This window comes from Dipodomys spectabilis, unplaced genomic scaffold (assembly GCF_019054845.1).
Source record: "Dipodomys spectabilis isolate Male_0828 unplaced genomic scaffold, ASM1905484v1 ptg000050l, whole genome shotgun sequence".
Taxonomy (NCBI): domain Eukaryota; kingdom Metazoa; phylum Chordata; class Mammalia; order Rodentia; family Heteromyidae; genus Dipodomys; species Dipodomys spectabilis.
Window position 1 is genome coordinate 6,638,887 of NW_024870727.1, and position 264,228 is coordinate 6,903,114.

The 264,228-nt window shown below is 39.1% G+C and overlaps 1 protein-coding gene across 1 annotated transcript; it reads left to right on the forward strand.

The window, feature by feature from the left end:
* Window positions 1–23,431: 23,431 nt before the first annotated feature.
* Window positions 23,432–220,547, forward strand: Spata16 (spermatogenesis associated 16). Its single transcript, XM_042678915.1, has 10 exons — window positions 23,432–24,043; window positions 78,317–78,462; window positions 112,576–112,665; window positions 149,272–149,356; window positions 173,122–173,269; window positions 186,891–187,037; window positions 188,145–188,257; window positions 196,090–196,254; window positions 199,142–199,225; window positions 220,425–220,547. Exons 1-10 carry the CDS (start codon window positions 23,432–23,434, stop codon window positions 220,545–220,547), a joined length of 1,713 nt encoding a protein of 570 aa, XP_042534849.1.
* Window positions 220,548–264,228: the final 43,681 nt, after the last annotated feature.

Below are 264,228 nucleotides of genomic sequence, written 5' to 3' on the forward strand. Positions count from 1 at the left end.
GATGTTTGATTCATTTTTTTCATAATACTGACTAAGTTCATGGAAGACATACTGCATTCCAACAAATCTCAGATTTTCACTTTTATCCTTTAAATTAAGTAGGTTCACTTTACTTTGATTTTGTCACCATTGGTGTTTAGGGAAGGGATGCCACAGAATAAAACCATCAACTGAGCTGCATAATGCATATATAGGAATTTAAATTTTTAATTAAATTTTTTTATATTTATGGTCTTGCTTAGTCAAAACCATGGGGAAAATACAGCTGAGAATAAATTAGGCTTGCCATATATCTCTTGGCAGTGAATATAGTTAGCATTTATCTTTTTTTTACAGTGTGACAATACCAGACAATAGAATGATTGTACCTTTGAGTCTTAAAGTTTTGACCTCTATACAGAAGATATATTCTGTATAGAGCGCTAGTCCCTAGCATGTTATTTTGGTGTTAATCCTTTAGTTATCTCAGAACTAAATTAGTATTCACATTTTGTGGAAGAGAAAGTTGAGCTCCAGAAATATATGTATGCAGAGACATTTAGAATTTGAACTCATTTCTCTCCAAGCCCAAATTCATCTTCTATCTTATCTGTCTCTTCAGTTATTGATCATGGAACATCTCTTCAGGGAAGAATCTTTTCATTGAATGTCTGATTCCCTCATCCAGATTCTGTGGAGCAAAATCCATTTTACTCATCCCCCAGGAATCAGTCCAGTATCTGAGGTGGGGGCAGAATGATGGGGAATGAACCCAGGACTTTGTATCTGTTACCTGTAATACTGATGGGATACATCCCAATTGCTTTACCTAGTAGGAACTCAAAAAGTGTTGATGAAATGGATGAATGAATCCATCCATCTTTATAAACCAATTTGTTAGAAGATAGGCAAACAGACAATAAAATGTTTTATTATTTCCACAGCTAATGTAGCCTTAGTTTTCCTGGCACGCTGCCTCGTCAGTACAAGGGGACCAGTTTTACATCATCAAGGAAAAGTGTGTAAGAACACATTGATCTGTGGCGAGCATAATCATCAGACCACCTATATCAGAATCTTCATGGATAGACTGGCCATGAACATCCATAGGTCCTTAGAAGAGTAGTATTTGCAAAAAGGTCTTTGGGACAACTCACCTAACGTTCAATGGAATGAAAGGGACATGAAAGTAATTTCATGAAAGTAATTTCTCATGAAAATCTGAACCTTGTTGGATATTTTTACTTGTTTTTTTGTATAGGTAAAGGTTTATTTTATATGCTGTATCCATTTGAATTCTTTGGGCTTGGGTTATTCCCATTCTAGTTGTCCATTGCTTGCATCACATGCACATTTCTACCTATCATCCTGGTCCCACTAATGCCAAATTCTGGAGGATCTTGGACCTAATAGATCCCAGAAGATGATGATGCCAATAACATGAACAATGAATTCCTTGAGAATTGAGGTAGTCCAGTGATAGGATAAGTCATGACACAAAGTAGTTGCTTACAAAACAACATATAGATGACTAAATGGATTCATGAACTTTTAAGGAAAGATAGATTTTTTTTTTGGTCTCTACTACATAAATCACATTTATCTCACTTTGTGCCACAAGATTTTGCTTCTAACTACTGAGAACATTATGCTTTTGAAAATGTGTTTGGATGCAATATGAGTATGCTGGAAACTTAGACTCAGAACCAACAAAACATCTTCATCCAAAGCCACTCTGCCCTCTCTAGCCCTCATTTCTAAAACAAAAGAATTGGAGATATGCCTCAGACTGGGTTATGTAAAATCATCGCTTTTACTTTTTTGTTTTGGGGCTTTAGTTTTAAGTATTTTTTGGTTTATGGAGGGTATTATAATTTTTCTCCTTTTTTGATTGCGGTACAGTATCTCTAGCTTGCTAGGCAAGTGTTCTACCACTAGAACCACACCCTTTTTTGTTTTTTTCTTGTGAAATATCATACAGAGGGGTTACAATTACATGGGCAAGCTAAGGAGTATGTTTCTTATCAAGCATTGATGCCTCTTCCTTTGTTTCCCCTTCCCATCCCTTCCCATCTCCCACCCATCTCGCCCTACCCTCCCCCTCATCCCCACCCCAGGCCAAAGTTGTAAAGTTCGTTTTTTTGACATAACAACTTGTCCATCTCATTGTTGCAATGGATCCACCTGTATCCCTATTTAAATGACACGTTTTTGCCCTTCCCCTCCACAAATTATACCAACATCAACTACAGTGAGAGCAGGGGTTATACTGTGGGGGGAGGAATATACAAAGCAACAAAGACATCATCTTATAAATATGTTAGAAACAATCCCATGAAAGAAAAAACTGCTGGGCGCTGGTGGCTCACGCCTGTAATCCTAGCTACTCAGGAGGCTGAGATCTGAGGATCGCGGTTCAAAGCCAGCCCAGGCAGGAGAGACCGTGAGACTCCTATCTCCAATAAAACCACCAGAAAACGGGAAGTGGCGCTGTAGCTCAAGTGGTAGAGCGCTCGCCTTGAGCTGAAGAGCTGAGGGACAGCGCCCACGCCCAGAGTTCAAGCCCCAAGACCGACAAAAAGAAAAAAAAGAAAAAAGAAAAAACATTTGAATACTTATCTTGGGGTTCATTTCACCTAACATCAACTTATCTGACTTTTTCTGCTTGTCTCAGACATATACTAGTTATTGCAAATAAGGGAAACCATGGGACCTATGTTTCTTTGGGCCTGGCTTACTTCACTTAATAGAATTTCTTCCAAGTATTTCCCTTTCCCAACAAATGGGGCAATGTCATTCTTTCTGATGGAGGCATAGAATTCCATTGTGTATATAGACCACATTTTCTTGATCCATTCATCTACTGAGGGGCATCTGGGTTGGTTCTATATCTTAGCTATGGTAAATAATGCTGCAATAAACGTAGTTGTGCTGGTAGCTTTAGTATGGTCTTGTTTGTGGTTATTTGGGTAAATGTCCAAAAGTGGGATTGCTGGGTCATAGGGGAGCTCTATGTGGAGTCTTTTGAGGAATCTCCATACTACTTTCCAAAGTGGTTGAACAAGTTTACACTCCCACCAACAATGCAGTGGGGTTCCCTTCTGTCCACACCTCCTCCAGCATCTGTTGTTATTAGAGTTCTTGATTATAGCCATTCTAACTAGGGTGAGGTGGTTTCTCAATGTTCTGATTTGCATTTTTTTTATGTCTAGAGAGGTTGAGCATTTCTTCATATGTCTATTGGCCATCCTTCTTTCCTCTTCAGAGAAATTTCTCTGTAAGTCTTTAGCCCACTTATTTATTGGGCAGTTGTTTTTTTGAAGATTAGTTGTTGGGAGATTTAATTTTTTGAGTTCCAAGTATATTTTAGATATGAGACCCTTGTCCATTGTATGGCTAGTGAAGATCTTCTCCCCATCCGTGGGCTTTCTATTGATCTTCCTAGCTATGTCCTTTGCCATGCAGAAGTTCTGCAATTTCATGCAATCCCATTTGTCCAACCTTTCTTTGATTTGTTCTGTTTCTGGGTCTCTATTAAGAAAATTTCAGCCTGTGCCAAGGAGACCTAGGGTTTCTCTTATTCCATCCTGTAATGTTCTCAGAGTGTCTGCTTTGACTCCAAGGTCTTTGATCCATTTGGAGTTGATTCTGGTGTAGGGTGATATACAAGGATTTAGCTTTAATTTTCTACAAGTAGTTGACCACTTTTGCCAGCACCATTTACTGAAGAGGCTGTCTTTCTTTCATTCTATTTTTTTAGTTCCTTTATTAAAGATTAGATGGCTATATGTCTGTAGGTTCATTTCTGGGTTTTCAATTCTACTCCATTGGTCCTGAGGTCTGTTCTTGTGCCAGTACCAAGCTGTTTTGATTACTATGGCTTTGTTGTAGAGACTGAAATTTGGTATTGATATTCCTTCAGCAATGTTCTTTGTATTAAGGATCATTTTTGCTGTTTGGGGTCTTTTATTGTTCCATATGAATTATTGGATTGCCTTTTCTATTTCCTTGAAGAATGAGGTTGGAATAATGATAGGATGGCTTTGAATTTGTAGATAGCCTTGGGAAGTATTGCCATTTTCACGATAATGATCCTTCCAATCCAGGAGCATAGGAGGTTTTGCCACTTTCTAAGTTCTGTTTTGATTTCCTTTTTAGGTTTTTAAAGTTTTCATCATCGAGGTCCTTCACTTCTTTTGTTAAGTTAATTCCCAGGTATTTTATTTTTTGTGTGGGGCTATTATGAATGGAATTGCTTTCCTGATTTCAGCCACGCTTTTTTAATTGTTGGCATACAGAAAAGCCATTGATTTTTGAGGGTTAATTTTATACCCTGCTACTTTGCCAAAGTTTTGAATCAGCTTGAGTAACTTGGGAGTGGAGTCCATGGGATTCTTTAAATACAAGGTCATGTCATCTGCAAAGAAGGAGAGTTTTACTTCATCTTTCCGTATTTGGATCTCCTTTATGTTTGCATCTTGTCTTATTGTTATAGCTAGGCATTCTAATACTAAAGTGAAGAGAAGTGGAGAGAGTGGACATCCTTGTCTCATTCCTGAGTTAAGAGGAAATGGCTTTAGTTTTTCACCATTAAGTATAATGCTGGCTGTAGGTTTGTCATATACAGCCTTTATTGTATTGAGGAATGTTCCTTGGATTCCTAATTTTTCCAGAACCTTCATCATAAAGGGGTGTTGGATCTTGTCAAATGCTTTTTCTGCATCTATTGAGATAATCCTGTGGTTCTTATCCTTGCTCTTGTTGATGTGATGAATTATGTTAATTGATTTGCATATATTGAACCACCTTTGCATCCCTGAAATGAGTCCTGTTTGATCATGGTGTATGATTTTTTGGATGAATTGTTGAAGTCGATTGGCCAAAGTTTTGTTGAGAAGTTTTGCAACAATGTTCATCAAAGAAATGTGTCTATAGTTCTCTTTCTTTGATGAGTCCCTGCCTGGTTTTGGGAGGAGGGTTATGATGGCATCATAGAATAAGTTCAGGAGTGAACTTTCTCTTTCAATTTCATTGAAGAGTTGGAGGAATATTGGTGTGAGCTCTGCTTTGAAGGCCTTTTAGAATTCTGCTATAAATCCATCTGGTCCTGGGCTTTTCTTAGATGGGCGGTCTCTTATTGCTGTTTCTATTTCAATGCTTGATGTGGGCCTGTTAAGATGGTTTAACTCATGTTGGTTTAGTTTCAGCATGTCAATATTTGCTAGGAAAAGGTCCATTTCTGCCAAGTTCTCAAACTTATTAGCATAAAGGCTTGAGATGTATTCCCTTATAATGTTCTGAATCTTGATTGTTTCTGTGGTAATATTTCCATTCTCATCTGTGAGTTTATTTATTTGGGTGTGTTCTCTTCTTTTTCTGATAAGATTTGCTAAGGGTCTGTCAATTTTGTTAATTTTTTTGAAGAACCATCTCTGTTTTGTTGATTCTTTCTATGTTTTTTTTGGATTCTAATCCATTTAATTCTGATTTAACTTTAATTATTTCCTTCCATCTTCTGAATTGGGGTTTATCTTGCTGCTCTTTTTCAAGAAGGTTCAGATGTCTTATTAAATAGTTGGTTACAGATCTCTCCAATTTGTTGATGGAGGAACTCAGAGCTATAAACTTGCCTCTGAGTACTGCCTTTGCTGTGTCCCAGAGGAGCTGGTAGTTTGTGTGCTCATTTTTGTTGAATATCATGAACACTTGAATTTTGTTTCTAATCTCTTCCATGACCCACTCATGATTCAGCAGTGTGTTGTTCAGCCTCCATGTGTTACAGGACTTTCTTTGGTGGTTTCTGGTGTTGAGTTCTAATTTTATTCCCTTGTGGTCTGAGAGAATGCAAGGTATAACTTCAATGTTTCTGAATTTGGACAAGTTTCCTTTGTGACCTAAAATGTGGTCTATTTTGGAAAATGTTCCATGTGCTGCTGAGAAAAATGTGTATTCTGATGCTGCTGGGTGAAATATTTGGTAGATGTCTTTAAATCTAGTTGATCTTGGGAAGGGATGTGAAGGGTAAACAAAGGAGGAGGCTGCAATGCTTGGTAAGAAATGTACACATTATCCTGCCCATGTAACTGTAACTCCTCTGTACAGTATGTTCACAAATAAAATTAAATTAAATTAAAAAAAAATCTAGTTGATCTATGCAGTTGCTTAGATCTGCGGTTTCTCTGTTGAGTTTTTGCCGAGTTGATCTATCTAGTAGGGATAGTGGTGTGTTAAAGTCCCCAACAATTAAGGTCCTTGGATCTATGTGACATTTGAGGGAAAGTAGTGTTTCTTGGATAAATTTGGGTGCTCCGTTGTTTGGCGAATAGAGATTTAGAATTGTAATATCCTCCTGCAGGAGAGATCTCTTAATTAGTATGTAGCAACCTTCTTTATCACCAATTTTAATTTGAAGTCTATTTTATCTAATATTAGGATTGCAACTCCCGCTTGTTTATGGGGGCCATTTGCTTGGTAGATTTTGTTCCAGCCTTTCACTTTCACAATGTTTTGTTTTTATGGGCAAGGTTTGACTCCTGAAGGCACCAGATAAAAGGATCTTGCTTTTTAATCCAACTAGACAGTCTATGTTGCTTAATTGGAGGGTTAAGTCCGTTAATGTTTAGAGTTAGGACTGAGAGGTGTTTGGGAGTTCCTGCCATTTTATCCACCTTCTTTGGGGCTGCAACAACTGGGTTCTTCCTTTGGTTTTTGGATTCTCAGTTTAGGTGTGGTTTCTTGGCCTTTCTTGTGGTCTTGTTGGTTTTCTATGTGTAGGACATCTTTATATATCTTTTGTCGGGTTAGTTTGGTGGAGATATATTGTTTCAGTTTTTCTTTGCTATGGAAGGTTTTTATTTGACCTTCAGTTATGAAGGAGAGTCTAGCTGGGTACACTATTCTTGGTTGATAGTTGTTTGTTTGTCTTTAGGGAATGGCATACATCATTCCAGGCTCTTTTTGCTTTGTCTCTGCTGAGAAATCTGAGGTGATTCTAATTGCTTTCCCTTTATAGGTGATCGATTTTTTCTTCTTGGCAGCCTTAAGGATCTTTTACCTGGTCTGAATTGATCCTGTGTGGATTATAATATGATGGTGGGATATCCTGTTCTGGTCTGGTGTATTTGGGGTTCTAAAAGCTTCTTGTATCTGAATAGGCCTCTCTTTGCATGTTTGGGAAGTTCTCTGCTAGGATCCTGTTAAACAAATTCCCTAGACTATTAACTTCTGTCTCTAGGTGTTCCTCTACACCCATTATCCTCAGATTAGGCCTTCTAATGGTGTCTTCCAAATGTTGAATAGATCTATGGTATTTCTTGGATTTGTCTTGGATAGTTGTATGTTCTTTCTCTATAATATCTAGGCTATCTTCAATCCCTGAGATTCAATCTTCTGCATAGTCTTACCTACTGTCAAGACTTTCTACTTTGTTTTTATATTCCTTTTCCTTCTAATTGGTTGGTTTTGATGGCTTCAAATTCTTTGTTGGAGCTTTGTTTTAGATCTTTGTTTCAGATCTTGAACTTCTTTACTTCCTTAATTTGGTGTTCAGCGTTTATTCTCAAATCACTTAGTTGATTGGTTATGGTTTCCTTGGACTCCCTTTCCTTCTGTCTGGTTCCATTCAGCATTCCCTTTGTGGTCTCCCTGAATTATTTCAGCTGTCTGTTTATGGATTCCATGAATGCCTCTTTTGATCTTTGTCTATTCTCATCCTGCTCTTGCATTCCTGTTTTACTCTTTGATTAGTTTCCTCACATTCACGCAATTCCTGTAGTTTTCTTTGACTGTTCTCAACCTATTCACACAATTCCTGTTCTCAGCCTGCTCATGCAATTCCTTTATTTCTCTTTGAGTGTTCTCAACCTGCTCACACAATTCCTTCATCAATCTTTGAGTAGCTTCCTCACGCTCATGAGATTCCTGTATTGATCTTTAGTTTGCCTCCTCTCTCTCCCTATCATGCTCATACTGAGTCCTTTGCAGGTTTTCAATCTTTTCATTCACCATGTTTACCAGTAGTGTTTGTCTGGATTTTTCATTTACTGTTCTGTTACCTGATTATCGTGAGTGGTAGTTGAGATACTCGGACTTGCCATTTTTCTTGTGTTTTTCTGGCTTGTTCTGCCCATTTGATATGAAAGTAACACCAATTTTGTGCTAGAACACTATTTTAAGGCAGGCATCAACCAAAGTCCTGTAGTTGCACAGTCAAAAGGCTGCAGATACAATCTAGTTCAACAAATACAATCTATTCAACATCAAACAACTATGGATTAATGGGCTAAGAACAGCAAATAAGAATTTGGCAGACCAGAAATTATTAGGTTTAGGAAGAAATGTGGGGAAAAATAGGATTAGAGGGATGTGGAGAGGTAAAAGGAGAATGAAATTAACCAAGTCCTAATCTCAAAGAAGGAAATGGATTGGACAGAATGATATGAGAGATTAAAAAAGAGACAAGAAAAAATGGAAAAACAAACATTTAAGTTTAAAAAGTAAAACTTAAAAATTATCTAATTTTGAAGGTGAAATTGAGAGAAGAAAGGGGTTGATGAGAGGAGGGGAGGGATAGAAAGGAGACATGAAAAATTAAAAAAATTAAAATTCTTAAAAAATTATATAGGTATAAATAATACTGCTCTTAAGGAATTTAAGCCTAAGAGGTTTTTTTTGGGGGGGATGGAGGGGTCTGGTCGTGGGGCCTGAACTCTGGGCCTGGGCGCTGTCCCTCAGCTCTTCAGCTCAAGGCTAGCACTCTACCACTTGAGCCACAGCGCCACTTCCGGCTTTTTTCTTTTTGCTTATGTGGTGATAAGGAATCGAACCCAGGGCCTCAGGCATGCAAGGCAAGCGCTCTACCACTGAGCCACCTTCCCAGCCCCCCTAAGAGGTTTTTAACTGAATAATAAAAAAAAATTTCTGGATTAAATCTGTACACAATGAGGGATAAGGTCTAATAATTGACGATGGGTATATATCTGGGATGAGCAGAACAGCAGTTAAGGCATGCAAAAAAGAACAAAAGAGAAGAAAAAATGAAAAGAATGGAAAAGAGAAAAAAAGTAGTAGAGATTTTTAAAAAAGCACACACAGACACATATACACCTAAAATAAAAATTATGGGAGGAAAAAAAAGATTAATAGAAAACAATTTTTAATTACAAATTTTAAAAAGGTACAAAGAAAAGAGTTCTTTGATTTTTGGGGGGGGATGTGGATGAGAAGATTCTGTATCTCCCTTGTGTCTGTAACCAGTCTCTTGGCGGAGTCTCTTGTCCGCTTGTGGTATTTGGTTTTTCTGTGGCTTGATTGGTTTCTTAAGTCAGTTTGTTTGAGCAGACAGAATAATGCTCTGCTTTACCCAGGATTTTGTGATCCTCCTCCCAGGCTAGTTCAGTGGGAGGGAGATCTGCTCTGAGTATCACAAAAGAGGGAGATGGCTGTTTCCTCTAGTGTGGAGATGCTGTGATGAGGCTAGGTTCTGGGTAGAGTTGAGGTCTTTCAGCAAACAACAGCTTTTCCCTGAGGGACTAGCTTCTGAGACACTCACAGTGCCCAGCCTGGAGCCATTCTCAGGGTTTATGTTTACTGAATTTCAATTGATTGTCTAGGCTGCTGTAGGAAGGGGCAGCCTCTGGCTCTGTTTACCCAGTGAAGAAGGTCACTCCTCTGGGGGCAGAGCTTTTTCTGCCTGGGCTGGGTGACTTTCCCCTGGGTGGAGCTGAGCCTGGCAGGTCAGGTCAGGTTCCTGTGACCTGCTAAATGACTCTTTTGTTTTGTTCCATGGCCTGAGTTGAGCTAGCTGTCAGCCTGGCTTTTGTCAGTATCAAAGATGGAAAACGAACTTTACAACTTTGGGGGAAAGAGAGAAAGGAGGAGGGGGAAGATAGGAAGGGATGGGAAAGGGAAACAAAGTAGGAGGCAACAGTGCTTGATAAGAAATGTACTCATTATCTTGCCCATGTAATTGTGACCCCTCTGTATGGTATTTTCACAATTAAAAAAAAAAAAAAAAAGATGGAGATCTCCAGTGGGTAGGGGAGGGGAAGGGTGGCCTTCCCTCCTCTGCTCCCTGAGAAGGATTTTGGATGTCAGGGTTCTACTCACGCCAGATCTTAGTTCCTGGGTTGTCTCTGGTCTGCGATCTGCAGGATGAAGATAACTGCTCCTTGTCAGTTCTTGCTGGTGTTGAGTGGAATCTGCTCACCCACTGTGTCTGCTGCCTTTGTCCTGGACTTTCTGTGTTGTAGGTATGGTGGCTATGGCCAAACGCCACCACTGCTGCCACCGTTACCGCAGCTGAGGCTACCAACAAGTGCTCAGATCTATCTCCTTGCCTTGATTTTCCCTCTCTGGACAAACTCTCTGTACTGTGATGGCACACTTGGTGTGATTCTCTAAGCTAAGACTGTTCACTGGAACACTAAAACTGCTTTCTATGAGAGAGCTTGTTTAGCCTCCAGCTTCTCCTCAGCCATCTTCCCAGAACCCCACCCCTTTTTCTTTTTCTTTTTAATTTTTTTTTACTTCACCTCCACCTCCCAAGTCACTTGGACCACAGACATACATCACACCTGTTACTTTTTTGCTTATTTTAATGAGAGTATAAGAAATTATTTTATTTTTTTCTTTTCCAAGATATTTTAGTGGTAGCCAGGCTTCCAGCTGAGCACTCTGGTGATTTGGGAACGGACAATCATCACTTTGCAATCTTGGTTCAGGCAGGAATCCTCTGTGGATGCTCACTGTGGAAGAAAGTTGGATAAGGAAACAGGCTAGTTTCTCCTTACTCACTGAGTGAAGTGTCTCCTTACTCACTGAGTATGAACTACAAGAGGGACGTCTGTAAATAGTCCCTGGGAAATCAGTATGCCTCCAAATGTGTGAGACTCAGAACAACCTGGCATCAATTTTTTGGAATCTGAATGGGGAATGTTTAACCTGAATATAATCATGAGACCATATCAGGATAGAACAAACTGAGATTGATTCTATAAAATAGCTGCTTCATACATTTTTAAAATGGCAAATTGTAAGAGACAAAGAAAGGGTGAAGAACTGTCCTAGAGTAAAAGAGACATGATAACTACCTTCAGTACATTATCCTTGGCTGAACCTTTCCCTAGAGCAGAAAAATACTAAGAGGACACTATTGAAACAACTAACAAAATAGGAAGAGTGGTTGTAAATTAGACAGTAGTAGGGTGATAACATCCTTGAATGTGATAACTGTATCATGTTACAATAGAGAAACATTCTTGCTGGAAGGAAATACACACTGAAGTACAAGAGGTAATAAGGCACAGTGCAGGCAACTTACTCTCAAATTCCTTGCAAAAATAATACACAAACACACATAGAACAGAAATATAATTGTAATTTAAAATGCTTAAAATTGATTAACGTGTAAAAGCAAGTGTGAGTTATTGCCATTATTGTCACAATTTGTAAGTATAAAATTATTTCATTTTGTCTGTGCACTAGTGGCTCATAACTGTAATCTTAGCTACTCAGGAGACTGAGATCTGAGGTTCTTGGTTTGAAGCCAGCCCAAACAGGAAAGTCCACAAGACTCTACGTTCAATTAACCAGCAAAAAGTCAGAAGTGGAGATGTGGCTCAAATGATAGAGTACCAGCCTTAAGGGAAAAAGCTAAGGGATAGCACCCAGGCCATGACTTCAAGACCTAGTACTAGCAAAAATAAAAACAATTAATTGATTAAAGTTATTTCAATAAACAAAAGATATATTTATTGTACATTGTTTATATAAGTAATATGTATTAACTGCATTATATAAGATACATTATATAACATATATATATCAATATGCCTAGATACATATTGATACATATACATCATATACATTAATATAATATATATAATAGCCATTATATAACTAATATACATATAAAATAATATACAATGTATTTATTTATTGTACTTATATTCTACAATAAATAAGCTTATTTCAAAGAAAAATTGCATTGTCTTTAACAGTGCATATTCCACCTCTGTGTAAATTAATCCTCAAAACAAATTTTCAAGTAATATTTGTGGTTATTCAAGAGGTACAACGTTCACTTCATCATTAGTGTTCATTAATTTTGTTAGTCTGTGAACAAAGTTCTGACAGGACCAATCTATCTTTCATCAATCAGAAATGACAGATACTATATGGGACGCAGTGAAGTACGGCAGAGAAATCTGAAGAGCTGTAAACTCAGATCAGTTTCTGGCAATGAGCAGGTCATTTCACCTGCCTGGGACTTCCCTCACCTACCAAATAAGGAAATTGAAATATGATGGAAATTCTCTCCTTGTCTACACTTCTAAAATTCTGAGTTAAAGTTTTAAGAAATAAGCTAGGCAGCCCTGGTTCAGGACTATAATTCTAGCTACTCAGGAGGCTTAGAACTGGAGTTTTGATTCAAAGCTAGGCAGGCAAAGTTCCCCAAGGATAAAAACAGTTCTCAAGTAACCAGCAAGAAACAGTGCTGGAGATGTGGCCTAAGTGATAAAACTCTAGCTAAGTGAGCAGGAGACCCTGAGTTCAATCTCCAGTATCAGCAAAGAAAAACAAAAATATAAAGTTTAAAAAAATAAAATGTGAAATATCAGCAGATTCGACCAAAACTAAAGGGAAAATGTTTCTTATGCATCGTATTTTCAGCTTGTTAAATAAATAGAAACTTTGATCAACCCTTTATGGGCAAGGACAGCATAATGTCTGTGAAGAAATACAGAAAAGGTTTGAACTTTCTCTCCGAATGTTCAGGAATCTGGAAGACTGGCTGCAATATGCTTGAGGAAGAAACTTAGCCAAAGGGCCCTGAAAGCAAAAGGAAATATCGCTTCTTCAAACCTCATTGCCCTGTCACAGAAGTTAGTTCTTGTTTTGACACAAGGCAAAGTAAGGACTTCAGCAAAGCAGCCTCACACAACACTCTTGGGATGATACAAGTTGTACCATTCTCTCTCCTCCCTCAAAGGACTTGTTTTTCCAAAGGTTTTAGTCATGCATGAGTTCTATGTGGACAGTCAGGGAGATTATTTACTTCCCAAACAAAAAGTAAAATAAGAGAGACAAGGGTAGATGCATTGTACTGTTGATTTCTTTGACTAACAAGCAATAAAAACAGCAGAGGGGAAAGAAAAAAAGGGAAAGACAGAGAGAAAGAGGAAGGGAGGGGTAGAGGAAGAGAAGAAAGAAAGGAAGGGAAGCAGAAAAGGGTATGGGAGGGGAGGGTGGAGGATTAAAGTAAAAAGGATCAAAATGCCACCATGGTTAGTGAAGCTTTGTATGCTGAAACCAATTTGCAAAAAAGTAACTGTATATGTAGCTGACTTCAAACAAAGCTGTAAGGCATTAAGTCGTCAAGTGGCACCAAAAAAAGATAAATTTAAATTCGTCATTAATTACACAATAGGTAGGATTAAATTGTTCCATTGCCCAGTCCAAAAATATTTGTTGTGTACTTAGTCTGTCTCCGGCGCTCTGAGCATGTATCAGCCAGCTAGGCATAAAGGTGCAGCTGAAGTGCAAATCTGTGGGTACCACTGCGATAAGTAGTATGGAGAGATTAAAATAGATGACTGGGGGCTGGTTAGTTCATCAGAGAAGGCTTTTTTTGGGAGCACACAATTAAGCTATGATCTGAATTATGTTAAAAAAAAAAAAAAAAAAAACAGTAAAGAGAACATTCCAGCCCCAGGAGTACAAAGGTTCTGGGGTAGGAATGAACTTGTTGAGTGGAAGACAATGAAAGCTAGATGGCCAGGACTTAATAGGGAAGGAAAAGGTTTGCAAAGGGGCAGAGGCACCAGGGATCATACTCGATTGTAGGGAGTTCTGGACACCCACTGGAAAGGCTTTAAGCAAGAATAAGGTAGGAGGAGATTTTTCATTTAAAAGGATGACTGGGGCTGTGATGTGCAGTAATCTGGATGTGGAGTCATGGGACCTGGAAGAAGGCTGTCAGTGGACAGAGGGAGAACTCTGAAAGAGTCAGCAGCTACAGGAAGATAGCTACAGGATGGATGCTGAGTGAGAGAAAAGAATCAAAGATAACTTGGGGAAGTTCTGTCCTTGTACAACTAGGGACAAATGAGTGGCAAATGAGTGACACACAATGGGCCCCGAGAAGGCCAGGGGTGGGAGAATCTGACGGGATGGGAAGTCACAGATGTATTTTGGACTTGTAATTTTTTTATTTTTTATTTTTGCTGGTCGTGGGGCTTGAACTCTGGGCCTAGGTGAGAGCTCTACCACTTGAGCCACAGGGCCACTTCTGGCTTTTTTCTGTTTATGTGGTACCGAGGAATCGAACCTAGGGCTTCATGCATGCTAGACCAGCACTCTACCATTGAGCCACATTCCCAGCCAGACTTGTACATTTTAAGATGCATTTTCAACCATCCAAGTAGAGGTGCTATAGAGACGGTTGAAGCTCAGGGAAATTGTAAGGACTAGAGTTGTGACCCTGGGAGCAGGAGCCCACGATGGTATTGAAGCCATAGGAGTGGACAGTCACCTAAGCACAGAATGGAGCTGGGGGCAAAGCAGGAGACTCCAGGCCCCCGGCCCTTGAGTGGATGGAAGGGCAAGGAGCTGATGGACAGTGGGGATGAGAGTAAGTGAAGTAAGAGGGAAATTTGGAAAGCATGATGTCACCAGAGAGGAGAAGAATGCTGTCCACTGAAAGCAGAACAGCAACCGTGAAGGCATAGCTAGAGCTGGAGCTGACGCACTCCTGGCAATGGCTGTTGTGTTTGGAAATAGGAAAGGGAATGATGACCCACAAAAGAATAGCCTTGGCCAGAATGGTCGAGCTCCAAGATGAGTGGGTTCTAAAAGGGAGATAAGATAGAAAGATAGAAAGTGAGGAAAGCTATGTTTTCCTTTCTGCCATGGGAAGAGCCACGGCTAAAGTGACAGCAAGAAGGAGATAGAGATTCCAGGGAAGGTTCTTTTGGTTCATTTTTCTTGGAAGAGCCCGCTGATTTAATAGCAATCTGAGTAGCAAGAGGAGAACAGGTAATGTGACAAGGTGACAATCTTAAGAGCATCATCCTCCAGGGGAAGAAGGGTGAGAGTCCAAGGAAAAGTTTAGCCTTGAGACAGGAGTATTTTAAGGAAGTATCCTTAAGGAACTCTTTGGGGGAATTACCAAGCCTCTTCTCTTACAAAGTACCATTACATTAATAGCTCATCCCATTTGACTCTTACAAGACCATTCCCAGTTTTCAGAGGGGGAAAATAACATTGAGACAAGAGGGATACTTTCTCCTAGGACATACATTTAATGAATTGTAAACCTAGAATTCAAGCTGTTCCTGTAACTCCACACTGAATGTTCTTTTCATTACATAACCCCACGATGAAGTCGCCTTGTAATGTTCTGTCTGACACACTGTGAGTAATGTTCAGTAGGCTGGGTACAAAGAGGTACAGTTGTTCCCATGCATTATTCCCATTAGGTGGTAAATGGTTTGACAACATTACATTTGAAGTCCCAGGAATCCATTCATGTGGAAGTTTTATGTCTGCATTCTTTTTTTTCCCCCTGAATTTAGTGACTGCTGGAATATAACAGGTCCATAATTATATTTGCAGCTAAAAATCCTTAAAAACACTTCAAATGTATTATGCTTTTCTCGTCAAATTTGGCTCCTAGACTCAAGTTAAGCATAAATTGTGTGTATGTTTATCATAGTATGGCAAAGAAAGTCTCCTCCAGTAAAATAGCAGTAAAAGTTAAATACCTGCTGATAAAATTTTAAAAACAAAATCAAAGTAAGGACAGTATAAGTAACAACTAACTGGGAGCACGAAGCAGAAGAATTTGTTATCGTGTTGTCCAAGTTAGTTGTCCTGAAGTTAGCTGTCAAATATGGTAAATTCTCTTGGTGACCTATTTTTTGGTTATTTAAGTTAAATAAGTCTAACAACATGTATAAAAGAAATGTGAAAAAATAGGGGGTTAAGTGAGAAATAAATTGACATAAACTTAGTACTGTATGTATACTAATTCATGGTATATTGTGTGTGTGTGTGTGTGTGTGTGTGTGTGTGTGTGTGTGTGTTTGTGTGTGTGTGTACAAGTACACTCATGTGAGGGGGTGCCAGTTCCGGGGCCTGAACTTATTATGGCCCCACACACATATCACTCAGCTTATTTCTCTACTGGCTGGTGCTCTACCACTTGAGGAATGTCTCCAGTCTGGCTCTTTGGCTGGTTAATTGGAGAAAGTTTCTCAAAATTTTCTACATGAGCTGCCTGCAAGCTGTGATCCTCAGCTCTCAGCATCCTGAGTATCTAAAATTACAGGCATGAGCCACCAGAGACTGTCTTCATTTCCTTTTTAGGTTTTTTTTTTTGTTGTTTTGTTTTGTTTTTGTTTCTTGTCGGTGGTGGGGCCTGAACTCTGGGTCTGGGCGCTATCCCTCAGCTCTTCAGCTCAAGGCTAGCGCTCTACCTCTTGAACCATAGCACCACTTCTGTCTTTTTCTGCTTATGTGGTGCTAAGGAATCAAACCCAGGGCCTTATACATACAAGGAAAGCACTCTACCACTGAGCCACCTTCCCAGCCCCTCTTTTTTAGTTTCTTAACAAGTATTATTAACCAAATTCACCTAACACCTTTCTAACAGTGGTGTGCTAGTCCTTATAAGGATACTTAGATAAAAGAGAAATTTCTGACCTAGAGATATTTATTCTACCTTAAAAAAAGAAAGAAAAACTCCCCACTATCTTCACTATATCATTGCCACGTTCCTGAAAAAGCTCGGCCATTCTTGTCAGCCCAGAATGTAAGTGCACAGCCATATATTCCAGTAACAGACATACGTTGAAGGAGCCACATAGCAATAGCACAAATGTGACACAGCTCTGCTTCTCTAGTGGTTAGAGTCAAGTAGACAAGCACCTTCTCTGAATAATTGTATCCATCACTATGCATCACTTGTATGCATCACTTCCCCAGAGCTCACCTAGCTCAACCACAGCTTCACAATGAAGACCTGGTGTCACCTTTACTCTCCCGTAAAAGCTGCCTAGCACTGTACCTTGCTTAGAGTTTAGGTGCTCAATATATGATTCTAAGATGGAAAGAATATTATGTACCATGTTTTTAAAATATGAAGATATACTGGTAGACTTACAAGCAAGGTGTTTTTTCTCATAATGTCTCTCTGGTTACATTTAATAGCAAGTTAAAATTAGATCTGTTTTTTTTTTAAAGAAAGAAAACCATAGCAACTGGGATATTGAATGTTTCAGAGAGCACATTTTTAAGGCTTCTCTTTGTCTTAATTGTCCATGTTTGAACTGTATGTTTTGGTGAAAATCTAATAGACAATGTGTATTGCTAATAATCTCTGTGTAAACCACCAATTAAGTGTAAGAAGCAACAGAAACTCCCACATAGAAGAGAAAGCATGATTAAACAAAAAAAAATGTGTTTAAAAACAATCTACTGAATACCTTTAAAGTGGTCATCCACTGGAAATGATCAAACATTGACCTCTCTTTGTTTCCTGTGTCTGTAGTTTGTATAACATCTTGGAGATCATTCTCGTATTTCATACCAATAATTTGCTGGCAATCTTATGTAAAGGCATCTCTCTGTAAAGAAATCAATTTTATAGTTCTCTTTTCTAAATTAACAAATGAGCACTTTTGCAGAATGTTATCAGCAAATATTTCTTTGACATACATAATGATTGTCTAATAGTTTTCTCTAAAAGTATTTTTATTGAAGTAATGATTTAAATGTAGTTCAGTGCCTTAGGAACACTGACTAATGTCATGTTAATCAGCTTGACTACTACAAAAAAAAAAAAAAAGCAAAAACCAGTGAAGAGGTTGAGAGTTTAAACCTACCCCTTATATGATTCACCAAAGAAGAAAATGTACTTTACCTAGGACCAAATTTAAAACAGAACATAACAAAACAAACCTATCAAGCCCTCTTAGAAACATCTTTTTTCAAAGTTTTAGCCCTACGTTTAGAGAAAAATAAATCCAAGACTTTTTTTCAGAATCTGTATAAATTAGCCTTGGATTCACAGCATTCATATTGATCAAAAATATATATATGCAAAATTCTGAGCTAATGTCTGGATAAGTAAAGCATGTCTCTGCTTTTAGGGAGTTTATTGGGAGAAATCCATCATTTAGGCATAACTGTGATTTAAAAATCAGTACTATAAATGCCCTGGCTACTCTGAAGAGGTATAGAAGAATAATTCCTGCCTAAATTGAGGCAAGTAGAATGGATGGGAACAAGAAGATGGGAAATTCTTACTAGACAGACTGGAAGTGAGTATCGCTTATATTGAAGAACTTCTTCAATAGAGGAGAGATAATCATTTTTAATTGGAGCTAGCTTACAGGAGGGGTGTTGGGTTAAGGGAAATAACATTGGGCTAAGAGGTGAAAGGCCTTGAATTCCACATTACTTAAAGAGAACTCCATAGGTCTGGAGAAAGCTCTCAGTGAGCAGTTCCATAACTCTTCTGATATGTGCAACAATTTTAATGAAGAGCATGTCCGTCATCTGAATTGAGGTCACATGATTTGCAACCAATCCAGTAAATACTGGTTGAGTTGCACCATTCTTTTTCAGCCTGCCTGTTTACGACACTTTGACACATTTTAAGTATGTGTTTTGGATTTGAAGAGGGGGCTTACATCATTGTTTCTTAGCTAAATTGGTAATGATTGATCTTCTACAAGTCTGAAAGCCAAACATTTGCTAACCTGCTCAATTCCCCTGAGCATTGTATGCACCACATTGTCTGTGTTTTTGTTCCTTGTGTAAACCTTCAGTAAAAACCAAACTACAATTGCTAGAGAAAGGCTTCAGGATTGGTGCAGAAGTACTCAAATGCCTCTTTCTTAAAAACAATAAAACCTTCCTTCTTGTCAGGAGAGATAGGCACAGGGAACAGCTGGCAAAGGATTGGAGCTAGAGGAATTCAAAGATAAAATAGTCAGAGGAAGTGGAAAAAAGGAAAGAGACAGAGAGAACAAAATATTCTTTAGAACAAACAGTTGCAAAGATAACTGCACATTCCTATGTGCTTAAGAGATGTGAAAAATGCCACCAAGATAGATAATGTTGCTATAGATGCTGAAACTGTTACTAAGGACAACCAATCTCAGATATTCTGAAATATTTAAATGTTTGATGTAGACGGTTGACCTAAGACACCAGGGAGAGACCATGAAATTTGGGGGATATCTCATTCACCAACATTTACTGCTCAAATTTGTATAGTCTACTGTGATACTGGATATGAATCAGAGGTCCAGTATTTTGAGCTTGAATTTCAAGAGTAGCATCTCTACGACCGAAAGAAACTTATTAAACAAATGCACAACTGTAATGATCATTACAACTAGCTTCTTTCCTTCCTTTCCTCCTTCCTTCCTTTTTCTTTCTTTCCTTTCTTTCTTTCCTTCCTTCAATCCTTCTTTCTTTTGTGTTGGTACTAGGATTTGAAGTCAAAGCCTTGCACTTGTTAGACAGGTGCTCTACCACTGGAGCCATACCTCCTGCCTTTTTGTTTTAGTGATTTTCTGACAGAGTCTTGCATTTTTGCCTGAGGATGTCCTGGACTGAATTCCTCTCCTTATGGCCTTGAATTCAGGTCACTGGGATGACAGATTTATCCACAATGCCTATCTTATTTATCCAGATGAGGTTTAAGCTAATATTTTACCCCAGCTGACAAACTGCTATCCTCAAACATCTCTGCCTTCAAAGTCGCTGGAGTTACACATGTAAATGACTATACCTGGCTCACTACAGCATTTTTCCCCAGCAGAACTGTAGCTTGAACTTGTGGCCTGGTGCTTACTAGCCAGGTGCTCAACTACTTGAGCTCCCATCCCCATTTTCTCATGAATCTTAACTGAAAGTCTTAAGCTAATTTTTCCTAAATCCAAATCTTCCGCCGCACAAAAGCAAACACAAGAGTGACTGCCAAGACATTTTTCCCTCTGCCTACTTTAGTCACATTTGTGATCCAAAGGCATACTGGATGCCAGCAATGATTTGTGAGAGAGGAAAGGGAGACAGGGCCTTGCTCAGAGGCAGACTCCACTCGTAGCCATGTGGAACACCCTTAACACACTTGCAAAGATCCCAACCTTTTCCCTGCTTTTATGTCATAGAAATACTGCTCTAATATGCCAATATAAATCACTGGAGAAGTATTATCCTAGTATTTCACATCAGCAAATTAATACTGAAGATATTTTTGGAATTTCAGTATGTCCATATGTAACCATACACATTTGTTTCCTTTAATTATATAATATAATTTTATTGTGTTTAAGTAGTCACACAAAAGGAGTTACAATTCGACATGTCCATCATTCTATCCATTTTCCCCAACCCTACCCCTCCCCTTAATTTTCCTATACAGTAGACGATAAATATTATGACTACATTTGCCCACCCTTTCTCTCTTCATTTGCCAGCTCCTCTCCTTGACCTTGCCACACGCTCCCACTCCTGACAACTCAAGTAGCAGCTTTTTGGTATTCCTGTGTTAGACTGTAAGTCATTGTTCAAAGGAGTTGCACCACTGGAATTCTCCCCTGTATATATCAAACCTTAAGATGTATATGTGCCTGTGCATATGACATTGTATGTGTTTATGTATATATTTATAATTTGAGCTAATTTCCACATATGAGAGAAAACATATATCCTTTCTCTTTCTGGACCTGACTTACTTCACTTAACATAATTTTTTCTAGGTCCATTTGTAAATGATAGAATATTGTACTTTCTGATATATATGTAAAATTCATATATATGTGTATATGATTTATCATATATGTAATATATATCAGGAATATGTTTTTATATATATATATATATATATATATATATATATATATATCCATTTAAGGGTTCTGAGCTGTTTCCATACCTTGGCTATGGTGAATAGTGCCACAGAGCATAGCTGTATAAGTGTCTTTATTGTAGCCTAAATTGAAGTATTTTAGATAAATTCCCAAGAGTAGAATTGCTGGATCATTCAGACAATACCTACATGGAGTATAGGGAAAAGAAAGTGCCCCAAGAGTTAAATGTTAGGGACAGTGTCATTCATTTCTTTCTTTTATTTTCCTTAAGGAATCTAGTAGGTCACATTTCAGGGTATTTAAAACTCTTTTATAGCCAAACTTCTATCTCTCAAGTAAATGAAATAATCAATATTAACAAAATAATTGGCTTTGAGAAGGAACTGAGTTTTTTTCTTGAGTAGAAAAATTGTCTCCTTGTAGACAAATAGCCCTAATAATCCCTTTCATTTCATTATTATCTTATAATCCCACTCAGCCCTCTTCTTATTGTCTCTGACCTCTTGGTGGGTTGATGTGTTTACTCTTAACTATCCTGTATATAGAATGAAGTCCAGCCTGGACGAAGGAAGGAAGAGTAATCTGAACATAAATCTTTCTGAAGATCAGCTGCCTCTGTCTGATCAACACAACCTCTGTCCCTGAGTTTCTTTGCAATATTATCACTCCAGATTACCACTCAGCCCTCTTATCAGAACAGGATGTGATAACAAATAAAAACTATTCCTTTTGTTAAATATAAGCTAGTGGTTAGAAGGAGTTGTTATTTGTTACCTTATTGCAATCCTCCTTATGTGTACCATGCTTTGTTCAATGTTTGTATATATATGCATATAACCTTGTATATGTTTTCATATATGCTTATCATTCAGATCTAACTACCACAGATGAGAAAAACCACATGCCCTTTGCCTATGAGCCCAACTTCTCTTAACATAATTTTTAACTTATAGTTGAACAAAATGAATACCAGGAAGCTGAAACATGTGTGGAGGAAGTGGGGGGCGGGGTCAAGAGGAGGAAAGACAGACAAATAGAGAGAGGTAGTGTGGGTGAATAAAGTCATGATATAAGTGGAAATGTGGAAATGGAATCAGGTAACTTCAAGGGATGGGAAGGGCTGAGAGACATGGGGGATAGTGATGGAAGAGGTGACATTGATCAAGATGCATTGTACTCATAAACTGATATGTTAAAATGAAATTTCTTTGTATAGCCACTTAAAGATAATTTTGAAAAGAAATAGAAAATATACTAAATAACTATTCAATCTTAAACCATTTTATATTTTGCAGCAAATCTAGCAGGGTAGTAAAAAAAATACAGAAGATTATTACACATTTTGATCAATAGTGCTTTAGGAAAATGCCTCCTCTCCATACAACTTTGTCAATCACATTGCAACAAAAATATTAATGCAGTAAACTCAAGGTGAATGTGTTATCCTGTTAGAAATAGCTGGGAATGTTGAGGCGTAGGAATAAAGACGCAAACTGATAGGAAGTTGGCAAGGCAAAGTTCACTTCTGCAGAAAGGTGTGCCACCTGCCAAAAATCTACCAGGCAAACACAGGCAGGCTGCTCCTTTCGATCCCTAACCCAGGAGGCCCCGCCCCTCTGCTCCCATTGGCTGAGCTCAGGTTCATAATCTGCAAAAGGATGTAGCTTAATTAACAGATGTAACTAAAATTCAAGGAAAGTCTTAAAGTGTTCAGGGAAAGTATGTATGTATGTATATATGTATGGATGGATGGATAGATGGATGTATGGATGGATGGATGGATGGATGTAACTAAAATATAATGAACAAGGGCCAACCCACCTGGCCAAAGCAGGAATTGGTCAGGAAAACCATTCTTTGAAGATGAACAGAAAGAAAGCTAACTTCTTTGATAGAAAAAATGCTTTTTCTCAGAAACTCCATGTTACGATAGCTTTGAAGGTCATGTTCTGCTTCAAAATCTGTTCTAAACAACAATTGTTATTAAAGTTGTTTAAGCCTGAGATTTAGTTTATTAATAGAAGAAGCAAATAGAGGAAACATAGTGCTCACATTTCTGGTAGCTTTTCAGAGGAAGCAACTGTGGTTTTTTAGACTTCTAAGTCTATGATGCAGGTTAGGCATGTATTTTATAATGAGTTCTGGACCCCCTGCCTTTCTAGGAAATTAATATAAAGATGGATTTGGGAGATAGAGGTCTTTTTTGGTCTTCAGTGGCTATGTATAAAATTTTCCTAGCCAATGACCTTAGGCATCTGATAAAAGTATTCATTCAATATTATTCACCTATAGATCCTTTTTCTAAGAAACAGTATAGATGTATTTTCAATAAATTATTTTCTTGAAGAACCTGAGAAAGTCTTGAATTCTGAGACTAAAGCATACACTGTCCCAGTAAAAGGTCATAGATAAGATAACTTCAGTTTTACTCCAACGAGATACCTATACCGAATTCCAATATAATATTACTCAAATCTATAGTGTTTCCAATGAAATGAACTATAAACTAAACCAACAGAATTTCTAAATGTTGTCTGAACTATTTTCCTTCTCCTCACCCCTACAGGATGAGCTCAGGAAGCAGTAGGAATTTGGAAAACACACCCAAGAGAGTCCATCGGGATCCTCTTGTTCCCAAGTTAAACACAAGCAAGAAAATGTCTACCTTAGCAAATTCACCCAGCAGCCTGGAAGTGCCACCAGAGACTAAAAAAAGCTGTGGAGATAAACAGACTGAAATCCCAGCTGAAAGAATAAAAATGGCCAAGACGATCAAGGAAAAGCAAAACAACGATTTAGAGAAAGTGAGCTTTAAACGGAAGGCAGAAGGTGAAGAAAAGCCAGTGGCTAAGAAAGAGGCCAAGGGAACAGAAATTGACAACCAGCTCCATACCACACCTCTGCCTCATATCTCCTTAAAGACCATAATGGATGTGGAAGCAAAGTTGGTCTACATTGATGAGGAGGATGTGAGCTATGAGTTTGTAAAGTCTTTCATGTCCACCGAGGTTCAGCCAGCCTGCCGAGCTGCTGAAATAGCAGACCCGCTGAGCGGACCTAATTTCAGCTTCCTACCTCAGATTGACAAATGGCTTCAGGTGGCCCTCAAGGATGCCAGCTCTTGCTATAGACAAAAGAAGTACGCCATGGCCGCGGGACAGTTCAGGACAGCGCTGGAGGTATGGGATTAAAGAAAATATAGATCAGTAGCTAGAAGGAAGGAGATGGGAGGCGAAGTTACATTCAGCGGCTCCAATCACACCGTCATGAACGGTGATCGTTAGTAGCGTAAAAATTCTTAATATCAGGATTGTGCACTCCACGATTTATAAGACAGGCTTGCAAGTTAATAGGGCCATATGAACTTGATATACAGAAATAGCCCCAAAGTGTAGAACTTATGCTTTCATTCTGTTAATGAATCCTACAGTAAATACTCCCAGGTCTCCAAATGAGGCTGGTTTTGTCACTTAGATGCACATCTATAAAAGCCACAATGTTTTAGTGCAATTGGGTGAGTAGAATGTAGATTCCCGACAAAGAGATGATTAATGAGTATGTGAGTTTTCCTCTTCTGGTATGTGGTTTCATTGAGCCAAGCATTACCCCCTTTATCTTTGAGCATGAACTCATTGATACTTCATATGTGATACTTACTAGAAACAAAGTTTTACCTTGTCATTAAATTTCCTTTCCTATGGTAATACACTTTATTAAGAATTACTTTGACATCTGCAAACAGGTTCGGTTTGTCAATATCTTGACATTAAGCGTTAGCCTTTGGCTGGGCACCAGTGGCCCACGCCTGTAATCCTTGCTCCTTGAGAGGCTGAGATTTGAGGAATGCAGCCTGAAGCCAGCCTGGACAGGAAAGTCAGTAAAACTTTATCTCCAATTAACCACCAGAAAACCGGAACTGGCACTGTGGCTCAAAGTGGTAGAGTTAGCTTTGAACAAAAAAGCTCAGGGATAGCATCTAGGCCCTGAGTTCGAGCTCCATGACTGATGAGAGAGAGAAAGAGAAAGGGGAGGAGGGGAGAAAGTGCCTACATAGAACACAAGTGATTTGTAGAACCCAAACAGATGCATCTACAAATATTTCCCTTGTCCTGAAGTATCATGACACCAGTAAGACAAGTGTGATGTACTTTTTAAGCTTCTTAACAGTGTAATGAGTGGTGGGGAAATACAGGTACATTCACCAGCATCCAACAGAAGCCGAGCTATCCTGAGAGCTGAGTCCTCCAGCCCAGGAAAGCCTGCTGAAAGACTGCATGAAGATCCTGAGCCTCCCTTCAGGACCATTTCCAGCTGGACTTTTTTCCACTGGAGGAGGGTTAAAGATACGATTTTATGGGTAAAGAAAGATATAATTTTGGTAATGAAAAAAACATATATCTTTTTTTAATGCCATACAAACTTCACATTGCAACTGGCTAGAAGCAAAAGGTTCCTAAGTTAACTGAAAGAAATACCCAACTTTCGATAAAGCCCAGTGTTGAATGGTAATAGCAAAATTCTGAATCATTATTTGATGACCTAAAGATATAACTGTACTAGAAAACGTATGTATTCTTTCTCCTCTCCTCTCCTTTCCTCTCTCTCTCCCCCTTTCTCCCATTCTCCTTCCCTCCCTCTGCCCTTCCCTTTTCTCTCTCCCTGGATTTTTAGGAAACTTTTAGATGCTGACACTAATTACTGGTAATTAACAAAGGTAATTATTTTGAGACCAAAACTTAGCTTAGACATATGGCCTAGCTTTCATCTCATTATCTTGGGAGTTAACTTTGAAATCTCACCTAGAATGTCTCTTAATAAACCAAAAGCTACAGGGAATAGAACAATTTGTAGCTTCTTTAACTCTTCTGCTCCTGAAGTGAACTTGCAAATTTAATACTTTCTCATTATTCCCAAGAATTAAGTAATGTAGATCTCTTTTTATGTCTATATCTTAAGTAAGGCAGGGTAGGTGACAGATACCAAGAGCAGAAAGATGATCAGAACTGGTGGATGTGTTAGCAGATATTTCAGTTCATATACATTAGGGTTAGATTTGCCTGTGACAGAAAATCTGAACTAACATGGTGAAAAAGGAAGAAGTTTCTTTTCCTCTCAAAGTTTGGTACAGTCTGATCCACAGGCAGATTATGTTTTGTTCCTTAACAAGTAGCCTTGAAAAACAGGCTCACGCCTGTCACCCTAGCTACTCAGTCAGCTGAGATCTGAGGATCATGGTTCAAAGCCAGCCAGGGTAGAAAAGTCCATGAGACTCTTACCTCCAATAAACTACTCAGAAAAAGCCAGAAGAGATGCTATGGCTTGAGTAGTAGAGTGCAAACCTTGAGCAAAAAAGAGGCTCAGGGACAGTACCCAGGCCCTGAGTTCAAGCCCCAGGACCAGCAGGGGAAAAAAAAAAAAAAGGTGTGATCTTGACCTCATGATCCAAATTGGCTGCTCCTACTATGTCATCATATACACAGTCCAGCTAGCCAAAAGGTAAAAGAGAGAGACTCACGGGGTATCTAGCATTTCTATAGTTTCCCCACTGATCAGAATTTAGTCATGTGACTACCCATTGCCCCTGAGGAAGACTGGGAAGCCCTAACATTCAGACGCTCTCTTAGATAAATAGAAATACTTAGTATTTGGGAGGAATTGTAATCCATATAAATATTTGCCAGATATGTGGTATACAATCAGCTCCAGGAGTGACCACATTTCTTGTGGTTAAAAGTAGCAACAGACAAGTGAAATAGAAAAGTATGAGCTAAGCAAAGGCCCTAGAGATATGCAAATATTTATTAATTAACATGATAACTTCTAATGCATATCAGAAACCCATTAGGAATATTCTGTTGTGATATTACTTTTCTTGTGCTCTTGGCAAAATAGTCACTCCTTGTGTTTTAAAAAAGTCTTTTACTGGGCTGGGAAGGTGGCTCAGTGGTAGAGCGCTTGCATTGCATGCCTAAGGCCCTGGGTTCGATTCCTCAGCACCACATAAGCAAAAAGAAAAAAGCCGGAAGTGGCCCTGTAGCTCAAGTGGTAGAGCGCTAGCCTTGAGCTGAAGAGCTGAGGGACAGCACCCAGGCCCAGAGTTCAGGCCCCACGACTGGACAAAAAAAAAAAAAAAAGTCTTTTACCCATATATGCAATTCTATTCTATCATAATAATCCATAATGGTTAAAATAGGTATGCAATGATTTAAAGACAATTTTACTTCCAAAAAGCACTAAACTTTAATCTTTGAGGTATTTCAGAAAGTAGCAAGCATTTATTTAAATGAGCTAAATGAAATAACTTAGTTTCATATGTTTTACTTGTGCTATATAAAGTTAAGCCAGTTGTATGGATAAGCCATTGTTCCTTGGCTCTTTGATCAACTGATGAATTGTCCTCAAGTTTTCTTCAAATGAATCATTATCTGCTCTTGCGTTTGAATGTATATTCTAAGTCAAGGCATTTGAGCAAAATGCACAAACTGAGGATAACACAAATTTGACTCATTTTCATGCTGAGATGCTATTTCTCTATAATTTTTTAAAGAAGGCTATGAGATTCACTAGCTGAGGTGTCACATACCTAAAATCATGTGTACTCAGGAGGCTGAGATAGGGAGGGATCCGGGTTTGAGGCTAGCTTGGGCAATATTTTGGGAGCACTTACGTCACTCATAGCTGGGCACGGTGGTGTACACCTGTCCTCAGAGCTATGCGCTAAGTGTAAATAAGAGGACTTCAATTCAGGTGGTCCCAAACACAAAGACAACTAAAACAGAAAAGTCTGAAGTTCTGGTTCAAGTGTAGCGCACCTGCCCAGAAAGCATAACACCCTGAGTACAAACTCTAGTCACACACACACACACACACACACACACACACAAAATAAGGATTTTATAATTTAAAAAATTATAAAATTAGCCTCATGTATAGTTGCATTTGCATAGTAGGCAATATACACTACTGTTTAACAAATTTATTAGCTGCCAATAAAAAGGGAAATTTTAATTAATAAACATTGTAACCACATTTTCAAAAGAATAATAACACTAATTAATAAAGACTTCTAGGAAATTGTAAAGGTCAAAGGACAATAGTCAAATGTTTCTTGTCACATATGGAAACCAAGTCAAAACCATCAGTTCAGCTTCAATCAGAGGGTGTGAGTAGTTAAAAGGCTTCCACTTCTGAATTAGAATAAGTGTGTATTTCCCCTTCAAAAGTCTCAGCTTCAAGCAATCTTATTGAAGAAGGGAGAACAAAGCTTTCCCTTCCCCCACAGAAACTTCCACATCACTAGGAAGAACTCCTTTCAGTGCTAATCTTCTTTTAATATCTTGATGCCCCTGATCCGTAAAGTTAAATAATTTGCAATTACACAGCTTTTTCTGCATGCCAGGTACTGAATTTTCCCTTCTGGGAATATTTACATTCATTATTCCATTTTCTTCCTACACCAGGCCAATGAGATAGGATAGACAGGGGAAGGAACTTGCTCAAGGGTCTACAGCTAGAAAGAATGGCTCCTGGATCTGACCCCTGGCTTACCAGCTTAGCCAGGATGCCTTTGCTACTTTGCAGATGAGTTGACTGGAAATTGAGATTCCAGAGCCTGCTAGACCTGCAGAAATGTAATCTACAATCCCACAGATCCTCCATGGGCCACAGGGCAATTTGAAGAGCACTGTGCACTGTGAGGTGGCTACACTGAACAGATTTACTGCAGTCGTTTTTATGTTAAATATCCTCCAAAGCTTGTGAGCTGAAGAAGGAGGCCCCAGTGTAGTGCTCTTACCAGTTAGTGGATGATTATTAGCTAATTGGAGGTGTCCCACTGAAGGACCGGGGAAACTACAGCCCCTTCCTCTTTCCTCCCCTGTTCTCAGCACAGGCTCAAATGATCAGGCCCACCACTCATGCTCTAGAACCTCCAAAACTGTGAGCCAAAACACCCCTTTCTCTTTATGAAATTACTGTGTCATGCATTTTGTTCTATTGAAAGGACAAATGTGACTGTGTCACATTTACCCTCCAGTTCACACTGTGTACTTTGACCTTGACAGTCTTACATGTCTAATACTGACTTCACAGAAAAAAGACAAAACCTTTACTTAGGCATTTTTCATTTTTAATCTTAATTTATTTTTAAGTAGTAGTACAAAGGGTTTCAATTCAACATTATCAGCCAGGTGCAAGTGGCTCACGCCTATAATCCTGGCTACTTAGGAGGCTGAAATATGAGGATTGCAGTTGGAAGCCAGGCCAAGGCAGGAAAGTCTGTGAGACTCTTATCTCCAACCACGAAAAGCCAAAAGTGGAGCTATGGCTCAAGTGGTAGAATCCTAGTCTTAAGCAAAAAAGCTCAGGGACAGCACCCAGGCCCTGAGTTCAAACCGCAGGACCAACACCAACAAATAGATGATTCAACATATCAATTTGTGAGTAAAATTAATCTTGGACACTGTCAGCCTTCTATTGTTCTCCTCCATGATTCCCATGCAGTATGGTTACAGGCTTCCATTTTCACATATGCACCTTGAATACTATGACAGTATTTGCCCACCCTTCCCCACTCCATTGATATGCCCCTTTGGCCTCCCCCACCTCTGACAATACTGCCTTCAGCTTCCTTGGTATTCAATTATGTTAAACTATAATTGTCCAAAGGCATTGGGCTATTGCCATCATCCTCGGTGAGGTTTGCCAAAGGAACTGCCACGTAACTGTGCAGGTAGAAAAGAACTTATTGGGGAGAGAGCATACTACTGCTCTGCACAGATGGGGGCATGTGTAAGGGGTGCAGGGGAAATAAAAGGAAGGGAAGGGAAGGGGGGAAAGGGACAAGGGGCAAGGGAAATGCTGCAAGGAGGCCAGTGGCAAAACAAGGGGTGGAACTGATGATGGAGACTGATAATGGGAAGAGGGCAGGGAGGAGGTGTGGCCCCAGCCAAGACCTCAGAACCTGGGGGACCTCCCACTGCCCGCTGGCATTCCAGTTATCTGGGTCACAAAGGCTGGGTGGGGGCTTCTAGGGAAGAGGCCATGTGTGCACCAAGCAAGAACAATGGGGAAGGGACCATTTTTCCAGGGTGGACCTAACACATACTTTAGATAATATGTTTGTCTGTATATGCACGTGACCCTGTATGTTTTCACATACATTTATAACTTAGAGATAACTTCCACATATGTGACAGAGCATGTCTTTTGGTTCTCTGAGCCTGAGTTACTTGATAGCGCATACTTTTTGGCCAGGTCCATCTTTTTCCCTGCAAATGATATAATGTGAAGTCTTGGGAAACAAGACATATGTCTGAATGCTTATGTAAATATATATATACATGTACATATGTATGTACACATATATACATATATATGTATGTATGCATGTATAGCAACTTTTTAAATCAATTCATCATCTGAGCTATTCTGCATCTTGGCTATGGTGACTAGTACATACTGAGCATGGTATGCACTATCTTTACTATATGCTGACTTGTAATCTTCTAGATAAATGTCCAAGAGTGGTATCACTGGGTATAGTTCTATTGTTGTAAGATGAGAAAACAGAGAAGCCACATTTTGAGAGGTTGAATCTTGGAGTGTTTATTAAAAGGCTGTGACTGCATGGTTGGACTCCTGTTTCAAAGGCCAGCAGCCAGCAAACACACTCAACACTGTTAGGAAACTGAGCCATGAAGGCCAGAAAGGAAAGAAAGAACAAAAGCAATACCAACGAACCAATTCAGCTCCAATGGAGAGTTGAATTGGGATGCTGTGGTGACAGGAGAAGAGCCAGGACACAGAGACAGGACACGAACACGGAGACACGTGGCATAGCATAATGGAGCCTGAGCTGGTCTTGACCTAAATAGGTTGAGGCCAGGGGCAGGGTCACAGGAAACTCCTAGTTTCAGGCACTGGACTGACAGGTTCAGTAACCTATCAGCCAAGTGCCCGCCCCTGTCTCCAAGACCTCATCAACGCCCATCATCTGGAAGGCAGGAGTCAGGGGCTTTACCCTTTTGTCATGAAGACAAAAATGGCAAACCCTACTATCCACCATGTGGCCATGATGGTGCAGGCTAGACTGGAACTCCCTATTTCACTATGTTTAGTTTTTTGAGAAATTTCTTACCTTCCATAGTGGTTGTACTAGTTTATATTCCTACCAGCAGTGTAGTAGAGTTCCTCCCCATATACTTGCCACCACCAGTTATTCTTACTCTGGGGAATGGCCATTCTTACTGAGGTGAGATGGAATCTCAGTGTTTTTTGGTTTGCATTTCCTTTATGGCTAGAAATGCTGAGCATCTCTTCAATTTACTTCTTCTGAGAAGTATCTATTTAGCTCTTTTGGCATTTATTAATTAGGCTATTCATTCTTTGGGGTTTAGTGTCTTTTTTCTTTTTCTTTTTTTATTGTGAGACTACCATACAGAGGAGTTACAATTACATGGGCAAGATAACCAGTACATTTCTTATCAAGCATTGTTGTCTCCTCTTTGTTTCCCCTTCCCATCCCTTCCCATACTCCCCCTCCTCCCCACACTTGATCCTCCCCCCCCCAAAGTTATAAAGTTTGTTTTTTGACATAAGGACTTGTACATTTCATTGTTGCAACGGGTCCACCTGTATCCCTAAATGATTTGTTTTTTCCCTTCCCCTCCACAAATTATACCAACATCAAATACAGTGAAAACATGGGTTATACCATGGGGGAAGGACATACAAAGCAACATAGAAATCATCTTATAAATATGTTAGAAACAATTGCATGAAAGAAAAAAACAAAAACAAAAAAATATTTGAATACTTATCTTGGGGTTCATTCCCCTAACATCAACTTATCTGACCTTTTCTGTTTGACTCAGACATATACTAGTTTTTGCAAATAAGGGAAACCATGGGACCTATGTTTCTTTCGGCCTGGCTTACTTCACTTAATAGAATTTTTTTCCAAGTCTTTCCCTTTCCTAACAAATGGGGCAATGTCATTCTTCCTGATGGAGGCATAAGATTCCATTGTGTATATATACCACATTTTATTGATCCATTCGTCTACTGAGGGGCATCTGGGTTGGTTCCATATCTTAGCTATGGTAAATAATGCTGCAATAAACATAGTTTTGCTGATAGCTTTAGTATTGTCTTGTTTGTGATCATTTGGGTAAATGCCCAAAAGTGGGATTGCTGGGTCATAGGAAAGCTCTATGTGGAGTCTTTTGAGGAACCTCCATACTGCTTTCCAAAGTGATTGAACAAGTTTACACTCTCACCAACAATGCAGTAAGATTCCCTTCTGTCCACATCCCCTCCAACATCTGTTGTTATTAGAGTTCTTGATTATAGTCATTCTAAATGGGGTGAGGTGGTATCTCAATGTTGGTTTTTGTTTTTGTTTTTTTTTGTGGGGGGGGGAGTCTGGTCATGAAGCCTGAACTCTGGGCCTGGACGTTGTCCCTCAGCTCTTCAGCTCAAGGCTAGCACTTTACCACTTGAGCCACAGCGCCACTTCCAGCTTTTTGCTTTTTGCTTATGTGGAGCTGAGGAATCGAACCCAGGGCCTCTGGCTTACAAGGCAAGCACTCTACCACTGAGCCACCTTCCCAGCCCTCAATGTTGTTTTGATTTGCATTTCTTTTATGGCTAGAGAGGTTGAGCATTTCTTCGTATGTCTATTGGCCATCCTTCTTTCCTCTTCAGAGAAGTTTCTCTTTAAGTCTTTAGCCCACTTATTTATTGGGCAGCTGTTTCTTTGAAGATTTGTTGTTGGGAGATTTAATTTTTTGAGTTCCAGGTATATTTTAGAAATGAGACCCTTGTCTGTTGTATGGCTAGTAAAGATCTTCTCCCAATCTGTGGTCTTTCTATTGAGCTGGCTAGCTATGTCCTTTGCCATGTAGAAGCTCTGCAATTTCGTGCAATCCCATTTGTCCAACCTTTCTTTGATTTGTTTTGTTTCTGGGTCTTTATTAAGAAAAATTCGGCCTGTGCCAAGGAGACCTAGGGTTTCTCCTTCTTGAGCTCCTTCTTTTAGCTTCCTTCTTAAGCTCCTTTTTTCTTTTTTTCAGACTTTATACATATTTAATTATCTTTTTATTATCTTTAAGGGTTTCCATTCAACATGTCAGTTTATGTGTACAACACATCTTGATATCACCCTCATTCATCATTCTTCCCCATTCCCTCTCAGCTCTACCCTTTCCCTCAATTTTCCTATTGAGCTTCTTTTTATATTCTGGGTATTAAGCCCTTGTCAGATGTACATCTGGCAAAGATCTCCCATTCTATAGGGTTTCGCATAGTAACTATGTCCTTTGCTGTGCAGAGACATTTTTAGCTTGATGTAATCCAAATTGTCAGTTTTCTCTCCAATTTGCTGAGCCCTTGGAATTCTACTCGAGAAATTCCTGTCTATGCCAGTAAGTTATAATGTTTGCTGCCCTTTCTTGTAGTAGTTTCCAAATTTTAGGTTTTTACATTGAGGTCTTTGATCCATTTTGAATTGCTATTAGCACAGGGTGACAGACAGGAACCCTGATTCTGTCTGCTGCATACGGACATCCAGTTTTCCCAATACCATTTGTTGAAAGGCAAGAAGTTTTAAAGCAACTGTTTCAGTATCAATGCTTCAGAAGTTTGGGGCCTGTGAAATTGTATTTTTAAAGTATGTGGAAGAATGGGTTAACAATGAACTCAGATTGCACAAGAACATTACAAAAATTACTATTACATCATTATTTCACAAAATAATGGTTCAGAAAATGGAAAGGTTCAGCCCCAAAACAAGTAGAAAGGAAGAAAGCAAATGGAAAGGTCATATGTTCAGAATGAAGGATATTTTTTAAATATATTACATTTTAATTTTAAAGAACGATTAGTAAGGTGTCTTTATTTTTCATGTCCCCTTAGATCAGGCAAGCACAAGTCTGAGAACCAGCTTTTGGAATCATTGTTCTAGAACACATTCCCTTTATGGTAAACGTTAGGTATCCAGGACAATTGAACCCACACCAGGGCCTTCTTATAAGATTACTTCCAATGTAATGGAATTTGGTATGAGGCAGGTCCATTTTGGAGCCCATTCAAGGGGGTTTATTTAATGAAGTAGCAAAGATATCTCATTATAGGGCCGACTCACCTATAATTGCTCTGCTGAGAATAATTCCGTAGCAAGTCTCTAGGGCATAACAATGAGAATATCCCAGAAAGCTCAGTTTAAATGGATTCTAACACAGGTATTTCTTTGTGCAACATAGTCAGGAAATTAAGAGTTTACCCAATTCTCAGAATGCCTGAGCTGTCTGATTACATATCAGTGGATCTACATATGAATTCAGTACCCTAGTTCCTAAATTCTTCCTGGACTCTGGGCTTCTCCCCCTCCCCCCCTCATCTAATCCTATCAATAACCCTCTACAATCGCTATTATCATCCCCATTTTGCAGATGAAGAAACTGATGTCCTCAAAAGTTTAAATAACTTAAAGTGCCTCAGCTTCTCTGTAACAGAGCTGAAATTAAATTCAGGTGCCCTGAATTTACATCAGAATTCTTTACACTTCTACTTTTTATTTTTTAACTTGCATAAAAATTGCACAGGAATCTTATTAAAAATACAGATTCTGAGTTATTACGTGGGACCCAAGATACCTAATTTCAAGTAAGTTTCAGATGTTTTCTGTGCTGCTGGTCCAGGGCCTATTAAGTAGCAAGGACCAATTGGTTCTCAAACAAGTGCCATCACCCCTCAAGCAAGAGCAAACCTTCACTTAAGTGTACAAACTATTATGCTACCAAGTGTGTCTTCTTATTTTCTAGGTATAAACTGACTGTTGAACTCTGTGTGTTCAGAATTAGATAGTCCTGTTTTAATTTGATTATTGCCATCTTCCTTCTACCCAGGGATATCATACTAATAAGAATTTAATGAAGAAAGATATTTGAAAGAAGAAAAAAAACACTAGCACACTTCCATGGGAGGAAAATACAAAATGAATACCTTTCTGAACCTTCAAAATTAAAGGATAAAATTAACTATTTTCCTATAATTAAACACTATGTAAAACTGATCTCAAGAAAATTAAAACGTATGATGACTAGGAAAAAAAAAAGTATGCGAACACCACTACCTGTTTGGGCTTGACACAGTCTAGAAGTGGAAATGCAAATAGGAATAAAGCCTCCTCCTGCTCCCCAGGAGCCAGAGGTTAGACACTGAGAGTCCTTTGGACTGTGTGACAAGACATTTTATGCACTTGGGGTTATTTTTTTTATTGCTTGGTTTGTTTTATTTTAGTGTGCTATTGTTTAAAAGACTTTTTTGCATAGAAGGTGACCTTGAAGTGGACATTGAGAAAGACTGACTACGTTTTTCAGCTTAATTTAATTCCATCCAGGGATCATCATCCCTGAATTACACACACACACACACACACACACACACACACACACACACACACACATGGAAGCTAATTAGAGGAGAATTGCTTATCAGTTAAAGGCTTTGGGTATTTGGGGGGGCGGGTGTTAAGAAGACAACATGGGAGACATTGGGGGCAGAGGAGATACTCCCCAATAGCCTGAGCCCCTGTGGCTGGGGGCCTCTGACCCCAGATGGTTGCCCTTCACAGGGCACCCACCCTCAGACTCTCTGACTCCTGCTGTGCATTCTCTGGACTGAAGTAGACATTTGCATATCAGCTGAAGGAGCCAAAATTCCTATTGGTATGCAGTGTGCCCACTGAGGAGGCTGCAGGAGCTGGGGGGAGGGGAAATCAGAAAAGCAGAGAAATGCCAAAGGATGCTTTCCTGGTAGACCCTGACCACTCTCATGATGTTTTCCCATTGTCCAAGGATGACTGAAAAACGGAATGTAGGGTACTTTTCAATAACTTAGTCTATGTTATACTTAGTGTCCCTTGACCAAACAATAAATGGCATTTCATATAAAAAAGACTATGAAAGTCATAGATTGTTTTTTGTTTGTTTGGATTTGTTGTTGCTGTTTTAAGTACTGGTCCTGGGCTTGAACTCATGGACCTGGACACTGTCCCTGAGCTTGTATGCTTAAGGCTTGTACTCTACCAATTGAGTCAGAGTTCTACTTCTGGCTTTTAGGGGTGTGGGGGTGCCTAATTGGAGATCAGAGTTCTCAAGGACTTTTCTGCACAGACTGCCTTCCAACTGTGATCCTCAGATCTCAGCTTCCTGAGTGGTTAGAATTACAGGTAAACGTGCCCAACTCAAAGTCATAGTTTCTTAATAGAATTGTAATCACCTGAAGAGTTACTATACCTGTCTGGGTGCCCAGACCTACTCCCAGGAGTCTGATACAATTGCCTAGCATCTAGACAATGACCATGCTGGCTCACTGGCATTTCCTAGTCCTACATGCATCATTGGTTAGCTCCAGGTTGAGAATCACCAGCACAGAGTATGTCCATTTTTTTCATCTCTTAAAATCATCTACAGCTCTTGCTAACCCATCTGCAACTTCTAAAGAGAATGAATGGGAGCAGTAAATAGCATTCTAAAGCAATTAAACAGCATCCAGATGACTTGCCAGTTATCCTGAGGGGATCATCCATGATTGTAACAGGATTGAAAGACCCACTGTGCCATTCTGACACAATTCCCCTCTACTGTTGGACAATTCCTGTGTGTATTTGTAAAATATATATCAATTTGTAAAAACAAAATTAAAAATCAGACAGGAAAATTTAAATGTCATGCCTCACATTTACTCTTTGGAAATTTATACTTAGAGTAACTTTTTATATCCCCTTGAGATAGAAATTAACTTAAGGACTCCTCTTCTATTAACACTAAAGAAGAGATTGATACTAATCTCTGCTAGTGGTGGTGTGAATTATTAAATTTATTCCTGATTGAAGATGTCACCAAAAAAAAAGATTAATCCACAGGAAGCAGAATTGATTTTTGTATTTATGAACAGGATCATTTTCATAATTACAAGTGGACATTTTTGTTAACTTTTACAAATATAGTTTTATTCAAAATCTCACTCATTTTGGGGAATCAGAAAAAAAAATCGATTTATGTGGATTGGCATTAGGAGTGACCTTTGGAAAGAGACTGACACTACCCAGGGAAGAACCTCACCATGCACATGAGTGCTTTCTCAGTTTCTCCCCCAAACCTCTGGATTGAGAAGTTGAATGAAAACAGGAGATTGCCAGCCCTGGTGCCAATAGTGAGTAACAGTGCTGATGATCATGGTGCCAGATGTACTGGCATGAAGATGCCAGAACACAGCCACAGAATCGCCTCACCTCTGACAAGAGTTTGCACCTTCATGGTTTCTTGGCTAATATATAGACAAATATGGTCCCTTTGCCACTACAAAACCTGCGAGTTCTAGTGTCTTGGGTTGTTGAGAAACGGAACATGTCACTTCCACTCCAGTCTGATATGATTTTGCTTGGGGGTTCATGTACATTAAAAACGTCTCTTACTCAAATATTGGTTAATGTTACTAAACACTTCTATGATTTGCTTTTTGATATTTATTACAGGGGTAACAAAATAAAACAAAAAAAAAGAGCAATGCCTTGTCTCTCTTGTACCTCCTTTCACATTCCAGCTTTCACACACACAGCGCAACTCCAAGTTCAGATGGACTTCACATGTCCCGAGTACCTGAAATCTACTTTGTTTTGTCACAGAAATGGACCACAAAGAGAGCTTAGAGTGGCTCTTTTGATTCAGTTTACCTAAGAGAAAGTTCATTGGGAAGATCACAGGTGAAGACCAACCTGGGCAAAATATTAGTAAGACTTCCTCTCAGTGAATAAGCTAGGTGTGGTGGACCACATTTGTAATCCAAGCAGGGTAGAAAGTGTAGACAGGAGGATTGTGGTCCAAGGCCACAGTACTGGAGCAAAAAGCACAAGACCCTCACCAGAACAAAACTACAGTGAAAAGTGCCTATCTAGAAAAGTCTACCTAAGTTCAAATCCCAGTACTGCCAAAAGTAAAGGAGAGAAGGAGAGGGGAAGGAAAATGGGAAAAAATGTGAAATAAAGGAAGGAACATAGGAATTGGAGAAGAAAAAGGAAAAGGAAGAAAAAGAAAAAATAAAGAAGGAGAGGAGATGTATTAACTCTGAGACTTTGAACTTTGAGAGAGATCTTAATTTCCATTAATTTGGCTTGCTAATGTAAAGGAATCTAGTTTAAAAAATGAGAAGCCAAGATATGTGAAGATTTATCGAGAGCTGAGTGTCAGAATCCACCAAGATGACCAGGTGACCCAGGGCTAAGAAGGGACCATGACTCAGGAAATGTGGAAAGGTCGTTTGGAGTCTGGAAGATACAGAATAGACTCTCTATGATGACATTGTTTTACAGTGCTCAGGTACTAAAAGAAAGTAAGGGGAACCATGTGATATGACTGCAGGGTGGACTTGTGCTCCTCAGAGAAGCTAGCAAACTGAAGCTGGTGAAGGAAACAACCTTTGATCAAGGGTATGGAGTAAATTTTTACAATAGGCCATGTGCATGAGACAGAACCACATTGAACTGAGGGGAGAGGAAAGGAAGCTACAGAGCACAACTGTGTGAACCATGCATGGAAGCAGAAGTAGTAAGCCTTTATCCCAGCTCCAGCTGGCTGATGGTCCAACCTGGGTAGGGATCAGTACATAATCCACTTGTGCTGACTGGCTTCAGATATCTCAGCAAGCCCTGGCCAAGACAAAGGAAAGGAAGGGGATGTTTATATTGAGTACAGAAAAGAAATGAGTATCTCCTGTACCTCTCTTGAGTCCTTTTTTCCTATACACAGTAGCCACAACACAAAGTGAAAGGATTACTAGAAAGGGTTAACAGTAAGGGTTATTAGAATTATGCAAATGGCTACAATGACAAATTACTTTTATTATACACCTTTAAAGTTGGTAGGCAGGGTTGTTTGTATACTTTGACATGTTCATCTATATTTATTGGGCTTTCCTCCTGTTTTTGATATTTGAAATATTACCGAATAATTGTTTATGAGCACTTAGAGAAAAACAACCTAATGCAAATAGTACTGAGTATCTTTTTAAATAAATAAATCACCTTTCTTTACCTAGCGCCTTAAAAAAGTTCATTTGAAATATCAATAAATGAGAATTCTAGGAAGCTTTATAAACACATTGTATTCTGTGTACTTTTAAGACACTCTCCTATGAACGCTGCCTAGGGCACTGGCTTTGAGATTGGGTCACAGTTGTTTTCATGTAACGTTTTAACACACAAGAAATGTGTGTTTTTTTAAATACCAAGCAGAATGATGAAAAATGAATACTAATGAAACAATCAATATTCAGACTTTCTGATGTCTTCATAAGGTGTGAATATTGAAAGCTGGTAATTTCACACCAGTTGGTTCATTTGTTTTTATTTTAATCAATCATAAGCTTGAAATTTCATTTATCAATGAAGAAGAAAAAAAATACCTAGTTTCAAGTAGCTCAGCCCTGATACCAACCTCAAATGAACCAAATGTCTCTTATCATTTATTTATATAGGTTATGGGAACAGCAATCAAAGTATCCACTTAAGCAAAGAAAGTACCTAAAATATTATAATCTCTAACACCTGGAGCATATGTCACCTCAGTGTATGGGAACCTCAGCTGACACTAAGGGGCCTGCTCAGCACTTCCGCCATTTGAGTTGTCTCCGCAGATAACTGTAAAATTGAGTTATCATCTACTTCTCTCAGCATTAGGGGCAAGGAACACAGAGGCTGCATTCCGAAGCAGACCCTGGAGTGCAAAGTGCTTGTGCTCATTAACTTAGTCACAGTTCTGCTAAGAGATAGCACCATCTCCCCTGTGGGTGTCCACTTAAGGAATCGCAGTGGTGGCCACTGCCATTTGTTAAATTAGGCTGTCCCAGGAGGGATATAAAAAAAAAATGACAACAAATCCCAAATGCCTGGGCTGATATTAGAGATAGCGGAGGTGCCTGCGATGTATTTTTTGACCTCTGGGTAAGCACATCCTGATGACAGCGACAACCCAGTGAATTTCCTGGGTAAATCATTGGCTCACTCATATGGCACAGAAGAGGTGTGCTGGGTCTCACACAGTCTCTCTCTTATGTATTTTAATTGCTCGTTTCATTTTTGAATAGTAAAATGTTCACAAAGTTCAAAATTCAAGACATAGAAAACCGTGTATAATAAAAAGTCCTCTTGTCTGTCTATCCTCCAGCCACCACATTTTTGTCTAAACAAGCAACCATTGTTGACTGTAATTCAATTAAATGTTAACAATATGGCAGCCAACAATATTCTTTCTGTATTTGAATATTCTTCCTTAAAATAAGACGCAAAGGTCATTTGTTCTAGGCCTATAACTCATTTCGTTTGATGCACGACATTCCACTATTTTAAAGACATCTATTCTTCACTGATGAACATTTGGATTATCTTCAGGATTCTGTTCTTTTTTTGGGGGGGGGAGAGGGGGTCCGGTCATGGGGCCTGAATTCTGGGCCTGGGCGCTGTCCCTCAGCTCTTCAGCTCAAGGCTAGCGCTCTACCACTTGAGCCACAGTGCCACTTCCAGCTTTTTTTCTTTTTGTTTATGTGGTGCTGAGGAATCGAACCCAGGGCCTCATGCATGCAAGGCAAGTGCTCTACCACTGAGCTACCTTCCCAGCCCCAGGATTCTGCTCTTAAAGACAATGTTCCAATAAAACTTTACATACATGCCACTTAGCATGAATGCTAAGTATGCACATGTATGCAGGATACAATCCTGGAATTCAGTCCAAGAGTTTGCACACTGGAAGTTGAAATAAGGATAAATTACACTCCCATAAGCTATGTTTCACAGGAGTGTTTTTGTTTATTCATTTGAGCTTTTGTATCTCTTCCAAAAATAACAAGTTTAAAAAAGGGAGAAGAATAGTTGGTATTTTCTTCTTATGAGTTGAGTGGATATAGTTGCTTATGGGTGAGTCTTTTACATTGGCTTTTTACGCATTTCCACTTCTCTATGTTTTTCTTGTTTGTTTTTGTTTTGTGCTGGTACTGGGGCTTGAACTTAGGGCCTTAGGCTCTTGTTTGGCTTTTTCTTCTCAAGGTTGGTGCTCTACCACTTAAGCTACACCTCTACTTCAGGTTTTTTGCTGGTTAATCTGAGACAAGGATCCCACAAACTTTCCAGCCCAGACTGGCTTCGAATTGCAATCCTCAGATCTCAGCCTCCTGAGTAGCTAAGATTATAGGTATGAGCCACCAGCACCTGACTTTTCCTGTTTTTACATCCAATTTCCTAATGGGCTGTTGATTCCTGTCTTAGGAAGGCTGTGGCTTTTAAATTCAAAACAAGTTAGCAAAGTCCCATTCAGGAAAATAAGTTTTCCTCTCTTTAATACTGGTAGTTCTCTATACAAGAGCAGAAAATGACTTCTCTTTTTAATTTGTGATCGGTTTTAAACTAACATTAGAACCTTATTACCATCCTTCAGTAGTGCCAGGGCTAACCTGAGTGGCCATTTATTACACTATGAGGTAACTTCATTTTAGAGAAGTGTATGTTCATATTTTCAAGAAATGGGATAGTAGTTAAGCAATAACTTTTACAAAAAAAGAATTCTTACTCTATAAAAATTAGAAAGCTTTTTACTAGTAAGTTTATTATACAAAAGAATTACGTCTCTTACATTGAGAGATTACAAAATCTACAAGGGCTAGGTTAGGAATTATTACTTGAGATTGTTACCTTTTAGATTTTGATGTTAGTTCCAGTATTTCCAGTCTACTTCTGCCATTTATCCTAGAGAAGTTCTGAGAGGAGTTATAACTTATCAGAAGTTAATACCTACATAAATTTAGATTTCACCTGGAATATTCAACTAATAATGCATTATAATCATAGGAGGTAGTAGTATATATTCATTGCTGAGTTTTGTCGAAAATGTTACATTTAATTTGTTTCTGGTAGAAATCATCAATTATAAGTAGAAATATAATTTGATTCTACTGATACATATTTACTCTAGAACAGGATATAAAGATCTCAATAATGGCTCAGTTAAACATGATACTCACTTTGGAACTCTCTTGGACTGAGTGGCAGTGACTGAAAGGATATTTTTCTTGCATGATATCAAGAAACTAGTGCAGAACTTTGAACATAAATTATGCCAAAGAATCCAGTATAGAACGATGACAGATAGGTAGATTTTCAAATTATTTTTATAATCTTTTTAAGAGGTGAAGGAAAAAGAAATTTTCTTCACTTCCACACTGAGCAAGACATTAATAGTTTACAATTAATATTCTTCATTTTTTTGTCTACAAATTGCTTAAGTTCAAATACTTGGAGACTGAGTTTTTTGGTTTTCTTGTGTGTTTTTTTGTTTTTCTTCTTATTGTAAAGGTGATGTACAGAGGGGTTATAGTTCTATAAGTCATATTAACAGTACATTTCTTTTGGAACAGTGTTATCCCTTCCCTCTCTCCCAGTTTTTCCTTTCCATCCCCACACACAAATTATATAGTACACTTTCAATAGTGTCCAGTGAGTACCACTGCTGCATTTGTTTACCCTTTGTGCCACATTTCGGTGCACCCCTTACCCTCCCCAAAACAGATAAATGAACCAACAAGACAAAAGAAATGAAAAACAACAACAATGAGGACAAAAAAAAAAAAAAGCTCTCTTGTTGGAGTTCATTTCCATATACATATATATATATATATATATATACATATATATATATATATATATATATATATACACATATACATGGATATATACATATATATAACATTTTTTTTCTTCCCAGTCCTGGGGCTTGAACTCTGAACCTGTGTGCTCTCCCTGAGTGGCTTTTGCTCAAGGCTAGCACTCTATCACTTGAAACACAGCTCCATTTCCAGCTTTTTCTGTCATTAAGTGGAAATAAGAGTCCCATGGCCTTTCCTGCCTGGGCTGGCTTCAAACTGTGATCTTTAGATCTCAGCCTCCTGAGTAGCTAGGATTACAGGCATTAGCCACCAGTGGCCAGCGATAAATCTTATTTTATATGGTCAGATGCACGTGGCTATTGTTCCTATGTGATCCTCTCCCAAGAATATCCTCCTTTGGTCTCACTCTGAGTGAATCCCTACAGACCTGTATATCATGTCTTAGTGTATTTTTTTAGAGAATTCATGTTTTGTTTTGGTGCTATTGTTTCAATAATTGGTTATTATCTTTATATAGTTATACAAAGAGGTTTTGGTTCGGCATGCATCTTGATTATTGTTGCCCCTTTCATCATTCTCCGCCATCTCTCAGAAAGAGATGTGTGTTAACTCTATTTTTTGCTGTTTATGCGCATCGTACTCGTTGGGTGGCTAATGGGTTAATTCTTATGACAACTTGAAGGGTTAACATTATTATTAGCCCTGTTTTACAGATGAAGAAAATAAGGCATATGGCAAATCAACTTGCTTGATTAGCAAGTTCTAGCAAGAACTAGCAGAATGCCTCAAAAGTAACTAGCAAGTCAAGTTTATCTAACTAGAAAGTATCAAGGTAGCATTTCAACCTAGGCCAGCTGGTTCCCAAAGACTAGTAACTAAAACAACTATGGATCCTCTTTAAAAATCTTACAGCTAACCACAAATGATATTCAAAATATGTTCACCATTACCTAATCATTATACATTATTTCCATTTATTTATTATGATTATAAAAAGGTTACACATAACTCTGAATCAATTCCCATATCTCAATGCTGTGAATTCAATAAATTTAGATAAAATGAAACAGTTGTGCCTGTCAGATGATTTTCAAAGAGGCTTGTCCCCTCTTGCTCCCTCTCTCCAGCCTCACCTGAAGTTTGATAGTAAACTGAAATTGGACATTTGTATTCTTTATGAGAAACTGGACATAAAAATACAAATTAGCCTAAGTTCCTTTAAAATACCTTTTGACCAGACCTTATTTTACTTTTTTTCTAGCACATTTTAGCATAAACCTGCTGAGAAATACATGTCTGCCCTTTATGGTCATTTACTGGCTGAATGCTTACAACTATATGCTTGGAATTGCCTTTAGCTCAAAATTACTTTTATTTTTAAAGCATTAGATAAACAATATCCAAAAGGGAATTTGGCTTTAAACATTTATGATTCACGTATTTAAATAGGCACTAGGCAAACCGAAAAGTGAGATGAATGTTGGCGGCTGTTCTTACAGTGAGAAAATCCAAGTGTAAGAGAAAGAGTGGAAGACAAGCCTAGCAATTGTGAAAACTTATGTGTTTGGGCCTCAATTCATCCAAGATTGAGCCAGGTTGTACTTGACATTATTTTTAGAAAGTACTTACGGTGACTTATTGCACAAAGGAAATAGAACTGAAATAAAAATTAAAGGAACACAAGTCAAAAGAAGAATTGAAAATAGAAGGAATAGGAGAGTAAGATAAGAAAGAGCAGATCAGAAAGCCTATTCTATGCTATATGGTACTCCAAATAAACACAAAGGTGTATTCTGTGCTTACTAGGAGTTAAAATACAAAGAGAAATGGAACTTATTTAGCTACCTTCCATTTACTAGCTTAGAAAAACACCAATCTACAAGAAAGAGTGTCTTTCTATTATTTCTGAACTCTAAAAGAATTTTGTCACATGGAAATTCTATAAGCATTATCAATGTCTTTTGAAGTTGCCTGTTTGAGGATATAAATATAATTTTTACAAGCATGCTATAAACAAAAACAATGACTCTATTTTTTCTCTCCAAAGCAGAACTTCAATTTATTTTACATGTACTTGAGGTGTTTGCATAATGAATATGATTATCATTCTTACTGTACCAGTCTATACATAATAATTTCTTGTCAATGTCAGTCCAAAAATTACATTGTGTGCCTGTTCTGTATCAGGCAGAAAGGAAGGTAGGAATTCTACTCAGAAAAAGCAGAATATTTCATCTGAAGCCTAAGAGATGAACAGGAAACAGACAAGCAATGGAAGGATACAAGACTTTCCTTGTCCAAAATATTTAACACTCTCCCCTTTTCATTTACATTTGTTTTCTATGACTGTTGTATTTCTTCCCAAACCTTAGTAGCTTAAACAACATAACTTACAATCTTACAGTACAAATGGGTCTCACTGGACTAAAATCAGGGTGTCGGCAGAGTAATTCCTTGGGTAGGTTCTAGGAGAGAATCAGTCTGTTGCCTTCTCCAGCTTCTGTAGACTGCCTGCATTCCTTGGCTTTTGGCCTCTTCCTCTTCCTTCAGAGCCAGTAGTGTAGCAGCTTTATTTCTCCTTCTGTGACATTGACTCTTCTACCTCTGTCTTTCATAAGGAGTCTTTAAAAATATTTTAGTTTGCATTAAGCCGACTCAGAAAAATCTGGGAGAATCTCCTTATCTTACAACCTTATTTCATCTTCAATCTTCCCCTCTTGCCATTTTGCCTGACTTAACTACAGATTCTAGGGAGTTGAATAAGAAGGTCTTTGGAAAGTCATTGTTCTGCCTACAGTACACCAGGCCAACGGGATAACACTGGGTTTGTTAAATTCATTCCTTCTTAATTACTGGCTTTTTAGAAGCTGTGAAATTACAAATTCTTACTTTATTTACTAGTTAAGGGGGTAGCCAGCCAGCCTTCAAGAACAATACTAGAGGTCATGAGACTCCTGGACAAAAACAAGAGCCTTTTATACCCATGGCACAGCCAGTTGTGTGAGCTTCAGCACATTTCTATCATTTCTTCTTATCCCCCAGTTCCATGGTGGTGACACACACGAGGGCTGACAAGTTCCTGCACACACTATGAGACTATAGTGCAGGAGAGGAACCTCAAACTCAGGGAACCCAAACCCTTTAAATGGGCAGCAAGCCTGCCTTATTCTCCAGAATGAAAAAGGTTGTTGATCACACCAACATGCCTGAAAAGATCATCCAAAACACAAAAGATAATCCCACCTCATCAACAAGACATGCAAAAACATGGGCAACCTATGGAAATGTGTGTATCATTCTATTTTGTAACTTGGCTTACAATATCTCAAACCTAGGGGCTATTTTTTTGAAAATTATTTGAAAATCAGTTGTATTATATCAAAGCATGTGATTCCCAAAGTGCCATTTTTTTTAGCCTCATGACTTGTTCAACTCACCCTCTTTTTATTTGTACATTCTGTATATACTTCTATTATTATTTTGTTGAGGCTTCTTATTCTTCTAGGATCTAGAAAAATGTCCTGTTACTTTTCCTTGTTACTATCTTATCACTATATAATGCCACATGGAAACATGTTGAATTTTTTCCTAATTTAGTAAATAAATAATTCAAAAGATAGATTGGCCCATGTTCCTACTGAGGAAACATACTAGTGAACTGACTGATCATGGCTCCAATATGAGCAGGTAATTATGAGGAAAAAAACAGGTGGCAACATTACTTTTCTGTGAAATGTTACTAAGAAGTTAAATGTCACTAGACAAATTTGTTTCCACATATTAAACCTAAACCCACCAGAAGAGCAGGTAATGAGTATAGCAAGTTAAAAAGACCCAATCAAATGAGCAGATGATTACATTTGACAGGAAAAGTGCCGACATGGGTGAATTTGCTAATGGAACTATCTCCTACTTTGCTGATATCCTAAAGTTAGAGATACTGATACTGTTTCTGGTTTTCAAAGTAAGAATAACAAATAAAATAAAATAAAATAAAATGAAGCCATCTAATGATATAAAAGTTACTCGATTCCTAAAAAGAAAATTAATAAAATGATATACAACTTTTCCTGTTCGTGTACAAGGGATGCGATAGATGTATATCAGTAAGATACAGTCTCCAGGCAGTGTTTCTTCCCCAGCCATAAGAAGTGAGGTGAGTTGCCAATGTCCTGTTAATTAATCTTTCAGAGACCAACTTTAAGATATCAAATGAAGAGAAAGGTGTCAGTCCTTATTCAAAACAGAGATCTGTTCAGGAGGCAACCTAAGCTGGATTTCTTCTGTATGTACAGAGTGATCACATGCAATCTCACCAGTAATAACCTCTGGTCATGTTCATGGTTCAGAAAATCTGGAGTTCAGCACTATTCCTACTTCTACTACCCCCTGTAATAGATCACGGATCCCATGTGAAACAGATCCATTTGAATATACGGACTAATGTACTTAGCAGTTTCCAAGGAGCGTGACACACTGTGCCAAAAGGCTGCAGCAAGCCAGCGCAAGGCATTTAGGAATTGCAATCAGAAAACTCACATTTTCAATCTGGCTCCTTCCCGTCTGATCTCTAGGGATGCTGCTTCGATTTTCTCATTTGCAAAAAAACACTGGCAATGTGTTGTTTTGGCTCTGATTACAGTGTTTTGTGCTGCCAAGGTCTGTGGAGGTACCAAACCCTAAGTGTGAGGTGTGCTTTAGTCCCTTCCTTCCTTCCTTCCTTCCTTCCTTCCTTCCTTCCTTCCTTCCTTCCTTTCTTCCTTCCTTCCTTCCTTCCTTCCTTCCTTCCTTCCTTCCTTCCTTCCTTTCTTCCTTCTTCTTTCCTTTCTTTCTCTTTCTCTTTCCATCTTTCCATCTTTCCATTCTCTTTCTCCTTCCTCCTTTCCTTTCTCATTTTTTTCTTTCTTCTTGCTTGCTTGCTTTCTATCTTTCCTTCTTCATTTTTATGTGTGTGTGTGTGTGTGCTCATTGTGTTGTTGTTATAGAATTCTCCTTGAAGGAGTTTTACAGAAATTGTTAAAAGCAGGCTTTTCAACAAGGCACTGGTAGTTCACATCAGGAGGCTGAGATCTGAGGATGACAGCTCCAAACCAACCCAAGCAAGAAGTGCCCCCAAGAGATTCTCATCTCCAATTAACCAGCAAAAAGCCAGAAGTCAAGTTGTGGCTCAAGTGGTAGAGTGCAGGAACAGTGCCAAGGCTCCGGAGTTCAAGCCCCAGTACCAGCACCCACAAACAAAAGTAGGCTCCACAAACAAAAGTAGCAATGGTTTTTTAATGGGTAGACTGCTGGTCTCCAGTCTAAGACTCTTCCCATGCAGAAAAGGAAGGAGTGTAATTGTGATCCACAATTTATGACCTGCTCAAGCTAGAAATCTCCAAGCAGGTTTCAGAACCTCAGCCAGGCCTTTGGCCCAGCCTCACAGGAAGATCTGCACATTCAAAGTCCAGGAGGAGCCATTCTGCCTGTAGGGTACTGGTAGCTCTCACTTCCAGCCTGCCTACTCACCTAGGTGATCACCTCTGAAAATACGCTCTCCTTAAAGCCTGGCGTGTCTCCTGGCAGCAACGGATCGATCCTTGTCCTTTCCGTCACTGGCTGCTGTCATCGATAACGAGCAATCACGCTCTCCATCTTCCCCAAATCACTGCCTCCATCCCAGATCTCCCAGGCTGCTCCCGAAGCTTCCTTCTAGCCAATAATTTCCTCAGCCATCCTCCAATAAGGACACTTCATGGTGCAGCCTAGATAAACGTGGAGGGAGCATCGGATACAGCCACCTGCGGCGGGAGGGAAGACTCGCTGTCTCTGCAGTGGCTTTACCTTCTGCCTTCCATTCCCCACCTCACGTGAACGATTAACACGAGTGACACTCAAGGTAATGGCGCTTTCCTCCACCCAAGCCAATTCTGTACAGATGAATTTGGAGCTGTATTCCTCCCTCCCTCCCTCCCTCCATCCCTTCTCTCTCTCTCTCTCTCTCTCTCTCTCTCTCCCTCTCACTTTGTGAAATCCGGTCACCACGCGTGGATCTGCGTTGTTTCACACAGTCTGGGTCACTCCTGTGTCTTTGGACGGCTTTGACTCCGACAGCAATGGCGCGCTCTGGTTCTGCACCTGCCGCAATTGCTCCCTCTCAGTGCCAGGGGGCCTCCCCAACGCCCAGCGCGCGCTCCTCCGACACAGTGCTCTTGCCAGAAACATCTGTGAGTGAATGTGCTCTCAGAGGGGAGGTCGTCCTCCCCCATGAGGTGTGTGTCCACATTCCCTCCTGTCCTGCACACACACACACGCATGCACGCGCGCACACGCGCGCGCTCACACTCACACACACACCTGAGCAAAACAAGGAACAAAGCCCCCCCCCCCCCAACCCCTCCAAAAGAGCTCAAGGGCATCGGGCTTGATTTGGCTGGGACTTTAGGTCCCAGTGGCAGATTCAGGTCTGGGTGACTCTTCATTTCTGCTTTTTTGTTTTTTTTTGTCGGTTGTGGGGCTTGAACTCTGGGCCTGGGTGCTGTCCCTCAGCTCTTCAGCTCTACCACTTGAGCCACAGCGCCACTTCCAGTTTTCTAGTGGTTTATTGGAGATAAGAGTCTCACGGACTTTCCTGCCCAGGCTGGCTTTGAACAACGATCCTCAGATTTCAGCCTCCTGAGTAGCTAGAATTACAGGCGTGAGCCACTGGCCCCCGGCTTCCTGGGTGACTCTTGATTGTCAATAAGCGCTTTGCTGAAGTCAGTCATTGCTTGCGCATGCGCCAAATCTGATTCCCGGGTTTTCAACCAGATGTGGGAGATGCAGTCCAGGTGCGTGAAGTCTTTGTAGGTAGGAGTTGTGAACCAAAAGGTCACCTTGAGGACGCGTGCTCGCGCCCAGTTCTAGCTGGTTTGGGCAGCCTTTTTGTCACTAGTCCTAAATCAGTGATGATAAATGGACTGCAGTAAGAGGAGGGACCACAGCGTGATGGTAAGCAGTAGGAAGGGGTAGGCAGAGATTCTCTTTTTCCTACTTACTGCTTTCTCCAGTGAATGAATGGACTCATGGATAGATAACAAATAAACACTTGCATTCTCTGGTTGCATATCTAGGACATTATGAAGTATAACCTGAGGCTGTTCCAGTCTGGAAATCTTCAGATCGTTTTTCACTAATTTTTCATAAAGGAAGTTTCAAGTTCAATTCTTGCTCAGTTCCCTTCCTCTGACTTTTCTCTAGTGAATTCATAAGTAAACATTAAATATGTGATATTTGCATCCTATGTACACAGTTGTATACCTAATCATATGTGTGTATGAAATTCAGTTCATCCACTTTTCTAAATAAACAAAGACACAATGATATAGAGAGCATGAATAAACAAAAAGCAATTAAGGATAGTCTAATTAACTTATATAAATATACATTTTGGCACTCTCCAGATCCACTAGCTAAAGTTTCATTTAGAGATTTTAAATTGATTTTTATTTTTGGTCAGAGGCTTTGTTATATAATTAAACCATTTTCAAAGAATAATTTGAAGCACAGTCTACGGTACATTACAACTGCTACTATTTTTTCCTATTTTCCCCATTTTGCCTACATATAAAAATAACCTCAAGTTATTTTAAGTATATAGGATGTGTACTTTACACTATATTTTTCCACTTGAAATTACATTAAGCATACTTTTCATGTTATTGCTAATCTTTACTACTACAATATCATGAGCCTAAGAATACTCTATCAATTTCCCAATTATTTGTAATTTAAACATATTTCCAGTTTTCCATCTGAGAGAAAATGCCAACAGGAATATTAATGAATATGGAGGTATTCTTCCTAAATATCTGCCCATATTTTTTAAGTTTTCCCACATCTCTATTATCTGTCTATTTGCTTGTTATTTTAGAGGCAGAGTCTCATGGACTTTTTTGCCCAAGCCACCTTCAGACCTCATCTTCCTGAATACACAGGATTACAAAGCATTAGCCATTGACACCTGGTTTCAAATAGGTATTTGATGAATCCCAAGCAATGGTTACATTCAAATTATCCTAATAGTCTTGAATGAGATCACTCTTACCATAATAAATGGCATCAATATGTAACCTGAATGATGGATTGTCCATAAATGATAAATAACAGCAGTTCTCTTTAAATTTAACCAAAGAGGACTGGGAAGGTAGCTCCATGGTAAGTGCTCGCCTAGCATGTATGAAGCCCTGGGTTCGATTCCTCAGCACCACATACACAGAAAAAGCTGGAAGTGGTGCTGTGGCTCAAGTGGTAGAGTGCTAGCCTTGTGCAAAAGCAGCTCAGGGACAGTGCCCAAGCCCCAGGACGGGCAAAATAAAAATAAAATAAATAAATAAATTTAACCGAAGACAGGAACGCAACTGTCCTTAAATTATTTAATATGGCTCTTAGTTTTCCAGTCTACTTTTGCTGGTGTTAATTTCTTTTTCCTTTCCTGATTGTTTGGTTAATGGTCTTAAGCAAGAGGACCTGTGTTTTTCATTAATTCCACTGCTTTTTAAAAAATCCTTTCCTTTGTTCTGGCCTGCTGTCATCATTGTTTCTAATCTCCACTCCCTTTTTATGATGTATGTTCTGTAAGATTGCCTGCATTTGTTAAAATACACTTCTACTTATCTTAGATTTTCCTCTCTCAAGATCCAACAAGAGCCTCCATTTTGCTTTTTGTGATTTCGTATTTGTTTGTTCAAGCATTGCCAGGAGCTGGTGTTTAGACCAGGAAGCGATTCATTATTCTCCCAAATGGTTCCTGTGTCTCAGTTATTAATCTGCATCAGCTGGAGGCAAATAGCTTTCCCTCACACCCTCCAGTCTCCACACATAATCAGGAACTCAGCGTAGGAAGACAGTGCTGGTAGAAATTTTGGTCTGGCTGACTATGAGGAACAAGCAGTTAATCTAATATAAACAAATCATATGGCATTCTTAATTTGAGTAAGAATACACATTTTATTTTAAAGTTGTTTGCCTGGTCACTGCCAGGCATCTGTTAGCTACTGTGTGTACAGATTCTCTCATTCTCTCTCTCTCTCTTTCTCTCTCTCTCTCTGTCTCTCTCTCTCTCTCTCTCTCTCACACACACACACACACACACACACACACACACTCTCTCTCTCTCTCTATATATATATATATATTATATATATATCTGCCTCTGTTTCTGTTTCTTTTTGTTTGTTTGTTTGTTTAATTGTGAGAATACCGTACAGAGGAGTTACAATTACATGGGCAAGATATTGAGTACATTTCTTGTCAAGCATTGTTGCCTCCTCCTTTGTTTCCCCTTCCCATCCCTTCCCATACTCCCCCTACCTCCCTGAACCCGATCCTCCGCCCCCCCCCCCCCACCAAAGTTGTAAAGTTCCATTTTTTCACATAATGACTTGTACATCTCCTTGTTGCAATGGATCCACCTATATCCCTATTTAAACGATTTGTGGAGTCTTTTGAGGAACCTCCATACTGCTTTCCAAAGTGGTTGAACAAGTTTACACTCCCACCAACAATGTAGTAAGGTTCCCTTCTGTCCACATCCCCTCCAGCATCTGTTGTTATTAGAGTTCTTGATTAGAGCCATTCTAACTGGGGTGAGGTGGTATCTCAATGTTGTTTTGATTTGCATTTCTTTTATGGCTAGGAAGGTTGAGCATTTCTTCATGTGTCTATTGGCCATCCTTCTTTCCTCTTCAGAGAAGTTTCTCTGTAAGTCTTTAGCCCACTTACTTATTGGGCAGTTGTTTCTTTGAGGATTTGTTGTTGGGGAATTTAATTTTTTGAGTTCCAGGTATAGTTTAGATATGAGCCCTTTGTCCATTGTATGGCTAGTGAAGATCTTCTTCCATTCCGTGGGCTTTCTATTGATCTTGCTAGCTATGTCCTTTGCCATGCAGAAGCTCTGCAATTTCATGCAATCCCATTTGTCCAACCTTTCTTTGATTTGTTCTGTTTCTGGGTCTCTATTAAGAAAATTTCAACCTGTGCCAAGAAGACCTACAGTTTCTCCTATTCCATCTTGTAACGTTTTCAGAGTGTCTGCTTTGACTCCGAGGTCTTTGATCCATTTGGAGTTGATTCTGGTGATTAACACACACACACACACACACACACACACACACACACACACACACACACACACACGCCTCTGTTTCTGTTTTTGTTTCTGTCTCTGTGTGTGTCTCTATCATTGTCTTTCTCGCTCTCTCTCATAAGCTAGAAATTCCCAAGTAAGACTTTGCTATTTATGATGTTAAGATTCAAAGGAATTGATTAAACAAAGCACAGGGAAGGGCAAGCCATCCTTATGAAACTGCACTTCGGGGGCTGCTTTCTGGGGGCCTCTCAAATTTCACAGCAGAACCCTGGAGGATTAGGAGGCTGCCTGTTCCTGCAGAACATTTTCCAAAAACAAAAAGTATTTCGTTCCAAGTTTGTATAAGACATCACTCTTTTCTCCCCAACAATTTGGGATTCATGATAATTCTTTGGACGTCACGCATATTTATGCACAGCTTGGCTACGTGAAGTAAAAGGCCCAGCTTCAGATATGTGCTTTTGCTTTCGGTCCTCCCTGTGCTTTATAAGTTCATAAATCAGGGAATGCATTCAGAATTTGTCTAGTGGCGCCTCTGTTCACTTAAAGTCAAACACTTAGCAAGATCAGAAATTGCCGAAAATGGGTTCTTCCATTAGTCATCAAATATAATTTTGGAATTAAATTGCTTGCTGAGATAAGTCTTTCCATAAAATCTCTGCGGTGGCTTCTCTGTGTGTCTCCACTTTCCCATCACCCTCACCCCTTTCTTTGTTGACCATCCTCCTAATCCCCATCTAGTACAACCACCACTTGAATCTCAGAAAGAACTGCCAAATGACAGGACATAGAGACACGTGTGTCTTCATCTTCATGCTGGAGATTTAACATGACAAAGCCAATCTTGATTTCTCCACCTCTTGGGAAAATACTGCAGAAAACAGGCAAGGGCTTGCTTGGCTGCTTTCTGAGTCTCTCCAGTGGACCCTGGCCACTGGACCCTCACAGGAACGTCTCCACTGTTTATGGTATTTTTTTTTTGTTTTGGTTTTTGTTCTGTCAATCATGGGGCTTGAACTCAGGGCCTAAGCCCTGTCCCTAAGTGCTTTTGCTCAAAGCTAGTACTCTACTACTTTGAGCGACAGCTTCACTTCTGGTTTTCTAGTATTTAATTGGAGATAAGAATCTCACAGACTTGGCAGCCATGGATGGCTTTTATCATGACCCTCAGATCTCAACCTCCTGAGTAGCTAGAATTACAGGCTTGAGCCACCAGCGCCCACTGTCTCTGCTGTTTGTAAGTCCTCCCTTCCCAAGGATAGTTATATGGATTCTGCTAAAAAGAAATGCTGGGGTAGGGCTAGGAAATCCCTTACCTTAGGGCAGTGTCAAAATGCAACCATGTGCTCTGTCCCCATACTACTGTTCTAACAATGACATCCTTGCAAACCATACCAAGAGTACAAATCAAGTGGAAGAAAATTAAAATCACAAACAATTCTGTGACTCAGAGATAGACTGATACTTTAAGATATGGTAGGGGACGTGTTTATACTAAAAATCCTTATGTATCTAAAAATTTAGCATTTCCTAAGCATTTTACTTTGCTAAGGCTGGCAACCCTATTGTAGCTAACAAGCAATAAGGTTTACAGATTCACATACTTATAACCCACATTGTATATGTATATGTATATGTGTGTATATATGTATAAGTGTATGTATACATATATATGTATACATATATATATATATACACATAGCATATATATATACACATAGCATATTTCTCTCCATTCAAATATCACTTTGGGAATAATATTTCCCAAGTAATTGATAGCATTCTATCACCCATAGAATTTCCACTACGTGGAAAATGTCTCATTCTTATGTTAATGAAGAGAAAGAGTGATTTAAGTTTATACTTTTGTATTCTTGATTGGATGTTAAAACTACTTTGTGTACTGACTGGTACATCAGTGCACACCAATCATGTCAGTACACCCTGACTATGAAGTGATGGTGGAATATTTTTACTTAAATATTTATAAAGGATACAAATGTTTGCAAAGAGAAGCTTGAGTAAATTCATATAAAATAGCCATAACAGCCTCACGTTCACTTCTCCACTTGTGTGCGCTGATTTTCCATTGGTGTAATAAGATAGACAAATCTGGGTGTTCATTAGGAAGTTTATTTTAGCTTGTAGATGGGCGAGGACTCTTAGGCTGGATCACAATAGGACAGACAAACAGGAAAATGGCCACGCAGTAGAGGTGCACGCGTGGGCTTGTCGATAACAACTTACATTTCAAATGGTAACTCATTTGTGAGATCAGCATTGTTCCTATGAACTAATTACCTCCACAAAATCCCACCTCTTAAAGATCCCACCACCTCTTAATAGTACCATATTTTGGACCAAGCCTTTAGTCCTTTGGAGCAAACAATACCCAATCATAGGACTATCAAATTTCAAAATGTGAGAAATATGATTTGGGGTGTGTGTGTGTGTGTGTGTGTGTGTGTGTGTGTGTGCGCGTGTGTGTGTGTGTGTGTGTGTGTGTGTGCTGATCCTGGGGCTTCAACTCAAGGCCCAGGAACTATACCTGAGCTGTTTTCCCTCAAGGCTAATGCTCAAACACTGAAGCCACAGCTCCACTTCTGGCTTTTTAGTGCTTAATTGGAGATAAGAGTCTCCTTCCTGCCCATACTGGCTTCGAACCACGATCCTCAGATCTCAGCCTTCTGAGTAGGTAGGAATACAGTTATGAGTCACCAGTACACAGCAGAAATGAAATTTTCCCTCTACAAAGCAGGGGGTGGGAGAGAGTAGTACTGTTTTAGCAATGATCATAGGAATTTGATTTTTGGAATAGGATTGAAGTTTTCTATTTTACTAATATTTTTTGCTCCTTTTTTTGCTGAAGATCTCATGTCACATATGGTTTTTCTTATTTATGCACACCATAATATTGTCAACTGTGCAGTCCTTGAAGCCAGAAGTGATTTCAAGTCATAATGAGGCCTGCATCTAAGATATTTGTGACTTGTCAAGTGCACAGAAATACAGAGAATTACACTGAACTCTGGCCCTGTCTCTATCAACTCACTGTCGATCTCTGGACAGTGTCATATTTCAGGCAGTCACTTTCTACATTCAGGCACTGAGAGAAAATCCTTAACAAACTCAAAACATTCTCAGGGTGACTTGACAGATGATGTGAACAATAAAGACACTTAAAGGCACAGCACCCAGGGAGGTTGCAAGAGTGGTTACCTGCTGCAGGCTTCACCAAATCCTTATAATTACTGAGCCCTGGCGACTGAAAATAACAGGCATGGAGATCTCCTTTTACTCACCCAAGGAATGGATTTGCTTCTATTCATCAAAAGACCGATGTAGAAGAAAGTCAATCACAAAGGTTGAGCCAAAGGAAAGAGCCTGCAGTCTGCATCTGCTCTGGATGTTTTTGGGAAGTGACATGCATCAGGACTCACAAACAGCCAACGCTGGACCTGCAATACTAATGAGAGAAAAGCCCATTCGCATTCGTCTGGCTTGTTCTGATATCACTTCTTGGCACTAAGAAAGAGACTACAACAATGTGCAAATGGGACAATATTAAATATCATCTCCCCTTTCTGGTCACTTGGTTTCTGTGCTATTTTAAATATGATTTCTACATTGGGTGCCAGTGGCTTACACCTATAATCCTATCTCCAATTAACTACAAAAAAAACTGGAAGTAGAGCTGTCATTCAAGTGGTAGAGCACCAGCCTTGAGCAAACGAAACTAAGGGACAGTGCCTAGGCACTGAGTCAAGCCCAATGATCAGCACAAAAATATAAATAAATATACATAACTATTTAACTATATATTTTATATAATACAAATAAACATACAAATATGTGAAATATATTACTAAATATATGTAATATATAATAAATACAATATATGAAATATATTTAATATATAAATAACAATATAAAATTATATAACATGAAAAATTATAAAAACATAATATCAAATATATAAAATAGGAAAATAATATATTGTAAAACTATTATAAAAAGTAAATAGGAGCTGGGCGCAAGTGGCTCATGCCTATTTTCCTAGCTATTCAGGAGGCTGAGATCTAAGGATCACTGTTCAAAGCCAGCCCAGGCAGGAAAGTCCATGAGACTCTTATCTCCAATAAACCACTAGAAAACCAGGATATATGTGATATAGTACCTATAGCACACGTTAGAGCTTAGAACAGTTCATTTCATGTAACTATCCAGTAGATAATTGCTATTATCATTAAGATATAAAATACTGATATTATTATCTCTATTTCACGATAAAATTCAATACAAAGTAGTCTAGTTATCACATGTCCTTATGGGTTTTCTTCTCACACATATGACTAAGAAAACATTAAGACAGAAATCTTTTTCCTTTGCACATTTTTTTTGCTTTTCCTGGAGCTGCTACTTGTCAGTAGGCTCACAGGAGGTTGACTGTGGTGTTTCCATATAAATCTGTATTTTCTAAGCAGCTCATTACAAAAACTCACTTCCTATATGTCTCTGTGAATCTTTCCCTTCTTTCAGAAATAGAAAACATTTTCACAGAACCTTGGGAGAATCTAGTAGGAGGGTGTTAGTGGGCCAGATGGGAAATGACCACTCTCTCCTTTGTATATTTGGACGAAGAACTATGAAAGTAAGTACCCACCCTCATGAAATCCCCTGAAAAGTAGTCCATTCTGAAGCCAGGCGCCATTGGCTCATAGCTACTGAGAGGATAGTGGTTTGAAGACAGCCCAGGCAGGATAATAGTCCATGTGACTCTTATTTCCAATGAATTACTACAAAAGCTGAAGTAGAGCTGTGGCTCAAGTGGCAGAGCACCAGCCCTGAGCAAACAAAGCTGAGGGACAGCATTTAAGCCCCTAGTTCAAGCCTTAGGACTGGCACATACCCAAAACATCCACTGTGATATCTTACTACCAGCTCTCGGAATCAATGCTGTTCTTACATAGAAACTTTAAAGATTGGATTTTTTTTTTGCATTTTTTTAAATTGTGAAAATACCGTACAGAGGGGTTACAATTACATGAGCAAGGTAATGAGTACATTTCTTATCAAGCATTGTTGCCTCCTCTTTTGTTTCCCCTTCCCATTCCTTCCCATCTTTCTCCCTTCGCACTCCCCCACCCCTGCCCACACCAAAGTTGTAAATTTGTTTTTCAACATAATGTCTTGTACATTTCATTGTTGCAATGGGTCCACATGTATCCCTATTTAAACAATTTGGTTTTTCCCTTCCCCTCCACAAATTATACCAACATCAAATACAGTGAAAACATGGATTATACTGTGGGGGAAGGACATACAAAGCAACAAAGAAACCATCCTATAAATATGTTAGAAACAATCGCAAGAAAGAAAAACCATTTGAGTCCTTGTCTTGGGGTTTATTTCACCTAACATCAACTTATCTGACCATTTCTGCTTGTCTCAGACATATACTAGTTATTGCAAATAAGGGAAACCATGGGACCTATGTTTCTTTGGGCCTGGCTTACTTCACTTAATAGAATTTTTTCCAAGTCTTTCCATTTCCTAACAAATGGGGCAGTGTCATTCTTTCTGATGGAGGCATAAAATTCCATTGTGTATATATACCACATTTTCTTGATCCATTCATCTACTGAGGGACATCTGGGTTGGTTCCATATCTTAGCTATGGTAAATAATGCTGCAATAAACATAGTTGTGCTAGTAGCTTTAGTATGGTCTTGTTTGTGATCATTTGGGTAAATGCCCAAAAGTGAGATTGCTGGGTCATAGGGGAGCTCTATGTGGAGTCTTTTGAGGAACCTCCATACTGCTTTCCAAAGTGATTGAACAAGTTTACACTCCCACCAACAATGCAGTAGGGTTCCCTTCTGTCCACATCCCCTCCAGCGTCTGTTGTTATTAGAGTTTTTTATTATAGTCATTCTAACTGGGGTGAGGTGGTATCTCAATGTTGTTTTGATTTGCATTTCTTCTATGCCTAGAGAGGTTGAGCATTTCTTCATGTGTCTATTGGCCATCCTTCTTTCCTCTTCAGATAAGTTTCTCTGTAAGTCTTTAGCCCACTTATTTATTGAGCAGTTGTTTCTTTGAGGACAAAGATTGGAATTTAAATAAACGTTTATCCTCATATAAAGGAAGGAGCAACTTATAAGTACTATGGAAGGTTTTGTTTTCTTTCCATAGATACACACATATTGCTTTCTAATTTTTTTAAGGAGACAGGTTCCTCAGATCATTGCTCTTATCGCTCTTTTCTCCTAAGTATGTAAATTTAAAAACAATCCTTTTCTTCTAAGCCCCTCTCTCTTCTAACATATTTCAAAGTCAAAATGAGGATGGAGTAGCTACCAAACTGTTCATAGGTAAAAACAGAAGACAGACCTACAAACAAAATACTTCAGAAAGAAATGGGCAACAACATGGGGAGAGGGCTGAATTTGAAATCAGATCTCTAGTTTCTTCCTTGGATAGTTATGAACTGTGTGATCACTAAATGTGGCAGACAAAGCCTGCCCAACTTGCCTCATAGAGCTTCTGTGAAGAGAAAAATAGATTGCGTAGGTAGAGATGGTACATAAGCTCCAAATCTCCCCCCCCCCACCCATTTTTGGCCAGAAGATTAACTGTTCAGACACAGTTCACAAACTCTCTGAATAAAGGCTCTGAGGACTTTGCTGTCCTATAGCACTGAAGCCCACACACTGCCACATTAGAGAAATCACAATTCACAAGAGCTGCATCACAGTGTTTACTTTTAGAGTATTGTGATAAGAGAAAAACATACTTCATTTTACCTGAAGGTTTACTGAATAATTCTCCTTTATCCAGTTTTTAAGAGCAAACTCTTTTTTTAAAAAAAGTCATCGTATTGACTAATATATTCCCCTCATCTACATAATATAATATATTCTTCAAACTTTTTATTATCCCTGAGTGGCCATAAAAATCTCAGCTGTTTAAAATGAATTTTTTTCAGATTTACAGCATTCCATAAAAGTTTTGGTTGTAAAAAATATATTTTCCACCAAGCTAAAACTATCCCAGCCCCTTGGATTTTTTTAAGTGTTATTCGCCATAGCATAGAGTCTAAGTGTTATTTTAAGCATACATTCTAAGGGAACATATCCATTGATTTTTTTTTAATTTTATATTAATCAAATTTTATACCTGATGTAACAGCATAGATCAGATGGCCTTAGAATTCCATTCATTCTCAGCCTGGAAATAGAAAGATGTTGGTATCCACATATATTAACTTCTAGAATTCTTTAAATGCACAGAAACATCTCTTCAATATTTGAAAAAAAATTGAAAAGACAGTGAGACATGCCTGGATTTGACTAACTTAAAAGTAGCATGGGTAACATAACATAGAAATTGAAATAGAGTATGCTAGCTCATATCAATAATATCCTTAAATTGCCTATGATAAGATACACTAAATCTGCTTCTTCCTCTCCTCAAGTTCTTTTTAGAAACATTTATCTCGAAATTAGGGTATTAACCAGATGCCAGCCCCATTTGAACTAAGAAGTAAGGGAGATAGAAGTTGCCTGAGGATAGCATTTTCCAAAATGAATTTCACCAAACTTTAGGCCCTCTAGATACTCTTTTATAAAAAAAAAAAAAAAAAAGATTTTGTTGTAGTAAGTGGATTCTGTGGTCAAATAAGTTTGTGAAATATCATGTGATGTCTCATTCTTTTAGGCATTGGCAACACACATTAGTATGATAAGTAGTTTTAGTAGCTCTACAGTCAAGCATATCATGAGTTTATCTTAGAAAATTTTTTGCCGTTCTTACTCCTTGATACCTAGCATGGTGAGGTTTCAGAGCTGCTTTGAGGAAGGATGTGGAAACAAATTTTTGTTGATGTTGTTGTGCCAGTGATTGGGCTTGAACTTGCTGCCTGGGAGCTGTTTCTTAGATTTTACTACTCAAATCTGTCACTCTACCACTTGAGCCACATTTCTGGCTTCTTCCTGATTCATTGGCAATAAGGATGTCATGGACTTTCCTTCCTGGTCTGGCTTTGGACTTTGATTCTCAGATCTCAGCCTCCTGAGTAGCTAGGATTTCAGATGGAAGCCACCAGTGCTCAACAAGACACAGATTTTTTTTGTCAGTCATAGGCTTTGAACTCTGGGTCTGGGTGCTGTTCCTAAGCTCTTTAGCTCAAGGCAGGCGCTCCACCAATTGAGCCACAGCGACACACACTTTTAATGTGTCACATCTCACAGTTTATGCCTTCATACAAGGGAGGAAAATAGGCTCCTGAAAGTTTCCTGATTGTGCAGATGGAGTTACTAGTCTCAATTCTTCTTCACGTCTTTTTGCCACGAGAGAGCGCTTTGCATCACCCCAGGATCAAGTCCCCAGCTTTGCCTCTGGGATGGCCATTATGAATGGGATGTCAATGCACTTGTCCAGTTGTCTGACCCTCTTGCTCTCCTGCCTTGAATGAGAAGAACGTATCTCTTCTGCAGTTACAACTTCTAGTTAACTTAGTGATGACTATCACCTCGGAGCTATGCCCAGCTGGACATACTCTAATCAGCCAACCCTAGCCCAACCTGCAAATGTGATGAAGACTGGGGACTGTTGCAAGCCAGTATGTTGGAGTGGGGCTCTGTTCTGCAGCATTTTCATAGCAGTTCCTGACTGATACGTTGCTGAATGGAGCATTTGCTCCAAAATAATTAATTAATACGAATATAAAACGTCTGTGATAACTGGGAACAAATAAAAGGAACTGAAATCAAATGATGGACCACAGGATATTGAATTTGTGGATTGTTGACTTTAAAAATGCCTTTAATTCTTTAGTTCTTGAATACTATGCCTTATTGAAAACCATAATTATATTGGGTGTCCCTCCTGTTTTGGTTTGATTATTCCTTCCACATTTCTAAAGAATCTATACTCTAGGGGGAGTAGGGGAGGCGGGTGGGGGGGGAGAGATGGGAAGGGATGGGAAGGAGAAAACAAAGGAGGAGATAACAACGCTCAATAGGAAATATACTCATTACTTTGCTCATGTAATTGTAACCCCTCTGTATGGTATTTTCACAATAAAAATAAATAAAAATAAATTTTTAAAAAAGAATTTATACTCTCACACAGAGCTTATTTTTCCCCACTTACATTATGGAAAAACATAGGACTGTAGATTGGAAAGATAATAGATCAGCAGTTTATCAATTAAGGAAAGGGTTCCACAAAATCTCAGTTATCTTCCAAGCTTCTCAAAATACTAGTTTTCCTTCATTCGATTGCTTTTCAGCAAAGGAAAGGAAGAAGAGATCCAGAAATGGCCTTATTACTAGGAAGCAGGTAGTTCCCTAATGAAAGCCAGTAGCTCACCAGGCTGTTCATTGCTAGTACCCAAACCCTCACTAAAGCCCAGACCAGGACCTCTGTATGCCTGACAGCCAGTGTTTCCTATTTTCTTTCTATGTCACCTCCACTATTTCATCTGTTCTCACTTACCTACTGTATGGCTCTTCCCTCCACCTCTACATGCTCTTTCTTGTCTCCTGTGCTTCATGAATTAATCAACACTATTCCATCAATGGAATAGGTGATTATAGTAATTGAGTAATTAGTGTATGTAAATGTAGCTTACCTGAATGTTCAATAGATATCTATTATCCTATTTTCCTGCGTATTCTATGTTCTACTTGTTTCTTAGTGATAGTAGAGTGAGAAAAGAGAAAAGATAGACAGACAGACAGACAGACAGACAGACAGACAGACAGACAGACAGACAGACAGACAGATAGATAGATAGATAGATAGATAGATAGATAGATAGATAGATAGATAGATAGATAGATAGATAGATAGAAAAAATAGAGATGAATAGTGCAGCAATGTTAATGATAGCCATTAGGATTTTCACCCACATTAAGACCACTGAAAAGCAATATTACATACATAGGATTTAGGCAAGACAGCAGACCTGGATATTAATCATAGTTTTAGCACTTACTGTCTAAGAAGTTAATATCCTCTTTTAAACCCAATTTCCTCATCAGAAAATAGGGAGTAATAATATTTAATAAGACATCATCTATAAAGGATAATATTTAATGGGATCCCATATATAAAGGGCTTATCTCAATGCCAAACACATAGCTCTCAATAAATGCTAGCTATTATAATTACTCTGTGAGATCTGAGTTTGAATGAGATAATATATTTATCCTACAATTCAAATAACTCCCTTAAAATAATCATGGTTAGTAACACTGTCTAACTAGCCTTATGAGTTAAAATGTAGGGGGTATAAACTAAAGGAGATTTATTGTATTAATGCTAACCCTTGTCACATTTCTAATCTGCTTTACACATTTGATAACTTAAGTTTAGGGGTATTCCTTTAAAAAGGAAAAAAAAAAACCCTGAAGGTTAATGTGTATCATCTACATGCTTCAGAGCATAAGCAAATTACTGGCTGGTCATATCAAGGTGAAAACACAGTGGAATTAACCCACTGTGGCCACACCTCAATTTTAAGGCAACCTGGGAAAAAGGAACCTGAAGCACAGCTATTTTAACAAATACGAGTAGGAGTGATTAATTACTTTTTACTGTCATTCAACAGCTTGTCACAGAGGGAGTAACCTCATTTCCCATAAATTTAATAGAGGTCATATCATGGCCTACTTGGCTGGAAAGCATTGCTCCCAAAACCCGGACAGTCCTTTTAAGTCCACTGATGTGTGAACATAATTCTCTTAGCCCTATATACTCGGTCTCTCTGGGGGAGGGACAACGTGAGTAGATCTATGTGGTGTCGCATGTCAACTTACAAGTGATGAGTTAACCCATTCATTCATTCCTCTTCCACATTAAAAAAAAAAAAAAAATAGGACATTTAAAACCAATGGGTGTTTTTCTACCCTGTAGAGTTTCTTTCTACTCTGCTAAAGGAGCATGAAATAGGAAACTGTTAGCTGCAAGACCCCTGCAGATTGACCCTGTAGTTTGATACCTCAAAAAGGAATTTCAAAGATCTCATCAAGGAGTTGGCAGGTTAAGATGGAGGCTTATGGCTATGCCTAATTCTCATCACTCCATAGGCCCCAACCTACAGAGATATTAAAAAAACATCTACCAACACCAGTTGGAATTAAATATACACTTATATATACTTACATTATATGTAATACACTTACATATATTTATATATATATATATATTTGAAGGAAGAGCAGCTGATAAAAAGTAAATTGTGGGAAGGGAAGAAAAGGGAAGGAGTAGCATTGTCCAAAAAGAAATGTGCTCTTCACCTGACTTAAATAACTGTAACCCCTCTGTATGTCACCTTTATAATAACACTATTTAAAAGAGTTATGGATGTAGAGCTCTTGCTTTAGGTGCAGGCAGTCCTAGGTTTAATCCCCCAAACAAACCACAAAACAAAAAGTGACTTTTCATCTATACTCATTGGCAAACTCAACTCAGAAACACAGGCCTTCTGCAGCTAGAATACCAGCTACCTTCCCTTTCTGCTCTCATCACTGTTTCATTCCTACGTTCCTGTCCATGCAGTGCCTCTTTCTTCACATCTGGGTAGTGATGTTAATCCATTTAGCCACAGCCCAGACAAGGACAGGAGCCGTGGCAGACCCGCCGTGAAGAGAAGAACTGGTGAACGAACAAGCAGTGGGCTGGCTTTGTGTGTGTTTGCTTGTTTCACCTACCATTTTCCAGTACGGAAGCCCCGGCAGAACTGAAATGAGCTGCAAGACAACTGAAAAGAAGCCGCTGATCTAATCTCTTAGCAAACATTTTGCTTGAATTAATTTCTTCTGCAAAGACAAGGCCTTCAGCAGATTCTGTGTTATAGAAAACAGAAGTCTTAAACTCAAGTGGAATCCAGAAGCCATATTTCCAAAGAAAAGAATTGTACCTTGTAATAAGATCTCCTGAATTTCTCCCTCCCTCCTTCACTTCTTCCCTCTCTCTCTCTCTCTGTGTCTCTGTCTCTGTCTCTGTCTCTCTCTGTTTCTGTCTCTCTCTTTCTCTCTCTGTGTGTCTCTGTGTCTCTGTCTCTGTCTCTGTCTCTTTCTGTTTCTGTCTCTCTCTTTCTCTCTCTCTGTCTCTCCTTATGTCTTTGTCTCTGTCTCTCTGTCTCTGTCTCTCTCTGTTGCTCTCTGTGTCTCTGTCTCTGTGTCTCTGTCTCTGTCTTTTTTTCTCTCTGTCTCTCTGTGTCTCTGTCTCTGTCTCTGTCTCTCTGTCTCTCTGTCTCTCTGTCTCTCTCTCTCTGTCTCTCTGTCTCTCTGTCTCTGTCTGTCTGTCTCTCTCTCCCCCACTCGCTCACTCCCTCTCTCTCTCTCTCTCTCTCTCTCTGGGCTTGAACTCAAGGTCTCACATTTTTACTCAGCTTTACTTGCTTATGGTTGATGCTCTACCACTTGGGCCACCTCCAGCTTGGCTTTGGACTGGATAATCAGAGATGGAGTCTCATGAATGTTTTTACTTGGACTGGCTTCGAACAGGAATCCTCCAGATCTCAGCCTCCTGAGTAGCTAGGATAGCAGGTGTGAGCCACCAATGCTCTGATTTCCTGAGCTTCTAACAGAAGCATAGGCACTAAGATGAAAAGAAAAATGAGTGATTTAAGGCAATGAGCCTTATGTGCAGAAAATACAGCTCTCTTGGTTAGTAAAGTGGAGTAAATCACCTACCCTTTTCACAGCTTTGTGTCTTTATATATGCTGGTCCTGAGGCTTGAACTCGGGGCCTGGGCCCTGTCCCATTCTATTGCTTTTGCTCTACTACTTGAGAGATAGCTCCACTTCTAGGTTTTTGCTGGTTAATTGGAGATAAGAGTCTCATGAACTTTCCTGCCCAAGCTGACTTCAAACCATAATCCTCAGATCTCAGCCTCCTGAATAGCTACCATTATAGGAGTGAGCCACCAGTGCTCACCTCAGTGTAACTTTTATCCAGTACAATGGGGTAATAATATCCTTATCTTCTTCATGGAGACACAGAGAATTTAAATGTAATTATGCCTCTGAGGATGTCTTAGAAATCATAAAAATTCATTAGCAATGGAATCTTTAATATCTTTAATTTTTAGAGATTGACTTCTACGTTTCTAATTTGGTTTTATCTCATATTGATTCTTTGCTCATTGCATCTAGTTTAGAGTTCATTCTGCAACTTAGTTTCTAATTTTTTTTCTTTTCATTACTTTCTCCAATTCTACAATCATAATTACTTTTTCAAAACAATCAAGAGTATTGCTTTTTGAAAATTATTTTTTGTATATTTCATTGCCAGAGAAAGACCTAGGTCTCCGCCTTTGACTGTTTGTCTACATCATCTTCCTGCTCAGACAGACCTTTGTCCCTAGAATCAAGCCATGTCCATGAGCACCGGCTTCAGCCCTCTACTGTGTGGGTCAAGGCAGTTCTCCGAAGGAGTTCAGTCTGAGACCAATAAACAAGATAAGACCATGGCAGATAAATAAGCCTACAGGAATAAACAACAACAAAGTAGTGAAAACACAAACTACAAATGTAAACTATGAAGACAGTCTATACATTATGAAATACTCATTAAAATAAAACAAATATGGTATACCAAAGGGGTAGCTTTGCAAGTATTGAAGGGTAAAGTCTTAAACAATAACCATCCCACATGCTCTTAATTAGCTTTTATCAAAGAGACAGAAATGAAACCCAGAGTTTCATTTCTAGAAGTGAAACCCAGAGTTATAAAAACAAACATATGAAAAATTACAATATGTGATATTAAAGTAACTAAAAAAATAATGTCCTCCAAACCTAAGAAAAAAAACAGAAGGAAAAAATAAACTGAGAAAAAAGCAAAAATTAGTAAATTAAAAAGAATAGGAGAATTAACACTTGAACCTAAGAGCTTGTTACTTTCAGAGAAAACAAAATCATCAACCCCCTGACAATTATGGGGAAGAAATAAGCAAGAGTAAAACAACCAGGCTCTGGTGGCTCACGCCCGTCACTCATGCTACTCAGAAGGCTGAGATTTGAGGATCACATTCAAATCTAGCCTGAGCAGCAAAGTCTATCTCCAATTAATCAGCAAAAAGCCAGAAGGGGAGGTGTGGCTCAAGTGGTAGAGCACCAACCTTGAGTAGAAAAAAAAATAGGTGAGAGCATGATGCCCTGAATTCAAGCCCCACTACCAGCACATAAACAAAGGAAGAAAGAAAGGGAAGGAAGGAAGGAAGGAAGGAAGGAAGGAAGGAAGGAAGGAAGGAAGGAAGGAAGGAAGGAAGGAAGGAAGGAAGGAAGGAAGGAAGGAGAAAGAGAGAGAGAAGGAAGGAAAGAAGGAAGGAAGGAAGGAAGGAAGGAAGGAAGGAAGGAAGGAAGGAAGGGAAGAAAGGCAACTAAAGAAAGAAAGAGGGAGAATGGGGGGGAGGGAAAGAGTAAACAAAACTACATAGTGCTGGGATTGAGCCAGAGGAGGTTGACCACTAGAGCACAGTATTTGAGCTGCTCTAAAGAGAAAACATGTTCCACTATAATGACGGCCTCTGGATTAAATTAGTGATTTTGTAGGAAAACAAAAATTAACAAGCTGGATGCAAAACACTGAAAACTTAGGCAGAATAATAATTAACCGGGAGGAGGGGGAAGGAGGTGAAGAGAGTTGAGTGCAGATTCTTTTCTACTGTTTATTTCAAAATCTTCCTGAGCAGTGAAAAAGAATGGAATCTTTCCAGCCTGCCTCACAAAGCGAGCATAAGCCTGACACGGAAACGTGATAAATATAACTCACAACGCATTACATATTTGGAAGAAAATCAAATTACATATTTGTTAAATAAAAATAAACCAATAAAAACCAAAACAGTATGGGAGTAGGGCAGTGGTTCAACTCTCGGTCTTCCTAGCAAGCCTGAAGCCCTGAGTTCAAACCCTAATTCTTACACACAATAAAAAAAAGCAAAAGAAATTTAAATTAGAGTTGTCCACTGTAAAAATGAATGAAATTTGTTAGCAAACTAATGAATACCCAATACACATAAAACCTCAGAGGTTAAATGAGTCATCAAATTAAGATTTCAGTCAGAATAGGAAACAGTAAGTAGATGAACATATTGTCAATAACTAGTACAAGTGAAATAGAGACCAAGCCCTTTGATACTTTGTGGGGTATAAGAATAAGGCTTGTCTGCATAGTTTGTACACGCCACACCTTCTGACATGTTCTTTTGATGTGTGTCCCTGCCTCAACCATCCCACTATAGAAGAGTGCATGATACAGAAATGAACAAATGGAAACAACAACGTGTGTACAAGCCTGGGTTAATATATGCTACTTACGACATTGAGAGTTCAGTGTTTCTCTGGTGGGCATACCTCAACTGGTAGAGTGCTTGCCTAGCAAACACAAAGCCCTGTGTTCAAACCTCAGGTCTGCCAAGATTTATTGAGCAAGGGGATCTTAGAAGATCACATGGATTGTCAAAGTGGTGACATAAATATATACATACTATATGTATATATACACATTATATGTACATATCTACATATGTGTGTATAAATATATTTATATTCACTAACATAGAAATGTCTACAATGCAGAATTGTATGGATAATGATCATTATAATGTCACTTTGGTTAATGGATGAACTGAGAGTTACATACATATTTTCATACATTAGAGCTATAGCCAGCATTGTGTCAAAGCTGTATTAAAGTTGTGTCTAGGTTGTATGTAAGGTTGTATTAAAATTATATTAAAGTTTCCACTTTAATATATTTTTCTTCTTTATGCATTATGAATTATCTAAATTCCTAACTTGAGTAGGTTTTTTTTCACTGTATGAGAAGTACTACAGTTCTCTTTGGTTGTGGTTTTCCTGATCTTTTATGGACCTATACTTTATTAAATGTAGTGAAAATGAGTTACTAAAACAGAAGTTAAAATAAAACAAAATATGCAACCTATTTTTTTATTGTAAGATCCAACAGATGTGTTATTTCCATGTTGGACTGTTTGTTTCCAATTTTCTCATTAGAAGCACTTAGCTTATCATGGATTAACTCATCCATGTCTTTAACCAGTTGTGGGTTGGAAGGTCACAGAATGACTGCACAGCCCTACTGAACTGTTTAAAGGCACCAACTAGAGGGCCAGATTGTTAGAAAAAAAAATTCACTGCTAGCTCAGTGGCCTGAACAGGTTATTACATTAAGTTCTCTGAGCCCAATCTTGTCATCTCCAAAAAAAAAAAAATGAATATAATACTTCCTGTAGTGATGCTTAGAAAAAGCAATCAAGATGACTCAGTGGTAAAGTGCTTGCCTTGCATGCATGAGGCCCTGAGTTCAATTCCTCAGCACCATATAAACAGAAAAACCCAGGAGTGGCACTGTGGCCCAAGTGGTAGAGTGTTAGCCTTGAGCTGAAGAGCTGAGGGACAGCACTCAGGCCCAGAGTTCAGACTCCACAACCCCCCCCCCAAAAAAAAGAAAAGAAAAGAACAATTGAGACTCAAAACATTGCATATCAATGTTTGTATCTAATCAATGTTTATATCTAATCAGTGTTTGTATCAATTGATTTTATTGATTTTACATAGAAGTATAGGCTTAATACAGAAAACAATGCCAGCATTGTATCATATAATCTTGAAATATTTTTCTAAAATGCAGAGACAAGAAAAATATGTCAGGGCTGGGAATGTGGCTTAGTGGTAGAGTGCTTGCCTAGCATGCCTGAAACCCTGGATTCAATTCCTCAATACCACGTAAACAGAAAAAAGCTGGAAGTGGAATTGAATTGAGTTGTGGCTCAAGTGGTAAAGCTACAGACTTGAACACAAAGAGGCTCAGGGACAGAGCCCCAGCCTCAAGTTCAAGCCCCAGGACTGGCAAAAAAAAAGGAAGGAAAGAAGGAAAGAAGGAAGGAAGGAAGGAAGGAAGGAAGGAAGGAAGGAAGGAAGGAAGGAAGGAAGGAAGGAAGGAAGGAAGGAAGGAAAAGAAATATATGTCAGATACCCTAGTAGGAAGGATGAACGAGAAGCATTATTTTAAGCAAGGCATGGTGGTTCATGGCTATGATCCTATCTATTAAAAAGGTAGAGATCTGAAAGATCTGGAAGATCTGGAAGACCCCACATCAACCAGTAAAAAGCTGAGCATATTGGGCATGCTTGTCATCCCAGCTATGGCAGGAAGAATAAATATGAGGATTAGAGTGCCAGCTGACCTAGTAAAAACATGAGGCCTTACCCTCATAAATGGTGGAGCACCTGTCTACCAAGCATGAAGCCCTGAGTTCCAACCCCAGGACTGCCATAGAATTACTATTTTAAGAAAGTAAAACACTGCTATTGGAATGGGACCAGTAGTCAAAGATCCAACTAACTGAAATGTTCTAAGTTGGAAATAATACCTAAATATGCAAACAAAAGAATTTATCCAAACAACACAGTAGAAAATGGGACCTACCTGGACTCATGTCAGTAATTGTGAACTAAAAGAATAGCAACATACTAAATAGTTGCAGCATAAGAAATTATTCTAAATGATGTCTGGGATCACCAAAAAGATCACAGTTTTCTTATGTATTTGGTAAATTCCAGGATGGAAAGAAGAACTAGGAAGCCAGGCACTGGTGGCTCACACCTGTAATCCTAGTTACTCAGGAGGCTGAGATCTGAGGGTCACAATTCAAAGGCATCCTGGGCAGGAAAGGCCATGAGACTCTTATCTCCAATTAACCACCAGAAAACAGAAAGTGGTGCTATGGCTTCAAGTGGTAGAGTACTAGCCTTGAGAAAAAGTGTTCAGGAATAGTGCCAAGGCTCTGAGTTCAAGCTCCAAAAGAGAAAATCAAAACCAAGAAAACCTAGAATTGCACAGTGAAAATGGTTATGCCTCAAGAAATATATACTCAATTATGCTTATTTACATGCCAGTAAACACACTTTCTCAGCTACTCATAAGTTTAGAAGTTTCCAACTACGTATATTCCTTTTGGAAAAAAAATTCTTGGAAGTGGAGGCTAGCTTGTGGAAAGGTAATTAACAACAACAAAAAAGGAAAAGGATCAGATTGTTGTGCAAAAGGATTTTCCCTGCCCTATGATTATCTCTAAATACAATCCTTATCTCGTAACAAATAGCCTAAAATAACAGAGCCCAATTATGAGAATGGGGAGACACTCACCTAGATGCTTTCTTAGTGGCTTGTGAGTGAACCTTCCAACCAGCAGCCTTCATTATGAGTCATCTCTTATTATAGAAATTGCAGAAATCAGTCTGTAATTTGGGTAAAATCTTACAGAATTCTTTTCCTTGGATCTGACTTATCCAAACTCCAGTTCTCACAAATCTGTTCTCTATTCCAATAACTACAATTATCCAAAATTTTAAAAGACAGCAAAGGATAAAGTTAAAGATACAAAAATCTAACATGATTTGTTCTTAGTTAAATTTGTTGAAGTGAGTATAGATCAACATGCACTTGTAATGCATAGACACCCCGTTTACAACCATGTACCTTCTTTTGGGCCACAAGCTTCAAACCTTAACATAGTGTCACAACTAGAGTACTACCAGTGACACAAACTACTTTTTCAAATTCTCTCCAGTTTTTCTTGGGCTGCTGTTGGTGGTTGTGGTGGTGGTGGTGTGTATGTGTGTTATTATTTCAGTGCAGTTGTATTATGTGTAAATCTGTACATCCCCTCACCAAAGTTCAGGAACATTAGAGTCTTAACAATACAAGGAAATCTTCCTTGCATCATTCAACTGGTACTGGCCACACCTGTAGCCCTAAGTACTTGGGAGGCTAAGAATGGAAGGATTGTTGTTTGAGGTCAGCTCAAGCAGAAAAGTTTGTGAGACTCCCCTCTGAATCCATCACTAGGTACAATGGTAAATGCCTGTCATCCTAGCTACAGATGAAACTTGAAATAGGCAGATCACAGTTCAACCACATTCCTGGATAGGAAGTAAGATCCTATCTCGAAAATAACTAGAGCAAAAGAGGACTAGAGGCATTGCTTAGTGGTTGAACACTTGTCTAACAAACATGAGGCCTGAAGTTCACAATCCAGTACCACCAAAAGGCACAAATAGCACTCTTCGCGGCACTAACACTTGGCAGTCACAGATCTGTTTTCCATTCCTGTGCTTGCGCTTGGTAATGATACATAATTTTGCTTTGGGAATTGACTCCTTTTTTTCACTCGGCATGTTTCCTAAATATTCATTCAACTTACTGCAGGCATCACTGTTTTTGTTTTCCTCTCTGTTTTATTCCTGAGTAAAGCTCCACAGTACAGAGTGAACCAGTTTGCTTACTCACCTGCTCACTGGACGACATTCTAGACTGTTTCCATTCAGTCTGGGGCTGGTTTGAAGTGAGTTATCATAAAGATTCTCCAATGGTTTTTTTGGTGAGTCTTTCTCTGGAGTACTTGTCCAGGAATGTATGGAAGTTACATGCTTAGCTCTTGAAGACGTTGAGACATTTCCACAGTGGCTGTACCATATACCCCCTGTCCACAGCCCACAAGGGATCTGCTGGCTCACCTGGTCAGCTTGGGACGTCCCTGGTTCACTCTAGCTATTCTGACAAGGTACAGGCACACCTGTCTTTATTTGTCTTTCTCTGGTGGTTACAGATGTCAGCTATGTTTTGTTTTTGCCCTCTGTATATCCTTTGCAGTAAAATAACACTGTGTCTGTCCCTCATTCAAACTTGGTTCTTTTAGGGCTTTATACTCTTGTGTTTTCACTCTGTTATAGTCAGAGAACAAGCTCAGGCTCCTTTCAGTTGTTCTCAATTTACTATAGTTCGTCTTAAGATGAAGGAAATTGTCCATGGGCACTTGAGAAAACTTGCAGAAACTTTTCCATGGGCACTTGAGAAAAATGTGTATTATGCTCTTGTTGAGTGAAATGGTATGTGTGTGTGTGTGTGTGTGTGTGTGTGTGTGTGTGTGTGTGTGTGTGACTTACATACAGATGGATGATGATGTTGTTTAGATCACATGTCTGCCAACATATTTGAGTGTCTTTACTGATTTAATATTTCCATTATTTTCTGAAAGGGGGATATTGAAACCCTTATCTACAAAGATAGCATGAATGTGTTTTTTAATTAACATGTCCTAATTTTCAGATAAAATAGGGAAAGCAAAGTGTGTGCAAAGCAAAAGATATATAACTTTACCTTTATATATAGCATATCCTTTTATGATACAGAATCATAAATGTATAGAAATAAATGTGCCAAAAATGACTATTATATCCAGAGATAGAATTGTCGACAGCTTTTTCTTTGTCTTCATGACTCTTTGGAATCTCAAAAAACAAGATGAAAGTTTTAAAATTACTGATCAGGGCTAGGAAGGTGGCTCAGTGGTAGAGCGCTTGCCTTGCATGCCTGAGGCCCTGGGTTCGATTCCTCAGCACCACATAAGCAAAAAGAAAAAAGCCGGAAGTGGCGCTTGGCTCAAGTGGTAGAGCGCTAGCCTTGAGCTGAAGAGCTGAGGGACAGTGCCCAGGCCCAGAGTTCAGGCCCCACGACCGGACCCAAAAAAAAAAAATTACTGATCAATGATGATATATGTCTGTATTTGTAGATATTTGATAACCCAACTCATGTCATGTTTTTCAAGATTTATTGTTCTTTCAAAATCTTCAACGATTCCTCAAAATTACATCCCAGGTGTACTGTGTATAAATAATTATCTGATAAGGCAAAAAAAATACTTAGCAAAATAAATCTAACCCAAATAAAAGTAAAATGTGGTCAGGTGCCAGTGGCATGCCTGTAGTCCTAGCTCCACAGGAGGCTAAGCCCTGATAACTGTTGTCCAAAGCCAAATCAAGCAGGAAAATCCATGAGACTCTCATCTCCAGTTAACCATTAAAAAGCCAGATATGGAGCTGTGGCTCAAGATGTAAAGTGCTTATCTTGAGCAGAAAAGCCAGGGGACAGCGCCCAGGTCCTGAGTTCAAGTCCCAGTATTTGCGCGCGCGCGCACACACACACACACACACACACACACACACACACACACACACACACACACACAAAATGTATGGTAATTTTTTTTTATTGTGAACATACTGTACAGAGGGGTTACAATTACATGGGCAGGATAATGAGTACATTTCTTATCAAGCATTGCAGCCTCCTCCTTTGTTTACCCTTCACATCCCTTCCGATGTATGGTAACATTTTTAAGAATACAACTGCAACTGAGATCTCCTGGCCCCCTCTGTAATCCTAGGTACACAAAAGGCTGAGATCTGAGCATCATTATTCAAAGCTGGCTTGGGCAGGGAAGGCTATGAGTCTCTTACCTCCAAAACCTACTCAAAAAATCCAGAAATGGTCCTGTGGCTCAAATGGTAGAGTGCTAGCCTTGAGCAAAAGACTCTAAGGGATAGCCTGCAAGCCCAGGACTAGCAGGAAGAAAAAAGAATACTTCATTATAACATTATTTCTGTGATTATTGTGCTTTGATGTTTTTATCTCTTTTTAAACAACCCTTGAAAATTTTTGTATAGATTTCATATTTGTTACTTAAGAGAATTCTAGGTAGTCTATGAAAAAGTATTAACTCTAAAGTATAATTATCTCACTGTCAATTAGAAATATTGATTGATATAATAATGATATAATTATACCACATAATTATATTATAATTGTATTATAATAATTACAATATATTTTATTACATACTCATCATATGCATTGTATTGTTATATTATATATTAAATAATATTGTATATTGTAATAATTATGTTACATTGTATAGTATATATTATTAAAATTAAATTATTATAGATTAGATTAGATTATATAAGTTATATTACTAAATACTAGGTAATTCAAAAATTATCTAATGTTTTTGCCAAATATATACCTTCTAATTAAAATGTGAGATTATGGTTCTAATTTACTACTGGAAATCTTACATAAATATTTAGCTTCTCAAGATATTTTAGCTTCTAAGATATTTTATTGCATTTACCTTTCAATTTTTCTACAGCTTATTCAGAAACATTTTAGATCTTTTTGTAATATAAAATAAGTTTTTACTAATTCAAAGTCTCCCCAGTGATATTCTACTTTATGTTATGTAAAGATTTTATTCCCTTGGTTCTGTGATTTATTTCACTAAAAAAAATTTTATATGTAGATTTTTATTTTTTTCTTTTTTAAAAAAACTTTATTGTGGGTGATGTACAGAGGGGTTATAGTTACATAATCAGGTAATGAGTACATATCCTTTTGATTTTTAAAGAGTATATTTTAAGACAAATATAAGTTGGATATAGTTGCCCTGTCTACATTTCAAACAATTCACACCACATCAAAGTCCCTTTGTGTTCTCGAGAATGAACTTGTCAGTGCTGTGACCATGTCTGCCTGTAAACTGTAAAATTCAGTAAAATATCTGGAATGTTTTTCAAGATCCAGCTGCCAGAGTTCTATCTATATGGACCTGTAATTCTGCTTTTAACCCCTACATCTTTTTATTACAGCTTGTCTTACGGCAAAGCTTATTTCAAAGATGTACTGCTTTGGAAAACAGCAACTAAAGCAATTTTTGATAAAATCAGTAAAGTTTTCAACCTTACAATATGTGATTGATAAAGCAAGATCATCACAAATACACATAAAACCTACCCAGCAGACTTTCTACCTCCCCCTTTTAATCTGAATAGAAAATTTATCTTGTCTTTCACTGCTGTCTAATAGTTTGGTTTCATGAAGTATTCTCATTTGTGTTAAGATTGATCATTTTTATTCCTTTTCTGGCCTTGGATCTCATAAAAGTAGAGACTATTGCAGGCTTTACGCCATCAGACATTCTTCACTTTCTCTCAGGGTTTATAGACGAAGTGTTTAATATTATAAAGTCTGAAGGTCAACTTCCTATTGCCATGAAGGATTTGAATGTCCTCATAGAAGCTACTCCCCAATTCTCTGAATGGCTTAAAAATCCATTCTAGAGAAAGTGCTGAAGAAGCTGGACATTGGTGGGTCACACCTATAATCCTAGTTATTCAGGATGCTGAGATCTGAGGACTGAGGTTCAACGCCAACCCAGGCAAATAAAGGCCACAAGACTCTTATCTCCAACTACCCAACAACAACAAAAAAGATGGGAACAGAGCTATGGCTCAAGTGGTAGAGCACCAGCAGTGAGCAGAAAATCCCTGAGTCCAAGCCCTTAGGACTAGAACAACAACAAAAAATGTCTGAGAAAGAAAGGTTTGTGCACACCAGCTAGTTAGAGAGAAACATGGATAGGAAGGAGCAAACCACATATACTAAAGGGGACTTTGTTCTTGTTTGCTTAAGATTTTATATTGTTTACTATTAAAGCTTAGGGTATGCTGATTAAAGTAGGAAAGTTTAATCTATAATTTTAATTCTATGAGAATAAATTATGATATATAATTTCTACTAATTACTCCATGCTTTTGATTTACAAAATTTGATTTAGCTATTTCTGGGTTCTGAGGGATAAAATTAGTAGCAGAGAGGAAATACAGCCCCAAGCTGACATGTCCAAACTGTAATGTTTTCTACAATTATATCTCAACATCTGTGTACAAGCACACTGACATTTCTGAAGTCAAACTCTCAAGGAATCACTGCTAAATCTGTGTTAAATGTTTTCTCTCTTTTATTGCCAGTCTCATCAAGAAATCTCCATGAAACACTCACATTTAGTTAGCATTAACTGGGGTAATTCCCATGGTATCTTCTTTCTACAAATAGTCTTCAGTTTCTGTCTTCAAATAATTGACAGGAATAGTTAATGCTGTGTTTTCTGAAAGCCTTCATAAAAGCTGATCCTTTATAAAGGATGATTCAGGGGTAAAGGTCCTGTATTTATACATATATACATAATACCTTTATATTTTATATATGTTCTATAAATATGTTTATATATTTTGTATTTATATATACATCTGTATTTCTATTTATACATATGCATTCATATACATATATACATCTATATGTATATGTATATGTATACATATGTATATATATGTATATATTTAACAAAATAGGGATAATAGCTTATATATTTAAACAGATAATAAAATTAACAAGAAAAATATTAACATACAAAAAGAAACAGGTAAAGAATAGAAAGAAAGCAGAAACATGCATCAGCTAATGTATAGGGAAGCCTAATTAACTCATTAAAATGTGAAGACAGCAATTTTTACCTAGCAAATCATAGTTAAATGATTAACAACAATTTTATTTACTAAATGGATGAAGTAATATTTCCCACTCATCCAACTTGCAAAGAGCTTTTAAGAACAACATAAATCTACAGAATTATCAGGATTCCCAAAGAAAAAGATTATAGCATCAGGTAACTGATATACTGAATATATATATATATATATATATATATATTCAATATATATTCAAATATGTATCCAATATATTCAAATATATATGTAAATATATATAAATATATATTTGAATATCTTGATTCGAAATTCTTTTCCAGCTTGTTTTTGTTTTGGATAAGACTATGGAGACAACCACATTTTAGAACAAAAGGTAGTCACTGTCATTAACCACATTGCATATTGAAATTTATGATTTATCATAGTGTTCATGTAAAGGATAAGCTAGTCTCAACACATTATCTTGTAAGAGAAAAGATGTAAAAATCATATAATTTAAACAAATAACAGGTAGAACACCAGACATTTTATATTAAATGTGTGTAAGTGGTAACTCCAAGTATTATTATTTCCAATGAGAATATTTTCCCCAGCATAGACAACAACAGAGGCAAAATAGAGCAAAGGAAGAATCTTCATGAGGTCAGTGAACTGAATTCAGCTCCATCCATCTTAACCCCAAGAAAAGAAGTAGAAAATTAAACTCAGGGTAGGGGCAAGCTGATCCACTCTTGTTATATTATAAACACTTTTTAATGTTTGGGGTTCTCCCAAAAAATTAATTATTTTCTTTCTCTACAGTTTATCTATGTTGCCCAGAAACCATTGACTTCCTGGAATTTTTATTAAGAATTCCAGATTCTTGCCATGCTTTTCAGATACTGTGGCCACTGCCAATAAATCCTAATAAATTTTCACTTCTTTTCCTCCGATATCATCCTAGAGAATATGATTCAGACTCAAAATTAATCACCGATCATGTTAATGGTTCCTGGGAGTTTACTTCCGATACCCCTTATTATATTAAATCAAACTTGATAGTGTGCTACATCATTGCTCAGCTGGGTTTTCATAAAAGCACTGGTATTTAATATGATTTATGCCTAGTTTTCCGTTAATATCTGCTTATTGTATGCTTTATTTTTGAAACCACCATTCCTAGCAAATGACACTACTTTAAAATCTATCATACCATAAAAATATTTTATAAGAAACATTTTACAGTAAAAAGTATCACTTATAGTTACACAATAATGTCCAGGAACAATTTATTTGGCACAATCAAAATGTTAATATTTTACTTAGAGTTGTGAGAAAGTTTATGGGCATGTATATGTTTTGCTTCTTTAAAAGATAGATTAGCTGACAATATTATTAGGAGAATTAACGTATTGGGTTTTTTTGTTTGTTTTTCTATTAAGCTTTGCAGCAAAGGGGCTGCTCTAGGCAAACCCTTTGAAGCATCTGCTGAAGATATAGCAAGCGTGGCAAGTTTCATTGAGACAAAGCTTGTCACCTGCTATCTACGAATGAGGAAGCCCGACCTTGCCCTGAATCACGCCCACAGGTAAAAAAAAAAAAGTGCTAAACCCCGCCAGCCAAAAAGCAAAGGGCACTGTCTAAACCTCTCTGATCACCATCTGTTTCATTTTAAATGAATGATGAGACAAACCATTTATGTACTGCTTTGTTGGTATAAAGCCAGGCAAATCAGGGAGACAGAGAAGAGAGCCGCAAAACAAAATGGAAGAAACAAACACTTAACAATGCTTCATAATCCAGGACAAATGAAAATGGCAGACAATTGTGGTAGCAAATTGCTATAGAGGAGATGAAGAAGGGATGTAGTATTGATCGGTAAGAAGGATTTCCAAAACTTTGGAAGAGATGAGGAATGCTAGAAGGAAGCACATGTTAGAAGAGTATGGCTTATTTGGTGAGATACCATACCTGATCCAAAGGGTATGAGCATCCTTAAAGATTTCTTTTCTGTATTTACATCCTTCCAGTGAGTGTTGTCACTGTGTTACCAAAATGCATTGTAGAATTTACCTTACCTACCTTTTCATCTATAAAAATATGTACTTAGACGGACGCTGTAGGCTCACACTTGCAATCCTAGCTAGCCTGTGCTAACTCTGAACTCCAATTAATCAGCAAGTTATGGCTCATGTGGAAGAGTGCTAACCTTGAGCAAAAAAGCTCAAGGAACATGCCTAGTCCCTGAGCTCAAGTCCCAGGACTGGTACACACACACACACACACACACACACACACACAAACTGTACCCATTCTTGTCCTATCTCCTAGAGGTTTTGTTCTTAATTTTAGCCTGTATCAAAGAGAAATTCAATAAATTGCATGCCTTTCATCTATTCCTTTCCTTCAAATTATAATGCCTCAACTCCTCCTGTCTGACCTAGAGCAATTTATCTCTAATTTTTGTGTTGCTATTTCCTGTTTTTACAACCTTATACTTCCTTTTGGATACAAATAGTGAAACTAATATGAATATGAAAACCTAATGCCTTGCTTGCTTGTAGCCGCTGGAATCCATAATTGTCAGTTATATGAAGGCCCATATGTAGGTGGGAGGTCTGCTAACACAGCAGAAGTCCTTTACAAACCCACAACCACTAGGATATGAAACTTCTACCCAAGATGTTTCACAGCTCTAACAGTGACTGGACTTGACTGGCAAAATCAGTTTGAAATTCACAAGATAACTTGCTTGAAAGAAATTCTCCACCTTAAATATAAACGATATAATCTAAACACAGATTCTCTTTGACACCAAAGGGAACTTCTGCCTTCTCTAATGTATCTAGAAATATTTTATACAATCATAGTTTCCAACCCAGTATCAGGATACATGGCCTGTCAAAGAATTTTACTCTATTTCCATTTGAAAGAGGCAGTATGGGAAAGATAGCTTGTATTTCAGAATGTCAAAAATATTGCAACGTCTGCGCTCCTAGGTTAATTTGGGAGCCCAAAAAAATGGAAGAGCTAGTGAAAACTGAGACTAGATCAGTAAATGGAAAGGGATTTATAAACAATAATTAATTCAGACACATGGAAATAAATTATCTTTCACCTTCTCCATGATTTTCAGCAGACATTAAAAAGGGTTTCCAATATGACCTACATTTTAGGGAAAATACTATAATAGTTCTGAATGTGCAGATGGGTGGGTTTTTAATAATATTTACTAATAGAAATTATATTTAATAAGTGTTTCAAATTGCATGATCATGAAAAAAGTCAATTCTTTTATTTAAAAAAATGGCAGTAGCAATGAAGAATCAAGAATACCACCATTAATCAAATATAAGACCAATAAATAAAATGCATAGTTAGTAGACTCACTGTTTAGAAAAAGAAATTTTTTGTTTTAAAACTGGGTGCTGTTTCAAGATCTTGAAATGTATTCAGAGGGAAAAAAATATCATGATGAATAGTAGTATGTTCTTCTCTATTATAATACTATTAAATTTCATATACCTCTTTCTATGGAAAAAATAATTTTTGCTTGTAAGTTGAGCATTAAGTAAGAAATGCAAATCGATAAAGGTTAAACAGTCAATTCATACAATTAATAATGCACCAAGAGAAATAAATCATTTTACTGGGCTTGTCATGATGCAGTACTATAAAAATCAGTGTATATGATTTTCATATGAAAACATTTTACCAGATCCCAGATTTTAAAACAAAGTCTGAAATATAATCAATAAATACATTTTGCAAAATTAATTAATTAATCAGGATACTTAGACTATAAATAGCAACAACCATTAGTTATACATTGAATGCCAAATTATACTTTTGTATTACAGCTACATTGTGATGGTTGATAACTAATCATGGTTTGAAATTAAAATATTCCTTTTTTGCATTTATTTGCATTTGCTGAAGCATCCTCTCTTTAATTTCATGTAAATGTAAGGTCTACTGCATATCTTTAGGCATCTTGTTAACACACAAATTAGCTTAAAAATTACCGTTGTAGGTTTGCTTCTGATAAGAATGAATGCACGCTGTTTTGTCATGTAGAAGACTACAAGAACCATAACTTTCCAGTTTATAGATCAACAAAGATACATTTGGGAATCAATCAGCATGTATTGTCAGTTAAATAATGAGTGACACAAAGCCCTAGACACAATTGTTATCAAAAATCACTTTTTGCTTGTAATGAATGCAAGAATACAAATAGAGATATCATTTTTCATTTCAGCCAAAAGTGAGATGTAGACTCACCAGTCAAGACATGAGCTCTCTCCTGAATCAGACTAGGGCCACTGTTTTTCAGTAGAGATTTGAACATTCCTGAGATGGGTTCCTAGTTACACTTGCCTCCTCAAAAACACAAAGCTTGCTGGAACTCTTTCCATGACTCTTCCTCTGTATTCCCCAGTTGTAGTTCTTCTTTGTTGCCAAATTGCTGCCACAAGGTGGCAGGCAATATGAAATCGAAGTTTTAAGTTCCAAGTATGTGGAAAGCTGCTATTTTTAACACTGTTCTATGATAGTGACATACAATCATTTTTCATTGAGCAAATAACAGAAGGCTGTTTCTGGGTTGGACCTCAGGCTAGTAGTTATAAACTGAAATACACAAGATACCAACAGAAGTACAAAACAAAAGCAAAAAGTACATTAGTATTAGTAAAAGCATGAGATAAGTACAGACTGTAATCAATATTGTGAAGAAAAATATAATTTCATAATGTAGAAGCACAGAGACTGAAATCTGACTCCTACTCACAACTTAGCCTGAGCTTCATTTCTGTAACTTTTGGTTATAATTATTGGCCCTATTTCAGAAATATTATTTTTGAAAATTATATATGGATCCATGGATTCTTTTAAAAATTCTAGCCATGACAGAATTGCTGTTACTGAACCTGGGTTACTGCTGCAAACAACTTTTGCAGAACTGGACAAAATATATGAACAAACAGTTTTTCAAGCATTAGACAATTTTTAGACTAGCACTGAACTTTGAAAGAAAGGAATTATCCATAGTGATCTCCACCACTGTCTCAGCTTTTTACTGGTTTTATTTTCATACCCTAATTATGGAGACCAAGTTGAAATACGGTCTTCCTGAAAGGAAGGGACATAGATTTGAAGAGCTGACCACCAGCTATGCTGTTATTTTCAAGCGAATGACTGAAGAGGTCAAGGCTGCACTGAAGCACAGTGGCACAATCTGACCAGGTACTTACTATAGGCTCCTAGCCAAAGTCCAAGACAGGCATGTAAGGAGGGAAATTCCATGCAGCAGGAATTGCTATACAGAAATACTGGACAGCCAATGATGGTAGGAGATGCTTTTGGGCCATAGTAAAGTCTAAGAAATGTCATGTTGAAGGGTAGGAGCATGACCTGTAGAAAGGGCCACACCTAACCAGACACTGGTGGCTCACACCTATAATCCTAGCTACTCAGGAGGCTGAGATCTGAAGATCACAGTTCGAAGCCAGTCTGGGCAGGAAAGTCAGTGAAACTCTTACATCCAATAAACCACCAGAAGTGACTCTTTTGCCAAGTGGTAGAGAGCTGAGGGACAGCGCCTAGACCCAGATTTCAAGCCCCAAGACCAATAAAAATTTTAAAAATAACTAAATAAAAGGGCCACTCTTTGGCTTGAAAGCCAAAGTAAACCTATTCCAGCAATGGCTTAAAACTAATCTTGATTAGAGCAAGAGTATCTGCTATTTAGTTCTCTAACAGAAAAATCCTGACATTTTCTCAGGGAGGATATCATAAATCTAGTTTCCTTAGAAAATTTCATCCATGATGTCCAGCTTATAGCTAAAAATCACTACACATGCAAAAAAGTATGAAAATGAGACTACTTACAAAAATAATCAGTCCATTCATATAGATCCCAAGATGATCCTATTGGAATTATTAGGCAAGGTTTTAACAATGCCATGAAAATATTATATATTCAAGGACCTTAAGGTAAAAAAAATGTTATAATTATAAGGAGATGAGACTAAACAGAAACAGTCAAAATTATAGACAAGAATAAATTAGATGCTACTCATACATTAACAAAATATCTGACACTTCAAAAGCACTGATTGACTAACATCAGATTGGAGACTGTTAAAGAAAAGGTTAGAGAAGTTGAGGGCAAATCAATAAAAATTACCCAACATGAATATAAGGAGAAAGAGATTTTAACAAGTTTATCCATATGTTAGTATCCTGTCTTCAAGGATTAGTAATAAGCAACATTGTATATATATAATTGAATACCCAGAAGAAGGGAAGGAGAATAAGAGCAAAAAAAAAATCTATTAAATTTCCCAATTTTGTTACTTTTTAAATAAGAAAATCCAGTAGCCTCAACTGGGAAAAATATACAGAGAACTATATTTAAACTATACCAAGAGGAAGAGAAGCTATGACAGTAGCCAGAGAAGTGGTGCAAGAGAATGGTGCTGCAGACTACAGACAACTTTCCATTGGAAATTATGGATTTCAAAATCTAATGGAACAACTGTTGAAAGAAAAGTGTGAAGCCAGAATTGCCATTTCAGCAAAATATTACTAAAAAACAAGATCAAAATTTAAAAATCCATAAAATTACAGTTGAAAGGTTATTCCCAAGTAAAACTGCACTATTAGAATGCTGAGAGATATTTCATATTTTAAGAAATTGCAATAAATTGAAACTTGGATCTGCATTAATAATTGAGCAGCACCAGAATAACAAATGCTTGAGTAAATCTAAATGACTCAAAAAACCTTTTTAAAGATGAGTGCTTCTGCTGAAAATAATACCATTTTGCAAAATTGTCTAAAGTAAGAATATTAGAAAAAATAAGATTGTGTGTTTTGATATAAGAGAGCTATAATACCACAATGACCTGTTAACTTTACTACACTGAGGTGTTTAGAAGAGATAACACAATATTAACTTCAAATATGCTGTGATAAATGAACGATATTTCTTATAATGTCTAGAGTAACGATTAAAAAGAATAAAAATGTATTTAGTGTTGAATTGAAATCCCTCTGTACAACTACTAGAAATAATAATAATAAATATTTTAAATATACCTAGGAATGGGGCTGGGAAGGTGGCTCAGTGGCAGAGTGCTTGCCTTGCATGCCTGAGGCCCTGGGTTTGATTCCTCAGCACCACATAAGCAAAAAGAAAAAAGCCAGAAGTGGCGCTGTGGCTCAAGTGGTAGAGTGCTAGCCTTGAGCTGAAGAGCTGAGGGACAGCGCCCAGGCCCAGAGTTCAGGCCCCACGACCGGACCCAAAAAAAAGATAAATATACCTAGGAAGCCAGTAAAGGGCTTAAATTTATTTAATATTTACATAATTGAAAATAAATCAAGAAAGAAGACTGAAGAGAACAAAATAATAAATGGGGGTACTAGGAAGCAATCACAAAATAGAGAACTCAAATCATATTGATAATTACATTAAACATGATATATTGTTTAAACTTTCCAGTTTCACAGCAACTGTCATGATTTCACTACACATTATTTACAGAGAACATCAAGTGAAAGATACATATGTACATATACACCATAAAACAGAAAAAAAATTCCATTAAACTCTTCTATGTTACTACCAAAGTAGATTTCACAAAAAGGCATATTACCAGAGATAAAATATGATGAATGAAATTTCAAAACTTTTGAAATATTAACAAATTTATTCTAAAACCACAATGGAATTACATAAGAAGTCCAATCATGTTTAAATAACTAGAAAATCCTCCTGAATAGTTGGAAAGTAATTGATGTATTTTTGACTTATGGGTCAAAAATAATGAAACAAATGAAAAACTTCAACATTTATTATCCTTGGCGTGCAGAAATAACTTTTCTTTGCTGCCTCTATATTTTCCCTCTGAAATTCAAATAAACTACCGTTTCTGAATCTCAAAAGATACTAGGCTCATATTTTATTTCAATTCTACCATTAATAACAAAACAGGTTGTTTTCACTGGTATTAATAAACTTTGTATTTTTATAATGATAACTATTTTAAAATATTCTTTGCAAACCTAATAGATAATCAACAAAGTAGATACTTTGGCACTGTCTATGAAAATACAATTTTTGAAGTGTCATTCTCTAATATTGACTATTAAAATGTTCCCCAGTTATATCAGCTGATAGCACGACAAAACCTCATAAGTTGTAGATTGAATTAGTTGTTATAGAAGTAATATGAAAATTCTACAGATTTGTTGCAGATCTCAAAAAGTTAGATATTTTAAACGCAATGTTTTCTTTGTTATTATTACTCAATGATTAAAACCTGGCCATTAATTTCAGTAGGTCTATAGCATCAGAAAAAAAAATTTTAATTCTAAAGCTTCTGGAGGAAACTAAACAAACCCAAATACTATACTAAAACAAAAGGTGATGTTGCTGGTGCCAATCTCTACTCCCCCCGCCTCTCTCCCTCTCTCTTTCTGTTTCTCTGTCTCTCCCCGCCCCCCTCGCTCGCTGGCTCGCTCACTCGCTCGCTCTTTGCTCTCGTTCTCGCTCTCTCTCGGACTGTAAGTAGCTGTGCAAAGTAGTTTCAATTCAACATGTCTCCAGTTTCTTGGTATGCACAGATATACAGGTTGCTAAGCAACAATGCTGGTATTACTGATGAAGCATAATAATTAGGAACACAAGTATGAGTGTGTGATTGTGTGTGTGTGTGCCTGTGTGTGTGTACCAGTGTGCCAGTTCTGTGGCTTGAACTCAGAGCCCAAGAACTGTCCCTGAGCTTTTCCACTCAAGGCTAATACCACTTGAGCAACAGCTACACTCAGGGGTTTTTTTTTGTTGTTGTTGTTTTGGTGGTTAGTTGAAGAGTCTTATAGATTTTTCCTGGCTTCAAACTGTGATCCTCAGATCTCAGGCTCCAGGGTAGCTAAGATTGCAAGCATATGACCCATGGTATATGATTTTATATATGCATAAATATATGACACGTCTATAAATTATGTAAGATCATATAAAGATAGATATATATCTACGTATCAAGAAAGAAAAGAAAAAAACAGAAGGAAGAAAGGAAGGAAGGAAAGAAGGAAGGAAGGAAGGAAAGAAGGAAGGGAGGGAGGGAGGGAGGGAGGGAGGGAGGGAGGCATCAGACAGAGAAAAAAAAGAACTCATGGTATCTTTCTTTGGAAAAACACATAGGCAATTGTTTTAATGATATTACCATTCATTCATAAACATCTACATTGTTTATGCTCATTTTCATCAACTATAAAAAAATTCCTGCTAGCTAGAAAAATCCCTACTGCTTCCTGACTTACTGATTTCTCCTTTCAGTTAAATGAAATAATAGCAATATATGTTTGTACTATCTTGCAAGTGTCTATACTTATGGAAAGTTATACATTTGGCTTTTTCAAAGAGTTAGGTACATTAAATACTGTGTGGATGTCTCTGCCTTTTGTTATTGTTTATCCATGAAAATGAATCTACCTATATAAAAAGATTCTCCCAAAACTGGGGGCATGATTTCAATGATTTTGTACCTACTTAGCAAGCACAAACCCCTGAGTTCAAGCTCCAGTACCATAAAAATATTACTAAAAGCCAGGTGTGGTGGTTGATAACATAAATCCTATTTACTCAGGAGGCTGAGATCAGGAGGATTGTGGTTTGAGTCCAGTCCAGGAAAAATGTTCACCAAATTCCAGCAAACAGCTTGGCATGATGGTACATGCCTGTCATCCCAGCTATGCAGCCAGTGTAAATAAAGTAATTGTGTCCAAGGCCAGTCTGAGCATAAATGTGAAAACTTATTTATAAAGTAACTAAAGTAAAGAGGGCTAAAGGTATAGCTCAAGTGGTGAAGTGCCTGCTCAGTAAACACAAGGTCTTAAGCTCTAACTGAAGTATTAAAAAGAAAAAAATACTTAGATGATAGATTAGATAGATATTTTTTACTGAAGATGACATTGAATACTTCAAGTTTTTCTTTAAACCCTAGAATTAACATGACAATTGCTACAGAAGAGCAAATATTGTGTTTACTGAACCACATTGCAAGGAACAACCACTTAAAAAGTTAACCACTTAAAAAGAAACCTTTCTCAGGCTGGGTTCCAATGACTCACACCTGCAATCTTACTTATTCAGGAGACTGAGATCTGAGGACCACAGTTCAAAGCCAGCCCAGGCAGGAAAGCCTATGAGACTTACCTCCAATAAACCAGCAAAAACCAGAAGTAAAGGTGTGGCTAAAGCACCAGCCTTGAGTTAAAAAAAATCTAAGCAAGAGTATGAGGCCCTGAGTAACAGTAACAGCACACTCACACACACACACATTCTCAGGCAGAGAACAAAGAAAGCATCCTATGAATACCTACCAAAGGCAAGTAAGAATAAGACTTATATGAAACCTGGCTTAATCCTTTTAAAAACATCATGATGTAGTTTTCACAGGTAGGAATAAGACATCCGTAACATCTGTGATACCACAGTCAGTTTTCTTCCTAAAAAAATAAAATAAAAAAATCATTGACAAAGATCGAAAGGGTGACATTGATCAAGATACATTGTATGTATAAACTGCTTTGGTGAATGGCAACCCCTTTGTACAACTACTTATAATAAAAAAAATTCCCCCCAAAAAACCTGGCAGTTATCTCATTCCACTCTGAAAAATGATTTTTTAAATCACACCATCTTGAAAATCTGAAGGAACTGCTATGCAGACCTGAGCAGGGATGAGGTGTGGTAAACACTGTCCCCATAGTCATCCAGCCTGGCTTTGCCAAATGTTCTGGAAAGCCTTGCTTTCCTCGTGCAGATGTACAGATAATGACATTACAGACATCTACAATGCTTAAATACCAACATTCCACTTGCACACACATCCTCCACCAACTTCCTTTCCTGACCATGGAAGACTTTGACTATCCCTTGAATTAATAAAAACAGCTTTGCAATGTATACACATTGCCTTCTTTAGAGAAAAAGCAGGAAAAAGGAACAATACATATTAAAGCAAATCAATTCTGAAAAGAAACTAAAATGTGTCCCAATATGGTGCACACAGCTGTACGTCTTCAAGTCATCATTTGAATAGCTTAGTAAGAACAGGAGAAAAAGGACTCAGATGGCTGAGACATCTTGCTAGAAATTTCTGGAAAAGAAGGAGGATAAAGAGGAAGAAGAAGAAAAGGACTGTTTAAAAAGAGATGAAAATATTTTAACAATAGTTTATTACCTTTAAGTAGTTGTACAAAGGAGTTGCATTTAATGACGGTTTACTGATTGATGAGTCTTTTTTTTTTTCCATTTTGGTTGGCCTGAACTCTGGGCCTGGGCGCTGTCCCTTAGCTCTTTAGCTCAAGGCTAGCGCTCTACCACTTGAACCACAGCACCACTTCTGCCTTTTTCTACTTACGTGGTGTGTATGTGGTTCCTAGCCAAACCCAGGGCCTCATGCATGCAAGGCAACCACTCTACCACTGAGCCACCTTCCCAGCCCTAGGAGTCTTGATCAGTGTCATTTTTTCAATATTTTCACCCATCCCTTTTAACCTGCTCCTTCCCTCACTCTTCTTGATTTTGTAGAATACACATTGGGTTCTTGACGACATTATCCCCTGCCCTTCTCTCTTTCATTCATCTTCCACTCTCCCCACCATCCCCTTCTCACCTCTTTTGAATGCCCCTTTCCTGGAATTTATTTTGTTGAACTTTGACTGTCTTTCTAAGAAATTATACTATTTAAGCCCTCCCTTGAATCTACCATATTTCAGTTAATACATCTGCACAAACTTGCATACCACCCACCTAATGTATGTATTTATTCGTTTAGGAACTAATTCTAACTTCTCCATGAGCAAAACCATGCAATCTTTGTCACTTAACGGAATTTTTTTCCAGGTCTTTCCATTTCTTTACAAATGGTAGAATATTATTCTTTCCAATACATGAGTAAAATTCCTTTGTGTATGTATACCACATTTCTTAATCACTGGTCCATTGAGGGGGTGTTCTGGGCTGACTCGAGAGCTTGGCTATGGTGACTAATGCGGCAGTTGAAGCTCTTGGCCATATTACCTAAGGTGGGCTCACACATTTCTGGTCTCAGTTGATCCTCCAACCTCAGTTTCCATATGCCATGACTATGCCATCATGCCTGGCTAAAAGGAGAAAAGTTTTAAGACACAATAAAAGCAGAAAAGGAAGCTTGGGCCCTTCTTGAACCTCCTGTAGTGGGAAGGTTCTGAAATCACATCACCTTCCCTTAGCCTGGCCAAATTGCATTCTCTAGATGACATCTATTTACCTATATTAAATATATTTTTGCTATAGAAGAGTTTGATTCATTAATTAATCAACAGGGAAATAGCCCTGCCTACTCTTGTCTTCATTATACTTGGTCTTTTCTTCCATGTCTCTCTTCAAGTTGATCACCTTCATTTTTTACTTCTCACATTAGCATTCACTATGTTTCTTCTAACAGTTTAGCCTAACCTCAATTCTGAAATCAGTGTCCATTTGGCCCTAATTTCACTTTTCCCTTTTTCTCATGGACCAATAGAGTTCATGCCCGTAATCCTAACTATTCAGGAGGCTGAGCTCTAAGGATCGCAGTTGCAAGTCAGCCCAGGGACAGGAAAGTCCCCGGGATTCTTATCTCCAAAAGGCCAGAAGTAGAGGTGTGGCTCAAGTGGGAGAACACCAGCCTTGAGCAAAAAAGCTAAGAAATTGCAACTTGGTCCTCAATTAAGCCCCAGTTCCACTGTTCACATGCACACACATGCACGCACACGCAAAGTGGTTCACAAAAAAAAATGTACTCATTACCTTACTTATGTAACTGACTGTAATCTCTCTGTACATGACCTTTACAATAAAATAAAATAAAGAGGATAGTATTGTTTTGTCATGTTACATCTGTGAAATATTTGTTATTAGCCATTTGTTTCCTGCTTTGGACTTCCAGTGACATCTTCAGAAAACAGATGAAGGGCACTGATGTTCTTTCCAGGCCGAGTAGTGCCTTCAAGAGGGACATTGTTCATTTTGATACCGAAGCTGGCAAGAAGGCTCTCTGTGGGTGGGTGTGTTCTTATGTTATCTTAAGATGATTCATTTATATTAGTTTTCCACTCGCTAATATACCAGCTCTAAAATCCATTCTGATGGGTTGAGAGAGTCACTTAACCTTTCTGTAAATCCATTCTTTGGAAATTCTCACTGGGGTCTTAAAAGCATTCATGTACTTACAATTTTTAAATGTCCTAAAACATGTAAGTAATGTGGCCTGAGGTTAGCATGAATAATGAGAGCAGGGAAGATATGTTTGTTTCTATTTCCTGATCTTCCTGCAGGATCAACTAATGGGCAAAGAAAGGTTCTAGGCTGGCAAGAAATTCTGCCAGCTGGGTACAATGGCTTATGCTTGTAATCTGTACTATTCAAGAGCCACATATAAACATGATTTTTACAGTTGCGATACAGTGGGAGTGAACATCCCTTAAAACTGTGCTGGTTCAATTTGGAAATGGAGTGGTCTTACTTCTCTTCTAAGTTTACAGCTATTAATATTTTGCAACATCAATAGTATATGTATCCCTGGAGGGACACTTCCTCTGTTTTAATATTGGTCTGGACCTATTCCAGTTGTATTTGTGTGTGTTTGTGTGTGTGTGTGTGTGTGTGTGTGTGTGTTTTGTTTTTTGGTTCCATTTTGAGGTTTGAATTCAAGGCCTGGGCATAGTCTCTGAACTTCTTTGGCTCAAGGCTTAGCACTCTACCGCTTGAGCCACAAATCCACTTCCAGCTTTTTTGTTTTTGGTAGTTTATTGGAGAGAAAAGTCTTGGAAGACTTTCCTGCCCTAACTGGCTTCAAATTGCAATCTTTAAATCTCAGCCTCTGAGTAGCTAGAATTATAGGCATAAGCCACAAGTATGCAGCTTCTATTCTATTCTAATATGTCTTTTTTTACATGTCAAGGTAGCAGATCTTTGTGAAGACATTAAAAACTGGAAGGACAGAAGAAAGGAAGAAAGGAAGGAAGGGAGGAAGGGAAGGAGGGAGGGAGGGACGAAGGAAAGGTGGAGAAGGAAGGGAACCCTATTAGGGTTGGTAGCATGGCTCAGATGGTAGAGCACCAGCCAATGAACAAAAGTGTCAGATACCAAGTTCAAATCCTGGTCTTGGACAAAAAAAAGAAAAATGAGTACAGTGTCTTAGGGCTGGGACACGGCTCAGTGGCAGTGTCTGCCTCCCAAAATGGCTTCCCCAGTGTTTTCCCAGCCCCTCCCCCAGCACTGAAATCTCTTATGAGACCTACAGGCTATCTGATGTGAATGTAACAAGAGATGAACTCAGATCAAGCCAATAAAAACTCAGATGCCAATCCATATTCAAGGTACAGCATTTGCCAAGCGGCGTTTCATATTTTAAATTCTCTTCTCCTTGTTCAGACTGATAAGCATCTGACAGAACCAAACATATGTTTTCATAATGTCTTCATTAAGATCATCAGCCAAACAAGTTTTCTTTTTTTCAATAATTGATATGCTGAAAATATATAGAGATACAAACCGTATTGGTACAAATTTCTGTTCTGGTACAAACCATGTGGAAATAGGGCACCTTTTGGCAGTAAGAAGAGGTGGAGTCTAAGATATACAGATGGAATTACTATCCTGATTTTAAAAAAAGATGCTACTGTACTAATAGAATATTCTACTCATGAGAAATTAGCTCACTATAGACCCTAATCCCCTTGTGCCTTAATATTTCAACCCTCTGGAACTGTGATCAATAAATGTACATTGCTTATTTTTTAAAAAATCCCTTGTTCATTTGCCTGAACTGGCTCTCTCTCTAGTTCTGTCCCTTAGAAGAGCTGAGGACTGGAAAAGATAGGTCTCCCACTGACTTTTCACAATTCATGAGGGCACAGGTATTTCATTGATAAATCACAGCATTAACGACATATTATCAGCCTCAATGAACGTCTGGCAAATTCTGTGGTGTCACTGTTACCGCTTTCTTTCGTTTTGGGTTCTTTTTTTAAATTATAAAGTTGATGTATAGAGTGGTTACCTAAGGAAATAAGTACAATTCTTGTTGAATATTGTTACCCCCCCTCCCTTGTTTCATTATCCCTCCCACCTTCTGACTCCCCTCCCCCCCAAGTTGTAAAGTTCATTTCTAACATGTTGCCTTGTGAGTATCACTGCTGCACTGGTTCATACTTTTGTCCTTCGTCCCACCATTTCTGTGATTCCCCTTCCCTTTCCTAAATCAGATAAACTTATATACTGAATTCAGAAAGAGTGACCAAACCAAAGGTGAGGGGAGAAACAAAGAAAAATAACTGCATATAGTACACTAAGAGAAAAAAAACTCTTTTTCTCTTTATCTTGTAATTCATTTCAATTAGCATCATTTTATATTTATATGATCATATATATATATACTTATATGTACATAGTTATTAAGTTATTGTGATCCTCTGTTAGAACTAGGCTAGACATATAATAATTATTACAAATGATGGAAAACAGCAAGCCTATATTTCTTTGGGTTAGGCTTACTTCACTTAATATGATTTTTTTCAAGTCTTTCTGTTTCCTTATGAATGGGGTTAGATCATTCTTTCTGATGGAAGCATAGAATTCCATTTTATATATATATATATATATATATATATATATATATATATATATATATATATATATATATATCACATTTTCTTGACCCATCCATCCACTGAAGGGCATTTGGATTGATTCCATGTGTTGGCTATGGTAATTAATGCTGTAATGAACATATGTTCACTATCTGTCCAACAGACAAGGGCCTCATATATAAAATATACTTAGAGCTCAAAAAATTAAACCCCCCCAAAACAAATCTTCAAAGAAATAATAATCCCTTTAATAAGTTGAATAAAGAAGACTTAAAGAGAGACTTCGCTGAAGAGGAAATAAGAATGGCCAATAGACACATGAAGAAATGCTCAACTTCTCTGGCTATAAAAGAAATACAAATCAAAACAACATTGAGATACCACCTCACCCCAGTTAGAATGGCTGTAATCAAGAAATCTAAGAACAACAGATGCTCAAGGGGTTGTGGCCAAAAGAGAATGCTACTACACTGTTGGTGGGAATGTAAACTTGTTCAGTCACTCTGGAAAACAGTATGGAGGTTCCTCAAAAAACAAAACATAAGAGCTCCTCTATGATTCAGCAATCCCACTCCTGGGCATTTATCCTAATTACCATAAACAAGGTTACACTAAGGCTACCAGCACAACTGCTCTAATTCCCTACTCATTTCCCCTACTGCTTTGGTAACATAGTTCTTCCTATATACTCTGTCTTGGGCCTCTGGTCTCAGTTTACACAGAAGTCTTATGAAGGATCATGTGTTAAGCAAGATATCTCTATAGATAGATAGATAGATAGATAGATCTATATAGGTATAGATTCACAGATATATAGATAGGTATAGATAGATAAAGATAAATCTATATAGATATGTCTATAGATAGAGATAAAGATATATCTATATATAGATATATACAGATCACATATATGTATATATATCACACCATACATATATGTATCAAGCCATATATATATAATATATACATCACACCTTTAAATTGAAATCCCTTTGTACAGCAACTTAAAGACAATAAAATCAATTATGTATATATATTTTAAAACAAATACAACACACAAACACAAAATATCACCTTTAGTGTAAGTCAACATTCTTCTTGGGGACCCTTAACTTTGATACACTTCCTGTAAATTTTCCTTATGGGAAAAAATGCAGTTCTCATCTCTTTACTAGGTCAGCTAGGCAACATAATTTGTAGTTGGATATTACTATGCTTATGATATTAGCAGTTATGAAGCATTTGTGACCAGATCTGAATAGTACAGAAGAGACTTGAACTCACTGTAATGTTTGATTTTTTTTGAGTGTTGAATGATACAGCATCCACAGATCAAAGAAGCTTCATACATATATATAATAGATGTATAATATATAATAAATATATATATAATAAATAAACCCCTCACTACATACTTAGCCTCAGTCTTCTACTTTTTTAGATTCCTGTACTCTTGCCTTATAGAAGCCTAAAATGAGCTTCTGTGAGCTTACCCTTTGCTTCTGGAATGTGTTCAACATGTGTACGCTCTCAGAAAGTAGCTCATGATTTTCACAGAAGGGGAAAAAAAATGTAGGATAGTACTAAGAATTTACATATATATACCTCTAAAAAGGGAGATATTTTTCTTTTAGGACAGAGTGTAAAATGATGCAATAATATAATGCAACTGTTAGGTTTTTAAAAAGAGATAGCCAAGTAAGAACAGCAGCACACACGTGGTATTCAGGTAAGGGGGTAGGTTTATTCAGTAGACCTGCTGGGACCGGGCAAGGTTGGCACTCCACATGACTGGGAAAGGCCTGGGAAAGAGAGAGAGCTGGGAAAGAGAGAGAGGAAAGAGAGAGAAAAGAGCTTGAGAAGAGCTAGACAAGAGCAGAGAGAGAGAGCGTCTGGGCCTGGGCTAGGCCTTATCTAGGGTATGGGCCGAGAAAGGTGTGGCCACATCAAATTCAGATGTGACCTCAGCGGATGCAGATGTGACCTCTTCCAGGTGTCCCAGTTGCCTAGGTAACGCAGGTACTGGGTGGAGACTTTGCTCGAGAGGGTGGAGTCTGCTGGCCATCCAGGAGCAGACCTTACAGCAACTACCAAACAAATGTGTGCCATGTGCCTCTTCACCTTCAGTCTTACAGCTTTCATCTGCATTCTGGCTATTTACTGACATAGTAAGACTCAAAATGTAGACTGAGGACCCCATTATATATCTTGCTTAGATCTATTTTCAGCTAGCCTTCTACCTCTTGAGCCATGCCTCCAGCCCCAATTTTTTTGGTTATTTGCTTTTTTAAAGTGATAAAAAGTCTTAATGGATTTCTCTGCCCGTGCTGGCTTTGAACAATGACATGATCCTCCCATCTCAGTCTCCTGAGTAGCTAAGATTACAGGCATGAGCCACTGGCACCTAACTACTCCATTTGTTTTGAAACACTATTGGAGATCACAAGGAGTACTGCTTCTGTGGGTTATCCTTGTAAATGTTTCCAATACAGAAATTTAATCTTCCTTAGATATGTATTTTAATGTTTTTTTTCTTTCATGCATGTGTTTCTAACACATTTATAAGATTATCTCTTTGTTACTTTGTATGTCCCTCCCCCACAGTATAACCCCTGCTTTCACTATATTTGATGTCAGTATAACTTGTGGAGGAGATGGGGAAAAACCAGTTGTTTAAGGATACAGGTGGACCTGTTGCAACAATGAGAAGTACAAGTTGTCATGTCCAAAACGAGCTTTACAACGTTGGTGGGGGGGGGGGGGGAAGGGGGGGAAGGAGAAGGATTGGGATTGGGGGGAGGGGGGAGGCTGGGAAGGGATGTGAAGGGGAAACAAAGGAGGAGGCTGCAATGCTTGGTAAGAAATGTACGCATTATCCTGCCCATGTAACTGTAACTCCTCTGTACAGTATGTTCACAAATAAAATTAAATTAAATTTAAAAAAAAATTTAATCTTAGAAATTAAGTACATCTATTTAGACATCTGAAATCTCAATAAATCTATACAATATTATAAGTATACATTTTATGAAAAATGTTTTTAAGAAATCAGGCCTAAGAGAAATAGCATGCATCTTTCCACATAATGTCTGTCATAAGAAAAGAATGCTGAGCTTTCATATCTGATTCTGCATTCAATCTGTTACAATATGGTCAAGTAGTAGGAACAAAATCCAGTCTCACACAAGGCATATGTAGTTTTAAAAAAAGATAATTTAATCATTTCAAAGGCTTCTCATATAATTCCAAATATTCTTGGACACCTTGCCAAGACTTAAAGATCAACTGCAATATGGATTCTTAAGTTGTATTGGTTAACTTTGTACTGCATCTCTAAGGTTAAAAGCCATTGTTCAATCTTGCGTTTTGAATGGATTGCTTGCCCATTTCATGTTTTCCTGTTTTCATCTATTGGTCATTTGGAAAATATTATACACATGTCAAAATTTTGTTTCATTATGCAATACCCAATTGAAAAGCATACTGTTCATACAACAAATCTTAACTTTAAAAAAAGGTCCTTTAAGCATTGGGAGGCTGTCAAAAACACAGTTACAGATGTAAGTTTTCCTAAATTCCAATTTTTGCTTAAAAGCTCAAACTTTTATCCTTGGCAATAAATACTGTCAGTTGTGTTCCTTTAAGTGAAGGCACTCATTTCATTTGCAAGAAAATGTCTGCCAAATTCCTAGTCTGATAATCATGGTTTATAAGTCATTCTTCCAAGTAAAACATGCTGTTCTATGAGCTCACTGGCTAAGTCATTCAAAAGTAAACAACAGCACAAGTGCTTTTCTTGGAGGCATCCGCCACATTTTGACATGGAAAAGGCTTAATGCATACCTCCTATCCCATCTTAACAAAAATTAAAAAGAAATCTCTTTAAGGATTAAGATTTATAAAAAAATAATAAAACCCACATTGATGGAGTTAAGATCAGTTGATGGTGAAGAATATACTGAATGATGAATGAACAGTCTGGTATTACTGGTTGGATCATAAGAGAAAACAAAGCCATCATGGCCTTTAAAATATCAGTGCAAATATCAATGGAGCAAAACAGGAAAACAGTGCATTGCTGTTACAGTGAAACTAGCTTTAAGCTTATGAACCAGTGGAAAGTGTCTCAGGGCCCTGGGCAATCAGTTTGAATTCAGGGCTTTCTTAGGAACCTCCCCGCTTTCATTCCTCTCTTCTTTCTTCAGAACAGTTGCAACAATAGTGTTTCTGCAAATATGTTTTCCATGAGGTGCTTGCTAGTAATCCTTGAAGCATTAGTAATTTTTTCCCATAAAATTGAAATTTCTTTCACTAATGAGAGCCAGCGTGTCACAGACTTCTACCTTCCCAGATGATTAACTTACTGCGTTAGCCAAGTCATTTACATGACAAATTTTAATGTGATTTACCATCAATCACTACATCAGTTTGGGACTACTTTCCCAACTGGAGCATGCAACCTTCTTTTCCTCAAAGTGACCATTTCAAAACAAAGCTTAAAATCCATGTCCCTCTCATTACCTTCTAGATTAACGCCTTTCAAATTTTAAACATTCTTTTTTCCTCCATCTTCTTTGTCTGCACCCCACCATTTAACTGTTGGAAGCTTCAGTTTGTTTATTGCTGCTTGTGTTTGTATTTTTGTGCGATTTATTTTTTTACAATTAGGTTAATATGTTTGCTTTTGGACTGATCACTTATGATTCAACATAATATTTCAAACAAGTAGTACAGTATATGGTATTGCCATTTTATTCACAGAAATGCCACTACTTCTAAAGATATCTAGAAAATGAATTCTTTCCAAAGTGATGTGCTCTGACATCATTATTTAGCACAATGAGTCTGAATGGATTGGGCCAAAGAAGATCAAATGTCAAAATAGAGAATTTAGTCATCTTAGTCCATAAAAAGTAGGAGTATGTGTTCTGAAGGCAAATTATTAATATTCTCATTCATAGTAAACTTCCATAATTGGAATCATTGGTATAATTTGATTTATAACTAAATATGAAATACTACTACATTGAAAGCCTCTCCTGTATCAAACTCCATACCCAATTCTAACTTTTCTTTAAAACTTAAAGCTATATAGTACGTAACCTAGGAATATGGCTGGGATGGACATTGTACACATTAACACAATACCCATTAAGGTATAAGCCCATTAATTCTAATGGGCTTAATAAATATCATTAATTTAATAAGTGAAAGTGTGTATGTGTGTGTGTGTGTGTGTGTGTGTGTCTGTGTGCATGCATACGTGCATGCATCTGCATACCCACTGGTCCAGGGGCTTGAACTGAGGTCACTGGTCCCTGCACTTTTTTGTTCAAGATTAGTGCTCTGCCACTTGAACCACAGCTCCACTTCTGGCTTTTTGGATAGCTAATTTGAGATAAGAGTCCCATGGACTTCTTTCCTGCCATGGCTGACTTCAAACCTTGATACTCAACTCTCAGTCTTCTGAATAGCTACACAATTATAAGCATGAGCCACTGGTGCTCAACCAATAAGGAAAATTTAATAAAGTAAATTCCACATGCTTCTAGGAAATTCCAGTAGTATATAAGGCATAGGAATTATATTCAGTATTTCTCCTTTGCAAAAGCCTGTATAGTAGATAAATATTATTATCTCAATGTAATTTTTTAGCCTATCAACCACAAAATTCATGATGTTAACATGATCAATCTTAGTACCTAATAATAAAAAAAGGTTTTCTCCTATCAAAATCTCTCTGGTTCTCAAGTGCTAAAATCAAAAATCCCTCTAATTATCATATTCGAAAAGAAATAAATATTCTATATGATCCAGTAAAATTATATAAGGGAATCCATTATACTTTGTTTCAGTTCATTCTAAAGACTCTTACATAACTTGCTATTTGAAGGCAGCACAAAAAGTAATAGAATTCAGGCAGACATTTAGCCTTTCCATACAATAAAGCCACTCAAAATATCAGTTTAAGTGTGTATTTACCCCTCTGGCACTTTTCTTTAGAATCTGTACGGTGTCTGGAACATGGTTTACACCCCCAATAATTATTGCTGAGTGAATCATAAGTAATCTCTTGCAGATTAGAACAGAGGGGAATTTATTAATTGTGCTTTTCAAAGGAATCATTCTAAAATACTTCCCACCTGAGTAACAGAGAATATAAAAAAAACCTTGGAAATGCAACATGCTGTTCTTGAACCTCTGCTGCCACAACTCTGCCCCCTCATTCTGAATTAAATTACATGGACAGGTGAAAAGAGTCTTACGTCTACATCTTTGATTTCCGAATCTTGATAGCTTTTCTGTAAGCAAGCTGAGCACTGATATTTGTATCACACATCCTGAAGAAAAGATAATAAGGCCAGCACTGTATTATTTTTCAAGAGAAAAAATGCCAAGAACAAAAAAATGAAAATGTCAAATGATTGGTTGATATATTGTATTACTTGAAGAGTATTTTCTTAGGAGAACTGACCAAGTGATTTACTAACAGCTTTACTGGACAGTCCTTGGATCACAATGCAGATGAAAATAAAGTAGGAATCCATCTCATGTTTACTCTAGCTAGACATTTGACAGATGGAAAGGAAAAAAATAAGACACAATTAGTCTACCAAAAAATGTAGGCTTTTTTATAGGTTTTCCAATTCTGGAAAATAAATTTTGCACTGGGAATTTTTGTCAAAGACCCTATTTCTTACTAGCTCACCCTATCTCACCTATCTCTACTTCTGTTTGTTTGTTTGTTTTGTTGGTTGTGGGGCTCTGGGTTTGGGCGCTGTCCCTGTGCTCATCAGCTCAAGGAGAGTGCTCTATCACTTGAGCTACAGCACCACTTCCGGTTTTCTAGTTTATTGGAGGTAAGTCTCACAGACTTTCCTGACCAGGCTGGCTTTGAACCAAGGTCCTCAGATGTCAGCCTTCTGAGTAACTAGGATTATAGGCATGAGCCACTGGTGCCCACCTATCTCTACTTCTATGAGCAACTATTACCCTGTGTGCTTTTCTTCCCAGATCACGGTGCATGGAGGTAAAGATTGTGAGGCTACATTTGGCACTCAGTTGGAATATAGGCACAAAAAAACCCCAGTGAAGTCTCAGATACACTCCGGTAATAATAGATATAACTTACACTATTGAATCTCATATGACTGAGCTGTCCAGAAGTTCCTCAGGAAGAGTATTATTCAGTCACTTCACTAACATTTTCATTACATAAATAATAGATGCGTATTCACAAAAATGAATAATAGTCAAGAGTATTTCTTCTCAAAATGGAGACGTTTCCAGTGAATAAATAATAATAATTAGGCCAGCCTAGGTACCGCTGGCTCACTCCTGTATTTCTAGCTACTCACTAAGTGGGGGTGAAGATGTTGTTGAAGTGATGATACAGATCAAAATAGATCATACACATAAACTGCTTTGTTAAATTGCAAAAAAAAAAAAAACCATAAAATTAAGGTAAGTAAAGGAAGGGTGTGGGTGGCACTAAGTAGTGTATAATAAGGATTTTTCTGACTGACCTTGAACATTGTTTTGCCTAATCTCCCACTCAGGGAAGAATTTCTTCTACATGTCCTGACAGATGGCATTCCAAATATCATTTAAATGTTTCAATAAAAGAAAATTCTCATCAAAGCCTGTTGCATCATTGGTTAAAACCATTCTTATGTTGAACTGAATTATTTGCAGATTACTAACACTGATTGTTGCTTGGCATCACCAGTATATATTATATAGAATCATTATTCTGTGTTCCACATAGAAGGCCCTTCTATTTGAAAGTACTTACTAAGTCTCTGACTAATACCATTATATTGTCTAAACATTGATTTCATTCCATCTTATTCAGAGACTCTTTATTTCCAGACCAATTAAACATTCTAGACACACTCCAATCTGGTGAAGATCTGAATATTTGCTCATTAGTACAGATAATTCAAGAGGCTCTGTGGCTAAGGCGCAATCATATGAAAATAACACTCATTATATGGAAATACTACCTTCTATCGATTTAACATAAGATTTTATGTGCAATTTTTGTAGCTCTATCATATTGTCAAATCACATTTCGCTTGTGGTTAGTTTAAAACATTCACATTTTCTTTTCTGCATGAGCAAACTCCGTGCCATGATTATATTTGTAAAACTGATTTGTTAAATCTATAACATGAGGTACTCAGTTTTGAACCAGTCAAGAAAATTTTGAATTTTTCTCTGTCAACAATAAGATTAGTTCCTGGTTGGATAAGATTCATGCCATCTGAAAATTTTATAGACATCCTTTCATTTTCTTATCTTAGTCACTAAGGAAAATAATGTCCACAAAGGAGTAAGTCATGCCATTAAAAGCCTTTTCTATATAATAACACAGTCCATACTTGAATGGTATTAATTAGTTATTCAACTAGTTATAATCTACTGAAGGATGTAACTATCCTGCATAAATGTCACCATCTCTTCCACAAGAAAATCATGCTTTGCCTAAATTTAAATATTTCACGTTCTTGGCATCCTCAGATCCTACCAACTATTTCTTTTTTTAAAATATCAGCACTTTATTAAGAGTGTAAAAAAAGGTTGACGTCTGGAGGATGAATTAATCATTATTTTGCTAATGACCAAGTAAGGTAAAGGCAACTAGATTTAGACATCTTTGCTTAAATAAGAAATTGCTTATCTGTTCCCTAATCTCATCTTAAGCTAAAACTTTAGCCCCCTGAAAAATGACATTCACATTCACAGTGCCTAGGCAAAAATCTATGGCCTCTGGTGAAGAAATGGAAACAAACCTATTCATCTCTGAGAAAAGGTAGGAAAGCAACCTGCCTCCATTGTCACGTACTGAAGAATAAAGCATAAACTCTTCCCCTGGGAAAGGAATCTGTCTTGTGCCCAGTTCAGATATCAACAAGAGTGCTAGCATTATAGATAAGGAGTAGAAAACATTCTGTGGCATGAGACAAACTATATTTTTTTTACTAAAGTTTGCCTGCTATGGGAAAATGTTCAAAATAAGGAAAGAAATAATCATAAGGAAGAATTGTTAATAATAAGAAATAATTTTTCTATAATTAAAGAAAATAAGAAACAAAAACTGTAAAAGAATTAAAAACAAAGCAATACAAAAATAGTTCCATTTTCACAATAATACATATATATAATAGTTCCAGAGGCTCTAAATAGTTCAATAAGGGAAAGAAAAAGAATAAATGTCATAGTTTGGAAAGAAAAAAAAGCCTAATGATCCATGGAGAAAATCCTAAAGAATCTTTGGAAAATCTTTGGATAGCTTAGAATATCAGAATAAAAGGAGAATGTTTTTTAAAAAATCAGTTGTGTTTCTACAAGTAAGCAATGAACCACACAAAAAAACAGAAATTTAAATAGGATTGTATAACAAAATAATTATATCAAGTAGTTTCAATTTATATGTCAACATCTAAGAAGGCAATTTTAGCCATTAACCTACTGTTTCTCAAAATGTAAATGGAAAAGTAAAAGATGTCTAAGAGTCTGAACAATTACAGAAGAAAAAGAGAATAAAGTTGGGAAACTTTGTAGATTCATAATCCCTAATCAAATGGCTTTCATTTGTCTCACACTATAAATAAAGTCAAAAAACTTATAGGTACATTTGTGATGCTGAGCTGAGCTCTGGTGATTACCCAGAGCAGCCAGAATTACCTTGTCCTGCTGATAGGAATGAGAATAGCATCTCACCTTGCAAGAGGCTAATCATACACTTGCCATGGGCCCAAACATCCTTGGGAAATGAGTAGACAAATTGTGGAACCCGCTAACAATTTTAAATGAACAGTAAAGGGGAGCAAACTAAAGACATACAACAATATGAATGAATCACTACAAGCGATCGCAGGACAAAATCGATTAAGATTATTTTGGTAAATTTAAAGGGTATTTGAAAAAATTAAATGTTTTCTCATGATTACTCTTAGAAAACAGTAAAAGAAAAATGTCTATTTTTCTCAAATTGAGCTATGCTGTAATAAAAAATATCAGTGAAATATTGAAACAGCCCTACATCTCCCCATTTATTTAAATTCTCTTTTAAAAATTTAGCTTTTGTGGTAGGATAATAAAATATAAACATTGAAAAGCAGTAAACAAACATTTATACTTATAAAAATGTAAATAAAACTGAGTTCTGGGAATTAAGTTAAAAGAAAACAATATTATTATATAGAAACATAGGCTGCCTGGTTTTCCTCATTTGTAGTATCTTTCCAGGATAGTTCTAGAAGAGGATCACAATAGCTCAATAGCTATGTATGTATGACCATACAAAATGATGCTAATCGAAATGAACTCCCAAGATATAGAAACAAAAGGGTTTTTTTTATTTTGTGTTCTTGTTTTTTATGTACTGTGTGAAGTTATTTCTTTTTTCTTTTTCCTTTTTTTTTTTTTTGCCTTTGGTTTATCCTCTATTGTCGCTCTTTGATTTTGGTACTCTGTGTCTTGTATAAATTTATCTGATTTGGGGAAGGGAAAGGGAATAACAAAATGGTGAGACAAAAGACAAAGGTTGAACCAATGCAATAGTGATACTCACAAGACACTATGTTGGAAATGAACTTTACAACTTGTAGGAGTGGGAGGGAATCACAAGGAGGCAAAGTGGGAGAAAAATGAGGGAGAGGCTAGCAACATTTGACAAGAAATGCACTCATTACCTTACTGTAACTGTAACCCCTCTGAATATCACCTTTACAATAAAATAAAATAAAATTTAAAAATTAATTATTTAAAAAATAAACTTTGTGCTGAAGAAGTGGCTCAATGGTAAAGCTGCTGCCTAGCAAGCATGAGGTTCTGAGTTCAAATCACAACACCACAAAAACATAGGTGAAAGGATAAAATATTATCCAGACATAAATGAATACTTAAATAATGAAGAGAAATGTCACATAGCTGAATAGGAAGACACTAGTAATGAAATATCGTTTGGTTTAATCCCAGTGAAAAGCATCAAATATTATTTTTGCTACTTAAAAAATGATCATAGAATTCATAAGGAAGAAATACGCCATATTAGTCAACAAATGTTTTTTCAAAGATGACATTAGTGCTTTCTCTTTTGAAAATCAGAATGTTTGGAAAATAATAATAATCAAAACCATTTCCAGTAACAGAAATAGTTTAAAGCCAGCCACTGACCCAGATGGGTATCTGAACCCAATATATGGCAGAGGTAGCACCTTATGTCACCAAGAGAAGGGTGAGCCATTGATAAATGAACTAAAAAGCCTGAGATAATTATTAAAATAGACTTATATTCTGGCTTCACTGGTTTAAAAACCTAGGGCATTCTAAAACAAGCAGACACATCAAATCATGCAATTTTTAATAGGAAGATAAACTTTAAAGCATCCACAAACAGTAAGCAGGAAAAGCAAAAGAATACCCACAGGTTATGAATTTTTTATTTATTTTTATTTGTATTTGTAATTTTAAATTTTATTATAAAAGTGATGTACAAAGGGATTACAGTTACATAAGCCAGGTAATGAGTACATTTATTTTTGAACAGTGTTACCCCCTCCCTCATTTTCTCCAACTTTTTCCCCTCCTGCTTCCCCTTCCCTCACCAAGTTGCAAAGTTCATTTCCAACATGGTTTCTAATATCACTGTTGCATTGATCCACCATTTCTATGATTCCCCTTTCCTTCCCCACTCAGTTAAACTTATATACAAGACAAAGGGTACAGAAATCATACACAGTGACATCAAGAAATGAAACAAAGAGGAAAAAAAGAAAGAAAAAAGAAATAACTGCGAACAGTACAATTAAAAAAAAAACAGGGGTAACATTGATGGACAAGTAATGTACTCATTGCCTTACTCGTGTAACTGTAGCCCCTCTGTAGAGCATCTTTACAATAAAATAAAATTTAAAAAATAAACTTTTGTTTCCATTTCTTGGAGTTCATTGTAGTAGGCATCTTTTTTTTTTTTTTTTTTTTTTGGTCGTGGGGCCTAGGCACTGTCCCTCAACTCTTAAGCTCAAGACTAGTGCTCTACCATTTGAGCCACAGTGCCACTTCCGGTTTTCTGAGTAGTTTATTGGAAATAAAAGTCTCACGGACTCCTCAGATTTCAGCCTCCTGAGTAGCTTGGATTACAGGTGTGAGCCACCGCCGCCCAGCTAGGCATCATTCTTTATAGTCATATGCAAATAGTTATTGAGCCATTGTGATCCTCCGCTAAGAATATTCTAGTTGCTACAAATGAGAGAAACCACGCAGCCTAAATTTTTGGCATTAAACCATGCAGCAGGCCTGTGTTGTTCATTTGTTTTTGGCAGGAAAGGGGGCAGGTCTGGCTTACTTTGCTTAATATATATTTATATTTTTTTCAAGTTTTTCTACTTCCTTACAAATGGGGCAATGCCATTCTTTCTAATGGAAGCATAGTATTAAATTGTGTGTGTGATATATATGTGATATATATACATATATACCACGTGATATATAGATAGATAGATAGATCACATTTTCTTGATTCATTCATCCACTGAGGGACATCTGGGTTGATTTCATATCTAAGCTATGGTAAATAATGCTGCAATGAACATGGTTGTGCTGGTGGCTTTAGTGTAGGCTGGTTTGTGGTCATTTGGGTAAATGCCCAAATGGTGGGTCATAGGGGAGCTCTATGTTTAGGCTTTTGATGAACCTTCATACTCCTTTCAGTATGTGGCCACATCCCAGCCACCAGCTATTATTGTTAGTTTTCTTGATAATGGCCATTCTAACTGGAATGAGGTGGAATTTTAATGTTGTTTTGATTTACATTTCTCTTCTGGCCAGAGATGTTGAACATTTCTTCATGTGTCTATTGGCCATTCTTCTTTCTTTTTCAGAGATGTCTAAGTCTTTAGCCCACTTATTAATGGGGTTGTTTTCTTTGTGGATTTGTTTTGGGGGCATTTAATTTTTTGAGTTCTAGGTATATTTTAGATATGAAGACCTTGTCTGATGCATATCTAATAAAGATCTTCTTGCTTTCTATTATTTTGCTAGCTATATCCTTTGATATGCAAAACCTCTGCAATTTGATGCAGTCCCATTTACACTTTCTTTGACTTGCTGTTTCTGGATCTTTACTTAGGAAGCTTCAACCTGTATCAAGACGCCCTAGTGTTTCCCCTACTCTTTCCTGTAATATTTTCAGGGTATCTGCTCTTACATATGATCCATTTGGAATTGATTCTGGTGCAGGATCTAACTTCAGCTTTCTGCAGGTGTATAGCCAATTCTGCTAGCACCACTTGTTGAAGAGGATGTCTTTCAACCTGTGTTTTTGGCTCCCTTCTTAAAGATTAGAGTTCATTTCTGGGTCTTCTATTCTATTCCATTTGTCTTCAGAACTATTCTTGTGCCAGTACCAAGCTGTTTTGATTACTATAGCTTTGTAATAGTGTTTGAAGTTTGATATTGATATTCCCCCAGCACTGTTCTTCCTGCTAAGGATAGTTTTTGCTATTTGGGGTCTTCTATTATTCCATATGAATTTTTAGATTACTTCTTCTGTATCATTGAAGAATGTTGCTGGGATTTTGACGGGTATTGAATCGGATTGGTAGATAGCTTTGGACAGTAATGCCATTTTCATGCTGTTAATCCTCCCAATCCAGGAGCATAGGATGTTTTTCCACTTCCTTAGTTCTGCTTTAATTTCCTTTTCCAAGTTACGAATTGATTTTTAAAATAAGCTTTTGTATCTTATAAAATTTATTATTTTACATGATCCCATTCTCTCAGAATAGGGCTAATCAATCAAGTAAGCAATCACTGCCCACTAGTAAGACTAACTCCATTCTTTTGACGAAAAGTCAATGACTTCTGTGATTTGGCGTTTTTCTCTAACTTGCTTTTTACCAAAAGCCCTATCAGCATAGCTAAATCATAGTGATTTCCTCTGGGATAAAATCAAACTAATCAGTGCTGAGACCTCTTTCTGATTACAATTACAGGGTTTTTTTCACTGCAGCCCAGTGAGATGGTCCATTTTGATCCTGGGCTACCTCCTGCATCTCCCAATGCCTTCAAATGATAAATGAGCTTTTAAAGAAGGAATCATTGTTTCCTCTACAAAGTGCACAGGACATAAAAACATATCTTTAAAGAATATATCATTTTAGAAAGCACCCATAAACATGGCTAAGTGCAAAACACAGGCTCTACAAACACTTCTAGTATTTGCTGAGCAAATATCTAATATGAGTGCTGCAAACATACAGTGAATAAGGCGGTAATTACAAGAAAATCCAAATGAATAGATTGCCAAAATGCAACCTCTCTTCCAAAATTTCTAAATAAATGTTTATATTTTCACCTTCAGGGTAGAGAGGGAGTCTGGATCTTCTTTGGGACCCTGTTGTGAAGCTATCTCAGGTTTCATGGTTCAATAGTATCAAAGTTCATAGAACCTCATCCAGTCTAACAATCTTCTGCTAGTGGTTGTTTGGCCACCATAGAGTACTCAGAATTAAACACATTTTTTAATCTATCTTTTTTACTTTTATTTTATTTTATTTTATTTGAGAACATACTGTACAGAGGGGTTACAATTACATGGGCAGGATAATGCATACATTTCTTACCAAGCATTGCAGCCTCCTCCTTTGTTTACCCTTCACCTCCCTTCCCAGCCTTCCCCCTCCCACCCACGCAATCATTCCCTCCCTCCCCCCCCCACACCGACATTGTAAAGCTCGTTTTTGACATGACATTTTGTACTTCTCATTGTTGCAACAGGTCCACCTGAATCCTTAAACGACTTCTTTGTCCCCATCTCCTCCACAAGTTATACTGACATCAAATATAGTGAAAGCGGGGGTTACACAGTGGGGGAGGGACATACAAAGCAACAAAGAAATAATCTTATAAATGCGTTAGAAACACATGCATGAAAGAAAAAAAACATTAAAATACATATTTAAGGGTTCGTTTTTCCTAACATCATATTATCTGACCTTTTCCGCTTGACTCATACATATACTAGATATTGCAAATAAGGGAAACCATGGGACCTATGTTTCTTTGGGCCTGGCTTACTTCACTTAATATAATTTTTTCCAAGCCTTTCCATTTCCTAACAAATGGGGAAATGTCATTCTTTCTGATGGAGGCATAGAATTCCATTGTGTATATATACCACATTTTCTTGATCCATTCATCTACTGAGGGGCATCTGGGTTGGTTTCATATCTTAGCTATGGTAAATAATGCTGCAATAAACATAGTTGTGCTGGTAGCTTTAGTGTGGTCTTTTTTGTAAACATTTGGGTAAATGCCTAAAAGTGGGATTGCTGGGTCATAGGGGAGTTCTATGTGAAGTCTTTTGAGGAACCTCCATACTGCTTTCCAAAGTGGTTGAACAAGTTTACATTCCCACCAACAATGAAGTAAGGTTCCTTTCTGTCCACATCCCCTCCAGCATCTGTTGTTGTTAGAGTTCTTGATTTTTGCTGTTCTAACTGGAGTGAGGTGATATCTCAATGTTGTTTTGATTTGCATTTCTTTTATGGCTAGGGATGTTGAACATTTCTTCATGTGTCTATTGGCCATCCTTCTTTCTTCTTCAGAGAAGTTTCTCTTTAAGTCTTTCGCCCACTTATTTATTGGGCAGTTGTTTCTTTGAGGATTTGTTGTTGGGGGGTTTAATTTTTTGAGTTCCAAGTATATTTTAGATATGAGACCCTTGTCCGTTGTATGGCTAGTAAAGATCTTCTCCCAATCCGTGGGCTTTCTATTGATCTTGCTAGCTATGTCCTTTGCCATGCAGAAGCTCTGCAACCTTATGCAATCCCATTTGTCCAACCTTTCTTTGATTTGTTGTGTTTCCGGGTCTCTATTCAGAAAATTTCGGCCTGAGCCAAGGAGACCTAGGGTTTCTCCTATTCCATCCTGTAATGTTTTCAGAGTGTCTGCTTTGAGTTCAAGGTCTTTGATCCATTTGGAGTTGATTCTGGTGCAGGGTGATATATAAGGATCTAGCTTTAGTTTTCTACAAGGGATTAACCAATTTTGCCAGCACCATTTACTGAAGAGGCTGTCTTTCTTCCATTGTATTGTTTTAGCTCCCTTATCGAAGATTAGATGGCTATAGGTCTGTAGGTTCATTTCTGGGTTTTCAATTCTATTCCATTGGTCCTGAGGTCTGTTCTTATGCCAATACCAAGCTGTTTTGATTACTATGGCTTTATAGTAGAGTTTGAAATTTGGTATTGATATTCCTCCAGCAGTGTTCTTTCCGTTGAGGAGCGTTTTTGCTATTCGGGGTCTTTTATTGTTCCATATGAATTTTTGGATTGCCTCTTCTATTTCCTTGAAGAATGAGGGTGGAATTTTGATAGGTATTGCGTTGAATTTGTAGATAGCCTTGGGAAGTATTGCCATTTTCACGATGTTAATCTTTCCAATCCAGGAGCATGGGAGGTTTTGCCATTTTTTAAGTTCTGTGTTGATTTCCTTTTTCAAGATTTTAAAGTTTTCATCATAGAGGTCCTTCACTTCTTTAGTTAAGTTAATTCCTAGGTATTTTATTTTTTGTGGGGCTATTACAAATGGAGTTGCTTTCCTAATTCCAGCCACATTTTTCTCATTGTTGGCATACAGAAAAGCCATTGATTTTTGGGGGTTAATTTTATAACCTGCTACTTTGCCAAAGTTTTGAATCAGCTTGAGTAATTTGGGAGTGGAGTCTATGGGATTCTTTAAATACAAGATCATGTCATCTGCAAAGAGGGAGAGTTTTATTTCTTCTTTCCCTATTTGGATCCCCTTTATGTCTGCATCTTGTCTTATTGCTGTAGCTAGGCATTCTAATACTAGATTGAAGAGAAGTGGAGAGAGTGGGCATCCTTGTCTTGTTCCTGAGTTAAGAGGAAATGGCTTTAGTTTTTCACCATTGAGTATAATGCTGGCTGTAGGTTTGTCATATACAGCCTTTATTGTATTGAGGAATGTTCCATGGATTCCTAATTTTTTAATCTATCTTTTTAAAAACTCATATGGAGACTGGGAAGGTGGCTCAGTGGCAGAGTGCTTGCCTTGCATGCATGAGGCCCTGGGTTCGATTCCTCAGTACCACATAAGCAGAAGAAGCCAGAAGTGACACTGTGGTTCAAGTGGTAGAGCACTAGCCTTGAGCTGAAGAGCTGAGGGACAGCGCCCAGGCCTAGAGTTCAGGCCTCATGATGGACAAAAAAAAAAAAAGTCATGAACATGGTTCCTACAAGGCCTTCCATAAGTTACTACTCATGGAAAAAAAGATGTGCACTACATACAAAGCCACTTTGATGCCTCCTCTCCATCCTTCCTCTCTTTTTGTTAAACTTATCCTTCCCTGGTCCTCTTAGTCTTATCCTTCATCTTTCTCTCCAGTCTAATCCATTTTGGTCAAATGAACTGAACTGACAGGCTAAGATTCTTGAAAAATAGTTTTGCAAAGCCAGAAAACTCCATTGTAAACAAGGATATGACAAAATCTAGAAACATCCAGTCCTCTGAGATTTTCCCCAACACCTTAATTGATGTTTACAAAATGTACATAAGGAATGAATGGCTATAAAGCAAAAGGAATTCTTTATGATATAAAAGAAATGATTTGTGGCCAAGTCAGAATAACCAGGTTTTAAAAGAAACTCTATTCTTATCCCCTGTGGCTTGCTTTTATTTTTATTGCTCTTATAAAGTTAATGTAAATAGACATGCTTCTCAAATATGCTTTTTCTCAATGAATTAAATATTTGAGTAGAGGGTATTAGATACCTTGATGTCAAATGAACATGTGATTGTCTTGAAAATTCTAACATGTTAGTGAAAATTCACCAAAGCAAATTGATGTGTATTCTAAAAGGATTCTGTATCATTTGCACAAATCATTAGTCATAGACTCTAGCAATATCTCATTAACTCATATTCCTCTGAACTCAGAAACTTCATAGGAAAGGAGGTAAGATACAACATTGTATCTTTCCTCTGGCTAAAAATAGGAAGCACAAACAAAGTTCCTTATAACCTCTCTGACTTCTGTTTGTATTGGAAGTAAAATGCATCCATCCACCTTATGATCATGTAATTCTATAATTCTGCACAGGCCAGACAGATCGCTTGATCCCACCTTTGCTTTTCCATTAGCAATAATTCCAAGAAAGGAATTCTTTTAGTTTGTGTATTTTTCAGCCTGGAGTTCATGAATAACTCTTAAAATGTCACACAAGTTCTCTATGTGTGCATGTGGTAACAAGGGTTCTGGATGCAGGTTCATAGCTTTCATTTGATTCTCAAAGAACTCTGTAAAATCTCTCCACAAAATTGTTGAGAACCACTTATTTCTAAATTAAACCAAGCCAGGCATCAGTGGCTTACACATGTAATCCTAGCTACTCCGGAGGCTAAGATCTGAGGATCCCAGTTCAAAGCCAGGCTGGCAGGAAAGCCTAGCTTTTATCTCTAATTAACTAACTTTTATCTCTAATTAACCACCAATACTTCGGAAGCTTGGTATAGCAACAACCTTGAGCACAAAAGCTCAATGTCTAGGCCCTGAGTTCAAGCCTTAGGACCAGCTCTAATAGAATTAAATAAATAAATCATTGCCAAGAGATTCTTATCAGCTAGTGAAAACATGCTACAAAAGGTTATTTGGTTGTTTCTATGATATTTTGAATCCAATATCAATGCATGTAATATAAGCTGTATTTCAAATATTCACTGATAGCTGTCTCCCTATTCCCATTTGGTGACTGGTATGGAGTGGATCAAATCTACTTCCCTCTATCATGGCTTTCAAGGAAGCATGGAAGAATGCCTACTAGCTTATCTCTAGGGGAAGAAGGCAGCTGAGGAATGATCATCTTTCTTTCTGGGTTTGGATTAAAATTCCAGAACTCTAAGCAATATTGAAAGAGTCAGAAGGCAAAGTAAGAGATCATCCTATCAGTAAGTCAAGCCTCATACATTCAACCAAGAAAAACAGGAGGCCCAATGTGAGGAAGGCCTTAACCAGAAAGGAAGATTATCATTCCTTAGCTGCCTTCATCCCCAGAGATAACTTAAAGTCTAGGGTTCTTTCCATATCACCACATCATCCAGCTGCAAGAAAACACGGGGTCTAAATATGTAGCTCAAAATGAACATGCTGCCTAAATTGCAACTTCTTTTAACTAGATTCTAGTAGTTAACAACTCTCTTCTTTTATTAAAAGTAGAGACTCCATAGCCAGGCATCAATGGTTCATTCCTATAATCCTGGCTATTTGGAAAAGTGACATCAGAGGCTGACATATAGAGGCCAGCCCCTACCAAGTTCAAGAGATCCTTTCTCAACCCATTGCTAGATGCTTTGGTCCACATCTGGCATCCTAAACTACATGGGAGCTGAGAGGAGGAGGAGGATTGTGGTTGCAGGCCAGCCTGGGCAGAGAAGTTCACAAAATTCCCTTTCAACAGACCAAAGCTGAATTTGGTAGTGTTTTCCTGTCATCCCAGCAACAACAGAAAGCCTACAATAGGTAGACAGTGGTCTAGACACACAACCAAGACTTTAATCTTAAAATAGAAAAAACCAGGACCGGGAGTGGGGCATACCTCAAGTGGTAGAGCACTGGACCAGCAAGTATGAGGCATTGAATTCAAATCCATCCTCTCCAAAACAAGAACAAATACCACAAATATCCTATGATCATCCCATGTCTTATATACAATATAAGTTAGATTTAAATTCTTTGTCACTATCAGATCCATAAAACATATTCAGCGCTATAAAGTTGCTTTTATAATGCAAACTTAATTTGTACTTCAATAATTCTTGTTTATTTGTCTTAACTGACAATTACAGAAAGAAAAGGCTTCTTCATTTATTACTATCTTTTAAAACATGAGAGTAAAGATAAATGTATGTGATTTCATTCCTGTGCTCTTCTGGGAAGTGTCTTTTAAAAACATAATAATGTTTGTATTTCTTTATCTTTTTACAGGAGCATTGTTTTAAACCCAGCCTATTTCCGAAATCATCTTCGTCAAGCAACAGTATTTAGATGTCTGGAGAGATATTCAGAAGCTGCCCGGTATGTTTGTTATAATTTGTGAAGATTTATTTAAACTTAAATTAATTTTATTCTCAGATTCTGGTAATAGCATAAGGGAACTCTCCATTTCTCTCATGGAATATTATTTTACCCAAATTATTGTCCTATAAATGTCAAGGCAACAATTATTGAGTATCTTTTTCTTTAATTAAAGCTATTCCATGTACATAGCTCTTAGCAAAATTCAAACTTTCCAGCCATGAGGTCACCAACAATGATGGGAAAACTTCCATAGATGTTGGAAGTGAACTTGACCTCTTGCTCTCGAGGATGTTTCCAGTCCAGACTATAATGACACAATTCTGTGATTCTTGAGCTCTGGATATGAAATCCTATCCCATGGAAGGGATCCCAGAAGCCCATTTATAAGAGACATGGCACCAGTTAGGTAGCACCAACGTTTATTAGAGATGCCCCAGAGTGCCTGGATGCCACTGTGTGAATGAGAACCTTGTGAAGCAGTTCCTAATATTCTCATCCTCAAAACATACACTTACAGTGAAGAATTATAAGAGCTGCACAGCATTCTCAATTGTACACTTGAATTCCTTCTCACCTGTGACAAGCAAAGCTTTTTGTTGTGGCTGTTGTTCTGAGATCCAGCTCTTCATACTCAATTCCTTTCCTTGGCAAACTCCCTCGGCATACAGAAGCCTGCTAGTTCTTACTCCTCTACTTTAGCACTCTAGGAATTTGGTGAGGCAATGGGGATCTTTTCTAAGATTAATCCAAGTATACACTTTGAAATCAGAACCAGGAATTGAAATAGAAGCTAAAGGAGTTCCCTGCAATTGACACTGTGAGATTGGTATTAATTATACTTGTATAGCATAGTTCCAGGACTAGACTGAAGTTAACTCAATGATGTATATGAAGGGCAGAGTTAATACCATTTTCTCTCACTTCTCAGTCAATCAACCAACATAGCCTACCATCTTTTGACCTGTGTGTTACTACCCACATTGAAGAATTAAAACAGGTCTTTATTACTCTCTTTTTCACATTCCATTTTTTTTCTTTTACTAATTTTCAAATGTGTTTTATCTCATGAACTCACATATGATTTGTTACACTTCTTATTTTCTCTAGCTGACTTGGGTCTTACTTTCTGCCTATATCTTTGCCTAGATACAAGAATGGAGGTATTTGAAACCTCTTTTAGCCCATGCTTCACAAAAAAAGGAGTTTGTTTTTAATTGTATAAAATTATGGGTTTCATAATGACATTTTCATACATGTATATAATGTCTTTTGATTATATTCATCCCCCCAAGGAAGGAATTTTTATAAAGATCACTAGCTACAAATAAAGCTGAACACCTCAGATTCAGCATATTAGATAACAATGATTTGCAAAATAGCATTTATTAAGAGGGATTCACTAAAGTGTTTGAATCCAATCAAAAGATCAACAGAAAGGCTAGATACAGCTTCTGCCCTAGACTGAAACTACTATGCTTAGACACAACAGTTTTCATCTTGGTTTCCTTGGCAATTACGTCTTTTAATATAAAGTATTCGTCATCCTCCTCCGACTCCCAGCCCAGCCCCAAGGGAAAGAATACTATAAACAATGAACATGATCGTTTTAGGATCTCTTGGATATTAAGTTTCTAATGTAAATCCATACATACAGCATTCATTTTTATCAACCAAACTCTTGGGGATTGGAGTAGTTTGCTTTAGGCTTTTCACAATCACATCATATTAAAACTCACTGGTAAAGTCACCACACCAAGGTTATTTCTTCTGGGATGCCAACCAGTCCAATTTCTGGTATTACCAAAAATGAAAGAATGCCATTATTACATAATCTGAGAAATGCAAAAGTTGTGATTTCCAATGAAGTGGAACAGCAGGTGTCTCATCCAAATGAAACAATTTATGAGAACTCTCTGGAAATTTGAATATCTGAGATTGTTTGACCCCAGCCACCTTTACCTAGAAAGAGACTCCTGTTAAATAGGTAAGTAAGATTCCAGCACAGGCTTAGAGGAGGCCAGACCTCAAGCAGAGAAACTGCAAGAAGTGTTCCTTGAGATGGCCACATTAAATGGATCAGTCAGGTTTGTAAGAAGCACATTCTTTTATTTTGCATATCAGTGTCCTATCTGTAACATCCTACTGGAAGAGAGAGCAAGAACACATAGATTGTGGAGATTGAATAAAATTAAGGCTATCTTATCATGGTTTAGGAAATACAATTTAGGCACTGGCTAAATTGATGAAATCATATTTTCTACCACAAAACTAAGTGAAGATTACTCTAACCACCTCCACTTCACCCTACCCTCAAAAATGAGCCACCTGGGAAGGCTTGTCTGAAATAGCAAGTCGCCAGCTCTTTACATATTACTTCACTAGGAATCCACTAGTATTGAGAACTTAATTCCCAATACAACCAATGTTGGAAGGTGATGCCTTTGGAACTTTTAAAAGGGCTTTGGGTCATGAGAGCAGACCCCTCTGAATAAATCAATACCATTATCTAGCCGGGCACCGGTGGCTCACGCCTGTAATCCTAGCTACTCAAGAGGCTGAGATCTGAGGATCCTGCCCAACCCAGCAAGAAAGTCCATGAGACTCTTAACTCCAATAAACCAGAAGTGGCGCTGTGGCTCAAGCAGTAGAGCTCTCCTCTTGAGCTGAAGAGTGCAGAGACAGCGCCCAAGCCCAGAGTTCAAGCCCAAAAAATAAAAAAAAAGTAAATTAATTAATTAATACCATTATCACAGGAGTAAGCTAATTGCAGGAGTGGGTCCCTGATAACAGACAAATTCAATACATGTGTGAATTCATGTGTTCTCTCGGCCTTAGCTGCGTTCTCCCATGGAGTGGAGCAGCAAGAGGCCCTCGCTAAACATGACCTCTGCTCCAGCAGCCTCCAGACCCCAGGATTAGTTCCTCCCTCTCTGTACTTCATTCAATTACTCGTTTTCAAGTATTGGATTCTAGCAACACAAAATGGATTATAACATTACATGTACATTTACTCAGGTTACATCCCTCTCTCTTCTTGTTTCAAAATTTCTTCCTCCCTTCCAAGGACTTGGACCACCGATGGTAGCAGACTTCTCTAAAGTAAGCTTTCTCTGCCTTTGGCCCATAATAATAGCACACGTCGCTAATGTGAGTTTTGTACTCCCTTGTGGCGCATTGACAAGCCATTCTGGATGGTTCTCACGCAGTGTGTGAGCCCGTGGTTCCTTTGCCATCGCTTCACTGAGTATTGATTACATTTGATTCTCTTTTACCACCTAATATGAGACTATGTGGGAATTTCCTTGAAATCTGCTCTGCTGTGTTTTAAGATGCATTTAGTTGCTGGCTACTTCCTCGGACAAGCTGGATGGTGGAGGTTGGTAGAGGTGGGGAGTTGTAGGTTTTGTGAGAGTCAGGAGGAGGGTGGCATTCTAGTTTCTCCTCTTCTGCTGCCTTCTCCTCCTTCTTGTTCTTTCTTCAACGTTGATCTTGCTAGAAATAACGCATATGTAAATAGCAGCCTGCCAAAAGAGCAACCCCCAAATATTGAAGTGTTCAGAAATGTAGTACTATAGAACTGAAGTTTCCAAAGATAAGCATTTGCTCAGAAGCAGAATCACAACAGTGAGCAGGAAGAAACTGTTTCAGCTATTTCTGTGTCATGGAACTCTATGATTTTAAATGAGATTATTAGGTATCTTGCAAACAAAGAGAATATTCTGACAGGTAGATTCCAAACAAGTGATTCTGAAGAAAATCTGAAGAGTTGATAGCAGTGTTGGGAGTGTATTTGACTCAACAGTTCAACTTAGTTCTAATTCAGTTCAAAGTGTAAAACCCATTCATGAGCTGAGTGCAAAAGGCTCATATCTGTATCCTCACTGTGCAGGAGACTGAGATCTGAAAATCGATATTCAAAGCCAGCCCAGACGAGAAAGTCCATGAGACTCTTATCTCCAATTGGCCACAAAATATAAAACCTAGCTGTGGAGCTGTGGAGCTGTGGCTCCAGTGATAAAGCACTAGCATTGAACCCATGACCAGAGTTCAAGCCCAAAGACTGGTACCAAAAAAAAAGAATCCATGCAGGAGACTCAAAAATACATAGCAGATATTTCAGGCTAAAATAACTTCATAAATGTTCTTTCAAATAGACTAAGTAAAGCCTAGGGGTAATTTTTATTCATTAACTGTCCATCTGCTCTAAGGACGGCCTTCCTTCCTATTGAAGATACTTTGCCATTGTAGAACAGCTTTACTAGGATCCAGTTTTATCATAGGAACCATATATGTTGGAAGATTATATATTAGGAAGTAAGTCTGGTAATTCCACCATCAAGTGACTTTCACATTCCTTACATAGTACAAAGCTATATGAATCCTATCCTAAACACTTTGAAAATACTGCATCTTGGTGTGTGATTTCTAACACTGACATTAATAAAGACAGATTTAGTCATTTTCCATGACATAAGTCAACTATCTCACTTTTCAACCGCTGTTCCTCCAATTTTCAGGTAAAAAGTAGAGATGCAGTGTTTGTGATTTCAAAGGGAAAATATGATGGTTCAAATACAGGACAACTTCAAGTTCATAACTATCTCTTTTTGTTTTGTTTTGTTTCGTTAAATTTTATTGTAAAGATGCTGTACAGAGGGGTTACAGTTACATGAGTAAGGTAATGAGTACATTTCCTGTCGAACATTGTTACCCCCTACTTTGCAAGGATCTGAAATTGCAAAATTAGCCAGGCGCTAGTGGCTCATGCCTGTAATCTTAGCTACTCAGACCTGAGGATGGTGGTTCTAAGCCAGCCCAGGCAAGAAATTCCATAAGACTTTTATCATCAGTTAACCAGCAAAAAAGCTAGAAGTGGAGCTGTGACTTGAGTGATAAAGTACTAGCATTATAAATATCTAATCTTATAAGAAAAAAAATGCTGATTTTTAAGATAGTGTTAGCTAAAGCAGAGTAGTATTACAAAATGGGACTTTTTGGACATCTTTTTGTCAGTCATGGGCTTTAACTCAGGGCCTGGGCATTGTCCCTGAGCCTCTTTGTGCTCAAGGATGACACTCTACCACTTAGGCTACAACACCACTTCTGGTGTTTGAGTGATTTATTTGTGCCACTTCTAATTTTCTGGTAGTTAATTGGAGATAAGAGTCTCACGGACTTTTCTGCCTGGACTTGCTCCTAACTGTGATCCTCAAATCTCAGCCTCCTGAGTAGCTACAGGGTAGCCACTGATGCCCAACTTAAGAAAAAAAATCTTTTTAAAAACTTCAAGCTGCCAGGCACTGGTGGCTCACACCTGTAATCCTAGCTACTCAGGAGGCTGAGATCTGATGATCACAGTTCAAAGCCAGCCCAGGCAGGAAAGTCTATGAGACTCTTACCTCCAATTAACTACCAGAAAACCGGAAGTGGCAGTGTGGCTCAAGTGGTAGAGCACTCACCTTGAGTGAAGAGCTCAGGGGCAGCACCCAGGCTCAGAGTTCAAGCCTCATGACCGACAAAAAGAAAAAAAAAACTCAGACTGTTCATAAAGGCACCCACAGATTAATCAGAGAAAAACAAAAACATCAATCAACTTTGTGAATTTCTCCATGCTTCATTGATATTTGTAATAATAATTATTTTCATTCCCTTTCTCTTTTGAATGGCGTGCTACAAATATACATTATCTCTAAATATTTCTGAAATAATTTTATCAATGCAAATTCTTGAACTTAGTATACTTTCTGCAAATATTGGAATAAAATAATTTTGGCAGAAAGTAAAGATGGATTTTTCCCTTGCTACAGTGCAGCCTTACATCTTAAAAAAAAAAGAATTGGAAAGCAATGTAAATGACATTTAAAAAAAAACCTGTAGGGGGCTAGGAAGGTGGCTCAGTGGTAGAGCACTTGCCTTGCATGCCTGAGGCCCTGGGTTCGATTCCTCAGCACCACATAAGCAAAAAGAAAAAGCCGGAAGTGGCACTGTGGCTCAAGTGGTAGAGCACTAGCTTTGAGCTGAAGAGCTGAGGGACAGCGCCCAGGCCCAGAGTTCAGGCCCCACGACCGGACCCAAAAAGAAAAAAATAAAACTTGTAGGAGACCCCAAGATACCATAAATGTGACAAAATAAAGATCTCTTCATGTGTACCTATTTCCACAATTTCTACAAAACCTGAAATGTGAAGAACCAATTAAACACAGAAATGTTTAGCCCAAAGGAGCTTAGGCTCAACTCTGAAAGTTCTGTGATGTTTTCTAAGTGCTGCCACGTGAATTAGCATTTGGTCTACAGAAGCTAAACGTGTAATAGAACTAGACCTCTAAACCTCTGTGCTTTGGATCTGTAAATTGGATTTAATAATAACATCTATGTGACCAAAACTATTCCTGAGGATTAAGGGAGACAATTTATATCAAGCACTCAGCACAGTACTTGGCACCACATAAAATATCAATAAAAATAAGCTATTATCATTGTTTTCATTCTTGTTAATGATTAGAGCCCTTTGAAGATACCTTAACATTGAAACCAGGATGCATTGAGCAGTCATTTAGCCTGGGCAATACACTAAAGACTACGAAATGCTGTCTAACTCTGAGTCAATGCATCTGGAAAACTCACTAATAACACAAAGATTGAAAGGGCAAGATTCTGCCTGGTTGGAGAGATTGAAAGGACCAAGACTCTAACCATTGTGGTGGTTATTTTGTGTTTGTTTTGTGGGTGAAAATTATTAATTATTTTAACATCCTGTTTTATTCCGAATGATATTTCAATTATTTCTGAAGGTTATTGGAGTACAGAGTCCCTCCAGATAGCCAGATGAAATTGCAAATAGAAAAGAGAAAATGTTCAGGTCAACTGGTCATGATGCTAATTTCTCCCTTTTTCCTTTCTTTTATTTCAGTCAAACATGGTGACACCCTGGTAAAGATTAAGTTGAGAATCCTAATAGCACACTTCAGGAATTCTATCCTACACTTTCACCCTACCTTTTTTTAAATATTGCCATCAATTCAGGAGACTTCCATGCACCTAAATTAATCTTGATTCCACTAATTGTGGAGATGATAATACAGAAACTGTTTCTAGGTCTGCTTGCAAAGAAGTGATCTACACTAGAGAATTATAGTCAAGATGGAAAGAACTGTGTCCCACTCCCTACCCCCAGAGCTATTAATGACTAGCTATGTGTGACCTTGGGCAAGGTAATTAAGCTCTTTGACTTTCAATTTCTTCAACCATAAAATGGAAATAAGAAGACTATTTTACAAAGTAATGAGGATTAGATGAAATAATGAATATAAACCACCATACTCAGTGCCTGGCACATAGTAAACCCTCAATTAATTATTGCAGCAGCTGCTACTAGTGTTGTGCTTGACTTTGAGGAAAGGTGTTTAAATCCCTGACCCGTTTGCATTGAGCAAATTCTGCTCCTCCGTGAGCCTGTGGTGTAGAGGCTGTATGCTTGGCTCCCACTCTGCATTTGCTTCAGTAGTTTCATCTACGACCCTTGTTCTAGGCCAAACTTAATCTCAGTTGTGTAGTGTACATTACCTTTGTTCCTTATAATTGAAAAAAAAAAGTTATATTCTACCTTTTGCAGGTGAGGAAACCACAGCTGGAGTTTGAATGGCATGTCAAAGACCATAAACCTGATAAGTAACAAATTAAAATTTTGAGCTTGTTTTTATGTCAAACCCGGGGCTCCTGCATGAAAAGAACAACAAACACTGTCAGTCTTCCTACCTGCTTCCTCAAAGAGGCTGAGATTGTCTCCTTGTTCTCATTTTCCCTTTCTTGATTACTAGTGTGCATATTAGTACATTTACTGTGTGTTTTAATACATTTAGTAGCCAATTAGATTTTCTCTTGTGTGAAATTCTCATTTTTTGTCTTGATCTTTGGAACATTTTCATTGATTTGTTTGTCTTTGTATCATTTAATCATATAGTTCCTTATAGACTCTATGAATTAATAATTTACATTAATATCACCTACAGGCTATTTCTTTGTATGAAACATATTCTCTGCAGTGGCTTTGGATAAAAATATATATGATTTAGCATTAATATTATCAAATATAATCCCTTATAATTGGTACAAATTGAGTTTTGGGGGATGAGGGGGTCCAGTTGTGGGGCCTGAACTCTGGGCCTAGGCGCTGTCCCTCAGCTCTTCAGCTCAAGGCTAGCGCTCTACCACTTGAGCCACAGCGCCACTTCCAGCTTTTTTTTTCTTTTTGCTTATGTAGTGCTAAGGAATCGAACCCAGGGCCTCAGGCATGCAAGGCGAGCGCTCTACCACTGAGCCACCTTCCCAGCCCCATGGTACAAATTGAGTTTTAAGAAATCCTTTCCTCTCCCAAGCTTATTAAGGTAATATTCTATTTAGCCTGTGGAAGGTTTAAAGTTTTCCCTTTCCCTTTAAAGATTTGATATGATAATTGATTAATTAAAGATTTGGTATAAAAATTCATTTTTATACATGGTGTAGGGTAGGGATCAATTATCATGGTTTCAATTTATCAAAGGAACAATTATCTTGAAATCATCTTGGTGAATCCTTTTGCTATTGATCGTTGATTTGATTATCTCTGTTGATATCAGTTTTCCATATATCGACACTTTGTTTTCTGGACTCTACTTGATTCATATGTTCATTTGTCTAGTGCATTGTCAAAACCACATATCCAATATGTGATAGTCTATGACCTAGCTAGATAGCTGGCAAAGCAAAATCTTCTCAGCTGACATGTTTTTAGTAATATCTTACCTATAGTGGCCTATTGTTTCTCCATATAAATTGTAAAAAGAACTAGAATTGCAAAAACAGATGGTGAAAGGGCTGGCTTGGAATTCCCAGACTTTTCTGCTCTTTGTTTGCCCCACTGAAATCTAAGGCCAAGAAAGGCAGCGGGTTGAACATTTTATCCCACAATTTTCTCCCAATTCCATCACTAAACTTGTTACTTTTTTTGGGGGGGGGTCTGGTTGTGGGGTCTGAACTCTGGACCTGGGCGCTGTCCCTCAGCTCTTCAGCTCAAGGCTAGCACTCTACCACTTGAGCCACAGGGCCACTTCTGGCTTTTTTCTTTTTTGTTTATGTGGTGCTGAGGAATGGAACCCAGGGCCTCAGGCATGCAAGGCAAGCGCTCTACCACTGAACCACCTTCCCAGCCCAACTTGTTACTTCTTAATGAAAGCTTAACGTGTGTTATCTATTCATAAACAGGTCTTATTAAAACATAGTTACTAAACCACTAAGGGTTAATATATTTTTAGAAAAGAAAGTTTCTATATTTGCATATAAACTCTCTTTTTGTAATGTAATTATAACAAAAAAAATTTAGATGCCTATGCTATGTACCAACCAAGCAGAAGGCATACACAATGGCCAAAGTTACAATTTGAGTTTCAGAGTAAGTATTGATAGTATCCGATTATAGCCCTTAGAATTGAATCAATATCTGTTTTCTATAATAACACAAAAATAACTTCATAAATAGATATATAGAGCATAAGGAAAACCTTCCTCACAGAAGAATGCCAACTAATAAATGTAGAAAAATGAGAGAGAAATCAATATGAGCAAACCCACAATAGTAGTAATTGTTGCAGGCAAGATTCACTAACGGACTTTGAGTTTCCAGTACAGTATGCAAGGGACATAGAAGTTACCACTCCATACTAATGCTGACCAAACTAAATATATATATATATAATTATCAAATATTTACAGACTATTAGAGATCTCAATAATTTTTCAGTGAAATATATTGAAATGGTATTAGATATTATTTTTATATAATATAAAATATTATAAAACAAAAATTAATGTTCAGTGAAAATGAACAAATAAAAATGTAAAAGAAAATAAAATATTGAATAAAATGTTAAAATTTAGAAAATTATTTACCAAAATAAATTAAATTAAATATTAATTTTTTTTAAAGCAAGATCACTTCTGAGATCCATCAAAGACATAACATCACAGGGAAAAGGAATCATTTTGAAATACTGCAGAAAAAATTGTTCTTTTTAGTGAGATTTGCAACACTAGTAAGAAAATCTGAATCTGCTTTGGTTTTATCAGAGACTTCTTTCCCTGTGACCAAGAATATATCCAAGTCTGTCTATCTTCCTCCAGCCATTTTGTTGCACTCAGATGAAAAGATAAAAACATCAACTGAGCAAAGCACTAGTAAAGTTCACAGCCCATGGCCCGGGCTCCTTAAAAGACAGAGCTCTGATCATGCAGCTATAGAATACAGATCATTAAAGCTCTGCCAGAAGAATTCCTGTTACCCAGTATATTTAAAAAAAAAATTACCGGGCATACTAAAAGATTAACAACACAGTGTGCAGAGAACAAATGAACACTTATCCAAACTAGGGTCAGATATGGTAGACTACTGGAATCATGAGAATGGTTTTAAATGATGATTAATGTGCTAAGGCTGTAATGGAAAACATAGCCAACCTGCAGGAGCAGATGAATAGTATAAATAGAGGTAGACATTGGAACAAGAATCAAAAAGATCTCTAGCATTTGTCAGAGATCACAAATACTGTGGTGGAAATGAAGAATTCCCTCGACGGACTCATTCACAGAATGGATGTAGTCAAAGTCTCTGGGCTCAAGCTCAACAAGAAACGTACTCACTACTTGACTTATGTAACCATAACCCCTCTGCACATCACCTTGATAATAAAACTTAAATTTAAAAAGGTTGTTGGACTTAAGGATATGACAATATATAAACTTCTAAACCTGAAAAGTAAATAAGTACAAACACATGAGGATTCCAAGAATGTAAAACTAAAAGAGATGAAAATATGTGTGATGAGAATATCTGAATAAGAACAAGAGAGGGAGGAATTGATATGCATCTATGTGGAAATGGAGAGAGAGAGAAAGAGAGAGAGAGAGAGAGAGAGAGAGAGAGAGAGAGAGAATCCTTCTTTATGCCCTTTTCACTTTATTAAGGCTGTAATCCCATTTTAGCAAGACAGAGCCTTCATGAGTTCATCACTTCTCAAAGGCTTCCTGGCTTAATACTGTTGCACTGAGGGATTTCAACAGGAATTTTGGAGACACACAAACATTTAAACCATCGCACTTCACCCTTTCCACCTAAAATCCTATCTTTCATAAGCAACCTATTTTCCAGCATCATCTCGGAAGTCTGTACTCCAACATGTGTTCCACATATCATGTAAACTAGATATGGGTGAGACTCAAGGTGAGATTCATTCTGAGAGAAGTTTCCCTCCAAACTGTGAACCTGAAAAATTGAACAGGTCATATGCTTCCAAAAGACAATCCAGGATGGGTGTAGGAGAGACATCCCATTACAAAACAAGAGGGAGAAACTGGAAGGTATGATAGGTCCCAAGTAAATCTAAACGTAACTGACAAACAGGCAATCTTAAGACTCCAGAACACAATTTTTCACCCCACACTGGGATGGAGAAGATATGTACTATATATCTGCATTTGGCTCCTTTCATATTCTCCAATCACATCCGTTTTCCTAAAAAAAATGACACTATTGTATTCTTCATGAGTTCATAATGCTCCATTATGTAAATAGTACCACATTTCCCTTACCATTCCTCCATGGATAGCTGCTTAGGCTGACATCTTAACAGCTACTGTGTATACTGCAGTGAGAAAACATTTTTTAAATATATACCTAGCAAGCACTGCTGCCCAATTTAAAAATAACCCTGAAACCTTAATGAACTTGAAAAGATACACAAATGACAGGTAAACATTTTTAAAAAGGTGCTGCACATCATATGTCATCAGGAAAAATGTATGTGAAATCAACGATGTGAGAGATGCTACCACACATAGATTAGAATAGCCAAAATCTAGAACAAACACGATGAGGCCAATGGACCATTGGGAATTTCCATTGTTGCTGGTGGGAAAACAAAATGGTGCAGCTGATCTTAACTGCTGAGACCTGAAAGCAATTGTATCTTTCAGCAGGTGCATAGATTCCAACAATGGAATATTAAAGTACTAGAAATGAGTGAACCAAGACTTGAAAGACTTGAAGTTGTATTTTCAAGTGAAAGAACTCAGTCTGAGAAGAAGACTACATAGGATATTACTGCAACTAGATGACATCCTGGAAAAGACAAGAAGAAGGGATGGAAGAGTAGGCAAGCGAAGGATTTTTAGGACATGAAACAATTCTATATGTTATTTATGTACTAGTGTGAGTTTCCTGGCTTGTTCGTTGTGCTAGGGTTATGTAAACTGTTATATTAGATGAAGCTAGAGGCTGCTAGGTGGAAGGGTGGACATTAACTATAATAGTTTTACAAATGTTCTGTATGTTTAAAATTCAATGAAAGAAGTTTTAAAGAAAAACATTGTGTTTGTTATGTTTAGTACCTGCTGTAGTATATAGAGCTTCTTAAATCAGTGTGTGGAGGAGTGGAAGGGGTTGCATGCTTGTGCAGGGTCTGGGTGTTGTTCCTGAGTTGCTGGGGGGGGGGGGTTGTTTATTTTGTTGTTTTTTTTTTTTGTCAAGGCTGGCACTCTTACCAATTGAGCCACAGCGCTACTTCTGGCTTTTTGCTGGTTAATTGGAGGTAAGTTTCATGGATTTTCCTGCACAGGCTGGTTTCAAACCCTGATCCTCACATCTCAGCCTCCTGAATACCTAGGATTACAAGCATGAGCCACCAGTGCCTGGCTTCCTGAATCACTTTATCCACCATATTCGAAAATTTGAAACTCAACTTTTCATGTTTTAAGGCATTTTTATCAGCTTTCACTTGTAGGCTATTTTGAGATATCCTTCTTTGCTTGCTATAATTTAAGAACATGTTCTTTTTTTCTATATATTCTATCTCCTACAGATTCCATTTTAATTTTAGCTTCTGAAGCTTATCCTGCTATTCTTTTATACTTTCCTTCTTTAATTACCTGAGTAAAATCTAGTGCTAACTCTGTTAAGATTGGGGCTAGAAAATGAGGATCTGCAATCCCATTTTATCTCTTATAATTGTGTTCCTCTTGGCACACACGATACCTAGCCACTGTGGAATGGGGAAAGTAACACTGGCCCCAGGGCTTTCTCTTACCTCTCCAGAAGTTATGAAGATCAATTCTTGTCCCCTGGACTCCTGACATCATAGTCTCTGGCATCCCCTTCCTCTGACTTTTCCTTCCCAAATTCATTCTTCAATTCACTGCTGAAAAATTAGTACTTTGCAGAGGTGTTGTCTGTTGTTCCTTTCTGGAAAGGTATGCATTTTCTTTGGCCTTTAAGTTCTCTCACCTGATTTTAAGTAATCTATATACTAATGATCAAGAATTCAAGCCTACATTATCAGATCTTGTACCCAAATCCCACTAGGACTTATCTGAGCAGCTTCATCTATTACGTATCCCTTTCTGGCTGGGTTATAAGCATCTCACAAAAACATGTTCTGAACTGAATTCTTCACTGCCTTCAAAAACTTCTCTCTGGCCAGGAGCTGGTGGCTCATGCCTGTAATTGTAAATGCTCAGAAGGCTGATATTTGAAGATCATAGTTTAAAGCCAGCCCAACAAGAAAAGTCCCTGAGACTCTTATCTCTAATTAAATACCAAAAAGTCAGAAATGGAGAGGTGGCTCCAAAAGTATATGCCAGCCTTGAACAATAAAAGAAGAAAGAAAGAAGGAAAGAAAAACAGAAAGAAAGAGAATGAAGGAGAGAAAGAAAGGGAGGAAGGAAGGGAAGAAGGAAGGAAGGAAGGAAGGAAGGAAGGAAGGAAGGAAGGAAGGAAGGAAGGAAGGAAGGAAGGAAGGAAAGGAAGGAAGGAAGGAAGGAAGGAAGGAAGGAAGGAAGGAAGGAAGGAAGGAAGGAAGGAAGGGAAAGGAAAGGAAAGGAAGGAAGGAAGGAAGGGAGCCAAGGCTCTGAGTTCAAGCCCCAGTAACAGAAAAAAGACACTTCTGTCCAATATCTTAATTATCTAACATAGGAGATTGATTAAACAGTGTAAACACAACAGAACACACCATTCTAATGCAACAAATTAGTATCTACTAATATAGACCATATCCTCCCCATATTAATTGGTTTTTTATTGTGAAAATACTGTACAGAGGGGTTACAATTACATGGGCAAGATAATGAGTACATTTCTTACCAAGCATTGTAGCCTCCTCCTTTGTTTCCCTTCCCATCCCTTCCATCCCCTCCCTGCCCCCCCCCCCCGACCAAAGTTAAAAAGTTCGTTTTTCAACATAACGACTTCGACATCTCATTGTTGCAATGGGTCCACCTGTATCCCTATTTAAACGATTTGTTTTTTCCCTTCCCCTCCACAAATTATACTGACATCAAATACAGTGAAAGCAGGGGTTATACCATGGGGGAGGGACATACAAAGCAATAAAAAAATAATCTTATAAATGTGTCAGAAATAATCGCATAAAAGAAAAAAACATTTGAATTTATATCTTAGGGTTCATTTTCCTAACATCAGCTTTTCTGACCTTTTCTGCTTGACTCAGACATATACTAGTTATTGCAAATAAGGGAAACCATGGGACCTATGTTTCTTTGGCCCTGGCTTACTTCACTTAATATAATTTTTTCCAAGTCTTTCCATTTCCTAACAAATGGGACAATGTCATTCTTTCTGATGGAGGCGTGGAATTCCATTGTGTATATATACCACATTTTCTTGATCCATTCAACTACTGAGGGGCATCTGGGTTGGTTCCATATCTTAGCTATGGTAAATAATGCTGCAATAAATATAATCGTGCTGGTAGCTTTAGTGTGGTCTTGTTTGTGATCATTTGGGTAAATGCCCAAAAGTGGGATTACTGGGTCATAGGGGAGCTCTATGTGGAGTCTTTTGAGGAACCTCCATATTGCTTTCCAAAGTGGTTGAACAAGTTCACACTCCCACCAACAATGCAGTAGGGTTCCCTTCTGTCCACATCCCCTCCAGCATCTGTTGTTATTAGAGTTCTTGATTATAGCCATTCTAACTGGGGTGAGGTGGTATCTCAATGTTGTTTTGATTTGCATTTCTTTAATGGCTAGGGAGGTTGAACGTTTCTTCATGTGTCTATTGGCCATCCTTCTTTCCTCTTCAGAGAAGTTTCTCTTTAAGTCTTTAGCCCACTTATTTATTGGGCAGTTGTTTCTTTGAAGATTTGTTGTTGGGGGATTTAATTTTTTAAGTTCCAGGTATATTTTAGATATAAGACCTTTGTCTGTTGTACGGCTAGTGAAGATCTTCTCCCAATCCGTGGGCTTTCTATTGATCTTGCTAGCTATGTCCTTTGCCATGCAGAAGCTCCGCAATTTCATGCAATCTCATTTGTCCAACCTTTCTTCAATTTGTTGTGTTTCTGGGTCTCTATTAAGAAAATTTGGGCCAGAGCCAAGGAGACCTAGGGTTTCTCCTATTCCATCCTGTAATGTTTTCAGAGTGTCTGCTTTGACTCCGATGATGTCTTTGATCCATTTGGAGTTAATTCTGGTGCAGGGTGATATATAAGGATCTAGCTTTAATTTTCTACAAATAGTTAACCAATTTTGCCAGCACCATTTACTGAAGAGGCTGCCTTTCTTCCATTCTATTTTTTTAGCTCCCTTATCGAAGATTAGATGGTTATAGGTCTGTAGGTTCATTTCTGGGTTTTCAATTCCACTGGTCCTGAGGTCCGTTCTTGTGCCAGTACCAAGCTGTTTTGATCACTATGGCTTTGTAGTAGAGTTTGAAATTTGGTATTGATATTCCTCCAGCACTGTTCTTTCTGTTGAGGATCGTTTTTGCTATTCAGGGTCTTTTATTGTTCCATATGAATTTTTGGATTGCCTCCTCTATTTCCTTGAAGAATGAGGTTGGGATATTGATAGGGATCGCATTGAATTTGTAGATAGCCTTGGGAAGTATTACCATTTTCACGATGTTGATCTTTCCAATCCAGGAGCATGGGAGTTTTTGCTACTTTCTAAATTCTGCTTTGATTTCCTTTTTCAAGTTTTTAAAGTTTTCATCATAGAGCTCCCCATTTATTTATAGAACAAATTTGAGCCCATCTTTCTTAATTCTTTTAAATGTTCTCAATAATCTACAAAAACAAACTTTTGGGGGGTATGTCACTGACTTTCTTATAATTAGCTCTATGTGGTCTCTCTCTCTCTCTCTCTCTATCTCTATCTCACACACACACACACACACACACACACACACACACACACAGAGACACACCATATTTCAGACCTCTATGCACATTCTACACCATCATATGTCCTCAGCCCAGCTTCTCTCCCTGATCATCTTCTAATACCTTCTCAAGACCCATATTTTCCAAGCTTTCCCAGTGTCCACTTCCTACAAACACTGTTCTTCCAGGGGCTGGTGTCTCACGACTCTGATTCTAGCTATTTAGGAGGCTGAAAGTTTTGAAGCCAGCCCATTCAGATAATTTTTTTTCTTTTCTTTTTTTATTATTGTGAAAATACCATACAGAAGGGTTACAATTACATGATCAAGATAATGAGTACATTTCTTATCAAGCATTGTTGCCTCCTCCATTCAGATAAATTTGAGAGACTTTTATTTCCAATTACTGTAACCAGCAAAATGCCAGAAGTGGAACTGTGGCTCAAGCGGTAGAGCTCTAGCCTGAGGGAAAAAAAGCCCAGGGGACAGTGCCCAGGCCCTGAGTGCAAGCCCCAGGAAAAAGTAACATCAGTACTACTTTAAAGACCTTCTTTATCACACTGTTCATGCTCATGGTTTTGTACAATGCATTCTGTGTACAAATCTGTTCACACAAGCACTCAATATGAATTGTACTTTTCAGCACATAATTCAGACATGATTACTCAGGAATTTTCCAGCCTGGAATCCATCAAGAAATTAATGAAGATTGTGTGCTGTTGGTCCTTCCTGTTCATTGTCATTTTATCTTCCCCAAGTGATTTATCTGTCCAACCAATTCTTCCTTGTCCTTCAGCTAATTCATTTATTCCCCCAGAAGGCTTGTAAAAACACTCAGTTGCCTGACAGATATTTTATTTCTATACCATTGATCAAACAAATCCTTAATATCTTTCACAAATTTTTTAATTGTCTTCAAATTTGAGGTGATTGTTACTGATTTGACTGCTTGTTGCCTGTGGGTTTGGGCTTACTGGCAAGAGAGGCAAGTTGGCACTTGTTAACTATTTAATTTTTATTTTCCTCTATCTTAAACCAGGATGTTAGAATACAACTAAGGCCACTGATAAGAATGTGCTGTTCACTGGGGTTTCATATCAGACTTCAGCCTGTGGATTCTTCATCAGAGACTGGGGAACTCGAGGCTACAAGGGTTGTCTCCTTGCTGATATGGCCTGGATCTCTGGAGGTTTCACAAGACTATCCTAGGTGTTTTATGCTTTAGATATAATTTTTCAAAATGATTGTCTCTAAGGTTCTCTGGCAGTGTATTTCTATGGCAAGCATTTGCTTTCCTCAAATGAGTTCTGTAAAATCCCAGCCACGACGGTAGATTCTTAAATCTTCATCTCTCTCGGGGAAAAAAAAAATAGTTGCTGGGTCTCTTCAAAATCACAATCTTCTGGGTCATTCCTCAGTTAGGTAGAGCTGAAATTTGTCCCATTAGGGCAAGACATGGGGACTTCCTGTATCCAACTTTGATGCTGCCCACTGCTGGAGCACATTGGCAAGGTGTCAGTCTCTTCTTCCCAGGATTAAGTGAATTACATGAGGGTAACAGGAACATGGTTTCCTCCACTCTCATTGTACTTTTCCTTATAATATATCTTACTCCACCTGTTCTCACTCTCCTCCACCAACCCCACACACACTCAGCACCCAGGGAATACACACACACACACACACACACACACACACACACACACACACACACACACGACACAATTTAGAGCATTATTTTGAGGCTCTTGCACCATCTACTCTTCTGTGAGCTGATACCTTTTCTTTCTTCAGTCCACAGAACTATTTCCTTCCTTAAAAACAACTTGCCTGGGGGAAAAAAAACCTGCCAGCTGTTATCGTCTTCCAAAATTATCTATTTATGCTTTTATTTATAAATATGCTACCATTACTTAATGCCTCTGGGCACATTTGCAAACTTAAAAAATGCAAGTAAAAAGTAAAGAAATACCTTGAAAACCGTGGTTGGTTGTTTAAAAGAGAGAACAAAACATGTCGCCTCTGCTTCCGTTAACCTTCAGGCAGCATCTAAATATGCAGATGATCATTGTTCTTTGACCAACCCAGAAGGAATCCTAAACCAACACCATGAACTAGCTCGAAGGGGCTGATGCTTTTCCTGTGGGAAAAGAATGACATCCTGGAAGCTCAGTAACTCTAGTGCTAGAACTCAGCTCTGTGCTTCTAAGTTATTCTATGTTCTGTAATACAAACTCAATAACATAATAAAATAAATATATATGAATACTCAATAAATAAGCAATTGTTTACTTAACATAAATACCCATTTACTTCCCAGCTCAATGATATTGCTTCTGTGTTTACCAGATCTGGAATCTTGCTCCTCTCTCTCTCTCTCTCTCTCTCTCTCTCTCTCTCTCCCCCTTCCCTCTCTCTTTCTCTCTCTCCCTCTCTTCAACTCTCTCCTCACTCTTTTTGTCTCTCTCTCTCTGTCTCTCTCCCTTCTCCTTCTGTCTTTGTTTCTATTTTTCTCTCCCTCTCTCTGTCTCTCACTGCCTATCTGTCTCACTCTTTATGTGTCTCTCTTCCTTCCCTTTCCTTGCTTGTTTATTCTTTTTAAGTATACAAGTTTTGCTCTCTGATCAGAGTACTTGTATGTTTTGGATAATCTGCGAGATAATGGAAACACATTTGTGTCTACTAGACAGGCTTTCGGATTCAGATTTACAAATTAAAAGCTACAAAATGTGCAGTGCATTTGGAAAAGACAAATTCGGCATGAAAATCTAGATTCCTGTGAACTACAGCTGATAAATTCTAAGGCATTCACTCGGTGAGTCCAGCTAACAGGATAAATATATGTCATCTCTTAGAAAATACATATATCTTTTAGGAGGAAAAAAGTGAGTGTGTACATACATTTATCAGTAATCTTAAATCAGGGAGAAGGATCAACATAATTCAACAAGAATCTACCACATTGCTGGGCTCAGGGGCCAAGGCCTAGCTACATGGAAGCCATGGGAGTCCATGGCTGGAGGTCAGAGTGAGCATAAAAATTTAGGAGACTTCATCTCAATCATGGTTGAGCACAGTGGCTGGTGCCTGCCATCCCAGTGACAAGAAAAGCACAAATAGCAGGATTACAGTACAGGCCCTGCAGGCATAAAACTAAACCCTATGTTGAAAATAACCAATATGAAAAGGAACTGGCAAAGTGGCTCCTAGGGTAGTACACCTGCTTAGCAAACACAAGGTCCTGACTTCAAATCACAATATGGTAAAAAATAAAATAAAGAAATAAAGAAATCCATTACAACTTACTCCTTAATCAGCTTTTACAATGAGGAATAAAAGAAGCAAACAATAAGATTTCTTCCTTAAAGCACTTTCAGTCCCACTAGTAGACAAATGTACAATTCTATCTACCAAGTATCAGACAGGTATATCTAGCCATGGAAGAGGAAAGTTGCAGAACATGCATAGACATTTTGAAACATATCCTCTGTGAAAACAATAGGAGACCACGTATTGATCAGAATCTAAGAACACTTTGATAGTGAACAGCTTCCTGTTGCCCTGGAACAACAGGAATAGTCTGGCACCTAGAAAATCTAGATGTATGGTGACTCCCAGCCTAGAACCACAAGTGAGACCAAACACCATCTTCTGAGGGTTACTCCTGGGCAGAACAGCCCTAGCTAACACATTGTTATGGTGCTTATGCATCCAGGGATCTGAAGTCAAGAGGAAGGTGGAGGAGAGAGACAGCAACAGAGCCTGGAGTCATATTTTCTGTCCCCTTCCCCACTTTCCACGGATGATTTCTCTTCAAAACATCCTAGCTCTTCCATCTGTATTGCTAGTCATGCATGAGTTGACCAAGATTTTTGGAGCTTGTACCTCCTCATCCTCTGACCTTTGACTGTCCCCACCCCAGACCAAATAGAAACAGAGCAAGATTGCCTATACTTGCCCCTCCACCAAATGTAAGGGCAAGTCGGTTCTGACTGGCTGAGATTATCACACTTAATTCACAGCTGACAAGATCACCACATTTTATTCCAACTCCTCAGACAAAAGCTTGGTAATCAGTAGCTTTGGGTATATTCTCCAACCATCATCAGCCATAGCATCTTTTCAACAGAACAAAAGAGATGGTAGGTAGGTCTAGAAGCAGGAGGATAGCTTATGGATAATGACTATTATTGCCCTCCCTTAACTCAGAAAAACCTCTCCAAGGCAGCCATCAAATATTCTAGCCTATTTATAGTAGTTTACTTTCCCAGTGTACAATGTTTTAAACTAGAGGAATAAATTTCAAGTGTCTAATGTAATTCAATGTCTGTAGAATCCTCTTTTTCTTTCTTTGTGGTACTTGATTTGAACTTGAGGCTTCAACATTTGTTAAGTTGGTACAAAACTCCAATCCTGTTTTTGAAGTTATTTTAGAGTTAGAGTCTTGCTTCCCTTCTGGGCATGGACCTGGGCTGCAATTCATCTACTACTTTAGATTTCTCTTTGTTAGTGATATTGCAAGCATGTGCCACCACACTCACTTTCCCTCTGCTGAATGAAGTCTTGTGAACTTTTCTGCTGAACTGTAATTCTCCCAGTCTCAGCCTTCCACCTGGCTGGAGGAGACAGTATGCACCACTGTGCTCAGCTATGGATTGTGAAGGAGGTCTCATGAACTTTACTGCCTTGGCTGGCCTCAAACTGTAATCCTCCTCTTCTCAGCCTCCCAAGTTGCTAGGATTAGAGGTGTGAGTCACTGATGCCCAGGTTTGCATTCCTGTTTGTGAAAGCACATCTGTATTTCCCTTTTTTTTTTTTTTTAACAAACTCATTTCACAAAGATTTATGTGAGATCACGGTTCAATACAATTGGAAATAGACAGTGATAACAATGAGAGAAACTTGAAAAATCACACCCCTGACAATTATTCATTCATTCCCATGGAATCCTGTAAGAAGGCCAACACAGGGCAGATTCTGGGCATTCAGTGAGTGAGACGTGATCCCCCGGCTTTCACAGAACCATGCTATGTTGAAAATGCCTTTGAAGAAGGCCAATGGTTTCATCTACAAGGGAGGGTTAAAGGTCTCTCTCAAAGAAGATGAATCAGGAGCTATGACAGGCCTGAAGGCAAGAGTACCTGTGGAGAATTAGGGCTAAAGGAAGCTGAACCTGGTCGGGGAGAGGGGACAGCTCAGGAGAAGAGTTCCTGCTCAGAACTAGCAGAAGAAAAAGAAAAGACATTCTCATTGCAGGCTCCAACTCTGCACTACTACTTACATTAGTCATAAGCTTCCATAAGTTAAGTGCAAGACAAAACTTTAATAACAATGAGAAAATCAATACACTTCTGAAGGAGTCTAAATGAGCCCCTTTTTTTGGTATAAGCTTCTCCATGCAGCAATGTGTATTTCATTTTCTTAACTCTCGGTGTTAATACCTGGGCAGAATACTAATTGGCAAGAGACCACTCACCAAGTGTCTGGCCAGCATTAGGACCTGCTTGCTATGCATTGCGAGCAGCAGAGCACTTAATCCCCCTGACAATTCTATGATGTTGGCAACTATTTCTAATCTGCACTACAATATGAGCAAACTCAAACACAGACAGGTTAAATCATTCTTCCAAAGTCACACAGCTAGCAGACTGAGAGGACTTGGGCTTCAAATAAAGGCAATGTAGCATCCTCCTTGGAGTTTCCAACCCCTGTGTTGTATTGCCTTCATGTCAAGGTGATGAAGAACAAGTAAAGTTTTCCATGAGCAGTGCTTTCATCTTCCAAGAAAACACAAATATACAATACCATTGAGCATTTCAATGTAAAGAGGAGAGGGAGGTGTCATTTTATGATCCTTCATTATTAACGGAAATATTTTAAACACAAGATATTTTCTGGTACTTCCCAAATTATTTGGCTATTGTCAGATAAGCTTCAAATATATAGACATATATGTATGTGTGTGTGTGTGTATGTGTCCATATATTTGAATACGTTTTTTTGTTTTGTTTTGTTTGTGCCAGTGCTAGGACTTGAATTCAGGGCTGGGTGCTGTCCTTTAGCTTTTTCAGTCAAAGCTGGCACTTTACCACTTGAACCACAGCTCTACTTTTGGCTCATTGGAGATAAGAGTCTAAGCCCAGCTAGCTTTGAGCCACAATCCTCAGATCTCAGCCTCCTGAGTAGCTAGGATTACAGGCATGAGCCACCAGTGCCAGGCAGTTGAATGAATTTTGAGGAAGGGGAAGGATGAATTCTAGAATACTAGCCTCAGACCAGGCCTAGTGGGTTTCACCATGAAAGAGCTTCGGTGTCCAGAAAATAAGCACAGAAAGGCAAGGAAGGAGGGAGGGAGGGAGGGAACGAGGATGGGAGGGAAGGAGAGAGGGATGGACGTTGGAGCAGAGGATTTTTCAAAGAAGTCTAGAAAGGTGCTGAAAGCAAAGTCTGAACACGTAAGATTTTTCTCTGGTGTCTAATCATATACAACTCTCATACAAATCAAGAAATAATTGAGTATTACCTTTCTAACCCTTTGATATTTTGGAAGAACAAGTCAATCTGTTGACACTTGCAAAATATACTCTCTTTTGTATCTCAAAAGAAGTTGTGTTTGTGGAATTGTTGGGGGGAGGTTGGCATGATATTAAGGTAATTTTCCTACCTGGATTAAATTCTGTTTTAAAAAAGTTATGCTGGTCCTGAGACTTGAACTCGGGGACTCTGTGGACTGTCCCTGGGCTCTTTTTATTCTCAAGGCTAGCACTCTACAACTTGAGCCATAGCTCCATTACCAGCTTTTTGGTGGGTAATTGGAGATAAGAACCTCACGAACTTTCTTGTCAGGGCTGGCTTTGAACCACAATCCTCAAATCTCATCCTCCTGAGTAGCTAGGACAAGTATGAATCATTCTTCTTGGGTGGTGAGTATCCTGTGTAGCAATTGTGGCCATATTAATATAAACACATTGCCCAGATATAAACCTTTCTACGCTATACATCCAACTCACGAACTTTCCACACACTATGCCTCCCCCTTAGCCAAGGTTAGAAAGATCTGACTCAACAACTGATACTCTGTATCTACGCTTCCGTGAATAACAACAATATTAATAAGAATGGCATCTACCTAAAATTCAAGCTGTTTTTTATATATGGCTAGTTATACACATTATGGTGATTGTCTTCATTTTGGAGATAAACTGTAAAATGTTGTGACAAAGATTATTGTGGATGTGTGAATTGTCCAAGGTCAAACTTGTGACAGAACAGAGTATTCTTCCCTAAGGTCAGCCTTCACAGAAAACTACGAAAATGAGTCTGACTCCATTTCTTTTCTCCCAGTTTATTTCTCCTTCAAAGGACCTTTCAGGATTATAGTTGCTCATGCCTGTAATCCTAGCCACTCAAGAGTCTGAAACATGAAGGGTTGTGTTTCAAGGCCAGCCCAGTTAGAAAACTAGCCAACAAAAAGCCAGAGTGGCTCAAGTAATAGGAGCACCAGGTGTGAAGGAAAAAGCCAAGCAACAAGTGCAAGTTTAAAGCCCAGAACAAGATAGTCTTCCAGTATCAAGTCGTTTTCTCCTATCTGGTCTTCTTTATTTCATTTGACAGCCAAAAAAATTACCCTGCTCACAAAATTCTTGAGAATACAATGCCGAGCAAGGATGTTATAGGGTAAACAATTTCAAAAACTTAAAATATCTGCTCCACTAACCTTTGTAATGCTTATGACTCTTCCTCGGATTCTCCAAAACACCAGCCTTTCTTGGTTTCCCAGGATGTTGGGTTGGTAACTGAGTTATCAATGCATTTGGCAAGCATGATTTGCACACAGAACCAGGGCTGCTGAACCTCTTGTAATTAAGCAGGAGAACCCCACATGACCCCAAGTGTCCATCCTCAAATTACTAGGAGTGACTACTGTCAAGACTCACAACAAAGGATACCTGCTTCTACTGCTAGGAAATTCAGAAGTATCAAATCACTTTTAAATTTGGTTTTGTTTCCTTGGTAAAAACCTCACCTGGCTGTTGAATGCATATTATTTCCCTAAGCATTGGTTTGCATGGGTGCAAGTTACCATGACAACCCACTTCAGTTTATACTACGGATACCAAGGATCTCTTGGAAAAAAAATGGATTCCAAGCTTCAAGAAAAATCAGCCTATCATATTGAGGACATTCTATGCTTGCTAAATCCCTCTTTCCTGTCTCCCCTGCTTTGCCAATAGACCTCAGGTTCTGAGACTCATGCGGCTGAGTTTACACTATATTGAGTTGTGTGATATGTTACATAGTGAAGATGTTTCCTTGGGCTGTATAACCTTTGTATATCTTGAAGCTTTTTCCTCTTCTCCAGAGATCAAGAGACAGAGTGGCAAGCAATCAGACCATAATACTTTGATTTCCCTGTTTTTAGGCAGCAACAAGACAATCCTGGCTACTCTCACTGTAAGTTGTTCCTCTGTTGTGAATGGGTTTATTTTCTGCTCTGAGTGTTCCTGTTTCCAACTGCTTTACATTTTAGATTGGCTCCAGACACTGCTGGTATGAACTACTGGAAGCAAAATTAAATTCAAGATTGCCTATTTTTATACAACCAGGCGCCTGTAGGGTTTGTTCCTTTTCGAGTCAACCAAAGATACTTCCATTTGTCATTGTGTACTAACCATTGTTTCCTTCTTGTGACCCCTGCCTACAAAAAGCTGTATTAAACTTTATCATCCCACCCAAAAATTCAAGAAACCTGAATTCTAGATATTTTATTCATGCCAAAGGTGAGGGTATGTTCTTCTGGTAAGGAGTGTTCCTAGGGGTTCAACTGTGGATGATGGTGAAGCGAGAGACTAGGGATATGTTGGGCAGGCTTTAATGAACAACTGGCTGGAACACTACTGGAAGAATGTTCCAGAAGGAGCCCTTTCAGAACTTTCTCTGAGATTCTCCAGAATCCATCTACATGTCCTTCTGTTTGCTTCTAGCCAGTGTTACCAATGAGTATTTTTCCACCATCACTGTTGCTTGGTCATGACTTTTGCTTTCCCTGAATCCATCTGTATCCATCTAAAAAGAGAAGAGTTTGTTTTATGTTTTGCTTTTCTCACATTAATAGGCCAGGCATTTATGGAAATGACTCCTCTCCTGCTTTTGTCATCTTGAGTTTGTCCTCAGAAGTGGTGCCAGTACCTCACTTTCCCATTTTTCTGCCATCACTTCCTCAGACACAACAGTGTGTCTGCAATGATTTTCCAAATATATTCTCTAAAGAGTTGTCACAGTTCTCTCTAGGTCTCTAAACTGTAGAACTTCCCAGATAACAATCTACTTAAAACCTTACAGTGGATCCCTGTTTCCCATAGGGTACACTCCAGGCTCTCCTATGCCTTCTTCCTGTTTTCCTTACCTGCTCCAAATTCAGCAAGATAGAAATGTTGGGGTTAACCACCTTTTTTCCTACTTCTAACTCTACACCTAGATTCAAGATAGACCCCCCCAAATCCAGGATGGTTTCCTTAGCCTTATTCTTTTCTTGCTTGTCTAACTCATCCCCAACCACTGTAAACTCCCCAGGTTCCCTCACTGAGTATCGCCAGTCCTTTCAGCTGCATTAGTGCTTATATCGATTATTCCACTTTATTCATCGTGATAAAATTATCTCTGTGCATGTTTGCCTCCCCATTAGATCGTAATAATAGGAAATGGCTTATTCATCTTAGAATTCCATCTGTGGACTTAATGAATTCATGAAGCATGCAAATGAATCCAATAAAAGCATGGACTCAGATCCCTACCTCTACCATTAGGGCTCCTTCAGAACCCTGGGGCCTCAGTCCATATCCTCCATCCTGAGCAGCAAATGGGTCCAAGCATGTGGGGACATTGCTTAGGTACCCATGCCTAAATAGTAAAGAGAGACATCCCCGAATTATTCCAGCATGGCCACAGGCTGCTCTAGTCCCTGTGAAACACAAACATGACCCATTCTGCCTCAGTAGGACCTCTCTCCCAACATGGGTCCTTAAAACCACAGAAGGTTCTGTGTCACTCAACCTGCTGTAAATTCTTCAGTGTCACAGGACAAAGTCCACCAAAATCCACTAGGACTCCAAGGTCTATCACATTCTGTCCTCAATATAATTTTCTAGCATTTTCTCTGTCTCTTCCTCTACACAAACCCTCTGTCTCTCCCCAGATACTACAGTAATGCTCTTTTGTTCTCAAAAAAAAAAAAAAAACAGCAATCCCAGGTTCTTTATCATCAGTTAAAAGTAATCCTAGCCATTCTTGAGGTCTCAGCACTGAAACTTCCATTACAGTGTGGTCCCTTCAAAGTCCTAACACACTTAGGCTTTACATGAAGTTCACATTATGTCTTAATACTTGCAGAGCTCTTCATGAAATACTCTTTATTTTGGTTGCATTTTCCAAATATAGATACCATGTCAACAATCAAATTAGAAATTCATAGAAGTTAACATCATGTATTTATATTTTTATGTGTTGCCATGACTTTAAGCCTTATAAGAAAATAATAAACATTTGATAATGTTTGGACTCCATTCAGAAAAAAATTTAAATTAAGTTAAATCTTCATATATAATCTGAAATGACTTCTATTAATCTAACTTTTTCATCCAGTCAGATATTTTTCTTCTCCTTTTTTTTACTGTATATTAATTATATAGAATAACAGGTTTCATTGACATTTTCACACATGCACACAACATTCTTTGACCATATCCATCCCTATATCTTTCCTAAATCCTCCCATCACTCTTCCTCTTCTCTTTCCCATTCATGACTTTCACAATCATACTTTGTTGTAAAAATAATAGCAACTCTCTTGACATGTCAGGAAGGGAAAAACTGACCTTGTCAGATTAATAAACCAGCCAAGCAGACTGTCTATGGGTGAGATATTAGAGGTTGAGGATGAGGTCCAGATCTGGGCATCCACAAGCAAGAATGTTAGGTTTTTAAAGAATGCAGCAACAGTCAACCATTTGGCAAGAAATCAGCATCAAGGAAGTCAACAAACATTCATACAGACTTATTAAAAATGCACAGGAGAAGAACAGCAATGTGGAAGTAGGCTAGAAATATGGTTAACAAGAAACAATTTGGTGTCTGGCAGAGTCCTCATTCTGCCAATGACGTTTTGGAAAATTAACCTCTCTAAACTCATTTCCTCATTTCATAGCTCATGGATCACTTCCAACTATCTGGCTTAGACATAGAGGTTGACCGGTTACAAAGATCCAAAGACTAAACTCTAATTTCTTTGACTTGAGCTATGCCCCAGCCCTCAACTCTTAACTTCTTTAAAACTCATTAAATTCTGAAATACATAAACTTAAAGCAATGGAGTGCACACACATGGAGGTGAATCTCTAGATGAACAACAAAACACAAGGGGCAGGAGATTAAAAGGAAGAAAAAGGAATGATTAGGAAAAAGTATAAGGGAAAGAGAATATAATTTTTGTCAACATCTAAATGGATGTCATTTTTATCAAAAAATCAGGAATTAGGGCATACCCATAATCCCAAAACTTAGAAGGTACAAGTAGGAAGATTACAAGACCAGCCCAAGCTGTATCCTCTTTTCCAGGCCAGCCTGAGATACACAGTGCGACTCTACCAGGTGTTAGATGGGGTACTGTGATGAAAAGCTCCTGGGACTTACAGAGCAGTGCTACCCAGGAGAACTCCGGTAGGAATGGGAGGTTCGGCACTACTCAAGAGAGGGTTGGACAGTAGCCACTGAACACCTGAAATATAGCTGTGCAACTGACAAAGTCAATTTATTTTTCTTTCTAAGTATAAATAGCCACATATGGCCAATGACACTCATACTGGACAGCGTAGATGTAGAGAAGGGCAATAAACAAATAAAGCAGCAAGCCAACACAGAGTACAGAGCTTAAGCAAAAAAAGAATGTGGCTCTGCCTGAGTGGGTAGGGCAAGAGAGCTTGACAGAAGGCCGATGGAAAATGTGCTGAGGGGAAAAAGAGACAGCTGAGAGCTGTAGGTCACCACAGGAGCTGGGATTTCAACTCAGGTCACTTACATTTACAATTCTAAAGATCATTAAGTGGCTGCCTTGTATATACAAACCTACAAAGACATGTTTTCTCTGTGTGTCTGTGTGTGTTTACCTAACTGAGTTTGCAAGTATGGCTCTTTTGATCAGAAGAGCATCTCTTCATACTAGTATGCATTTATGTTCAAAAGGAATAAGCATTTGCACCAATATTAATTCATTTAAAAATAATGACATAAGTATGCACACATATGCCTGTGTTTATGTATACTTATATATATGTATATGAATGTGCCTGTATATGTCTGTGTGTATATATGTATGTATATGCATATGTATGTTCTTGATTTTTTTCTAAGTACAAAGGGAAAAAATAACCTCTTTAGTATATTGATACTTCAGAACAATTCTGCATTAGAACTGGCCAATGCACACATGTCTAAGAATCAATACACAAAATAGCTACATGCAAAGCACATATAATCATGCTTAGACTGTGGCAGGAATCCATTTCCAGTTTTAGAGGAAGAAACAGAATTTTTTTAAGCTGAAAGGACAATCACAAACCTGACTAATAAATAAGAAAGGCCTGTGAATAAAGATTCAAGCAGTTCAGGTTAATTACTGATCCTAGGGAAAGGAAGGTGAATTAATGATGTAAGGATGTTGAGAGGTGCCATTCCATTCCAGGGATGACATCCAGTCAGGTGCATTAACACCGAAGAGATAGAGCTAACGCCAGCAGATTAAAACTGCAGAAAATGCTATTTAAGGTTGTGAAACTCCAGACTCAGTGAGGAAAGCCGAGCAAGGTCCTTCTGCGGAGGTCTTTAAAACAGAATAGATTCTCATCGGTCTCATTTGAAAGGTTTAAGTGTGATCCTGCCTGGAGGCAAGGTGATGAACAAAATGACTTTTCAAGGTCCCAGCCAGTCCACCAAGGAGGTTGATGGTAGACCCGATTTTCTTCTGTTTACCCATCTCTTATTGCTGCACACCACCATGTGGCCACCCGAAGTAGAAATGTGAGACGTTGTGAACAGAAGCCTTGGGAAATGTCAACTGCATATTCTCATGCTTTTAGAAAGTTTCCTGGTGTGGATGTGATTATACGGGTGATCCTTCTGTGATATTAATTTGGAAAATAGAAGGTGATACTGCTCTTATTTATAACAACAGATCTAATTCTCTAAATGCATTTCTGCTGTGCTGGAAGAACCAGATTTGATTCACAATACAATGAAACTATAACCTTTGAATGCATACATATATATATATATATATATATATATATATATATATGCATGTGTACATATGACAGATTCTGATCTTTTTACATTTCACAGATGTAATGAGAACATAAATGAGATTTCAGTGAAGATTTTATGAAGTAGATTCAAACATAGTATTAAAGTCTTGGTACTATGCCTGCGGGGAAGCAGTAATAATTGACACATGGCTGAAGACCATATGTTAAAAATAATTTCCAGCCAGGAGCTGGTGTCTCACGTTTGTAATCCTATCTACTCAGGAAGCTGAGATCTGAGGCTCACAGTTCAAAGCCATCCTGGTCAAGAAAGTCTATGAGACTCTGATCTCCAATTAACCACCAGAAAACTAGAAGTGGCACTGTGGCTCAAAATGGTAGAGTACTAGCTTTGAGCAAAAAAGCTCAGGGACAGTGCCCAGGCCCTGAGTTCAAGCCCCACAACCAACAAAAAATAATAATTTCCGATCTGAGGCATTAAGGCAATGTATTTCTGAGTATCTTCCCTCTGTAACTTACATAATAAATATGTCAGCAACCACTACCATATACTAATCTCTCATACCAGCTAAGTTCCAATGGATTCTACATGGACAAATCAGATGTCACCTCTACTGCAAAACCACAGTGATAAATTTAGTGCAATAGCCCTGGGGCCACAGCTCTGCAATGAGGCCCCTGGAGGTCACATAATTCTACTAGTCTCAGGTTCTTTATAACACAGCTCTTGTTCTTTTATGTGCATGCTGGTACTGGCTCTGAGTTCAGGGCCTGAACACTGTCCCTTAGCTTTTTCACTCAAGGCTAGCACTCCACCACTTGAGCCACAGCTCCTCTTCACATTTTAGTGATTAGTTGGAGATAAGAGTCTCATGAATTTTCCTGCCCAGCCTGGCTTCAAACCTCCATCCTCAGATTTCATCCTCTTTAGTAGCTAGGATTACAAGCATGAGCCACAGCACCCAGCTGAAATGTGTTCTTGTGAGTCCAAATGAATAAATAAGATTACATGTGATTGTTAATGCACCACATGTATGACTCCCTTGATGGGCATTGGAGAAGAGCAGTGATTGAAACAGATGAGAAATCCTGCTCTCAGAGAACATTTTCCCCCCAACCCCGTAAGGATTCAGACAATAAATGCCTGAGACTTCCTGGGCCATAGCATCTCTGTCTTAACTACATACTAGTACACTAAAACAGTCATAACGTAAGCAATGCACAAATGAATGAGCATAACTGTGCCCCATTAAAACTTGACTTATGAACATGAGTGGTAAACCAGATGATCCACAAACTATATTTTGTCTCACACACACACACACACAGAGACAGAGAGAGAGAGAGAGTGTTAGAAGATAGCAATAAACATCTCCAAAACCAACAAATGGTGTTAATGGTAAAAGCAACTCAGGATATGGGTGGTGGTGAAGTTCTCAACATAAAACCTCCACATCAAGGAAGTGAGCCACTGAACCACAGTGATAACAAAGGCAATAGCATGACTGGCCTTTTTTCATGAGTACCAGGATTGAGACTGTGTCTGCAACAGCGTGAGTTAAGCAATAGTAGTAGGAAATGAGGCCAGAGAGGGGATACATGACTCAAGGCCATTATAAAGCACAGGACCTTACTCCAAGAGAGTTTAAGCACAGAAATAGCCTGCTCTGATGCAGTAATTTAAATGATACAGCTGTAGTTGCTGTGTTGAGAGTAAACAAATTGAGAGGCAGGGAGTCTAGTTTGAAAACTGTTGTAATAATTATCTTATATTTATCTTACAATTACCTTATATTTGAGAGAAAATGCAAGAGAGAGGAGTTAATAGTGATACCAGAAGTTTTTGCCTGAATGACCATAGGACCCAGCAATGCCTGGCTGAGTATACACCCAGAGGAAATGCAATCAGTATATCAAAGGGAAATCTACACCATCATGTTTATTACAGCACAATTCACGATAGTCAACATATGAAGTCAAATTATATTTCCACCAATGGATGAGTGGATATGTAAAGTACGATACATATACTCTGTAGAATAACATGTAGTCATAAAAATAACATGTAGTCATTTGCCACAATGAGGATAAACCTGAAAGATATTGGGTTAAGGCAAACCAGCCAGACTCAGAAAGACAAAGATCACATGTCCTCCGTCATTTGTGGATGCTCAGAAGTTGATCGCATGGAATTAGAAAGTATAACCATGATTATCAGCAGTGGAGAGATTATCAAATGAAGGGCTATGAGGAGGCAGAGTAGGAAGAATGTAGTCAATGACTACGAGATTACATTAAGATGGGACAAGTAAGTGAGGGTGTTCAATTGCATACTGTGGAAATGATCATCAGTAATAATGCAGTTTCAGAATAACTGAAGAAAGAGTGTTATATGTTTTACTCTAAAGATATGATACATGATTGGGAGTAATAGGTATCCTAATTACTGTGATTTGATCATTACATAGATATCATTACAATACTGTATCACATGAAAGTCCATAAATTTGTACATTTAGCTGTTTACAGTCATCAGTAGCGCAGGTCAGAGGCTGACAAGCCTAACACCCTGAGTTCAAACCCCAGTACTGCCAAAAGAAAATAAAAACAAGTATTGATTATATACGTATGTATGTATATATATATATATATATATATACATATATATGTGTGTGTGTATGTGTGTATACATATATTTGTATGTATATGTGCATATATAAATGTGTGTATGAATATATACATACATATGTTATATATGTGTATATATACATACATCTATAGGTGTATATATGTGTATATAGAGACAAATATATACAATATATACTATATATACAAAAATATACTATATATGCAATATATACATATATATACAAAAAAACAGGGATGAGGATATAGCTCAGTGCTAGAGTGTTTTTATACAAAGTCCTGGGTTCAAATTCCATACTGAAAAAACAAGGCCAAAAATCACAGGAAACTGAATAGACAGAAAGGATGGTTAGAGATTGGAGTCTCCCTGTGATCACAGGAAGTTTGCACCTATTAGCCAGTTATGCAGATTGTCCACAAGGTAGCTTCTAGAAGATTCCAGAGATTCAAAAAGAGGTTTTGATTCAGGGTATAAATGGATGAGTTATTGGTATACATATATATATATATATATATTGATATGAGAGATATATATGGTATTCAAACCTATGAAACAAGGGAGTGAGGATAAAAAGAAAGTGAGGAGATCAAAGCAGCACAAACCAGGGTGCCCCAAAGTTAGCAACCTAGCCTAATGAGAGCATCCAAGCCAAAGGCTGAAGGAGGGATGAACCCAAAAGCTCTGAGCAATGTGGAGGCCAGCAATAGCTCTGGCTAGAAAAGGTCAATGGTTGGCTACACGGAAGCCAGGCTGGAATGAGATCAGAGAGAGCAGGATAGAGCAGTTGCTGAGAGGGGTGCACAGATTTTTTTTTTTCCAAAGGAAAATTTTTATTGCAAGGAAGATGCACAGAGGGATTACAGGTATATAAGCCAGGTATTAAGTAAATTTCTTTTTGAATAGTGTCATCTCTCTCAGTATTCTCTTTTGTCACTGTTTTTCTTTTATGTACCTTTTGTCTTGTATGTAAGTTTATCTGATTTGGGGAGGGGAAAGAGAAGCATAGAAATGGTGAGACAAAGGGAGGACGAATTCAGCAGTGATACTAGACACTGTGCTGTCTGTTTCTTAATAACAGAGGTGACTGGGGAGGGGTAAGAGAGGCTTTGTGGGTATTTTCTTTTGAATTGAAATGGGAGAAACAACAGCATTTGTGTGTACATGTTGGAAGAAAACCCAGGGAGACACTGAAAGGGAAAAGAGAAACCAGAGCATGGGAGACTTCTGTAGCAGATTCCCTGGAGAGGAGCAGGGCAGATGCATTCTGGTGCAAAGACTCCTGCATTGGGTTTACATTCCACTCTGTAAAGTTCTTAGTACAGCCTTGAAACTGACAAATCAATCACACACTAGCTTGTCCATTCAAGGCTCTGGGCTCAAATGATCTCACAGGTCTAGGTGAACAACAGAACTCCAGATGAACGAAGATAAGAGGAATCCAGTCTCCAATGACTAGCACTTGGCTTAGTGGCCAGATGGTAAACCAAGGCCTAGATGGAGACTGGGAAGAATTATGAGTTATGTTCTCATCTGATCCACATGGTGAGTCTGCCAGAGTTGGCTCTTCCTAGGTATTCAATGAGCTGATTAGATAGATATCTTTGTCCTCCACCAATCCAGTCTGATGGCAAAACCCCTGCCTGTTGCCCCATCCACACCCACATACCATAATGATGCCATGATCTTACATATATTTCCACTACTGGCTGGTTCCTGAAGGCCAACCAGAGCAAAGCTATGATTGGAGCCTGACAAAGGTGGGTGGTAAATTATAGCTGCTAGTCTCACAGGGAAGGAAATGAATTGGACCACCTACAGCCTAACTTGTGTTCTTGACATGAACCCAACCACTTGAAAGAAACAGGCTGTGGAAAGAAACAGGCCACACTTATAAAACAATGCCTGAGCAAATCTAGGACTTGGGGATTTACTTCAAGCATTTGTTATTTAATGTCAGCATCCATTCAACTCTGATAATAATGGTACTTCCCCAAGGTGTGGCAAGTCATGAATTCAATGATTCTTATTTTACTGATTTCAGTAATAGTTTGGAGCTCTGTTCCTTCATTGGGGGTGGGGAGAGTGCACAGGTGTAAGAAAATCCCACAGAAATACCGTATCCAGCTTGACAACGCATCATTACAGAAAAAGTCATTTGAAAAACATTAATAAAAATGCTAAGACTTCTAATTTTGTAATAGAGAACTTGGAACCAAATCACCAAGAGTAGTTTTTAAACATGCAAGAAAGCCTTAGAAATGCAATGTAGGCATCTCTACCTTTTCTTCTCAGGATTTTTCTAATCCAAATAAAAGAACTGCTAACATTATAGAAATTCCACTTAGCTTTTACTTGACCCCAGACACTGCATCTGTGTTCTAGAAATACCTCTTTCAGTGTTTGCATGTTTCAAACTGTAAACTCTATTTGTTAAACTCTGCTCGATCATTTCAGTAAAATATATTATGTTATTCTTACAAAAGAAGACAGTAAACCAAAATCCAGCTGACTATTAATGGACAATTATACCACTTCCCTTGACTTACTAGGCAACCTAACAGTTTGCTTATTTTAGAATTAGGTAAACTACCTCAAATCCAGCTCGCTATGTAGTAATTATAAATAGGGTTTTATTGGCCCACATGTGTATTTATTTCCTCTATCTGCTTCCACAAAGCAAATTTAAATGCTTGTGAGACCTCATGGTCTATAAAACTTACAATGTTTACTCTCTGACCCTCTGTAAACAGTATTTGCCCACCCCTACTTTAGCTAACAGCTGATACCTTTGTTACACAATGTTGGCTGAGCCACATTTATATGGTGACAATAATGAAATAACTAGATTAAATGACTTTATTAAAAGAACCAGATTACAGACCAAGTAATCAAGTAAGAGTACTCACTTCCTGTAAAAAACAATATTGCTCTCCCTGGGAAGATTTTTCACATTTTCCATTGATTTCTTAGATTTCCAATTCTTCAAATGAATTTCTCTTAGATAATAAGACACCTACAAGTTTCTGAGGTTGTCATAAGAGCATTTTTCCAACTGCTTCTATCAAATGCAAACATTTGAAATACACTTTTGCCCTTCTAAAGTCTATGCATTTTCTATCTCATTTCTGCTCCATACATATTCACACAACATCCAAACGTCCCTGACTGCGTTATCACTGTCGCCTTGGGAAAGTGTGGAAGGGCTCTCAGGAGACAGCCTTTCAGTTATTGTCATTTATTTCAATGCTAGTGTGTCGCTTCTATCCAATGCTACATTGTATGAAGAAACTACCGAGTTTTCTTCCATGTTTCTATTTATTTCCACTGCTAATTTGTAGAGCACTCATTTTTGCCCATCCTGAGCTAGAATCTAAACATTTTAATTTCTTTGAACAACAGAGTGGTCTAGTCAGTTGATAGAGTCTGTGCTTCAAACAACCTATATTTAGGGAAGGAACATTTCTATTCAATTTACAAGAAACAACACGTATCTGCAGGCAACGATAAGAAAAACACGCAGGGGTACATAGTGATAGCTCTACTTAAATAAATAAACTTTCGGTACTAGTGATTAGGTACACAGGATTATTATATGTTTAATTGGCTAACGTGACAATTTGGAATTACTTCTAGTCACATTTAATTGGATTTGGAATCTCTGGAGAAAAGAAATAGAGAAGCCTAGCAAAGAAACAGTCATAAAAGTAAACTGTTTTCTCCAAAGGGTACTAAGTAATGAATTAATATCCATTCCACAATAGTTTTTAATATCCCCTCTGCTTAATAAGACCAATGTGGTGATTGTACACACTCGATAATAAAACTAATTCAATTAGGCACCAAGATTTGGGGGAAGGGATTTTTTGCTGAAATGGAGATTTGGGTGTTTGTGTGTGTGTGTGTGTGTGTGTGTGTGTGTGTGTGTTTCAATTCTAAGAAGGCTAATTTAACCAGATGTGGATAATCTTTAACTCAGGTAAAAGCCTGAGATTTGATTAAATACTTATGGAATACTGCTAGCTATTTGTGCAATGCTAAGTTCAAAGATGTCCTAAAGTCTATGAAATCTGTATCATATTACAAATGCTGTGACATTTCCCATAAAGCCATCAGAACAAAGCATTCCTTCCTAGCCTTTAAATATTCTTACCCAGAACAAATGAAAAACAGAAAGAAAGCCCTCTAAAAGACAAAGGACTTGTTCCTTCTCTTCCAAAGGACTTGTTCCTTCTCTTCCATAGTTTTAGTTTAGCTACCAAAAAAGAGGTGAGGTGCGTTCTAACTTCTCAAACGGGCTTTCACGTTTTGCTTCATTTTCATCAAGTTAAATCTATACATTACAAAACTCTCTTTGCCGTATTTGTACCTGCTGCATGATCTGCTTTACCCCTGCCCTGTAAATTCAGTCTTTAAAAAAAGAAATCTGTCCTTGTCTCTAGGAGTGCCATGGTGGCTGACTACATGTTTTGGCTGGGTGGAGGAAGTGAGCGGTACGTAAGCAAGCTCATCAAGCTGTATTGGCAGGTAAAAAAAAAAAATTGATGTCCCACCTAGAGAAAAGAAGCCCCCCCCTCCTCATTTTCAGAACCAAAATGAAGGATTGGTGCTTAAAAGACTGCTGAAAAAAGGAAGATGTAGGCATATCAATCACAGGGCCACTACCAAGTAGTAATAATGTATTTATAATGAAGTAGATTTTTCTGAGATTTAATCTTAAGGGCAAAATTCAAGGTTGTTAACCTGTAGCCCATACTTCAGTTTTACAACCCAATATAAATTTTAGACATCTCTGGAACTCTTTATCCAGGCATACTGCTCTAAGGACATGATCCTTTAAAATATGAACATTATGTCAGGGATAGTGGTGCATGACTGAAATCCCAGTATCGTCGAGCAGAGGCAGGAGGATCACAAATCTGAGTCCAGCATGACTTGCAGAGGGAGTTCCTGAGTCCAACCTGGGCCACAAAGTGAGTTCCAGGCCAGCCTGGGTTGCCTAGCTACCACAGCATGACCCTGTCCCAAAAAGCAAAGTAAATGGAGGGTTATTTCCATAGGTTCTTTTTTCCTGTGGCATGTTAGTAATTTTAACACGTAGCAGGCCCTGATTTCAAGCCTTACAATCAAAACTGTTAAAAAAAAATAAAACAAAACAAAACAAAAGAGAGAAAGAGAGGAAAGTAATATCAACACATAGTGGACAATAATGGAAAAATCAGATGTATTTGTTGGGTGAAGTTACTATTTGGAATACAGTAAAGGAAAATCTTTCTCATTATTCAAAATGGCAGCAAACAACAATATCAAAGATCAATTAGATGCCAAGACAAAAGCTATAAACTTCTTAGAATTATAAGTCCAACCTAAATTTATGAATTCATTCCTATGCACAGTATACAAATCTGTTTTTGCCCTCCCTTGCTCATAATCTGTAAACTTCTGTTGAGATATATTTAAAACAAAGACTTCTCTTGCTCACCCCCCACCATACACACACAAACTAACATCCAATTACTAATTACTAACCAACTTTCCTCATTAAAAGTAGATTTGCATCCCTAGAGAACTTCTACTTGGTGATTCCAGGTAGAGTTATGTAGACCAAGGGAAAACTCATCTCCAAATGCAATTTTTTCTAATATTTGAAAATTCAACTATGTATGTCAACATTTTCTCCTCCACAGCTTTTCCTCTCTTGGGATTTTCTTGTTTTTCTATGGTTTTCATTTTATATGAATCTTTTAAACCAACTAAAAAAAAGAGCTAATAAATTACTAATAGGAAAATATAGCTGATAGACTTCTGAATTTCCTTATTTTTCCTACATATACATTATTGCCTCTTGGCTTCAAGGTTTCTGTCCATATATCATAAATTATCTTTAGTAGCTGTTAAATATTTGGTTAACCCTATAAAATTCTTAGCAATTTATATGGTCCTGTCCAAATACTTGGGACCCAACTTAGCAACTATTTTTAAAAATAAAGATTCTATACTTGAAATTTGTGACTATTTTTAAAGTTGATCTGCAGACAGACAACATTTTAACCTATAATAAATTATTCATCTACCAATCATTTTATGACCCTCCTAAAGGAACCTGTAGCACACAAACTGAGGTGATTGCTTTTTAGCATGTAATCCAACAATTGTAAAGAATTATAGGTACACAAAGTCAGTCAACAATATGAACTGCAGATATACAAAACAAATTAATTAATTAATTAAAGAGTTCCAGAGACATCTTAAAAGAAGCAGAAAGGAGATGTTGCTCATCAATATTTAGCAAGCCCACCATACGGAGGTTCTCAACAAATATTTGGCTTAAGTTATTCATTCATTAAACAGACACAGATATGGTATCTGCTCTGTGCTCTACACTGAAACTACAGAAAAATTCCATTCAGTATTGGCATTATCTAAAACAAATTAAGAACTTGAAACTTACATAAATGAAAATGTTTTGCATTTCCTTTAGCTTTCAAAGAACATTAATATTCCTCTGTTATTTACTTCAACCTAGAAAAAATAATCTCCACTTACCAATACATGCATATAAAAAGGAATACAGCCAATTCTTCACCATTCTGTATTAATGAATGGTAAGAAAAGCCTAGTTCTTTTGTGGTTTGTTCTTTTTCTCATTTAATTGGAAGAAACTGATATGGTGAAAAGAGTTCCTGTTTGGCAGTTAAGTCAGATTCAGTGTAAGTTCCAACACCAACTAGCAATAAAACCTCAGGCAAATTAGTCTCTAACTCAAATTATAGAAACTTCACCTAGAAAGCAAGGGATAACTAGTCATAAAGTGTTGGAGAAAATCTTTTCTTAAAGCCCATTGTAATACTAAAACCACATCCAGACTCATATTAACACTATTTTAATATTATTTTTATACTAAACCACATCCAAACTTTTAGACTCATGAAAGTAATATCAGAAGTTTTAAGGAAAAACAGCAACATAATTAGAAGTTGCATTCTGCAAGATAATCTTCATATACTAAAACATTCTATCTAGCCAACACCAGCACACCATACCATTCTTCTGTTTATTTCCTGCCACGAACCAGTTCCTCCTTGGTCTCCACTCAGATGTGTAATCTGCAGTCTCAATTCTTGTTCTTCCCTGAATCAGAAAGGGGATTTTGGACCTTGCCATAGAGTGGCCAGTCTGTGCCTTCTCTAAAGACAGTCCTGCTATTCAAGTCCACTCTGCAATTACACGGATCAGGAAAAGAATACTTCCCACATATTTGTATTAATAGTTCTAGATATCCATGAAGACCAAAGTCAGCCACTGTTTATAAGTCTTTTGTAAGATAAAAAGCTACTATCTACCAGGAGTTCCCAATTTAAAATGGTCTGATTGACAACTTTTTGGCTTTATGGTTGTAGAGAAGTATATCCATACAACCACCATTTTTCACAGTCAGCCCAGCATTCAGTAAGTTACATGACCTAGTCACTACTTTATTATAAAATAGACTTGGATTAGAGGATTTTTCCCAAATGTAGGCTAATATACGTATTCTGAGTACATCTAAGGTAGGCTAAACTAAGCAGCAAAGTGTGATGAGTTAGGTGTATTAAATTCATTTCCAACTCACAAAGGGTTGATTATTTATTATTATTATTCCCCTATAAGTCAAGAAGCAACTGTTATTTTTCTCTTTTGAGCATATAAAATCCCTACCTTTCCAGTTGGTTAAAGTCTTAAACCAGACAGCGTGCTCTCTATTTACTCTATACATTGCTGACTTACGAATGCAAAAGAAACAATCTGTGCTTTGGGGACCTTAAGCACACCTTTCGATTGTACTCAGAATGATTTTCACATCACCAACCCAGAAAAAAATAGATATAAAGCTCTATACTCTATGACAGCTCACTCTGGGATATAGCACTCTGCACAAAAGTGTTTGCACATGTTACTGTATAATAGCATCACCTCTGCAGAGCTAGAGGGTTGGAAATAAGTCATGATGACTGTGCTGGTACACACTGCCTCTGCACCTTGCAACCTGTCTTCCGTGATCATCTGTCCTCAAGGAAAACACCCGGAGACCTCAACACAACTCTGAACTTATTTGCCAAATGGAAAGTGCCTAGTCAGGCTGAGAATTAGCTACTTTGAAGCAGCAGCCGCTGTACTGATCCTGAAGTAGGAGCACTGCAGGAAACACTTTATGTCCAATTCCAAACTCTAGTCCACCTCCCAAGTACCCACGGCCTTCCATCTAGGATTGAGATGGAAGATATCATGGAAACAAGTCAACAAACTTTCCTCTTCTTCCACTTTCCTTTCCTGTCCTGTCGTGCGTGCACTTTCAGCCAGCTTGTCAGCGATGAAGTTTGTCTTGTAGATGGCTTCATCTTCTGCAATGTGAATACAAAGCCAGCCCTACTCTGCACCACTCACCAAAGCGGAGGAAGACGAGAACAACCGATGTTGTTGCAGAACTTCGACATCACAAATGCAGAAACACCACTCCACAGGGACAGGCTGCCTCATCAGCTTGTTCCTTGCCTAATTATTCTTTTTTTCTTGATTTAAAAAATCAATCTTCAACCTTTAGACCTTCAATTTGCAACCTCAGATCCCTCGGAGAATCTGATTCCATTTACAAGTATCCGCCTAGAACAATACTAAATGAACACACACAGGCACACACGAGTGTGCGTACTGTTTGACTTGTTACATCACAAACGGATCTTCATGTGGTCAGAACAGCAAAGCCACAGAATTGTAGCTTTCTCACTACTGTGAAAACAGTTGTGATTTTTCTAGTCTAGGAAATAGAAATCTTTGACATCACATCAGTTTCAGTGTTTCATTTTAACGGCAATCAGAGGTAAAATTCGGAATCACAAACTCTCTGATCGCAAAACAGTCAGTATTCCTGTTCACTCACAGGATCTTCCATGGAGAAGCACCCCCCAAGAAATACTAAAATTTTCTGCTTGGATTTGTGTCACATCTTTGCCTTTCCTTGAGTCGATGATATCATCTTTGTTGGGGCTAGATCACCAAGACTGTCTGTGTCAGCCATTTGCTCCAATTTTAACCTTGACATTGTGACTTTTATCACAGGTAAGAGGTTCTCCAGGTGTCTGTACATTTTCTCCCTGGAAATTCAAAATCTGTCAATCTCACCTGAAGCTGTTACTTATACTTGTAATCATAGCAATTCAGGAGGCTGAGATCAGAGGCAAGAAAGTTCGTGAGACTCATTTTCAATGAGCCAGCCTTGAACAGAAAAACCAAACACTAGTGCAAGGACCTGAGTTCAAGCTCCAGTACCAGCACCAAAAAAAAAGTCAATTTCAAATTGCATGGTGGAAATTTTTCACGTTATTTGACCCAGTATGTTTAAATTTCCTCTGTGACAAAAAAATTAAAGAAATAAAAGAGCTTATGTTTTTCAGCAGCTCTGCAATTATAACTTCAGTATCTTTAATACAACAATCTGCTTTACCTATATGTACAAAGATCAACCATCACAAAACAAACCCTGCATTGAACTTCTCCTAAATCCAATTGTTCTAAGAAGACATTTTCTCTTCCCTTAAAAAATGAGGGAAAAAAATTAACCAAATTAAATCACTTCTAAACCTCTCTTTTGACTTGCCAACCTCTCTACTAAGAAATTCTGGAGGGCTCTTGTATCTGCACAAAGAGCTCCTGAAAAGGCACTGATTGGAACTGTTGGCTCCAAAGAAGCAAGCTGAAGCGTTCACAGCCAGAGAGAGAGCTCTTTGGGGATTGTTGGAAGAGCTGTTGACACCAACAGAGCCCTGAGTAGAGAGCCTGACATGCCGAGCCTCTTTCTTGTGCGAAGCAGTGGAGGCTGAAGCAGAGCCAGCTTCTTGTGTCCTCCATCTGTGCAGAGAATACCAAGACTTCCCGTCAATTCAAGTTGCACTTGGCATTGAAATGGTCCCCATCTCCAAACCATCAATGGTTTACATGGTTTCCAAATGCAACTCACCAAAAAAAAAAAAAAAAGGTTTTCTAGTGTGAATAGTCTACTCTCAAAGGACAAAACTGGCTTCAGTGCAAAAGAAGAGGTTTTCTCCAGCTACATGCTCAGAGAGGTTGGTGCGATGGTCCATGGACCCCTAGGCCTCCCGCTGGATACCAGAGGTTCTCAGGCTAAAACTCCTGCACTCTATCTTCTGCGCATGTGATGCTCACTATTGCATCTGCCCCTCTACTCCTTCATACTAGGCCAGGCAGGAGACATTTGGGGCTTCTAACACTCAGAGCAAAAAATAGTCTCTAGGATTTTCTTGCCACTTCACACATGCATACACCCCATGGCAGCAGTCACACAAGCTTAGAGCCTCTCCAATTTAGTGTGTCCAGACTCTAAGTCAGTGAATAACTTTCTTCTTCAGAAGAACTACTTTGCTCTAAGGTACCTTATTATTGCATGACACTACTATTAATCTGCCTTTTGCCATCAAAGTACATTGCAAAATGTAGCTCAGTAATTATTTGGTAAACCAACACACCAAGGTAAGTACTGGCTAGTTATGAAACTCAAGCCAACAATGACTGACATGGGACTATTTGGGCATCACGGTTTTACAATTAGGTAATTCAGTGCTTATGCAAATCAATGCTAGTTACTCTGATTTAATCACTATACGCATTGCTTACATTTCACATTGTATACCTGAATCAATGATACACTGTACCTATAAATACATAAATATGTGCCATTATTATGCGTACACACACACACACACGTACACACACAAAGAAGAGGGACTGGCAAGCCATATACTAAGTAGTTCACAATGGTTATTCCTAAATAGTAAAAGTATGTCTTATAATAAACCTGAAGTAAGTCTAAAATAATAAAATGGAGGAAAACAGAAAAATTGGTAATTATGACTTCCATTAGCATATTTTGTGTGTTTGTGCATGTGTTTTACATTCACAGTTGTGAAGCTATTTTGGAGTTGTCTGTGTTCACAGTGGCCACTCTGTACATTGCAAGGCATTGTAATTCCTTCTTTCCAACATGGCTGTTGAGGCAAGAAATGCTATAGGATAGCTTAATGCTGAACATGTTGGGTATTTAAGCTTATCATGAACACTGAGTGTTTTTTTTCTCTGTTATTCTTTATTTTTCTTCTTAGTATTGCAAAGTCATCCCCATATTAGTCATTTGCTTGGTGACAAGTTATATCTCAAATCTCAGAGTAAAAATAAAATCTTCAACATGAAATTACAGGCAACGCAAGGTCAGGAACCAGGAACATTTCTCATTATCTTTAACAAAGCACCTATTTTTTCCAGAAAAGAAAAATGTGTTCTCTCCAAAGATTTACTTCCATGTAAAAAAAAAAAATTCTCCACAGAAAGGAACAAAATAAAAAGACCATATCAACATTCTCTTAATGGCCTATCTGTCTAGTTCACTGGTTTATTTATTTGGTCCTGTCAGACGGAGAATTTATGAAATATTTTGATGGGAAATGTCTGAAAGATGCCCAGGCAATCTAATTTTTAAATTCAATGTAATTTGTGAAACTCCAATTCTTGTATTATACTTACATTCCCAAGTTGGGCACTGATTTTCTGTAGTTGGCCTCAGGTGATATGCAAAATGAGTAATGAGTGATCTCTGATCACAATTGTGGAAATCAGTTTATTTATGATTTCTTAGTGTCTTGGAAAAGTGAAAGCTGACTTCTGAAGGAACAAGAGAGAACAGGAAGACTAATATTACAGCGTTTTCAGGGAATTAGATGGCTCTGGAAACAAAATACGTTGAGTGAAGTAAGTCAGGCCAAGAGAGACAAAGGGCACATGTTTAATCTCATATGTGAAAAATAGGTACAAAAATGAACACATATGAATACATATACAGGGCTCTATTCATACATAGACAATCAAATTAACTGAAACATGGTGTATGAAGGGATGGATTTGAACAATTCATAGACAACCTAACAAAAGTGAATACCAGGAAGATGAAACATGTCATGTTTGAGGAGGTGGAGACTAAGGAGAGGAGCTCAGATGAGTAGAGAGAGAAGTGTGTGTGTGTGTGTGTATGTGTGTGTGTGTGTGTGTGTGTGTGTGTGTGTGTAACTGGAACTGGGTAACCAGAGGATGTGTGTTTTTGAGGTATATGGGAGGGAGAATGATGGAAGGGGTGACACTGGTAAAGATGCACTGGACACATAAATTGACAAGTTCAGTTGAAACCCCTTTGCACACTATTTAAAAACAATGTTTTAAGGCAGAGGAGGTAAGCTCTGATAAGGGAAGTCTACAGTCTGTCCTGAGATAGAGGAAGCTAGCCTGAACAGAAGAACCATAGGATGGCAGTGAAAATCTGTGTTTAATTCCCTCAGAAAAGAAAGCAAAAGGAAAGAGAGGCATTTGGGGATGTCCAGGAAGAGCTGGACTGGCAATTCAGGAGGTGGTCATTTCTATTGCCAGTGCTGGAACTCAATTTTAGAAAACCCAGTTTTCTTCAGTATAAGTTAGCTACTACTGTAATAATGATATCCAGCAACCCACCGTAAAGTTCAGTGGCTTACAACAGTTAGCAGTTTGGTTGGAGGCCGTTAGTGAAGCTAGCCTCCCCCAGGCTTACATTCAAATTTCAAAGAGTTTTGAGTGTATTCCACGTCTTTCCTCCTCCTTTGGATAATAGGTATCCAAGGGATGTCCTTCCCACGACAAAACACAGATTCCAAGAGAGGAAGCCAAACGATGCACACACATTTGAAGCTTCTCATTGTCTCATGTTTCCCCCATGGCCAACCCCAACAGCAAGGATGAGTTCCTCTGCCCACCTCAAAGCCATGCAAGGATGCAGATGTGACATTACTACAGAAAGAGGAAAAACTAAGGCCAGCATTTCAGTCTACCAGGACTTTAGGCCTTGTTGTTTGCATTTCTAAGGATAAGGAAGTTGGCCTAGGTCAGTGGTTCTACTATACCAGTCTAGCTGGGCACTTGTAGCTCATGCCTGTAATCCTAGCTTCTCAGCAGGCTGAGATCTGACGGTTGCAGTTTGAAGTCAGCCTGGACAGGAAAGCCTGTGAGACTGTTATCTCCAATTAACCAGTAAAAAGCTGGAAATTGAAGTGGGGCTCAAGTGGTAAAGCACCAGGCTTGAGCAAAAAAACTAAAGGCGAATTCCTGGCCCTGAGTTCAAGCCCCAGTCCTAGCACATAAATAAAACCCATAATAATATAACACAATAGAATGCAACATATAAAATATGAGTCTAGTGATCTTCATTAGAATGATTTGGGAGAAGCACATCAAATAGTAAATCACAGAGTTGAGTGGAGTATCCAGTACCGTAATTTTCTTTCTTTTTCTTTTTCTTTTAAATTTTTTATTGTGAAAATATCCAACAGAAGGGTTATAATTACAAGGACAAGGTAATGAGTACATTTCTTATCAAGCATTGTTGCCTCCTCTTTTGTTTCCCCTTACCAACCTTTCCCTTCTCCCCCCCTTACCCCCCCCCACCCCGCCCCTTCCCAGTCAAAGTTGTAAAGTTCATTTTTTCAACATAACAAATTGTACATCTCATTGTTGCAATGGGTCCACCTGTATTCCTGTTTAAACGGTTTGTTTTTGCCCTTCCCCTACACAAATTATACCAACATCAAATACAGTGAAAGCATTGGTTATACCATGGGGGAGGGACATACAAAGCAACATAGAAATCATCTTATAAATATGTTAGAAACAATTGCATGAAAGGAAAACAAAAACAAAAAAATATTTGAATACTTATCTTGGGGTTCATTTCCCTAACATCAACTTATCTGAACTTTTCTGCTTGTCTCAGGCATATACTAGTTATTGCAAATAAGGGAAATCATGAGACCTATGTTTCTTTGGGCCTGGCTTACTTCACTTAATAGAATTTTTTCCAAGTCTTTCCATTTCTTAACAAATGGGGCAATGTCATTCTTTCTGATGGAGGCATGGAATTCCATTGTGTATATATACCACATTTTCTTGATTCATTCATCTACTGAGGCGCATCTGGATTGGTTCCATATCTTAGCTATTGTAAATAATGCTGCAATAAACATAGTTGTGCTGGTAGCTTTAGTGTGGTCTTGTTTGTGAACATTTGGGAAAATGCCCAAAAGTGGGATTGCTGGGTCATAGGGGAGCTCTATGTGAAGTCTTTTGAGGAACCTCCATATTGCTTTCCAAAGTGGTTGAACAAGTTTACACTCCCACCAACAATGCAGTAGGGTTCCCTTCTGCCCACATCCCCTCCAGCATCTGTTGTTATTAGAGTTCTTGATTTTTGCCATTCTTACTGGGGTGAGGTGGTATCTCACTGTTGTTTTGATTTGCATTTCTTTTATGGCTAGAGAGGTTGGGCATTTCTTCATGTGTCCACTGGTCATCCTTCTTTCCTCTTCAGAGAAGTTTCTCTTTAAGTCTTTAGCCCACTTATTCATTGGGCAGTTGTTATTGCTTCTTTTCCTGCCAGAGGTTCCGATGTAGAACCTCTGGAGACATCCCTAAGGCCACTTCAAATTTTGTAAGATAGTGACCAACTTAGCCTACTAAAGAGTTTACCTGGGACTTCCCTACATGTGGCCTACCTGACAATACATCTCTTATAAGCCATAACACATAGAGTACCTTTATGTTTCTACCATGTGTATGGCCCCCAGTAAGGTAGGCACTTAACTCTTCTTACTGCTTTTATAATTGATGTCCCTTTCTCACCATGATATCTCAGGTTTCCCTGTCCACTCCTTACCTGCTAAGCAAACCCCTCACTGCTAAATATCCTTCCCTGCATTCAGCCTTAAGTCTAGACAACACTGGGCCTTACAATGGAAGCGACAGGCATGCAAAGAGACCTGTCTCTCCAGATAGGCGATATTAAAACTCCCATTTTAGAAAGCCTCATAGTTTTTCTGGTAGAATACCAGGCTAAAGAGGAAGTGCCCAAATTGAGCTGAGATGCAGAAGAGAGCTCCTGGAAAAAGATAAATGTAGAAATAAATTTCTCATCTAATTATTCATCCTTGTTTATATATTCTTTAATGACATGTTCCCATGGTTACCAACGTTGTTAAAGGCTGCCTGTGTTTCATTTTGCTTTGATACTATTTGAAGTAGTATGCCAGAAGGAAAAATTCACTTTTAAATAAAAAATGTAATTGAGGCACGCATTTGATCCAAGGTTGAGTGTTTCAGTGAAGAAGGTAGTGACCACAACATGATTTGCTGGTTGTGTAGTTCTATATAGTTCTGCTACCATGTTTTGTGAGTGTACTGGGAACTAGGAAGGAAAGAAGAGGGGAAGAGAAGAAAAGAAGTTGCAAAGATAGGAATGTGTGTGTGTGTGTGTGTGTGTGTGTGTGTGTGTGTGTGTGTAACATATACTCATGTGTATGTGTATGGACACACACACACACACACACACGTAAGTTCACATGTATATTTTCTCTACTATTACACACTTAGGATTTAGCCTAACTCTCAAGTAAGTGAGGTTGCTTTTTACCCTCCCTTTTTCCATCTCTCCCTGCTCCTCAGCCCCATTGGACATGCCAAGAGCCAGAACCCACTTCCGAAACCGGAAATAGTCCATTCCTCTTCAGTGTGAATTTCAGCAAGAGGGCCATCACTTTGAAGTAGTTTCCCTCTGAAGCCCAAACTCTAGCCACAGCACAAAAGGTCTCCTGCCTCCTGCTTAAGCACTGTCAGGCACCCCAGCTAGACAAGAATTGGGGAAGAGGAGGTGGGCAGGAGTCGGACCAGTGCTTCAGAATGTGCCCTGCAGGGGTCAGCCTCCCTCAATTGTGCAGCAGCCCACTAAGGGCATGCTGATTATCCAGCCTGCTTAGAAAAGCCCAGCATCACATCAAGCAAGCTCATTCATCCTTGGCCACTCCTGCACAATATTTATTTTGTACTCATCAGAAGAGCACATTTTTTTTAATGGCACTGGCTTAACTTTGCAGAGATTAGCAGTAGGTGATCAACTAAGCCTATGCCATTTAAATGCTTTTCCTCTTCTATTTTTTTTTTTCTTAAAGGCTTTTTGGGTTTCTCGTGATTTTTTTTTTTTTACAAAAGAAAAGAAAATGCAACCTCTCCATTTCTGTTCATATTGTCTCATTTGAGGATGATACGGCTTTTAGAGATGTAAGGCAATTTGGACCTTTTTTACACGAACAAATTTAAGCCTAGCAATTCGATTCCCAGGATTCCAGTGGCTTCTCTGCTAGGCTGCCATGAGGTTATTTTGTTTATATAAAGACTTTCCTTTTCCGATTAAAACTGGGAGCATAATGACTCATTTTTTTGTTTTAATTTGCATCTGAATATCAAAAACAGTTATGTGCAAAACCAAATTTTTAGACTTTTGTGGTTTTTATCTTTCTCACAGATTTTTGGATTATTGATTTAAAAGCTAGCAGAGAAATTGAGGTCAATTTTCTTTAAAAGTTAGAGATGTAGAAAACTATTCCATTACATCACTGGATTTTTTTTAACTATGTCTGACCAGGTAGAAGATAATCTGCAAATCTCAGAGCATTTAATGTTTTTGTTTATATTCAGCCATCTTTCAGGTACTATTGCACACCAATTTAAAGTAAACTCCCTTTCTTTAAGTTCATATGATATATTTTCCTCACTAATTCTGAAAAACACCTATTTCACCTGTCCCAAGAACATTTCTCCCAAGTTATGAGACATTGTTTTTTTTTTGGATGCCAAAACTATTAACCTGTGGTATCACTTGATTTTTTCAGGATCCTAAAGTTAACTATTAAGTTAATCTATTTTTATTCAAGAAAGCTTAAGTGCTATTCTATGAGGCTCAGCCTATTAACTAAGGAGTCAATAACTTATGAGGAAAGATAACCTCTAGAAAACCTTGGGAAAATTATTCTGAGCCTAAAGGGAAGGGAAACACCAAAATTGTCAAGCAAGTTTTCATCTCATTCATTCTTCATTACGTAGAGACTGGTTTGCTGTAACATTATTGTAGGAAGCCAGTCAAGGACAAGACCAGAGCCTGGATACCCTTAACCGGGAGTGTTAATTTATTATCCTTTGAATTTGGGGGTTCTTACTGTTATAAATACATATAGAAATATATATATGTGTGTGTGTGTGTACATTCTGCATATATATATACAAATACTTGTATATGTGTGTGAAATGCTCACATATTTTAACAAATCCATGGACTCTGTCAGAGATTTTCCTCCCTCTGAGCTATGTGGATGGGTAGGGTATCCAGAGGAAAAGTCATAAAGAGGCCAGAAATCCCAGGCATCAAGCACCCTCCGGAAAGCTATTTCTTAAATAGAAAGGAAGAGCCACCAACTGAACGAGATTAACTGCAGGGAAATGAGAGAAATAAGGAAAGATAGAACATATATGGCTGCACGTCCAACCTGAACCTCAAGAGAGAAATGAAATCAGACAAGGTGGAGGGACATCAAAGACCAACTTTGCACAATCCTAACATGGAACAGTCGTCTCTTTTGTTAAAGTCCAGATAGAGCCGCATCTCCTTTTCATCTGTACACCACGTGCATGCAGCTCTATGATGAACGGTCTTGGGTTGGAGCCTACATCAGAACTTTCTCATCCAGACAACCAGCTTTATCCTCTGGAGCTCTGTGCAAGAGCGCTTCACGCACTCACATCCTCATCTGTGCAAGCTGGGCAAAGCTGTAGACATCACTTGTGGGTCTGCATAGCCTAACAGCTCCACATAAGCGGTTCTGGCTGGGCTAGAACTGATTTGAGGCCCAGTGTGTCGTGAACCAGCTAAGTGAAATATACTATGTTGTAGAATGACAATGTAGGATAATGACTGAGATTTCCTCCTCTGTAAAACAAGATAAGGCCTGCATTCCAATGTGATTGTTAAGAAATTAAGAGAATAATTTATCTGTCCCACTCAAACTCATCTCATTTTGTAACTAAGGAAGATAAGAGAAATATTTGCTTGAAAAAGGTGGTAGAGATTTGCGGACCAAATCACCAGTTCCTTGTCATTAATTAGCTATATGCTCTGGCAAGCTGTGTCCCAACCTAAAATCACCCCTGGAGAAGTACAGTCAAAAAAGCAATCGAAGCCAGGAACCTGAGGCTCTCATCTGTTATCCTAGCTAATCAGAAGGCTGAGGGCTGAGGCACACATCCTGAAGCCAGCCCAGAGAAAACAAATCTGGGAAAAAATATTTACCCCTCAACTAATCAGCAAACACATGGAAGTGGAGAAAGAATGCCAGTCTTAAGTAAAAACTAAAGAAGAGCACAAAGTCCTGAATCCAAACCCCAGTACCTGCCCTCGTGCACACACGCATACACACACACACACACACATTTTGAAATATAAATGATTAAAAAGTAATGCAGACAAATTTTAAGTATTAAATTCTGGAGTTATTCTATTAATGGAAACCTCATACATAACGAATACTCTTAACTCTAAATAGACTGGTAATAAGAATCTTCTATTTGTGGGTGAGACTGTCTCAAAAAAAAAAAAAAAATCAGAACCAGTATCTGTTTACCTTGATACAGATAACCTGGTCATGTAATCTTTCACCTTTACTGACAACACAAACAAAATTTAAATATCTTATTTAGACTTTGTGAAAGTATTTATAGCCTTCACGTCACTGGCCTTTCTTGGTATACCAACAAAGCTGAAAATATTCACCTACATTAGAAATCTGCAGAACATAACAGTAAATGGTGTTTCATGAAAGAACTCATATAACGCTAGATGAATATCTGAGCATTAACATGCTGTACACTGCGCCAGAGGCAAACAACTATTATTTCATGTTTTCTCTGCCATGCTATTATGTTATTAACGTCATCCCAAAATTATCATAGAAAAGTCTTAAGGGCTGGGCAACAGTGGCACACATCTGTAATCCTACTCCTATTCAGGAGGCTGAGATCTAAGGATCACAGTTCAAAGCCAGTCTGGGCAGGAAAGTCTGTGAGACACTTATCTCCAATTAACCACCAGAAAACCGGATGTAGCACTGTGGCTCAGGTGGTAGAGTGCTTGCCTTGAGCTGAAGAGCTCAGGGACAGCGCTTAGGCTCAGAGTTCAAACCCCATGACTGTAAAAACTAAAATAAAAAATAAAGTCTCAAGGTCAGATTTTTTTAAGTCTGCTTTTAAGTTTAACTCTAAATTTCAAGGAACAAAAATTTTGTCATATGCTGGTAGCTCATGCCTACAATTCTAGCTACTTAGTCCACTGAAATCCAGGGGCTCATGTGGTGAAGCCAACCTGGGCAGAAAAATGTACCAAAGGCTACCCCCCAAATTATCACGAATAAAAAACAGGTTGGAGGTGTGACTTAGGTGGTAGAACACCAGCCAAGCAAGCTAGGCAAACAAGCATGAGGTCATGAATTCAAATCCTAGTCTCACTAAAAAAAATTTTTTTTCTAAATTAAGTCAGTATTTACTTATAGGAAAATACTGTTTACCAATTATTATTTTTCCATTTTGTACTGTTATAGTCATCTTTCAAAATTACATCATTATTCTAGCAATGAAGAGTTAAATTTGCCTCTAAAGATGAAAGATCCCAATCTGATCCTATTCACTCATAGCTTTCAAGTATGTTAAGTGTCCTTTTAATTTATTCTGAGAACAATGCAACCGCAGTATTCAATCACTAATGATACCATGGACATGGACTCTATGGGAAATAAAGGACACAATATAGCTAGAGGTATTTGTTACAATGCTAAATGAAAGATTATTTCATCTCTTAAAATGCTGGGTTTTGTGTTTTTGTTTTTTTTTTTAGTCAGGGGCTAGTGGCTCACTCCTGTATTTGTAGCTACTCAGGAGGCTGATATCTGAGGATCACAGTTCAAAGCCAGCTTGGGCAGGAAAGCCTGTGAAACTCTTATCTCCAATTAAATCACAGAAAAAGCTGAAGGTGGGGCTGTGGCTCAAGTGGCAGTGTGCTAAGCAAAACCTCAGGACCAGCAAAAAACAAAAAACAAAAAAAAATGCTGTTTTCTTTGTATTTTTATAACTTGTCTTACTATAGATTGTGAAAGACTGTCATTTTTATTTATCATTAATTAAATATTAGGATTAACTACTAGCACACACAACCCCAAAATTTCCAGAAAGCAATATAATTTGATTTCTTATGTACACTGTAGCCTAGAGATTTCGATTGGTTCCTTTCCATCGGCAACGTGAGAACCCACACAATATTCACTGAGCAGCCCCATCCTCTCCCACCTCTGGGGACCCCTCTTGCTTCAAGCCGCTGATGGAGAAAGAAAGCAGAAGATCAGTGGCTGGGAAGTTGGCTCAGTAGCAGAGCGCTTGCTTTGCATGCCTGAGGCCCTGGGTTCGATTCCTCAGCACCACATAAGCAAAAAGAAAAAAGCCAGAAGTGGTGCTGTGGCTCAAGTGGTAGAGCGCTAGCCTTGAGCTGAAGAGCTGAGGGACAGCGCCCAGGCCCAGAGTTCAGGCCCCACGACCGGACCCAAAAAAAAAAAAAAAAAGAAAAAGAAAAAGAAAGCAGAAGATCATGCTAAGCCAGGTTTCTTGGGCCATAGAAAAGATCACAGCCCCCAGCCCCACCCACCCACGTCCCATTAACCCTCACCAGCCACAACCAACTGTAAGTAACCAGGAGCAAAACTTTATTTCTTACAAGGAAGTGAAATAGATTATGACAGATCAATTTAAAATTTTATAAAAATTTAAAAGGAGTGGTACATTCATAGAAAGTCATTGAAGCGATCCCAAATCTCAGTGACTTAACCTGGAAAATTCCAAAGGCTCCCTGAAGATCCAATCTTCTAAGCAAATCAATTTACTGTAATTGTGGTCAAGACTAATATTGTGATTATGAAGAAATAATTTGATAATCACCTTCAAGGCTTTTATTACCTTTTGTAATTAGAAGTGACAGGATTTCTACTTACTAACTCACTGTCAGCAAGCACATTGTTAAAATTAAAATGTCCCCATTTCAGGTGGACCTGTTGCAACAATGAGAAGTACAAAATGTCATGTCAAAACCAGCTTTACAATGTCGGTTTGGGGGGGGAGGGGGGTATGATTGGGTGGGGGGGAGGGGGGAGGCTGGGAAGGGAGGTGAAGGGTAAACAAAGGAGGAGGCTGCAATGCTTGGTAAGAAATGTATGCATTATCCTGCCCATGTAATTGTAACCCCTCTGTACAGTATGTTCTCAAATAAAATAAAATTAAATTTAAAAAAAATTAAAATGTCCCCAAAACAAAAAATAAAAATGTCCCCAAATCTCTAGCCTAAAACAAAAAAGCAGAACAAAGTAACCCTACACCCCTCATCCTGACAATGCTTGAGATGTGTAGTTTCCTTGTCCCACCCCTTTGAGTACTCTTCAGAATTTACCATGAAGAAACAACCCTTTGGGTTAGGAAAAAGAAGATGAATTCTTCCTCTCTTTTCACTAGCTGAGTCTTTCTACTTTTTTTTTCTTTTCCTTTATCTTTGACAATATATGTCTCCTCCTTTCTCTCCTGAAGTCTCTTGTTATACAATTATCCTGAGAAAGTTGATTGCAAGGTAGTAAGTGGCCCTCTTTACTTAGCTGAAGTACAAAGAGAAATTATTATAAGTTGCTGTATGTAGAGGAAACCAGCTGCCCACATATGCTCTTGACTTATGTCACTCTAAGGCGAGCCTTAAACCTCAATAAATGCATAAACTCAATAGTTACTAGGTCCTACGAATACAAACACCTCATTATAAAGCTTCTATTTGAGCTGCAGCAGAGAATGCATAATTAACAGCAATGTACATTTCACAACAGGATGCACAGACTTGTTTGCCCGAGTCTCTGCACACACGTACCATTTATTGAGATCAGAGTAGTTCACACATTTGGAAAGAATGATCCAATTGCAGAATATTGAAGTCAAATAAAAAGTATGATTAGAAATCTACCTCCATTTAAGTACAGCTTCTTATTTTACAAGCAGTAATTCCTCTATTTTTGAAATCAAGGAAAGTCTTTGATCATGAAAAGAAAATTAAAATCTCTGTTTTAAAATCTGTGATTATTCCAAAATGCTCTTGTTTCTAAAAATCTGTAAGTATGATTTTTAATTTGCACATATTAGAACTCTTATTAAAAACAAATCCAACTCTAAATTACTAAATTAAAGCAACTATACACAAACAAATTTGATAACCTAAAAGAAATGAGGAACTTCCTGGACACAAACAGCTTACCAATCTTGAAGAAATAGAAAGCCCAAACAGACCAATTACAAGTAATCATATTATACTAGCAATAAAAATCTTCAAGCCTTGGGCTGGGAAGGTGGTTCAGTGGTAGAGCGCTTGCCTTGCATGCATGAGGCCCTGGGTTCCATTCCTCAGCACCACATAAGCAGAAAAAAAAAAAAAAAGCTGGAAGTGGCACTGTGGCTCAAGTGGTAGAGCATTAGCCTTGAGCTGAAGAGCTGAGGGACAGTACCCAGGCCCAGAGTTCAGGCCCCACGACCAGACCAAAAAAAAAAAAATCTTCAAGCCAAATAAAGAAGAAAGGGGGAGAAGGAGGATAAAGAGGAGAGGGAAAAAGAGGAAGAGGAACAGGAGAAAGAGAAGGAGGAGTAGGAAGATAACACAGGACCAAATGAATTCATTGTTGAGTTCTACCAAACATTTAACAAAAATGTATGTCAGTTGTTCCTAAGTTGTTCCAAAACATGGAAGAATGGAGAATTCTTCCAAACATATTATAAAGAGGCTAACATCCTAATAACAGAAGTAGCAAGGACAAGGAGGGAATGAAGAAAGGAAAGAAAGAAGGAAGAAAGGAAGGAAGGAAGGAAGGAAGGAAGGAAGAAAGGACAAGCCTATTATTATGATAAACATAGATATAAAACATAGATATAAAAATATTCAACAATACTACCAAACTGATTACAATATCATATTAGAAATACTGATCAGTAGTCAGGTGCTGGTGGCTCACACCTATAATCCTGGCTACTCAAGAGGCCGAAATCTGAGGATTACAGTGTAAAGCCTTCCCAGGCAGACAAATCTGGAGACTCATCTCCAATTAACCATCAAAAAAGCTAGAGCTGGAAGTGTGGCTCAAGTGGTAAAGCGTAACTCCTATGCACAAAAGTCAAATGGCAGTGCAAGGCCCTGAAATCAACCCCCAGTATTGGCACGTGTGTACATGCGTGTACATGTACATGTGCACACACACACACACACACACACACACACACACACAAAACCACATTAATCACTATTAAATAGGATTCATTCTATGATTATGGATGAAATGATAGTTCAATGCACAAATAAATATAATGCAACTAATTAACAGAATGAACAATTTAAAAATATATAATCATTTGGTAGATGCTGAAAAATCTCTTGATAAAAATTCACTGTCTCTTCATGATAAGAATATTGAACAAAATAAGTACAGAAGGAAAAAAGGTCATATGTAAGAAGATAACATCTAACAACATTCTGGATGGGAAAAGTTGAATACTTGCCCTAACGACTGGAACAGGACCAAGATGCCTCCTGTTACCACTTTTTGCAACAGCCAGAGTCATCGGGCAAGGGAAAGAAATAAATGCTATCCAAAATGAAAAAGAAGTCAGATTGTCACTGCTCACAGATGACATGATCGTATACATAAAAACCTCCCAACAATTCCACCAAAAAACTAAGATATAGCAAATTCAGCAAAGTTGCATGATATAAAATCAACACAAATTCAAAGCTTCTAAAGAGAAAAAAAAACCAAGAGTGAAGAGACAACCTACAAAGTACACAAGTTAAACTGTTCTTAAATGAGTATTAGCATTGCCATACCCCAATAGAAAAATTATCTGAAATAGAATTCAAGAAAGCAAAATTATTTGCAATGGTTACTACTACTACTAATAATAATAATAATAATAATATCTGGCAATAAATTCAATCAAAGACATGAAAGATCCCTACAATGAAAACTATAAAAGATCACTGAAGGAACTAAATGACACAAAAAACTAGAATTCCATTCCATGTCTGTGGTTTGAAAGAAGCAAGATTATTAAAATGGCCATGCTTTCATTGATAGGTCCAATGAAATTCTTATCAAAACACCAGGCATTCTTCACAAGTCTAGACAAAACAATTGTGTGCAGTTTGTATGGGACCATTTATGCAAAGCCATCTTGAACAAAAAGAACAAACGAGAAGCATTGCACTACCTGACTTCATATTGGCACAAAACAGACCCATTGTTCAAGGGTCCCAAACAGAGAGTCTGAAAGTCAGTCCAGAAAACCCAGACTTCCCAATAAATAGAAAAGCCGGGAAAAACTAGGAGTCCACATGAAAAGAATAAACTTAGATTCCTATGTCTCACCAGTTACAAAACTTAAAATGGATTAAATGTTTAAATGTAAGACTTGAAAGAATACAACTTCTTCAAAAGAATTAATACAAGATGCAGGAATGGGCAAAGGCTTTTTGGACAAGACCCCAAAAGTACAGAAAACAAAAGAAAAAGAAAAAATAGAATATATGAAACTGAAAAGCTTTTTAAGAGCAAATATATAGGCATATGTATATGTGTATGTATATATATGTATATGTGTATGTATATATATATACATATATATATTAACAGTAAAGAGACAACCTACAAGGTACATAGGTTAAATTTTCCCTCAACTTTTTTTCATTAATGAATTATTTAATAATGTGTCACCACAATTGAAAAGATAAATGTGTATGTGTTATTTCTTTACAAAAGCAATATGATGCAGGTTCAAGGTCCCCTCATTGTTTATCTTTAGAAGAAAAAATATATACATTGGAACACAATAGGTTTGCTCCAGAAACTCTGTAAGAGAAATCTGTAGTCTCATTAGTATTGTAGGTCCAACTATTTTATTTTGGGTTATCATGATTTCTTTAGAGAAAGGATTCCCACAGACAAGTGAGTCCTTAACCATTAAGTATGTGATCCAGTCTTCCAACCATTTCCCTAGGCATCTTCAGGACAGAGGACAGAAGGAACCAAAGAACCTCCTTGGCAGTTTCTCTGGGAGCAAGGAGGAACATTGCTCTCTACTATAGTAGCAAGGCCTGTAAAGGCCTGGACCAGAACCAAGAGTTGCATGCCAAAAATCCAGATAGTGCCTTTCGCAGATGGAGCTGCCACGTGAGAAGCACGCTGCTGCCACTCACAGAAGAGCTGGCTCTTGGGCGGGTTTCCTGTTGCCGCTCCTGTGAGGTGGCTTACCACAGACACCCCGTGCCAACAGCCACTGGGCTGCCAGCAGTTGGAAAGGAAACAGGGCTGAGTGTTTTCTCCCGTCCTGGCTTGACTACCCTACTGCTAATGTCTTGCTGGAAACAAACTGGAGGATACAGTACCTTCACTGGTGGTTGTTTTTTTCTCAACCAGATTTTAAGATAAAAGGAATGAAGAGAAGAAGGGGTGTGGTGTGTGTGTGTGTGTGTGTGTGTGTGTGTGTGTGTGTGTGAGGGAAGAGTTGGGGTTGGGAGGCATGGATGAGAAGATTGAAAGGGGTGACACTGATCAAGACAAATTGTACCCATAAACCGCTTTGTGGAATGGTAACTCCTTTGTACAACTACTTAAAGATAACATGCCCTCCACTCAGATATTTAGAAAACAATGGAAGAACTTTTTAGGTGTCAGAAACTATTAGGGGCTAAGTCTGGTGTCCTGCGGGACTTATCCACACACACCCCCAAAAAAAATTTTCATATGTTAAACATATGAACATCTAGACATCTCAGAATGAGATGGTGTCTTTAAAATGAAACTCCTTTGTGCAACTAATTAATGGTAATAAAAATATGGCAAAAAATAAAACAGTGCAAGACCTTTTAAAAGGTGGATTTGTCTAAAAGGGGGACATCTTGCTGGGCCCTAATTCTAATCTCCTTTGGTAAAGAGATTAGGACACAGATACACAGAAGAAATACCACAGGAGGCCATAGGAAGGGATAGTCATCCCAAGCCAAGAAGATGGGCCACAGTAGAAACCAAGCCATCCATGCTTCAATCTGAGACTTCCAAGCTCTGGAAGGGTCAGAGAATAAATCTACTACTTAACACCACCTGGTCTGGTGCTCTATAAGGCAGTCCTGGAAAAACTCACACAGAAAACAGCAGCTTAACTAAGCACAAATAAACAGTAAAACCAGGTCCTGGCCTTCAAAATTGAGGTCTGAAGTAAGTGCCTTCTCAACACACTCTTTTGCACGTGTGTGTGCATGCACACGCACGCGCGCGCGCGCACACACACACCCTGTATGTGGATGGGTCAGGACAAGCAGCCCAGATTGGTTACAGCAAAGTACACGTGGACGAGCCACACTTGAGGAGCTTCATGTCTCAAGTGAGAAAGCAAGGCCTCAACACAATACCAGAGTTGCCAATCCACACCTCTGAACTCCCGACATGCTCCCCGCCTTGTTCCTGTCACCTGCCGAAGTTGGGTCTCAGCCCCAACCTTCCAAGTACTCACAACCCATGGCTAACTCTCTCTCTCATGCTGGCTCTAGGCTTGACCTCACAGCTCTGTTCTTTGACTTCTTTCAGTTCTTTGAACGAGACAAAAACAACGTAATGGGTGATGTAAGTTCAGTCATTCTAAAACCTATGGAAGTTCATTCGGAAATTTGCCCACCATTAATTTTACATAATCTTCCCTTGCACCTATCAGAGAAAGGAGAAGCTTCTGCATCATGAAATTCATGCAAGGCTCTTTCACAAATAGCACCGGTAGTCACAGTGGTTACTGGAAGTCTTTGAGAGCCAGAGCAGGCAATGGGTATGAGTGTGGCCAGTTTCAAAGAGACCTTTCATTGCTTGCCACCTTATTAGGAAATGTTCCCAAATAACTGTGATGATAATAAGAGAGATTATGATATTGAGTGGATTTTTTTTCTGTTAGGAAGTTCACCATCTGTGATTTTTTTTCTTGATTGTCAAAGGAAGTTTTTAATAAGGGTGGACTTTCAACGTAATATACCTTTATGCTATTTTCAGAGAAAAAAATGATATACTGATAGATAGTTTATACTTTTTATTCAATGTTCCAGCCTCATTAGAAGGGAACGTTGCAAGAAAGAAGGAAGTTCCTTTTAAAACTTGAATAACTTTCTTTGGGATCCAGTACAAATAGTAATGATCCTATTTAAAGCAGGAAGCTAGGAGCAATGGCAGGACTTTACTTAGACTGGTCTGTGAGCAAATATAATTTAAAGAAATTGTTAAATAGCTAAGTTCCTCTCACATGTTACTTGTGATCTGGAGGGAAGGGATTCTTTGCAGAGAGGAAGCTGAGAACAGTTCTTCCTAGTCCACAAGACTTTCCCAGGCTTTCAAAGACAAATTAAGTATGTCGATGTAGTTTGTCATGCTCAAATAGAGATAGTTCGCTACATTTTTTTAAAGAAAACTTTTTTGTATAAATTACTCATCAATGTCTTTCTCAGTAAGTTAATTATAATGCTGGACTGAGGAATTTGACATTCTAAATCAACTGAAAAAACGGTGTATGCCTGTAATCCTAACTAAGCTGGAGGTTGAGATCCTTAGAATCACAGTGCCAGTCAGCTTGACCAAAAAAAAAAAATATATATATATATATATGTGTGTGTGTGTATATATATATACACACACATATATATATATATATATATATATATATATATGCACCCTGTCTCAATCGGAAGCAGGGGACAGTAGCACACAGCTATCATTCCAACTATTGCAGAATGTGTAAAATAGGAGGATCACATTCTAGGCACTGGCCAGCAAAAATCAAGATCATATCTCAAAATGACCAATGTAATTAAATAACTGGAGGCATGTCTCAGTGATAGAGCTCCTGACCAGTAAATATGAGGCTCTGAGTTCAAACCCCAGTACTTTAGAAAGCACAAATTAATTAATTAATTAATAAGACACCTGGAAAAATAGAATTTCTGTTTTTTATCCTAAAATAAGCTCAGTGTAGAGGTGACTATTTACAAACTCTTCATTTAATTGGATTTCTTTAACATGAAATAATATTTCCAGAACTAATTAAAATTTTGTCCTAATGAATATTTAAGACCAAAATATGTTATCTTGGCAGTACAGTGTATGGATTTTTTAATCATCCATAAAGGTAATTATATTTTTTACACCCTCAAAAACATCATCTACTATTACAGATACCAAATGGGTTCTTTTGCTTCCTCTCAGGCCATGATTGAAGAAGCTATCACCAGGGCTGAATCCTTCTCAGTTATGTATACCCCATTTGCAACAAAAATAACAGCTGATAAAATAGAAAAAGTAAGAGAGGTTTTCACCAAAACTCACCCTGCCTATGTGGAATATACCTACACAGGTAAGGTTCAAAATCATCAAGTTATTAGCCAATCCTGTACTTCCTGTGAAACAAATATAAGACGTTTGGGGGGGGGGGGGGGTTACTTGTTTGTTGTTTCTTCTTTAGTGATTTGTTCCCAACTGATCCTTGAATATTCCTTGTGGCTCGAGTTTCTGTGTTTTAAAAGGAAGTGGTAAAACCTAGAAACTCTGGTTTGTTAATAAGAAAAAAGGAAGGAAGGAAGGAAGGAAGAAAGGAAGGAAGGGAGAAAGAGAGAAAGAAAGAAAGCAGGCCCATGGCAAAATGCTACCCTTCCCCTCATCCTTTATCTGTACACTAGGTGGTTATAGCATTTTATTGAAGATGGAATTTGTTTTCCAGTATCTACCACTTCTACTTTCCTCCATCATCGACCCTACTCCCAAGTCCCTCTCTTCCTTTAGATTTTTGTACCTCTGGTGTTCTGAGTACCCAAGGTACCACAACAGATGCACAAGGCATTGGCCTTTTGCCTCTTTTTTATTTTAGAAAGCACTTGCAGCCAGATGTAGGTGGCTCGTGCCTGTAATCCTAGCTACTGAAAAGGCTGAGATCTGAGGTTCAAAGCCAGCCCCCGCAGAAAAGTTCCCATGAGCCTCTTATCTTCAATTAACCACTAAAAACCGGAAGTGGCACTGTGGTTAGTAGTAGAGCACTAGCCTTGAGAACAAAGATGCTCAGACACAGCATCCAGGCCCTTGCTTTTATTCACACATTCAAGTATAATTTGCCAACATACTATTTGTGTGTGTGTGTGTGTGTGTGTGTGTACACATGTGTGTGCTGGTACTAGAGCTTGAACACAGGGCCAGGCACTATTTTAGATTTTTCACTGAAAGCTAGCACTCTACCACTTGAGCCTTTCAGTAGTTTTTTCAGTAGCTCTGGCTTCTCCAATAGCTAATTGGAGATAAGACTCTCATGGACTTTCCTGTTCAGGTTGACTTTGAACCGGATCCTTAGATCACAGCTCCTCAGTAGCTAGAACAAGAGGTGTGCACCACTGGTGGCAGATAGATAGATAGATAGATAGATAGATAGATAGATAGATAGATAGATAGATAGATAGATAGAGATAGAGAGAGACAGATTGATTGATTTAATAATACATAGATACATATTTATCTTTAGTATATATATTTAGCATATATAGTATATACATAGATATATATTTATATTTAGTATATACATAGATATGTATTTATGTTTAGTATATGTACTAAATGCAAAGCCACTTGATAATGACCACCATGTTATACAAAATCTCCAAATTCACACACACAGTATCACAGCCTCCTATTGAGAAACTTTTTTTTTTCAGTGAAGCTAACTGGTTTATAGGACAAGTAATACATTCCATGACTGATGAGTGTTAAAGTACCTGGCACTCTACCTCTATTAAGTCTTGTTATTCCTACAATTGATGAAGTAAGATGCTTTGCATTAGAAACAAGGAAACAGCAACAAGAGAAGACAAATAGCATTCCAGATTGGCAGGTCTTCCATTCAAACCCATGTCTTTGCCATTAATCATGGTCTCCATGTGATCAAACATTCAAAATATGTCCTATGGATCTGCAACTAGTCATGTTGAGTCGCACATCCCCAAGGAACAATGAGAATTTGAGGGCAAAGAAAGGAAAGGCAAAGTGTGTGTGGCTGCAAAGATGTCTGGTGTTGATGTCCTTAGTTTGTGCATCCTACAAGAAGCCAGGCAAGGGCAGCTTACATCTTTGCTGATTGCTACATATTTCTATTCTATTATTACATACATTTAAGGGGGTTTTATTGAAGTCAGGTCACCAATAACACATAAATTCATGCCTAGTTAGTACTATGGAAACATGAGTCTAATTCAGCCATTTCCATTTTTACTCTTGGATCCCTAGGTAATGAAGAGGGAGGCATTAAGGAATCAAGGGTTTGCCAATTTCTCTTCTGGTGCGATGAGTTTAGTTGTATTTAACCTACTTCTCTGCGAAGTCATGACGATTAATTAATACTTAGGAAGCGTCGGTGCCACTGAGAGTTTAAAAACAATAATAACATTAATGAGCCAGATTCTTGTCTCATAGAACTCCATCAAACCTGTTATCAAGATGAATTATGATCTTCTGGCAAGACAATTCATGCTACAGGATCGTATACTTTCAAAGAGAAGATAATTATAAGCTCCTAATGACTGTTTCTATTATGTTATAATTACTAATTGCTAGAGTTTGACAGTGTGATAAGAGGAAAGGCTCAGCAGTGTGTCTGAAGGGGGACTGGAAGGTAGGGAAGGAGGGCGGGCTAGAATTTAAATGTCTTTGGGACTCGTGAGGTTCTTTTTTCTGTGCAAACTATGCTTCTGGTAAACAAGACTAGCCAACTGGCAAAGAACTAAGGGGGGGAGGTTCCCCAGAGCTGCTGGCTGGGATCTAGGTGAAGCCGTCTACACCATCTGAGGTGTCGCCTCTTCTTTCTCAACACTCCCAAGTGAGTGAGGGCCAGGAATGTGGGGAGAGGGAAGGTCCATGTGTTCTTCAGTATCTGGACATCTCTCCCGGGAGGTACAGAGAGGTTAAAGCAGGCATCGGTAGCCTGGGGAGTAGGACACACCAGCAACAGGTCTAGACAGTAGTTACATTATTCTTGTGACACTTCCTCCCCAAAAGCAGGACGCTCTTTTATTTTATTTTACTTCATTTGATTTTGCTAATTTACTCTTTTATTGGTGGCACTAGAGCTTGTGCTGTACCACTTGAGCCACGCCTGCAGTCCTTGCATGATTTCTTTTTCAGGTAGTCTTATGTGTTTAACCAGGGCAAAAACTGCTTCACCTGTTCTCCACTTACCTATGGCGCCTACATAGCGAGATTGCAAACATGAGCCACTACACCCAGATTATTTGTTGCGATGGTTTGGGGCCCAAGCTGGACTCTAACATGGCTAGCCCTAAACTCCATCTCCTGAGTGTAAGCCAGTATTCCAGTGTAAGAATTTCCATTTGTGCAGCAGGGATAACTTCCTGCTCCCACAACAGATGTGTGTCAACCCAAAGCCACGTTAACGTCAGTCTCTATCTCTCCAGTCACGTTTAGGAACACTCCTCCGTGCACACTCAACAACACCCTCAAAACCAAGAGTGTGTTCTTTCCCACCTTACACTCGTCCACACCCAGTTGCAGACAGAGACCCTCAGAAACACACTGATACCCCCAAAACATGATCTGGCCTGAAAGATGCACTGATACTCATGGAAGCAAAATTAAAGCTTCCGTAGCAATCAGAGAAGGAAAGGCCACAATAAAGGTTAAAATGTCCCTGGCATCGACGTCATCTAAATAAACAACAAGCACAGGCCCTGTCATCCATATCTCCAAAACCTTAGGCCAGGAGTCTACTGATCCAAGTTTTGCGGGAGAACGAGTTACTATCGTTAAATCTTGGAGCCTAGTACATTCCGTTCTGCCAGAGGAGACTGGCAGGAAAACCTCTGCCTTAGAAACGCTTCCCATCTCCGTATCACCTTCACCAAGCCTCTGGGAGCCGCAGGGACTCCGAGCTCAACAGAGGTGGGATTGAGGAGGGAAGGGCCGTACTCTGGCTTTGCTTTCTCTCTAGCCAGCCCAGTCCACAGCCAGCCCTGCATGGGTCTGCCACATGAAAAAAAGAAAAAGAAAAAAAAAGATGATGCTGGGGGGGGCGGGGGGGAAGGAATCACAAAATTAATTCATTTTGAAATAATACTGACATGTAAGTCCAATTTTTTAAAATTAAACGAGTCAACCAAATTAGAAATTAGAAAACGCTCTTAAACTTCCTAACAGGGAAACTTCCAAGTTCTTTTTATAGTTTTCTTTTTGAAGAGAAGGGGGCAATACTAGGGTTTGAACTCAAGGCCTCAGCCTTGCAAGATTGTTGCTCTACCACTTAAGCCACGCTTCTAGTACTGCATTTTGCTGGTTATTTTGAAGGTGGAGTCTCTATAATTTTTCTGCTCTTATTGGCCCCAAACTTTGATCCTCTGGATCTCAGCCTTCTGGGTAGCTAGGATTACAGACAGGAGCCATCAGTGCTACCCTGAGAAGTTTTGTAAGATGAATGAAGGAGGGTGAAAATTCAAATCTGCCCTGTGGGCACCTAGGCGCTCACAGGCTCAAGCACTTACTGTGCAGTTTTTTCTGCTTCAGTGATGTTGAAAACCCCACCAAAACCTTACAGTCATATTATAATAGAGCTCTATTGTATTATGTTTCATACAGAAGAAAAAAATACTGATTTTTTATAGTGTAGCTCTCCATTTTTCTTATTTAAGGAAAAATCCAGTTTGATTCATGCAGAGTAGTCAGGGTGTATAAAACAAACAATAACTCACCAGCTGCAGAATTATTACATTTTCATTTATAAAGATTTTGCTTGTGATTTTTATTCATATATTCCAATGAAATAATGCAATCTGCACAGTCTATATTCTTGCATGGTTGTATTTTAATAATAATAAAGTAATACAATAAGCATAACCCATCTCCTCTTGATGAGAATATCAAGATTTATGTGCTAAATAAATAAATATTCAGTAATGGATCTGTGCTTAGTAATGTTTAATAGAAAAGTTCTCTGGATCAGATATCAATTACTTTAACACTTAGGTGGTAGAGTCATATTTTGTCTTTCCAATGCAATTTAACTCCCAAGAGTAAATGTGTATGTTCAGAGGAATAATATATTGTTGTAAAATAGACCTTTAAAAATTGCTTTTCACTGAAATCTATAACCTTGGGTTTGTTCCGGCATCATTTACTGGTGGGGTGATGCATTCTTATGCTCTCTCAAACAGAAAGTCAAAATTCCTCATTTTGTTCTATCCTCTTTAAATTATTATAATTTTGTCATGAGCCAAGAGTTTTCAAGATCAAACCTTTCCCCTTTGTAAATAGCTTTCTCAAATGGACAAAGCATTACAGAATTAAAGAGACTCCATCTCCAATGTCATTAAGGAAGTGTTACAGCCAAGATGATCACAAAAATGATCAATCACCTCAGGTTCCTATCACAGAATTCTTCATAGAATGAGAAAAATCCAACTCTAAAGTTACAGAAAAATCCCTCAAAATGGAGTTTTCTGTTCTTGAACCATTAAAAATGTTGATCTTTCTGGTGTCAGAAGTGTGGTGTTCTGGCATTGCTGTCTGATGGAAGTAAATGTGGTTTCCTTGCAATGATAGGCGAGTGAGTTCTTTCCCTCTGAGTGCAGCCTGAATCCCTTCAGAACTCAACCTGCCTAGTATATTTTCTTATGAGAGCTGACCAAAGAAAGACAGAGAAGTATCAGTGAATCTCCAGGTGCAGGTGGCTCACACCTGTAATCTGAAACTACTCAAACTTCAAAGTTCATCTATGTTGTAATGTATCAGATTTTCTTCTTTTTAAGGCTGCATAATATTCCATGGTATGTATATACCACACTGTTTTTCTACTCATCTATTCTTAGGAACATAAGTTACTTCTGCTGTTGGCTATGGAATGATGTTGCTAATAACATGTGCACATGAGTTATCTTTTCAAGTCTCTGCTCTCAATTATTAAGGGTATATATCCAGAGATGATATATTTGGATTTAAATTTTGGAAGAATGACTATGTCTTTCCCCAGAATAACCATCCCATTGTACAGTTGTACTAGCATAAATTTAAATGCCTAACAATATAATAATATTATAGTAATGGCATAACCAAGGTCTATTCTGTTTTTCTATATTCATGCTACCCATAAAAATAGATAACTCCCAATCCTCAAATGCTTTATTTTTTCCTATTAAAAAATATTCTTCCCAGAAACACAGTTTGAAGTACTTACATCTGTTTTACATCTCAACTATAATATTTTGAAGACCTCATATTAAATGTAGAAGCATTGAACACTAGCTAGACCCCATATAAGTAACTTTGGGTTTCAAGCTCAGTATATGCATCCTGAAAGAGCCAGAAGGCGAGGAACTCACTGGTTTACATAGATGAAGTATCAGAGGGTAAGATCACCTTGAAGTTCAGCTTGTCCCAGCAGCTCAGAATCTCTGGTCGCTGTTTCTATAGTCAGCTTCATTCTGGAGCTCTTAGGACTCCACTGTCTGGACCATCCCCTCAATTGCTACAGCCTCGAGTGTGATCGCAAAATGTTGAGATGTCATAAATGGATCTCCAATACAGTGCTGGAACAACACCAGAGCCTCTTTTTCACAAGTCCTTGAACTTGCTCTTCCACCATGACCCAAACTGCACCCTATGCCTTTGGTTGGACCAGCAATTACACAGACAAGGGAACATAATGGACTGACTGGGTTGAGTCAATTGCCTCACTTTTAAATTCATCAAAGGAAAAATGAAGGAGGGTGGAGGGAAATGCATGCCTATCAGCTCACCAACCGGTGACCATTCAGACCTTTTGATACCCCCATAGGACAGTAGTTTATTGGAATTATGCCAACATTGTGTTTTTTTCCACCAATAGTGAGTCTAACTATTTCACCAATACTGAGTTTAATAAATATTGAAGGGAATTGCAGTATTTTTAATATTTGTATTGTCTCAACTCTACTTTGGTGATGGTGGAATTAAGAAACTTCGATGGAATAAAGCCGAGAATAAAGCTCCAATACAGTTGATTAAACAAAACTTTGGAATCAATAAGAATTCTAAGTAAGATAGAAATGAAATGTCTATGAAAATCCTGTGGGATTATTTATCTTCCTACATTTCTATATAGGTTATGAGAGGAAACTTAAATATACAAAAACAATCTCAGAGAAGTAGACTTCAGAAGCCTGAAGTAAAATCCACTTTTTTCTGAATGGAAAGCAATTTTTTCACTTGCATCTGTAACTCTGAAATGATAATGAAAGTCAAAGGGAAAATATAACTCACTATATATGAATGCAAAATCAAAATATACTATGTTTGTTTTGTGTTGGTACCAGGGCTTGAACTAAGGACCTTGGGCTCTCCCTTGCATTTTCTGCTCAAGGCTAGTGCTCCTCCACTTGAGCCACAGCTCCACTTCTGGTTTTTGCTGGCTAAATTGTAGATAAGAGTCTCTGCTACTTGAAGATAATTTCAAAAGTAAATAAATCATTTTATACTCTTAGGAAAGGAACACAAAGTCTCAATGCCACTGTGCCTCTGATCATATAAAATAATATTTACCAAAATGAATTCCAGGAAATGGAAACAGCTTTGTTTTTTTTCTTTTTGTCTTGTTCATTTGTTTATCTGTCTTCAGTGGGGAAGGGTAGGCACAGAAATGGAGGGACAAGGGGTGAACACATGCATCAGTGGTACTCGCTAGACACTGTGCTGAAAATGAACTTATACAACTTAAGGGTTGGAATGGGGGGGGGGGGAAACTGGGAGAAAGAGGGAAGGGGTAACATTGTCCAAAATGAAATGTACTCATTACCCGAGTAATACAAAATTTACATAACTATAACCCCTCTGTACACCACTTTTACAATAACAATAACAAATAATATTTTTAATATCTCAGGGACTTGTAGCCTTGAACTGCCATCCTCTGACTTCAGCCTCCTGAGTAGCTAGGATTACCAGCCACTAGCACCAGTGTATCTTTGTTTTAAAAAGTAGAATTTTTTTACTATTTATAAGGGAGGGCAATAATGATAGCTTTGCTACAAAGTTGCTGCCTTTTGCTATTTTCTTGCTGATGTGAATTTGTGGATAACATCCAAGATAGAAGTATTGGCATTAAAAAGGAGTACAAAATAAAGCTCAGCGATGACTGGGAAAGAAGTAATGACGAAGGGTTGGCATTATGAAGTACTGTAGGAGCTACAGTCTGAACCTGACCAGTAAAGAGAAGTCATTTAAGACTTACCTGTTCCTATCTCACACGGAACAATCAGGACCTTTAGAAATGAGATTTTACTCTAACCCAAAATGTCAGAACATTTTGTTCTGGACAAAGGGCAAAGAAATGACACTCATACCCGCAAATAAAAAGATTAAACTTATAGAGAGGTAATGATAGAGTGCTAATCAATTTGCATATGTCCTGAGAGAGATTTTCAATCTCTGCAACTTTTTAATAAAGCAAATACATATATATATATATATATACATATATATATATATATATATGCCTTGAACTGTGCATTCTGTTGGCTATAGTTATGATTAGGTGTCCACTAGAAAATACAGATGATAATGGTATTTCTATTTTATACTTTATTGCCAGAGAACCTACATTCTATTTAACAGATATTTCACTTCATAGCAAATACAGAGACTGTTCATCTACAATCAACATGTTTTTGTAGATGTTTTTCTGATGCTGTCAACGATTCTACCAAGCCAGACTCTCTCTATTAACCCCATCTTTTTTAGTGTGTGACTGAGTGTCCATAATTCTCAAAGAACAAGCTGCAACATGGATGTCACCCAACTAGGAAACTTAATGTTTCCATCCAGGTAAAACAATTCTGTTCATTTATGCATCACCTCCACTAAGTTACCTTAAGAAAGGCAAGAATACTTTTCTGGTTGAAGTAAAAATGCAAAACAAGGCTGTATGAGTTTATTCCTAAACTGAGAGACAGAAAATATGTCATATCTCAGAAGTTTGGGGTATTTTATTAATGTAAGGTAGGTTGCTGGTTTTTTTCTTACTCAAATCATTAAAAATTGGTCAAAATTAGTCAAAATAAACTCCAGGAAATTGAAACGAAAGGTTTTCTCTTTGTTAATTTGTTTTCTTTTCTTTTTGCCTTGTTCGTTTATCTGTCTTTGAGAGGATGAAGGGCACAGAAATAGAGGGATGAAGGATAAACAGATGCAGCAGTGGTACTCACTAGACACTGTGTTGAAAACTAACTATACAACTTGTGGGTGGAGATGGAAGGAAAAAAAACTAGGAAAGAGTGAGGGAAGGGGTGACATTGTCCAAAGAAATATACTCTCATTACCTGACATAAAATAGCAACCCCTCTGTACAACACCTTAATAATGGCAATAAAAAATAAATAAAAGTGAAAAAAATAAAGGGATTTAGAAGCCAGACACCAGTGGCTCACACCTGTAATCTTAGCTACTCAACAGGGGAAGAGCTGAGGTTCACAATTCAAAGTCAGCCTGGGCAGGAAAGCCTTATCTCCAGTTAACAAGTAAAAGCTGGAAGTGGAGCTGTGGCTCAAGTGGTAGAGCACCAATCTTGAACAAAAAAGCCCAGGGAGACTCAAAGCCCTGAGTTCAAGTTCTAGAATCAGAAGATGCAAACATACACACACACACACACACACACACACACACACACAGCATTAAAATTTGTTGAGTTAAGATCTATCCCACATGAACTGAGCAATTCCCTGAAGTAAAAGTACAGATTTTTTAAGAGCATGAAGGGAAGAATCTGGAACATTCAGGAAACTTATGGATAAGGCACATTTGGAAGAACAGGAATCAATGGAAGCATGGAGGATGGATATAAGATGTGATGTTTCTGGAATGAAAATAAACAGTTTAGAGGCAGGATAAACACAGGTTGCTACAAACACAACTACAAAAGGATTTTGCTTTGAAAAAATAAAAAACACAGAAAAATAAGGCAGAGATCTTGAAGTAGATGCACACAGTTGAGAACCCTGACTGCCAGAAAGAAGTCACTGTGGCTCTGAGGAGAGGCGTAGCAATGGCAGAGTTGGCATTCAGCAATAGTTCTGGGTGGTGGCCCAGAGGTACGGTGGCATGGACTAACAGGGGTAGCAGCGAGACTTGTGTGATGAGAAATTTGGCCAAGGTGAAGACAAGGACAATGGAAAGAAATGAGCTGATATGGGCTGGATTGCGATGGGCAGATTTAATTAGTTTTTGAGACTCCCTAAATGTCAAGGAATTACAGAAAAGACAAGTCAACAATGGCTGCAGATTTTTAAGCCAGAACAATTGATTGAATAATGGCTATCTCAATAACATGCCAGTGAAAACCAAAGAAGGGAAATTGTAGAGAACATACAAATCACTTTTGAAAAACAAATGTGCTCTATTTCAAGTAACTTTGGGAAGGATGGAGGGGAAATGGACTGTCCCCAGAGGTATTTGGAAATGTTTTTGAATTTGGTGATATTTTATGTATGTTTATGTATGGCAATAGCTTTTATACTAATGTTTCAGTTAGAAATAATAGTTAAGCCCACAAGACTAGAGACATCTCCTAGGGTTTATGTGTAATGATAATGCCAAGGGACCAGAGACAGCTTTGGGAAACACTGAAGGAGAAGGCAGGATGAGAAAAGGAGCGCGTGTGTGTGTGTGTGTGTGTGTGTGTGTGTGTGTGTGTGTGTGTGTGTGTGTGTGTAAGAGAGACAGAGACAGAGACTATGGCTGAACTCTAAGCAGGATGATTTTTTTTAAAGAAGGAACAATAGTACAGCAAGATCAAAGAGCTTAAAGATCTTAAAGACTTGAAAACTGGCCAGTTCCAGCCTTCTATTGTAAATAGAAAACTAACCTTTTTTACTAGGAATTTGACATCTTTCACTGGGAAGAGAAGAGAAAACTGTGCTTTTGTAAGAAATGGAATCTGTGCCTGCCACCAGTGCCTCTTGCTTTTAATCCGAACTACTCAGGATGCTGAGATCTGAGGATCTCGCTTTGAAGTTAACCTGGACAGAAAATGCCATGAGACTCTTATTTCTAATTAAGCACCAAAAAGCTGGAAGTGGGGGTGTGGCTCAAGTGATAGAGCTCTAGCTTTGAGCAAAAATATTCATGAACAGCCCCCATTCGCTGAGTTCAAGCCCCAGTAGCAGCACAAAAAAAAAAAAAAGGAAAAGCATCCACTTTTCTTATGATGAAACTTAGGATCAGGTCTCACCAGCACACTAGACTTTCATCCTAACTTTCTGTTCCAGTCATTGATGTTTGACCTCCAGTTGTGATCAATGAAATTGAATGCATTCAAAAAGATTTATTTCTCACAAGTTTTCTTGACATAATGGGAACAAAAAGAAAAGACATTCCAAAAATCGGTTCCAGGGCTGGGAATGTGGCTCAGCGGTAGAGTGCTCGCCTTGATCTGAGTTCGATTTCTCAGTACCACATAAACAGAAAAAGCCGGAAGTGGCATTGTGGCTCCAGTGATAGAGTACTAGCCTTGAGCAAAAGAAGCTAAAGGACAGTGCCCAGGCCCTGAATTCAAGCGCCAGGACTGGCAAAAAAAAAAAAATCAGTTCTACTTTTGTACCAAAGGACAATATAATCTGATGAACGTTCACATCCACCAGGCTCACTAGGCTTTTGGATATAGGTAGAGGTTTATAAGCATGAAATCTTTCATTAACATTCAAATTAACTAACGTTGCATGAGATTCAGCATTGGCGGTCCTAGACCACCTGCTAGGGTACAAGTTCAAACAACTGCAACTTACTCTGCATACAAGTGGGGGAAAATGATACTTTAATTTTTTTTCTAAATTAAACAGTATATATACATTTCAAACCTTACCTGAAGCTGAGTGCCAACAGCTCACACCTCTAAACCTAGCTATTCAGGAAGCTGAGATCTTGAGGATTGAAGTTCAAAACCAGCCTAAGAAGACAAATCCTTGACATCTTATCTCCAATTAACCAGCAAAAAGCCAGAGGTGGAGCTGTGGTTCAAGTGGTAGAGCACCAGCATTAATCAATAAAGCTAAGAGCCCAAGGCCCTGAGTTCAAACCACACACACACACACACACACACACAATCACTTCACCTGAAATTTAATATTGAATACTCACAGAGAAAAACATAGAACCAAAGGGAGCATAAAATTCTTATATCCATGATCATATTTTGTAATGCATGAGCTGTAGAGGTAGCATTAATTTTCCTATCCATCTAATCACTGGCAGGATTAACCCAACAACTAGTCAAGGGCAAGAAACAACCAACTCTCAAAGTCCATGAGCTGTGTCTTCAAGAATCCTCAAACATCTAACTTGGGCAACAATGAGGCCAAAATACTTCATCCCAGTGCTATTCACTGATAAATTCATCCTTTGTTGTCTTGGGAACTAGACTGTGAACAAATAATAGATCTGTGATTATCTGCTGCAATTGTTTTCTACTTTTTATTTAAGTAGTTGTACAAAGGGGTTTCAATACAACATGTCAGTTTGTGAATACGGTGCATCTTGATCCCTGTCACCCCTTTTATCATTGTCTCTCGTCTGTCCCAAACTCAAATTACCTGGTTCCATTTTCTCATATGGACAGCTCATATTCTGACTGCATTTGCCCGCCCTTCCTCTCTCCCTTCATCTGCCCCCAGCCCTTGACTTCCACTCCCCACGCCCCACAGCTTCTAACATAACATGTGTTTCAGTTTCCTGGTACTCATTTTGTTAAACTGAGCCACTCCTCCACTTCTGGCTTTTTTCCCCATTGATTGGAGATGAATCTCACAGACTTTTCGCTGAGGCTGGCTTTGAATGACAGTCCTCAGATCTCAGCCTCCTGAATAGCTAGCAAGAGAGGCATGAGCCATAGCACCCAGCATATATATGTTATAGACATATCACCATTATAAAATGAAAGCTATATTGGAGCAGCTGAGTTTTAAATATAGGTTAAAAATTGATCTTTAACAAAATCATAATTCAGAGATATTTGGAATTTGCTTTTTTTTGCCCTTTCTGGCATTATTAAGGGGAGAGAACTTATTAAACCTCTCTATTCATCCACTGTTATTTGAGAAGTCTTTTATAATAAAACAAAGCTTAATGAATTAGGTAAACCTGGCCTTCCAGACTCCATGGCTGGGATTTGTTCCTACCCAAAAATAATAGTGGGTGGACCTCCCTGTAGTCAAGTGCCTGGGTTTGAATCCTGTTTGATCCATTTTCATCTTTTTTCTCAGGCAAATTGTTTCCCTTCTATACCCTTCCACTTCATATCTATACATGGAGGCAGCAGGAACCCCAGCGTTAATGCACACAAAACTCTTAGAAAATAAGCACTCAGTATCAGCTCTCAAGGATTGAGTCATTAAGGACTGAGTTTGTTTTAGAACTGTGGCCATGACACTTGAATTATTTCCAAGTCAAATTACAAGAGTCAGTGCATTTATCAATTTAAATTTCCTTCTATAACTGTAGGAAGGTCGGTAACTAAATTGATTAGCCTTGTACTTTAATTCTCACTTGGTAATTTTTCTCTTTCCTTTCTATAACATTATTTCCTTAGATTTAAAATATAAACCAAAAAGAAAAAAAATCAAATTTTCTTGGGAAAAAAGAAGAGTCACCAAAAACAATACCAAATCTGCAAGTTGGTCCTGGACATCTATTACTTTGGAAGATAATCACATCATGTTGTCATATCTTATTAATATAATTTGTGTATGTTTAAGTCACTATGAAATTAAAAATTATTAAAATAAAAAAGAAATAATAAAATCTGATTTGGGAAGATTACCTATTTGGTCATCTGATACATATAATCTGACTTTGTATCTTAAATGTTGATATTTATCATTTTTCCCCCTAGGGTAATTGTGAGAAAGGAGCTCTTGAAAACAACCAGGCTGTAGCAAAGATCTCTTAGTTGTTTGTCTGCCATTTTTCAGATCTCCAAGGGCTCCATATGCTGCCTCAGACCACTGACTGGTCATCTTTTCCTCCTCAACAATATCTCTTGACTCTTGGGTTCAAAAACAAAGATGATGGAAAATTTTTGGAAAAGATGTCAAGTAGGAAGCTGCCAACATTCACAGGTGAGCCATTCAGACTTGCTATTATCTCTCATTATGGTTCCTGGACTGGAATTCTGTGCTATTCATCTCTGATGGAGTAGTGTATGGGTTGTAACTCTCTCTCTCTGTCTCTCTGTCTCTCTGTCTCTGTCTCTCTGTCTCTGTCTCTGTCTCTGTCTCTGTCTCTGTCTCTGTCTCTCTCTCTCTCTCTCTCTCTCTCTCTCTCTCTCTCTCTCATCTTCTGGACAGATTAGTTCATCTTAGCTGGGATTCTGGTTATTGGTTAGCATTTTCCCCAAAAGCACACAAAATTCTGGAGCATTCACCCTGCACTCCAACCCTCTCCAACTACCAACCATGCCCACCAACCAAGGCCTCATCATAAAGCACAGACAGAATACAAGCTTTCATAGTCAGTTAGCAAATGGAAAAGGTGGTTACACAACAAAACTAGAATGGCCCGTCTGAATCACTTGAATTCTCCGTCAATGCAGTAGCTGACATCAGTTCTCCCCCTTTCTTAAGGAACTAGCCAAGAGCTTAGATCCCCTAAAGAGTATGAGGTTCAATAATTCTGGTTGCAGTTTTCCATTCTTAAGAAATACTCACAAGGAAGTAAAGTTGCAAACTTATGAACCAAATTCACAACCAGGCTGAATGTATTCCTTCAGCTGTAGCCACGTAATTAAGAATTTGTGATGTGTCTGGCTCTGATTCATCCGAAGCTTATGTCAGCTTCAAGCAACATTCATAGGCAACAATAGCTGCACACTCGAGTAATACCTGAGAGAAACACGACAAGAATCAGACACATTGATGACAACATTTTTTTCACAACTCAGGAAAAATCATACTCTGCAGAGATAGGTGATTTGTTACCAGCTGTCTCAGATCTCTCCATCAAGAAACACGGCAAAATGAAGACATGACAGTTTCTAAGGACAATGTCTCCTCTGCCTTTCTCCTCTCATTGTGACATGTGTGGTCTTGGGTGAGACTAGTTTCTATACTAAAGATTTTCTATCTATTAATACTGAGATTCCTGTGTACAGCTTACTAAAGAAAGCATTTTGAAATGATAGTCTGGGGAGAAAGAATAGTATAAAAGTTTATTGTTACAATTTCTAGAACATAAAACTCCTTTCTGTCTGCTGACCAGAGAAGACACAATACGACACATGGAGACAATGGGAAAACGAATCTTGCCAATACTGGATTTTATCAGAAGCACCCAGTTAAATGTAGGTATATGAGTCTTTTATTTTTGTCCAATGTACAAATATTAGAGAATTCAAAAAGTATGGCAAGTTTAGGCAGCAAATATTATAAGTCTTGGAGGATTTGAGAAGCATTCATAGAAAAATCTCATTTTCAAAGCCCAATAAACGTTAGCTAATGATTTTATTCCTTTTATATTCTAAATGTTACACGTTGCAGCATTGCGTTCAAGTAGTTGCTAGATCAGTTGTCTTTTAAAGAGCTTCTTCTTTATGCCTTTCTATTATCTAGTTTGAGTTTGCAGTGAATTTCTCATTTCCAATCAATAACAAAATTTTAGCAAGCACAACGTTTTCTCTGCTTCATTTATGGAGCTATTGCACACAGCCATCTGGTTACCTATGCACGAACTCAGAGCTGTTCAGGCTAACATCTCCATACCACAGTGGTGAACCGGTGCGGTTCTAAACAGTGCGGCTAATCTTCCTATGGCCTAAGGTCAATGATCTAATCCGTGTGGGGGGAAAGACTTTTTCTACCTTGGGGGATCTTGGAGAGCTCAAAACATGACATGAATGATGTGGTATTCTTTGACAAAATTTAAATCCTTCTATTGAAAGTACATAAAGGGAACGTCTCACTAACAGGCTATAAAGGCAGCAGGTTTCTCTTCGTTAAATTTTTTTTCAAAAGGCCAGTAAGTTAGAAATGTTAAAGAATTGCCTTCTTGTGGCTTTTGTATCCCACAACTGATTTGATGTTTTTATCCTAGAAGGAGAACTGAGGGGGTCATCACACAACTCTTTCGCATCTGTTCAGCAGTTTACCTGCTCTCTGACATTAGTCAGTTTATTCAGCATTTTAGAAAAGCTATAAAATGCCTAATCTCGTTGCATGATTTGTCAAGTCTATGCTTGGCAAATACAAAAGTACCTTTTACTGCGCTTTCTACCATAGGAGTCCTTCCGCCCTTCAACTCTGTTTTACACAATTATCTCCCTTACATGAATAAACAACCAATCTTTGTCCCAGTAGACTTAGACTGCCATGACAAAATGCCACAGACTCATTGGCTTGTGCAACTGAAATTTGTGTTCTTGATTCTGGAGCCTGGTAGTCCAAAACCAAGATGGCGACAGGTACAGGTTATGATGAGGCCTCGTGGCTTCCAAAGATCTGCCTGTTCCCTTTGGTCTTATATGGCACAGACAGAGACAGAAAGGTGACAGACAGACACAGAGAAGAGAGAACAAGATATCTAGTATCTCTTACAAGGTCACTACCCCACCATCATAATTTCATCTAACCCTAATGACCTCCCAGGGCCCCCATCTCCAAACATCACCATATGGAGAAGTCAAGCTCAGCATATGAATTGGGGGTGATGCATTCAGTCAATAATAATCTCTTTGGTTGCACTACACATGTTGGGTTCTATCTGCAACTTATCACAACCTACACACACACACACACACACACACACACATATACACACCTCCACCAACCTTCCATCCTAATTAGAAATTCACACACATCATTATTGTCATCATCAGGCCCCAGGCAAGAGGAGAATATTTGCTAGCAAGAAGGATCAGCCTGTAGCATTATCTGACTGCCTCAGTGGATGGCTAGCCTAGCAGTGCCTGTGGGCCCAACACTGTGGAAATGATCTATACCCTGGGTCTTTGGAGTAATGCCTGCAGCTACTTGTCCAATGACTGACTCCATAGTATGTTGTTGGCTTATGGTATGAAAGCAGGTTGGACCCATCCAAGCATGTGCATTTTCTCAATTCTTGTATTTGCTTTTCGTCTCACCTTCCAAAGGTCTTCTGACCACTTAGAAACCCATATATAACCATATCTTTATGTGTCTGAACAGGAAATTTAAAAGTCAAAGCCACTGTATTTGCCAATGGCATCAAGATCTCACTTGGCTTTTTTTTCACAGCTGGTGTTCTAGCATTTGAGCCACACTTCTAGTCCAACATTTTGCTGGTTAATCGGAGATGGAATCTGGTACACTGTTCTGCTAGGATTCGTTTTAAACTTGCATCTTCAAGATCTCAGCCTCTAAGTAACTGGGATTATAGGCATGACCCACCAGCACTAGCTTAAAGAGATTTTTTAGTACCTAAACAATTCAGTCTTAATGTAGAATCAGTCTGCTCATTATAGTTTCATCATCAACTTTCCTGCATTCCCTTGTAGGAGAAATAAGAGTTTAAGGAAGGTTTAGTTTCAAAGAGTTTTAATGGCATTAAGGTGAATGAGACCAAAGGTCCCTAGGGACAAATATATCCAAATAAAACATAAAACAGTATTGAATAAAATCAGCTGCAAAGGTAAACTTAGCTTAATGAAGCAGGTAATAAGTTGATAACTAGAAATAATCCTGACATGATGTCCTGAGCTGTGACCCAAATAGTTCTCACTGGTCCTTGTAAGTTCTCCTAGAAGTGGTTTTCTAATCAGGTATTAAATACTGTTTACTTAAGTGGGTAGACATTGCATTGTTCATATCACTCATTGGTGACATCTATTGAAAAGGACCTGTGCTCAAGACTGTCCTCAGAGAAAATCACTTAGCCTCCAAGCTAATATTTTTCATTCATAAAATAGACCAATGTTGGAGTTCAAGGCATGGTTCAACTGGTAGAGTGCTAGCCAATGAGCAAAAGCCTCAGGTACTGAGTTCAAGTTCCAGTCTTGGAGAATACAAATACATAACCTATACTGAAGTGCTTTGTAAAGTATTAACAATCTTAGAAACTTTAGAAACTTCTAGAAACTTTTCAGTGACCATTGCCTTGGCTAATACATTTATCCTGAAGAATTTTCCATCTTTCAGTCATCCTTAATACTGGTGATTGGGACATGATTTTACTTGTCCACTAAGGTCTAGAATCATCCATTAGGAGCATCCAATTTTTATCTAGGCCTAATCACTAAGACAAATATGTCATGTGACTGGCATCAAAAAAGAAAAACTAAACAGGCATCAGCTGCCCTTGGAATGTCCATCTGAGGACTTGGATTTCGCAGACACATGTGTATAATACTCCACAATGTCTAAAGCTCTTTCTCTCCCATCTTCTCATTTCACACTCCCTGTTTGGTAGCCCTGGATCTTCACCTCACCAATGAGGAAAATGTTGCTCAGAGTAGTCATAGAATAAAGTTCACACAGCTGGAGAATTAGATGTTGGGACTCAAAACCAGAGCAAGAGAGTGCAGCTCCTTGCTCAGACCCAAAGACTTATTACATCCCTTTGCTATAAAACTTTCATCCTGACTGGGGACAAACATGCATAAAACAATATGTAAAGGACTCCATAGCTGGATTTCATTTTTAAAATGAATATTTCAGTGTACAAACAAATTAGAGTTGGAAAATTAATTGTGGATAAGCTCCCAAGAGCACATAGATAGTCACTGTTAGTTGTGAGGTTGTAAACACCATAGGGAAGGAGTTTCCTTTGCTGAGGGAAGGTAGCAGGTTCTAGACGTTGTACACTTTGGAGACATTTTCGTTATCTTTATACATTGCTCTGTTAGACACAAACACATGTCCAAATGAGGGTGGATTTTAAGAGTCAGAAGCTATACTATCATTTTCCTGATAGTGTTCAATCCTATTTCATATCAACCCACTCACCCAGCAATCTCTAACAATATTTTTCCTTCCCCAGAGTTTTACCCTAATTATTTCACATGCTTTGCTTTTCCATTCATTAACTTTACTGATTTCTGTCAGTTTCAAACCTATGTGCATTCCTGGGCTAACCGTTAAAGAGTTAAAAATAATAATAATAATAAAATCTCTCATCATGCATGGAGCCTGTTTCCCAGGATGCCTTGCTCAAAAATGACCTAACTAACTGTGTTTTTCAATACCTCGTTAATTTTACTTTTAATTTCTTCCAAGCAAAGCATAAAAAATCTTTACACATGCACAATAATGTCTCCTACCCCACTTACACACACATTTTTTTTGCAATTAATGTTTCCATATGTATGCCAAGCAGAAATAGATTCCAAAACGCATAGTCTCCTTTTCAGCTGTATTACTGAGTGCTACTAAGGAACCAGACATTTACCCATTACTGCTACTAAATCTAGGCAATTCTGATACTGAAGGCTTCATTTGAACTTGATGTTTGCCTAACCATCATTAGACCTATATATGGTTTTCACTTCAATCTTAGCCATTTTGCACGTGTGTGTGTGTGTGTGTGTGTGTGTGTGTGTGTGTGTGTGCCAGTCCTGGGCTCAAGGCTAGCGCTGTACCACTTAAGCTACAGCTCCACTTTCACCTTTTTTTGAGAGCTTAGTGGAAGTAAGAGACTCATGGACTTTCCTGACTAGGCTGGCTTTGAACTGTGATCCTCAGATCTCAGCCTCCTGAGTAGCTAGGATTACAGGTGTGAGCTTCTGGTGTCAGACTTCTTGGCCACTTTATTTCACTCTTCCTGGCAGCTAAGGAGCCCTTCGATGGCTCCTAGACTTTCCTTAGGAGGTAGCCTCCCAAGGCTTCCTACTTCCCCTTTGGTAGCTTTGGAAGTTCAAGCTAGTTCCTTCACTTTTCACAATTTTACTCTTGCTTACTATCTTAAAGCTACAGCATTAAAACATTCCTGTTGGCATTAGATACTGATTTTCACCTTTTTTTTTAAACTATGTCTTTCAAATCTCTCCTCTCTTACTTCTCCAAATCGATCACTTCCTGATAAACACAATTGCTATTCAATTTGATGGAGGGGGGTTAGAGGAAGGCAGTGACAATTAGCAGTCAACTCTGTTCCTTTGCTAGCGTCTTATTCTTGTGGAGCGCTTCCTGCTTTGTTATGCATCATACAATCAAGCTAACAAAGCCCAGCGGCCTGCCACTATTTTCATTTTCCTGATGTTTGGGAAAATTACACTAATAGATTATGTTCCCAAGCAGGCTGCAGTTGTTTCTGCTCTAAACCACGTTCCTACAACTAGCCCCATTGTTTTCTTTTAAAGAAGGACAAAGAAAGCAATTTTTCTTCCAAAAGAAAACTGTTTCTCCCCGCACCCCAACTTGCTTCCCTCGATTTGACAGAACGCCATTGTTCAGCTACACATCTACGCTGAATGGTAGACTAGCCATTTCATCAATGCAGGCAAGGATCTCAAATCCACTATTTGTGATCCTCTTAGAGGTTTATAGATTTTCAAATCAACAGCTAATCAAGAAAAATAAATTAGTGGGAATAGAGGACATTACTTGAATGGCACCGATGGGTCTTAGGAAGAAAGAAAGCAAATGCAGTGCATTGGTGCCTAGCCTTCCTTTATTTCCCAGATTCTACAAAAATGTCGGCATCTCGAAGCTATCAGTCAAAATGGAAGTGTGACATTTCAGAAAGTGACTTTCTAATTTCATGGGGAAGTTCAGATGATCTTTGGTAGTGCTGCTTTCTAACCATTTTTCTCTTTAAAGGAAAATTTCATTTAAGAAAGAAATCAACTGTCTTCTCTCTGTGATTTCTGAAAGAAGTCCTGTTTTATATGTATCACTAATGAAGTTGGTCACTGGTGGTTCATGCCTGTAATCCTGGCTACTCAACAGGCTGAGACGTAAGGATCATAGTTCAAAGCCAGCCTTGGCAGGAAAGTCCATGAGAATCTTATCCCCAATAAACTACCAAAATGCTGGAAGTGGCAGTGTGGCTAAAAGGGTACAATTCCAACCTTAAGTGAAAAATCGAGGCAGAGTGTGAAAACCTGAGGTCAAGGTAAAGAAATAAAAATGAGTACTCGCAGAAGAAAATAGCCCTTACCAGATGTAAACCTCTAAAAGTGGTAGCTTGTCCTTAATCTACTTAAGATTTTAAATACTTTGGGGAGTCACCTGTGTAGTTAACATTTCCAGGAACAAAATATTGTGATTTTCCCAGTGAAACTCAAGATACTACTAACTGTCTAGCTAGCAAATAAGTCAAAACATTCTGGTACAGACAGTCCAGTCCTGGTCACCCAGCCTTCCTCATCTAAGCATCCGGATGTGGAGTGCAAATGCCAAGCTAAGCCTTCCTGTAATTTCCCACTTGTCAGCACCCTCCAAGCCACAAAATTCCAAGCTTTAAATCTTGAACCTGGATTTGAACCCTTATGTCAGAAGTACCTTTTCTTAAAGATGACAATAGGAAGTTGAAGATAAACTTTTTCTCTCACATCAAGCTTACGCTTTGTATGAAACTTTTCAGAAAAGTGGTTTCTCCTCTTCTGTGGGTAACTGGGGAAGCCAATGAGCTGGAGGTCTGAGTTGTCCAATCCTAAGAAAGCTTAAAATCCTGTTGATTCATGGGAGTAGAAGCAGGGGGAGGGTTCTTACAATGGTACAGAGTACTCCTCTACTTCAAGGGTGTGTCATGCTTGCGGTTGAAATGGCCAAAGGAGCCAAAGTAAATTGCTACCAGTGGGGAAAGAATCCATCCAAGGAGAACTAAAAGTAAAAGCAGAGCTGGTGGGCTTCATGTAAACTACCAGGGTGAACCTAATTCCATGCAGGTGAAAATTGTCTTTGATACCAACACAGCAATAAGAAGCAACCCGTACTTGCTACAGTGGTTTGGTAAGGTAAATAAAGTCACTTCCTATAGGAGAACACAGCCCTATGAGAACACTATATAAGAGGACAAGCATATTTTTGGTTTGGTTCGGTTTGGTTTTGTGCAACTGTTTTATTTACTTTTGCTATCTTTCAGTAGTTGCACAAAGGGGGTTCAATTCAACACGTCAGCTTATGAGTACAACGCATCTTGATCAATGTCATCCCTTACATCATTTCTCCCCATCTGCTTCAACCCATCCATCCTCTCACGCTACCTGGTTCCATTTTCACAAGGGTACATTAAATATCATGACTACTTCACCCACCCTTCCTCTCTCCATTTGCCCACCCTCCCTTCCCCTTCACCTCACCTCCCCGACAGCATAAGTTTTCAGCTTAGTGGTATTCAGACTGCTAAACTGTAAATTCATTGAAAGGAGTTACACCATTGGGATACACAATGCTTCAGTTAATATGTTTTATGTGACTTAGGTCTAACTTCCACATATGAGAGAAAACAACATGTGTCCTTTGTCTCTCTGGCCTGACTAACTTCACTGTCCCTGAGCTTCTTTGCTCAGGGCTAGCACTCTGCCACTCAAGCCACAGCACTACTTCTGGCTTTTTTCTGTTTATGTGGTACTGTGGAATTGAACTCAGGGCTTCATGCCTACTAGACAAGCACTCTACCACTAAGCCACACTCCCAGCCCCCCCTAATATTTCCTTACTGCATTCACTGGCTCTACACTGGGGCAGGGGATTTCATTGTGACTTTCCACTTCCTACATGCAATGTAATTCAATCAATCTCTCCCTAATCCCCTTCCCCCTTCCACAGGTTATAGGTACAATTTCAGTCTTTTGTTTTAATTGTGAAAATACCGTACAGCGGGGTTCCAATTACATGGGCAAAAAAATGAGTACATTTCTTATCAAGCATTGTTGCCTCCTCCTTTGTTTCCCCTTCCCATCCCACAATTTGTCTTATCTTCCCCTTTCATCCTAGATCCTGAATGCAGAGCAACCAGCAAACCCACCTCAACAGTCCTGCAAACGGGACTCCCTTTTACGTGCATTTGCCTACTTGACAGAAACAAATAGAACCCTTTCTAAAATGGAAGCAAGAAACACTTACTTGTCCTAAATACTTTTGCTTCAAAATATGTAAATAGATAATACCAAGCCCCGACTTCAGTCCCCAGGGAGAGGTCTGTTTCTGTGGTCTCATTTTCAAACATGTCCTTTCTCTTTCTGTCCCTCCTGCGAGGGCAGGGGAGCTGCTGCGGGTGCCCCGGCGTGATGGAGAAGCTGCATTATGCCAGCCTCCTGAGCCAGCTGCAGAGGGTAAAAGAGCAGTCCCAGGTGACGAACCAAGCCATGGCGGAGCTAGCCACCATTCCCTATCTACAGGACATCAGTCAACAGGAGGCAGACCTGGTAAGTATTTGTTCTCTTTTGTTTAAGGCTTTTACAGGATGGGGGCCAGCAGAAGAGTGATACGGTCTGATAAAAGAACTGAACTGTGAGAATAGAGTCTGAAAGCAAATTCCAGCCATCATGAAATTCCACCCATCATAAAGAACCCTAAGGAAGAAACTAGGATGTGCAGGGGTGTGTCTGGTTATTCTTGCTCACGTCGACCAGTTCCCTTTTAATCTAGCAATAACTGAGAGAAAGAGAGAGAGAGAAAATGACAGAGATGGACTAATTATTCATATATTCACATTCTTTTATTCATCTTTAGTTGTACCATATACATCAGCAATGCTGACACTTAGATGAAGTGTTATTTGGTGGATGTGGGTTAGTTAAAATAGCTAGTAGGGTTTGGGTTTGTTTTAAGCTGAACTTACTCAGAAAGCCAGACATTTCTGACCTTAAGCAAACCTAGTCGGAAACTAAAGGAATAGGTGGCAGAAACCATCTTCAAACCAGTGTGTGTGCTATAATCATAATAAATAGTAGAAATTATAGCATCTCATTTGAAAAACAATTGTTGAACAAGGTGCTGTCAATTGAAGGAAAGGTAAAATATACTCTATGTGGAGATGCTCATGTGTGGTAAGGAAAGGATCTTTACTTCAAAGCTATTATTGAGAGTAGCTAAAACTCATTATAGACCTGAATTGAATTCACACAGCAAGGATGAGAATAGCCTAGACCAATTACCTGTAATTTTCAGATAACCCAAGGAACCCTCCCTACATTTTAAAGATATATATGTAATCAAGAAATGAGCTTCCAGCATTTATAATGTTCATCTAAACCTGTTGAAAGTTTGTTAAATACTGCTATTCAGAGGAAGCAGGTGAAATGGTCTGCCTAGCCAAATAATAAATCTGTGCATACTCATGATGAAAATGGTGACATATATCCATTAATCAAAGAATTACTGAGTCAAAACTGGCAATAACATTTCCTAAACCCTTACAGTTATGAACAGGGGAGCACCTTCTAAGAGGCTGTTTATTCTGTGTTCATGAGGTATTCAGGAATATTGTTTTCAGAGAACTCTCATAGCCAATTTGAGATAACTAATGCTCTTCTGAGATAAGAGAAAGCAAAGAAAATGTTAATTCAGAAGACCAACAAAATGTTGATCCAGTCTTCCTGAAAAGCACATTTAAGATCAAATTGAAAAATATAAGGGAGTTCTCTGTGCTTAATTCTGCTTAACCACACATCGGTGGAAATACTTATTTTTCACAATTCACACAAAGAATACAAAACTGCATCACTGCTATCCCTACCAAATGCACAATTTTTTAGCATCTAAAAGTTTGGAAAAATGAGATTTTATGGGATATTTTCATAATTTATACACCTACCATAAAAAATACCAAAAAAGATATAAAGAGGGCTATAAAACAAAAAAAGGTATAAAAATATATAAAGGGAGGTACATTGTAAGCCAAATATTTTAGAAGCATGTTACCTTTCAAGATTTCATCATCTTAAGTAATAGAGTTTATATTCCAACTTTCAAGGATGGGTTAACCTAAAAAGCAATTCTGTTAATAGCTCATACAGTGCTGTACACGAAAGGTGCTCAACTAAAGGTATTTGAGTAACATCTGTCTGCCTTCCTAACAAAGCTCCACTGTACCTAATCAAAGACATGATCCAAGAGTTTATACCATTTAATGCTCATTTTGTTCTTTCATTAAAAAAAAAATAGTCTTTCAATGTCACAGGACTTGATGCAGCTTCAAGTATGTTGGATTGTTTCCTTTTAGTGTGTGTGTGTGTGTGTGTGTGTGTGTGTGTGTGTGTGTGTGTGTGTGTGTGTGTGTGTGTTGGGGTTTTTATTTTGGGGATGGGGTGGTTTGGTACCAATACTGGGCCTTGAACTCAGCAGCAAGTTCTACTTTAGCTTTTTAGCTCAAGGCTGGAACTCTACCAATGGAGCAACACCTCCCTGGTTTTTCCATGTTTTTGTTTATTAATTGGAGAAAAGAGACTCCCTATATTTCACCGCCGGGCTGGATTTAAACTGTGACTCTCAGATCTCAACCTCCTGATTAGATAGGATTACAGGTGTGAGCCAACCTATACACAGCTTATTTTTTTTTATTTTGTTTTGTTTTGTTTTGTTTTTGTCTTGAGATAGTCTGTGGCCCAGGCTGCTCTTGAACTTGAGATTCTCTACCCTTCCCAATGCTGGAACTCCAGGCGTACACCACCAAAATCAACTTATAGGCAAGTTTTCTGTTGGAATATTTCAAGTGGTTTTGGGGATGGAGGAGCAAAGTGCAGCATGGTTAAAGCTTGCCTTTCAACAGAATCCAAAACTTAAAAAAATAAAAAACAACTTGGTTATTTCAAATTTTTAACCAACAATGGTAAAAGAATTTAACCGAGCTAGGTTCTTTAAGAGGCAATAAAACAGTGCAATTTTAGTATTGTCCTCTGGTGAGTTTTTACATGATGTCTGAAATTATGATACATTAGCCTCAGGAGAAAACATTAAAACGCGTTCATGTACGACATGCCATTTCCTGAAAGAATTAACTACTGCCTTCATTCTTTACAGTCCAAGTCTGTTGTGTGTTTTTTCTTTCCACCAAACATTCACACTTACTACATTAAAACCTATACATTGTCTACAAATTTGCAGGAAGAATCTTCACATTGTTTCAATATTTTTATGTCTTCGGTAATGACTGAAGCAAGGATGAGGTGGCGGCATTCGTGGTAGGGGGAGAAAATGAGTCATAAAATCATCAGCGTACAAATGATTTTTTAATTAGGTTTTAATCTGTGTGTTTAGGGAAGTTATTTCTGCGTGAATTCCACAGTGATCATTTTTATCTTGGTGCCACAGCTGCAGTCACTAATGGCGGACGCCATGGATACCCTTGAAGGAAAGAAGAGCGATGAGGAGCGTGTCTGGAATACAATCCAAAAGGTAAAACTTTGAGTACCAGGAAACAAACAAACAAACAAAGGCATAATATTCTCAAAGACAAATGTCCACCTGGGTCAAATCTGTTTAGAAGATGTAAAGAAAAATGTTTGTGTTGTCTTTCTGATTTCTTGTCTTGAAGTAAATGCAGTCTCCCTCTTCCCCGCTCTTTATCTCTCTCTTCCCTCTCCTTCTTTCTCTCCCTCCCTCCCTCCCTGACAGTGTAACCAAATCAAATATGGATGTATTTCATCTCCTCCCCTCAGGTCTGCTTCCTTTCCAACAGACTGCGGTCGTGCGCTTTCTCCATTCTTCTTCATGATCACTCTCATATTGTGTTGAAATAATTCATTTCTTCGTTATTTGGAATGATCCCCTGTAAGGCTTTCACCTGCATTTTAGCCCATTTCCCCAACTCTCTCCCCCATTTTTTGTCACTTGAGGACCGATGACAACATTTCAGTGAAAGACAAAGGAACCGTCAAATGGGTGTGGAGGAGGAGGGTGTGGTGGTTGCAGGAGCATCACCTCATTGGTCACTGGAGTTTAACAATGAGAATTCCATGGCTTCAAACACTTGGGCAACTTGCATGACTCTCAGGGACCCTCTGGAAACATAAGCATCAGCATTGATGGGTCTCCAGCAAAATGTAGTTAAAATCAGATCCATACTTTCCATCAGCCTCTTCTTACTACAAGAACTGGGATATATGAGAGGAACAGAGCAAAGAAGGATTCACAGTAAGAGACAATGGCAGCCTGAAGGACTCTCGTGCACCCACAGGAGCATGCAACTTCCCAAACAACTCAGAAAGCCCAAATCAACAGAACTCAGCAAATCAATGTTGAATGTCTGTTGTGCTAGAAAGGACCTTAGGTGTTTGGGATCCTGTGCTGGGAATGACAGGCACAGCCATGGATGTAAGCAAGGGCCATGCCATCTGGACGTCCACTGAACTGTTTACTGAGTATGACAGTGAAAGCCAGATGTTCAGTGACCTATGGAAACGGACTGGAAAAGAATAGCCTGGTCTAGGAGATCAGCAAAGCCATCTCTGAGAACATGATATTTATACAACACTTAAAGGATTTGGGGTAGTTATTCACATGAAGGGAGAGATTTCCAAACAAAGAAAACAGTCTACACACCAAGAGAGTACAGAAAGTATGGCACATAAAAAACTGACCAAAAAAAAAAAAAAAAAAAAGAGGATTTTTCTAAGTACCGAGGCAAGAGAAGTCAAATCAGAAAGACTTCTGAAGTGAGTTAAGGATTTAGAATATTTCTCAGGATGTTTATCAAAATGGTTTTTGAGACAGTTTTAGCACTGTGGCACAAGCAGGTTGAAGGGCTACAGAAATACAGGGCAATGATTGTCCAGGGAAAATGTGATCTTGCTCTAGAGGGGTGGCACAGAAGACAGATGCAGACAACTATGAGAACTATACAAGAAGACACACAGCTTGTCACCTTGTTCATTGGTGGGACATGGGAGGCAAGAAAACAAAGTGAAGACTGATGCCAAGATATTTGCTCAGGCAATGAGGCAAGGGATAGGGAGAGGTTTGCTGGTGCCATTTAGTAGGAGGGAAATTGTCACAGGTGCAGCTTCTGGCTAAGAATATAAACTCTTTTAGAGGGAGCAGCCAGGAGGCAGAAGCCACACCACATATTGGAATGAAAATTGAATATAAAGAATGGGTAACTAACAATGGCATTGTTAATTAGGTACTAAAAATGTGAAGGAATAAAAAAAAAACAGTTATGGTGGCTGCATTCAAGGAACACAAATATCAAGCAGGAAGTTGGAATGACAAAAACCGTAGACTCTTAGAGCCAAAGCTCCGCTGCCCCTGGGGTCTCTGCACTTAGAGGAGGAGTTACGTGGCTGGGACACAGATCTCCATGGAGAGCACCAAGCCACTGGTGGGGTGGGAACTGAGGGGAAGAACGGCCATGGATGTGTTCTGTAACTTTTGGGAAAGCTGGCTTCGGCCCCTACTGCAGAAAACAATGTATGATTCCTGACTGAAGTAGGTTTTCTGTAGAGAAGCTTGCTGGCACCTCCCAACAGACAGAAATAAACAGGAAGCAGAGAGAACGGAGGAAGTCTTTTCTTCCTCCTCTTTTGACAAAAACTAAGGCCTGGCAAAGTAGCAATGGAACTTACAGAGGGCCAGCCCAGCAGAACAGCTGACCACAGAAAGGTGGGCTTCAATAGAGAGGCTCCATCATAATTGGCACCAAATTGCATTGAGCATAAGGGCTGGCAAGATACTTCAGAGGAGATAAAATGCTGGGGATTTCTAATACAAATTGAAAGGGGGGTGCCAGAGAGACTGAGTGGACTATAAAGATTTCTTCATCACTGACCAGTGGTGTTGAGTGAAATTATTTAAGTGGTGACATCACTGAGAAAAAGTATATAAGATTGGAAGCAGAGAACTTGGTGAACATTTCAAACATAAGAAGAGAAACCCACAGACCCAAGAAAGAGCAACAGAAGGGATTTGAGCTAGCCATCAAGCAAATCCATCAAGCAATGAATCAAATCTATTTGTTGGCTATAGAAGAAGTTGGAATGATAAAACTGTAGACTCTTAAGAGCCGAAGCTCTAAGCTCTGTTTGGAACAGAAGGCAGCAAGCCACAATCTGCTGGTCATATCCAGCACCTGCTTTGACAAATAACTTTTACTGATACAGCCATGCCACTCACTTACATGTTGTCTGGATGAACTTGGCCCAGTTTAGTAATTATTATAACCACTTACAACGGCTCACAAACTCTGAAATATTCACTACCTGGTGCTATAGAGAAAAAGATGGCCTCATCCTTCCTGGAAGTATTTGCATTTGTATAGTAAATATTTATATTTAAAAATCTAAGTGGCATGAGAGCAGCAGGCCAATTATTAAGTAATGAGAACCAGCCAGAAAAGGTGGAGGAAGAGAGATGGACATCTGTCAACACCCCACAAATAGCTACTTACTCCACCTGACTCCCAGCCTGTGTAATTGGTGCAATGTTCCTAGAAGCACTTAGCCTATTGTCCCTTACTTTAGTTATCTATGGCCATGTAATCATTGTAAATGCTTTGGTTGGAAGCATAAATCATTGTAAATGCTTTGGTTGGAAGCAATATTTTTTTTTTTTTGGGTCCGGTTGTGGGGCCTGAACTCTGGGCCTGGGTGCTGTCCCTCAGCTCTTCAGCTCAAGGCTAGCGCTCTACCACTTGAGCCACAGCACCACTTCTGGCTTTTTTCTTTTTGCTTATGTAGTGCTGAGGAATCAAACCCAGGGCCTCAGGCCTGCAAGGCAAGCACTCTACCACTGAGCCACCTTCCCAGCCCGAAAGCAACATTTTAATATTACCTCTGGTATCTATAGTTTGGCCAGATTTTTCCATCAGTGGTTCTTGAGGTTTCTATGGAATGCCTGGAATCCTGTGAAGGTTAAACTAATCTACCCTCCAAGATGGCTGACTCACAGATACCACCAACTGAGACCTGTGACTGGATTGCCTAATTATGACCTCTCTGAATGAGGTTTCAAATTGCATTGCTGATGGGTCTCATGAAGCCCTATTTCACAATAGAAAGGAAGGAGAAATCATTCATCTCCTTAAAAGTTAGTCTCAGAACTGGTGTGGGCCATTTCTAATGTATTCTGTTGACCAAAGCAGTCATCAACCAGACTAGCTAGATTCAAGGGGTTGGAAGAATAAATTCCACTGTCAAGAAAAAAAAGTGCTATGTGCATTTGCCAGTGGACTGAGATGATGACAGCCATCTTGGAAAGGTGGTATAGCAGAAGAATGGATCGGTGTCTCAGGCTGGAAAACATAACTTGAGGGAAGCAGACATCCAGAGGATGGTAAAGTCAAGGCCCCATAAGCTTCTAGGATTCAGCACAGCCCAGGCCTCTTCACCCAACCAGGGGTGTCTACAGTAACTCTCAGAACATCCAGTCTCTTCAAATTAAAAGCCCTGGTAAAGCTCATAGCTTTCTAAATGGAAACTCTTCAGAGGTCTTTAGGAAGATGTGAATGGGAAAGAAACAGAGTGCCAAATTTTTCCCCAAAGGCTTTTAATTTGGCTAATGTGACTCTACAAAACATGATCCCATCACTTTCAGACAATGCGGTAGCATTAAGTAATTTCCTTTTACTACTACAGAGTTAATTTGTATGTTGGGGGAGATGGGAATATATATGTATATATTTTTTAAGAAAAAAAAACTAATTGTACAAGTTTTGCTGCATTCTAAGCTCACTGAAAGTAGGTACTAGAATCACCACCTCTGAGATCTGTGCTCTGTAATAGAAACAGCTGTTACACCTAATGAAAACACTGGAAATTTTCATCTGGAGCAGCAGAATTATAGCAGAAGCTCCTGGTGCCATGCAGTTAAGAGGTCTGTAGTTAAGAGTCCCCATTACCTAACCTGACTTTCTGTGATCTACTCTGTAAGTGGTCCACAGAAAAAAAAGACGTTCAGGATGAAATCTGATTCACGAAAGCTGACCGACTGCCTGTCTACATTTCTGTCTTCTGTGAAGTTTCTCTAAGAACCCAGAAAGAAAGAGAAAGAAACAGCTGTGTTTTTCTTGATTAACCAGAATTAAAATGTCTTCATTTACAGAGTTTAGAAAAGTGGTAGTGACTTTTGTGTGGCTTTGCAATATTTTTTATAGTCATTTACTCAAGATTAGCTAGGCCGATACAAAAATAGGCAAATTATGGCCAAAAAAAAATAAAAAAGATATATTTGCTTGTGTTGGAAAAGCCACAATATATTTCATTAAAAATATCACACTCTGCTTAGTTTTATTCTAGAACAAAAATATCTGGGAAAAAAAGACACCACTGGAATATTCTACAGGTCTTGTTTGATTGTGCCTTGATCTAAAATGTTCTGGGCACCTATACTTTGCCAGACACCATCCTCGACTTTGGAGATGTAACATGAACAAAAGCCGTGTTCCCATATCGTCTGCCTCCTACCCAAGCACACAGTAAACCATCTAAAGAAATACAGATGTGCTGTCTGCCAATTAACGTAGCATGGTGAGAAAATGGCAAGTGTCACATGAGGAGGGACCTCACGCCAATATCCAGTTTAGATACCTTCGAAATAAAGGACATGGCAAATATAGAACCTCAAGAGTGTCCTGCATTCGCAAAGGCATCAAGCAGGGCAGGGTGAGTGGAATAGAATATAGAAGAGTAAAGAGCTAGATGCCGGTGGCTCATGCTGTAATCTTAGCTACTCTGAGTATCACGGTTCAATGCCAGCCTGGACACGAATGTCTGTGAAACTCTCATCTACAAAACACCACCAGAAGATCCAGAAAATAGAAGTATGAAAAACCTAAAGACCACAGACAGGTCCTGAGTTCAAGCTCCAGTTGTGTCCTCCTCACAAATAAACACCAACAACAAAAATCAGTGACAAGAGATGAAGTGACAGAGGCGTAGTCTTTGCACAAGCCAAACACACTATAAACTACTAGGGTGAGGACAGGTTGAAGGGACAAGGAGGGGCAGGGAGATTAGTTAGAGGATTATTGCAATGATTCAGGAGAGGAATAACAGTGGCTTGATTCTTAAACCAAATGGTAATGTAGTGAGAGTGGTGAAATTCCTATTTCTATTCGGAAGGGAAAGGCTTATTTAGAGAGAGGCTCGTATTGCAAGACAAGCAAACAAATACACTCTGAACTCATAATTGAGAGACAAATTAGGCCTGTCACACAGCTGGTCAGAAGCCACTTGCTTTCTCTGAGCCTCAGTTTTCTCACTTGTAAAATTGCCATATTACACTCAAAGATTCTAAGTCCTTTTCCAGCTCTGAATGAATGTGTCTTCTGAAAGCTAGACCATCAAAAGAGAAGAATAAGAGTTAATGTTTACTGAGTTTCTATAATGTGATATTTTCTTATTCACTTTAATATAGACCAAGTTACCTATCCTATCAGGTTAAACAGAGAGAGAGAGACAGACAGACAGATAGAGAGAGACAGAGAGAGAGAGAGAGGTTTAGCTGAAGTCTGAAGTCACAAAGACAAGTAAATGATGGAGCCAGGACTCAATCGGACTTTAGAGCCTGTTCTCTTTCTTTTTTTATTTTTATTGTGAAAATACCATACAGAGGGGTTACAATTACATGAGCAAGGTAATGAGTATATTTCTTATCAAGCATTTCTTGATAGAAGCTCGGCATTTTTGCTTCCATGCCTGATTGATGATCCTTGTTGAATGATGGCTGAACATTCAAGTCTGAGGCCCATAAGGAATGAAGAGGGCCTCCAAGCCAAGTAGGGTTTGGCCACAAACTAGCCTAGTTTGTCTTCAGAGCTCAAATAGTAAGTTCTTCCCATCTGAGCCAGCAGGTCACTAAGGGTGTTTCTATTTTATCTGTCCTTGTGACCTACTTCTATAGGATTCTTCTTCTTTGTCCCATTGGTTCCCACCTTAAATAAACCTAATCTGCAAATCCCTGACTGTAAACTCTGCTGCCATCTGAGTAAGACAATGTGCCCCCTCCAGCTCCCCAGCAGGCTCTGTGATTTTGTGTTACTTACACCCTCTGAATCTTGGCTAGTACTGAAGTTCTCTGAACCAGGCCTGAAGGAATAGAAAAAGGGATCTTGAATGGAGAGGGGAAAGGTGGGCAAATACAGTTATAATAGTCAATGTACATATGTGAAAATGGAACTAGACAAATTGAGGGCATGGGTGGGGTTGGGAGAGAGATAAGGAGAGAATGAAAAAGTGACATTGACAAACATTCACTGAACTCATAAATTGACATGTTGAATTGAAATCCCTTTGTACAACTACTTAAAGGTAGTGTGTGTGTGTGTGTGTGTGTGTGTGTGTGTGTGTGTGTGTGTGTGTGTGTGTGTGTGTGTGTGTGTGTGTCCTGAGCCTAAACTCAGGGCCTGGGGAATTGTTGTTTGTTGGTTGGTTGGTTTTGCTCAAGGAAAAAAACTGGCTTTGAGTTTTGTGTTTGTTTTTGTTTTTATGATGGTCTACTACTTGAGCCAAGGCTTGACTTCTTGCTTCTTTTGGTATTAATTAGAAATGAGAGTTTCATGGACTTTCCTGCCCAGTCTGGCCTCAAACCATAATCTCCACATCTCAGGCTCCTGAATAGATAGGATACAGGATGAGCCACCAGCACCCAGCTTAAAGATCATTTTTTTAATAAGAAGAGGAAGAAGAAAAAAGAAGGAGGAGGAGATGGAGAAAAAAAAAGAAGAGGAAGAGGAGGAGGGGGAGGACTCTAATCCCACTTAGGAGGCTAGATCTGAGAATTGTGATTCAAAGCCAGTCTGGGCTTATCTCCAATTAACCATCAGAAAGCAGGAAGTGGTGCTATGGCTCAAAGTGGTAGACTATTAGCCTTGAGTGAAAAAGCTCAGAGACATCATCCAAGCCCTGAGTTCAATCCCCAAGACTGACTAAAAAAAGAAAAAGAAAAAAATGGAAAAGAAAAAGAAAGGAAACAGAAGAAATAGGAGAAAGGAAAAAGAGGTCTTAAAAACCGGTGCCAACTGTTACATCAGAACACCTATTTCTTCTCTCCAAGAACCAGACATTTATGCGACATGGTCCACAACTCAGAGGAAACTCACCCTTCATTTACAAAGCTTAAATATCATGGAAAACATTGGAACTGAACCAGATTGAAGATAAAAGATCTGTTTTGTTTTGCTCTGCCTCTGGGTCACTGCTTTGAGGCTAGAAAGACAAACTAAATTCTGATATTTTAAAAGCAAGGAGAGGAATGCCCTAACATGGAATCAAAGACCTGCTCATGAAATTGCTGCATTAAATTTTCATCCAGTAGTAGAAATCCATCAAAAAAATCAATGACTCCACCATGTGTGTGTGTGTGTGTGTGTGTGTATGTGTGTGTGTGTGTGTGTGTGTGTGTGTGTGTGTGCATGCGCTCATGCATGCAAGCATGCAGCAGTCCTGGAGCTGTCCCTAAGCTTTTATGTTCAAAGCTAGCACTCTACCACTTGAGCCACAGCTCCACTTCCTGGTTTTGGATGGTTAATTGGAGAAAAGAGAAAGACCCTCATGGAGTTTCCTGCCTGAGCAGACTTCTAACCACAACCAACAGATCTCAGCCTCCTGAGTGACAGTTGTGAGCCACTGGCACCTGGCTGAAAATTGTTTACCTTTTCATGTTCCTTTTTTTTTTTTTTTTTTTGTCGGTCGTGAGGCTTGATCTCTGGGCTTGGGCGCTATCCCTCAGCTCTTCAGCTCAAGGCCAGCGCTCTACCTCTTGAACCACAGCTCCGCTTCCAGTTTTTCTAGTGGTTTATTGGAGATAAGAGTCTTATGGGCTTTCCTGCCCGGGCTGGCTTAGAACAATGATCCTCAGATCTCAGCCTCCTCAGTAGCTAGGATTACAGGCATGAGCCACCGGAGCCCAGCTTTCATGTTCCTTTTTTATCCCAAAATCTTCAGGTATTAAGTCATACTCATGTTACCATACAGAAATATTCATTGGCACACTAACTGGCTTTTTCCATGAAAGTGTGAAAGAATTCTACATCACCCCAGCAACTCTAGGGTGACAAATCACCAAACAGGAGAACACAAACATAAAAGAGCAAATTAGGACCTTTTATTTACCTTCCACATCAGCATTCAAACCTGAATCCTTCCAGAAACTCTTCGGAACCAGATTGCATACACAGCACTATCCTTCATGGTCCACTCATTTGGGCTGAGTAGTATGGGCTAGGGTTAGTTCTTTGGTGTGGACTGCTGTCTTTTCAAAGATTCAGCGGCCTATAGCTCATTTGCAAAGCACTTTTTTCCTCCAGCAATCAGGCTTTTACTGTGTGTCTTGCTCTTTAAGGAGTCTCCACAGATTTATTACAATTTCATTGTGAAGCTTGCAGCTTCTGGTTATGAGCTTCCTCATTTGCATATCCCCAAATTCCTTTACAGTGTGAGCTCCAGGCACTGCCAGAGCAGCTCTGCCCAGGGTGTGATGTGGATGGAGGAGGGAAACGGAAATGACCAGGCTGGGAGGGAAGAAAATGTGCTAAGGACAGGATAGAGATGAGGCCCAAAGAGCTGACCAAGGCCAGGTGTTTGGGATAAGTCATTGTAACTCTTAGGATAAATTGTGCCTGGACTGATCAGTGGGTATCCAAGCTAGTCCCTCTAGTGGAGAAGCCTCTACCAAAGTCCTGAAAAACTGGTCAAATCCTAGTCAAATGCTAAGAAGAGGAGGGCTTCCTTCTTAGCAGAGAAGCCAAGGCCACTCTAGAGAGTGGAGAAATCCAAGAGCATCTGCCAGCCATCTCCTGACCTCAGTGCAGTGGTTTAAATCTACGTGGTGAATTTCAGTTAGCACCTAAACCAACTTCTTCCTGCTTTGACTAGAAAGATCAAAGGATTGAGGTGATTTGTTTATATCATCCATTTCCCATCCTTTTGACAAAAATACAGGAGGCTAATCAAATTAATAAGGGAAGGAAGTGCATTTTGGCCCAGAGTTTCAAGAGATTTAGTCTGCGGTGGCTTGCCTCTTGTCTACTGGTGGCACAGTGACTTTTTATGGTAGGAGTGTATGGCAGAGGACGTCAGTTTACCTTATGGTTGCTAGGAAAGAAAGAGAGAAACAGGAGCCACAAGGTCATGCCTCTTAATGATCTCATACCCACCCAAATGTACCCCATCTACTAAGGGTTCCACCAGCTCCCAAAATATTGGCATTGAGCATGAGGTATTGTATTCACGGACTGACGTTGAACTGAGACCTTTGTAGAACTACTTAAGGATTCAAAAAATAAAGTAAAATAATAATAATAATGTCACCAGGATGGGACCAAAGCTTCAACACATAGGCTTTTAGGGAACCATTCAAGATCTTAACTGTAATATTTATTAAACATTTCCTGTATCAGCATTTGCTTATCACGCCTTTCCCACCTGTGCAAGGTCTCTAAAACCAGGAGCACCACTTTTCCCTCCTTTCTTAGCTGACAACAGTGTCTTCTAAAACCTTGATGATTTGGCAAGAAATTTCTGCAACAGAAGTCAAATCTCAGCAATACCCTCATCTAGGGAGCAGGGATCCAGGCGCTTAGCCATTTTTAAGCAGGGGTTTATCAAGGTGCAGACAAAAAAGCTAATCTGCCATCATACCTGTGGACCTAATAAAACACTGTTATCCAACAAATTATCAAGCCTGTCTGGAGCTTGCTTTGGATGAACTATCAGAAAAGGAACAAGCCATAGAGAAATTTATTGCAGATGAATAAGTTAATGATGATGACATATTATCAGTGATTGTTATTGCTCCCTCCCCCACCCTCTCTCCTCTTTCTCTCTCCCTCTCCCTCCCTCCTTCACTCTCTCTCTCTCTCTCTCTCTCTCCCTCTCCCTCTCTCTCTCTATTTATACCAGGCAATTGGTACAATTAACAACAATATTGTTATCTCCTTTGAAAGATGAGGAGAGAGAGCTCTTGAGAATTAACCAGGAAGCAAATCCAAGCTTGTAGTATCAGGGTTTGGTCTTGAACCAGACTTGTTTGAATCATAAGCTCTATTAGTAGTCATTAGCAAGAGCATTTATATTAAGCAAATGCATAAGTCAGTAAACACCAAGAACATTGCTTCCCCCAAGCTCAGATTCTAGGAGAAGCCAGTGAGACAATTTTCGAGTCTTTGTGGTAGTAAGTGAGCAGAGATATCAGAGGCTGTGGAAGGCATCTCACCCTGAATCACAACCTGCTGCTCTCTGAAGCTTTATCCCTAATCACTGCTAGTAGGTCCCAGATGCCTGACCAGACTTGAACCTCAACACCCACAGTTCTTCCCTGAATCATACTGCTCTATTACCTCCCCTCAGATCTCTTCCTTTCAGGAAATATCATATGAAGCTCTCGTGTGTGTGTGTGTGTGTGTGTGTGTGTGTGTGTGTGTCTGTGTGTGTGCGCGCGCACGCATGCACTGTGGCTTGAACTCAAGGGCCTGGGTACTATCCCTTAGCTTTTTAGCTCAAGGCTCAGTTGAGCCAGAACTCTACTTCCAGCGTATTTTTATGGTTAATTGGAGATAAAAGTCTCATAGAATTTCCTGCCTGGGAAATTTGAGCTGAGATACTCGCATCTCCACCTCTTGAGTAGCTAGGATTGCAGGTGTGAGCCACCAGTTTCTGGCTGATTTGCTTTGATAGGTTATTTCTGACCCTTAATGACTTCAGAACTTCATGAAAACAGCTTAGAAACCACACACACACACACACACACACACACACACATGTAGTATTGATCAGGGACATGGGAGAAGAACATATAATCTCAAATGTATTTTGACTGGAAGAGTACATTTGCAGTTCATGCTACAAGTGGTTTCTTTTAAATTATAGGAAGTGTCTTGTTCAATAGCCCGACATTTTGCTGGGTATGTTTTATATAGTATATTTTACAATTCATTATAATTCTTATAAATAAAAAGATAAAGCAAGGCACTAATCCTAGCTACTCAGGAAGCTGAGATCTGAAAATCATGGTTCTAAGCCAACCCTGTCAGTCAGGAAAGTCAGAGCGACTCTTATCCTTAATTAACTACCAAAAAAGCCAGGAGGGGAACTGTGGCTCAAGTTGTTAACACTAGCCTTGAGCAAATAAGCAAGTTAGCTCAAGGACAATGCCCAGGCCCTGAGTTCAAGCCCCAGGACCAGCACAAAAAAAAAAAAAAACTTGGGCTCAACAGCAGAATGGAGGTGGTGATAGCGAAAAGAGTCATCAAAATGAAGATAGAACAATAGAAATTACTGACCTGAACCATAAAGGAAGCAGGCTGGGAGAAAAATAAGCGAGCCTCTGGGACTAGGAAGGGGTAGAATCTAACAACAAATCTGATTATGTCATTGGAGTTTCAGATAGAAAGCAAAAGTGGGTAGGACTGGAAAAGTACTTAAAGAAATAAAGAAATCTTCCCCAATTTAACAAAAGAATAAAACTATCATTTTGAGGGCTGGGAAGGTGGCTCAGTGGCAGAGCATTTGCCTTGCATGCCAGAGGCCCTGGGTTTGATTCCTCAGTACCACATAAGCAAAAAGAAAAAAGCCGGAAGTGGCGCTGTGGCTCAAGTGGTAGAGCGCTAGCCTTGAGCTGAAGAGCTGAGGGACAGTGCCCAGGCCCAGAGTTCAGGCCCCACGACTGGGCCCAAAAAATAAAAAATTAAAAAAAAATAAAACTATCATTTTGAGTAGTTGAATGAATTCTAAGCAGGAAAAATTCCAAGGAAAATTTGCATGAGCTACACCAGAGGCAAAGTTCTGAGATAAAGAATCTTGAAAATAGTAGAGAGAGTTGAGGCATTCCTAACAAGAAAAACAGTTCAAGTTACAGCAGCTCTTCTAAAAGAAAGAGAAGAGACCAAAAGCAAGTGGCACAATATTTTTCAAGTACTCTAAGAAAAGAACTTTCAACTCTGAGTGCTAGACCCAGTGGAAATATCTTTTAGGAATGAAAAGAAAATCAAGACATTCTCAGGTGAAGAAAAGCTAAGAGAATTTGTTGGTAGCAGATCTACCCTAAAATAACAGTTAAAGAAAATTCACTAAATAGGAAAAAGAACAATAAAAGAAGACCTCAAAATATCAAAAAATAAAAACTAACAGTGCAAGAAAAAAACTAGGAGAAAGAACAATAAACTTTGCTTCTCTTCATTATATTTCATGGTGCAAGCAAGAAAAATAACTTTCTATACTGTGGTTTTAATTGTATGTAAAGAAAATACTTAAGAATATTATAAATTCATGCCAGGCACCAGTAGCTCATGCCTGTAAACCTCACTACTCAGGAGACTAAGATCTGAAGATTGAAGTTCAAAGTCAGCTGAGGCAAGAAAGTCTGTGGGACTCTTATCTCTAACACCAAAAGCTAGAAATAGAGATGTGGTTCTAGTAGTAGAGCACTAGCCTTGAGACGAAAATAAACTCAGAGACAGTAAGTACTCAGGCCCTAAATTCAAGCCACAGTACCAGCACCAAAATAAAAAAAAAGAAAGGAAGGAAGGGAGGGAGAGAGAGAGGAAAGAATATTATAAGCTTGGTAGAATCAAGAGACCTTAAAGCATGTAATAATCTTGTACATCAACCAAATATAAAATGATCTCAATGAGCTGTGTATGACAAGGTATGTATATACCTACAGTGGTATAAAAAGCTTCACCAGAAACACCCTGGATAAATCAAAATGTAATCCTAAAAGAGTGCCTAAGTGTCACAGGAAGGTAGGGAGAACAAACCCTAAATGAAAACCAAAGAAAATAAAAATACAAAATAGAGGATTCAGCTCTAACAAGTCAATTATTATATTAAATTTAAATGACTTAACTATACCAATTAGAAGACCGAGATTGGCAAAAATTGATTTCTAAATACGTCCCAACTCTATGCTGTGCCATAATTTGGATCTGGAATGTCTACAAAATGTCCATGTGGTAAAGGGTGTGGTCCTCAGAAACATAGTAGAACCTCTGAAAGGTAGGTTCTAATGAGAGATCTCATTGGGAGCTTGTCCTTTAATGAGATATTAGGACACCGGCCCCTTCCTCTTTCTGTACTGTTTCCTGACAATTACATGAGGATTGTTAGCATATGCCCCCACCATGATGTACTACCACACTACAGACCCCAAACTACCAGGGCCAATGAATCATGCACTGAATAGTGAGTCTAAATAAACCTTTTCTCTTATAAGTTGATTTTCTCAGATGCTTGCTAGGGTCAAAGAAAGCAACACCTAGATTTACCTCAGATAGAATGACATGGCAAAGATAGCCATGGATACGAAAAGAAACACCATATAAGGAATAAAAGGAAAAAAGTAATGGCCAATATCAAAACAAAGAGAATTTATAAGATAGAGATAGGATTATTTCATCATCCTATAAAAAGGACAAAGCAACTCTAAACATGTGTGTACAAATAACAAGACTTAAATATCTGAAATAGAGATAAGACATGGTTCGAAAGGTAGAGCAGGACTAAGAAAAAACAGGCAAATGAAAGATCTTTGTGGTGGCGGGACTGTTCTTTATGGTGTCAATGGATGTATCCATCTCAATATCCTGCCTATTGATTTCTATAGTTTTGTAAGATGTCACTATTGATAGAAAGCTGTATTGGCTATTCCTGTGTTTCTGCTTTCTCATGCATGTAAATCTACAATTACCTCAGAATCAAAAGCTTGATGCGATAATTCACACAAAACCTTCAGAATAAATTGCACCCTTAACTGCTGCAAACTGAATTAGAAAATTCCATAGATTGGACAACAAAAAAGTTTATTTCTCGTAGTTCCTGGAGGCTAAGAATTGTGGGTGATGATGGTACAGGTAGATTTGATGTCCAGGAAAGGCCAGATTTCCAGTTCAAAGATGGCATCGTCTTGCTATGTCCTTTCCTGGTGGAGAAGAAAGACAAGAAGCTAAGCTCCTGTGGGCTTTTTTAAAGAATACTAATCTGAGCCAGGACCCAGTGGTTCACTCCCATCATCTCAGTTACTCAGGAGGCCAAGACCTGAGGCTCATGGTTCCAAGCCAGTTGAGCAGGATAGTCTTCAATTAATCACCAAAAAACCAGAAGTGGAGCTGTGGCTCAAGTGCCAGCCTTAAGCAGAAAAGCTCAGGCCCTGAGTGTAAGCCTCAAGACCAGCACACACACACACACACACACACAGAGCAGTAAAATGATCATCTGATTCTAAAGCCCCCACCTTCTGCATCTATCACTTCAAGAGGATTTCAACTCAAGGATTTGGGGTGGACACACATTGAAATCATAACACAGAAGTTCCCAAGACCTGATAACAAACTTTACGTTAGTTTTTAAACTCTACACTAAAGATAATAAATAGTGCTATCATGGTGGGCTTTTTTTGTTTTTCAGCCAAAGAGAGACTTTAATGGCAGTCTTGCAAAACCAAGTTTCTGTTTGATGGTAGGCCACTCTCCCGAGATTATAAAAAGCAATTATATATAGCTAACATGGGGGTCTCTTCTCTCAGCAACTCATTGGTCTGAGCACTACGGGGTTCATTTTATCTCCCAGACATCACCGAAGTTACGTTGCTTTCTATTGGATAATTCAAATATATTCACCTGTTGAGATTGGTAGAATTTCAGAAGCAGGCTTTTGACTGTCTCTACTCCCTTTGGTTGGGGAAGGGTGTGTATGGGGGGGGGGGGGTGGTAAGGCTTTTCCAGGTAGGTGCTTTCCAGAACATATACAATACCTGCTCATTTTCTCATTTTATTAGGGCCCATTCTTCTCCTGGCTGATTAGCCCAGCCCTTTCTAATCAGTCCTGTTTATTGAAAAACCACAAGTCATCACACACAAAAACTACTAGTAATTTTCCATTCAGGGTCAAATGCCTTGTCTTGAAAATGGAACAGTGGTCATTTTTAATGAAAGCTCACAATACAGTTCGGCATGGAGATTTTAAATTTTTTGCATGCTTTTATAACGTTTCAGGAATAAGTACCTGAGATTTTCATGTTATACAATATACCAAATCCATTAAAAGAGAAAAGAAAAACATAAGGATTTGTCTATCGGCTTGAATACCAGCCAAGAAAAGTTAAAAGCAAACTGCTACATTGATAGCAGAAACAACTCTGTTTCAGAAACTAAGTTTATTTTAGAAATTAATTTCAAGCCTGTTTGGAAACAATTGTAATTCTAATAAGAATTAAAAATTCAAGTAATTCTGGATGATAAATATTTAAAAACATTTGTTCTGGAAACTAAGCTGGAACAGACCACAGAAATTCCTGGTAGCAAATCACTTCGGTGAAGTGAAATGTCTTGTTTTGCTGAGAGGATTTGGGTCCAAGCTGCTAATCACTGAAGACACACACTCTCATCCTGAAACCTCATAAACCTGGTGCTTGCTTCCAAAGAGCTTGAATCTTATTGCTCAACCTTCTTCCTCCTAAAAACAAAATGTTCTTTGTTTAACCATATTTTAAGGGGGGTGGGGGGAATCACCCACCCACCAGGCTAGAGTAGTTCGTGTCTGTAACCCTAGCTACTCAAGAGTCTGAGACAAGAGGACTGCAGTTCAAATCCAGTTCAGGTAGACAAATTAGAGACTCTAATCTCCAATTATCCACCAAAACGCCAGAAATGGAGTTGTGATTCAAGCAGTAAATTACCAGTCTTGAATGAAAAAGCCAAGTGAGAGCTTGAGGTCCTAAGTTCAAGCCCCAGTACCAGCACACACATGCACATATGCACACACACACACACACACACACACACACACACACACACCTGTACAAACAAATCAATCCCAAGGCATGGACAAATAAACAAGTGATATGAATATACTTCATCCATGAAATCTAATGGGAAGCCTCAAATTTAAATTCACTCAGGTTAATTTCCCCATCCGTTCATGTTGGAGGCTGAGTTCTTGTGTCATTATTGGTATATCACTCTAGTTCCAAGGTGAACACGAAGTCTGTGCAAGGGGCTCCAACCCAACAGGGACCTCCACCCAGTGAGAAAAGTGCAAGATTGGAGAACTATGGAATGTGAGCTTCTGCTTCACTTTATGACCTGTTATCTCGTTTGCTAGACTCATTCATAGAACATAGATAAAGCACCTGAATGACAGGATTTTTACTATCTGGTGATTCTGGACGTAAGAGGCTGAGATCAAAGTATCTCCTGGGTTGACTCCTGCTGATGGCTGAGGAAGATTCTATCTCATGCCTCCCTCCCCTTGCTGTGCTTTGATGACTGTGCTTATGGTGCCTTGGCTTGTTAGGAGCATCTGCCCAGCCTCTGCCTCCATCCTTAGTAGTCCCCAGATCTTCCATTTTAAATGAAGATACCAGTCACTTTGGATGAGAATGAGCTCAACCTGACTTGATTACTTGTGTAAAAGGTCCTATCTGAAGATAATGTCTCTCCAGATAACAGATAAATTACATACTAAAGTACTGGGCAACAGCAGGAGGTATTAAGATTTTAGGATTCCAAGCCAGGCACTGGTGACTCCTGCCTATAATCCTAGATACTCCAGAGGCTGAGATCTGAGACAGGACAGAAGCCAGCCCGGACAGAAGCCAGCCCAGACAGACAAATCCATCTCTACTTAATTAGTAAAAAGCCAGACAAGGAACTGTGGCTCAAGCAGTAGAACAAAAGAAGCTAAGTGAGCATGCCAAGTCTAGAGTTCAAACCCCAATACCAACACATAAATAAATACATAAATGAATAAATAAATATTAAAACACTAGGAGGTCATCTTCTCTAAATTAATATGCTAAATAACATACTATCTCTAAAGTAATATGGACCAGATCCATATTAATCCAAATTTGAACTTACAACAATTGGTGTTTGAGTTCAAAGACTCTAAAGAAATTGATTGATGACAATATCTTTATGATAGGAATTGGGATCAGTAGCCATGCGGCATGTCAGAGCCTGAGACATTCAGTTCTCTTTAGTTATCAGCATCCCCACATTCTCGGCAAGTTCCTCCACCCCATGTTCCCATCACCATGATGGCACTTACATAGCTAAGAAAATGTCACCTGCCCATTTTGCAAATGGATATATTAGACCCTAAATGACCAAGTTACCTATCTGACACCGTTAAGCAAGTAGAGAGTCTAACAATGCCTCTCATCTGAAAACTAGCTCATTTTCCTCCCTTGCGTACTTCATGTATTTCTTTGTGTTTTATTTTTCCTAAGGGCTTTATAGCCATTTCTTTCATTTGCAATCTGCTCTTAGTTCTACAAATCTATTTTTCTCTTCGATCAGTATGTTATTTCTTTTCTTGACTAAAAAAAAAAAACAGCTTCACTAAAAACATGCTGCAGATCTCCTACACTTCAGTAAGTACAGAAGCTAAAATGGACTGACTTTACTGTGTATTGGGTAGTTCATCTAATGGTGTCATCTGAAGGAATGGCCTCTGATTTGAAAGTGTGAGTGCTCACTCGCCATCCTCCGGCCTGGATGGATGGGATCTGAGGGGAATACATGTTATGGGATGTTTTGACTAGGTAGGACCCTGGACATCACGCAGGCCAACCTTCTTTAATACCAAATGTTGGCCCAAACTAAAACTCAGAAGGCCAAGAGGCTTCCCTGGGTCACACAGCAAGGAGTGTATAAGCCAAGCCAAAAGCCAAATTCAAATTTTTCTTCTGACTCTTCACCTAGGGTCCATTAAACCTCGAGATGTTACAGGTATGGGCTCACCTTGTTACCTTTGGCTTGCCTTCACATTTCAAAGCTAAAAAAAAAGAAGAAGAAGAAGAATTGTAATAGAATGGTAGGTTATCGAGGTGGTGTTAATTAGTTTATAAAGACAAAGAAAACTTTCTGGAAAACTACTTTCTTGTGTATGCCTGTACTAGAGTTTGAACTCAGGGCCTAGGGGCTATGCCTGACATTTTTACTCCAGGCAGGCTCTCTAACTACTTGAGCCAAAGTTCCACTTGAGTCTTTTGGGTGCTTAAGTGGAGATGAGTCTCGTGGACTTTCCTATTTAGGCTGGCTTCAAACCAAAATCTTCAGATCTCAGTCTCTTGAGTAGCTAGGGTGACAGGTGTGAGCAACTCACACTCGGTTACCCAGAGGTGTTCAGAGGGCACTGCTTTGGGTCTAGACAAGCATGGCCAAACGCTAATAACTGAGAGATGTCCTCCATGACAAAGGCCATGGGTGGTTCCAGACAGAGCTAGAGGTCCCAGTGAAGCAAGCTCACCCACATCTGGATAGGTCCTGGAAGGGTTCAGGAGACTATTCAAAGAATATTAAGGCAAACATGCAATCCTATGTCTATTTTAAAGTGATTAATCCATTGTTATCACAAGATGGACAGACAGAAGGACGTGCTCATAGACCTCCTGCTTTCACCTAGTAGGCCTCTGTTGAAACACCTCAGTATTTTTTGATCATCTGTTTCATGTGTCTGTCTGTCTGTCTGTATGCCAGTTCTGAGGGGGGGGGGGGGGAGAGGCATGTGACCTTAGGGCCTGGACACTGCTCCTGAGCTTTTTTTGCTTAAGGCTAGCCTCTAGCACTGAGCCACAGCTCCCCTCCTGGTCTTCTCATGGTTAATTGAAGGTAAGAGTGTTACAGACATTCTTCTCCAGGCTGGTTTCTAACTGTTATCCTAAAATCTCAACCTCCTGATGAGTAGCTGGGATTACAGGTGTATGAGCTATGGACTCCTGGCTTTTCTTTTTTTCTTTTTCTTTTTTTTTTTTTGAAATAGAATCTTACTTTGTCGTCCAAACTGACCTTAAACTCATAATCCTTTTGCCTCATCCTCCCAAAGTACTGGGGTTACAGCTGTTATCTTGTTAATGAAATGCAACCCAGTTAGTCAATGTTGCTATTATTAAAACAGCAGCCACTTAATGGATATTTTTAAATGATTGTTTTTCTGTCTCATTGAAGAAAGTTATGTTTGCCACATTAGAGCTGTAATTTCAAATTGCATTTGGGCTCATTGCAAACATTCTCACTGTAACGAGCTTTGATTTAAATGACACATTTCCAGCACATACAACAGGAATGAGTCAAAAGCTCAGCTATCAAAGTAATGGTAAAGTGTCATCCTTCAGTTTCATGTTGGCTGCTCTGGGTTAATTCTTACAAGTTTGGTGAAATAAGTATATAGAACCCACAGAACAATGCACCAACTTCATATCAGGAAAGTTTGGATGATTCATGCAATGATGTCATCAATGTCAGTCTCATACAAATTCACTTGCTTTGACTTTAAAAAGGTTATCAAGCTGGGTGCCACTGGCTCATACCTGCAATCCTAGGTACTCAGAAGAGTGAGGCCTAACGATCCTGGTTCAAAATCAGCTGAGGCAGGAAAATCAGGGAGACTCTTATTTCCAATTAACCAAAAACTGCCAGAAGTAGACCTGTAGTTCAAGTGGTAGAGCAACTAGCCTTGAGTACAAAAGCTCAAGGACAGCGCTCAGGCCCATTGTACCAGCCCCAGGACCAGCAAAAGAAAAAGGTTATCAAGCTGGGCACTGGGCGCTCACATCTGTAATACTAGCTGTTCAAGAGGCTGAGATATGAGAATCAGGGATCAAAGTCAGCCTGGGCAGGAAAGTCTGCAATCAACCAGCAAGAGGCCAGAAATAGAGGAATGACTGAAGTAGTAGAGTGCCAAATTTGAGCACAAAAGCTGAAGGACAGCATCCAAACCCAGAGGTCAAGCCCCACGACTGGCATGTGCACACATGCGCGCGCGCACACACACACACACACACACACAAAGGTGTGTTAGTGTCATCTCAACACCTGGTATATAGACCTAAGTGTAGGATATACAAGAGTGCTACTGTCTATTATTATCATTTTGACAATTTGAGTTATCTTTTGGGTATTTCTCTGAATGATAAACAGCTTGTAAGTGGGATGGAAAATTGGAAAATTGAAGTTTTAAATGCTTTTATCTCAAGCAGATGATGATACCTTGAACAGCAAGTCCTCAAGCTTTGAGCTAACTGTATGACAATGGCTCTATAGTGAGAGATATTAGACTAATAAAATGTGCAGGCTTGGAGTCAGGGTTAAGTATGAATTATTATATCTACTGACTTCCTCTGATGTAAATTTTTATAACATGTCTCTTTCCGACAAACAATATACAATACACTCAAGAAACTGCTATTGAATAATTGTAGGTTTTCTCTGCAAAAGAAGATGGTTTTATTTTATTTAGAAAATTAATGTGTTCTAACTAGGCACTGGTGGCTACCCAGGAGGCTGAGATCTGAGGCTCACTATTCAAAGTCAGTCAGGGCAGAAAAGGCCCTGAGACTCAGCTTCAATTAACCAACAGAAAACCAGAAGTGGAGCTGTGGCTCACTGTGGTAGGGCAACAGCCTTGAGCAAAACAGCTCAGGGATAGCACCCAGGCCCCTGAGTTCAAGCCCTAGTACTGACGCTGATAAAAAGCATGTTTGCTGGTGACAAAGCCCACTCCTACTTAATCCATTCCCTGTTCCTAAAACAAGGGGAAACAGTGGAGCTTCTGTCTGGCCTACAGCTGTTCTAATGTGGACTTCCCTGAGTCATTTGATTTTAAATAAAATATCCAAAAACCCTGAAAACAACAGCTATTCTGTATCTGTTCATCTCTTCTAGGTTGGACGAATTGAAGATTTTCTCTACCAATTAGAGGACAGTTTCTTAAAAACTAAAAAACTGAGAAATGCTCGAAGACAAAAAACAAAACTGAAACGACTTCAAACCGCACAGCAAAACTAGTCTACGGGGAGCCAGCATTCTTACAAGACATCCCAGGAAAGAGGCCAGCTGTGATGGCTGGGTAACAAGGACCATCACCAAAGGAAAAAGGTGGCACTCCCCCTGGTTTATCTCTAGCAAAGACATTCTCTCCTTCATTAATCTCCACTGGCAGAAATAAATGTTCTCAGCCAGTTGACTTGACTCTTGTTCACATGTGTCTTGTTTAGTTAAAGAGCTCATAAAATACCCATTTCTGCCTCTATTGCCTGCCTTGTTCTTTATAAGTTGTCCAAGGTATACAGGGTCTGCCCAGGAGCATATGGCATATCTGTAGTGTAGGTCTTACATCCCTGAGTACTCCTTGGGAATTACTTACATGCCACATGAAGATCTGAAGGCACATTTAGAAGCACAAAGCAGAAAATGTAGTTGATTGATCCTTATAGAGATGGTCATAGGATGATTTGGCTGATATCATTGGTTAGGTTATTAATATTTCTCTTGGGTTTGTTCGACTCGGGGTCTCCAGTGTTCTCATAGCTTGCTTGCATGGCTGGTGGTCTATCACTTGAATCAAACCTCCAGTCCAGATTATTGCTGGTTAATTGAAGATAGAGTCTCAGAGAGTTTTCTACTCAGGCTGGCTTCAAACTGTGATCCTCACATCTCAGCCCCAAGAGTAGCTAGGGTTACAGGCATGAGCCATCAGATCCCAGCTAAAATCTAAATTCTTGCTTATGGGTCTTAAACTGCATTGTACCCATCTCTTAATGGACAAAACACAGATTCACATATTTGACAAGGTAGTTATAAACATGACAGGCACTGGTTGCTTATACCTATAATCCTAGCTACTCAGGAAACTGAGATCTCAGGACTGCCATTCAAAGCCAGCCTGGACAGGAAAGTCCATGAGACTCTTATCTCCACATTAACAAGCAAAGTGCCAGAAGTAGAGGTATAGCTCAAGATGAGCACTGTCTAGGCCCTGAGATCAAACCCCAGTACCATTCTCTCTCCTCTCTCTCTCTCTCTCTCTTACACTCACACACACACGAAGATTCCAACTCTCCAAGTCATGCCAACAAAGAGCTTTGAAAACACACAAAATAGAAAACAATTTCTTAAATATCAGAAAAAAAATAAGATCTCATAGTACATGAATACCAACATAAACAGAAAAAAAGGAGCAAAACACTTCATACTGACATTGTCTTTCTTCGTGGGAGGAGCACACAGATGTGAACTCCTTTGTCAGTCATTCCCTCTACAGTTGAACCATATCACCACCCCTCAAGTTCTCTGAATACAATGAGATTGTGAAGAGATGAATTAATACCAATCTTAAGATTAGATCTGCTTGGTTAAAAAATGCAAGATACAAATATAGTTAAAAATAGACTTTAAAATATTACAAACTCTCTGGGAAGTATTTGCTTAATTCTTCTTTTGCTCAAATATTCTCCACTTTTCTACTAGAATCAACACAGACATTCTACTTTCTCTGGCACTTTCACTCATGTTAGATATTGATAGAATTATAACCATTTAACGACAATGAACTTAAAGGCTCCTTTTTGTTTCTAACACTTACATCGGAGCAATTTCAGTTCTGTTCTTACAAATATTGGAAAACGTGTGTGTGTGTGTGTGTGTGTGTGTGTGTGTGTGTGTGTGTGTGTGTGAGAGAGCACTGTGCTTAAATTCAGAGCCTGGGCCTTGTCCCTTAGCTTTTTCACTCAATACTGATGCTCTACAACTTAAGCTACACCTCCCTCCACTTCTGGCTTTTTGCTAGTTAATTGGAGATGAGAGTCTCTCAGATTTTTACTTCCCAGGCTGGCTTAGAATCACAATCAGTTAAGATTACAGTCATAAACCACTGCTTTGAATGCACATGCATGTATCTGCGCTCACACACACACACACACACTTTGAAAGTAGCAAATAGTCTTTGCTATTTGGTGATGAGATACAGTTTCAGAGCTGGTAGTTCACATTTTCCTGTATCACACAAAGTGGCAAATCTTTGCTTTGAGATTAGGTGATACAGTTTGTGCAAAAAGCCCAAAGGTGCGACAGAACCAAATTGGTGCACAGAGCAAAGGTCAACTGAGTCACTCCAGCCTGCACCCAGGGTCACATGGGCCTAGGAAGCAGACACACATGAAGGCTACTACATGGACACAGAGAACAGTCCAAGGAGAATATTGTAAAAGAACAACTGAGGCCTTTGTACCAGCATGAGTATCTACATGCCGGCCTGGATGGTTAGAAAGCACTGAGCTGCCAGACACTCCACGTTTCTGATGTCAATACACTTTTCATGAATTAAAAATCTGACTTGGCACTGGTGGCTCACACCTGTTCGCTTAGCTGTTCAGGAGCCTGAGACATGGGGGATCGAGGTTCAAAGTCAGCTCATCTGTAATTAACCAGCAAAAAGCCAGACAGAATGGAGACACAGCTTAAATGACAGAACATCAGTCATGATCAAGAAAGCTAAGTGAGAAGTGAGTTCAAGCCCCAGTAATGGTGCGCTCATTCTCTCTCTCTCTCTTTCTCTCTCTCTCTCTCTCTCTCTCTCTCTCTCTCTCTCTCTCTCTCTCTCTCTCACACACACACACACACACACACACACACACACACAAATAGCTTGTCAGTGCATATCAAAAGCCCTCAGATGTTTATATCTTTGGGCCCCAAAACTCCACTTCTAGGAAATCAAACTAAAGAAATAATCAAACACATATTACAAGATAAAAGTTCAAAAGCGTTCACCAGAGTTATTTTAACAAGAAAGCATCAAGGAACCCAGCCAAAATTTCCCAGCACAGGTATTAGGCTAAATGATTTATGATGGTCTATTCAATGCTTAACTTAATAATATATAAAAATGTTATAATGTTAAAAGGAAAAAGGAAAACTATATATAGCATAATTATAATGAGATTATAAAGTACATGCCTATAAAAGACTGGAAGGAAATACAATGGATGTTAAGAATGGTTATCTTTAGTGGGACACTTATGGGTGATTTTATTATCTTTTCCTTAATATTATACAATCTGTTCCTTGATAATAAAAATAATCTTTTTAAAATATTATTTAGTATCTGCAGAGAAAAATTAATTCAGATCTGCTCTTCCTCTGTCCAACTCTTGCTTCATGGATCCTAGTTACTGCACAGAAGCCAGAGGAAGTGCTTTATTTACAGAATTCTGGGGGGGGGGTGCAAATGACTTTTACAACCCCCTCTACCCAGAATCCCTTGGCACGGGCAGTCCAAAGGATCAGTGAAGAAGCCATTAAACAGAGGACCCATTCCAGCATCTCACCAATGTTGACAAAGAACTACAAGCAAGTTGTCTCTCACCTCCCCCGCGTGCTCCTCATCACTTTCTCCTCTGATTATTTCGTTTGGTGCTTTCTCTGTACTCACAAGACATCATCTCATGAAATATGGGATGATCACGGGCCAAGCATCCCTTAAATCAAAGTGTATTGAAAGTTGAGAGACCACTGGCAGAGGAAAACTTTGATTTACAGTGGCTTGATTCATGGAGATGGTATGATGGCGTCTAAGTTCAATCAGATATATCACAAGTTGTCTGATCCACTCAGCAGTTCTCTGCGCTAGTGGACATGGATGGGAAGGGTGATCGCACAGCCCTGACAGCCTGCAGATTGTCAAGATGGAATGCAGTGACGCCAGGAGTGCACACGTGCTTTTTTGAAGGAAGGAAAATCAGAAAAGTGGCCCAAAGAGCATCTCAAGAGTTACAAACATCAGCATGTTCTGTTTGTGCCTCAGAGAAGGGAATCCAGAAACACTAACACTATCTGAGATGATCAGACTTCAGAATCTTTCTTCATAATGCGTTATATAATAAGTGGCTTGATGGGAGGAGGTATGGCTTAGTTGGTAGGGCACTAGTCAATGAACAAAAGCAGCAGGTGCCAAGTTCGAGTCCCAGTCTCAGACCTAAAAGAATAGGAAAGGAAAAAAAAATAAATGAAATGGGGATTTGAAAATTAAATATTGGAAATGTATGTGTGTTGTAATCTTCTATTGAAAGCAATGTGCAGAATTAATCTGCACAATAACCCAGGCTTTAACTCTTTTTAAATATCTGTTTGGGGAAGTTGAAAGACAAATATTTAGTGAGGCATTGGAAGACTGAATCTCTGCTCAGAAGCCTTGCCTGGCAGGGTTACAGATATTATGAGCAGTGGTGTCTGGTCCTCCTTCCTTGAAGCTAGAGGAGCTGGTGAGCTGTAGAAGTATATCTTTGCAATGTAAATGCCTAAGAGCAATGTTTCTCACTCCGTTCACCTTAACAGATGATGGGAAGAGAGAGGGGATCATAACCCAGACAGCAAAGTGGGTTGAAATCTGAAAGATCTGGGATCTAGTCCCAGCACACCAAAAGAATCACACCAAAAAATGTGAGGCAATCACACCTTCACCAACAACTTGCCATAAGCTGGGCCTTATCCCCATTCGTGCTCACCACACACCTGACACAGGAAACCTTCTCTTCATTTCACAAATGAATGAAATGATCGGAAAGCACAGACGTTTCCTCAAATCTAGACAGCAGCAAAGCTAGAACTCAAGCCGAGGCAGCTCTACTGGAGAGTAGGAATTTAATCCACTGGGTTTGTGTGTTTCCTTATTACAGTGCTAGTTTAGAACCTTGTGAGTCCTAATTAACTATATATTCCTGAAATACAGAACTGACCCTGGGATGGCAACCGCTATGGTAATCATCAGTAATATGGCAGTTATCTACCTCTGAAAGATGTCCAGGGTAACCAAAGGACGAAGTTCTTTTATTTAAACTTGGAATTTTTTAGTTTGAACTTTCAAGATGACACCTCGTTTGTGTGTGTATGCACATGCTTGCCAGGCCTGGGGCTGAACTTTTAATTTTTTTTCCTCAAGGCTAGTGTTCTACCACTTGAACCACAACTCCATTTTGGCTCCTTGGAGGTAAGAGTCTCGTGGGCTTTTTTGCTTAGGCTGGCTTTGAACCATGAGCCTCAGATTGCAGCCTCCTAAGTAGCTGGGGTTACAGGTGTGAGCCACTAGTACCTGACCACACTTCAATTTTAAAAGGGTAAGTTTGTTCAGTTATTTTAAAAAGTGAAGTATACTTGGAATAGCCTGGGTATGAAGATCATGTTTTAGCTTTAACTTTTACAAAATCTAAATACAAATTAACTATGTCAAATGAAATTTTATTCTTCAAGCTGAGATGTTCAGTTAAGTACAAAAATAAGTCTGATTTCAAAGGCAGTATAAAAGAAAATGCAGAAAAATCTGTTACCATTTCTTATACTGATTACGTGTTAAACTGATAACACTTCAGATTTAGTGATCCAAAGAAAATGCACTATCAAAATTAATTTCACAAGCTGGGCACTGATGGCTTATGTCTGTAATACTAGCTACTCAGGAGGCTGAGATCTAAGGATTGCAGTTTGCAGCCAACCTTAGCAGAAAAGTCTATGAGACTCATCTCTAATAAACTACTCAGAAAAAGCTGGCAGTGGAACTGTGGCTCAAATGGTAGAGTGCTAGCCTGGAATACAAAGAGCCTCAGAGACAGCACCTGTGCCCTGAGCTCAAGTCCCAGGACCAGCAAAAATAATAATCTCACATGTTTCTCTTTATTTGGGGGGGGGGGGGGGTCCGGTCGTGGGGCCTGAACTCTGGGCCTGGGCGCTGTCCCTCAGCTCTTCAGCTCAAGGCTAGCGCTCTACCACTTGAGCTATAGCACCACTTCCAGCTTTTTTCTTTTTGCTTATGTGGTGCTGAGGAATGTTCAATTCCTCAGGGCCTCAGGCATGCAAGGCAAGCACTCTACCACTAAGCCACCTTCCTAGCCCCTCTCTTTATTTTTTGAACTGCAATAACTACAATATTCCAAATTATATACACAGTTTGAATTCTATATTTATTGCATAGAACTGGTCTGGGCAGTAAGTCAGCAAAAACTGGGAGCTCTCCTGTTATCCTGGCTAGAGGAGTTGAAAAGTAGTTTATCCAAGCTGCCCTAGCTGTGAGTTTCCAGGGACCCCAAGAAAGAAAGGACAATCGACTTCTCCAGACAACTGGCCATGAAAACTTGATAGTCACTAGAAGTCTGTCTCCTTTCAGACGCTTGCTATAAGATTAGAGATCAAGGGGAAGCATACGCCACAGCATACCCAGAGCATACCCAGAGCATATGCCCATGTGTGCCCAACACAATGCCCCAGACCCAGCACACCCCCCTCGGACACAATGAAGAACAAACACATCTTACTCTCTCTATTTAAGTGTCCCTTAGAAAGCCTTTCTTTTGTTTTAATATTTTATTATCTTTAAGTACTTGTACGAAGGAACTGCCATTCATAGAGTAGTTTATGAATACAGTGCATCTCGATCAATGTCGCCCCTTTCAACAGTCTCACTCACCCCTCTTAATCTGCCCTTTCCCTTTCTTATCTTATTTTTTTGGGGGGTCCGGTCATGGGCCTGAACTCTGGGCCTGGGCGCTGTCCCTCAGCTCTTCAGCTCAAGGCTAGCGCTCTACCACTTGAGCCACAGTACCACTTCCGGCTTTTTTCTTTTTGCATATGTGGTGCTGAGGAATCGAACCCAGGGCCTCTGGCATGCAAGGCAAGCGCTCTACCACTGAGCCACCTTCCCAGCCCTCCCTTTCTTATCTTAATCTTAGGTTATGTACTGAACTTTTGCCACTTAACAAAGCAGTTTAAACGTACGATGCATCTTGATCTGTGCCACCACTTCAACATTTTCACCACTTGGACATCTTTACGCTCCTTTGACCCACCCTGTCCCTTACATTTCTCAATTCTGTGCTACACACAATCAATTCTTGCCTGCATTCCCTTTCATTCTACCCCTCTTCCCCTTTCCCCTACCCTCTCCTCTTGCAAGTACTCATTTCCTGGTACTTATTTGGTTGGAATTTGACTTCATCCTTCTAAATAATTATACTATGTGCCCTCTCCATACAGTCTGTTGCACTTCGGTTAATTCATTTGTAACCCTTGCTTCCCATCCAGTGTGCTTACTTGTAGATTTATAGGCACATCTAGCTACCACAAATGAGGGAAACCATGCAAGCTGTTTCTCTGGGTCTGGTGTACTTCGCTTAATACAATTTGTTCCAAGTCTTTCCATTTCTTTACAAATGGTACAATACCATTCTTTCTGATGGATAGGGAAAATTCCATTGTGTATGTGTGAGCATATATATATATATATATATATATATATATATATATATCCCATTTTCTTGATCCATTGGTCCACTGAGGAGCTAGAAAGCCTTTCTAACCCACAAAACTATAGCATTTTCCTTGTCTTGAGACCAATGGGTTCTCTCAGAAATACTTGGAAAGGGTAATCATAGGAAAAGATTGAATTTCCTGCTAGTATGAAGGTAGATACCCAAAGCTTCGTGAGCTTGTTAATATGAAACGTGAACTTACCATGGAAGATGCTTTGATGCATGGGTGTATCAATAACCAGTGCTAGTCCCCTGAGACACATTATCCCATAAAAACGTAAGTGGCAGCAAAGTGAAATTTCTGTACTAATGCACAATAAATACTGCATTAAATCCAGAATGAAGTTGAAACAAAAACTATTTACGTACTCGAGGGACAGCGGAATCCCCATCAACTAGCATATATAGCAGAGCTGAGCACTGATTAGAAACGCACATCTGTACAATGCTAATTGAATGAGGACTTTCAGCACTAAGAAACAAACATCGAGGCAGTTAAGTGAAATACTATAGAAAGCACTGGCTTTCTTACTACGTGATCTGAATCTCAGACACCTAACCTGAGGAATGAAAATGGTCATCATATGGGTAGTGAGAGGTATCAAGTGACTATGTATTTCAGTTTCTTTTCTGGCGTGTGCATGTGTGTGTGTGTGTGTGTGTGTGTGTGTGTGTTCAAGCCCTGGTACTAAGGCTTGAACTCAGGACCTCTGACTCTCACTTGGCTTTTATAGTCATAAAATGGAGCTCTACCACTTGAGACATCTCTCTACATCAGCTTTTTGCTGGTTAACTGGAGAAGAGTCTCACACACTATCCTGCCCCTGCTGCCTTTGACCCATGATCCTCAGATCTCAGCCTCCTGAGTAGCTCTAGGATTACAGGCGTGAGCCACCAGCACCCGACCTCATTCTGATTTTAAAATTAGCTTTTTTTTTTTTTTTAAGAAAAGGAACTTTAGAATCTTTTTTTAAATTGTATTAAAAAATATTCTCTTTGGTTAGATGATAACAAGAGATAAAAAATGCCACAATTCTAAACCTTTTGCCATTATCAATGAATTCAACCACATCAGAGTGGAATAAAAAGGATATAAGAGACTCTTATGGATCATTGAAACTTTTATCAGTCATTTTCCCTCCATGAAATGAGCATTTCTATTAAAATTATATTATATAAAAATGAAATTCTAATGTGTGGAGATTCTTTAAAATCATGACATCACCTGGTAAAAGGCAGACTTAAAACTAATTTCTTTTTCCTTCATAGACATTAGAAATGAAAGAAGCTTATAATCCTACCTACTCTGAGATTGAGATCTGAGTCAGATCACAATTCAAAGCCAGCTGAGGCAGGAAAGTTCATGAGATTCCTATCTCCAATCAACCACCAAAAAGCTGAAAGTAGAGCTGTGGTTCATATGGTAGAGTGCCAGCCTTGAGCAAAATAGCGAAGGAACAGCTCCCAAGCCATGAGTTCAAGCTCTAGTAGTGGCATTGGGGGGAAAAAAAGAAATAAAAGAAACAACATGAATGAAATCAGAAAATGCAAAATCAAATTTGTCACACAATAAAATATATTTGCCAAATGTGGAAATATTGTCATAAGGTGAATCATCCCAGAAGCCACATTGTGGAATATGAAATATTGGAGTCTTTATTATACAGTTAGCAGGCTGCAGGCAGCCAGTTGTTACAAAGGCCTGCAGCCCCCAAATACACATAACACAGCTAGGAAACAGGCTAAAGAAGAAAGAAAGATCAAAAACAGTACCAACGATACCAACAGTCCAATTCAGCTCCAATGGAGAGCTGAATTGGGATGCCATGCTGACTGAAGACAATCACAGAGACACACAGTGGCATGGTGTAATGGCTGTTAGGCTGGTCTGGGCCTAAAAAGGTGCAGGGGGCAGCTCCACTGGAAATTCCCAGTCCCTGTTATCCACCATATCAGGGTATCTTACCCAAAGATGCCAGTAGTTAAGAGTGTTGATGTACTTGGTCAGCAGTGGCCAAGGAAATAAGTTCTTCCTGAATTGAAGCCACACTCCAGCTGACACAGAAGCCATCCACACTGGGTGAGAAAGCAATGTGTGATGGTTGGCAGTCTTTATTATACAGTTAACAGGCTGAAGACTGCCAGTTGTTACAAAGGCCTGCAGCATTCAAATACACATAACACAGCTAGGAAACATGCTAAAGAGGAAAGAAATAACAAAAACAATACCAACAAGCCAATTCAGCTCCAGTGCAGAGCTGAATTGTGATGCCATGATGACTGGAGACCAGCCAGGAGACAGAACACAGGACACTATCACAGAGACACATGCGGCATGGAGTCCTGGTGGGTGGGCAGACCCACAGGAAATTCCCAGGCCCAGGCACTGGACTGACAGATGCAGCAACCTATCAGCCAAATGCCCACCCCTGTCTCCAGGGATCCGGGCATGCCCATCACCTGGGAGGCAGGTGATGGTCAGGAGCTTTTCCTTCCCTCAGCATGAAGACAAGATGCCAGATCTTACAATCCACCTTGTGGCCAATATGGCATTGGCCAGACCTGGCCTCCTTACTTCACTGGGCACTGGTGGCTCATACTTGTAATCTTCACTACTCATGAGGCTGAAATCTGAGGATTATGTTTTGGGCAGAAAAGTCCATTAGACTCTCATTTCCAATTAACCACTGAAAAGCCACAAGTGGAGCTGTGGCTCAAGTGGTAGAGTGCTAGTCTTCTTGAGTCAAATAGCCAAGTGAGAAAACAAGGCCCTGAATTCAAGCCCCAGTATTGTCTCAGAGAGAGAGAGAGAGAGAGAGAGAGAGAGAGAGAGAGAGGAGAGAGAGAAATACTACAAATGAGAACAAAGGATCCAACCAACAAGATTCTTGCAGGGTATAAAATGAACACTTTGGAGCACATAGCATCACTTCCGATTCACCCTCACATACATCTAAGGAGATAAATTTGTCAATTTCCAATATCTCCCAACTATACCGGTAAAAGAACTGGGCTTCCCAAAGGACTCGGAGGTTAAGAGTCACTGCTAAAAAAAAAATGGTAAAATCCAACTCTGGTATAAAACATTCGAATCAATATCACTACCATGTCCCACTTGACTTTTTATTTTTTTAACCACTCTGCCAGACATCAATAAAGACAACATCTTACATCTGAAAAGCTGGTCCACATTCTCCAAGCACTTTCCCAGGCATGAACTCCTTCCATGCTCCTCATGACCCTGTATGGCAGATAGAGCAGTTATAATTAATTTTTAAAGAAGCAAAGGGCCAGCAAAGGAACATTATATTCTCAGGATAAAGGTACACTGAAGATGAAAATCCAAAATGCACAGCTGCTCTCATCCCCATTTCAAGTTGCAATACTGATCCTCAGAACTGGTTAATTCTAGAAAGGGCTAAACCCTTGGCCAAGGACTTCTACATTTTTCCAAAGCCTCCAGGAGATGTAGGTGTTAGAACCAGGTTAAATTAAACAAATAGAGTATTAATTAGACCAGGAAAAAAAAAACGAAATTTAACTGGGACAAACAAGTCCCAGGTAACCTGAGAAGCATTAAGTACAGACCCTGGGAATGGAACAAACTGAGGCCTGGCATTTACGGAAATTTGCAAAGTGACTAAGAATAGTGCCTAATTTAAAAGGCAGAATGTCCTGGTAGAGAAAAACTCCAGGCTAGTTATTCCAGAGACAAAGGCCTGGATCAACTAGGGGGTTAAACACTGGACTTTGGTAAGTAACAGTGAAACTCAGAAAACCTAGAAGGTGGTTTGGTTTGGGGTTGTGATAAGTAAGAAGTTTGCAATGTGGTTTTTGCTTCGAGGATTTACCACTCTGCTTATAGAGCCTGTAATTGCTATTTCACTAACTTGCTTCTTTGATGGGAAGATTTGAGATAAGGACTTTGCCTTGTGACTTATGGCCTTGGTCATTGGGATAACTGGCATTGTAATGGCCATTTTGTAATCCCTAACTGCTAGCTCTGCTTCTGTAACTTGCTTCTTTGCCCATCGCAGAATTACCACTGGCTCCCTGTGGATGGCGCCCTTGCTGGTTTTCCCCTATATAAGCCTACCCCATTTTGAGCTTGGTGGTGGTTCTTCACTGCGGTGGTATAGTGAGGGGCAGGCGCCACAGCAATAAAGACTTCTAGCCTAATTGACCAAGTGTTGGGGCGTCTTGTTGGGAAATCAGAGTACTACAGTAGGTGCTATACTTTAATATTTCGAGGGGAACCGACCAGGGAGGCCGTAGTTCACACTGGCAGTGGGCTAGGACTGCAGGCAGGAAGAGGAAGACACCAGAGGTGGCGATGCTCCAAGTGAGGATTTAACATCAAAATCAGAAAGAGAACAGCTGTAGGCCCTCCAACCTTACAGCTTTAAAATTCCAAGTGTATAAAGAATCATAAAAATCCCAAGTAGGCCCCCAGATCGTAACAGATGAACAAAGGATTTATAATCTGTAAACTGCAAGGAGAATGGCTTGCATTTGTCCCATTTCCCATCCTGATGCGAATCACTGTCCTGAGAGCAGATTCATGTGGTGCCTTCTCCGATTCTTTCTGCAATCCATCACAAGGAAACAGCAGAATGGTAATGTCGCCGTACTGTCTTTGAAAGATAATAAAAGTCTGTGTCGTTTCTGACCTTTCCCAGTTGTGGTGTTTGGGGTGGGAGAGTGGCTTCTGCTTATTTTTCATAATTTGACTGGGAAGTCATATTCTATTGTGGCCTGTTAGTCACCCCATTAACCTAGAAGGGTACGATGGTTTGGGCAATTAGCTTCCAGAATATTAAAAAGGTTAAAACCAAAAAAAAAAAAAAAAATATGCCTGCTGCTCAGTGCTTTTTATAAATAAACTCAGGTATTAAATTCCTGCTATCTAACTCCATGTTCGAAGCTTGTAATCAGACAAAATGGTCCAAAGTAAAAAACTCTCCCTTACTTGTTTTAAAATGACATTCTGGCTGGGCCCCAGTGGCTCACGCCTGTCATCCTTGCTACTCAGGAGGCTGAGATCTGAGGATCATGGTTCACAGCCAGCCTGGGTAGGAAAGTCCATGAGACTTTATCTGCAAATAACCACCAAAAAGCTGGAAGTAGAGTTGTGGCTCAAGTGGTAGAACACTAGCCGTGAACACAAAAGCTCAGGGACAGCACCCAAGCTCTGGGTTCAAGCCCCAATACCAACACACACACACACACACACACACACACACACACAGATATTCTGCTAATGCTTTGTGGTTTATATGTTAAAAAAAAAAAACTTGCAGAAATTCCTGTAACCTTCCTTCCTTCCTACAATTTAGGACTACTTCAGATTGTTCTTCATTCCTTCCTTACTAGAGATCTTTTTCTGTTCAATCTATCTTCCTTTATATTAAAGGAATGTCTATAAAAATTAATAAATACCTCTATATAAGGACCAAAATTCTTGACTCCTAGAAATTCACTGCTGACAAAATATAATGTGAATGCATCAAGGCTTATATGCAAAGATACTCATCAAGTATCTTAGATGCCATGGGCTCTCTGCTGGCTATTAACTATTACAGTCATAAGTAGAACAGAAGCAGCATGCAGTTATCTGAATTACTGCACTATGTGTGCAGCCTCCTGGAAAACTGTACTTCACCAATGCAAAAACAAAAACAAAAGAAGACATCTTTCAGGTGTTACTCAAATCTCGCAGTTGGGGAACTGCAAAGATGATATAAGAATGTAGTCATTTCTAAACTCTGTCAATTTTTTTTCACTTTTGATCTAGCTCTATTGCTTCACCTTCTATAACACAGAAAATATATTGAGTCAGGCACTGGTGGTTCACAATTATAATCCTAGCTCATCAGGAGATCTGAGGATCCTGAATCCCCAACCCAGGCAGAAAAAAATCTGAAAGACTCTTATCTCCAAATAGCCAGCAAAAGCAAGATCAATAGAAAGCCCATCGATTAGAAGAACTTCACTAGCCATACAACAGACAAGGGTCTTACATCTAAAATATACCTGGAACTCAAAAAATTAAATCCCCCAACAACAAATCTTCGAAGAAACAACTGCCCAATAAATAAGTGAGCTAAAGACTTAAAGAGAAACTTCTCTGAAGAAGAAAGAAGGATGGCCAATAGACACATGAATAACAACAGATGCTGGAGGGGATGTGGACAGAAGGGATCCTTACTGCATTGTTGGTGGGAGTGTAAACTTGTTCAACCACTTTGGAAAGCAGTATGGAGGTTCCTCAAAAGACTCCACATAGAGCGCCCCTATCACCCAGCAATCCCACTTTTGGGCATTTACCCAAATGATCACAAACAAGACCACACTAAAGCTACCAGCACGACTATTTAATGCAGCATTATTTACCATAGCTAAGATATGGAACCAACCCAGATGCCCCTCAGTAGATGAATGGATCAAGAAAAGGTAGTATATATACACAATGGAATTCTATGCCTCCATCGGAAAGAATGGCATTGCCCCATTTGTTAGGAAATGGAAAGACTTGGAAAAAATTCTATTAAGTGAAGTAAGCCAAGCCCAAAGAAACATAAGTCCCACGGTTTCCCTTATTTGCAATATCTAGTATATGTATGAGTCAAGCAGAAAAGGTCAGATAAGGTGATGTTAGGGAAATGAACCTTAAGTTATGTATTCAAATGTTTTTTTTTTCTTTCATGCGATTGTTTCTAACACATTTATAAGATTATTTCTTTGTTGCTTTGTATGTCCCTCCCCCTCAGTATAACCCCTGCTTTCACTGTATTTGATGTCGGTATCATTTGTGGAGGGGAAGGAGAAAAACAAATAGTTTAAATAGGGATACAGGTGGACCCATTGCAACAATGAGATGTACAAGTCGTTATGTCGAAAACGGTCCTTACAACTTTGGTGGGGGGGGGGAACTTGGGGGGGCAGGGAGGATGGGGGGGTAGAGGGAGGATGGGAAGGGGAAACAAAGGAGGAGGCTACAATGCTTGATAAGAAATGAACTCATTATCTTGCCCATGTAATTGTAACCCCTCTGTACAGTATTTTCACAATAAAAAAAAAAATCTCACCAAATAGCCAGCAAAAAGCAGAAAGTAGAGATGGACTCAAGTGTCAGAACACCAGCCTTGAGAGCATAAAGATAAGCAGGAACTCAGGGCTCTGAGTTCAAGCCCCAGTACTGAAGCCACAGAAAAAGAAGAAAGAAAAGGAAAATGACACCGAACACAAGACAATCCTCTCCTAGCAGAGACTGGGGGAGTCTTTCCTTTGCAATCAATTTGCAGTGTGATCCCTGAGCCCGTGGGCCACCATTTAGACACCAGCAAGATGGAGATAATCAGTACTGTGTCCTGCATTGCTGTGTGGTTAAGACAATGACACAGGCAAGGATGACATCAATATGCAAATGATGACATGCAAATACTAGCCATGCACTGGTGACTCACACTTGTAATCCCAGCTATTCAGGAGGCTGAATCTGAGGATCAAGGTTCAAATATAGTCTGGACAGACCAATCCCACGGACTCTTATCTCCAATTAACCATTTAAAAAGCCAGAACTGGAAGTATGGCTCTATTGGATGAGCACCAGCCTTTTACAGAGTGCAAGGCCTTGAGTTCAAGGAGAAAGGGAGAGGAGAGAAGAAAGGAGAGAGGAGAGGAGGGGAGGAGAGGAGAGGAGGAAGAGGGGGAGGAAGAAGAAGAAGAAGAGGAAGAGGAGGTGGATAGAGGAGAAGAGGAGTGGGGATGGGAAGGAAGGGAGAGAAGAGGGGAGGAGGGGTGGGGAGGGGAAAGGATGCTGACCATAAGAAATTGGGGTCCTGCTCACAGCCTTCATCCCATCACTTGTAGCATTTGGGACCTTTGTCCTCTGGGGAATTTCCCCCTTGGAGGCTGCAAAGCTTAGGGTAAATCCTAGAGTGGGTGGAATTACATCATTTTCATCAGGGAATTCTTGCGAGATATAGAGACAGCCTCTTGTTGTTTGTTATTGTAACTGTGGCCATTATATGAATGTGAAGGAAATAAACACTCTGTTCTCCATCATTTACACAGAGACTTGGCAAGCAGAATTTGGGGGAGACAATACTAGTAACACTCAGCGTTATCTGGTCCTTCTACAAGCACTAATATCTTCACACAACAGATTAAGTCATTCGTGCATCCATTCCTTCTCCTATCTGTATGTGCTAGGCAGTATGCAAGGGGAGCTGGCAAGAGGAGGGAACTGATAAACAACAAATAAACTGCAAGCACCATTCGTTTAAATGATAAAGTTCAGACGCAAATAAAACTTCATCATGACAGCCAAGCAGGCAGGATAAACAATGGAGACATTATTACCATGAGATTTTTTTTTTCCTGATGCTGGTACTGGGCCTGGAACTCAGGGCCTAGCACTCTTTCTTAGTTTTGGTTTTTTGTTTGTTTGTTTTTTTTTTTGGTTTCTTATTTTTTCACTCAAGGATGGCACTCTACCACTTGAGCCACGCCTTCACTTCTGGCTTTTTAGTTCTTTTTTTTTATTATTGTGAACATACTGTACAGAGGGGTTACAATTACATGGGCAAGATAATGAGTACATTTCTTATCAAGCATTGCAGTCTCCTCCTTCGTTTACCCTTCACATCCCTTCCCAGCCTCGCTCCGCCCCCCCCCATCCCCCCCCCCCCCCCCACCAAAGTTGTAAAGTTCCTTTTCGACATGACAACTTGTACTTCTCGGCTTTTTAGTTCTTAACTGGAGTTGAGGCACTTAGATTTGTCTGGCTGGGCTAGCTTTGAATTGGAATCCTTATATCTCAGCCTCCTGATGAGCAGGGATTACAGGTGTGAGCCACCGGTGCCCGGCTTATAGTGACATTCTGAAGGAGAAGAAGATTTTTTCCAAATGGAGAAAGATCCAAGGATGCCACTGATAGAAGATAGAGCCAAGGAGATGCATGAAGATGTCAAGTACTTAAGGGAAATCTGCTTTCCACTGTCTACCACCTCATTCCCTAAACTGCAGAACAAAAGCAAAAGTCCAATAGAAACAACGGGGGAGGGGTGTCTCTCTCCAGTAATATGATCATAGGTGAGATTTTATTTCAAAGAACCACAAAAGTACCAATGGACTTGGGTGTCATGCTTTTTTCAAAGCCTTATCTTCCTTGATTTCATTAGTAAGCAAGCCAGATTTCAATCTAGTGACTTTCTAAAGTCTACACTGAGCAGGAATAAATATTTGTGTTAGGGCATGAGAAATTTGTAAGGGGCCAGCCAGGATTTCAGATCACAACTAGGCATTGGCTTTAGGTAGTTACTGAGCAAATGGCGTTGCCTTCTGGCATACAGGGACATCTGTACTGGGGTTATAATGTGGACTTGTAGAAGATTCCAGAAGACAACTCTGGGAGCTGGTCACAGCCCCAGCAGTGAGGCCGTGTGAGGAGCTTATATTCTAAACTGAAGTGAAGATGCATCATCTGGTCTTAGAACCTTCTGTGTGAACGCAAGAACACTATGAGAATTCCCAAAATGGAAAAGGAGACTAGTCATCTTCCCTGGAAGAATCTCATCTTTACACCAGCATTGTTCAGTTTTTTAACTGAACTCACCTTTTTAGGTAAGTCAGGCAGGGTGCCTGTGACTCGTGCCTGTGATCCTAGCTACTCTGGTAGCTGAGACCTAATGATGGAGGTTCGAAGCCAGCCTGGGCAGAAAAGACCATGAGACTCTTATCTCCAACAAACTACCAGAAAAAGCTAGAAGTGGTGCTATGGCTTAAGTGGTGGAAAGTTAGCCTTGAGCAAAAGAAGCTAGGGAGAGCCCCTAAGCTCAGAGTTCAAGCCCTGGTACCAATACACACACACACACAGAAAAATGAATCATAAATGTAGTTCTAAATCTTCTTATGGCCACATAAGAAGGGTTGGAGTACAGGGGGAAATAATAACAAAGTACATTCTATCTATATATGATGATAACATAAGGAATCTCACTGGAAGCTGTGAAATGGAATATAGAAGGATGAGGAAAGAGCATATATAGTTTATGTTTCAGGGCACTGGTGGTTCATGCCTGTAATCCTAGCTACTCAGGAAGCTTAGAATTGAGGATCACAGTTTCAAGCCAGCCTGGGCAGAAAAGTCCCCATGAGACTCATCTCAATTAGCCACTCAAAAGCAGAAATGGAGCTGTGACTCAAAGTAACAGAGCACTAGCCTTGAGCAAAAGAGCTCAGGGAGAGTGCCCAGGCCCTGAGTTCAAGCTACACAACAGACAAAAAAAAAAAAAGAAAGAAAGAAAGAAAAGAAAAGCAAGAAAGAAAAGAAAAGCTAAAGGACAGCACCTAAGTCTGAGTTCAAGACCCAGTACCAGCACAAAAAATAAAAGTAAAGTAAAGTAAAATCTGTAATAAGGAGATTTAGGAATTGCAGAGAAACCTAACTTGCCTGTGTTGCACATATGATGAAAAGTTTTTTCTGGTAGGTCCTTGCAAATTGTTTTTAGGTAAAGAAGATGTCTGTTAATCAACATTTTAGAACAAACCTAAAATTCCTACAATTATACTGCAAATGTATATACTGGGTAGGATTGTTTGATACTGTCACCATTGTTCAAATTCTTTTTTTTTTCAATAACCAAAGATTAGCCAGGCACTGGAGATTCACAGCTGTAATCCTAGCTACTCGAGAGACTGAGGTCTGAGGATCAAGATTCAAAGCCAGCCCAGATATAAAAGTCCATGATACCCTTATTTCCAATTAACCACACATACAAAAACATAAAAGTCACTGAAGTGACACTGTGGCTCAAGTGGGTAGAGTGCAAACCTTGAGCAAAAAAGCTCAAAGACAGTGCCCAGGCCCTGAGTTCAAACTCCATGACTAGCACAAAAGGAAGAAGGAAGGAAGGAAGGAAGGAAGGAAGGAAGGAAGGAAGGAAGGAAGGAAGGAAGGAAGGAAGGAAGGAAGGAAGGAAGGAAGGAAGGAAAGAAGGAAGGAAGGGAGGGAGGGAGGGAGGGAAGGAGGGAGGGAGGGAGGAAGGGAGGGAAGAAGAAGGAGGAGGAGGAGGAGGAGGAGGGGGAAGGGGGGAGGGGGGAGGGAGAGGGGGAGGGGGAGATGAGGGAGGGGGAGGGGGAGGGGGAGGAGAAGAAGAAAAGAAGAACTTGGCTTAAATTCAGGTTGTCTTTTTTTCCTCTTTTTTATTTTAATTATCTTTAAATAGTTGTATAAAGGGGTTTCGATTCAAGGTTATCAGTCAGTTTATGAGTACATCTTGATCAATGTCACCCTTTCTGTATTCTCCCCCATCTCTCCCCAACCCCAACCATCCCTCAATTACCTGATTCCATTTTTACATAGTAAAGTCAGTTGTCTTGCCTCCAAATAAAACATCAACTTAGATAACCCTGCTGAATTACTTTAGGACAGAGTCACACAGTCATACTAAACTTTGGTTGACTCCTTTTTTAAAAAAAAAAATTATTGTCAAGTGATATACAGCAGAGTTATAGTTACATAAGTAAGATAATAAGTACATTTCTTGTCAACTTGTTACCCATTCCCTCATTTTTCTCCTACTTTCCCTCCCCACCCACCCCTCTGGTTGACTTTGGCTTGAAAATAACAGGCAAGTAGCCCCAAGATCTGTCCTGCCTACAGCTCCAGCCTCTCCTCTGCCTTTCTGTCCCCGGACACTCACTGTCAAGTATACAGCAATCTAGTTGCAGTCTCTTGCCAAAAAAGATTGCACATCTCTCCAGATATGATTTTCACAATCACCAACAGTTTCTATCTGAACAAAACCTTAAATCACAGCTCAAATATAACCTGACTACAAGATCCTCTCCAGTTTTTCCACCGCCCTGGGAGAGGGGGTGCTTCCCTGTGTGCTCCCAGAATCCAGTGAATAGTTCCACCATATTCTATACCTTTTTTTCCTATTACATGTCCTAGCAGGAGTGACTTTTTCATTATTTCTCTATCACCAGCCCCAACTCAAGTACTCAATAAATGACAAATGAATGAGTAAAGGAAAGGGTCAATTAATCATAGTCTTTAAGACAAAATGCTGCATGCCAGAGAATTTATGTATAGAGAATAATTTAGATAATTGAAAGTGAACTTGTAGCTAATCAATCAATTGTTTTTTCAACAAAGCAATGCATGATTTCAATGCATTCGAAGGAACACAGATTTGAGCTCTGGGTGACACTTCTATTAGCCAAGATTATCCCTCAACCAAACTGTCTATCTCAGGGATGGCAACTTATCCTCAGTGAGCCGAATCCAGCTTGGCATTGTTTTTTTTTTTTTTAATTTGGCCACACCTTTATTTATATAGTGTCCAGAGATGACTTCACACCTTGTGGGTGAAATCCAGGGCCTTCAGGACAGAAATGTTTGTTCCCTGGCCTGTTACAGAAAAGCTTGTGGACTCCGTTTCCTAATTATTGTGAGTTTCTGTTATAGGAGGTATTCAAGCAGAAGCTAAGTGATCTCACTTACATAAGGAGAGTATTCTTTGTATGGAAGAAGGGTAGCCATGAAATTCCTCACTTCTGGACAGTTTTACAATAATACACTTACTTTGTTATGACAAAAAAAAAGCAGATCGTGGTCCCTAATTTGTTTTTTATTATTTTCATATTATCTCTGTGTGTGTGCCACTTTTGAGGCATGCCACCACTTCCAGATTTTTAATAGTTAACAGGAAATAACAGTACAGTGGACTTTCTATGTCCAGGCTAGCTCTGAATCACAATCCTCAGATTTCAGTCTCCTGAGGGCTAAGATTAAAGGCACCAGCCACCAGCACCCAGTGTATTCTTTTTTATTATCTCTAAGTAGTTGTACAAAGGGGTGTTCACGTCAACATACCAATTATGAGTACAATGAATACTTTTTAAATATTCTTTTTATTCCTTTTGTATTTATTTCTAGTACAAAAAGAAGGAAGGAAGGAAGGAAGGAAGGAAGGAAGGAAGGAAGGAAGGAAGGAAGGAAGGGATGGAGGGAGGGAGGGAGGGAGGAAGGGAGGGAGGGGAGGGAGGGGAAGAAGAAGAACAAAATGGAAAAGAAGACAACGATGACAACGGAGGAGGAGGAGGAGGAGGAGGAGGAGGAGGAGGAGGAGGAGGAGGAGGAGGAGGAGGAGGAGAAGGAGAAGGAGGGAGAAGGAGAAGGAGAAGGAGAAGAAGAAGAAGGAGAAGAAGAAGAAGAAGAAGAAGAAGAAGAAGAAGAAGAAGAAGAAGAAGAAGAAGAAGAAGAAGAAGAAGAAGAAGAAGAAGAAGAAGAAGCAGCAGCAGCAGCAGCAGCAGCAGCAGCGAGCAGCAGCAGCAGCAGCAGCAGCAGGGGGTTTCAATTCCACAAGTCAGATCATGAATACAAAGTATCTTTATCGATGTCACTCCTTTCATCATTCTTACCTCCTCTCCCAACCCTACTGCCCTCCTCAAGTTACCCAGTTCCACTTTCACATACCAAGCATGCATTAACTAGTATGCTGCAGTCACCCCTCCTTCCTCTCCCCATTCATCTGCCCCACCCTTCCCTTGAACCCCGCCCTCCTACGCAAGTTCCAGCTTCCTGGGATTCCTCTTGTGAAACTGTAAGTGCGTTCTCCAAAAAAGTCACACCTAATTTGTCTTTGACTGGCATCACCATCGTGGGCTACCACTGCTGGTTACAGAAAAGGAAAAGCTTTCCCTCTCTGGCAAGTGCCGTAGCTCCTGGCATCACCAGGGCACCGTCACAGGCAGAGGCCCCGACGAGCCCCCCCAATCCCCCACGCCAGCGGATGGGACCCTGGCCTGCCGGGCCGCTGCCCACACTCGCCCTCAGGACCAGCGCTGTGGATCTCGGGCAGCCCTACCTTGGGCTTTTGTTGTTCTCTCTGGGTTGGATGATCAAGTGGAGAGGGAACAGTCAACAGTTGCCCTGGATGATCACAGTGGAGAGGAAAGAGTCAACAGTCGCCCAGGAATCGCCAGAAGACTGAGAGCAAATCCCAGCGCTCCATCTTGAGGGTCTCCATGCCCTGCCCACAAAGCCGCTTCAGGTTCACTCCATGCCCTGGATACGCTTCTTGCCAATATTTCAAGTCCCAGGAGACACTCCCAAGTGAGGACAGCTGGTGAAGGACTCAAAACATGTAAGGGGGCTTAGGTTATTGCATATGCGGCGGGGGGGGGGGGGGGGGGGGGGGTGTCAGCAGCTCACACCTGTGATCCTAGCTACTTGGGAGGCTGAGATCTGGGGCTTGCACTTCAAAGGCAGCTTGGGCAGGAAAGATCCTGAGACTCTTAGCTCCAAATCACCAGGAAAAAAACAAACAAAAGCAAACAGAAGTGGAGGTGTGGCTGGGGTGGTAAGTAAAATGCTAGCCTTGACCCCCCCCAAAAAAAAAGCCAAAACAAAACACTAAAAATAGGGCCTAGGCCCAGAGTTCAAGCCCTAGTACTAGAAGGAAAATAATAATAAATATATATGGCTGTTCTTTGGCTCTTCCCATAAGCCTGTGGAAGCTTCCAGATGAGCAAATCCCTCCTGTTTATGAAGTGATCTCTCTCCCTCCCACGCCCAGGAGCTACCCTTCTTGCTCGCACAATTTTGCCCGATCTCTTCACCTGCCAGGAGGAATTGCTGGTTTGGAAGAGTAGTGGGAGGGTTCCATTCGGCCTGGCATGGCACGGAGGGAGGAGGGAGTAAGTTATAACAGCTGTCCAAGGCCAGCTGGTGAGGTGAGGATACTTGGCATTTGTCTCCCCTACCTCTGGGGCTGCAGACCTGCAGTAATGAGAAATAATGGAGGAGATTTGCTCCCACCAAGCCTTATTGAAATATTGCCCTAGTAGGAACGCATGTGGGTCGGGAGGGAGATCCTCAGGTCAATGAGATTCTGAGCTCCGCTCCCTCCGGTGAACTCCCATGGTACCGATTGCTTGACCCAGACCCTGGCATTTATCAAACCCTGCCCGTCTCTGTTCTCTGTGTCACTGCCACCAAATCAGGTGTAAAGCACTCCACAGAGGCATTGGATTCCTCATTCTCTCCTCTGGTTCTGGAGTTATTCCTAACACTGGGCCGTGGACCCGGAACTCATTTGAAAGTTATTGAAGATGTCTTAAAAACATTTTAAGAGTAATCAGAAGCCAGGTGCACACCTAGAATCCTAGGTGCTCAGGAGGCTGAGGTCTGAGGATCATGGTTCAAAACAGGGAAATTTTCTAGGTGGTCTCCATGTCAGCTTGGCAGTCCTTAAAAGTGGATGCAAAGAACAAAGAAATTTGTGTCACAGTGGTGGATGTGAGAAAGGCTTGACCAGCCATTACAAACTATCACGGTGGAAGGGGTCAAAAATCGCGCAGCAAGGGCTGGGAAGGTGGCTCAGTGGTAGAGCGCTTGCCTTGCATGCATGAAGCCCTGGGTTCGATTCCCCAGCACCACATAAGCAAAAAGAAAAAAAGCCGGAAGTGGCGCTTTGGCTCAAGTGGTAGAGCGCTAGCCTTGAGCTGAAGAGCTGAGGGACAGTGCCCAGGCCCAGAGTTCAGGCCCCACGACCGGAGCCCCCCCCCCCCCCAAAAAAAATCGCGCAGCAAAGCAAATGGGTTCCGGAAGCTGGAAAGGCCAAGCAATCAAGTTGTCAAGCCAGGAGCCAAGAGCTTTCTCCTGTAATCCTAGCTACTCAGGAGGCTGAGATCTGAGGATTGCAGTTCAAAGCCAGTCAAGATAGGAAAGTCTGTGAGATTCTTATTAATCATCAAAAAGTCAGAAGGGGATCTGTGGCTCAAGTGATAGAGCACTAGCCTTAAGCACAAAAGCTCAGGGACAGTTCTCAGGCCCAGAGTTCAAGCCGAAGAACCAAGAAAAATAAATAAGATAAAGAAAATATGCAGGTTCTTCAACCTCCATCAAGCTCAGCAATTCCTTCACTTTTAACCTAGCTCTAACCTCCGGAACCATAAGATCATAAGTTGACATTCTTTGTTTTAAACTGCTACATTTATGTAAAATCATTACAGAGTTACAAAACATGAATACTCTACTGAGACTTATACAAATGAAAGTTTAACACTTGTAGCATTTCCTTCCTCATAAAGTCTGCCTTCAAAAGGGCCTTAAGAGAGCCCAGGCTTAGTAGTTTACACCTATAATACCAGCTACACTGGAGGCAGAGATAGGAAATCACAGTCCCAAACCTAAGATCCAACCCAAAAAAAGCATATTCTGACCGAATATGGCTGCAGGGGACAGAGTAAGAGCAAGGCCCTGAGTTCAAACCCAATACCATCAACACCACAGAAAAAGGGGGGGAGAGGGGATCTTAAGGCTGTTTGCCCAGGGAACTGTAATATAGCAGAGAGTAAGAATTCAAGTGACTAGAAGATAAAATATTTGGCTGGGCACCAGTGGCTCACGCCTGTAATCCTAGCTACTCAGGAGGCTGAGATCTGAGGATCGAGGTTCAAAGCCAGCCTGGGCAGGAAACTCCGTGAAACTCTTATCTCCAATAAACGATCAGAAAACCGGAAGTGGCACTGTAGCTCAAGTGGTAGAGCACTAGCCTTGAGCTGAAGAGCTGAGGGACAGTGCCTAGGCCCTGAGTTCAAGCCCCACGACCTATTAAAAAAAAAAAAGATAAAATATTTGGACTCCAAAGGCAACCCCACCTCCTTGTACAATTTAGATAATGCCTACTATGAAAGTCAGAGCAAGCCTTAATGCTAAGTGAAATGGGCAGCTCATCATCATAGGATTTCAGGAGCAAGAGTAAGTTTGCCCAGCCTCCTTCCTCCAAAATCTCTGCATTTCTCTACTGTGCTCTAAGAACTGGGACAGTGCTGCCTGATGAGTAGGGTGGGGTCCTGCTTTCTCTGGGTGCAAAGCATGGGGTCCAGTTTTCACAATGGAAAAACCACTTGCCACAGGCCTTGAAAGACTGAGCATTAGCTGACACATTCCATCTGCAAACCTGCTAAGCAGCAGCTGTTTCTAATTGAGACTGGGCTAAAGCTAATGATTCTGGAGGATGCCTTGAGATGCAGATATTGGTCAACCAGGGAGGAGTGGAGAAGGGATTGGTCTGCAAAGAGCATTTTCATTATGCAAATTGCAATTTTATTTAGTGTCCATTCTTAAAGGGGCAGCCTCCTCAGTTCAGTCTGTATCAAGTTGATCAATCCAGAAGCACTGCCCAGTTGACTCTACTACATTTCTACATAAGATAGGAGCCTCTAGGGTTCTGGTGATTGTTCTGTGCTGAGGTATGAGCCTATGGCATTTATGGAAGTTAGCTTCTAGCTACTTCTTATGAATACATATATAAACACACCTTTTATTGCTCAATAATGTTTTCCCTTTTGCAACTTTTTATGAACCACAAAAAAATAAATAAAATGGAGCTTGTGGTTTTAATTTTTTTTTTCAAGAGAAACAAGCACAAATATATCAACTCTTCCCCAAATGGGAACTTCTGTTGCCTGCTGCTTCTACCAAAAATTATTTGTCAGGGGAGTGGCCAATGTTTCATCATCAACAACTCGGATATTAATTTGGTCCAAATCCAGCTGATCTGCTCTCCAGACTGAGTTATTGCATTTCTCTTTAGGAGCCCAAACCTCCTCCTGCACAGCACTTGAGATGCACTGTGGCAGAATTCTTCAGTTCTCTAGGCCTGTGGGATGCGATTCCCACTGGCTCAGCCTCTGATCAATGTTCTCTGCCCTAGGCTCCCAAGCAGAAGAACTGATCCTAGCATCCATGCTTTTACATGGCCACTTCCACCCAAGCCCAAGCCTCTACAACCTCATCCCTAATAAGCTTCCCAACCCATCCCCCACTCCCTCAGCACCCAACTCTTCACAGCTGAATAACCACATTGCTTCCAGTTTAAAATTGGAGAGAGACTCTATCATCCAGCTCAGGTATTTAATAATTCTCCAACTCAAGCTCTACAAACTCAAATGCAGCCTTTTTCATCTGTCGGTGACCTTATACATCCTGGCTCCAAAAGACCTTTCCAGATATATGTTTCATGGTTTTCCACAGCTGACCATGTAGAGGGTCTGACACTATACGGTGTGAGCCCACACAGGGTGTTACCCTTGACATGGACATTGAAGACCACCAAACTGACTCTGGCCACTATAGAGGAAAGGGATATACTAGGGGACTGTGGAAGCTTCCAGAAACAAACAAGTCAGGCCCAGTGAGGCTAGGACCCAGAGGAGCTAGGGGGGAGGAGGGAGGGTCTCAGAGTAGAAGGAAGTGCTGGAATGTTTCTAGGGTCCCAGCTAGAGTGAATGAATGAAACCAGATTCCTGCTTTCTTCCCACACTGCTCAGTTCCCATCGAACTGACCCTGTTGGCTGGAGAAGATCAAAACACCACGGGAGATAACAGTGCCCATTTTACCCAAAGGAAGAAGAGAATTTCCCCAGAAGCAGCAGAAGCAGCAGAAGCAGCAGGAGCAGCAGGAGCAGCAGGAGCAGCGGAAGAAGAAGAAGAGGAAGAGGAGGAGGACGAGGAGGAGGACGAGGAGGAGGAGGAGGAGGAGGACGAGGAGGACGAGGAGGACGAGGAGGAGGACGAGGAGGTCGAGGAGGAGGACGAGGAGGAGGAGGAGGAGGAGGACGACGACGACGACGACGACGACGAGGAAGAAGTTGTTAATCATATCAAAACCAACAAGTAATAGAGACTGGGCATCCAAAATTGATGCACACGTCCAACATACCATTTCACCCATCAAAACTCTGCCCAGGGCTGGGAATGTGGCTCAGTGGTAGAGTGCTTGCCTAGCATGCATGAAGACCTGGGTTCGATTCCTCAGTACCACATAAACAGAAAAAGCCAGAAGTGGTGCTGTGGCTCAAGTGGTAGAGTGCTAGCCTTGAGCAAAAGAAACTGAGGGACAGTGCCCAGCCCTGAGTTCAAGCTCCAGGACTGGAGAAAAAAAAAAAAAAAACACTCTGCCAATCTTTCCCAGCCCAGTGCAGACACCATCCTGAGTCCACACTCATCCACACATGGCATGCTTCGGCTCCTTTCTTCTACTGCTCCAGGCTTTCTTCTTTGATTTATGAGGATTTTTCTTCAGGTTTGGGTTTTGGTTTTAGTGCTAGTAAGAGGCTTGAACTCAGGGGCTTTGGTGTTTTCCCTCAAGGCTGGCACTCAACTCATTTGAGCCACACTCCTTTTCCAGCTTTTTGCTGGTTAACTGGAGAGAAGAGTCTCATGGAATTTCCTGCCTGAACTGTCATGCTCAGATCTCAGCCTTCTGAGGAGCTAGGATTACAGGCAGGAGCCACCATCAACCAGCTTGCTTTATGGTTATTATGTCTAATTCAAGAAGTCAGAAAATCTCTCTTCTCTGTGTTTCTGTTTCTGGGCTTCTATGAGGGAAATAACAACTATTCCCCAAATCCTTGAAAGCAGTACCAACAGTTATATGTGATCTAACCATTTTAGTGCCTGACAAGTAACATGGTCCTGTGTATGTTAAGTGCTGCTATTATTATTAGTTTTAATCAATATATCATCATCATTGTCAGTATATAGCTCTAAAATGGAGACCCATTATTTATTCATCTTTAGAAACCCTAGCCAAATACAGTATACACAAAAATGATTTGCCACTTCTGGTAAATGAATGACTCAATCAATAAGGCAATCAATCGATAAAGACAAAAAAAATGGAAACTGGAATTGAAACTGGGATTTGAATCAAACCTAGCCTTTCTCCTTTCACCACCCAAGAAGAAAGCCTCACCTACAAGAGCAAACATCAACACAGATGCCCCATGGATAAAGGGTTTGCCTTGAATATTTCATGGCTCTGGAGCAGAAAGCCCTAGATCTATTCTTCTATCACAGGAACAGCCCATGTCTGCAGGAAATTTTTTAATTGGTTACAGGAGGGAGGGAACAAAACAGAAGAAGGGAGGGAGAGAGAGAATAAGTAAGAATTAGAAAGTGGTCCAAGATAATATGAAATGCACACACACACACACACTCACACACACACACACTCACACACACACACCAGCCTGAGCCTAGTTTTCTAACCCTGCCAGATGCCTGCTCCACAGCCATCTTTCGCACTAGCTGTGTACAGTAGGTCGTGATGCTTCTTAGGTGTCCTTGTCTCCATTCTCAAGCTGTCTGTCATCGATGAATTCAGCTAAGTCTTCAAATGTACTTATCTTCTCAGCCTTTGCCACTTTCTACTTGTATCTATAAGTCTTTGCCTATATCTTATCTAGATGGATAGGAGAAATGAAGAAAACAAACCAGATAAAGAATTAGATTAAAAAACACTTGCACATCCATGTTCATTGCTGCACTATTCACAAGAGCCGTTATGGAAATAGCCCAGAGGCCCTGCTATACATGAGTGGATCCAAACAATGTGGTACTGAACACAGTAAAATTTTACACAGCCATTAGAAAAAACAATATTATGTCATTTGTAGGGAAATGGATAAACGTAGAACAAGTCATGTTAAGTGAGGTAAGCCAAGCTCAGAAAGACACACAGCACGTATTTTCTCTCATATACAGAAGCTGGATCTAAAATACTGGACACATGGTTTCCCTTTTTTGCAATAACTAGTATACATCTAGGATAATCCTACCAGACAAGCAGAAAAGGTCAAAAGCTATGTACATATTACCATATAAGAACAGGCTAAGGGAAATGAAGCCCAAGATATGAACAAAGAGGTTTTTTTTCTTTGTTGCTGTTGTTTTTAATGTACTATGTGATTTTTAATGTACTATGTGATTTTTTGTTTCTCTTGTATGTTCTTCTCCCTGTGATATAAGCCCTGTTATCACTGTATTTGATTCTGGTGCCCTGCATGTTGTATATACATTTTTCTAATTTGGGGAGGGGAGGAAAAATAACAAAATGCTGAAATAAGGATATAGGTTGACCCATTGTAACAATGAGATGTACAGGACACTATGTTGAAAATGAACTTTACAACTTTGTGGGAGTAGGGAGGAGTTGGGGAGGTGGGGAAGGAAGGCATAGTAGGGGAAAAACAAAGGAGGGGGTAACAATGCTCAATAGGAAACGTACTCATTACCTTACTCATGTAACTGTAACCCCTCTGTACAGTACATTTACAGTAAGAAATATTTTTAAAATAAAATACTGGACATAATAAATTATACAGGACTCTAGGCATTCACACACAGTGAGACCAAAGGAAGATACTCTTAGGAGAAGACCAGAAACACACAATCCCTATGTGTATCTGATCATACAAAATAACATTTTTTTTTGCCAGTCCTGAAGCTTTAGCTCAAGGTCTAGGCACTTTCCTTGAGCTTCTTTTGCTCAGGACTAGCACTCTACCACTTGAGCCACAGCACCACTTACAGCTTTTTCTATGTATATGGTACTGAGAAATCCAACCCAGGCTGCATGCATGCTAGGCAAGTGCTCTACCACTAGGGCACATTCCCAGCCCCACAAAATAATACTTATCGGAAGGAACTCCAAGGAATGAAGAGGTTTTTTTTTTTCTTTTTTTTCTGTTTTCATTGCTTTTCTTTTTGACTTGTTTGTCTTTGGGAGTATACGGGGAGGCAGAAATGGAGGGATAAATGGAAAACAAATATATCAATGATACTCATTGGACACCATGTTGAACATGAACCATACAACTTGTGTGTGAGATAGGAGGGAAAAACTGGGAGAGAGCGAGAGAAGGGTGGCATTATCCAAAAGGAAATGTACTCCTTTGTCTGGCTTGTGTAACTATATCTCTCTGTTCTTAGCATTTTCAAATAAAACTAATTCTAAAAAGGATCTAGGAAAAAATACACTTAAATTTTGCCTATGTCCAGGCAGGTGTGATTGTACACCCCTGTATCCCAGCTACTCAAGAGGTAAAAATCAAAAGGATTGTGGTTTGAGACCAGCCCAAGCAAAAAGCTAGTGAGATTCTGTCTCCACTAACAAGCCAGGAATAAAGGTTCATTCCTATAGTACTAGCTGCACAAAAGGTAGATATGGGAAGATTTTCCCAAGACCAGACCTTGTGCAAAAAGCACAAGACCCTATCTGAAAAACAATTCAAACAAATGTGGATACAGTCATGGTTCAGGTGGTAGAGCACCTGCCTATCAAGGCAAGGCCCTGTATTCAAATCTCAGTACCACAAAATAAAAACCCATGCCACTTACCCAATAACTTTGGGCCACCCCTCCTTCTTGCTTTTTCATCCTTAAAAATGAACATAATATTCAGATGATTGCATTACATGTTAATTGGATTTCAATATTTTCATGTTACTCAGAGTAAGTATGACGGTGATTGTATATATGTTACATCTTATTATAGATTCCAAGTAAGAATCGTTTCTTTCTTCTATTTTTTAGGGGGGGGGTCAGTTGTGGGGCCTAAATTCAGGGCCTGGGTTCTGTCCCTGAGCTCTTTTGCTCAGGGTTAGTGCTCTACCACTTTGAACCCAGCACCATGGTTAATTGGAGAGAAGAGTCTCAGGAGGATTTTTCCGCCTTGGCTGGTTTCAACCTCCATCTTCAGATCTCATTATCTCTTGAGTAGAGAGGATTACAGGCATGAGCTACCAGCACCCGGCAAGAATCATTTCTTAGACTAAATTAATATTCCTACCTATTCACAGTTCTGTTTGCTACATCACCACATAGTTTATGCAATTGGGTAATCCCTGCCCTGCCTGGACATAGGGCTCTATAGGCCATGCCCTGGACACTAGAGGGCGACATCGCCTGTTCATCACAGGTATTGCCACCTCATGAAACTTTCCAGGCAATGGTAAAGGGCCTGAGGAATGAATCCATTTTTCTATTTCTTACAAAGATAACAAGACACCATGGGTATATTTGAAGCATCAGTATGTCCTCACCCACTCTGCGCTTTGGATATTTAACCAGTTTCCACTTATGAAACAGATTCAGGAGAGCAAGTGTTAATCCAAATCAAACACAAGTACAGTAGTTACCTACTGCTACTGAGATCTTACTTCTACAACACAGCCCTTTGCTTTGCTCTGTTCCATGGAGCTGGTGTTTGAGGCCTCCAGCTGCTGCTTCCTGCCCTGGTTCTGAGACTCTAACATGCGTCTATAACTCAATCATGTTTGAATGGTTATCGGGCCCAGAAATCTTTCTCAGGCTGAGTGTGAAGGTGCTGAGGACATGTACAGAAGAGCACTAAGGTTTCTCTTGTTAGACGAATCATTCATTCTCTTCTCAAAAGGAGGCTAGCCCATGGATATGGCTGAACATTCAGTGAAGAAAGCAAACATTGTATGCCTAACCCTCAGAGCTGAGGAAAAATCTGTCCCCTCTCTCTTTCTAGATTTCCTATTCCCAGATGGAGTTAAGAATATTGCTATTTTTAACCCATGCTGGTGATTCATGCCTGTCAGCCTAACTACTCAGGAAGCTGAGCTCTGAGGATTATGGTTCAAAACCAGCCCAATAAACTGGGCTTTTAATTAGTTTATTTTCAGGAAACCAGAACATCTTCCAGAGCCATGACACAAATAAGAAATATTGCATGGTGGTGAAGAGGAAAGATCTAGAATTGAGAAGACTTAACATTCCAGTCTATAAACCTTGAGACTTCAAGCAAGTCATTTAGCTTCTCTGTACCTCACAAATATTAACAGGAAGACTATGAAATCTACCTGTCTGCTTGGGATGTTTTACAGAAAGACCACTGGTGGAGTTTTTAACTACATTGCTGCATGAATTTCTAGAGACTGCAAGCACAAGATCAGAGTAGTTGGGCATTAATGGCTCACACCTGTGATCCTAGCTACTCAAGAGTCTGTGATCTGAGAATCATGATTTGAAGCCAGGCCAAGTCTGTGAGACTCTTACCTGCAATAAACTAGCAAAAAAGGTGGATGGCAGCTGTTCATCAAGTGGTAGAGAACTATTTTTAAGTGAAAAAAAGCTGAGGGAGAATGCAAGGCTCTGAGTTCAAGCCCCATTAAGAGCACAAAAAGGGGTGGTAGAAGCAAGCACAATTGTAAGCCAGAAAGGATAACTCTGATTTAGGTAAACAGAAAGATGAGGCTTGAATAAAGTTATTGTATAGCAGATGTGAATGCAATAAAGCGAAGAATAAAAAATGTACTCAGGATGCTGTTCAGCTCAGCTAAAACATAGACAGCCAACCAGAGAGTCAGAAGGAAGGAAGCTGAAAATGTCATCTAAGATCAAACAACAAAGGAGCCAAATAAAAATTAACTTACAAGCTGGGTACTGGAGCTCATACCTGTAACCCTCAGGAGGCTGAGATCTGAGGATTGTGGTTTGAAACCAGCCCCAGCAGGAAAGTCTGTGAGAGTCTCCAATAAACCACAAAAATGCCAGAAGTGGAGCTGTGGTTCAAAGTGGTAGAGCACTAGCCTTGAGCAATAAAAAAACTCAGGGACAAGCCCTATGGCCATATATAATATATAATATATATACTATATTGCAGTGTTATGGCTTGTTTCAGAGGAAACGTAGGTCACTACCACGTTGCACAAATATAGCCCTCACCTACCTGCAGCTGATTTACTTAGACCCTCTCATTCCCCCAAGTCCCCAAATAAGCTTTTATGGACTGTGGTACCTTTTCAGATGACTGATTCCTGGCATGAATCTCCTGTAAGTCCTTCAGCAACCCGTCTGTCCACAGTGATTCCTCCCTTCTCCACCCTCTGGAAAACAAATCCATGCCCAAGCTCCAGTACCTTCGCTTTCCAGTCTCAGAGTTTTCTTGAAATGATGCAACAGGAACATTCTGCATCTCTCCCTTCTCCCTGCAGTGTGCAGCGTGAACCTGCCAGGGCTGTCCTAACCAGGGGCACTACGTGAACCTGCCAGGGCTGTCCTAACCAGGGGCACTACGTGACTCCACAGATAATATTCACTCTCTCGACCCTGGAGCCCATGATCTGAGAGCAAGGTTTCAGCAGAGATGGCTTCTTTGCTGGGCTGGTCTACAATCCTCAGATCTCAGCCTCTTGACTAGCTAGCTAGGATTCCAGAGATAAGCCGCTGGTACCTGGCAAATTAGCTATTAAAAATCCTATCTCCAAACCCAGTCACATTCTGAATTACTTGGGGTTAGGGCTTCAATATTTGAAGTGGGAGGAGATATATTGCAGATCATAACAGGTATTTTCTCTCTCTCTCTCTCTCTCTCTCTCTCTCTCTCTCTCCTCTCTCTCTCTCTCTCTCTCTCTCTCACACACACACACACACACACACACAAGAGCACAAGAGGTAACTTCTAGGGCATTACTATGCTTTTATTTTTCTCCTCACTGGAAGTATATTAGAAGAGAGTCAATGGAAGACAGCAAAGGCTACAGCTTTGGGGGAATGCTTCAAGTCCTCGCATACCACCACACCAGTGTCTTTCATTCTTACTGGTATTTGCACCTGTGTACCCTTTGCTGCCTCCAAGTTAGATTGTGCATTTCTAGAGAACGTACCCAGGATTTTACTTACACCTGTGGTTCTAGATTCCTGCTCCATTATTGGCATTCAGTACATAATGGGCGAAGGAAGAGAAGAAGGAGAGAAAGGACAGAGGGATATGGAAAACAAATATCACACTTTAGCTCAGAAACAAATATCACATTCTAAAGCAGGGTTTGGTGGTTCATGCCTGTAATCCCAAGATTTTGGAGGCTAAGGCGGAAGAATATAGTCAAACTCACTTACCTGAGTTTGACGCCAATGAGATTGCCATTTTAAAATAAAAAGACTATAATCTAAAATTGTTATATACATGCAGCCAAAATGCCTAATACAAAATCAAGCATGTAGTAGACAATAACTATATGATAAATAGGCAGTAAGTTGAGGTTTCTTAGTAAAATAAAATCTAGTTTTCTTCTTGCACTTTTCGAGTGGATTATGGACAGATTAGCCACACATAAACATCCATCGGATTTTGTAGATGAGTGATTTCTAAATTCAGGATTATAATAGGCTTGTTGTGGTGGTTGTGGTTCCCATGACAACCTCTTTTTACACTTGAGTACTTGATGATCCCACAGGTAAAAGAGGCTAGAGTCCTTTACACACACAAAATAAAAGCAACTTGCCTTCACCTCTCCAACATACTACCAAGAATTAATTACCTGCTTTGAGGAATGAACTGAGCATATTCCATCTAGAATAAAAAAAAAAAAATCCAAGCCCTGGGGACTCAGGGGCCTTCAAACGTGAGCCTGCTAAGCTGCATCCATTTAAGAAAGAAGTGTTTCCCCCTGCCTTCTCTGTCCCTAGTGAATCACGTAGAGATGAGGAATTCTGGCTCTCCCAGCAGTTGGCACAGTCCATTCTGAGAAGCAGGCCCCAAGGTGCTGATCGTGTCTCTGCTCTTCACACACAGTGGAGTTATTATTTAAAACAAGGATTCATGAGAAGTCTTGCATCCAAAAACCAGATGTGTTTCTCGTCACTTCTTAAGAAGGTAGGAACACCTAGATGTCACTGCTGGTGGCCTCGGCTTCTCCTATTAGCTTACGGCAGGGCTGATGCTATGTCGTTTGTGTTCTATTAAAATCCCAAATCCTCAGGGTCTCTGCAAGGTAACAACATAGGGGGACTGAGCCTGCAGCGCTCCCTGGCCTCCATCCCTCGCGTCTTCAGCAAACCCCGCTTCTGCCATCCGTGAGCGCCTGCTGGGTAGAAGATGGCCACTCTGACCAAGGGTGCAGAAGGGCAAGGTGAGCCCCTCTTTCCCTTCCTAAAACCCAGTGAAACCTCCTGCTGCGACCAAGTCCAGCAGCTGCAACACCTTCCAGCTAGCGTCAGATTTCCTGAGCCCTTACATCTCGCTGGGCATTGTGGCTTCCGAGGATTAGGCTGGGGTCCGTTACCAAAGCTTGTGGCAGGAAGGCCACCAACCCAGATGGCCAATACAGATGTGATGTCCGCATAGCCAGGATACAGACAGGACTGAAAGATGTTTGCGTCTGAAATCCCAGCTACTCAGGAGGCTAAGTCGCTAAGATCAAGTTTCAAAGCCAGCCTAGGCAGTAAAAGTCCCTGAGACTCTGATCGCCAATTAACACCAAGAAGCAGAAAATGGAGCTGTGGCTCAAATGGTAGAGCACCCTTGAGGGGAAAAGGTAAGGGAATGCAAGACCCTAAGTTCAAGCCCCATTCTTTAGATTTTGCCATTATGGGTAGATAGAGTCCTTAGCTCATCGTAATTGTTAAACACACCTTATTGGCTACTAAACAAACTTCTTTTCTTTGTTTTGTACCAGCGTTGAGACTTGAACTCAAGGCCTCTAACTTTTGCTTAGCTTTTTTGCTCCAGATTGGCATTCTAGTCCTTGAGCCATACCTCCACTTTTAGCTTTAAAAAAAAACAAACTGGTTAATTGGCCATAAGACACTTTCAGATTTGTCTACCAGTTGTGGCTTCCAACCTTGGTCATCAGATCTCAGCCTCCTGAATGTGAGCCACTGGTACAAACCTCCTCAAAACACTTCCAATGTGTTAGTTAACTATGCTCCTGTGAAACTGTTTTCATGCTTTTGATTATCCGCTGGGGAAACAGAATCTCGGGAAACCTAAGGCGCTTGCTCACAGTCACTCAGATAATGAAGTAGCTTCGGGACTTCTGCCCAAGCCCCTCTGACCTCAAAAGTCATATTTTTAGCTCCAGACTAGGTGGTGTCTCACCTTTGGTCCCGAGGCTGAATTTGGCAGCTTTTAATTACCAACAGACTCCTCATGTACTTTTCTAATGCAAACAATGCTTTGCTGAGAACAACTCTTAAAGAGAAATTGAACAACTAAGGAGTAAATCTGTAGAAGTCAGAGCTTTGGGGGCAATTTTTTTTTCCCCATCATATTTCCTGAAAGTCGTCGAAGAAGATAAGGTGGTGCTTCCAGTAAAACTGTGCCGGCCTCCAGATGCTGACTCACTGATAATAGAACACCATTCCTGGAACCCGGTCCTCTTTAAAGTGGCCTGTCAGGGCTCCAGCCGAGATGAAAGGCCGCTGCTCTGGTGCCTCTACCCCAGCGGCTTCTCTGCAGACAGAATGTTCCCAGGCGCCTTCTGTCTGCTTGTGCTTATGCAACAGCTAGGGTGTCTCCACAGATGGCGACCAGCACCATCAAATGAACAAGGTTTACTCCTGGGTGTATACAGAAGCCCACAGCAACCCAAGCCAGCAGTCTGCAGAGACACCTGCACACTCATGGGTGCTGATGCATGATTCACTACAGCTACACTAGAGAACCTAACTAGGGGCCCGCCAGCCTATTAGGGGGTAAAAATGCACTACATGTATACATATGTGTATGTATAAGTGCACATACATATACATACATGCATATGCACATACATACATAATGTGTGTGATGTATTGTATGTATGTATTGTATTGTATGTATGTATATGTGTACAGACATGTTTGTGTATGTGTGAATACATGCATTTGTGTGTATGTGTGTACATGTGTGTATAGTTAAATAGGTATAGATATACAGATACAAGTATGTAGATATACAGTAGTAGATATAGAAGATAGAGTTAGAAGTAATAGACAGCTATAGTTACATTGGAGTATTATTCAGCAATAAAGAGAAAGGTGGAGTCTCAATGTTGTTTTGATTTGCATTTCTTTTATGGCCAGTGATGTTGAACATCTCTTCATGTATCTATTGGCAACACTTATTTCTTCTTCTGAGAAATCTAGTTTTAAGTCTTTAGCCACTTACTTATAGAGTAGTTGTTTCTTTGAAGATTTGTTTTAGGGTTTAATTTTTTTTTGAGTTCTAAGTATATTTTAGATATGAGGCCATGATCTGATGCATAGCTAATAAAGGTCTTCTCCCATTCTCCCTTTTTTTTTTTTTTTTTTTGCCATTCCTGGGCTTAGCTCAGGGACTGAGCACTGTCCCTGAGCTTCTTTTGTTCAAGGCTAGCACTCTGCCACTTGAGCCACAGTGCCACTTCCAGCTGGTACTGAGGTATTGAACCCAGGTCTTTATGCATGGTAGGCAAGCACTCTACCACTAAGCCACATTCCCAGCACTCTGAAGACTCTACGTATCCTGCTAGCTGTATCTTTTGTCTTGAAAAATCTCTTCAGCTTAATGCAATCCTATTTATCCACTCTTTGATTTGTTGTTTCTGGATCTTTACTTAGTAAGTTCTGACCTGTACCAAGGAGCCCTAGTCTTTCCCTCATCCTTCCTGTAATATTGTCATGGTATCTGGCCTTGCATTGAGGTCTTTGATCCATTTGGTGTTGATTCTGGTGCAGGGAGATATATACAGATCTAGCTTCAGTTTTCTGCACATGGATAGCCAATTCTGCCAGCACCATTAGTTGAAAAGGCTGTCTTTCTTCCATCCTTGTTTTTGGCTCCCTTATCGAAGATCAAGTGGCTAGAGGGCTGTGGGTTCATTGCAAGGTTTCATTCTATTCCATTGGTGCTCAGGCCCATTCTTGTGACAGTACCAAGCTGTTTTTATTATCATGGTTTTGTAGTAGAGTTTGAAGTTTGGTATTAATATTCTTCCTTAACCATTCTTCCTGCTAAGGACTGTTTTTGCTTTTCAGGGTCTTCTATTATTCCATATGAATTTTTGTATTGCTTCCTCTATATCATTGAAGAACATTGTTGGGATTTTGATGGATATTTCATTGAATTTGTAGATAGTTTGGGGGGCAGTATTGCCATTATCACAATGTTAATCCTTCAAATCCAGGAGCATAGAAGTTTTTTTCCATCTCCTTAAATCTGCTTTAATTTCCTTTTTCAGGTTTTAAAGTTTTCATCATAGAAGTCCTTCACATCTTTGGTTAATTCTTAGGTATTTTTTGAGGCTATCACAAATGGAATTGCTTCCCTGATTTCAGTCTCACTCTTCTCATTTGAATGGCCATTGTCAAGAAAACTAATAACAATAACAGCTGTTGACAGGGATATAGTCAAAAGGGAATGCTACTACACTGTTGGTATGTAAACTTGTTCAACCACTCTGGAAAGCAAAAGACAAAACATAGAGCTTCCCTAAGATGTAGCAAAACCACTCCTGTGCATATTTCCTATTGACTACAAACCAGGCCACACTAAAGGCACCAGCACAACCATGTTCATTGTAGCATTGTTTGCCATAGTTAAGATATGGAACCAACCCAGATGCCCCACAGTGGACAAATGGGGCAAGAAAATGTGGTTTATATACACAATGGAATTCTATACTTCCATCAGTAAGGAAATTGAAAGACTTGGAAAATGTTATATGAAGCAAAGTAAGCCAGACTCAAAGAAATAAAGTTTACATAGTTTCCCTCATTTGTAATAATTAGAATGTGCCTATAAATCTACAAGTAAACCCATGGATAATAAAGGACAAAAAATTACACTTGGACATGACAAGTTAAACAGAACTCTAAACAGTCACACAAAATATTCTTAGGAGAGGATTACAAAAGCTTAATAGCTATGTGCGTATCATCATAAAATGATGCTTATCAAAATAAACTCTAAGAAATGGAAACAAAAGGATTTATTTTAGTTTTTGTAGTTCATTTTTTCTGTTTTTCCCATTTTGTTGCTGTTTTTGATGTTTGAACTCTTTGTCTTGTATGTATCTTTATCTGATTTAGGGAGGGGAAGAGGAAGCACAGAAACTGTGGGACAAAGGGTGAACCAATTCAGCAGTGATACTCACTAGACACTATGTTGGAAATGAACGATACGACTTAGTGGGAAAGGGCTGGGAGGAAAAAAACTGGGAGAGAATAAGGGAGGGGGTGACACTGTTGAAAAAGAAATGTATTCATTCCCGGGACTTGTGTAACTGTAAACCCTCCGTACATCACCTTGACAATAATTTTTTTTTAAAAGAAAAAGAAAAGGAAGTGGTGTTATTTGAAAAGAGTGAATAGAACTGGTTAACATTGTGTTATGTGAAATAAGGCAGACTCCGAAAGACAAATATTACGTGTTTTCTCTCATATGTAGAATCTAATTTTTTTAATGCAGGGGTGACATTGTCCAAAAACAGTAACCCTCTGTACATCACCTTTATAATAACAACTTAAAAACAACAACAACAAGAAGTGCTTGTGGCTCATGCCCATAATCCTAGCATGTCAGGAGGCTAAGATCTTGGGATCAAGATTTGAGTTTTTGTTTTGTTTTTGTTTTTGTTTTGTCTGTCATAGGGCCTGAACTCTGGGCCTGAGTGCTGTTCCTCAGCTCTTCAGCTCAAGGCTAGCACTCTACCACTTGAGCTACAGCACCACTTCTGGTTTTCTGGTGGTTTATCATAGATAAGAGTTTCACGGGCTGGCTTTGAACCATGAGACTCAGATCTCAGCCTCGTGAGTAGCTTCTGAGCCACCAGTGCCTAGCTGGGATCAAGATTTGAGACAGCCTGGGCAGATAAATCTAGGAGACACATATCTCCAAAAAAGCAGCTAAAGAACTGAAAGTAGAGGTATGCTCAAGTGGTCAAGCACCAACCTTGACAGAAAAAGCTAAGCAAGAGTGCAAGGCCCTGAGTTTAAGCCCCAGTACCTGTGTGAAAAGGAGATTATTTGAGAAGAGGAAGGGGATCAGTAGGAAGAGAGCCAGGCCTCCAGGAAGGTTTTTTGATGCTTAATTTCAAACAGTTTTGCAAACTTTTCTGCCTGGGCTGCCTTCCAGCTGTGATCCTCCAGGTCTCAGCCTCTCGTAGTTAGGATTGCAGGCATTGAGCTATCATGCCTGGCTTCTACTCCAACACTGCTTATTCTCTCCACAATCCAGCCCTCAAACCCAGAACTCAATTCTTCCCTGAATGAAAATGCACTTAGATGTGTCACAGGAAGAGCTATGTCCATTCCTTCTTTTGATTGATTTCTATGATATTTGATGCTCTTTGCCACTCCTTCCTTGAGTCTTTCAGACCCTTGATTTCCCGGGTATTATTCTCTATTTTTTTTTCTCCTACTTATTTGGCCATTCCTTCCCATTATCATCTCATGTGTATCATTCATCCTTTTCCTCCTGCATCTTACATGGAAACCATCCACTGACAGCCTGAGCCCAACTTTTTATTAACTTCCTCCCTAGGCAACCTCATCCTCATGTCAAATACTGGAATCATAACAAGGGCAAGGATTCACTTACACATGTTTGTTGAATGTGTTAACTATCTACCTTCAGCTCTTATTCTTGCCCAAACTACAAATATATATGTGTGTTATACAAATATGTGCTTGTTTAAATGTGTCTTATATATCCACTTATCACACAATATCTGAATGTCCCATACATATTTCATGTTTATCTAATTCAATAGTAACTCTCTTGCTGGGCACCAATGGCTCATCCCTGTAATTCTAGCTTCTCAGGAGGCTAGGATCTGAAAATCAAGGTTCAAAGTCATCCGTGTCAGAAAAATCCAAGAGACAATTAACTAGCAAAAGCCCAAAGTGGAGGCAGGTACAGGTGGTTCATGCCTTTAATCCTAGCTACTCAAGTGGCTGAGATCTGAGAATCTCAGTTCAAAGCCAACCTGGACAGGTAGGTCCATGCGACTCTACTCTCCAATTAACCTAGAGTTCAAGCTCCAGTACTGGCACACAAAAAATAAAATAAAAATTTTAAAGGCTGAAGTGGAGCTGTAGTTCAAATGATAGAATACCAACCAAAATATCTAATCAAGAGCTAAAGGCCTTGAGTTCAAGCCTTGGTACTAGTACACACAAAAAAGTAGCTTTTTTGCAACTGACTCCCACTCTTTCCTCTTTAACCCTTTAGTTTATAAATGGCAGCATGAAAGTCAGACATCTGGACTTGCATCTCTAACTAACCAGCAAACAGCTAAAAGTAGAAGTTTGACCCAAGTGGTAGAGCATTAATATGGAGCAAAAAAGCCAAGTGAGAGTCTGAGGCCCTGAGCTCAAGCACACACAAACCAAGTTGCATTTTCATAATAAGATTTAGATAACCTTTGAGTGCAAATCAGAGCTGTAAGTCACCAACACATTAGATCTTACACCGTGAGCAGCCAGGACAGTGCTGACTATCCCATATTTCTAATCAGAATAGTTCTCTTGAACAGTCGCTTATTTCACTCATGTAAAATTATTGCTAGCATCCCTCAGGCTAGTTAATAAACCCTTTAGTGATAATAGTTAAACACTAATAGAAGCTACCTGATTTAAAATTTTTTCAAGTGCTAACTAACCTCCCCCGGAGTCTATACTTCTGATTAGAGTGGTTCACATATTAGCAAGCTGCCCTGGAGGTAAGTTAAACTAATTCGACACCCACCCATGTGTCATACTTTCTTTGCTGAGTGATTTTAAACTAAATTACAGACAATATATTGCCCTATTTTGCAGGGCCCTACATGCATGCCTAATCTTCCTACTGGGTAATTAAGCAGTAAAGATTACAGATTCAACAAATGTTTTGTTAATGAATAAATGAGTGACTTTGCTCATCTATTAGAACAAAGACACTTGATGGGAACTCAGAATTAATTTGATCTATCCTGACTTCCTTCTTTCATTTCTCTGACATTAGCTATTATTAGTCCCATGCTAATGAAAGTGTTGTCTTAAGAGTTCAAAAGGACAGCCAGGCACAGGGTAACTCAAGCCTATAATCCCAGCTACTCAGGAGGCTGAGATCTGAGAATCGAAGATTGCAATCATCCCAGGCAGAAAAGTCTGTGAGACTCTTGTTTTCAGTTAACTAGCAAAATGCTGCAAGTGGAGGTGTGGCAGAAGTGGTAGAGTGCCATCCTTGAGCAGAAAAGGCTAACTTAGCGCCTGAGTTCATGCTCCAGTATGGGCACAATAATACATTTTAAAAAAGAAAACAAATATTTGTCATTTTCATAGAAAACTGTGATGTTTCAAAAAACAAAGGAGAACCTAGTTACAGCACCTGCAGGACCTAAGTTCTATTCAAAAGTTTAATGACCAGACCCCAAGAGAAGTCTTGCCATCTGTCTCTGTCTAGCTGACTTTTCTCTCTTTCTCCGCCCCTCACTTTTTCATCTCTTTTACACACACACACACACACACACACACACACACACACACACACACACACACACACACACACCGCTTATTCCAAGAGTTAGAAAAATACAGGATGGGATTCTAATTTTATCAATTCTTGAAGTAAAATGATAGAGAGGATTTGGGGCTTCCAACAAGGATAAGAGAATGGGCCTTCGATATTCAACCACTGAGTGCTGGGAAACAAACTGGGTTTGAACTCAGGGCCTGGGTGCAGTCCCTGAGCCTTTTTACTCAAGGTTGGCACTCTAATACTTGAGCCACAGCTCCACTTTTTGGTGGTTAATTGGAGACAAAAGTCTTGTGGACTTTTCTGCCTAGGCGGGTTTTGAACTATGATCTTCAGATCTCAGCTTCCTGAGTAATTAGGATTACTGGTATGAACCTCCAGCACCCAGCTAGGAAAGCAAGTCTTTCTGAGAAAGACAGAAAGTAGCTTCTGGGTAGCAGGGAAAGGAAAGAGGAGTCAAGGTGGGATGAAGTGAATCCACCATTTAATTAGCAATCATCTCTGACCTGTCAGACTCCAATTCAATTCCTGAATGACTGAGTCAAAGCAAAAGAGCAGATAATTAGACAACAGGCACTAGAGCAAACGGGATAGATGTGCTGTGCTTTTAATATATTCCGCTTTTTAATTAGCAATCAGGGCTGATTTGTCAGTCATTCTACCTATAATGCATAAAGCTCTGGAACATCCAGAGAAAAGCAAGTTCAGAAAATCAATTATGCTTATATTTACATTCCCTCAAGGCTGAGACGTTGCAAAAACTGCCGGAATATTATCTTTCTCTTTACAAAAGAGCAGAGAGGAAGGGTGAGATTACAATTCAATATAATGAATAAATCTCTGGCTGTTTGGGGAAAGGTACAAAGCCTGAATATTTATGAGACTAGTAATGGGAAATGCATTCCATAGGACCAGCAACTGTGAAAATAGTGGACCATTTTTAAAGAGTAAAGAAACAAGTACTTGCTCAAGAAGTACAGGATCATCTTTTACACACAAGGAGTTATTTTTAAAAATGTTTTCTGTGCCAGGGTCTCACACTCTTGCCTAGCTTTTAAGTAGAAGGCTAGCACTCTACAACTTGAACCATAACTCCAGCTGCTAATTAGTTGGTGATAAGAAACTCCCTGCTTTGTCTGTCCAGGCTGACTTCAAGCCATGATGCTCTCAGATCTCAGCCTCCGAATGAGATAAGATTACAGGTGTGAGCCACAGGCACCTGGCAAAGAAGAAATATTATTTTTTATTTTTTGTTGGTCATGGGGCTTGAACTCTGGGTCTGAGCACTGTCTCTCAGCTCTTCAGCTCAAGACTAGCACTCTATCACTTGAGCTACAGCACCACTTCGGGTTTTCTGGTGGTTTATTGGAGATAAGAGTCTCACAGACTTTACTGCCCAAGCTGGCTTTGAACCATGATCCTCAGATCTCAGCCTCCTGAGTAGCTAGGATTACAGGTGTAAGCCACTGGTGCCTGGCAGAGAAGAAATATTTTAAACTTCACCCTTTCAATAGATGGTAGTTAGTAGATAGGAAATTTCTCTTCATTCTCAAATAGCTACAAGAATATAGCCACAAGAATGTGGTATTTGGGGCTCCCTAACTTGGCTGGAGCTGGCCTTGAACTTCAACTTGAAATACCCTTGCTTCTGCCTTCCTATTAGCAGGGTTGACAGGTATTTACCACCATGCTAGTGGGATTTCTGATCCAGTAAAATAAGTGTGCATGTGGCTTGTTAGGGACTGCAGGTGGCTTTCAGGTGAGTGGTGCCTTAACCCTCCAGCAAGGCAGGGGACACATCCATCTCACAACCTTGCAAGAAGACTATGCTCACATGCTGTGCGCTGTTCAGTCTCACAGTGAAAAGTTATTGATGGTTTGTCTCTTTCTTTCTTTCCTTCTTTCCTTCTTCCTTCCTTCCTTTCTTTCTTCCTTTCTTTTCTTTTTTTGTGCCAGTACTGGAGCTTGGACTCAGGGCCTGGGCACTGTCCCTGAGCTTTTTTCACTAACACTCTATCACATGAGCCACAACTCCACTTCTGACTTTACTGGTTAATTGGACATAAAAAGTTTCCTAGACTTTCCTGCCCAACCTGGCTTTGAACCATGATCTTCAGATCTCAGTATCTTGAGCAGCTAGGATTACAGGCTTGATCCTCTGGCACCTGGCATGAATGCTATAATTTTAGAGATGTCCCTAACACTAATTTTGAACATCAACATCAATGAAGGGGATATAGAAACCAGAAAAGAATTCAAAACCAATTAATTTGTTATAAAGAGAAAATAAAAGACAGATGATGC

Bases quoted from the DNA above. Each gene is read 5' to 3' on its own strand.
- Spata16 (XM_042678915.1), top strand. From the start codon at position 23,432: ATGAGCTCAGGAAGCAGTAGGAATTTGGAAAACACACCCAAGAGAGTC. The intron at 78,463-112,575 runs GTAAAAAAAAAA...ATCTTTTTACAG, and splicing joins GCCCTGAATCACGCCCACAG to GAGCATTGTTTTAAACCCAG. The intron at 199,226-220,424 runs GTAAAACTTTGA...CATCTCTTCTAG, and splicing joins TCTGGAATACAATCCAAAAG to GTTGGACGAATTGAAGATTT.